The sequence below is a fragment of the Schistocerca nitens genome, chromosome 4 (assembly GCF_023898315.1).
Source record: "Schistocerca nitens isolate TAMUIC-IGC-003100 chromosome 4, iqSchNite1.1, whole genome shotgun sequence".
Lineage (NCBI taxonomy): Eukaryota > Metazoa > Arthropoda > Insecta > Orthoptera > Acrididae > Schistocerca > Schistocerca nitens.
This window is the reverse complement of record NC_064617.1, coordinates 553,153,094-553,441,451: the sequence shown is the minus strand read 5'-3', so window position 1 is coordinate 553,441,451 and position 288,358 is coordinate 553,153,094. Positions and strand designations below refer to the sequence as shown.

General features: G+C 42.0%; 1 protein-coding gene and 1 non-coding gene across 2 annotated transcripts; one reads left to right on the top strand and one right to left on the bottom strand.

The window, feature by feature from the left end:
* Positions 1-57,035: 57,035 nt before the first annotated feature.
* Positions 57,036-57,110, bottom strand: Trnas-cga (transfer RNA serine (anticodon CGA)). The gene has a single exon. It is a non-coding gene; the product is annotated as a tRNA-Ser (tRNA).
* Positions 57,111-135,572: 78,462 nt separating this feature from the next.
* Positions 135,573-268,562, top strand: LOC126251825 (acetylcholinesterase-like). Its single transcript, XM_049952487.1, has 10 exons — positions 135,573-135,709; positions 149,266-149,400; positions 162,572-162,848; positions 184,808-184,993; positions 204,677-204,876; positions 220,385-220,535; positions 220,957-221,138; positions 228,520-228,649; positions 245,778-245,916; positions 268,127-268,562. Exons 1-10 carry the CDS (start codon positions 135,647-135,649, stop codon positions 268,290-268,292), a joined length of 1,629 nt encoding a protein of 542 aa, XP_049808444.1. The 5' UTR covers positions 135,573-135,646; the 3' UTR covers positions 268,293-268,562.
* The last annotated feature ends 19,796 nt before the right edge of the window (positions 268,563-288,358 follow it).

Below are 288,358 nucleotides of genomic sequence, written 5' to 3'. Positions count from 1 at the left end.
ATAGTTTATATGATGAGAGGGATACATTTAATTTAAGAATTTGAATTCTGGTACTTATCTGGTTGGTACACCAATCTGCTTCAGCTTTCTCCAGCTGTTTTTGAAAGTTGGCTGGTGGGTCATTTAATTATTAAACTGGACACAAGATGTTTTCAATTTGTTTATTTCCAAAAGCCATGTCATATCCTCATCACTGCTACATATCAATCACAACTTATAAAAACACAGTTTGTTGTGCAACATTGATAACTATCAAAGCATAACAAGTTACTGGCTTCCACCAGTGAAGTCTCTCTTTGACCAACTGATTACATGAATCAATTATTTTACAAAATACTAAAAAAAAGAAATTATATTCTTCTAATTCATTTGTGCTGTATCAGAAGTTGATGCAAGGAGGCTGCAAACTGCCGCTGCTTTGCCAACATAATCTTGATGTCTTCATAGTTGTATGTGACTGCTGATGTAACTGCTCTTGAATTCAGCTGCAATATGCATGAAAATGCTATGAGACAAAGTACTCATTTGGATGAACTTTAATAACTTTCTAACGTCTTGACCACACTTTTTTTTTATTATTATTATTTCCAAAATCGCTGTATACATTTCAACATTCCATCACTTTCAGAGACTATAAAATACAACACAAAAATGATATCAAAAGATATGAAAATATATTAAATTTCACTGATGATTAGAGACACAGTATACCCATGTTTGATCATTTAAAACTGTTCATTATGTACATAGTATCTCATGCACATTTTCAGTCACAAGACAAGAGCAAACTGCTACAAAGGGACAAATTGGAACCAAGTGAACTAAATGGCTAGGCAGTGCTGGATACATGATATGTACAGCATTTGTTTGTTTACAACTACATTTTCATTATTACATCATATAAAACACTTCCATCTGCAACAATTCATGGAAATCACATTACAATGTTTTAAAAAAATTATTTATTTACAAAATGATGTGTAACAGAACATTTGAGTGGTTGAAAGCAATACATTGGAAGAGCCTGCCAAGTGATGCTAGGGTTCATGAAGCCATCTGTCTGTAAATTAACAGTTTTTCACAACTTACAGTACATAAATTACTAGCATCAGTAAAAGTTCAAAAATACCATTTTATAAGAATTTAAAAAGTCTAGAAATACAGCTGAGGCATGTAGCATGTGCTCATGAGGAATAGGTGACATCCATGCACTGCTGTTTCCACCAATTGGAGAAAATGCACATACACAGAAATTCAAACAATTTGACAAGGCACAATCTTAGAATTCCATACATCAGATCCATCAGTAGTGTACGGCAATCATCCCAGATTGCTTTATGTAATTAAAACTGCTTAACCTTCGAACATCTATTTAACTAAAGCACCATCCAAAATATTATTATGTAAATTATGTAAAAACAAATCCTGTATTACTGCTAAAGGTACATTGGTAATTGTGCTACCTTGCATAACTTGTTCCCTTTTACTTATGTTAAATGTCAAAGTTTTTCCAGGAATCAAAGATAACTCTTATAGAAATAAGTATAACTATATGTTATATGTGTTCTGAATACTCAAAATAGATTATTCCTTCTTATGTGGAAACTGATTTTCATACATCCAAATATCATTTTTCAACTGTAATTGGTTAATTACGTAGTAGAAAATGTGAGTCGGTGTGTTCATTCAGCTCTTGGATCTCTGCTGTTGATGTGTAATTGCCAAGGGCAACAAATACAATCTTCTTCATATTATGTCAAAATCTTTGAAATTTATCCAATAATTTGTGATCTCCTCAACATCACTGATTCATTTTCCTGTCACAGTTTCGACATATGGTGAAAAGAAAGAAAGGGGTGGGTGGTTGTATTACGTTATGAATCCAAATAGTGGCATACTTCAGCTGATATTTGCACTTGTTACATTTCACAGTGTTGGATCCATCACTCATATTTATATTACTTTTAAATACACATGAGCGACTTTATGAATTGTTATAGTGGTCCAGGTACTCTGTCTCACTGCCATGTATGAATTTTCTTGTCTTTGGGCCTTCAATCCTTTGCAGAATGGTGCTGAAATACACTATGTGATCAAAAGTATCTGGACACGTCCAAAAACATACTTTTTTCATATTAGGTGCATTGTGCTGCCACCTACTGCCAGGTACTTCATGTCAGCGACCTCACTAGTCATTAGACATCGTGAGAGAACAGAATGGGGTGCTCCGTGGAACTCACGGACTTCGAATGTGGTCACGTGATTGGGTGTCGCTTGTGTCATATGTCTGTATGCGAGATTTCCACACTGCTAAACATCCCTAGGTCCACTGTTTCTGATGTGATAGTGAAGTGGAAATGTGAAGGGATACGTACAGCACAAAAACGTACGGGCCGACCTCACCTCTTGAGTGACAGAGACCGCCGACCGTTGAAGAGGGTCATAGTGTGTAATAGGCAGAAATCTATCCAGACCACCACACAGGAATTTCAAATTGCCTGAGGATCCACTGCAAGTACTATGACAGTTAGAAAACTTGGATTTCATGGTCGAGCGGCTGCTCATAAGCCACGCATCATGCCAATAAATGCCAAATGATGCCTGGCTTGGTGCAAGGAGCATAAACATTGGACAACTGAATAGTGGAGTGACAAATCATGGTACACAATGTGGCGATCTGATGGCAGGGTGTGGGTATGGCGAATGCCTGGTGAACATCATCTGCCAGCGTGTGTAGTGCCAACAGCAAAATTTGGAGGTGATGGTGTTATGGTGTGGTCATGTTTTCCATGGAGGGGGCTTGCACCACTTGTTGTTTTGCATGGCACCATGACATCACAGGACTACAATGATGTTTTAAGCAGCTTCTTGCTTCCCACCATTGAAGAGCAATCTGCGGAAGGCGACTGCATCTTTCAACACAATCGAGCACCTGTTCATAATGCACGGCCTGTGGTGCAGTAGTTACATGACAAGAACATCCCTGTAATGGACTGGCCTGCACAAAGTCCTGAACTGAAACTTTTGGGATGTTTTTGAATGCCGACTTTGTGCTAGGTCTCACCGACCGACATCGATACCTTTCCTTAGTGCAGCACTCTGTGAAGAATGGCTGCCATTCCCCCAGAAACCTTCCAGCATCTGATTGAATGTATGCCTGTGAGAGTCGAAGCTGTCATCAACCATAAGGGTGGGCCTGCACCATATTGAATTCCAACATTAGCGATGGAGGACACCACGAACTTGTAAGTAATTTTCAGTCAGGTGTCCGGATACTTTTAATCACATAGTGTATGAGATCACAATGACTACTTTAAGCTATTAAATAACATATGAACTCTTAAGTTTCGCTTTTCTATATTTAAAGTTCTTCCTCTCTCACAAGCGATCCCCTTAATTACAACTCAGTTTATTCTAAACTTTCAACACAATATTATGTGTGACTGATAGGCTGTACATCAAAGTTCCATCTTTTTGCATCAAAAAGCTATTCATTTGTTGCAGGACCCCAATGACATTGTTAGTGGCCCTCTTACCCCCAACTGCCCATGACACTGTCAACTTGGAGTGTCAAAGCATATTTGTCTATGTCCTCGTGCAGCAAGTGAGAGGCACTCATTCCACATAACTCACCGCTGCTCTCGTTGTTACAAGTTGTTAAGATACAAAAGGAGAAATATTTTACACTATTCATAACTCACTCTTAGTGTATCACAAAAAGGAGTGAGGCATTCAGCCAGAACAGTCTCTGACCACCTACCCAGTAATGTGAAGAATTTAAGAGATCACAGAATTAATTTCATATACAAACTGAAATATTTACCTGACAACTCTTACCTCATAGAAGGGAGGGATATACTTATAAACCCTTGAAGTAAATGAAAAGGAAAATCTTGTATAGGGTCAGTATGTTATGTTTTTCACTGTGAAAGTGTTCTACAAGTGTAAAAACTACCTCATTCCACATCATAGTGATTTATTGGAATTATTATCCACAAACATATAACTAACTAACTAACTTACTTTCTTCTTGTTATAAACTGATACACCCAGAGTTCTGAACCAGTTTAAAAATTCCATTCATGAGTCACTGGTGATGTAGCTATATGATACTAGTTTTGTGCCTTTTCTGAAACATAATTTTACATTTCTAAATATTTAAAACAAACTGTCTATCTTTACACTGATTATCTTACATCTTATCAAAATAGACCTGAATATTTGTGGAGATTTTTTCAGAAAATACTCCATTATAGGTAACTGCATCACCTGTAAAATATCTGACATTATTAATAGTGCGTGCCAGGTCATTAAATACAACATGATCAATAAGGATACCAACACATCTTACTTTGATGCCGCTGATGGCCAGTTGTGTTTTTCATGACCGATATTTTCAGAAGCCACTCTATTTCGTATGGAGGAGGTCACTTTATTTAAGACAAATCATTATGTAGAACTCCAAAAATGTTCCAAGATTCTACAGCAGATGAATGTCAATGAGATGATAGTTTTATGGATCACTTCCTGCACACAGGGATGATCTGTGCTTTCTTCCAATCACTAGGTACACACTAGGTACAATATTCTATTCAACCAGTCTACATTATGGTTAAAATGGGATCTATCACAGTTGTAAATTTTGTCTAGAATTTGACAGACATCCATCAGGCCTCAATAGCAGTTTTAGCTGTTTCTCAACAACATGGCACTAATATCAGTATCACTTACCTTTGGAATGATATGAGAAGTAAACTGGGAGAGTACTTCTGTAACTCTCTTAGTAAAGGACCATTTGAAAATGGAGTTAGGCATTTCTGCTTTTGCTTTGCTGCCCTAAATTTCTATCTCTGTGCCATCTATGAGTGTCTGGACACTAATTTGGTTCCACTGACAGCTTTTATGTGTCAACAGAATTTCCTGTGCTTTGAGAGAAATATTTTTTATTGGATTCTGCTACAGTAGTTGTTGACAGCTTCACACATATCCCTCTTGATAGCCAGTTATTTAGAACTTATTTTACAGTGACTATATACCATGGAGGTTCCCTCCCACCATGAAGTGTTCAACTTGATGAGCCAACATATTATGACAACCTACTAAATAGTGAGTTGCTCCACCTTTGGATGCAATACAATAGTTCTGCATGGTAGGCATTCAACAAGTCCTTGATAGGTTTTCAGAGGTATGTGACATCAGATGTCTATGTACAGGTCACACAAATCCCATAAACCACAGACAGGTGATTTGTGGGGTGTGGTACTGACAGTGGCCTAGTTGTGTTCAGTAAGGTTCAGATCAGGTGAAACCATGAATGTGAGTTTTCTATCATGCTCCTCAGATCACTTCAGCTTGATTCTGCCCTTGTAAAAGAGCAGTTATCCTGCTGTAAGATGCCATCATTATCAAGTAAGATGTCAAGCACATAGGTATCCATGTGGCCCACAATAATATTTGTGTAGTTAACAGCTGCCATGGTACCTTGATTACTTCTACAGCTCCCAAGGGCCCGCATCTCGTGGTCGTGCGGTAGCGTTCTCGCTTCCCACGCCCGGGTTCCCGGGTTCGATTCCCGGCGGGGTCAGGGATTTTCTCTGCCTCGTGATGGCTGGGTGTTGTGTGCTGTCCTTAGGTTAGTTAGGTTTAAGTAGTTCTAAGTTCTAGGGGACTGATGACCATAGATGTTAAGTCCCATAGTGCTCAGAGCCATTTGAACCATTTTTGAAGCTCCCAAGGAAGCCCACCCAAATGATCTTCATAGCATAACACTGCCCCCATGGAGTGGTGCATGTTTCAACCAGCTGTTTGCCTGGATGAACATGGTGTAAGAAGGACAATGGTCCAGTCTTGATGATCCCATGTCTACTGCAGTCATAACTGACAACATCTTTGGGTGAACATAGCAACATGTAAAGATCATCTGCTGTGCAGTCCCTTGTTGAACAATGTTTGCTGGATGGTGTGCTCTGAAATACTTGTACCTGTGGCAGAATTTTACTCTGTCATCATATCTGCCACAGATTGCTGCCATCCTGCTTTACAGAATTGATAAGCTTACAGCAGCTGTGTTCTGTAATGATGTATGGTTGTCCAACATCCTGTCACCTAATCATGGTTTCATCACCCTTCAAATATTTCCCATAGATGCTCACAACAGTAGCATATGACCAGTTGACCAGATTTGCTTTTTGTGCTCATTCCCAGATGCTAGGCCATAACAATCTGCCCTTTGAGAAAGTAACTTATGTTAGTGGATTTCCCCATTTGCAGCCTGTAACATTGCTATAATGATCCTACAGTCATCTCTTCTCCATTTATATACTTTTCTCACTGTCTCACATGACTGCAGTGCCATAAGGGAACATTCAATCTCATGATGGGTAGTGGTTGGTTGGTTGGTTTGGGCTATAAAGGGACCAAACTATAGGGTCATCAATCCTTTCTTCCTGATGCAAGCAAGGCTCAAGCCACAAAAACACCCAAAGTATGTTTGAGAAAGTAAAAGGAGGAAAAGGAATGGGGAACCACACCTAAAAAGAAAACAAATGTAATGAACAAAAAAAGGGGAAAATATGCACCACAAGGAAAAGTAGAAGAAGGTATTAAAACCATAGAGCAGATGGTATGGGCTGGCTGATCACAATAATAAAAGAGGATGAGCCAGCCACTCCGCAACAAATTAAAATGTCCACCCAAAAAAGACAAGGTGAGATGAACACATGTAGGGAAAAGACAACCACCAAGACAAGAAAGTGCGACAGAGTTAAAATGGAGGGAGGGAGGCGACCTTGGAGAGTAGGCTAAATACTCACCCTTAGATGGTATGATAAAAACCAACCTCACAAATAAAACATAAAACTAAATCTGCTGTTGAGGCATTGTCACCCAACACCGAAGGTAGGGTGCTGGCAAGGTTAAAAGTCTGCTGCAGAGGGGCTAGCCCAACAAGATGTGGACGACAGTCATATGTGAACCACAGTGACACCGAGGTGTGTCCTTGCAACAGCGGAGGTAGCTATGTGTTAGCCACATATGGCCAATGTGGAGCCAGCAGAGAACCACAGAGTCCCTGCGAGAGGCCCCCATGGAGGTCTTCCACACATTCGTAGTCTTCTTAATGGCACGCAATTTGTTGTGTGTACTGAGTTTTTGCCATTCTGTCTCCCAAAGCTCAAAAACCTTGCAGCGTAATAATGATCACAGGTCAGTTACAGGGATGCCGATCTCCAGAACCAGTTTCCATATAGCCTGTTTGGCCAGCCGTCAGCAAGTTCATTTCCTAGGATTCTGATGCGGCCTGGGGTCCACACAAACACCACAAAATGACTGGACCATTCCAAGGCATAGATGGACACTTGGATGGTCACTACCAAAGGATGGTGAGGGAAGCACTGGTCGATAGCTTGTAGGCTGCTCAAGGAGTCAGTACAGAGAAGAAACGACTTGCCAGGGCATGAACGGATGTGCTCAAGAGCATGAGAAATGGCCGCCAGCTCTGCAGTGAAAACACTGCAGCCATCTGGAAAGGTGTACTGTTCAATATGTCCTCCATGAACATACATGCAGCCAATGTGACCATCAGCCATCAAGCTGTCGGTGTAAACCACTTGATGGTCACGGTACATGCCAATAATCGAGAGGAAGTGACAGTGGAGAGCCGCGGGGTTAACTGAGTCCTTAGGACTATGTGAAAGGTCCAGGTAAATCTTCAACCTAGGTGTACACCATGGAGGTGTATCTGAATGGACTGCAAGTATAGGTGGTAAGGGTAAGGACAATACTCCAGACTGAAGAGATCGAATGCAAACCGCAATTGTAAGTCCTGACCTGGGCCTCCAATGCGGGAGATGAACCACCATGGGTGGGAAAAGGAGATGGTCATTTGGATGCTCAGGAGAACTATGGATGTGTGCAACATAACTGGCGAGCAGTTGTGCATGCCCAACCTTCAATGGAGGGACTCCGACCTCCGCCAGGATGCTGGTCACCGGACGCATCATAAAAGCTCCCAGAGCCACTTAATACCACAGTGGTGCACTGGGTCAAGTAAACGCAATTCTGAGGGCATTACTGAACCATAAACCAGACTCCCACAGTCAATGTGGGATTTAACAAGGACTGTGTAGAGCTGCAGCTGCGTAGAGTGATCTGCACCCCAGTTGGTGTTGCTCAGGCAGTGGAGGGCATTGAGATGCTGCCAGCACTTCTGCTTCAGCTGACAAAGGTGAGGGAGCCATGTCAATTGGGCATCAAAAACCAGTCCTAAGAAGCGATGTGTCTCCACTACAGTGAGTGGATCATCATTAAGGTAACGTTCTGATTCCGGATGAATGGTATGACACCGACAAAAGTGCATGACACATGACTTTGTGGCTGAAAACTGGAAGCCGTGGGGTAGAGCCCATCACTGTGCCTTGTGGATGGCTCACTGTAGGTGCCGCTTAGTGACACCAGTACTGGAGGAGCAGTACGAAATGCAGAAGTTGTCTGCATACAGAGAAGGTGAGATGGATGGCCTGACAGCTGCTGCTAGACCGTTAATGGCCACTAAATATATAGATACACTCAATGCAGAGCCCCGTGAGACACCATTCTTCTGGGTATGGGGGGTACTATGGTAGGCACCAGCCTGGACACGGAAAGTATGGTGCCATATGAAATTTTGGATAAAAATTGGGAGTGGGTCCTGGAGACCCCACTCACATAATGTGGCAAGGATATATTGTAGCCAGGTTGTGTCGTAAGCTTTTTGTAAATCAAAAAAGACAGCAACCAGGTGTTGGCATCTGGAAAAAGCTGTTCGGATGGCAGACTTGAGGGAAACTAGATTGCACAGGCCAATGATGGAAAACCTTTTTGCTGAAAATATCTTATTATTATGTTTTTTACAGTGGGAAATCCAAATATGATACTTAAAAAACTGTATCACCCATCATTTTTTGACATTTTACAGTCAAATTTGTTAAATAAAACGTATTATAAAGAATTTAACAGCTTTTATACAGTTAAAATAATTTTAAAAGGAGGTGTAATGAATGTAGATGACATTGGAAGCACTGCTGAAGATGCTGAAGAACATTTGTTGGCAAAAAAAAGTCGATTCTATTTTTGTGTTAACAGGATGATGGTGTTTTGTTTACTGTCAACCTAACATCACTTTCCCGTTTCCTGTACATGTGTTCAGTTTTTTTCAACATGAAGGAGGTTTAGTATACTGCTCAGACATTCCCAATCTGATGAATGAGTTTGGTATTGAATACCTGGATGCTGTTTATTGATTCATCCAAAACTAGTGATGGAAAAATGCTACCAAGGCTGCTGGAACACCAACATGATGGGGGACTGCTGTTGATCACTTCACTGAGAAGTTCAGCAAGCGACTCATCATAGAAAAAGCTACACAGGAAGCTTCAAAGAAAAAAGAGAGAAAGAAAATACAAACCAATTCCAGCTGACAAGTGAAACCTCTACTAACAAATATCATTGTTTTAAGTAGCTTACTGTAAATACAAACCATGCTTATGTTGTAAAGAAGCATTTCATTAATTTCCCCCTTAACCATATAGCATAGGATTTTTATACTATATAATAAACAGCATATTGCTTGAAAACTATGGGTGATACAAAAAAACTAAGGCTAGATTTGGATTCAGCTCACTAAACTCTATAAAGATCACCTATCAAAGTAAAAAAAGTTTTTCAAAAAAAAGTTTTTCATTGTCCTGTGTTATCAGTGGAAGAGCAACCCTGGCGGAAATTGCCCTGGCATGGAGCCAGTAGGCCACGTGGCCCCAGGACCCAACACGACTGCTGACTTACCATACATTCTAACAGCATACAAAGAACTTTGGTGAGACTGATGTGCCGATAGCTATCCACATCAAGCAGTTATTTGCCGGGTTTGAGCACTGGAATGATGGTACTCACTCACCATTGCAATGGAAAGATGCCATCACACCAAACCCAGTTGGAGATGATGAGGACATGTCGCCTGTAGTTGGACGGGAGATATTTGATCATCTGACTGTGGATCTGATCTGGCCCAGTAGCTGTGTTTGGGCAATGTGCAAGGACGCTGAGGAGCTCCTAACCTGTAAATGGAGCATTATAGGGTTCATTGTGATGTTCAGTGAACGAGAGGGCTTTCCTTTCCATCCACCATTTGAGGGTGCGAAATGCTGGAGTATAATTCTGTGACACGGAGTCTCGAGTATAGTGCTCAGCAAAGTGCTCGGCAATTGTGTCTGCATTGGTAGATAACACGCCATTATTGATGCTGATGTCAGTGACACCTGTTGCTGCCTGGTACCCACAACCACGCCTGAACTTCGTCCAGACTTGGGAAGGTGAATTATGGCACCCAATGGTCGAGATGTACCCCTCCCAACATTCCTGTTTCCGTCTTTTTATCAGCTGGTGAATGCGGGCACAAAGCCGTTTAAAAGCTAGTAGGTGCTCTAGGGAAGGGTGCTGCCTATGTCATTGTAGAGCTCGCTGACACTCTTTAACGGCCTCAGTGATTTCCGGCGACCACCAAGGTAGGGCACCCTAAAGAACAAGGGATTGTGTTTTCCACCACAGAAATGATCGTTCTAGTGACCCGCCAAACTACCACATTGAAGGTACCATGTGGGGGACATTCAATGGTGACAGCAGAGGTGAAATCTTCCCAGTCTACCTTGAAGCCCATCTTGGTAGACGTCTGAGGGACTAGCACTGAGGGAGTAACAGGAAGATGAGAAAGTGGTCACTACCACATAACTCATCAGGGGCTCTCCAGTGGACAGATGGGAGAAGTCCTGGGCTGCAGAGGGATAAATCAATGGTCGAGTAAGTGCCATGAGCCACACTGAAATGTGTGGGGGCCCCAGTATATAAGAGGCAGTGGTCGAGTTGAGACAGGAAAGTTTCGACATCTCTACCTCGGCCAGTAAGCATGGTGCCACCTCACAATGGCTTATGGGCATTAAAATTTCCCAAAAGTAGGAAAGGTTTAGGGAGTTGATGAATCAGTGCAGCCAATGTGTTCAGGAGTACTGACCATCTGGAGTAAGATATACATTACAGACTGTTATTTCCTGCGTTGTCCTTATCCTGACAGACTCAGCTCAAGAGAGGTTCACTGCATACTGAGTTCAGGAAATAGACACAAACTTCACCTGACACTCTATTATAGTCGCTACAGTTCTTGTAATATCCCCTATAGCCACGGAGGGCAGGGTTTCACATTGCTGGGAACCAGGTTTCCTCAAAGGCAATGTACAAATCAGGTGTACAGCTTAACAGTTGCCATAGCTCAGCCAGGTGTTGCAAAAACCCACAACAATTCCACTAGAGGATGATGTTATTGTGAGGCTGGGAAGGCATGAAGCATGCAAGGAGGCAGGTTACATCTCAGGGTCACCTGCTGCCATCGGTTGAGTATTTGTATCCATTCCTATCGTGGATGAGGAATCAGTGAGATCCAGGTCCTCAGGGGGCGCTGAGATCTCCACCTCGTCCACAAGTGCAAAATTGGTAGGAAGTGGTGTTGTTGGGGCCACTGGAGGGTTCTTTTTCTTAGGAGACTTCTTTGTTTGCTTGCCCTCTCACTTCTCCTTATGGGCTTGCTGGGAGGACTTCTCCGAAGTAACTTCGGGCATGGAGGAAGACTGTATAGCTCTTCATCCAATAGATTTTGGCTCCTTTAGCCTCTGGCGAGTATCCACTGTGGCATTAGTGGAGACCTTGGGAGGGCCGGTCTTAAGGGACCCCTTCCGCACAAGAGGAGCCAGAGGAGACTGTTGCTTCTCTGGCTGGGGGGAGGGGACCAATGTCCACTGTGTTTGTGAGGGCCTTGCTCCCAAAGTAGGTACTTTGGTAGCAATGGGAGGAGATTTTCCCCCTACCACCAAGGGGCAGATGTATTCTGGAGGCCCAGAGGGCCCACTGTTCGTGACACAGAGTTTGGTATGAATGGTACTTGTGACGGTGATGGTAATGTCGCTGCAGCATATGTCGACGTCAACCAAATAGGGTGTAATCGTTCAAATTTACGTTTAGCCTCTTGGTAAGTCAACTGGTCCAGGATCTTGTACTCCATGATTTTCCGCTCCTTTTGGAGCACTGTGCAGTCTGGTGAGCAGGGGACTGATGCTCTCCACAGCTGATACAAGTGGGAGAAGGCGCACATGGAGTATCTGGATGCAGTGGACGTCCGCAGTCTCGACATGTGGCACTGGAAGTGCAGCGGGAAGACATGCCCAAATTTCCAGCACTTAAAGCACTGCATAGGGGGAGGGACGTATGATTTAACATCACAGCTGTAAACCATCACCTTTTCAGGCAATGAATCACCATCAAAGGCCAAGATGAAGGCACCGGTAGCAACCCTGTGGTCTTTGGGTCCCATGTAAATGCGCCGGATGAAATGAACACACCGCTGTTCCAGATTGGTGCGGAGCTTGTCATCATACTGCAAGAGGAGGTCACAATCGAAAATAATCTCCTGGACCATGTTGAGGCTTTTATGGGGAGTGACGGAAACAGGAACATCATCCAGCTCGTCACAATCAAGTAATGCACGGGATTGGACTGGGGATGCTGTCTGAATTAAGACTGCAGTGCTTCTCATCTTGGACAGCACTGTCACTTCCCCAAACTTATCCTCAAGATGTTCAGCAAAAAATTGAGTCTTTGTAGATAGAAAGGAGTTTCCGTCCACTCTGCTACCGACTAAATACTGAGGCAAATATGGCTCTCTTCTTTCTGTAGCACTACATTACTCCCATGGTGTAGCGAGGGAGGGAAACGATTTAGGGTCATATCTGTCAGCATTGTACTCGATCTTGCCCTTCTTAGAGACTGTTGGTGCCGTACGGTCACCTGCAAGAGATGACTTAGTCCGCTTCATTGTGAGTCATCCAACCTGTTGCCACCCACACCAATCAGTTGCTCTCCCCATGGGTGCTACCCAGCCACAGCAAAGGCCACTTGGTATGATGGCCAATGCCAGGAGTCCTGATGCTCCAGGAAGACAGGCATCTACTCCTTGGCATACATGGGGAGTTTGCAGCTCAGGCACCAGCAGTGCGATCCCTGTGTTGTCAGGGGGCTACCACCAAATGGATACATGATGGCCACCGCAACAGACTGGCTACCATGCAGGATATTGGGTGCAGAGAAATCCAATATTGTCATGGCGGCAAAAGAGAACAGGAGACGATGGAAGAAGATGACATACCCCGGAAAGTTTTCAAATCGTTCAAATTGCTCTAAGCACTATGGGACTTAACATCTGAGGTAAGCAATCCTCTAGACTTAGAACTACTTAAACCTAACTAACCTAAGGACATCACACACATCCAATCCTGACGCAGGATTCGAACCTGTGACCGTAGCAGCAGCGCAGTGCCGGACTGAAGTGCCTAGAACTGCTCAGCCACTGTAGCTGGCCCGGAAAGTGTCCTTGCCCAAATACTTGAATTGCAGGTGGAAATGCAAAGCCATAACAAGAGGTTCAGGAGATTGAATGTAAGGGCACTATGGATAACTCATGCACCACGTAAGGCATTCTTCCCCATATGGCTAACACTTCTGTAGAATTTGGAAAGTGGCAGGCCAAACCATAAAATGGGACCAGAACTTTGAGGGCCAAAAAGTGTGAGCCCCCTTTTAGTCACCTCATATGACAGGCAGGGATACCTCAGGCCTGTTCTAACCCCCAAACCAGTGGGGAGTGTGGGCAGTGGTCATAATGTTTTGGCTTATCAGTGAAACTACCCAGCACATGATCAGTCATTCAAGACCTCTTGACAATGAAATATGTTTGATATAGCATCTATCTATCTCTAGCTCCAAGTTTTCTGTTACACCTACTAAGCAGTGGTCACTGCTTCTTTAGAAGTTTCTTTGCAGAGACTGTATACCAAGGAATATCCCTCCCATTATGAATGTTATATTAGTAAAATCTATACATTTTAGGGTCAACTATTCTTTTAAACTTGAACCACAGTCCTTCTACATGCTCACAGATAAATGTTTTGAGTTCTTTGAGATATGACATGACTGCCTTTTTATCTGGTTCACTGAACACATAAATCTTTTAACTTGTTTTAGCTAATCTTAGTACTGTAGGCTACCATGGTGTCCTGATCACTGGTAGGATTTTCAATAAGAACATCATCAAAGAGATAATGTCTGTTTGTTGTCAATAGATCCAGAGTATTTGCATCACTCATGTAGGCCCCTCTTTCAAAAGTCTTCCGTACTCCCTCTCCCCTATCTTTTTATTCTAGAAAATTGTAAATGTGAGGAAAAATATCAAAGAGATAAATAAAAACTGTAATGTACATGAATATAACACCAGGCAAAAAGACAAACTCCGTGTTCAGTCAGCACGAACAACAGCTTTTAAAACCTTCAGTACAAATTGTGCAATACAAATGTACAATAGTCTGCCACATAAAATTAAAGTTATTTCTACATTTTCTCTGTTTCACAAATTTCTAAGGGCATTCTTATTAGAACACTGCTTCTATACAGTGCACAATTCTTAAATCATAACCTCTCTCTTTCTCTCTGTGTGTGGTTGTGCATGTGTGTGTGTATGTGTGTAAATAAATAAATCATAAGTGGGATCCCAAACTACCTGTTATAAGTAGTTTCCAGAGAAGGTATTCAGTAATGTTTCACAGGATGTTGTGTCACACCTACCACTTGCAAAACTGTAACTGGTGGAAGACTAAAGTCTCCTCCAGCAATGACAGTACGACTGAAGAACATGTGAGTACATAATAGTGAGCCCAGTTTCGCCATGAAGTTTTTGGTTAGATCCAGGGCTGGTGGTTGACAAAAAGATCAAACAAAATTATGCCTATTGTGGATTCTGAGTCTTGCAGTTCCTGTAAAGAGGCCCCCTCATCTTGATACACAACATAATCACTGTAGTAGTTTACCATTTCTCTGTGCAAAATGAAGTCCTCTGAAGGCTTTCAGTTCCTGCATTCAGTTTTACATGGCAGAGTTATTGCAGTGCTCTAAGAAGAACACATCCAGGCTATACTGCAGGCATATACAACTATACTGTGCAAAATGAAGTCCTCTGAAGGCTTTCAGTTCCTGCATTCAGTTTTACATGGCAGAGCTATTGCAGTGCTCTAAGAAGAACACATCCAGGCTATACTGCAGGCATATACAACTATACTTGTGGCGCCGATGAAATCGACACCAACATCAATATGTATTCATCTTTGGACTCTAAGCATTATCTTTGGCTGTTCCGCCATGTTAAGTTCAGTTCTTTGTGATCCTTGTATGTGTTAAGGTTAACAAATGAACTATTGCTAAATAGATGTGATTACTGGTGTAACCAATCCGGTAATCCTCCTCAATGGTGACCCCGAGTTGTAACGTCTTCCGTTTTCGCCGTTTTACTGTGTCCGCAACCTCCACGTCGGCTATATTCACGTGTATTACATCGACACAGCATTCGAACAATGACTTCGGCCCAGCGCCTAATGGCGGATTTTGTGATCGACATGCATCGTGTTGCGGGCGACGTACACCCGCCAGGACTGCAACACGATGCCTCTCACTCAATGATTCTGCCGATTTTGCTGGACATTTTCGAGCGTGCAACAATAAGTGAGGCTAGGAGTGTGCATGACTCCAGCTATCAAATGCCTTTGTTCCTCCCCTCATTGACTGTGCAGTTACCTCTTACGGATCTCCGTGCAGTGTGGGACCAATGCCGATTTCTGCAAGTTCTTCATCGGACAACCTACTACCGCCACGACAACGATTTGCCACGCCGCAATCCGTGCAGTACCATACAGATACCTGCCACATGGCCGGAACTGCTTTGTTTACAGGTCTACCTCCTCAGTGTTTTGTGCCACGACATTCACCTTATCCGCACACCGTTTTGAGTTGAGTGACTATGAAGAGTGAACATTCACATATTCTGTCCCACATTCGACATCATTTCCCACACTGTGCTTCTCGACAGCCTGCACCTCCACAGCATCCCTGCACCACAGGTGGCCCCAGCTTTGATCATACATCGAGCTTTCTGTGGACTAACATGTGTTCTCAAGCTTTGAACTTTTTCTCACCTGTCGCCCCCGTGCCGGCTCCAGTCGAGCTTCTGTTACCGTTCTCGGCACATCTCGGTGCCTCATCCACGTCTGTCTTCCACGATGAGTCAATCCAAACACACCTGCAACATGTTGGGCTTCCGCAACCGCAATCGACACATTACGGTGTCTCACCTGCGTCGGCCTTCCACGTTGCGATGGATCGGGCTCAACCACAATGTGTCACCTTCACGCTGCCACCTGAACAGCTGTCGTTGCCACATCCCCTGAAGGCACACTCTCCTGGAATACTACAGCAACAACAGCTAGATGCAGGCAGTGCCCCGATGAACTCAACTCAACCGGCTCTTCCAAACATTCTACAATGCTTACCGACACTGCCGCCATTTAATCCCGACAGAGCAACAACCTGGTTCAAAATTGTGGACGAAGTGTTCGAACATTACAAACTCGACGAGTCAACCAGGTTTCTGTGCCTCATCACCCACCTGCATGAGCAGGAGGATTGCTGACCTGGTCGACACCCCGGACTCATCTACCCGGTACACTCTAGCCAAAAAGACGGTTCTACATCGGCTTGCACGCTCAGCTGAGGCAGCAACACGGAAAGTGCTCCACGTCGAGCAAGTAGGCAATGACAAACCTTTCCAGCTCTCGAGACGGCTACATACCCTGGTCAGCGCCGATCTACTCTCTGACACAGCTCTCCTTGCCATATGGTCAGGTAAACTATCTCCTCACATCCACTTTGTTCTGGCTCAAAGGTCTCCTGAACCTGTCGAGCAAAGAATGACAATTGCTGACAAGCTACACGTTGCATCACTGCTCTATTTCGCCAGCCACTGCCTACCTGACAAGTCTCAGGTTCAGGCTCATCACCCTGCGTCCGGACGTGGCCGGGGCTGTACTGTGTCGACCGTTCTGCTTCCTCCGGGAAGCAGTAAACAAGCAACTGGGACGTCACCGGCTCTGCCCATGGTCACGCCCCCTCCTGCAACTGATCCTGCTGCGGCCCCCGAACCTCGGCCAACACCACTGGCAACGAACCTTCCACAGGAAATGCAACTGCAGTACCCATACTGTTACTTCCACACACGGTTTGGTGAGGCGGCAAGGAACTGCAGACCACTGTGCTACTTCCCAAACGCCAATCGCAGTTAGGTCCAGGTGCTGCCTCCTGCGCACAACATGACAGGCACCCCCCAGTATTCCATTCTGTCCGGGAACGACCGGATAACTGCGGACGACTTTACATTAAAGACATTTCGTCGGGATACCTTTTCCTAGTGGACACAGGCGCCGATGTTTCGCTGCTGCCTACGTCCTTAGCGTCGTCGAACATCTGCCTTCATCATACTTCACTGCAAGCCGTGAATTCAACTAAACTGCAATGCTTGGGTTCAACTCTCCACGTTGTCTCACTCTCTGCAAACTGCAAACTCGAGTGGACTTTTTTAGTTTGCGAAACTGACGAACCCATACTAGGCTCTGACTTCTTGTGACACCACAAAATTTCACTGGACCTGGTGTGAAACACCGTGTTTCAGTGTTTCATCATCCGTCCAAGACTCACTTCCCCTGAGCTCTGTCGAGCAACCGCCCCCCCCCCCCCCCCCCGTCCGAGACACATCAGTCCGGGCTCATCTCATCCATACATGCTTGTCTCTGTCGACAACGTTACAAGAAACCACGCACAGGTGTCTTGTCGACCTTGAACATGTCACTCGCCTACACAAGGAAAACTTCAAGTTCTCCCTCCAGCTCCACGAAACACAGCTCCAGCTCCCGATGCAGCAAATGAATTACACACACTATACCAAGGACAAAGCAAGGTCAGTAAGTGGGCCGAATCTGCTTGCAATCCCAGCAATCGAGCCTCCGTGTGTTTACCTACCACTACCCCTCGCAACTGTGCTATCAAGACTGCCATAACGTGTACTGACAGTTCCGCAGGGCCACACCCTCCTAACACGGCAGCATTTGACACGCGGCCGGACAGAAGTGCGCATGCTCGACGGGCAACACGTGTTCCCGAACTGACGGCTCCTATCCTGCCCCTCATGGACAGCACCTCAAACTATGCAACTTTGGCTCCTGCGTGCTGCCGTGCGACCGCCACTGACAACACAAACAGTGCATTTGCACCAAGTGTTTCACCCGCGACCGTGCTGCCACAGGCTGTGCCCTCAGACAATGGACTCACTAACGGCTCACGAGCTCTACCGAGCTCACCCGACCATGGTGCCACTGCTTCAGGCCGGCTGCCATCTTGTCACATTGACTGCTGGGACACTTTGCCACCTCGGCTCCTGTCGGAACCGCCGAGTGGCTCTGAACACCACGACCACGCCTCGCCTGCCCTGTCCACTGCACGTTGTAAACAAATCGCCTCCCTTGCCACCAGCAACATTTCCGTCGTCACCAATGGCACAGTTCACAAGCTTCGCCTCACGCCAGGTCCCCCGGTCTCCAGTAAACCACGTCGACTTTGTCCTGAGTGCCTCTCCGAACTTAAAAATCAGATTTTAGAACTACTAAGCTCCGGCGTCATTGAAGCCTCTGCCAGTAGCTGGCCTACGCCCATACATATGACACCCAAGAAAGATGGGTCCTGGCACATGTGCAGAGACTACCATCGACTAAACGCACGGACAATTATGTACACCTACCCTTCCCCAACATTATGGCAGAAACGGCATTGAGTGACCACATGCTCCCCACGTCGAGCTTACCTACGATCATGCCCTTGCCGCTGGTCCCTTCGACCTCTCCACCGTCGCCTGCCTCGCCCTGTCAAGGTTTCTCAGCCCCCCCCCCCTCTTGAATGTGCCCTCGCTCGAGGTGTTTGTGCCTGTCCGCCCGGACATGATACCCGACATCTCAATAGTACTGCGTGATTATACACTGTTCATCATGTGCTTCTCTTCAACCAGTGCTCATGACACAACCTCCGCCATTCCCTGCCACCTGGTGAAATGTGTTCCCCTCCCGCCCGACGTCGACCTGAACATGCTTCGTGTGTTTGTCATGCCCAACGGAGACATCGTCGTCGTCGCTCCGTTCCACCCGCAAACCGCCGGCCTACCTGTCGCCTCATGACAAGCACGCCCAGTACGACGCCCGGCTTGATTCAACGACTTCCACTTTCGGTGGCCGAATCTTGCTTCACAACATCTACCCACACAGTTCGCCAACGATGCTGTCGAGCTAATCATGGTCCGGCTCCTGTGGACCACCCCTGCCAACGCCATAGTCACCTCGCCCCCCCCCTCAGCCTCTCAAGAGTACTTCGTACAGCGAGGGAGGGGGGTGGGCTATGTCGCGCCAATGAAATCGACACCAACATTGATATGTATTCATCTTTGGACACTAAGCATTATCGTTGGCTGTTCCGCCATGTTCAGTTCAGTTCTTTGTGATCCTTGTACGTGTTAAGGTTAATAAATGAACTGTTGCTAAATAGGTGTGATTATTGGTGCAACCAACCCGGTAATCCTCCTCATACTTAATGTCAAGAATATAAGGAAAAATATATATAATTTTCTGCACTAGAAGAGAAAAAAAAGTGAAATTTCAAAGAGCATGAAAATGTGACCTCTGGCATTAGGACCTTCTCAAAGTTTATGGGTGAAACATAGTGTCTCATGCAATCACAGAGCTACAAGTTCTGCATTCCAGTTAGTATACTCCACAATAACCTGAAAAACTGGAGAGACAAGGATTATCTTAGTGCAGTCCTAAGCTGCTAAAAGTTGATTCTACTGGACAATGTGAGGATGGTTCTCTGAGGTTTCCCACATTCATCTACCCATACATCGGCCATGAGCTACAGTTTTACCTCCCAGCCTAAGTAATGTACCTTTAAAAATATGTTTTCTTTAATTTCATTTATGTCAGTTGACACTAAAAAACAGAAATCATGAAAGTAATGGAATAAATTCATTAACATGATCATATGTTAAATTTTATGAGCAAAGAAAGTGTTGTATATGGCTCCAAAGTTGAATGAGCATTTTTTTAAGCTTTAATACTTATTTCTCCACTTTGAAGGGTATTAATGTGGCATTTTCGTCGATGTCAAGGAAAATCTTCTCATTTGTTCTCACTTTTTTTCCTGTTTCAGATGTTTTAATTTTCAGTATTTGCCTAACATTATGGAAGTGGCAAGTTTTCTCGTGAATATCTTCCAGCTTTATTTCATAAGCCATTGGATACCCTGCAGGCTACTATAAGAGGATGTAATTGCTCTTCACTGAATCAGAAAGATGGTATCCATGTTCATATTAATAACACTGTAACATAACTGGTCTGCTACATGTTGCTATGCAGTCTCTATTCTGTCTGGAAATATCTTTATTCTCTTAATTGTGCTAGGAGCATTGATACATATAGTGACTGTTGGGGCCTAGTTACAGAATTTTTCTCTTGTGTAAGACAGATCAGGCAAGTCAGCATTTTACCTGGAAGGGCTGATCGTTTCAGAAAACAGGGCTCTTTCCCTAAACTTCTCAAGGATCGCAAAATACCAAGAACTCACAGAACGCCTTTGAGCGTTATTGTCTGTCAGCAGGACAGAGCACGTCTTTTTGAGTCAGAAAGTTTTGTCGAGTTCCGGAAGTGTTCGCAACGGTGACGAATCTGTTCTCGCTGCACGGTGCTGGAGTAAGCGACTTCACCATTTTGTGTTTCCGCCACGCATTCTGGGAGTTCTAGCAGTCATCCTCTACTGTTTTTGGTTTACGCAATCAGTCCGGGATCTACGATATTCCGAATTGGGGCAAAAACTTGATAGTAGGGCACCCCCCCTCCACACTCCCTCGAGCTTCTTAAATAGGACGTCAAGAATATATATATAAAAAAAAAGATTTTTCAAAAATATGTTCATCTTGTAGCGCATATCTTTCTGAAGAGTTTGATATATAAAACAGATATGTTCGAAGAAATGAAGACATGTGTGCCAAGATGCAGTGCCACGCCTCTTTGCACAGCATTCTTCTATCGCTCCGTGGAATTCAGATGAGTAGGCCTATATTTCGTAATGGAAAGCGTCAAACCTATATTCAGGACAGTAGAAATCAAAATGCCTTGTTTATTTATTTATTTAATTTTTTGCATAGAGTCAACAAAATGATGACTATTGCAAATGTCAGTGTTGTTTACATAATTATGAAGATGTTCTTAAAATACAAACAAAACAAATAGTTAATATAAATTAGCGAGACTATAAAATAAACATACCAAGGGAATGCAGTGTCACAGAAGTAGGTATACAACTAAAATATTTCTACGTAATTTCTAATACAAACTATAAGATTACGTGTTTTCAACAGAATTCAGACAGAGAGTACAAACATTTCCTTGCCAGGAATAATTTGAGTTTTGTTTAAAAGATATTTCCATCATAGGCACATAAGTCTTTTGGCAATCTGTTAAACCAAATTTGACCACTGATGTATGGGCTGTGATGTGTTATTTTTAACTTTGTTCTTTGCCTAAAGCAACTATTTTTATTTCTATTGTTGTAGTCATGTATGTCATTACATCTTCTTGAACCTTTTTGATGATTTACAAAAAAATAAAATTTCCTTATATAATTACAAGGAATACACTGTAAGGTACTTATGTTGCACAAAAAATCTCTCTAACAGAATCATTATGACCCAGATCATGCATTATTCTAATTGTCTTCTTCTGCAACAACATTAATCTATTGAGGTGTGTATCAGCAGCACAGCCCCAAAGTTCAATACCATAATTTAGTAAGGGATATATTGTTTCATAGTAAACAGTTTGAATAGCAGGGTTTGTAACTATTTTTGCAAGATGACTGAGTAGATATAATCCAATAGTAATCTTTCCAGACACGAAGTTAATATGCTTTGACTATCGCAAGTTTTCGTCTAAGTATAGGCCCAAGAATTTGCAGCTATTAGTGTCTGCTGCCTCAATTCCATATGTATTATTTATAGAGGTATGATGAGAATTAACAGTCTTGAATGATAATAATTGTGATTTATTAACATTGACCTTTAATTCTTGTTCTTGAAAATACTTAATTATAGTTATTACTCCATCTGTTGCAGAAGATGTAAGTTCACAGGTATTTTTGTCAAAAAACAACAGAGATGTGTCATCTGTATAGCTCACTATTATGGAGTTTTGTGGCTGGGTGACATAATTCACATAGACTAAAAAGAGAAAAGGGCCAAGAATAGATCTCTGGGGGACTCCTTGTTTGACAGTTTCATTAGGAGACTAGGCAATTGCAACTCTGTCATTAATTTGGTATGTTAGCTTTGTGCACTGCTTCCAGTTTGTCAAGTAGATGGTTAGCAGTAGTATTGTTGAATCTTTTAAACCATGTGCCTGAAGTTTCTTTATTAATAGGTCATGTTTAACTGAATCAAATGCCTTGGTAAGATTGAGGAATATGGCTGTAGCCAAATTTCCTTCATCTAGTGCACTATGTACATTATATAAAAATTCAGAGATTGCTGTGATGGTGCTGTGGTTTTTCCTGAAACCATGTTGCGTTTCAGTGATTAGTTTATCTGTTGCGAAGTAGTCACCAAGTTGTGAAAGCAAAACATATTCAAAAATTTTGCTACTTATGGGGATTAATGATATTGGCCTAAAGTTTTCAACCTGTTTTTAGATCCTTTCTTATATACTGGTTGTACTACACTCATTTTTAATGAGTGTGGATAGTTGTTTTCTCTAATACAGCATTTATTGAGATGGGTAATAGGTTTAACTGATTCTTTGTGGTACTTTTTAACAAGGGCACTAGATATCTCATGCCATCCAGCTGAGTGCTTGGTCTTTAATGTGCAGATTATTCAACTTATTTCATGTTCACTCACAGTTCTTAATTCAGTACATTGGGGTGAGCAAATGTTTATCTTGCTGTTTTGGTCAACAGGTTGAGTGGGAATGCTACATGGAGTGATGAAATATTTATTAAAAATGTCACAGATTGTTCTAGGATCTTCTATTAATTTTCCCTCATGCAGGTTTTTTTTTTTTTTTTTTTTTTTTTTTTTTTTTTTTTATTCACGTTTGATGGTGCTTTCCGGTATTGACTGATGAGCTTACAAGATGCTTTACTCACATTATCAGATTTAATGACTATATCACTGTGTACCTTTTTCCTGAAATTCGAAAACCCTACCTTAAACATTCTCTTGGCTTTAAAATACTTTTCCTTAAGGATGATATCCTCTTTTGATTTATAAAGAAAGGAGAGGTCATGAACATTCTGCTTGAGTTTAATCAAACTACTTGGTAGTTTCAGCATTTGGTTTCTTTCTGTGTATTAGGGTCCTTTTTAAATCTTTAACTGGCAACAATGATTAAAATGTCTGAAAGTTGTTTCATAGAATTTATCCCATTTCTTGTTTGAGCCTTCTACCTTATAAACACAGCTCCATTCCTCCTGAGCTAGTTTATGTTTAAGGCGATTTCTATTGTCATTGTTCAAGATTCGTTTCCGTTCAGTGCCATTTGTTGCTTCTGCTGTGTTTACACCCATGTACTCAACAGACTGACAATAGTGGTCAGAGTAGTGAAATTAAATATATTCTGTGACTAACACTGAGAGTAGCAAGTTTACTGATTATCACATAATCTATCCTGCTAGAGGTGTAGTTTGTCACTCTTGTATCAGTGTCTATTATGTTTACAAGGTTATATGAATTCAGTATATCTGTCAGCCTCAAGCTGGGCATGTCGTGAAAGTTTGCATTAATATTCAAATCTCCAAGTATAGTAAGATTACTAGGGCCACTTAAACTAATTACTGATATGAAACTATTAAAAACGTAAGACACATCTGCATTTGGTGGACTGTTGTGCCCTTCCTGCTGCCAGTCGGCCTACCCCTTTAACAAAAACCACACTTAATACTGGGTGGGATTATTTGTGATCCACAGAAGAAGAATTCTTCAGAAAATTTGCACTCTTTATTGCCTATTAGATAATAACTTGCTCTTTTGTGTGACATAAAATTGAAACATACAACCAGTGAAGGCAAGAGACAAAGAAAACAGTACACGTTTCTTCAATCCTTACATCCCAGCATTTTTCTCTCTCTAATCTTGCTACAGCTTTACATGGAATGCTTTCCTTTCTGTGAAAGAATCTGTTACGTCATCAAAGTTCGTCAAATGTTTTGCTACATAAAAAATCAAAACGTCGTTGTCTGATACCGGAAAAAGCCGTCAATACAAATAGTACCCAAGACTGGTGTGGTTTCTCGATCTGATTACGTCTGTTTTGTCTCTGTCTGCTAGACAAAACGAATTAGGCCTTCTAATATTGCAGCAATTGCAACACACGCCAAATAAGCGAGACTGTTTGGGCACAAATGGTCATTTTTGTGTAACATCTACATAAATAACACGACATAACATAATTCACGATGTACCAATATCAAATGCCTATTAGACCTAATGCCAGCAAAAAGTCTTATGTTGGGAAATAGTTTCACATTTCATTCACACGCTCTAGTTTCTCAGGCATGAGATCAAACAGTAGTACCACGAAATTTTTGCATAAATTTAGAATCATCATATTCTTCCACATGCCTTGTGTGATGTCCCCGTCTCTTCTCCTGCCTCGTTCCAACAAATAACGTTGTCATTACTAATTCTGCAACTATTCCTGCCATTGCTAAAACTTACTCTCGGTAAGCTTCACTAACCCTGCCAGAAAAACCGGTTCAGTTATCCCGAGTTTTTCTTTGGTTTGGCGTTATTACGAGTTCGTACAATGCGTTTTCCGCGCTATTCCGAGTACAGAACTTTAAGCGGCTGCTAACCTAGGACTGTACAACTGGCAATGTACCGCTCTGACAAAAATTTTGTGTCAAAATGTAATTTTCTTTGATACACTGAGGAGATAATATGTAACCTTTCTTACCTGTTACTCCTGTTAGACGTTTATTTCGCTGTGTGAAACAAGGTTTTTTTCTTCAAGAATATGAATTTGGCGCCCCCTTAAATTGTCGCCCGCGGCAGGTACCCCGGTTTGTCCCCCCCGTAGATCTGGGCCTGTACCCAATGAGTGGCGAAATAGCACTCAGTGTGCCAACTTTCAGACAACTAATAAATACGTTTCTGGCTCTATTGAAGAATTTTAGCAGTTCCTCCCCTGCGATTTGTGCTGGAAAGAGAGAACCGACTGGCACAGCGTCGACCGTTACGGAGAGGGGTTTGAAACAGTTACTTGAACCATTTCAGCTGCACAAGTCGATACTTAATAATCTTACGGATGTGCCAAGTGTTAACACATTCTCATACCACTGCAACAGCAGAAATCATCAGCTAACGATTTAGCAGACTGGGGGTGTGATACAAGTGTTTAGATAAATAAAAATTAATAAGGAAACGGGCATCTCCGAAAATGATTTCACAATTGTGAGATGTGTAAAGCAACTTCTACGCTCTGCACTACAACAGAAATCGCTGTATAATGACTTAAGAGATGTGAGACGTTTGGAAAAACTCTTCAGGTCTTCAGAAAAATGAAAATCCCCAAAGAATGACCTGTCTATTATAGCCGGAGTAAGCAGACTGCTTAATTCATCTCAGCAAAACATACTGTCGTTAACAAAAATCTAGTTGTTCTAAAACAGGAGTTGTCCGTATTACTGACGGAAACCCAAGGTCTGCGGTGCCAGTTGTTCAAGCAGACAAAAATACCATAACACAACAAGAAGCTACTCATCCACTAGGTGCACAAAGAGGCAAATATCAACAGAAAAAAAAAAAAACAAATAACATTAGCAGTTCTGAAGAAGTAGTGTAACCTCCCCCTTCCTAATCGGCTAATCTCCCCCTTCCTCATCTGCCTACTGGATTGGGACATAACTGATCGTGATCGCATATGCCACAAGAAATTTTACGGTGAGTAAGGCTATTTTTACCGAAGAAAATAACGCCGGTTAGTTGGAGGAAAGTCTACAACAGACTCTTCTGAAGGAGGAATCTGTTCTAAACTTAAGCTAAATACTGATGAAAATTTTGAAATGGATGAGTTTGGTACAATTGCTCATGAACTGCAGAGGGTGGAAAAGGGTAACACGTAATATTTATTACAAAAGTCACTGATAACACAAAGTAAATACATGATTAGCTAAAAAGGGGATAATTAAACGGTCGCCAGCTCCTAGGGCAATGAATCCCCAGAATCTTCAGAAAGGTAATGACAAATAAATCTAAGCAAATAATCACTGGCGTGGCAAGAGAAGGTTATCACGCTTTTCCACAGCACGACAGTTCACCAGAAAATAAATGAATTAGAAAGCACTGAGTTGGCAGTTACTTATTCTGAAATACTAAATTTTGAAAGTAAAATTAAGTGGAGTTACTGGTTAAATGAATGACTGGCTTAACATAAGTATTATTATGCAAAAAAATGACTTTCAGTATCCTCAGTGTAAAGTAATGCAAAATTTAGAAAAAGGCAAGCAATTTACTTTCGATTATTGAATGACTGAATTGAATCTACTTTAAGAAGAAGAAGAAGTGATTTTACTTTTAAAACAACAATGATAAGATACATATCAAGCCAGTAGAAGTCACTCGCTAAACTAAATACAGAATAAATGAAATTGCGCACTCTTAATCTGTGCTGCATCTTTAGTTATTAGTTTTGCCAGTGAAATTTTACATTAATTTAAGTGACTGAAGTTAACACACAAAATAGCAAATTAGTTAAGCTACTGTTGTGGAATACAAGAATGAAGGTACTGAAGCTGAAAATTTAGACTGAAATTGGTCGTTAGCAAAAACACAAAACTGGCAGTAAATAGTTAATCAGTCTTCGTATTCTTACGGCACTCGGTGATTGCATGGAAAGGAAAAGGGACCCTGCTTGGTAATTGTGTCTGAGGACAATGACAAGACAGGTGTCCTAGAAGTTTTAATTATTGCAAGATATTATTCAAGTTATTCACACTCTGTGAAAGAAAATCATCAGGGTAAAGCCTGTACATTACTATATCTCTCACTTGGCAGTCTCGCGATGTTGTAGCTATGCGGACAACGAAGAATGTAGCCGACGACAATGTTCAGCTGCCGCTGTTTGAGAACCCCGACGCGTCTCCAGAGCCACGCATAATTACGGGACAGGCAATAGTTAGAGTTGCAGGTTCCTCCGCGTATCACCCCTACCGTGCTCTCAATACTCGCGGGTTAGCGAACCAGGCGCGTCTACAATGGCGCGAACACAGGTGGACACACGTCTGCGGGAGCGCCCAACAAGCACTTCCGCACTCTTTCATCACTTCATCACTCAAGCTACTCTGCCTTCTCTCTGCTCGCAACGCGACAGTCTCCACACCCAAAGATAAACAACGGCACAGCTACTGCCATTTCGTCGTTGCTATCGATACATTAAATAAAGTTCCCTTGGCTATTACCCAGCAATTTACAATATTTTGATTATAATTATAATCAACTATATATAGTCAGAAATAAATACACTATTACATTTATTACTTATTAAATATAGTTTCTGTAATACGGCTTACAGCTTCAGTATCATAAGTACAGTACAAGTTATCAATGGATGTTAAACGGCGAAAATTTTTGGATGGTGCGTAAAGTATTTTATCTGCATTTTTGGTGTTAGAGTAGCGGTAGCAAATAGCTATTCCACAATAGGAAAGAGAGCTAAGAAGGAGCGTAGTAATCAGCTTGACGTTGCTGATCTACATAGCACTGAGAAATGAAAGGCTGTAAATGACGAAATGCCCCTCAAGGATGAGCTACCTTATGCTTCAGATAATGTGGAACATGTGTCCACAAAAATGTTACCAACCAAGGTGTTACTGAATATTAGCCCAAAGGACAGAGTGAGAGACGTGGTCCATTTTGCGTCGCAATTCGGCAGGTTATATACGGAGCCACAGCAAGTATCAAAAGAGCAGGAGAGCAAAGGCAGAGGAGAAGCAGGAGAAATGAGAAGCAATGGTTCTTCTTCACAGGGCAAAATATCTTAGTAAGAAATCACAAGCTATCCAGCAAAGAGAAGAACAAATCGTATAATTTTTCTCCCTATACGTTAGACCATACTACAATCGTTCGGGTTTTGTAAACGCTGCCGTTCTCGAAACATTACAGACAAAGAAAATCTAACCTCAAGCCCTTTGCACTTCCAAAATGGTTCAAATGGCTCTGAGCACTATGGGACTTAACATCTGAGGTCATCAGTCCCCTAGAACTTAGAACTACTTAAACCTAACTAACCTAACAACATCACAAACATCCATGCCCGATGCAGGATTCGAACCTGTGACCGTAGCGGTCACGCGGTGCCAGACTGAAGCGCCTAGAACCGCTCGGCCACACCGGCCGGCTTGTACTTTCCATATCAGTTTTTAACATTGAGTTTCTCATGACACATGGTGTTTTTAGAAATTTTAGTGAATGCTCCTTTCCTGTAATTCATAGTTTAAATTAGCTATATTGCATTCACTTTTTTTTTTGTTGTTTTTGTATGTGTCCAGTGTCTGCATTTTATGACGTGTGTCATAAAACCAACGTTTCTAGCATTTGTAGACTTAGAGAAAGCTTTTGACAACGTTAACTGGAATACTCTCTTTCAAATTCTGACGGTGGTAGGGGTAAAATACAGGGAGCGAAAGGCTATTTACAATTTGTACAGAAACCAGATGGCAGTTATAAGAGTCGAGGGGTATGAAAGGGAAGCAGTGGTTGGGAAAGGAGTGAGACAGGGTTGTAGCCTCTCCCCGATGTTATTCAATCTGTATATTGAGCAAGCAGTAAAGGAAACAAAAGAAAAATTCGGAGTAGGTATTAAAATTCATGGAGAAGAAGTAAAAACTTTGAGGTTCGCCGATGACATTGTAATTCTGTCAGAGACAGCAAAGGACTTGGAAGAGCAGTTGAACGGAATGGACAGTGTCTTGAAAGGAGGATATAAGATGAACATCAACAAAAGCAAAACGAGGATAATGGAATGTAGTCAAATTAAATCGGGTGATGCTGAGGGGATTAGATTAGGAAATGAGACACTTAAAGTAGTAAAGGAGTTTTGCTATTTAGGAAGTAAAATAACTGATGATGGTCGAAGTAGAGAAGATATAAAATGTAGACTGGCAATGGCAAGGAAATCGTTTCTGAAGAAGAGAAATTTGTTAACATCGAGTATAGATTTAAGTGTCAGGAAGTCGTTTCTGAAAGTATTTGTATGGAGTGCAGCCATGTATGGAAGTGAAACATGGACGATAACCAATTTCGACAAGAAGAGAATAGAAGCTTTCGAAATGTGGTGCTACAGAAGAATGCTGAAGATAAGGTGAATAGATCACGTAACTAATGAGGAGGTATTGAATAGGATTGGGGAGAAGAGAAGTTTGTGGCACAACTTGACTAGAAGAAGGGATCGTTTGGTAGGACATGTTTTGAGGCATCAAGGGATCACAAATTTAACATTGGAGGGCAGCGTGGAGGGTAAAAATCGTAGAGGGAGACCAAGAGATGAATACACTAAGCAGATTCAGAAGGATGTAGGTTGCAGTAGGTACTGGGAGATGAAGAAGCTTGCACAGGATAGAGTAGCATGGAGAGCTGCATCAAACCAGTCTCAGGACTGAAGACCACAACAACAACAGTCAAAACAGTTTCCAATGATGGAAATCGCTGGTATGTTTTGAGTCTATGTGTACCAACGAGTACCAATACGATTTCCATTTTTACTTGAGTGTAGGGACTTTCGGTAGCAACATATTTTTTGTGACTGAATGTCGTATTCCACTGGACATACGGTTTCCCTTTTCATACAGGTTTTTTTCACCCTGTGTTATAACAGTGTTACATGCGTTTTTAACATGTTATTATCGATTGTTTTAGATTACTACGGCGTGGTGAAGTGCAGTTTCAGCTGAGAAATGTTTATCTTGTTTTATTTCAGTAACGTCTATGCGAGACTGAGATACAATATCGTGTATTGCCTTCTTAAACTATTATCGTGTTTCGTACCTTTAATTTGGTGCTTCATTCATGGATCGTGTTGTCAAACCAGTTTGTAAATTTGCGTTTCATTTTGTTTGAGAAGTATGGTATGTTTCTGCGGAAGGCGACCGTTTGGACTCCAGCGGTCTTTTTGCTTTCAGAAAGGTATGAGATGCACACAGTTCTTGATGGGAGAATGTTTCAGCATTTAGATGATAGTTGCAAGGATACTAACCGGGACAGATTTTGAGCTCTACCGAGAAATTGCTGCTTGCATATTTTGCCTAGAGTCTTCGTACTTCCGTTTTGTAGGCAGAAGGAATTTAATAGTATCTCATTGTTCCTGAAATTATCATTCAGTTACTATTTTGTCATTGCGTAGTTCTGTACTTCTATTAATTCCTATGCCCTATCATGAGTAGTGTAAATAATTTTCAAATTTGAATTGAAATACACTCCTGGAAATTGAAATAAGAACACCGTGAATTCATTGTCCCAGGAAGGGGAAACTTTATTGACACATTCCTGGGGTCAGATACATCACATGATCACACTGACAGAACCACAGGCACATAGACACAGGCAACAGAGCATGCACAATGTCGGCACTAGTACAGTGTATATCCACCTTTCGCAGCAATGCAGGCTGCTATTCTCCCATGGAGACGATCGTACAGATGCTGGATGTAGTCCTGTGGAACGGCTTGCCATGCCATTTCCACCTGGCGCCTCAGTTGGACCAGCGTTCGTGCTGGACGTGCAGACCGCGTGAGACGACGCTTCATCCAGTCCCAAACATGCTCAATGGGGGACAGATCCGGAGATCTTGCTGGCCAGGGTAGTTGACTTACACCTTCTAGAGCACGTTGGGTGGCACGGGATACATGCGGACGTGCATTGTCCTGTTGGAACAGCAAGTTCCCTTGCCGGTCTAGGAATGGTAGAACGATGGGTTCGATGACGGTTTGGATGTACCGTGCACTATTCAGTGTCCCCTCGACGATCACCAGTGGTGTACGGCCAGTGTAGGAGATCGCTCCCCACACCATGATGCCGGGTGTTGGCCCTGTGTGCCTCGGTCGTATGCAGTCCTGATTGTGGCGCTCACCTGCACGGCGCCAAACACGCATACGACCATCATTGGCACCAAGGTAGAAGCGACTCTCATCGCTGAAGACGACACGTCTCCATTCATCCCTCCATTCACGCCTGTCGCGACACCACTGGAGGCGGGCTGCACGATGTTGGGGTGTGAGCGGAAGACGGCCTAACGGTGTGCGGGACCGTAGCCCAGCTTCATGGAGACGGTTGCGAATGGTCCTCGCCGATACCCCAGGAGCAACAGTGTCCCTAATTTGCAGGGAAGTGGCGGTGCGGTCCCCTACGGCACTGCGTAGGATCCTACGGTCTTGGCGTGCATCCGTGCGTCGCTGCGGTCCGGTCCCAGGTCGACGGGCACGTGCACCTTCCGCCGACCACTGGCGACAACATCGATGTACTGTGCAGACCTCACGCCCCACGTGTTGAGCAATTCGGCGGTACGTCCACCCGGCCTCCCGCATGCCCACTATACGCCCTCGCTCAAAGTCCGTCAACTGCACATACGGTTCACGTCCACGCTGTCGCGGCATGCTACCAGTGTTAAAGACTGCGATGGAGCTCCGTATGCCACGGCAAACTGGCTGACACTGACGGCGGCGATGCACAAATGTTGCGCAGCTAGCGCCATTCGACGGCCAACACCGCGGTTCCTGGTGTGTCCGCTGTGCCGTGCGTGTGATCATTGCTTGTACAGCCCTCTCGCAGTGTCCGGAGCAAGTATGGTGGGTCTGACACACCGGTGTCAATGTGTTCTTTTTTCCATTTCCAGGAGTGTAATTTTAAAAAGATATTGATATTTCCTTCCCCAATTCCACTATTTCAATAAAAAATTATCAGTAATAAATTCTAACAGTAAATTCATGTATAGGAACTTCATCACGTTTTTTGTGTATTTGTGAAGAAGAGAGATTTGGTGAATGGTGTTTTTAGAAGTGCCTTTGGTGTTCAATGTCGCCTACAGCAGCCTGTGGTTAGAATCAGGATCGGACGACAGCCAACAGCCAACTGAACAGCGTGAAGCAGGTAGCCAGTGTTAGAAGATAACCCCTCCAACACCCTCCGACAACGGTTACAGCCTGCAATCCGTGTTTTGTATATCGGTGGTTTCTTTCAGTGGCGCCGCCAGCCGTTTTGCTCAAAGGCCCCAGCTATCCAGGCCTGTGACGAACAGGGTTGATCGGCGACTCTGTTTTAGACCAGAGAGAAGGAGCCTTACTACCAAACTAATAAACGCTGGTGCACATGTACACAAACCCACGACACATACATCACTCTACACATGATTCACTGAATATATAAAATTTTGTGATTTTTCATTCTGTGGTTGGCCAGTGAGGCAGCAACCTATCTTTATGTTTCTTGCCTACTGGGGCTATCCGTCTCTGTCTAGTCGCCTGGCCTTGTTGACCACGTCGGCAGGCAGTCAGTCGCAGTCAGGGCGAGATAGAGATAAGAGGCACAGGTGGCGTGCGGTGGGCTGTTCACGGAGCTTCCCGGCGCACTATTGTCTAAGAGGCCGGCCGTCACTACAGTTATGTTGGGCGGCAATACTTGTGCCTAATGTCAACGCAGCCGATTTACCCTGCATTAAGGAGGCATAGTTGCTGATGTGGGTGTTGGAATGCTGTTCATTTCCTGGTGCCGTCTGTTCCGCCCTTTGGGGTAAGGTGCTCAAAAAGATTAATGCACGTGCTCCCTTGTTGAAGTTGCTCCTGTTACGTTGGATTGCCTGTGGTTCTCCATCACTCTGAAGAGTTGAATTTATCCTTTGGTGCCTCTGTTTGAAATTATTTGAATGCCGTATTTCATATGTTTTAGGCCGCCACATGTTTTAGTGACCACCGAAGTCGAAACTGAGTCTTATTTGTACTGGAATTTGTTGCTACCCTGACTGATGTGGCTGTGATAAGCAAATGCTAGCGGCCCAGTGAATCCTGGCTGATTTGGGTAACTGGGTTCTATAACTATGGTGAGATTTTGCCCCTTCCAGGAAAATTATATTTATTGTTTCAAATATAATTACTATTGTAGTTGTCTCAGTGTTAGACCTCAAGATTAACTGTTACCTTTTAAGCCACGTAAGTTAATGTGCCTGAGGGTCATGTGATTTTCTGGTTATTACATTAACTAGTTGTATTTTATTGTAAGATTAACTGGTAAACCCTTGTTAGTAAATCGTATTGTAAAATTCTTGTTGCTACACGTAAGGGTTGCTTGGGGGCTGGGGCCACGGTCACATTGAGCTTCTTGTCTTGGTCTGAGCATCTTCATATGTTCGATGATTATTATGCATGAATTATACGTTTGCTTGTTTTCCCTCAGCCTTCCAAACTGTTCGTAGCGTTTGGAGACGCTGCTGCGGGGTGTTATTTGTTATCCGCCTGTCCATAGGCCTGCCCCTTCCATGGTTTCACTGCCTGAAGTTTGGTTTTTAACGTGATGGTTTTAATATTGATGTAATGTTCAATTGTTAAGTGGTATTTTATTATTTTTCCACGTCAGTACCTTTAATATGCCCAATAGCCTTCCCTCATTGAGCAAATATGTTTTCAGAATTATGTGATTCAACTTTGGCCAGTATTACAACAAAGTTATTTTTTATTTATTTATTTTTAATGAACCTATTTCGTGCTGTTTACCTGTAAATCTTAATTACAGAGATTTAATTTTTAATGTATGTTTGAAAAAGGAGCTATATTTATGGAGTAAGGAAATTCAGATGGAATGTGTTTTTGCCAGGCAGGTGAATTCTAAGATTTATCTGTGCAGTAAAATATTGTTGGGCCCTTGTGAAGTGACAAATGACTTGTGATAAATGGCCTGCACTTTTCCATGCCTGTTTAGTTGTTCCTTTGTCTGGGGCCGTCCACTAACGTTGCAGATAGGTGATCACAGACATTTTCATGTCTATAAGTACTATATACTTGCATTAGTTTCATCAATGCTTTTTAAATATCAGTGTGATGTTAGTTTTCGCTCAGAGCCTCCAATATCATATCCAGGCTCATCAATCGGTAATTCTTGGTTATTAATTCGGGAATAAAGGTTCCCACCTATATTGTAGTTGCGTAAAAGAAGACTGTTGGGGATATTATTTTTTTTACTGGTATCAGAGTTTCAATTAATGAAGATTTTCGTTCTTTCAGTCAGCCTATGCTATGATGATTAAGAAATACTAACCTAGGAGCTATGTTTTAAAAAAGGAGAGGGCAGGGGGCATTATGCAACACAATTGGTTTGTTACAATTCGCTATACGATCTTTATTCTGTCTGAAAACATCTGTATTTTCCTAACTGTGCTGGGAAAATGGACACATTTAGTGACAGTTGAAGCCCAATTATAGAATTCTTCTCTTGTGTGGGAGCGCTCAGTCAATTCATTGTCATGCCTGGGAGGGCTCATCGCTGTTTCCATAAGCTTCTCGAATCAGCGAAATTTCATTAACTCACAGGGTGCTTGTGATCGTTCTTATTTGTCGGCACGACAGAGCGCGCGCGCGCTTTCATGTCGGGAAGTTCCGCTGAATGCCGGAAGTGTACGCAAGGGTGAGGAATGTGCGCACTCTGCTGAGTGCTGAAATATGCGACTCCGCCATTTTGTCCTGCCACCAAGTGAGAACTTTTCGAATTCTGGGAGCTCCAGCAGTTGCCCGCCACTCTGTTTGATTTACCCAAGTAGCGGCGAGAGAACAATCGGAGCGCCAACCTTCAGAAAACTAAGGAATACTCAGTGGGCGCGATTTAAGAAACTTAGCAGTTTCTCCCGTGTGATTTATGCCGGAAAGAGAAGTCCTGTTTGTCAGGCTGGTCATTGTAATAGACTCTTCCCTCGAGGATAGGGTGTTTTGAAGTGTGAAGTGTGGATGCAGAGAGGGTGGGGAGCAATGTGTGTCAGCGACGTCCGAATTTTGATCGGCGAAACACTGGTCTGCAGCTTTACACGGATCTACAGTTTGAGGATGTGTCACAATTCCGCAGCAACTCAGTCCTGAGCAACTTGCGTGTCCTTAAAATCGAGGGTTGCATTAATATTATTTCAGAGTTGGATTTAGTATTCAATAGTTCCCTTTAACTGCATTTGTGAGCCGCTCAGACTTGCTGGAAGACCACCTGAACTTATGCTGGCAGCCTTTCTTATTAGTTTTATTTGCTCACAAATGACTGGGGTATTACCCATGCTAATTTGTGTGTTATTTCAAATAATCACAATCAATTGCCTGTTTTGATAACACATGTTTGTGACTCGAGGATTTAATGGACAGTTAAGATTCCAAGATATTTTATTTCAAGCTAGCCTTTTTATACTATACCATTCTTATAATAAATCCCAGCCGGCCATAGTGGCCAAGCGGTTCTAGGCGCTTCAGTCCGGAACCGCGCGACCGCTACGGTCGCAGGTTCGAATCCTGCCTCGGGCATGGATGTGTGTGATGTCCTTAGGTTAGTTAGGTTTAAGTAGTTCTAAGTTCTAGGGGACTGATGATCTCAGATGTTAAGTCCCATAGTGCTCAGAGCCATTTGAACCATTTGAATAAATCCCATTTTTTATGAGTTTCATTGAACTCATATCATATTGTATATCCTGCATCAACGAAATCAACTAGATTAATTAAAGGAATCGATTTAACTTGTTTCGCTCAACTTCGTAACTTTAAACACGTGATCGTTCTTTATTGAAAATTTTGTAAATATGTTTGGTCTCATTTTTTTATTGTAATCTGTTCCCTAATTTTGCTGGCGAACCCATACAGGCAGGACTTTGCAGTGGCAAGATTTGGTTGTTATATTCTGTATGAATGATTATTCATCGAGCAGATACCTCATTAATTTTTTTTGGAGGTGTGGAATCGCCGGGGAGCTGTCCTTTTCTTCTGAGTTTGTGAGAGTGGTAGGCAGAGTGCACGCCTTCTTCAAAAACATAGAATGTGTCATTGCAAAATAAAGCCAATATAAAAAGAGTAGACCAAGGAAAGAAAATTCTATTTAAATATTCTTACGGCATAAATAGTAAGTAGATAACTATCAGTCTCCTGTGATACAGTAAGGTTAGTGTACTTCTTGATAAATTTAGTTCTTGGGTTGACACGTTTCCAAACTCTCCGAATCAGCCAAATCAAAAAGTAAATTTTGAATCATTCTTCGTCTTGGAACAGTTTCTGCGAGGGACCATGACCTTTTGCTGTCCACTCCACCCTAGTATACAGAGTAAGTGTGTAGATATTGATGTAAATATTCAATGATATAAAAAGTACATAGTATTTAGTATCAGGTTCATTGTTACAGTAAGAGCACACTGCTGGCACAAATATTTTATTGGAAGCTGATTATTTTGTCATAATTCGTGAATGTAGACACTTTGGAAATACTTTTTGAGTAGATTTTTACTTCATTTAGCCAAGAAATACACCTCTAATTATACGACTTTATTTAATATCTGTCAGTATTTAAGAATTATTATAACTTTTTATTGACGTTGTTCTCTGATTTTATTACCGTCTTAAGAGAAATTTGTGGCATTGTATACATTTTATTGTTGCGTCCATAATGACAAGTACGTACAGAAGTCAGCAGGACTGACGTGGTAGCGTTACACAAAAAATGTGCTTTTATTTATGCCAACTTAAACACGAGAAGTCAAAACGGAAATATTTCATATTTTGCACTTGAAAGCACGCGTTTCAGTCCACAGCACAACGTACCTCCTACGAAGCCAGATCTGAGGAGAATGTGATAAGCATTTCGGACCCAGGAGACATCACGCTAACACAGAGTAACACCGCGTCTTGCCTACACATTGGCATTAGTTCGCTGAGGGAGAGAGTCGAAGAATTTACTTAAGTATGCCCCAGCCAGGTCGTGCCACTAGTTGATAATTAGATTCCGAGATTGCTTCGTTACCCACCGTTCCAGGTAGTCACAGACGTTTTGCTGTAGGGTTACAATAGGATGATTATGTGACCCAGTCGAGGCGCAGTAGGGTGCCTGAGTGTTCGCCAACCCAAGGACGTATACATGACGTGCGAAACGTGGGCGAGTAGCACAGGATGCAACGGCCACACCGGACGCGCGTTGCTTGGCGCCGAGGTACCTCGTGGATGCTTGATGGCCACACCAGAGTATCGATGCCAGTGGCGATAGGCGTGTTGCTCGCTCGCAGCGTTGAAATGTCTCTTCGAATGGTGATTCAGAAAATGCTTCTGGCAGAAGATATCCTATGAAATATGAACTGTTGCGGGAACTACCATCATGCTCGACACAGTATAAATTGTGACAGGAATAAAAATGATGAATGCAAGTGCTGTCGGAGGGGGGGGGGGGTGCGGACGACTCAATAGATAGGTGTAATCGGGAGATCTCCTTGAAAAAGTTAAGAAAATTAGGACCGAAAACCACTTTTTGGAGCATTCTGGGTGCCTCAGACCGTATATTTCAATAGCACTTAAAAATTCAAAGGCTTCCCTATGTAAGGCTTGATTAAAATGTATTTTGCAACTGTGGAGTATAATCTTAACTTGTAAATTTATCCATAGTGTATGTATGAATAATGTGTATTACGTCCTAAACGAAACGCCTATAGACCTACGTTATTTCCATAGACATAAAAGCTACGTTCTTGCAAAATTTTGGTTCAGTCGATTGATTTAAACTATAACACACTAAGATCTCAACATTTTTAAAGACTGTATTATTTTGATTACTAAAACCAGTTTAAGAAACTGAAAATAATCCTCCAAAAACACAATGTATCTTGTAGTTTAAAGTACATGCATAACTCGGGAAACCTATTTTACACTCTAGAAAATCACACTGCGTAGTTCTCTCCTACGGAGTAACACGGGCGCAGTCGGGACAAGTAAATTGCTAGTTTATTATAACATTTTTTGTAGGTATGAATCAAGGAAAAATAATATTTGGGCTGTAGAAACTGATAGGTTATATGCTATATTTAAGTCGGTTTAAAAAACAGTGTTTTATTACTCTGTGGCGGTAAAATTACAATATGGATTACATTTTATAATAAATATTTATGTATCATCATTTCTTTGCTTTTAAAAAAAGACGATACGAAAGAATTGGTTTGAACTCTCCTCATAGTTCACAGCATTTCCTCTCGACACATGCACCCACTGTAACTTTATTATTCCATTAATGCCTAACTGTGACCCTCGCGTGACGGTAGCCACCTGCCTCCTGGCCACCCCTCCTACAAACTTACAGCAAAACCGAGCTGATTCCTGCTTACCTACCCCGTTGCATCATCGCCCGTAGTCGTACCAACACAACTCATAAATTTTTGAAATACTGTCTTTTTAGTAAATAATATAAGTGGATTAGTAAATTCTGCAGACAATTAACTCTTACTACACCAGAGCTTTTAGTGTGTGTAATTAGTTGCTCTCAGATATATTCATTCTGAGGTGTCATCTTTCGTCAACTAAGACTCAAAACATTGATACTGTTTTTGAAAATATATTTTGGGGCGGGGCGGGGGGGGGGGGGGGGTGTGTTTAGGGGATAACACATCGCGCACTGTCCACCAAGGCGGTAATGCCCATGAATTAAACATATTATACAAAAGCATTTCGGGGGTTTCAATACAGTTGTTTTGATTATTTATTTATGACTGTAAAATCGTTCAACATTCTTCTCACAGCTATTACAGGAAAAAGCTACAATAACAAAATACCAACTACCGAACTAGTATATCTCCTGAGGAGACTTTATTGGTAACATTAAGGTGAGTAAATATAAATTCAATACATTGGGTCTCAAAGAAGGTATACAGAAAGAAAACATATTACAAAATGAGTTAGTAAGAAGAAACTTTAGAAACATATCGAAGAGACCAAAGACAGCATGAGAAAAACTGACACGATGGCAGCATTTGTTTGGGGAGTGGTATGAGTGGCTGGAATAACGCTGTGTCAGTTGAAGTAGCGCTGTCAGAAGTGGCTAAATTAAGTGGTTGTTGTTCTTCAGATATTGGCTGAAATGGTGTATTGTTGTCTGATACGGGAGTGTCAGAAGGTGGCTGTTAAAAGCAGTCCTGAACAGATTCAGTTTTTCCAACAACTAGTTTTGAATTTTGGTTCGTTGTATACGTTTTTGTGAAGGTGAAATTTCAGCCATGTATGGTACAAAAGATTGGATGGGTAGATCACATAACTAATGACGAGGTATTGAATAGAATTGGGGAGAAGAGGAGTTTGTGGCACAACTTGACTAGAAGAAGGGATTGGTTGGTAGGACATGTTCTGAGGCATCAATGGATCACCAATTTAGTATTGGAGGGCAGCTTGGAGGGTAAAAATCGTAGAGGGAGACCTAGAGATGAATACACTAAGCAGATTCAGAAGGATGTAGGCTACAGTACGTACTGGGAGACCCGAAGCAGCTTGCATAGGATAGAGTAGCATGGAGAGCTGCATTAAACCTGTCTCAGGACTGAAGACCACAACAACAACAATGGTACAAAATTCCGAAAGAACAGGAGCTGATCATTTTTTGCTTCTCCGATGTCTTGCCCGACTACGAGATCTGTTCAAAAATTTCCGGAACATTCGGAATTTCACGCCTACGGTGTGTTGGAGCGAAATACGGTTGGCATCGCTGCAAACGCCTGTATTTAATGTGTAACTGAGTCATTGCTGTATGTCTTTTAGTTACTGTTCAATGCTGTATTGAGTAGAACGTTGTTCGCACAGTTTACGAATTTCGAGATGGCAGAGTTTGAGGAGCAACGTCTCCGCATTAAATTATGCATGAAACTCAAGAATACCTTTACAGGGACACACCAAATGATGCAGTACGCCTTCGGTTATGAGTGCTTACGCGTACTCGGTGTTACAAATGGTTCACACGGTTTACACATGGCCGGACGGAACCTAAAGATGACTATCGTTCAGAACGCCCTTTCACGTTTACCATCGACGCTCATGTCAGAAACGTCAACGAAATTGTGCCACAGGGACAAACTTAATCTATGGTACTAGCGGGACGTGTTGGGACGCCTGCGAGGATATGTGGGAAGGAAACGGCTTGAAATGTGGTGATACAATTCAAGGGCCGGCCGAAGTGGCCGTGCGGTTAAAGGCGCTGCAGTCGGGAACCGCAAGACCGCTACGGTCGCAGGTTCGAATCCTGCCTCGGGCAAGGATGTTTGTGATGTCCTTAGGTTAGTTAGGTTTAACTAGTTCTAAGTTCTAGGGGACTAATGACCTCAGCAGTTGAGTCCCATAGTGCTCAGAGCCATTTGAACCATTTGAACTATTCAAGGCTCTTGCATCACGATAACGCATCCGCACACTCATCCCTGTTGGTGCGTGACTGTCGCACGAAAAACGAAATAACTGTACGGCCTCATCCTCCGTACTTCGCCGGCCGAAGTGGCCGTGCGGTTCTAGGCGCTGCAGTCTGGAACCGCGAGACCACTACGGTCGCAGGTTCGAATCCTGCCTCGGGCATGGATGTGTGTGATGTCCTTAGGTTAGTTAGGTTTAACTAGTTCTAAGTTCTAGGGGACTAATGACCTCAGAAGTTGAGTCCCATAGTGCTCAGAGCCATTTGAGCCTCCGTACTTCCTAGACCGTGCACTTCCTTTTATTTCTAAAGTTGAAAACCCCATTGAAAAGATGATGGTTTGCAACGATAAACAAGAAAAAAGAAAATTCATAGACGGCGCTTCGCGAGATGCAGCAAGAGGCGCACCAAGACTACTTTCGGAAGCAGAAACGGCGCTGGGAGAGGGGTATCAAATGTGGAGGAGAGTCTTTCGAAGGAGACCATGCACAGTAAGTAAAAGGTAAGCGTATAGAAATTTTGAGGAATTTTTTGAACATACATAGTTTTTTTTTTTTTTTTTTTTTTTTTTTTTTTACTCATGGTCCAACCATGAGTGCAGAAATCGCAGAAATCAGTATGGGACGTACGATGAAGACATCCGTTAGGACAGTGCGGCGAAATTTGGCGTTAATGGGCTATTGCAGCACATGGCCTTCACTTGACAACAGAGAGCAGCGACGTTTGCATAGACGTAGAGAAATGCACTTTTTTCCTTCTTTCTTTTTTTTAAGTTCCGGCGTGATAACTATCTGAGAAACACCTGACAACTCCGGACTTTAACGACTTGAAACAGCGTTGTGCATTTACATATGTTGCTGAGTGACTTTCACTTTCTAAAGTCCTAGAATCTCTGTGTTTGAAAGTCTTTGTAGTACTTAAAAAAAGTTGCAACTGTTCAAAAACGCACAAAGAGCTTGTCTGAACGTCATTGGACCACAAGTTCTTCCACCTCCGTTTTACATGGTATTCTGCAAAATCAAAACACATGCTACTAGTTTGCTTTACACTGAGGTGACAGAAGTCAAGGATAGGGATATGCACACCTACTGATAGCGGTATAATCACGTACACAAGGTACAAAAGGGCAGTGCATTGGCCGAGCTCTCGTATCTACTTAGGTGACTCGTGTGAAAAGGTTTCCTATGTGATTATCGCCGCACGACGGGAGTTAAAAGATTTTGAACGTAGGATGGTCGTTGGAGCTAGACGCATAGGGCATTCCGTTTCCGAAATCGTTAGGGAATTCAATACTTCGAGATCCACAGTCCCCAGTGTCAACAGTATGCCCAGAATACGAAATTTCAGCCATTATCTCTCATCACGAACAACGTAGTGGACGACGGTCTTCACTTAACGACCGAGAGCAGCGGCGTTCGCGTAGATTGGTTGGTTGGTTGATTAAGGGAAGGGGAGCAAACAGCGAGGTCATCGATTCCACCGAGGGGGAAAGAAGCTGGCCGTGCCTTCTCAAAGAAACCATCCCGGAATTTGCCTGAAGCAATTTAGAGAAATCACGGAAAACCTAAATCAAGATGGTTGGACGCGAGTTTGGACCGTCGTCCTCCCGAAAGCGAGTCCAGTGTGCTATCCACTGCGCCACCTCGCTCGTTGTTTACGTAGAGCTGTCATTGCGAAGAGACAAGCAATACTGCGTGAAGTAACAGCAGAAATCGATGTGGGACTACGACGAACACATCCGGTAGGGCAGTGCGGCGGAATTTGGTGTTAATGGGCTATGGCAGCAGACGACCGACGCGAGTGCCTATGCTAACAGCAAGCCATCGCTTGCAGTGCTTCTCATGGGATCGTGGCCGTATCGATTGGAAACTAGACGAGTGCAAAACATAGTCTGATTAGATGAAGCCCTTTCAGCTGGTAAGGGCTGATGGCAGAGTTCAGGCGTGGCACAGTCCCCATAAAGCCAAGGACCCACATTGTCAACAAGGCACTGTGCAAGCTGTTGGTGGCTCCATAATATTGTGAGGTGTGTTTACATGGAATGGACTGGGTCCTCTGGTCCAACTGAACCGATCATTGATTAGATACGGTAAAGTTCTGCTACCTGGAGACCATTTGAACCCATTCATGGATTTCATATTCCCAAACTAGGATGGAATTTGTATGGATGACAATGAGCCGTGTCACCGCGCTACAGTTGTTGGCAACTGTTTTGGTGAACAATCTGGACTGTTTGAGGAATGATTTGGCTACCCAGATCGCCTGACATTAATCCCATCGAGTATTTAAGGGATGTAATCGAGAGTCACTTTGTGCACAACACCATGTGCTGGCAACACTTTCGCCAGTATAGAGACAGCATGGCTCAGCATTCCTGCAGGGAACTTCCAACGACTAGCTGAGTCCATGCAACGTCCAGTTTCTGCAGTACGCCGGGCAAAAGGAGATCCAGCAAGATACTAGAGGTATCACGACTTTTGTCATCTCACTGTGTAAGGAATAGAAACTGACTGTGTAATTCACACCAAAGTAACACAATAGTATTTTCATTATTTTTAATTTCAAATTTTTTGCAACCATGGCAAAGGGGAAACAAACGAAATTACGTAATGAGCAGCGTTATCAGGCATTTGAAGCCACTAGGCAACAGGCTAGGAAGAACCAACACGACCGTTCGTCTAGCGATCACCAAGGGACTAGCTTAGTCACCTAGCGCTGAAAGCGGCCGGTCTCGTAAGGTCACAGCTGTGTGTTTATCAATGTGAGTCGCGTGGCGAATCATAAGGATCTTAGGCGCCAAGCGAGGCACTTCCAGTGTGGCCGTAGACTGAGGGTGTTGCCGAATTGCGGGTCTCAGAGGCACTCTTTGCCGTTTTATTCGGTCATATGTCAATGTCGCACCCCTCCGTGGGAGCGAAACAGGAGGGTTGAAAAAACGAAAACACTCTTCGGATCGCTATCAAATTTCGAGAAATGGTTTTGAACGGTTGCTAGCGGTTCCTCACTGTACACTAGAGCTAAAATTACGGTCGCACTGCACTCCAAAGTGGTCGATCACTTTTACTGCGGTTGCTAGCCCACGATGTCCTTAGAGAAGGACTGAAGCTTTCGTAGGGTGTCAGCAGTGTGAAAGATTGCCAAGAACGTCATCGTTGCTCATCGTACTGCGAACTGCCGTTTTCGAGCGTGAAATGTATAGGTCAGTGCCTCACGGGAAGGGTTTGTTCCATTGACGCTCAGGGGTCGGTGCTGAGATCGTTTCTTATATATGTAAATGACATGCCTTTCAGTATTACACATCATTCTGAGGTATTTCTGTTCACTGATGACACTAACATGGTTGTGAAGGATGTTGAGTGCAATGTAGGCGATGTATCAAATAATACAGGTCAATACATTAGTTCATGGTTTGCAGGGGAAAAAATTGATGCTACGAGGGCTATCCACAAAGTACATTACGTTTTGGAATTAAAAATAAATAAAGTATTGGAAATTTTTTTTATTATATACAGATGAAAGCCACACGTAAATACTACTTTTCTACATAGTTGCCATTTAAATTAAGGCACTTATCGTAGCGATGGACGAGCTTGGAAATTCCTTCGTCGTAAAATTCGGCCGCCTGCGCCTTCAACCACGTGGTTACCTCTTCTTGAAGCTGTGCGTCGTCATTAAAACGCTGCAGAGCCAACCACTTCTTCATTGCTGGGAATAAGTGGAAGTCGCTCGGTGTCAGGTCGGGACTGTACGGCGGATGAGGAAACAACTCCCACTTAAAAGATTCGAGAACTTCACGAGTGGCATTTGCCATGTGGGCTCGGGCGTTGTCGTGAATCAGCAAGACCTTTAAGCCCAACTTTCCCCTGTGCTTGTTTTGTATTGCTCTTCTGAGGTTGTGCAGAGTTTGGCAATACCTTTGAGAGTTTATTATAGTGCCTCTTTCCAGGAAATCCACAAAAATCACACCTTTTCTGTCCCAAAAGACAGTCGCCATCACCTTCCTTGCAGACATTGTCTGCATGCATTTCTTGGGTTTTGGGGGGGAATTTGTGTGCCCCCACTGCATTGACTGCAATTTTGTCTCGCAGTTCACATGCTTAACCCATGTTTCGTCACCAGTAACGATGCGATCGAGTAATGAGTCGCCATCTTTCTCGTAAGCGTCCAAAAACGTTAACGCTGCAGCCATTCGCTGATTTTTGTGAATCTCTGTCAAGATTTTTGGTATCCATCTTGCACAAAACTTGTGGTAACCAAGCTTTTCGGTAATGATTTCGTGCAACAAATTTCGTGAAATTTGTGGAAAACTCATAGAGAGTTCCGTTATTGTGAAATTACGGTTTTCACAGACCGCGGCATCGAGTTTTTCGACAAGTTCGGCAGTCACTATGCTGGGTCTTCCACTTAGCTCTTCGTCGTGAACGTTAGTTCGGCCATTTTTAAATTTTATGACCCATTGACACAATCCACCTTCAGTGATTATGTTGTCCCCATACACTTCACAAAGCTGCCTATAGATTTCTATCGGTGTACAGTTTTTTGCAGTCAGAAACCTTATTACAGCACGCACTTCACACTTCGCGGCATTTTCAATTAACGCTGACATTTCAAACTGTCACAGTAACGAACGGAGTACAGCATGAACCTCTCACTAGCACGGCAGAATGCCGACTGAGCGGCGGAATGCCATGACACCAAGATGGCCGCGCTAGCCCCGCCCCTAACGGACACAAACGAAAACGTAATGTACTTTGTGGATAGCCCTCGTAAATCGCAATAAGATTCAGAATTTAGAGTTTCTACCACACAATTCAACTAAAACTGAAATTTTTATTACGCAGAATGGGCATATGACTAGCGAATCTGAACAGTCCAAATCTCTAGGTGTTCGGATAGTTGGTAAGCTGTCATAGAAAGCCCACGTCCAGGATTTTGCTTAAAAACTTAATGCTGCTATATTCATCATTAGAACAGTGTCTGCAGTAAGTGACAGTCAGACACAGAAATTAGTCTACTTTGTTTATTTTCATTCGCTTACGACATTCGGATTTTTACTCTGGAGTAACAATTCTCACTCTGAAGGATATTTTTGGCTCTGAAATTGCCAGTTCGAGCAAAATGTGATATACTTTCGCCGACCTCTTGTCGAGTCCTGTTAGAGGGTCTTGGAATTCTGAAATTGGCCTCTCGATTGGTATTTTCTTTAATGTCGTTCGCTGTTAAGAATACGAGCTTATTTCCGAGAAGTAGCAGCTCTCTCTCAGTTCATACTAGGTGGAAGACCTCCATGTCTCTTGGACCGAAAGGCGTGCATCATTCTGGTGCATCGATTGTAAACAAGCTGCCATGAAGAATTTTCTCATGGCTCACTCTTTTTATTCTGTCGGGGAGTTACTGGATAAAAGAATGAAAATACATGTGTTACGTTGTAGATCATTCTAGTTTTTACTCTCGGCAACTTGTCATTTGCGTACGATTCATGTAAATGTTATTAAAGTTTCTCATGCTAATTTAATGTACTGACTCTTTCCATGACTGGAGATTTTCTCCTCAGTTTGGTCCTAAAGAACTCACCGCATTGACACCCCCGCCGTCCGCGCCAGTCAGTCCGCACGCTATTCGTTCATTTCTTTCGTCAGTCGACTCGACTGAATCGAATAGCTGTACTTTCCTATGTAACAGGCGCGTCCACGTCATCGTATTTCATACGTCTCTGTCTGGCACATAGATAGCTAATACATACCTACGAAAAAGTCGGGGCCATTCTAGTGATCTCGATACGTTATTTTGTCTGGCATTTGATCGAGAAAAGTCGCGAATGTTCTACTGTTTTCTTGTACAGAGAACCATCTATACGTAGCGTTATAAATACGGACTATTCGCCGAATAGGAAGCTAGTTTACATTCAGAAGCAGAAATATTAAGACTGAAGAATGAATAAGTAAAATGTCCCAATCGTAACAAGTGTACGTGTAAAGATTAGTCAGATCGAGAGCAATCAGTTGATTGTGAAGTATTAATAATAGTAATTCATAGTACTGCCTCAGTAAAAATATTATTACGAGACTCGTAACAATGTTTTTACTAATAACGTGAAAATAGTTTCCCATACCTAACTCGTAATACTACTTTCATCCATTTTTCCCTCCTATGTTAATGTTTCATTATTTCTTTCCTTCGGCTGCCAGGGAAACTTCATTCTAGGCGGCGTTGCACCGGACGTCATAGCTCATTTACGCCCGTGTTATTATCGCTGGACATTTTATTCCTAGAGTAAACAACATAAATCGCCAAATGACGCAGTTTTCAACAATACAAGGCTCTCTTCATCGCCCCATGCCGTATCTTAGCAACAGTTTGAGACGAGTCGAATGGCAAGCAATGCGAATGTTCCTGTCCGCATTCAGCAAAACATTAAAAAATCTTGAAATGCAGTAGGAGCATGGGCAACACTAGCGGTCTCTGGTAAGTTATCAACCTGCATCTGATTTCTGCCAATTCTTGGCAACCAAAACACATGCTTCATATCGATTGCACCTTTCTGCAGAAGCGTTAACATTAATTTGCACATCACGTGTGTTTAATGAATATGGAGATCTTCGACACAGCAGTTATATTCAGGATAATTTAATTTTGCAAATCAGTCGTCCAGACAGTTAATCACGGGTCGTATTAGGCAGTTTGTGTTGGAGAAACATTGGTTTTATAAGTCTTGTAATTAGAGTAAGATTAGAACAATTACAAATGCTCTTACGAAGGTGCTCAGCCAAGTTCTTGCTGTATTCGATAGTTAAGATAACGTTCGACGAGTGTAGAACATCGCCATGTTGTCTCGAAACACACGTTTTCCATGGTCCTGTCGTAAAAATAATATATTTTTATAAGAATTTCTGACTGATTACAGATGAATACCATATATTAAGCTCTATTTTGAATCAGTTCTAGTTCCCGATTCCAACTGTCAGGTTTGACTAATGACAGTCTGTTTAAGTGTGTGACTCCATGAGCTTACGATGCAACGGATGTTAAGTGGCTTGTTATTAAATGTTACATGCATTTATCTTAGTAACTGACGTAAACCATGCTGTTTGTTGTAAATATGTCGGGACTTCCGAGGGTATGGTTAGGCAGGAACCTTAAATTACTGCGAGTGAATCAAGTACACTCCTGGAAATGGAAAAAAGAACACATTGACACCGGTGTGTCAGACCCACCATACTTGCTCCGGACACTGCGAGAGGGCTGTACAAGCAATGATCACACGCACGGCACAGCGGACACACCAGGAACCGCGGTGTTGGCCGTCGAATGGCGCTAGCTGCGCAGCATTTGTACACCGCCGCCGTCAGTGTCAGCCAGTTTGCCGTGGCATACGAAGCTCCATCGCAGTCTTTAACACTGGTAGCATGCCGCGACAGCGTGGACGTGAACCGTATGTGCAGTTGACGGACTTTGAGCGAGGGCGTATAGTGGGCATGCGGGAGGCCGGGTGGACGTACCGCCGAATTGCTCAACACGTGGGGCGTGAGGTCTCCACAGTACATCGATGTTGTCGCCAGTGGTCGGCGGAAGGTGCATGTGCCCGTCGACCTGGGACCGGACCGCAGCGACGCACGGATGCACGCCAAGACCGTAGGATCCTACGCAGTGCCGTAGGGGACCGCACCGCCACTTCCCAGCAAATTAGGGACACTGTTGCTCCTGGGGTATCGGCGAGGACCATTCGAAACCGTCTCCATGAAGCTGGGTCCCGCACACCGTTAGGCCGTCTTCCGCTCACGCCCCAATATCGTGCAGCCCGCCTCCAGTGGTGTCGCGACAGGCGTGAATGGAGGGACGAATGGAGACGTGTCGTCTTCAGCGATGAGAGTCGCTTCTGCCTTGGTGCCAATGATGGTCGTATGCGTGTTTGGCGCCGTGCAGGTGAGCGCCACAATCAGGACTGCATACGACCGAGGCACACAGGGCCAACACCCGGCATCATGGTGTGGGGAGCGATCTCCTACACTGGCCGTACACCACTGGTGATCGTCGAGGGGACACTGAATAGTGCACGGTACATCCAAACCGTCATCGAACCCATCGTTCTACCATTCCTAGACCGGCAAGGGAACTTGCTGTTCCAACAGGACAATGCACGTCCGCATGTATCCCGTGCCACCCAACGTGCTCTAGAAGGTGTAAGTCAACTACCCTGGCCAGCAAGATCTCCGGATCTGTCCCCCATTGAGCATGTTTGGGACTGGATGAAGCGTCGTCTCACGCGGTCTGCACGTCCAGCACGAACGCTGGTCCAACTGAGGCGCCAGGTGGAAATGGCATGGCAAGCCGTTCCACAGGACTACATCCAGCATCTGTACGATCGTCTCCATGGGAGAATAGCAGCCTGCATTGCTGCGAAAGGTGGATATACACTGTACTAGTGCCGACATTGTGCATGCTCTGTTGCCTGTGTCTATGTGCCTGTGGTTCTGTCAGTGTGATCATGTGATATATCTGACCCCAGGAATGTGTCAATAAAGTTTCCCCTTCCTGGGACAATGAATTCACGGTGTTCTTATTTCAATTTCCAGGAGTGTATTAACAATCGTATTTATAATCTTGGCTCTCGCAAATATTTTGGCTAAGTGTAGCCGAATATGGCATGATTTCCAAAGTTGGGGGTAGCGCAGGAATCCAGGACTTAGGAGCAAGGCTTACATTGCTGCGTGTAAAACGATCTGCAGTTATATTTATAATCTTGGTTCTCTGAAATATTGACTGTTTTTCCGAATGTGTCACGATTTCCAAAGGTGATATTAGGCGGGAACCCAAGAGAACAGTTGTGTAGTTCAATTCTAGCGTTCCGTTCTATGGTTCGTTATTTATCAGGATTTTTCATTCAGTATTTATTGTTATTTACTTCATGATTTTTTTTGTTCTTGTCTTAATGTAGGTAACTTCTAGCTGTCAATTAGAAAGTTTGGTAATTTTTCCGTTTTTCCAGTAGCACATTGACCGACACGAGAAAGTTAAATCCTTAACGAAGAAAGCACTAGCCAGTAAAAATAACTAAAAATAACGGAACGTGGAATCTACAATTAGAGTGATACAAAGCATGAAAATTATCAAAGAAAGCACTGACAAATCTACTGCAACGACAGTGGTATAGAAAGTAACACTAAAAATAGATGTCTTATAACGATCCACTACACACAGTTACTGCGCATTCTTTTAGAATTTTCGTTTGCGGTACCGCTCTAATTGTCGATTCCACGTTCCTTTATTATATCATTTTCATTAGGTGTGGGTTGCTAATTCCTTTAGGATTTAACTGTATGATATCGATTCTTGCACTAGTGCAAAAAAACAATAAATAGCAAGCGTTGGAATCGACAACCAGAATTGATCTACACTCCTGGAAATGGAAAAAAGAACACATTGACATCGGTGTGTCAGACCCACCATACTTGCTCCGGACACTGCGAGAGGGCTGTACAAGCAATGATCACACGCACGGCACAGCGGACACACCAGGAACCGCGGTGTTGGCCGTCGAATGGCGCTAGCTGCGCAGCATTTGTGCACCGCCGCCGTCAGTGTCAGCCAGTTTGCCGTGGCATACGGAGCTCCATCGCAGTCTTTAACACTGGTAGCATGCCGCGACAGCGTGGACGTGAACCGTATGTGCAGTTGACGGACTTTGAGCGAGGGCGTATAGTGGGCATGCGGGAGGCCGGGTGGACGTACCGCCGAATTGCTCAACACGTGGGGCGTGAGGTCTCCACAGTACATCGATGTTGTCGCCAGTGGTCGGCGGAAGGTGCACGTGCCCGTCGACTTGGGACCGGACCGCAACGACGCACGGATGCACGCCCAGACCGTAGGATCCTACGGAGTGCCGTAGGGGACCGCACCGCCACTTCCCAGCAAATTAGGGACACTGTTGCTCCTGGGGTATCGGCGAGGACCATTCGCAACCGTCTCCATGAAGCTGGGCTACGGTCCCGCACACCGTTAAGCCGTCTTCCGCTCACGCCCCAACATCGTGCAGCCCACCTCCAGTGGTGTCGCGACAGGCGTGAATGGAGGGACGAATGGAGACGTGTCGTCTTCAGCGATGAGAGTCGCTTCTGCCTTGGTGCCAATGATGGTCGTATGCGTGTTTGGCGCCGTGCAGGTGAGCGCCACAATCAGGACTGCATACGACCGAGGCACACAGGGCCAACACCCGGCATCATGGTGTGGGGAGCGATCTCCTACACTGGCCGTACACCACTGGTGATCGTCGAGGGGACACTGAATAGTGCACGGTACATCCAAACCGTCATCGAACCCATCGTTCTACCATTCCTAGACCGGCAAGGGAACTTGCTGTTCCAACAGGACAATGCACGTCCGCATGTATCCCGTGCCACCCAACGTGCTCTAGAAGGTGTAAGTCAACTACCCTGGCCAGCAAGATCTCCGGATCTGTCCCCCATTGAGCATGTTTGGGACTGGATGAAGCGTCGTCTCACGCGGTCTGCACGTCCAGCACGAACGCTGGTCCAACTGAGGCGCCAGGTGGAAATGGCATGGCAAGCCGTTCCACAGGACTACATCCAGCATCTGTACGATCGTCTCCATGGGAGAATAGCAGCCTGCATTGCTGCGAAAGGTGGATATACACTGTACTAGTGCCGACATTGTGCATGCTCTGTTGCCTGTGTCTATGTGCCTGTGGTTCTGTCAGTGTGATCATGTGATGTATCTGACCCCAGGAATGTGTCAATAAAGTTTCCCCTTCCTGGGACAATGAATTCACGGTGTTCTTATTTCAATTTCCAGGAGTGTATATCGCTTCCAATATTTTTTTTATCGCAGTAGCCCAGAAAGCTACAGCAAACACGCTAAAAATAATGAATCTTGGAATCGACAACTAGGATTGACGCATATAGCTCAATTTAATAACGAATCTTAAGATTTGTAATATTTTGGTGAATTTTCGTTACTTATGTAGTGTCTTTTCTTTTATGAATTCTGTGTTGCCTTTTCCTTATTTCCTGTTTATGTTTCCTATATATGTTACCCTTTATTTCATTTTGCGGTTGTAGTTGCAGTTTATCACCGCCCAAAACCCCCACTTTCCCGCGTCAGTCTCCTTTAATTCAACACCTAGTATTTAGAATTACCGGTGTTCCACTGTAATACGTGTTTACTATTACAGTGGACATAAGTGTCGTCTGTGGTGCTTTCACTTAATCGCGTAAACTATGATGAAAACTGGGGCACACAGAACCATAAGGGCCTAAACCACAAAGTTTTGAGAAAAATAGATATCTGTGAAAACCAAATATGTAGGCAAACCATCAGCCTCATAAGTTTGACTTGATTAAAAGGCAAGTCTCACCATCTTACATTTCCAATAAAAAATCTATATCCACTTTTTTACGAAATTTTAATATTTAGTATTAAAACTAATGTGGCGTAATGAATGTCATATTTCTCTTCTGGTTCTGTAATTATGTGCTGCATTTTTCCTGTTAAAGTGAATTGATTATTTGCAACAACCGCAAAATTTTCATGTAAAAGATAGTGGCAACAGCGCCTTTTTGGCTGTAATCTAGTTAACGTAAAACTTGACTCAGTACATAAAGAACATTTATTATCTATCCCAACACTTCACGCTCCTCGTTATCATCATTTTCATTAAGCACATTCTCTGGCTTGCGGTTCAGATGAAATTTTCTGTACGTTAAGCATAATGTCTGGTAAATTTGTTAAGTCTATGTGTTCCAAGTTTCACTTAGGAATTTTTTAAGTCTTTTTGTTTCGAGTTTGCTGTTTGATTTCTACCTATGTATTTGGAATCTAGGTTTTGCAAGGCTTCTACAGACTGCGTGGAAATAACAAATTGTGATTTCTCTCGATGTGACTTGAAGTAAATGGTGGCCTTCCACAATTCCAATGAAGACTATTTTGCTTTAAACAACAATTCATGGGAACGTTTTGAAAACTTCATCATTGTAAAATTTCTGGAATGTACATTATTACCAAGAACACTCAATTTTGCTTTGGTAGTGAGGTCGGTAACGCTCTTAATGGTTCTAAAATCCTCAACGTACATTTTACAAATTGGGATGCTGAAACCACGGAAAGTGTGTTTATGGGGGGGGGGGGGTATTTCTTCACCGAGCTTCCAGATTTTGTGAAGAAGTGGGCGTCAGTGTAGCCGCTGAGCGTTTGCTGCAGCGATGAAAATGGCCCTTATGGAAGTGAATGTCAGAGAAATCGGGGCGAAAGCTTTTCGCAAATGTTCATATGTACAGTTTAGCGGTAAAGCACTAATAAAGCTGGTTCACCCTGAGAATGCGTATTGTCTTCAGGTATTTATGGAGGTAAAAAAAGAACGGAGATGGCGCTATAGACGTATTCCTTACGTTGTTTTGAAGCCATAGTGTATGGGACCTACCGCCATCTTAAATAGCCCAAAAAATTAGATGACCACTGTTTACGCTTGCTTCTTGTTCATTATTTCTGATGGGTGCACGTAACAGCTGTTTGAAGTACTACAAATTACGTTGCTTATATGAGTAACAAAGTGTTAAGAAGGCAATTACGAACGTTTTTCTGTTCTTGAATGCGTATTTGCTCTAGTTATACGACACATTTGTCCTCGTAAACATAACTTGTTTTGGGTCGGTATATTTCGAATAACCAAGAAGATAATGATGTAATGTGAACCGGATGTTTCCGTAATCCATTTAATTCCACTTTTACTGTATTTTTTTCGACAGTAAATGAAGCTGGAGTTCCGAAACCAGTGCTTGTTTGCTTGTTGCAAAGACTAAAGGCAGGTGACAGAAATAAAACCGCTACAATAAAAGTAAACAGCGCAACCATAATTCACGCATACAAAAGAAAACACTGGTTGAACGGCTCCACTTGTGAATGAAATGTGGTGCCTTTAAATTTTAGATTACGATCGGATCGATTAGTAAACCCGTAAAGACGCAAGTTGGCATTTTTGGTGAAACAGCCTCGTCTTCACCCAGTCAAACTACCAAATGCTGTTTGGTATACGACCATAGAAGTCGACTAATGTACCCAACGATCAAAACTGTGCACAGCCAATCCGAGCGACATACGGAAAAGTGTCACTCGATGAACCGTGGAGGTATAAATACGGTGAAGCTAATGTTTTGGGGTATGTAGATGGAAGACGTCGTCTTCAAATTTGTAACGCGATGACAGCTTCCTTCTTTATTTACCTCCGTACAGATAACGCCTCCATATAGCGTTTTTGAATTAGATATGACGTCATTGGTCAAAGACAGCGGGTGGAAACAGAAACAAGAATTTATTTTCTATTTCTGATAGAACATTAATTTGCCTTTTAAGTTATAGGTGTGTTATTCACGGAATGAAATGGCTTTTGAAATTGACTTTTCTGCTTACGTATCTTTAATTAAGGTGGGTCTGCTTTATCGTCTTTGTACCAATGCAGTTCATACCTTTAATACCAGTTGAGTGCTGCCACATTTTCTTGGCTTCTCTTCTCCGTAGTACCAAATTGGCAGCGATCGCTCGAATTCGAGCTGCTAAATGTCAATTCATTCAACAGCCAACTTCGCCACTCAGATGATGCTGTGCCCCATAGGCTTGATGCTATAACCGACATTGGTTAATGATGTGTTTCATTTCGGTGACAGGTAATTTACAGCAGTGAGCATAATTTATACGCGACCTCCTACGCAGTTGTGTATCGCATGATGTGACACAACAAGTAGTTTCGCCGACGACGAGTTCATTAAGAGCCTCACACAAGAGCGATGTCGCGAGCAATTATCGCCTGCAATCGGTCACCGAACACAGTAGCCATTTGCCTAGCAACTGCAACCAATATTTCGTACGCCACTATGTCAGGAAGTCCTGTTATCGAAATTTATCTGTGATGACTAAAAAAACTACGTATGTCGAGTAATACTTGTAAAAAACAAGAGCTGAAATGTACTGAACTTTTTTTGAATATTTCAGGTCACAAATCATAATAACATATCAACTAAGATGGTGATCAAATTTAAATTATCTGCTACTCTTCTACCTTTTCCTGGCCAGTGTCTCGTATCTTCATGGGGTCAGTATATCATACTATTAGTGGTATATCATACTATTAATCATTCTGTTGATGATATATTGTTGCCAACCCTTTGCGCCCCCCTCCCCTCCACCCACACACCCTCATTTTTCGGGTGGCAAGAGAAGAGAGAGATGCAGCGTTGGCAATGCTAGCAAGGACGCTTCGTTGGCACAATTTTTTCAGGCTACAGATTTCCACTGGAAATGAAATACATGGGAAAAAGATTTTGTCGTGATTTAGTCTGGTTGTTTTCAATACGGTGACACATGCGCATACACTCCAATGTCAAAAACTTGATTCCGTATTTCTGGATTTCCGGAAGGCTTTTGACACGGTACCACACAAGCGGCCCGTAGTGAAATTTGGTGCTTATGGAATATCGTCTCAGTTATGTGACTAGATTTGTGATTTCCTGTCAGAAAGGTCACATTTCGTAGTAATTGACGGAAAGTCATCGAGTAAAACAGAAGTGATTTCTGGCGTTCCCCAAGGTAGTGTTATAGGCCCTTTGCTGTTCCTTATCTATATAAACGTTTTGGGAGGCAATCTGAGCAGCCGTCTTCGGTTGTTTGCAGATGACGCTGTCGTTCATCGAATAATAAAGTCATCAGAAGATCAAAACAAACTGCAAACCGATTTAGAAAAGATATCTGAATGGCGCGAAAAGTGGCAGTTGACCCTAAATAACGAAAAGTGTGAGGACATCCACATGAGTGCTGAAAGGAAGTCGTTAAACTTCGGTTACACGATAAATCAGTCTAATCTAAAAGCCGTAAATTCAACTAAATACCTAGGTATTACAATTACGAACAACTTAAATTGGAAGGAACACATAGAAAATGTTGTGGGGAAGGCTAACCAAAGACTGCGTTTCATTGGCAGGACACTTAGGAGACTGCCTACACTAGGCTTGTCCGTCCTCTTTTAGAAAACTGGTGCGCGGTGTGGGATCCTTGCCAGATAGGACTGACAGAATACATCGAAAAAGTTCAAAGAAAGGGAGCACGTTTTATATTAGCGCGAAATATGGTAGAGAGTGACACAGAAATGATACAGGATTTGGGCTGGACATCATTAAAAGAAAGGCGTTTTTCGTTGCGACGGAATCTTCTCACGAAATTCCAATCACCAACTTTCTTCTCCGAATCCGAAAATATTTTGCTAACACCGAACCACATAGGGAGGAACGATCACCACGATGAAATAAGGGAAATCAGAGCTCGTACGGAAAGATATAGGTCTTCATTCTTTCCGCGCGCTATACGAGATTGGAATAATAGAAAATTTTGAAGGTGGTTCGATGAACCTCCTGCCAGACACTTAAATGTGATTTGCAGAGTATCCATGTAGATGTAGATGTAGATGAACTTAGATTTTACAACAGAGGGGCAATTCATATAAAATACTAAAATACTGGAACTATCGGAATAATTGCGATCGCAATCACTAATTGCATTGGAGTACACATGGTGTCCCAGCAGGAATGGATTAGTCAGGAATATGACAGGAACGATCATTCGAAGCAAAAAAGTCTGGTAAACATTGGTTCTAAAAAGCATGCCTTAAGAGCTATGAGCACTTGCTCATCTTCGATATTGGGAAACACGTCTTTCTTAGTGAACAAGAGCCCATAGCTCTTAAGGTATGCGTTTCATAGCACATGTTTACTAACTTCTTTTGCTTGGAATGATCATTCTTGTCATATCGCTGAGTAGTGACCTTTCCTCGTGGAACAACTCTGTACAATTGTGTACGTCAGGTACGCTGTAGCGCAAAGATCTAACGCAAATAAGCTGACGGAGTTAATTCACGCTTTCGAATATATAGTTCACGGTACTATTGCACCAACTGTTTGTCACCAATACGGCACCAGGGCATTCATTTCGTTCACCATCACCATTATATTTTCGAATTCAGATCATTTGTGTGAACTTATAACTGAAGTCTGCATCAAAGTAGATGTCATCATATTCGTACCATATGATTCCTGATTCTCACACCGGAAAAACGGAAGCGACAAAAGGTATTCGAAATGAATAGAAATGCATGCTTTTACGGCCTTAACCACAACACATCTAACGTTTTACTAATTGCGAAGCACAGTCAATAAACAGAAACGCAATATCGGTTCTGCCGAAGGAGCATTGTTGTGGAAGAGAGAGAACCCTAAAGACCATGTGCATTTTGAGTACAAGCCTGGTTCATACATGTTAACTTATGTAACTGTTGGGAGAATTTCATCACATTTCGTAGGTCATATGGAAGGAAGTAACGCGCGTCACAAAGATTCACAACTTCTACTCAGCACAGTCACCACTGTGTGCGCCCTTACTTACTGCTGAAATATTGTAACTTTTATGCCAGGAAAACTTCCTGGTCCAAACTGAAATCTGGAAATCAAATCTCGTGTTCAGAATGAGATTTTCACTCTGCAGCGGAGTGTGCGCTGATATGAAACTTCCTGGCAGATGAAAACTGTGCGCCGGACCGAGACTCGAACTCGGGACCTTTGCCTTTCGCGGGCAAGTGCTCTACCAACTGAGCTACCCGAGCAAGACTCACGCCCCGTCCTCACGGCTTTACTTCTGCCAGTACCTCGTCTTCTACCTTCCAAACTTTACAGCTCTCCCGCGCAGATTCGCAGGGTACTGGCAGAAGTAAAGTTGTGAGGACGGGGCGTCAGTCGTGCTTGGGTAGCTCAGTTGGGTAGCGAAAGGCAAAAGTCCCGAGTACGAGTCTCGGTCCGGCACACAGTTTTAATCTGCCAGTAAGTTTCAAACCTCGTGTTATTGGTCTCTTTAAACGAAAACTAGTAACTTCGAATGTCAGCAGCTATAGATAACGAAGCAATCAAAACAACGCCGAAGAGGAGTAGTGTGAGTTACAGTGTGTTATATCACCGTCCAAGCATAGGCTGCTTTGACGGATACACTGACGACTCTGCTGCTCATTTTTCTTGTGCACTGTGACAGCAGTGCCCGAAGCGGACAGTAAGCTACACTTTTGAATATTATGTCGTATGAGGGCAAATAATATCGTTTGTACTGATTTGCAACATAGATTTTTTTTACAAGAGAGAGCATATGTAATGCAGTAAAAATTGGCATTAACTAAAAAATTACACCATATTTGTCTTTCTTTAGTTTCCTATGGATCCTGGTAGGTGTGCAATGGTACATTACAGCACAGTTTACTTACGACTTTGATGTAACTCAATCAGCAACTCGTGTTGTGGTCTACCTAAAGGACACCCATCTCGTCCTTGAAATCAGAAAAGATTCCATCACAAGAACTTCGATGTTCCATTACACACGTGACGAAAGTCATAAGATAGTGATATGTACACATATAGACGGCGGTACTATCGCATAAACAAGGTATAAAAGGGTGTTGCATTGTGCGGAGCTGTCATTTGCATTCAGGTGAGTCACGTGTAAAGGTTTCCGACGTGGTTACGGCCGCACCACGGCAATTAATAGACTCTCAACCCGAAATGTTAGTTGGAGCTAGACGCATGTCGTCTTTGTGCCAATGTAATTCGTATTCTTAAAACCAGTACAGTGCAGTCATTTTTCCTTGCCTTCCCATCTCCTTAGTACTGAACTGACAGAGATCGCTCGAATTCGAGCTTCTAATATATCAGTCCTCTGCCAACTTCGGCATTCAAGCCATGCTGTGCGCCATAGGTCTGACGCTATAGTCAGCAGTGCTTAATGCTGTGTTTCATTTCGGTAATACCTAACTTACAGTTGTGAGCATCTATTATACGTGACCCCTTTTTGCTGTTGTGTACCCGTGACCCGACACAACAAGTAGATTCGTCGACGACGAGTTGATTGAGCGCCCCACACACGAGCGACATATCGTTGGCAATGTCGCGAGCAATTACGGCCTGTAGTCAGTTACACAACACAGTAGCGATTTACCTAGCAATTTCAGTCAGTATTTCGAACGCCACTATGCCAGGAAGTCCTGTTACCGAAATTAATCTGCTATGATCAACAACACTTTGTATGTCAATTAATACTCGTGAAAAAACAAGAGTTAAAATATATTAAACTTATTTTTCCTGGCCTGTATTCTGGTGTGTGTGTGTGTGTGTGTGTGTGTGTGTGTGTGTGTGTACGGGGGGGAAGGGGGGGGGCAGCTTTGGCAGTTCTACTATGGACGCAGTATTACCTCGGTAAGACTTCTACGCCTTACACAAATTCTTTGTTGTACTATATTGTTGATAGTTGATTTTTGTCAAAATTGCCCTGGGAACGAAGTACTCAAATCAAACCTATACATGCAAATTACTTGTTTCTACCAACGTAGGCTATACATATTTTTAAGGCTTTATATCTAGGAATTATACCGGATAAAAGAAAAATTCTAAATACAATTTCGTCGTAAATTTTATCCTCTGTACAATTTATTCATGCTACTTACACCGAAACTTCATTGGAAAAGAGATATACGGGGAATAAAAGATTAAGCCGTGAGAACGGCTGTTTTGCTCAAGCATGGCCACATGACCACATGCGCTCCAACGACGAGAACTTGGGTTTTACAACATGGGGGCCATTACATATAACATAGTAAAATACTGGCACTACATTCGTAATTACGAGCGTACATCACTGGTATATCTGCGTATGTCAGTTATCGTCTAGCGCAAAGGCTTCAAATGGTTCAAATGGCTCTGAGCACTATGGGACTCAACTGCTGAGGTCATTAGTCCCCTAGAACTTAGAACTAGTTAAACCTAACTAACCTAAGGACATCACAAACATCCATGCCCGAGGCAGGATTCGAACCTGCGACCGTAAGCGGTCTTGCGGTTCCAGGCTGCAGCGCCTTTAACCGCACGGCCACTTCGGCCGGCCTAGCGCAAAGCTCTTAACCCAAATTACCTGACGGACTCAATTCACCTTACGGAATTTAGTGCACGGTACTATTGCACCAGCTGGGTGTCACCAACACGACTCTAAGGCAATCATTTTGTTCACCATGGCATTTTCGAATTCAGATCATTAGCGTGTCAGACAATCTATGATGAACATAAATAAAACTGGTCTACTGCCGGATGTTTGTGTCGCTCTGGCACAGTATTTCGGCCACGTAACTCTTTGCCTTCTTCAGGTGCTACGAGTTACGTGGCCGAAATATTGTGCCAGAGTGACACAAACATCCGGCAGTAGACCCGATTATTCCACATGTCAAGATCTCGCCGGGAAAGCCTGAAGAGTTATATAAATAAAACTATTAGCAGCATCAAAGTAGATGTCATCAATCGTACCATATAATACCTGACTCTCATACGGGAAAAACGGAAGCAACAAAAGTATTCGAAATTACTAGAAAAGCATGCTGTTACGGCATTGACGATAATACATCTAACTTTTTATCCATAGGAAGCACAATCAATAAACAGAAACTCAGTTACAATTATTCTATCGGTTCTGCGTATGGGTAGTTGTGATGGATAACGATTGTCGTGGAAGAGAGAAAACCATTTTTCGAGCATATATGTGATTCATACATGTTAACTGCTATAGTATAAGTCCCACAAACAATGTGCAAACATTTCATCACATTTTGTAGCTCATTTGGTAGGAAGTAACACACATAGCAAAGATTCGCAGCTGCTACTGGGCACAATCAAAAACGTCTATGCTCTCTTACTTACTGGTTATATATTCTAACCTTTATGCCAAAAAAACTTACACATCCCCATTGAAATACGAAATTTCAGATCTCGTGTTACTGATCTTGAAAAGAAAACTAATAACATCGAGTTCACATTTTCTGCTGCTGTCAATAACGGAGCAATCAAGGAATAGTTAAGAGATAGTATGCGTTAGACCACAGCCTAACTACAGTCTAGTCCAACAGATGCAGTCACGTCACTGTTGCTCGTTTTGTGACAGGAGCGCTCCAAGCGGACTGAAAGCTATGCTTTTGGATACGACATCGACTGAGTGAAAATAGTATCGTTTGTACTGACTGGTAACACAGTTTCTACAAAAGGGAGCATATGTAGTGTAGTAAAAATCGGCATTGACTAAAAAGCTACACTATATTTGTCTTTCCTTAGTTATCTATGGTCCCTGGGAAGCATGAAATGGTACAGTACAAGACAATTTATGTACGATTCTATTTTAACGCACAGTTAGCGCTCGAGGTCGTGCGGTGCTTCCAAAGAACACATTCACATCGTTGAAGTGAGGACAAATTCCATCACAAAAGCTTTGGTGCTGCACTGTGGAACTGGAGACATGCCTCCAATGCATGTGTGCAGCTCAGAGGCCCCATTTCCATATTTCAGACAATACTACAATGATTCCACTTATACCAATAAGGACAACTTACGCCAAGCCACGGCAATATTATATAGAAGAATCTTCCTGTCACCACCCACACATCCAAGACAAATCATTTGCCCTAGAACGAATTGGGTGCGTGTGCGGATCAATACACATCGCTCTTTTCACCTCACAAATATCTATGGCAGTGGTACGGCTTTGTCAATGACGAACTGGTGACGTGAGAGAACCTGTTTCGAATCAGAATGTCACCGGACCCGTATTGCACTAAGTCTACTCTACAAGACAATCTTGAGCACAATTCCGTGTGCTCGATAAAAAGAAAACGTGGTCGTAAATTCGGAACAGATTGGTCCACATTACCCACATTGCACCTTCAACATCAGGCCTACAACTAGAAAATATGTTACGGCCAGATTGCCTCTTATATCCGGCTGCAGAGTCAGAAACGAAGGCCAATCGAGACTATTTAACCCAGCAATACTGGCTATTAAAAAAGAAGTTACCGTACAACAGAAGTGTAAATAATTGTTCTGCAAGTTTTTGCATATCTCTCTCAGTAAAGTAGTCTGTAGTTTTTATGCGAAGGTTTTTTCTTACTATTCGAGGAAAGTCTTATTGTTTTTTCTCAAGAAAAAATTCCACCGTTCCTCATAAAGAGCCTTTGAGCTGTGTTTTTTCGCGTTATTTTGATTGTTTCCTTAAGAGGAGTGGCCATTGGTCTATGTACAAGAATTTTCTTTCCAGTTCTCTTTCAGAGTAATTAGTCATAACGCTTTTCTTCCGATAAAGAAGTTCCTTACTTTTTAAAGCTGAGATTTATTTCTTTCCATGAAGAGTTTATTTTATTCATTTACATGAAGAATTTATTTCTATTTTCTTCGTGAAGAATCTCGTCTTCTACCACAACGAGTTACTTAAAGTGTCTGGGAGACACCTCAGGACAATTTGTCCGCTCGGGACTGGGCGTGTGTATTGTTCTTATCATCATTTCATCATCACCAACGCGTAAGTCACCGAAGTGACTGACGTCAACTAAAATTACTTGCACAGGGCGATAGAAAAACCCGGCCAATACTTCAGTACTCACTTTCCATTTTTTTATAACATACTGACATTTACTGAAGAATGTCGCTTTCCTTTAAGAACAAAGAATGATAAGTAAACAGCAGAAGACGTGTCCTTGTGGAGAAAGATCTCGTATACTACCAAACAATGTGAAGTTTTGTTCGCTACACCCCTAGCCAAATCAGTGAATGCAGAACAAAGAAAACTTGTATGGAATGCAGTATCTACATTATTTAACATATCATATAAGCCATCACAACTTTAGCTGAAGTGAAGACCACACAGAGATGATGCTAAAACATCAAAAACAACCAAACTGTTTCCTGACATAGAAGAAACCAATGCTGTAATTTTTCCTACCTCTGAGCCACGAACAGTGAGAATCTTCAACACAGCCGAATTTTGAAGATAGTTACATTTCCATAACATTCTTGTATTTGAAAGCCGAATGAGGTGTGAGAAAGTGCTAATCATTAGACTCCATACCGTATAAAATTTATACGTGTCAACAAAAGTGGCTATAGTAACAAGAACGGATAGCAGCATAAATATATGCTTCTCAGGCATGAAAGGCTATGATGGTGTTATATTGCTTTCAGCGGAGTAAGCTACAATAATTCTCTTTTCGAAATTATTTCTTCATGAAAAAGTAGTTCACTGAAACATTAAGATCTGGCGTTTCTTACATTTACTACAAGTTCATTCATATTTCTTGATGATTTACTGATGTTTGGAACGCAAAAATATAATAACTATTTTCTAATTAACGTGAAATGTAATTGAAAACAAACATTAATCTGAAGGCTAGCTTTCTCGCCGTTAGGGGCTGTTTATGTTGGTTAAATTGTGGAGTAACTGTGAAGCAAGGAAAAAATCAGAGAATAATAACTCGTGGCGGGAAAAACAATCTCGTATCGAACGTCGTTAAATGTTTGCTGTCAATCGTCGGCATAGTTTCATCCTCTCAGAAACTCATATAATTTAGAGCCAAAATTGAGTGAACCGTAGATTTGAAAAAAACTAAGTGGATAATATTAGACCCCTGTTATCCAGTATATTTATAGAATTTGTCCTCCAGTTTTATCTAGTTACTGTCATTTCGCCCCGATGAAGAAAAACAAATCAATAATTAAACTGGGAAATAGCGTCATTCTAAGACAAAATCAGGTGTATATATGCTCCCATGTTTTGTTAGTTTGCTATGGATGACGTTAACTATCTTCATACTAAGCTTCTCACACTAATCGGTCTTTCACTCTGCACTCAACACAAAACATTTTCTCGGAGAAATATTTGATACGGCGTTGTACTTTTTGTTCCACGCCGTGTGGGTCTCTACATATCCGGAGTAGACACAACTGAGACGAAATACCTCGGGTTTCCGAATAACATACTCTTTATGCATGAACAGAGACGCTGAGTGGCATTGCGAATGGGACTCAATACCAAATGCGCTTAGGGAAATTCTGCATGTTGGCGATAAAGAGTTAGAGGAGAGAAAACACTACCGCAAAACACAATATCACCAGACTCTTTCCCCCTCACGAGTATTCCATCTTCAAAATGTCATTTACGAGTAGTGCTAGATCGTAGATATGTGTTTACACATACAAAAAGTAATATTTTTGCGTTTACTGAGCTACACCGAATCACATTTTGCGTTCTTTTTACTAAATTTGAATCTTACGATGGTTTGTAATGGTGATTAATGTTTGTTACTGCTACCTCGCATTGCAATATCACGTACAGTATACAAAATGACAAAAAATGAAATAGGAAACAATCGACTGTGACGGTCGTCAGATTGGAAGGGTCTAAACTTCAAGCACTGCACGAAGTGTTTTTTACAATAACGCTGCTTGCTTATAGGTAGACTTCGGTACTTGTATTATCCATAACTGTTTATGGATTACACTGTTACATATACGTAAGTTGGTTCCTCTTTAAAGTACTTTGAACAGCACATGAGCCCGTAGTAACCCTGAAAGTTAATTGTAAATTTGCATGGAAAACAGCTTTTTAAGAAAAAAAGAGATAAGTTGTTGATACTTCGCGCCAAGCTTAGCAGACCTTACTCAGTCTTGCTCTATATGCCGTGACGCAGATCTGATCCATACGCCAACTCTTAGTTTTTCAGTTACGAAGCGCATGTGGATGAGGTGACAGAAACTCTGTTACAGGGACCCGGATGGTAAGAGTGGTGGAGGAAGAACAGTCGATCTTGACAATCCAAAGTAGAAGGAAGTAAGATTTAAAAAGGAAGCAATCAGAAATAAATACTGTCGCACTATACAATACAATACGCATATACGTTTCTGGTGATTGACAGTCGAATTTTGCGTCCCAGTAATTGAAAAGACATTGAATGAGCCTTCACCGATGTAATCTTGCCGATAGTCCACAGAAATTGACAGCTATCAGGCTGGCATCACCGTCGGAGAAAACAAACACTTTCCTTCATGTAGGGCATACGTTCGTCACAGGTAGTGCTGCTCTATTTGAGGTACAATTATACATTTTGATTTTAAATTTTAAAGTAAATAACGTTATGTTACAATTTTGAGGGCGTTTGGGTGCGTCCTTAGAGGGTTTTTATACAAATGTCCAGGGTAAACCCAGACCTTTTTTTGTATCTGGAGAAATTTGATTTTTGGAAATAAATATATTTTAAGAAGTCTCATTTAAAATTCTGACACAATGGGAGTTTCGTTCGTTTTACATTAAACGAAAAACAAGCACACTTAGATGCTCTCCTATACAAATATTTTCGATACCTTTTCATTGAGAACAACGAGAAGTCGCTTGCAATCGACGTTTACAAGTACCGGCTCGCTTCGCCCCGCTGTCGGCCAACTTGTAGTCTGTCGACTCTATGAGTCTGGGAAAATAATGCAGATTGACCCAAATGTCCGAGGGTTTCCAAGTCTCTGGTCGGGGTCGACAGTTTAAGCGATGGCAGGCGTACCCACTGCCTGTAAGTGAATGCGCTGTTCCTTGTTGACGTCACAGTAATCGCCAGTAGCAGATTGCTTATTGTTCATTTACTATTTCTATAAGCTTCCCAGAAGACCGCGATATGCCAATGGCTCAAAAATAACTCTCGGATCTGCACGAACGAGTTAGAATATAAAGAGCTGTCCCCTTCGCTCTTCCTCTCCCCTCATTCCTGTGCACGCTGGGTACGTTCACTGTCACATGTCTTGAAATGTTTTCAAAAGCAGACAGTACGATGAAAGAACTAAGGCAACTTTCCACCACTACTCGACTGGAAGGATTAGTTAGTAATTCGTGGTAATAAATGACGATTGCCCTTATATTACTAATAAGTTACTATTAACCTCTTAGTAAGACGAGGGGCAATCAAAAAATTTCCTTACGAAGACCGTAAATTCCAGAATCGATATGTCAATCAGGCAGAGCCGCCGTAATCATTGAGTCAATCATCCCATCGACTCACCAAGTTGAAGATACGTGGTTAGCAGAACACCGTGTCCTGTGACGTGAAGAAGTTCTTAACTGCCTGCTGCACATCCACGTTCGACAGGAATCGTCGACCCTTCAAGGTCCTTTTTAAGGGGTCGAAGGCGTTATAATCGAATAGGGAGAGATCAGGGTTATAGGGCGTTTGCTCAAGTGTGTCCCACATGAGTTGGCGCAGCTTCATGGGGACATGCATTATCTTGAAGCAGCAGTACCCTTTCTGCATTTTTCCCAGGCGTTTCGCCGCAATTGCATGCCGTAATTTCTCCAGCGTTGCACAGTACCATTCCTCAGTGATGGAGACACCAGATTGCTTCAAATAAGGTTGGCCGCCCAGATCGAAAAAAATGGCTCTGAGCACTATGGGACTTCTGAGGTCATCAGTCCCCTATAACTTAGAACTACTTAAACCGAACTAACCTAAGGACATCACACACATTCATGCCCGAGGCAGGATTCGAACCTGCGACCGTAGCGGTCTCGCGGTTCCAGACTGTAGCGCCTAAAACCGCTCGGCCACTCCGGCCGGCCTTCCCAGATCGGCGGGCGTCTTGCAACGAACCGCGACCATCACAAAACTTCACGCACCTTTCCACTACGGTAGTTCGACAGACACACTGGCACATATACATTGTTAATTCTCCGACGGGCGTCAATCGGTGTTTGTACTTCGCCAAACTTGTTCAAATGTTCAAATGTGTGTGAAATCTTATGGGACTAAACTGCTAAGGTCATCAGTCCCTAAGCTTACACACTACTTAACCTAAATTGTCCTAAGGACAAACACACACACCCATGCCCGACGGAGGACTCGAATCTCCGCCGGGATCAGCCGCACAGTCCATGACTGCAGCGCCTAAGACCGCTCGTGCTAATCCTGCGCGGCTCGCCAAACATGAAGATAATAACAATATGTTGGAGCTGTTTGGACGCATTTGGTCATAGTTCTCGTTTCCGCATTTACTGCACAGACATCGGAAAGATAGGAATGCCACACTAATCCCTTGCTTACATGTCGGTGTTTGTATACCTGCATCGGTGTCGCGCTACGTTGCACATAAGCTGCATCAACGCCTTCAAACGGAAACTTTTTTATCGGCCCTTATATAATGATTTTCCGTGCAGGTTGGTGTCAGCTAACGGAGTGCATACTCTGAGCGTAATGACAAGAAATCATAGTGAGCCCATAGTAGACCGTTCATTATTTTACGATCTGAACTTATTGATGTGCCACTGGTAAACAAATGTTACTTATGAATAATGTGAAGTGCCGAGGTTTCTCTTTTGTCTTTGACGCATTTCTTAATTCCTCAAAACACCTTTAGTCGTGACACCACTTTTGAAAACCACATACCCAATAGGAATAATTAGTTAACGGTCTAGAATCACATGATTCATATGTCATGTGTAAATATTGATTTTTTTTTAATGTGAATAAACAAAGGATCTTGCAAAAGTTTATATCTTTATTACGCAGGTCTGTGACAAAGAAAGAAGTTGTAAGATACACGGTTCTTTTGCGTGCGTGTTTGACAATTTGTCAGTAGAAACTTCAAGCTGCAGCACTGAGCCCCTTTGCCCGTAAAATGTTCATAGCGTGTACATATGCATCAAGCAGTCACCAAATGAAATCAGTAAGGTGACCGTAACAGCAACGTAGAAATCAGTGTGCTGTGCTCTCATGTGTAATCGATTCAAACGGAGAGCAACTCCATATGTCGACCACGTGGATAATAGAATTGCTTTCCATGGAAATAATAGTTCCTCGCCACGACATCCAAGCCACCACTGCGTTAATGAATGTAAACAATGTCCTTCAGTAAAGACAGAGTGACTTTAGACAAAACAGCAGCTGTCGGTATCTGCTGCATGTATGTTAGGTGTATTCTTCGAAATGTTTTCCAGTTGTTGGTCAGCTGGAACATTCCTTATGCCAGGATATGCGACACAACACGGAAAATAAAATACACACTTTTGTCCCCGAGAGAATCACGTCGTATCCAAATCACATGTTCGAATGATCTTTGTAAATAGCGTCATATCAATGTCCGGAAAAATTTGAGAGATTATTTCTATAAACATGTAGACTGACGGAGGGCTATTGCAATCGACGTTGCTATTTGCAAAACAATACATTAGTTCAGTTCATATATTTTAATTTGAACTCAAGTCAAAATTCTGGACGACTGATACGTAAGTTTTATTCATATTCGGTACGAGATTGTTTTCCCACCACATATTGCTTACACTTTGTTTTGTCGCCGCGTATTATTTACGCTCTGAGTCTTTTCCGCGATAAATAATTGCTCTCTGAATGACGTATGTATACGAGCAGCTGTCATTTTGCCACACTTATATTGTTTGCTCTGTCTCCGACAATTGTGTCCAAGGCGATTTTCTAGCATCCCAGCGTCCAGTAGAAAGTCTTTTCGCCCTGAAGATAGGAGCAACTCAACTTTTGTAGTGCAGGATGAGACTGTTGCGTAATGAACAGAGATTGTTCTCAGACGAAGTAGAGAAACTTTGTGATGTTTGTGTTCTTCGGGGACGTTAATATACACTCCTGGAAATGGAAAAAAGAACACATTGACACCGGTGTGTCAGACCCACCATACTTACTCCGGACACTGCGAGAGGGCTGTACAAGCAATGATCACACGGACGGCACAGCGGACACACCAGGAACCGCGGTGTTGGCCGTCGAATGGCGCTAGCTGCGCAGCATTTGTGCACCGCCGCCGTCAGTGTCAGCCAGTTTGCCGTGGCATACGAAGCTCCATCGCAGTCTTTAACACTGGTAGCATGCCGCGACAGCGTGGACGTGAACCGTATGTGCAGTTGACGGACTTCAAGCGAGGGCATATAGTGGGCATGCGGGAGGCCGGGTGGACGTACCGCCGAATTGCTCAACACGTGGGGCGTGAGGTCTCCACAGTACATCGATGTTGTCGCCAGTGGTCGGCGGAAGGTGCACGTGCCCGTCGACCTGGGACCGGACCGCAGCGACGCACGGATGCACGCCAAGACCGTAGGATCCTACGGAGTGCCGTAGGGGACCGCACCGCCACTTCCCAGCAAATTAGGGACACTGTTGCTCCTGGGGTATCGGCGAGGACCATTCGCAACCGTCTCCATGAAGCTGGGCTACGGTCCCGCACACCGTTAGGCCGTCTTCCGCTCACGCCCCAACATCGTGCAGCCCGCCTCCAGTGGTGTCGCGACAGGCGTGAATGGAGGGACGAATGGAGACGTGTCGTCTTCAGCGATGAGAGTCGCTTCTGCCTTGGTGCCAATGATGGTCGTATGCGTGTTTGGCGCCGTGCAGGTGAGCGCCACAATCAGGGCTGCATACGACCGAGGCACACAGGGCCAACACCCGGCATCATGGTGTGGGGAGCGATCTCCTACACTGGCCGTACACCACTGGTGATCGTCGAGGGGACACTGAATAGTGCACGGTACATCCAAATCGTCATCGAACCCATAGTTCTACCATTCCTAGACCGGCAAGGGAACTTGCTGTTCCAACAGGACAATGCACGTCCGCATGTATCCCGTGCCACCCAACGTGCTCTAGAAGGTGTAAGTCAACTACCCTGGCCAGCAAGATCTCCGGATCTGTCCCCCATTGAGCATGTTTGGGACTGGATGAAGCGTCGTCTCACGCGGTCTGCACGTCCAGCACGAACGCTGGTCCAACTGAGGCGCCAGGTGGAAATGGCATGGCAAGCCGTTCCACAGGACTACATCCAGCATCTGTACGATCGTCTCCATGGGAGAATAGCAGCCTGCATTGCTGCGAAAGGTGGATATACACTGTACTAGTGCCGACATTGTGCATGCTCTGTTGCCTGTGTCTATGTGCCTGTGGTTCTGTCAGTGTGATCATGTGATGTATCTGACCCCAGGAATGTGTCAATAAAGTTTCCCCTTCCTGGGACAATGAATTCACGGTGTTCTTATTTCAATTTCCAGGAGTGTAGTTGTGTGTGTATCAGACATGTGAACATATATATGTGCTCGAATTGCACGCAGTCTCTTGTGGCTGTCGCTTCTACGACAGTCATTTCGTTCAGGAACACTCATAGGCTGAGTCACTACGGAAACTCAGATTGTATTTATTTTGGTTGTCAGTGGCTTGCAACAGACAATAAGCTATCTCTGTGTCTCTAAGACCGGAACGCCGTAGTAAGTTTTGGCCAGTTTTACGTTCAAAATTTATTTTGTGACAGACTAATGGTTGCAACCTGTAAACATTCTGTTGATGCGCCTGTCTGTCCAGTAGCTGTGTAGTAGCACTCAACTGGTGCAGTAGTTCCGTTAACAGTCTTCTATGGAATGCGTTTAGTCAATCCGATTGTTGTTCGCGTTAAGCCTGTTATATTTTTTTAGTATACTGTTGTATACGGTATCATTTTATAATTGTTTATGCTTCCGCGTCAGAGGCAGTTGACATAAAAGTTTTCTGAGTGTCGCACCGTGTCACAATGTAAAAAACTATATTGGAGAAACTAACGTTTCCGTCACGGTAACTGCGGTCTTCTTCTGGGTCTTCGGCCACAGTTACAGCAGCCTTTTCCTGACTCTACTCAGTATAGTTTCTCCAGTATAGTCTTTTACACTGTGACACGGTACGATACTTAGAAAACTTTTATATCAATCGTATTATTTACCGAAAACTATAAAGGAATTGCTCGATATTCACATCCTCCATTCCTGTGGCACCACCTGCAATAATTTTAAAATAGTTATTAGTGGCTTCTGGTAAAGTTTCGTGCATGCATTTTTGGCAATGTATACATGCGCCCGCGTTCATGCAGGAGCGCACTAAGCATGCGTGCACTTGCGCGCGCGTGCGCGCGCGCCTTTGTGTGTGTGTGTGTGTATTTCTCAAGATCGGATTGTGTTAATTTTGCGATTCCCCCTCCCACTTCACTGTGTAAGCTTAATTTCGACTCCAACGGCGTTTAAGTAAAATATTCGGTTTCCTCTGTTGCAAGATTCAAGTCACAAATATAACACAGGTTTCTACCAGTTACGTAATTTATTGTCGTAATGTAACAAATAATAGATAGGCCTATGTTATGTTTAGCGAACATTTCTGTGGCTGTATATGTTAATGTGTGGTTGCAAGTAAGTTTTTTATGTCGAGTTGCCGATTGTATCGTGAGAATTATTAGCCCAAAAATTCTGCTTTATGTCCATCCAGACTGTCTACTCCCCTTGCTCTGTTCAGTCATTCTTATTTAGTGATCGTGTTTTTTCTTAAGAGTTGTCCACTGACCCACACAACTGCTCTTCAGAGATATTCGAATACATCTGATCGGTATTGAATGGCAGGTGGAATGTATACAGACACAGCAGGGTTGACATTTAAGCTTCTGGTAATAACTCTTAAAATGTGTAGAGCGTGCCTATACGCTGCTTCTTACAACACAATGCAAAGCGTCCCTTCGCAGTACCTTCTGATCGCAATCATAGCAAAAGCTTCTTTTTTTGTGATCTGATTTACATAGAAAAACTTCTTCGTAAGAACTCTATTTTGCAGGTTATCAGAAACCTTAGAAGCTCACGTCTTTACAGCAGATACCGCAGGGGCCTGTGAAAACCAGGCAAGAAAATCAGTATCGCAGAAAGGAATTTTAGAGGGGGAGGGGGGGGGGGGGGGGAGGGACGGAAGATGCGGCGTACTTTCAGGGGAATGACTACATTGTTTTGGAAGTACAATCAAAGAACATTCGCCATTGCATAACCTTCTGCAGTTGTAAAATATAGCCTCTGTAGAAGGAGCAATGGTTTGAAACAGGGCTGGTCAACTGCCCCAGAGAGCGAGGACCCAATGCTTGGTGACCGTCCAACCACTTCTGAGGAGAAGGAAGTGTGACACCTTTGGTGAATGAACTTTGATTTTTAATCAAACATCTGTGCAGTGCAGATCATTATGATATATGCTGCAACAGTTGTCATGGGCCGAAAAATCTCTGCATAATATATGTGTGTGCATTTCAAGTCACAAAATTCCTCATATCATACATAAACATCATTGACCTAGCCACAGCCTGGGGGATGTTTCCCTCGGTCGGGCACACAGTTTTAATCTGCCAGGAAGTTTCATATCAGCGCAAACTCCGCTGCAGAGTGAAAATTTCATTCTGGCAACATCCCCCAGGCTGTGGCTAAGCCATGTCTCCGCAGTATCCTTTCTTTCAGGAGTGCTAGTTCTGCAAGGTTCGCAGGAGAGCTTCTGTAAAGTTTGGAAGGTAGGAGACGAGATACTGGCAGAAATAAAGCTGTGAGGACCGGGAGTGAGTCGTGCTTCGGTAGCTCAGATGGTAGAGCACTTGCCCGCGAAAGGCAAAGGTACCGAGTTCGAGTCTCGGTCGGGCACCCAGTTTTAATCTGCCAGGAAGTTTCATATCAGCGCACACTCCGCTGCAGAGTGAAAATTTCATTCTGGAAACATCCCCCAGGCTGTGGCTAAGCCAAGTCTCCGCAGTATCCTTTCTTTCAGGAGTGCTAGTTCTGCAAGGTTTGCAGGAGAGCTTCTGTAAAGTTTGGAAGGTAGGAGACGAGATACTGGCAGAAGTAAAGCTGTGAGGACGGGGCGTGAGTCATGCTTCGGTAGCTCAGATGGTAGAGCACTTGCCCGCCAAAGGCAAAGGTTCCGAGTTCGAGTCTCGGTCGGTCACACAGTTTTAATCCGCCAGGAAGTTTCTCTTCAGGTCTAGTTGTCTTGAAGATTCTGTATCTTTTGCTCTCGAATGCCATGCATTCGAAAATTAGGTGTGATGCAGTTTCTTTTCCCTCATCGCGTATCAAACATTTAGGGTCTTCTTCCATTATACTCTCTGTGTGTAGGTGTTTTTTGAAATTCCCATGGCTGGTCATAAGTACAGTCATGAGTTTGATCTCTTTCCTTTTCAATTCCAGAATTACAGAGCTTCCTTTATAGGATGGCTTGGGCATCATTACCTTACCATGGTTTTGTTTATGGACCTTTTTCCAATATTCTACGTGCTGTTTTCTAAGCCAGTTCCATAGTTCTACTTTGATCATAGTCTTGGTGATTGTCAGGACAGGTTCCGGCCCAATGGATGGAGTCATTGCCCCTATCCTGGCCAGTCCGTCGGCTTGTTCATTGCCACAGATCACTGAGTGGCCGTGGACCCACACTAGGTTTACCCTATGGCTTCCCCCTAGTTCCACCAGAGCCCTGTGGTATTCTGTAACGATCTTAGATCTTGTTGCAGGAGCTGCCAATCATTTCAGGGCTACCTGGCTGTCTGAATACATGTAGATGCTACAGCCCTTGTAGCACCTATGCATATTCTTCTCCACACATGCCCTGATTGCAGTAATTTCAGCTTGCAATGCAGAGGCTTTTTTTCCCAGAGAGATGATCCCCTCCAGTCTTGGGTGAACCCTGTACACACCTGCCCCAATGCCTTTGTGTGATTTCAACAAATCTGTGAACTAAACAATGTCCTCGATACAATGTCGAACTGTTTTTTCCCACTGCTCCCTGCTCCCAATTATTATAGTGTAAGGCTTGTTGAAGCAATTGGGAGTTATTATATAGTCAGCCTGCATTTCCCCAGCCGTTCCTATATTTACCTCACTCACTATGTGATTCTGGATATCCTGATGAGATCCAGTTTTTAGTCTGTGTGACCCAGCTGCTGCCTTTATCTCGACCCAAAGGTGTAGTAGAGGCATGTCCAGCATGGCTTACATCCTGGTGGTTAATGTGCTGCTAAGTCCTTCTGTTATGGCTAAGCAGGTCAGTCTCTGCACATTAGCAAGCACCTTAGCTGCAACCTGCCATTCTACCTTCTTCCACCACACTACGGCCCCATAGGAAATCCTAGGTCTAATCACCGTGGTGTATATCCAGTGCATACCTCTGGGGCATAGGCCCCAGTTTTTACTACAACCCTTGGGGCACTCACTAGAGTACTTTTTGCCTTGGAGTATATGGTCTTAATGTGAGGATTCCATGTTAGTTTCTCATCTAAGGTTACCCCCAGATATTCCACGATCCCCTTCACAGGTAAAGTTTCATCGACGAGCTTTAGATTTCAACTTCAGTATTTGACATGCCTCTTCATGAATGGCACCACAACCGTCTTCTTCACCGAGCGGGGTGGCGCAGTGGTTAGACACTGGACTCGCATTCGGGAGGACGACGGTTCAATCCCGCGTCCGGCCATCCTGATTTAGGTTTTCCGTGATTTCCCTAAATCACTCCAGGCAAATGCCGGGATGGTGCCTCTGAAAGGGCACGGCCACCTTCCTTCCCAATCCTTACCTACTCCGATGAGACCGATGACCACGCTGTATGGTCTCCTTCCCCAAACCAACCAACCAACCAACCGTCTTCTTAGGATTAACTCTCAGATCCTGATTAATGCACCAGTCTTGCACAATATCCAATCCTCCTTGTACCATATTTCTAACTGTGTCAGTAAGTTTGCCAAGTATTATTATGACAAGGTCATCTATGTATCCTTGGCAGAAGCATTGACTGGAATTTAGTTCCTCAATGAGTTCGTTCACCTCTAGATTCCACAATAAAGGGGATGGAACTCCTGCTTGTAGGCAACCTCTGGTGGTGTTAATTAACATATTTTTATTCATCATGGTAGCTTCTACCTTCCTTCCACTAAGCATGGCCCTGGTCCACCTACATATAGTGGTCCCTAGGTCATGCACATCTGCTGCCCTTACCATGGAATCGAAGGTCATTTTACTATAGGCCCCCTTGATATTCAGTAAGAAGCAAAGGGCTATTTCTTGGAAGTGAAGTGCTTTCCCCACCCTCCCAAATTGTTGGAGAGCTGTCTCATTGGTTTGAATGTAAATGTTCCCTAACTAGCCTTCTCTCCCCAATGTATACATTGACAGTTTTCCCAATATTTTGAGAATGAAGGTGGATAGACTGATTGGTCTCATATCCTTGTCCTTGGTATGATCAATTCTCTGTAGCTTTGGAATGAAGACAACCTTCACTGCCTTCCAAGCACAGGGAATGATTCCTACTGCTAGCCTAACCCTGAATAACCTGCATAGGACTCTTATGAGATTCTCTCCTGCCAGTTGCAGGAGAGCTGGAAAGATTCCATTTGGGCCAGGTGACCTGAACAGTTGGAATGTTCCCACTGCCCATTGGATGTTATTGAAACCCACACACTCCTTGGCTGATTCCCAGTTCTCTCTTCGAGTGCCTGAGAACCATTGTCTCTCCTGGATCACATTCTGGTATGTGTTGTCTGGCAGAGCATATTGAGGAAAGTGAGTTTTGAGGAGCAGTTCCAGCACCTCATGTGCAGTCTTTGTATATTCCCCATCCTCCTTCCTCAATGTACCTCCTGGATTGGCTGTTACTCTAGTGAGTGTTCTGTAAACTCTGGCTTGAGAAGCAATGCTCTCCACTTCCTCACAGAATGCCTTCCAGGATGCCTTCTTTGCTTGTCTGACTGCAAGGTTGTAGCTGACAAGATCCTCATAATATTTTGTCCATTGTCCTTTATGTCTCGCAAGGTTAAACAATCTTCGTATCTGTTTTCTTTGCGTTTCCAAGTTATTATTCCACCAAGTCATACACCTATTTGTGCATTTCTTGGCGATTGTGCAGTTGTCCTGATACGAGGTCATGATGGCAGAGGTAACAGCTTCTGCTACTTCCTCAAACTCTACTGGATTCCTCATCGAGGTTTTAATTTCCGATAAGCCTAAGTCAAGGTACCTCCTATTTGTCTCCCAGTCTGTTTTCGTGGGATTTCTATAGGTCATGGTCTGTCTGATTCCCATTTCAAACTTGAATTTAATATACATGCGGCTCTAACACTACATGCCACTGTTTGAAATACCTGCCCATCATCATGGAACCATAGGTTATGTCAGTTACTTCTTCCCTACTGCTATTGCTGAATGTAGGTTCATTGGCTCTATTCAGGACCCTCAAGTTGTCAGCTAAAAGAAATTCAAGAATGTACTCACCTGTACTGTTAGTGCCCTTGCTGCCCCACACTAGGTTGTGGGCATTGGCATCACATCCCAACAACAGTTGGTAACCTTGCCGATGGCAAGCTTCTACCAGGCTCCTCACCTCCAAAGGAGGAGGAGAGCTGTCTTTGTAAGGGAGGTATGCTGAGGCCAAAACGGTTTCCAGCATAAATCAGCTTACCTCCAGTGCCACCGACGCCTGATACACCCCCTTTATATAAATAGGGTGCTTGTATCAGGGCCATGTCTACTTCCTGCCTCCCCAGGCAGCAGCTCAGGGCAGCAGAGGCCCCTCTACTGTGCTGCAGATTAATCTGCAGCACTCCAGTCTCCAGCTTCCTGCCATCATTGCCTTTGAGGTCTTTGATAACCCTGATGGTGACCTGCGAGAAACCTAAAAACAAGTATTGCTCTCACATTGCCTTCAGGGACTTCTCTCCAACCTCCACCAACAGTGTTCGTCCCTCCAGTACAACCTTCTGGTTGATCACTCTCCAGTCTTCTGTCGACACTTTTGAGTTCTGAGCCCAAATTTTCTCTAACAGAGTCTTAGGAGAGACATCCTTATGGATATTTTGTACCCATATTGATACCTTTGTAGTCTTAAGAAGCTCCTCTGCCGTCTTGACCAGCAGCTTCACATCTTTTCATGGGTATATCATGGGCACCTTGTCTTTAAGCCATTCCACAGTGTGCACCCCCTCACAGACAAAAATAAGGTCACCACGATCTAGATAGAACCTCCTGAAGTTGGGTCCTGGACCAGCATCCACCTCCAATCTTTTCGAAGAGTGCCGTCTGTAGAAGTTCCTTCTACTGCAAGATGATGGCTATCAGTGGATAGCCTTCCTGGATAACTGCCATCTTAAAAACTGAGACTGCAGTACTATGGTCTCTGTCTCTATTTCTTGCCTTGGTTTCTTCTGTGCTCGCTTATCCAGGGAGGAGGGAGTCTTAGATTTCTCCCTTATCCTCTTGCTGTCTGCCCTGAAGCAGTTTTTTCCTGGGGTGAGGCTTAGGTTCAAGTCCCTTTAAATCCCTCCACTTCTCTTTAGGAAGCCATTCTGCCCCTTCCTTTTTTCTCTGTTCACTGAGTAGTTTCCTCCTCTGGACCTCATACATGACTTTAGTCTTGATCTGGTCCAACTTCTCGGTTACAGTTTCCACTTCTGGCTCAGGACTAGACCCTTATTCAGTAGTGGGAATGCCTTCCATTGGTCCTGACCCCAATGTTTGGGTGTCTGAGGTCTCAGTTTGCTCCTCAGTTTGTTTTAAATTATTTTCCTTAGTTGTGTCCACATTGGTCTCACGAGATTTGGGGATGTACATGTACCACACCACAAATACCCTGTGCGGTGTAAGGATTCTTACTCAGAGAGGTCACCTGGTATCCCTGAGGCTCTGTTTGTGACACATCTTCTCATGTGCCACGCACCCCTTGGCACAGATTGCATCACATCTTGGGTCGGGAAAGGGAATTGGGTAAGATCTAAGAGTGGATAGAGAAGATGGGACGGTATCGGACACTCTTAGTCTGATCCATCACCTGAGGCCTTCCCGGCAGTAGGTCCTCTACAATCGGCATAGACCATCAGCTTCATGGGGATACGCAAGCCTATCCACTCGCACGGACAGTGCTTTGTCAATCAGGTGTCCCATGGAGAGGATGAGATTTGATGACATGATTTTCTGAGTGTGTGTGTATGTTACCTATTTGGGTTACAAAATGTGCTAACAGAACTTTCCTTTTGTTGTTATCTCCAGGTTAATCAGATTGTATGGTCACTAACATTTACTCTCCCATCGACTGTGTTTGTTCCTGCAAATAAGATGTCACCTGCAGTAGAGATAATTATCAATGGTGAGATACTAACTATATCTTCTTTCTTTTGGTATGTGACTCATACTTCTTTAAGGTTTGATAATATGAGTTTCCGAGTTTGTTTGTATGTCACCTGCTTGGTGTATGAAATTTAGTAACAAGACTTAATAATTATGAGTGGTGCAGAATTAAGAATTTCTTCTATATTTTGGTATGTACCTCCCAATTTTTATAGCTAAATAATTTGGGTCTCCAAGTATTTGTGTATGTCACCAATTTGGGGTACAAAAAGTAGTAACAGGGCTTTCCTTCTGTTGTTCTCGGCTGGTACATAAAATTCCATGTTTGCAAACATTTGCTCTCCCATCAACTCTGTTTGTTGCTGCAAATGAGACATTACCTGCAGCAGAGGTATGTATGAGTGATGCAGAACTAGCTACATCTTCTTTCTTTTGGTATGTCGATACCACTTCTTTCTAATTTGATAATTTGAGTCTCTGTGTTTGTGTTTACATCCCTTATTTTGTGTACGAAATGTAGTAACATGACCTGCCTTCTATTGTTCTCAGCTTGTTCATGAGATTGCATGATTTGTAACATTTGCTCTCCCATCGTCTGTGTTTGATGCTGCAGATGAGACATTACTGGCATGAGGGATAATATTGATTGGTGCAGAACTAACTACGTATTCTTTTCTTCTGGTATGTACCTCTCACTATTGTATGGTTTAATAATTTGATTCTCCAAGTTAGTGTTTACGTCACCTATTTGGGTTACGAAATGTAGTAACAGAACTTTCCTTCTGTTATAAATGATGACTAACTGACAACCTAAGCTGCCGACAGGTGTTGTTGATATACCTCGATGTGGACGGCTGAAAATGTGTGCCCCGACCAGGACTCGAACCCGGGATCTCCTGCTTACATGGCAGACACTCTATCCATCTGAGCCACCGAGGACACAGATGAATAGTGCGACTGCAGGGACTTATCCCTTGCGCGCTTCCCGTGAGACTCACATTCCCAACTGTCCACAATTCTACATATGTATTGTACCTTAGGCCGGTATTACACTACCAAATTTCTTTGTCAAAGATTTGATCAAAGATGTGATCCAATATTCCGTCCAATATATTTGACAAAGATCTTTGACGTAGCGCTAGGAGGGGTATTACACTGTCATAAAATTTTTCATCAAAGTTCAAGATGGCTGACAACAACTTGTTATTAACCGCAGCAGTTGTACGTACACCAATTGCATTGTGTGCACATGCGGAAAAGAAGTGGGGGAAAAATGGAACCATACATACGAGGTTGACAGTCTTAAAAGTCCTGGGATTACAACTTGATAATAAATTCAGTTGGTGGGAGCACACCACAGAACTGCAGAAAGGCATTAACAGATCTGTATTTGCAATTCGAATGTTAGCAGACATAGGCAACATAAAAATGAAAAAGCTTGCATACTTTGCCTACTTTCATTCCATAATGTCATATGGGATAATATTTTGGGGTAAATCTTGAAGTCAAACAAAAATTTTCAGAGTCCAAAAGCGTGTAATACGTATTATTTGTGGAGTAAATTCACGGACGTCCTACAGAAACCTCTTCAAAGAACTGGATATACTAACTACTGCCTCTCAGTATATTTACTTCTTAATGAAATTTGTCGTAAATAATATATCTTTTTTTCCAACAAACAACTCAGTTAATACATACAATACCAGGAACAAAAATGATCTGCACAAGGACTTAAAAGCACTTACTATAGTTCAAAAAGGGGTCCACTACTCAGGAACACTCATCTTCAATAATTTGCCAGGAAACATAAAAAATTTAGTTAGAAATAAAGATCAGTTTAAAAGGAGCCTGAAAAACTTACTACTGGACAACTCCTTCTACTCCATTGGCGAAATTTTTAATAGAAACAAATGGTGTATTGTATTTATTCATACTATTAGTATTGTTATTTCAGCTTTAAAAAAATCGAAATGTTTCACATCCACGAGGATCTCCTCAGCACGGATCTATGGAACGAAAAACTAATCTAATCTGGGTGAAGCCGTGGGTTTTACGACGACACGATAAAAGCATTCAACAAAACTTTTTACGTGAGCTTACAGTGGAAGACATCAAGTTGTACATCAATTACTTAAGAATGGATGAGCATACATTTCTGTATGTGCTCAATGAAGTGTATCCTCACATCACAAAGCACAATATTCACTTAAGAACTGCAACATCTTCAGAAGACAGGCTCACTGTAACACTCCGATTCCTTGCTACAGGAGAGGGTTATGTTATGTTAGGTTAGGTTAGGTTAGGTCAGGTCAGGTCAGGTCAGGTCTCCAATCTTCTTAATCTATTTTTGTATTCAGGGTGTCTCATGTTGTAAAGTGTCTCATCAGCTTCAGACATCTTTATTAATTTTGTAGTTGTCGGCACACACCAATTGTATTTACCGGCAATGGTTATAAAAACAGTACAGATGACAGAACGCTGCAGCGATGCTAGCGCTCCATGTGGTAACATGTCACATTGCAGTGAACAGAAGACAAGCGGTTTCTTTGATCAAATATACAGCGAGGCCCTAGATTTGATCTAATATTGGACGACATTTGACAAAGTCCCTATTACACTATCAAATATCTTTGACAAAGATATTGGACAAAGATATTGGACAAAGAAATTTGATAGTGTAATACGGGCCTTATAGACATTTGCCCACCCACTCATTACTCGCTGCATCAAACCAGTCTCAGGACTGAAGACCAAAACAAACAACAAGTATGTTTGTACATTATCAATTTGGGGTACAAAAATTAGTAGCAGGGCCCTCCTTCTGATGTTCTCAGCTGGTACATCAGATTCCATGTTTGCAGACATTTGCTCTCCCATTGATTGTGTTTGTTACCGCAAATAAGACATCACCTGTTGTTCTCTCCAGGTTAATCAGATAGCATGGTCGCAAACATTTACACTCCCATCGTCTGTGTTTGTTGCTGCAAGTGTGACATTAACTGCAGTGAAGATAATTATGAACGGTACAGAACTAACAATATCTTCTGTATTTTGTTATGTTCTTCCCAATTTTTATAGTTTAGTAATTTGGTTCTGTAAGTATGTTTGTCCCCCCCCCCTCCCCCCTCCTGAACCATGGACCTTGCCATTGGTGGGGAGGCTTGCGTGCCTCAGCGATACAGATGGCCATACCGTAAGTGCAACCACAATGGAGGGGTATCTGTTGAGAGGCCAGACAAACGTGTGGTTCCTGAAGAGGGGCAGCAGCCTTTTCAGTAGTTGCAGGGGCAACAGTCTGGATGATTGACTGATCTGGCCTTGTAACACTGACCAAAATGGCCTTGCTGTGCTGGTACTGCAAACAGCTGAAAGCAAGGGGAAACTACAGCCGTAATTTTTCCCGAAGGCATGCAGCTTTACTGTATGCATGGAGAGCTCCATCAAACCAGTCTCAGGACTGAAGACCAAAACAAACAACAAGTATGTTTGTACATCATCAATTTGGGGTACAAAAATTAGTAGCAGGGCCCTCCTTCTGATGTTCTCAGCTGGTACATCAGATTCCACGTTTGCAGACATTTGCTCTCCCATTGACTGTGTTTGTTACTGCAAATAAGACATCACCTGCGGTAGAGATAATTATCTACGGTGAGGAACTAACTAGATCTTCTTTCTTTTGGTATGCAACTCACACTTTTTTATGGTTTGATAACATGACTCTCCAAGTTTGTGTGTATGTCACCTACTTGCTGTATGAAATTCAGTAACAAGACATTCCATCTCTTGTACTCAGCAGTTTCATCTGATTGCATGGTTGCAAACATTTACTCTCCCACCAACTGTGTTTGTTGCTGGAAATGAGACATTACCTGCTTCAGAGATAATTATGAGTAGTGCAGAATTAACTACATCTTCATTAGTTTGGTATGTACTTGTTATTTTTTTATAGTTTGATGTTTTGAATCTCCAAGTTTGTGTGTATGTTACCTATATGGGAAATGTAACATAGTAACAGGACCTTCTTTCTGTTGTTCTTAAGAGGTTCATCAGACTGCATGGCGTGTAGGAAGCTGTCATTAAATGAAGCAATTAATATTGAAGTAAGAGCTAATTTAGTTAACATTACATTTTATACTAGTGCATTTACTTCTTATCTAATCTATCCATTTAAGGTTTCACTTTTCTAAACATAATTATATCAAAAAGGAAGTATTTCCTAAAGGCTGGCAGTTGTGAGTTTGCTTACATACTTAGGCGTAAATTTTGTACAAGTGTAGATATTTGTTTTTGACTAGACTTAGCGCTTCAAAGTTAAATTAATTCATGTCTCCCATCCAGAATTTGTGTGGTTAGTTAAAAGTTTCTGAAGCAAGTTTATAAGTTTGGTTTACATTAGTGTTTAGTTACGTATTAGTACAGATTACAAAACTATTGTGTTGTTGAAGTTATTTTCTGATTTGTGTTACGTTTTACTATCAAACCATGTGCGACAAGTGTGGTGGTTGCCATAGAAATTTTAAAGAGGGGATGTTCTGTATAGACTGAAGGTTGTGGTTTCATTGGGGCGAGTGCAGCAGAGAGGAAACCAGGGTAGATAATGAGGCTCTTCCGTGGCAGTGTAGGTTATGTAGAAAGGACAGAAAAATTGCAGAGCAGGAGGCAATGATTTGTGCCCTTAAGGCTGCATTAGAAATCGTGAATTTGGAATTATGTAAGCTAAGGCAGGAAGAGGAGTCTGGGTGCTGGGAAAAGGTAGCAAGCAAAGGTCAAAAAAGGGAAACAATTGATAAAACCTGAAATTCACTTAGCAAATCAGTTTGGCTTGCTATCTGAAATAGTGGAGGAAGGGCCTCATTCAGATGTAGTTGAATGTAGGTTGAAGCAGAATACTAGCTTAAAGAAAAAAGACAGGTCGGGATTAAACCAGAATAGGAAAAGAAGAATTCTGCTTATAGGTAGCAGTCATGGGAGGGGTGTGGGCCAACAGCTTCGGAGAAATTAGGGACAGAATACCAGGTCACAAGTTTTGTGAAACCAAGTGCTAGCCTTAGCAAGGTGACAGAAAACTTAGGTCAGCTCTGCAAGGACTTTGAGAAGGAAGATCAGGTAATTATAGTTGGGGGAGCAGGAAAGAGCCTGGCTATGAATCCAAGATATAGTATTAGGAGTGACCTGGATAAAATAGGAGCAGAAACTGGGCACACGAATGTGGGGTTTGTGGAGATCTTTCAGTACCATGATCAGCCCTGGGTAAACACTGCTGTAAGGTGTGTTAACACTGAGCTGAATGGGATGCTCCAGACACCAGCGAAGTCTCACATGAGTGTTGTTCCAGGTGATGCTATTGGTAGGTGGGGTTACACTACACATGGCCTGCACCTTAATAGGAAGGGGAAAGATAAGTTAGCTTCTCTATTAGCAGATACTGTAAAGGAGGGGTGGGGGGGCACAGTCACACAAGGGGTGCTCCCTGTGGTTATTGGGACCAGGCAGACAGGTTTTTTAGGTTCAAGCCAAATTCCAGACAGACAACAACCAAGGAAAATAGAAGAAAAGAAACTTCATGTACAGCAAATAGGGATAAAGCTAAGGGTGGTATCAACTTACTTCACCAAAATATCATTGGAATAAAAAATAAAGTAGATGAGCGGATAATGTGTTTAGATAATCTCAAAAATGAGACTGAGATTGATATACTTTGTCTGTCTGAGCACCATGTAACTGTGGGGATCGAAAATATCAGTATAAATTGGTATAATTTAGCATCTTACACTTGTATATCTAGTATGGATAAAGCAGGAGTTGCCATTTTCATAAAACAAGGGTATAAATACAGAACTGTTGAAGTAAGCAAATTTTGTGTTGATCAGGACTTTGAGGTTTGTGCATGTGAACTTCAGTTAGAAAATGTTGTGCTGATATTAGCAACAGTGTACAGGTCTCCACTAGAGGATTGGGAGCTTTTCATAAAAAGTTTGACTCCCTATTATGCTGTCTGTCAGACAAAAAGAAGAAGTTATTAATCTGTGGCGATTTCAATGTTAACTTTCTAAGCAATTCTGATAGGAAAAGTGAACTAGAAGTGTTGTTAACAACATATTACTGAGAATCAGTGATCAATGTCCCTACATGTATAGCTTAGGACTGTAGTACTCTAATAGATAATATATTTGTACAGCAAGAGGATGTAGAACAAACATATGATTTCCCTGTGGTAAATGGATTATCTGACCATGATGCACAACTGATTAACTTAACCTAACAGGGTGTACACTTCAGAAACCATTAAGTAAAAGTATGAGAGTGCTCAACCCGGTATCTATAGATCACTTCAGAGAAAGTTTAGGAAATGTAAACTGGGAAGATGTATATAATGAGCAAAATGCTAATGATAAATGCAGCATATTTCATGATAGATTTATATTCCTTTTTGAACATTGTTTTCCAAAGAAAATTACTTAATGCAACACTTTTCAAAGAAACCTTGGATTACTACAGGTATTAAAGTGTCTTCAGAAGGAAAAAAAAAAACTGTATGACACAGCAAGAACTAGTAAAGATCCAGAAGTAGTTCCACACTATAAAAATTATTGTGACATACTGAGAAAAGTTGTAAGGAAATCAAGAAATATGTTTGTTAGAGAAGAAACTAACAACTCCAGCAACAAAATAAAATCAATATGGAATGTTGTTAGAAGGGAGACAGGAAAAGTAACCACTGGGGTAGGCGGTATTACTGTTAAAGAGAAAGAAACAATCTTAACCAACAGTACGCAGGTAGCAAATGTATTTACAATCACTTCTTAAGTGTAGGAGAAAAAATTGGTGAGAACAGTTCAAAAGAAAAAGCCAGGTAGTACATGGAAGAGACTGTTTTGGAAATAATTAGTGAGATTAAGTTTCACCTAACAACCTCTTGCAAAATAAGTAAAATTATTAAATCTTTGAAAAATAAATGTTCTGTTGGAGTGGATGACATCTCTAATAAGATATTAAAACAATGCAGAACAATTACAAATGATGTTCTGAGTCACATATGTAATGCATCACTAACTCAAGGTATTTTCCCAGACAGTTTAAAATATGCCATTGTCAGGCCTCTCTAGAAAAAGGGGGACACCACATATGTCAATAATTATTGACCTGTATCCTTGCTTACAACATTTGCAAAAATCTTCGAGAAAGTAATGTACGTTTCATACCCCAAATACGCCACATACACACAAACAAAGAAAATAAAATTATAAAACTATAAAGAAGTGGAAGATACATACAAAAAGAACAAAGACGGAGTTAGCTGTGCATGGTTCATAATTATCTCTGCTGCAGGCAGTCAGTAATTACTGGCCAGTATCCTTACTTAGAGCATTTTCAAAAATCTTTGAGAAAATAATTTACTCAAGAGTGGTTAGCCATCTCAACAGTAATGGGATATTTAGTAAATCACAGTTCGGATTTCAGAAATGCAGTTCCACTGAGACAGCAATATACAATTTCACTGTCCACATTATAGAGTCTTTAAATAGTAAAATATCACCAGTGGGAATATTCTGTGACTTATCCAAAGCATTTTATTGTGTGAACTATGATATTATGTTAGAGAAATTACAATTCTATGGTATAAATGGAATGGCATATGAGCGCTTCATATCTACAGAGCAGGAAGCAAAAAGTCTCTTTATATGCTTCAAGTGCTTCAAAGGGGTTTGACACTTCATCTAACTGGGATGAAATTACATTAGGTGTTCAACAAGGTTCGATCGTAGGTCCCCACCTGTTCTTGATATATGTGAATGACTTCCCTTCTTATGTAAAACAAGATGCTGAACTGACACTGTTTGCTGATGATACAAGCATAATTATTAATCCAGTAAAAGGAAGTCCAGTAGAAAATGATACAAATATGGTCTTTGGAAAAGTTATTAATTCGTTTTCTGCGAATGGGCTTGCTCTGAACTTTGAAAAAACACGGTACATCCAATTTTCTGCTGCAAAAAGTATAATTCCTTCAATAAACATAACACATCAAAAGATGTCAGTAGCCAGGGTAGAGCATACTAAGTTTTTGGATGTACATATAGATGAGAATCTTAATTGGAAAATTCATATTTTGGATCTCCTAAAGTGACTAGGTTCAGCAACTTTTGCAATCAGAATAATTGCCAATTTTGAGGATATAGAAATTAGTAAGCTGACATACTTTGCAGACTTACACTCTCTGATGTCATATGGAATAATATTCTGGGGCAACACTTAGGCAAAAGGTATTCACTGCTCAAAAGAAAGTAGTTAGAATAATGTGTGGGAATCATAGTCGCACATCTTGTAGGCATCTGTTTGAAAGGTTACAATACGAGAGAAGGAAAGTTGCCACTCACTGTATAGCAGAGATGCTGAGCTGCGATAGGCACAACAAAAAGATTCACACAATCATAGCTTTTGGCCATTATGGCCTTTGTCAGCAGTAGACACACACACGCACACACACACTCATGAAAGCGCAACTTGCACACATCTGCAGTCTCAGAGAGCTGAAACTACACTGTGAGCAGCAGCACCAATGCATGATGGGAGTGGTGACTGGGTGGGGGTAAGGAGGAGGCTGGGGCTGGGAGAGGGAGGGGTAGTATAGTGGGAGTAGCGGACAGTGAAGTGTTGCAGTTTAGACGTAGGGTAGGAGAGAAGGTGTGGAGGGGGGAGGGGGTAAGCAACGGAAAGGAGAGAAATAAAAATAAAAGAAATTAAAAGACTGGGTGTGGCGGTGAAATGACAGCTGTGTAATGCTGGAATGGGAGCAGGGAGGGGGTTGAATGGGTGAGGACAGTGCCTAACAAAGGTTGAGGCCAGGAGGGTTACGGGAACGTAGGATGTATTGCAGGGGAAGTTCCCACCTGCGCAATTCAGAAAAGCTGGTGTTGATGGGAAGGATCCATATGCCACAGGCTGTGAAGCAGTCATTGAGATCAGGGATATTGTATTTGCCAGAGTGTTCAGCTACAGGGTGGTCCACTTGTTTTTTGGCCACAGTTTGTTGGTGGCCATTCATACAGACAGATAGCTTGTTGGTTGTGATGCCTACATAGAATGCAGCACAGTGGTTGCAACTTAGCTTGTAGATCACATGACTGGTTTCACAGGTGGCCCTGCCTTTGATGTGATACGTAATGTTAGTGACTGGACTGGAGTAGGTGGTGGTAGGAGGATGTATGGGACAGGGCTTGCATCTAGGTCTATTATAGGGGTATGAGCCATGAGGTAAGGGATTGGGAGCAGGGGTCGTGTAAGGATGGACGAGTATATTGTTTAGGTTCGGTGGATGGTTCAAAAATGGTTCAAATGGCTCTGAGCACTATGGGACTCAACTGCTGTGGTCATTAGTCCCCTAGAACTTAGAACTACTTAAACCTAACTAACCTAAGGAGATCACACACACCCATGCCCGAGGCAGGATTCAAAACTGCGACCGTAGCAGCAGCGCGGCTCCGGACTGGAGCGCCTATAACCGCACGGCCACTGCGGCCGGCTCGGTGGATGGTGGAATACCACAGTTGGAGGGGCGTCAAGAACACGCTGATTGTTGGTGCAGCATCTTATGTCCCACATTACTCCCGCTGATATAATTAAGCCTATACCTTCAAATTGATCACGCTCCCTGTGTCAGTTCCCATACTTTTGCGTGTTATCTCCCGCACTTTTCCGATGCCACATGATCTTACATCTCTAACTACGAACCCCTCCCCATCCCCCACACTTTCTCCGTTCTATTCCTGTTCGCACCCACTAAATCCACCTCATCCAGTCACATCTGCCGTCCCCCTTCTCTACGCTTATCCACCCTCAAACCTGCTACCCACAGTAATATACTTATATTTATTAATGGTTAGTTATTCTCTACTTTTGGCCTTTGTGACTTCTCGCCAGTTTTAGTGCGTTTTCGCCTTCCACTATCGTCGTCTTCCTCTTTTTTTCCCCCTGTGCATCCACTTCGTACTTTTCACACGTATTTGGGTGTATTTTTGCGTAATTTTTCGGACGTAATTCTACTTTCTTACGTATTTTTTCCCATTTTTGCACCACCATGGATCCTTGCTCCTTCCATCTGCGGCAATACAGAAAAGTTTCCTTATCCCTAGCCAGATCCCAGTCCCACATACTGTTCCTGCTTTGTTGCTTGGCTCATGAATTCCCCCCTAATGGCCTTACCATCAAATTATCCATCTCTGGTTGCCACCCCTCCTTCCACAATGACCTCCACTTGTTCAGTTTCCGCCAATCCTTAGCCCTCACCAAAATATTCCTGCAAAACCATATCAATCAAGACCAATCCTCCTTGCAGTACCTTCTCTCCATCCGCAAAATTCTCCTGCTATGTAAACACAGATTCCTGGAACCCATAACACACATTGAAACTCTTGCCCTGCAGGAATTTGGGCAACATGCACAATGCCACCTCAAAAAGCTCTCCATCCTGCTCACTTCCTACTCCCACCTTGGAGTACCATTGTCCACCACTTCTATAACAACCTCCAAACCTTCCCCACGCCCACTCATAGCTGAAAAACCTTGCCTTGCAGACCTACTACACTTACCCCACCCTCCGAAACTCCCTCCCACCACCACACAGAACTCAAATCCTAAACAGATCCGCAACACAGTCATGAACCTTTCCTGCAGAAGCCTTAGTCCCACAGAAATATGAGTCCTTTCCTTCCTTTTGCCCCACTCCCAAATTCAACCATGAAGGGCTAGTTGAAGACCTTCTCTCCTTCTCCTGGTCCCTACAGTGGAAACACTTTTTCGCCACCAACCCTACCAATCAGACTCAATCAAAGACCAACATTGAACCTTGCCTAACTCAGTTCACTCCTCCATGCAACCGTGATCCACCCCCACTGCCTCCAAACCACCCCCTATTAACTTTCCAGAATTTCTTATCCTCGAACCTTGCCTCACCTTCATTCCCCAAATCCCTCAACATGCATACTAACCTTATATCCACAGAAAGAACCGCAGTCCACCATCTAAAAACTGATCCTGATCTTATAATCCTACCTGCAGACAAAGGCTCCACAACTGTAGTTTTGAAACGCAAGGATTACGTGGCGGAAGGACTCCGTCAGCTGTCAGATACTTCCACCTACAAACCATGCCACAGTGATCCCATTCCAGCAATCCAGCAGGATCTCCAGTCACTACTCAAATCCTTAGGCCCATCGCAGAACCTCTCCCCAGAGTCCATCTCTCTACTGACTCCTACCACTCCCCGCACTCCCACCTTCTACATGCTTCCTAAAGTCCATAAATCCAACCACCCAGGATGCCCCATCTTGGCCGGTTACTGTGCCCGCACTGAGAGAATCTCTGCTCTCGTAGACCAACATCTTCAACCTATTACCCGGAACCTATCCTCCTATATAAAAGACACCAACCATTTCCTTGATTGACTCTCCATAGCTCCTCTCACTTTACCACATGGTGCCCTGCTTGTCACTATTGATGCCACCTCCCTGTACATCAACATTCCTAATGCCCATGGCCTTACTGCTATCGAACACTACCTTTCCAGATGCCCTATGGATTCCAAACAACAACCTCCCTCCTAGTCTCTATGACCAACTATATCCTCACCCACAATTACTTTTCCTTTGAAGGTATTACCTACAAACAAATCTGCGGTATGGCTATGGGCACCCACATGGCACCATCCTATGCTAACCTATTCATGGGCCATCTAGAGGAATCCTTCCTAAAAACCCAGAATCCTAAGCACCTCACCTGGTTCAGATTCATTGATGACATCTTTGCTATCTGGATTGAAGGTGAGGACACCTTATTCACAGTCCTCCAGAACCTCAACAACTTCTCCTCCATTTGCTTCACCTAGTCCTACTCAACCCAACAAGCCACCACCTGACCTCCACCTCAGAGATGGCTACATCAGTACCTCTGTCCATATCAAACCTACTAACCACCAGCAATACCTCCACTTCGACATCTGCCACCCATTCCATACCAAGAAGTCTCTTCCGTACAGCCTGGCCACCCATGGTTGACGGATCTGCAGTGACAAACAGTCCCTCTCTAAATATACCGAGGGTCTCACTGAAGCCTTCACTGACCGTAATTATCCTCCCATCCTTGTACAAAAACAAATCTCCCATGCCTTATCTTTCCAGTCTCTCACCACCCCCCAAAGTCCAACAGTCCGGCCACAGATGAGCATTCCTCTTGAAACTCAGTACTATCCGGGACTGGAGCAACTGAATTACATTCTCTGCCAGGGTTTTGATTACCTCTTATCGTGCCCTGAAATGAGAAATGTTCCTACCCACTATCCTTCCCACTCCTACTACCGTGGTATTCCACCGACCACCGAACCTAAACAATATACTCCTCCATCCTTACACAACCCTTGCTCCCAATCTCTTACCTCATGGCTCGTACCCCTGTAATAGACCTAGATGCAAGACCTGTCCCATACATCCTCCTACCACCACCTACTCCAACCCAGTCACTAACATTACCTATCACATCAAAGGCAGGGCTACCTGTGAGACCAGTCATGTGATCTACAAGCCAAGCTGCAATCACTGTACTGCATTCTATGTAGGCATCACAACCAACAAGCTGTCTGTCTGCATGAATGGCCACCAACAAACTGTGGCCAAAAAACAAGTGGACCACCCTGTAGCTGAACACACTGCCAAACATGATACCCCCGATTTCAATGACTGCTTTACAGCCTGTGCCATATGGATCCTTCCCACTAACACCAGCTTTTCTGAATTATGCAGGTGGGAACTTTCCCTGCAATACATCCTACATTCCCGTAACCCTCCTGCCCTCAACCTTTGTTAGTCACTGCCCTCACAAATCCAGCCCCCTCCCTGTTCCCATTCCAGCACTACACAGCTGTCATTTCACCGCCACACCCAGTCTTTTAATTTCTTTTATTTTTATTTCTCTCCTTTCCGCTACTTACTCCCTCCCCCTCCGCACCTTCCCTCCTACTCTCCGTCCAAACTGCAACACTTCACTGTCCGCTACTCCCACCATACTACCCCTCCCCCTCATTGCCCCAGCCTCCTATTTACCACCACCCAGTCGCCACTCCCGTCATGCATTGGTGCTGCTGCTCGCAGTGTAGCTTCAGCTCTCTGAGACTGCAGATGCGTGTGTAAGTTGCGCTTTCATGAGTCTGTGTGTGCATGTGTGTATGTGTGTCTACAGCTGACAAAGGCCTTAATGGCCAAAAGCTATGATTGTGTGAATCTTTTTATTGTGCCTATTGCGGCTCAGCATCTCCGCTATATGGTGAGTAGCAACTTTCCTTCTCTCATATTGTTACATTCCATCCTGGATTTTCCATTGTTTAAAAGGTTAGGAATTCTTACAACTGCTTCACAGTACATTTACTGAGGAATGAAATTTTTTCTCAACAACATGGACCAGTTTAAAATAAAAAGCGACATTCATGATTACAATACCAGAAAACAGAAAGACGTATACTATCCTTTACTTAACCTATATTTGGCACAGAAAGGGGTAAAATATGCTGCTATAAAACTTTTTGATAAATTACCAGGTAAAATAAATGTCTGACAGACAGCAGTAATAGTTTCAAAAACAAATTGAAATCATACCTCCTTGACAACTCCTTCATACCATAAATGAATTCTTGAATATGAGTAAATAAATCTGGAGATATAATATATGCATTTTATGCCATTTAAGGGAATGGGATAGATAATTGAAATATTTAGGTATAACACTATAATGTAAACAAAAAAAAAAGAAAAAAAACTTGTTTCCTGTGCGCATTTATTGTGCGTTTGACATGTTCCACATCATAACGGTTTTTCTGTGCTATTGATCAACAGAACATGTAACTAACTAACTAACTAGCAAACATTTACTCTCCCATCAACTGTGTTTGTTGCTGCAAATGAGACATTACCGGCAGCAGAGGTAATTATGAGTTGTGCAGAACTAGCTTCTTCTTCTTTCTTTTGGTATGTTCATCCCATGTTTTTCTAGTTTGATAATTTGAGTTCCTTTGTTTGTGTTTACATTGCCTATTTTGTGTATGAAATGTAGTAACATGACCTGCCTTCTATTGTTCTCAGCACGTTCATGAAATTGCATGATTGGTAACATTTACTCTCCCAAGAACTGTGTTTGTTGCTTCAAATGAGACATTACCTGTAGGAGAGATAATTCAGAGTGGTCCAGAACTAACTACATATTCTTTTCTTTTGGTATGTCCCTCTCACTTCTGTATGGTTTAATAATTTGATTCTCTGAGGTTGTGTATATGTCACCTATTTGTGGTACAAAATGTAGTAACAGGATATTGCTTCTGTTGTTCTCCGCTTTTCATCAGATTGGATGTAGCTGCAATTGAGACATTACCTGCAGCAGAGATAATTATGAACCTTGTACAACTTACTACATCTTCTTTCTTTTGGTATGTACCTCCCACTTTTTTGTAGTTCGATAAATTGATGTTCTGAGTTTGTGTGTATGTTACCTATTTGGGTAACGAAATGTAGTAACAGATCCTTCCTTTGGTTGTTCTTTCCAGGGTAATCAGAATGCATGGTTGCAAGTATTTACACTCACATTGACTGTGTTTGTTGCTGCAAATGTGACATTAACTGCAGTGGAGATAATTTTGCTGATATAATTTTTTGGTATGTCCCTCCCAATTTTTTATAGGTTAATAATTTGGTTCTCCAAGTATGTGTGTACGTCACCAAGAAGAAGCAACAACACCAAAAGTGTTTATCTTTGCAGGTAGCCATGGACGAGATTTAGCCACTATTCTTCTGAATACGCAATCTAAATTTTCCGTTACTGCCACAGTAAAGCCCGGGGCCCCTTTCCAGTAAATAATTAAAGATTACCAAACAATGTTTGTGTAATTATTGCTGGAGCTAATGATGTTTATAAAAATGAGTCAAAAAATGCAATCACAGCATTGCGAAATGCACTGGAAAGATTCTTGCCAAGGAAAACAATCATCCTTAGCATCCCACACAGACATGACCAAATTCACAAACAGAAAGTTTCAAAAGATATCAAAGCATTCAAGGATGTGATTTTTTGGACAGTAGTTCTGAAGAGAGAAACCAGTTTACTCGACATGGAATGCACAGGAACTGGCTAGGAAAACGTGTACTCACTAAAGCACTATTGGCAGAAACATTCAAACTATTTGAAAACACCACTCCTCCAATCACACTAAAGGCGCCTGTGCCTATTGAAACTGTACCATTGGAAGAAATACAGACCTTGTCATCAAAGTACCTGTTCAAAATTAATGAAACAGCTGAAGGGAAGACTTCATATGCAGCAGCACCTGTATGTGAATCAACACAAACAGGTCTTCTATACAAAAGCAAGACAGCACCAGCAGTTACAACTCAAGAGGGAAAAGTTAGTCCACTACCAACTTGTGAAGCAGCAGCAGCAGCACTTAAGGAGGAAGAACAATCATCAATAGCAGAAATAGCAACACCAACCCCCACAGGATCAAGTATACCAGCTGACAGTGTAGAAACCTCACCAACAGGAGATCCACCCTCTATGGCAAAAAGGAGCACAGTAGTGACTGCAGCTGCTCCACATAGGATGTGCCTGAGGTCAAGAAAGTCCTCAGCTGCAAATGGTGATTTTTTATGGTACTTGGGCAGAAGGGAGAAGGTTCCAATCAGAATGTAAGTAATGCAGTTAATTACAACAAATGTGGGTGTTACCAGCACAACAGCTCCCCCTTCCCTGCAGAAAACTGTTTCTGTAATACTGGTATGTCAAAAGAAATAAAACTCAGTCCCTACAGTGGCAGCACCACAACCAATCATGTAATTAAAAATTAACTTAAAATTTTTCACCAAAATATTCAGAGCTTGCTCTGTAAGTTAGACCAATTTATTGTAAATATTGCTGAATCAACTGGCTTAAATTGTGCTCATATTCTCTGTCTGAAGAACACCATGTCACTGCTGGCATCAAAATGCTCAATATTCCAAACTATGTATTAGCTACCTCATTTTGTATAAAGCATATGTGCAAAGGTGGGGCAGCTATTTATGTGAAAAACCGCCTGTCCTTTAATAATGTGAAAAACAGCCTGTCCTTTAATACAATAGATGTAGAGAAATATTGTGTAGAGAAACACTTTGAGGCATGTGTCACAGAGATAGTAGAAGCCAACAAGAAACTGGCTATCGTAGCAGTATACAGGGCTCCATTTGGTAATTTTAAAGTATTCATGAAACAATTAGATTCTGTGCTATTGTATCTCACAAGGAAAAATAGGAACATTATAGTGACTGGAGATTTTAATATAGATTTCCTAGAAAGCTCATCTTCTAAGACAGAGTTTGCAAATTTAATGCATATCTATAATCCTGTCTCCACTGTCAGTTTTCCCACAAGAACTACTGCCACTTCCATCACTCTAATAGACAACATCTTTGTAGATATTAGTAGAACTCATCACATCAAAGTTGAAAAAGTCATAAACGGTCTCTCTGATCATGATGGGCAAATACTCACAATTGACAACATTAATGCAAGTTAGAGCATAGCTGGAGCACTGAGGAAAACCATTAGAAACATGAATGAGGAAAATATCCAAAACATTTGTACATTCGGGGGACTGAATGGAGGTATGTTTATCTTGCAAATGATGCTAATACAAAATAAAATTTATTTACTGATGAATTATCGGGTATATTTGAAAGTGACTTTCCAGAAAAGGTCTGCAGACTACAGAACAGACAATCAAGCAAAAAACCATGGCTCTCCAAGGGCATAAAAATATCATGCCAGAGAAAAAGAGAGCTGTATATAATATCCAGACAATCCAATAATCCCCTCCAGATGAACTATTATAGGACATACTGTAAAGTTTTAACTTAAGCCATTAAAAAATCTAAAAGTATGTGCATAGAATCTGAAATTAATTGTTCAAATAATAAAATCAGAATGATTTGGAATGTAAAAACTGCTGACCCAAAAATTAATGATTTTTCTAACTGTCACATCTCAAATAGGTTGCAGTGGTGACATAAGGGAAGCTGCAGATATTCTGAAACTTAACCTCCCACAAAGTTTTAATGATATAAATGAACCACTAAAACTGTTAATGAAATAAAAAAAAGAATTCAGTCATTGAAAAGTAAAAGATTTTCAGGTATTTGCAGCACGTCTCTTTATGAGGGAGTTGTTCCAGAGAGAATGAAATATGCCATTGTGAGACCTCTTTTCAAGTCTGGTGATGCTACAGATGTCAAAAATTATTGTCCTGTCTCTCTCTTAACAATTTTTTTCAAAGGTTCTTGAAAAGGCAGGATTGTGGCACATCTTGATAAACTTAATATTATTAATCATAGACAGTTTGGTTTCCAAAAAGGGGTTTCCACACAGCGTGCCATGTACTCACTCACAATTGATGTCATGGAGTCTGTGAATAGTAAGAAGTCACCACTCAGTGTCTTCTGAGATCTTTCCAAGACCTTTGATTGTGTAAACCACAAGATACTCTTGGAGAAGGCCTATCATTATGGAATCAAAGGGCCTATGGGTAACTGGCTAAAACCATATCTTGAAGACAGGAAACAAAAGGCGATTCTAAATGGCTGCAACGAAGGATCTTCTAGTTTAGTGGATTCTGAATGGGGCAAAATACAGCATGGAGTTCCCCAGGGATCTGTCCTTGGACCCTTGCTGTTTTTAATATGTGTTAATGATTTACCCCTGTCCATTAGTAAAACGTGAATTCACAAGGTTTGCTGATGATACAAGCATTGAAGTAGATGGTAAGTCTACTGCTGATCTGAAGGCTGATGTTAATGATGTACTCAGAGAAGTTACAGCTTTGTTTTCAATTAATTCTCTTTCAGTTAATATTAAAAAAACTAATTTTATACAGTTCCACACAAAAAATGAAACTCCAGAAAATATAGTAATTGCTCATGACAGCCAGTAAATAGAACAGGTGCACTCCACTAAATTCCTAGGGGTTGACAGTTGGCTCAACTGGGAACAGCATCTGTCCCTTACTCTAAAAAGGCTTTCATCAGCAACCTTTGCTTTAAGAATCATTACTCATTTTGGGGACATCAACCTTTTAAAATCAGCTTACTTTGGATACTTTCACTCATTAATGAGTTATAGAATAATCTTCTGGGGTAATTCACCAGCCTCTAAAAGAAATCTTAACTGCTCAGAAGAAAGCGGTCAGAATCATGTTGGGGTTCCTCCACACACCTCGTGTAGAAAACTTTTCATGCAGTTAGGTGTACTGACTACAACATGTCAGTATAGATACTCTCTGATGAATGTTGTTAATAAAGAATATGCTCAGTATGAAAAAAAATTGTTCATACCATAACTACAATACTAGTGGTAAAGATGATCTACATGTCGAACTAAAAAATTTTATCACTTGTACAGAAAGGAGTAAAGTATGCCACTATAAAGGCTTTTAATGCATTGCCTAATTATATTAAATGTACAAGAGAAAATGAAACGCTGTTCAAAGGTACGTTAAAAAAATACCTGCTTGACCATTCACTGTACTCCTTAGATGAATTCTTTTCCAGAAATAATGCACTCCCTTAATAATAGATGTATTTAATCTCTTAGTTATTAGATGTATCATACAATATTATATTAATGTTATAGTGTTAATGTTATAGTTATAATGTTATAGTGTGAATTGCTATACCAGTTAAATGACAGCTTGTAAATGAGAAAAAGTGATGCTTATTAATATTTACATCATTGTATTATAGAACTATACTATAGCATTAATTGTATTTGAACAATTGTACTGACACGTTCCACATCCAGGCGAATCACTTGCATGTACAGATACATGGAATATGCATACCAAATAAAATAGAAAATAAAAAACCAATTTGGGGTATGAAAAGTAGTAACAGGGCCTTACTTCTGTTGTTCTCATCTGGTTCATCAGATTCCATGTTTGCAAACATTTTCTCTCCCATCAACTGTGTTCGTTGCTTCAAATGAGACATTACCTGCAGCAGAGATAATTATGAATAGGGCTGAACTAACTACATCTTCTTTCTTTTGGTATGTACCTGTCACTTTTTTATAGTTTGACAATTTCAGTCTCCAAGTTTGTGTGTACGTCACCTAAGTAGGGAATGTAATTTAGTAACAGGACCTTCCTTCTGCTGTTATTAGCAATTTCGTCAGACTGCATGGTTGCAAACATTTACTCTCCCATCGACTGTGTTTGTTGCTACAACTGAGACATTGCCTGCAGCAGAGGTAATTATGAGCAATGCAGAACTAGCAACATCTTCTTTCTTTTGGTATGTCCATCCCACGTTTTGCCAATTTGATAATTTGAGGCTCTGTGTTTGTGTTTACATCACCTATTTCATATACGAAATGTAGTAAGGCAATGTGCCTTCTGTTGTTCTCAGCAGGTTCATGAGATTGCATGATTCATAACATTTGCTCTCCCATTGACGGTGTTTGTTGCTGCAAATGAGACATTACCGGCAGGAGAGATAATTGTGAGTGGTGCAGAGCTCACTACATCTTCTTTTCTTTTGGTATGTAACTCACACTTTTTTATGGTTTGATAACATAATTTTCTGAGTTTGTGTGTATGTCACCTACTTGGTGTATGAAATTTAGTGTCCGCAGCTCGTGGTCGTGTGGTAGCGTTCTCGCTTCCCGCGCCCGGGTTCCCGGGTTCGATTCCCGACGGGGTCAGGGATTTTCTCTGCCTCGTGAAGACTGGGTGTTGTGTGATGTCCTTAGGTTACTTAGGTTTAAGTAGTTCTAAGTTCTAGGGGACTGATGACCATAGATGTTAAGTCCCATTGTGCTCAGAGCCATTTGAACAATTTTTATGAAATTTAGTAACAAGAATTTCCCTCTCTTGTACTCAGCAGGCTCATCTGATTGCATATTTGCAAACATTTACTCTTCCAGCGACTGTGTTTGTTGCTGGAAATGAGGCATTACATGCATCACAGATAATTAAGAGTTGTGCAGAATTAACTACATCTTCATTCTTTTGGTATGTACCTGTCACTTTTTTGTAGTCTGATGATTTGAATCTCCAAGCTAGTGTGTATGTCACCTATTTGGTGAACATAATGTAGTAACAGACCTTCCTTCTGTTGTTCTTAGCAGGATCATCAGACTGCATGGTTGCAAACATTTACTCTCCCATCGACTGTGTTTGTTGCAGCAAATGACACATTAACTGCATCAGAAATAATTATGAATGGTGCAGAACTAACTTCTTCTTCTTCTTTCTTTTGGTATGTTCCCTTCAATTGTTTAAAGTTTGATAATTTGTTTCTCCAAGTTTGTGTGGACATCATCAATTTTTGGTACGAAATGTAGTAACAGGACACGCCATCTGATTTTCACAGTAAATTCTTCAGATTGCATGGCTCTCCCATGGACAATCTGTGTTACGGTACTTCAAATGAGACATTACCTGCAGTAGAGATAATTATCAATGCTAAGGAACTAACTACAGGTTTTTTCTTTTGGTATGTACCTCCCACTTTTTTATACTTTGGTAATTTGATTCTCCTAGTTTGTGTGTATGTCACATATGTGGGGTGCAAAATGTAGTAACAGTGACATCCTTCTGTAGCTCTCAGCAGGTAATCAGATTGCATGTTTGCAAAAATTTACTCTCTGACTGAGTGTGTTTGATGCTGCCATGACACATTACCTTCAGGAGAGATAATTAAGAGCGGAGCAAAAGTAACTATTTCCTGTTTCTTTTAGTATGTGCTTTTGACTTTTTTATAGTTTCATAATTGGATTCTTCTTGGTTAGTGTGTACATCACCTATTTGGTTTATGAAATATAGTAAAAGGACCTTCCCCCTCTTTTTCTCAGCAGGTTCATCAGGTTACATGGTTGCAAATATTTACTCTCCCATCAGCTTTGGTTGTTCCTGCAAATGAGGCATTACCTGTAGCAGAGATATTTATGAGCGGTGCAAAGTTAACTACATCTTCTTTCTTTTGGTATGTACCTTCCACATTTTTGTAATTTAATAATTTTATTTGCTTGAGATTGTCTATATGCCACCTCTCCAGGATCAAAATGTAGCAACAGGACCTTCCTTCTGTTGTTCTCCACATTTTCAACAGATTGCATGATTGGAAACATTTACTCTTCCTTCGACCATTTGTTGCTGCAAATATGATGTTATGTGCAGCAGAGGTAATTATGAGTGATGCACAACTGACTACATTTTCTTTCTTTTGGTATGTACCAGCCACTTTTTTATAATTTCATATTTTAATGTCTGAGATTGTGTGTACATCACCTATTTGCGGTATGAAATGTAGTAACAGCAGCTTACCTCTGTTGTTCTTAGCAGTTTCCTCAGATTGCATGTTTGCAAACATTTACTCTCTCACCGAGTGTGTTTGATGCTGCAAATGACACATTACCTTCGACAGAGATAATTATGAGTTGTGCACAACTAACTAAATCTTCTTTCTTTTGTTATGTACCTGCCACTTTTTTATAATTTGATATTTTGAATGTCTGAGGTTGAGTGTATGTCACTTATTTGTGGTATGAAATGTAGTAACAGGAGCTTCCCTCTGTTGTTCTCAGCAGTTTCATCACTTGCATGTATACAATCATTTACTCTCCCATCAACTGTCTTTGTTGCTGCAAATGAGACATTACCTTCAGCAGAGATAATTATGAGTGGTACAGAACTAACAACAATTTCGTTCTTTTGGATATGTACCTCTCACTTTTTTATACGTTTTGATAATATGATTCTCCAATTTTGTGTGTACTTCACCTTCATAGCTTGGGGTATGAAATGTAGTAACAGCGGCTTCCTTCTGTTGTTCTTAGCAGTTTCATCAGATTGCATGTTTGCAAACTTTTACTCTCTGACCGAGTGTGTTTGATGCTGCAAATGACACATTACCTTCAGCAGAGATAATTATGAGTGCTGCACAACTAACTACATGTTCTTTCTTTAGGTACGTACCTCCCACCTTTGTATCGTTTGATAATTCGATACTCTGAGTTTGTGTGTACATCACAAATTTGTGTATGACATTTATTGACATGACCTTTCTTCTGTTCTCAGCAGGTTCTTCAGATGGCATAGTTTCAAACCTTCACCCTCCCACTGACTGTGTTTGTTATTGTATATAAGACATTATCTGCATCAGAGATAATTATGAGCGGTGCAGAACTAACTACATCTTCTTTCTTTTGGTATGTATCTCCCACTTATTTATATTGTGATAGTTTGCTTCTTTGAATTTGTGTGCATGTCACCTATTTGTGGTACGAAATGTAGTAATGGGACATTAATTCCTCTATATCTTCCTCCTATTGGATGTACCTACCATGTTTTTATTGTTTGATGATTTGATTCTCCAAGTTTGTGTGTATGTCACATATTTGGGTATGAAATGTTGTAACAGTAGCATCCCACATTTGTTCTCAGCAGGTTCATAAGATTGATGGTTGCACACATTTACTCTCCCATCCACTGTGTTGGTTTCTGCAAATGACATATTTTGTGTGCCAGAGATAATTGTGAGTGCTGCAGAAGTAACTACTTCTTCTTTGTTTTGGTATGTACCTCCCACTTTTTTATAGTTTGAGAATTTGATACTCCGAGTTCATGTGTACATCACCTACTTCTGGTACAAAATCTAGTAACAACACCTTCCTTCTGTTGTTCTCAGCAGGTTCATCAGTTTGCATGTTCTCAGCAGGTTCATCAGTTTGTATGGTTGCAAATATGTTCTGTCCCGTCTACTGTGTTTGTTACAGCAAATGAGACATAACCTGTAGCAGAGATAATTATGAGTGGTGCTGAAGGAACTTCATCCACTTTCTTTTGGTATGTACCTCCCACTTTTTATAGTTTGATAAATTGATTCTCCGAGATTGTGTGTACTACACCTATTTGTGGTACGAAATGTGGTAGCAGGTCTCCCTTATGTTGTTCTTAGCAGGTTCAACAGATTGCATGTTTGCAAACATTTACTGTCTCAACGAATGTGTTTGGTCCTTCAGATGAGGCATTTCCTACAGCAGAGATAATTATGAGTGGTGCAGAACTGACTACATTTTCTTCCATTTGGTATAGACGTCCCTCTTATTTATATTTGAATATTTTGATTCTGTGGGTTTGTATATACATCACCTATTTGTGGTACAAAACGTGGCAACAGGACATTTCTTCTCTTGTTCTCAGCAGGTTTATCAGATTGCATGGTCGCAAAGATTTACTCTCCCATTGACCGTGTTTATTGGTGCAAATGAGACACTGCCTGCAGCAGAGATAATTATGAACCATGCACAGCTAACTCCGTCTTTGTTCTTTTTGTATGTATCTTCCACTTCTTTATAGTTTTATAATTTGATTCTCTGAGTTTGTGTGTATGTGGCGTATTTGGGGTATGAAACATACATTACTTTCACGAAGATTTTTGCAGATGCTGTAAGCAAGGATACAGGTCAGTAATTATTGAAATCTGTGGTGTCCCCCTTTTTGTAGAGTGGTCTGACAATGTCATATTTTAAACTGTCTGGGAAAATACCTTGAGTTAGTGATGCATTACATATGTGACTCAGAAAATCAGCTGTAATTGTTCTGCATTGTTTTAATATCTTATTAGAGATGTCATCCACTCCAACAGAACATTTATTTTTCAAAGATTTAATAATTTTACTTATTTCGCAAGAGGTTGCTAGGTGAAACTTAATCTCACTAATTATTTCCAAAATAGTCTCTTCCATGTACTGCCTGGCTTTTTCTTTTGAACTGTTCCCACCAATTTTTTCTCCTACACTTAAGATATGGTTGTTAAATACATTAGATACTTGTGTACTGTTAATTAGGATGGTCACATTCTCTTTTATAGTAATACCACCTACCCAGTGGTTACTTTTCCTGTCTCCCTTCTAACAACATTCCGTATTGATTTTATTTTGTTGCTGGAGTTGTTAGTTTCTTCTCTAACAAACATATTTCTTGATTTCCTTAAAACTTTTCTCAGTATGTTACAATAATTTTTATAGTGTAAAACTACAAGACTGTCAGTAGTTCTAATGGAATGTTGTCTACTCCGGGGGCCTTGTTTCGACTCCAGTCTTTCAGTGCTATGTCAAACTCTTCACGCAGAATCATTTCTCCCATTTCATCTTCATCTACATCCTCTTCCATTTCTATAATATTGTCCTCAAGTACATCACCCTTGTATAGACCATCTATATACTCCTTCCACCTTTCTGCTTTCCCTTCTTTGCTTAGAACTGGGTTTCCATCAAAGCTGTTGAAATTCATGCAAGTGGTTCTGCTTTCTCCAAAGGTCTCTTTAATTTTCCTGTAGGCAGTGTCTATCTTACCCCTAGTGAGATAAGCCTCTACATCTTTACATTTGTCCTCTAGCCATTCCTGCTTAGCCATTTTGCACTTCCTGTCGATCTCATTTTTGAGACGTTTGTATTCCTTTTTGCCTGCTTCATTTACTGTATTTTTATATTTTCTCCTTTCATCAATTAAATTCAATATTTCTTCTGTTACTCAAGAGTTTTTAATAGCCCTCGTCTTTTTACCTATTTGATCCTCTGCTGCCTTCACTATTTCATCCCTCAAAGCTACCCATTCTTCTTCTACTGTATTTCTTTCCCCCATTCCTGTCAACTGTTTCCTTATGCTCTCCCTGAAACTCTGTACAACCTCTGGTTCTTTCAGATTATCCAGGTCCCATCTCCTTAAATTCACACCTTTTTGCAGTTTCTTCAGTTTTTATCTACAGTTCATAACCAATAGATTGCAGTCAGAGTCCACATCTGCCCCTGGAAATGTCTTACAATTTAAAACCTGGTTCCTAAATCTCTGTCTTGCCATTATATAATCTATCTGAAACCTTCTAGTATCTCCAGGGCTTTTCCATGTATACAACCTTCTTCTATGATTCTTGAACCAAGTGTTAGCTATGATTAAGTTATGCTGTGCGCAAAATTCTACCAGGCGGCTTCCTCTTTCATTTCTTAGCCCCAATCCATATTCAGCGACTATGTTTCCTTCTCTCCCTTTTCCTACTCTCAAATTCCAGTCACCCATGGCTATTAAATTTTCATCTCCCTTCACTACCTGAATAATTTCTTTTATCTCCTCATACATTTCATCAATTTCTTCGTCATCTGCAGAGCTAGTTGGCATATAAACTTGTACTACTGTAGATGACATGGGTTTCGTGTTGATCTTGGCCACAATAATGTGTCCACTATGCTGTTTGTAGTAGCTTACCCATACTCCTATTTTTTATTCATTATTAAACCTACTCCTGCATTACCCCTATTTGATTTTGTATTTATAACCCTGTATTCACCTGACCAAAAGTCTTGTTCCTCCTACCACCGAACTTCACTAATTCCCACTATATCTAACTTTAACCTATCCATTTCCCTTTTTAAATTTTCTAACCTATCTGCCCAATTAAGGGATCTGACATTCCACACTCCGATCTGTAGAATGCCAGTTTTCTTTCTCGTGATAACGATGTCCTCTTGGGTAGTCCCCACCTGGAGATCGGAATGGGGGACTATTTTACCTCTGGAATATTTTACCCAAGAGGATGCCATCATCCTTTAATCATACAGTAAAGCTGCATGCCCTTGGGAAAAATTACAGCTGTAGTTTCCCCTTGCTTTCAGCCGTTTGCAGTACCAGCACAGCAAGGCCATTTTGGTTATTGTTACAAGGCCAGATCAGTCAATTATCCAGACTGTTGCCCCTGCAACTACTGAAAATGCTGCTGCCCCTCTTCAGGAACCACACGTTTGTCTGGCCTCTCAACAGATACCCCTCCGTTGTGGTTGCACCTATGGTATGGCTATCTGTATCGTTGAGGCATGCAAGCCTCCCCACCAATGGCAAGGTCCACGGTTCATGGGAGATATGATACTGCGTGAAGAGTTTGACAGAGCACTGAAAGACCTGAGTCAAAACAAGGTGCCCGGAGTAGACAACATTTCATTAGAACTACTGACAGTCTTGGGAGAGCCAGTCCTGACAAAACTCTACCATCTGGTGAGCCAGATGTAAGAGACAGGTGAAATACCCTCAGACTTCAGGAAGAATATAATAATTCCAATCCCAAAGAAGACAGGTGTTGACAGATGAGAAAATTACTGAACTATCAATTTAATAAGTCACAGCTGCAAAATACAAACGCAAATTCTTTACAGACGAATGGGAAAACTGATAGAAGCCAACCTCGAGGAAGATCAGTTTGGATTCCGTAGAAATGTTGGAACACGTGAGGCAATACTGACCCTACGACTTATCTTAGAAGAAAGATTAAGCAAAGGCAAACCTATGTTCCTAGCATTTGTAGACTTAGAGAAAGCTTTTGACAATGTTGACTGGAATACTCTCTTTCAAATTCTGAAGGTGGCAGGGGTAAAATACGGGGAGCGAAAGGCTATTTACAATTTGTACAGAAACCAGATGGCAGTTATAAGAGTCTAGGGGTATGAAAGGGAAGCAGTGGTTGGGAAAGGAGTGAGACTGGGTTGTAGCCTATTCCCGATGTTATTCAATCTGTATATTGAGCAACCAATAAAGGAAACAAAAGAAAAGTTCAGAGTAGGTATTAAAATCCATGGAGAAGAAGTAAAAACTTTGAGGTTCACCAATTACATTGTAATTCTGTCAGAGACGGCAAAGGACTTGGAAGAGCAGCTGAACGGAATGGACAGTGTCTTGAAAGGAGGGTATAAGATGAACATCAACAAAAGCAAATCGAGTATAATGGAATGAAGTCGAATTAAGTCGAGTAAGGCTGAGGGAATTAGATTAGGAAATGAGACGCTTAAAGTAGTAAAGGAGTTTTGCTATTTGGGGAGCAAAATAACTGATCATGGTCGAAGTAGAGAGGATATAAAATGTAGAATGGCAATGGCAAGGAAAGAGTTTCTGAAGAAGAAGAATTTGTTAACATCGAGTATTGATTTAAGTGTCAGGAAGTCGTTTCTGAAAGTATTTGTATGGAGTGTAGCCATGTATGGAAGTGAAACGTGTACGATAAATAGTTTAGACATGAAGAGAATAGAAGCTTTCAAAATGTGGTGCTACAGAAGAATGCTGAAGATTAGATGGGTAGATCACATAACTAATGAGGAGGTATTGAATAGGATTGGGAAGAAGAGGAACTTGTGGCACAACTTGACTAGAAGAAGGGATCGGTTGGTAGGACATGTTCTGAGACATCGAGGGATCACCAATTTAGTATTGGAGGGCAGCGTGGAGGGTAAAAATCGTAGAATGAGACCAAGAGTTGAATGCACTAAGCAGATTCAGAAGGATGTAGGCTGCAGTAGGTACTGGGAGATGAAGAAGCTTGCACAGGATAGAGTAGCATGGAGAGCTGCATCCAACCAGTCTCAGGACTGAAGACCACAACAACAACAACAAAACTACTTCTGGATCTTTACTAGTTCTTGCTGTGTCATACAGTTTTCTTTTTCTTTCTGATGACACTTTAATACCTGTAGTAATCCAAGGTTTCTTTGAAAAGTGTGTGGTGTTGCATTAAGTAATTTTTTTTGGAAAACGATGTTGAAAAAGGTATATAAATTTATCAAGAAATATGCTGCATTTATCATTAGCATTTGGCTCATTATGTACATCTCCCCAAGTAACATTTCTTAATCTTTCTCTGAAGTGTTCTATAGATACCTCACACTTTGACTTATTGGTTTCCGAACTGTACATCCTGTTAGTTTTTGTAAGTTAATCAGTTGTGCATCGTGGTCTGACAATCCATTTACCACATGGAGTGCAAGTGTTTGTTTTACATTCTCTTCCCATGCAAATACATCATGTATTAGTGTGCTACTGTCTTGAGCTATATGTGTAGGAAAAATGGTTACTGATTCTAAGTTACATGTTGTTAATAACACTTCTAGTTCAGTCTGGGCTGAACACCGTACACCCCTGCCCCAACGCTTTGATCTGATTTCAACCCGTCTGAGAACTAAACAATGTCACCCGTTCGATGTTGAACTGTTTCTTGCCACTCCTCCCTGCTCCCAATTGTTATATTGCAAGACTTGTTGAAGCAGTTGTGAGATATTATACAGTTGGCCGGCATTTCGCCAGCTGTTGCTATATTTACCTCACTCATTATGTTAGTGTGTGATTCTGGATATACCAATGAGATCCAGTTCTTGCCAGTTTTAAGTCTGTGTGCCCCAGTTGCTGCCTCCATCTTGACCCAAAGGTTTATTGAAATTCCCATTGCCGGTAATCAGTACAATCATGAGTTTGATCTCTTTCCTGTTCAATCCCAGGATTACAGAGGTTCCTTTATAGCATGGCTTGGGCATCATTACCTTACCATGTTTTTGTTTATGGACATCGGTCCAATATTCTACAAGCTGTTTCCTAAGCCAGTTCCATAGTTCTACTTTGACCATACCCTTGGTGACTGTCAGGACATGTTCTGGTCCAATAAATGGAGTCGTTGCCTCCATCCTGGCCATTGCCTCCATCCTGGCCAATCTGTTGATTTTTTAATTGCCGCAGATCCCCGAGTGGCAAGGGACCCACACTAGGTTGACCCTATTGCTGTCCCTAGTCCCACCAGAGCGCTGTGGCATTCTGCAACAACCTTAGATCTCATTGCAGGAGCTGCCAGTCATTTCAGGGCTGCCTGGCTGTCTGAATAGATGTAGATGCTATGGCCCTTGTAGCACGTACACATATTCTCCTCCACACATGCCCCGATTGTGGTAATTTCAGCTTGGAATACAGAGGCCAGTTTTCCTAGAGAGATGATCCCACCCAGTCTTGGGTGAACCCCGTACACCCCTGCCCCAATGCCTTGGTCTGATTTCAACCCATCTGTGAACTAAACAATGTCCCCCGTACAATGTTGAACTCTTTTTTCCCCACTGATCCCAGCTCCAAATTATTATATTGTAAAGCTTGTTGAAGCAGTTGGGAGTTATTATATAGACGTCCGGCATTTGCCCAGCCATTCCTATATTTACCTCATTCACTATGTTAGTGCGTATTCTGGATATCCTGATGAGATATAGTTTTTGCCAGTTTTAAGTCTGTGTGCCCCAGCTGCTGCCTCCATCTCGACCCAAAGGTGTAGTGGAGGCATGTCCAGCATGGCTTACATCCCAGCGATTAGTATGCTGCTAATTATGTCTTTTATGGCTTAGCAGGTCAGTCTCTGCACCACCTTAGCAAGCTTCTCGGCTGCAACCTGCTGTTCTACCTTCTTCCACCACACTACGGCCCCATAGGAAATCCTAGGACTAACCACCATGGTGTATATCCAGTGCATATCTCTGGGGCTTAGGCCGAAGTTTTTACTACAAGCCCTTGTGGTACTCACTAGAGTACTTTTCGCCATGGAGCAGATGCTCTTAATGTCCATGTTAGTTTCTCATCTAAGGTTACCCCTAGATATTCCACTATCCCCTTTACAGGTAGAGTTTCATCGAAGAGCTTTAGATTCCAACTTGAGTATTTGACATGCCTCTTCATGAATGGCACCACAAAAGTTTTCTTAGGATTAACTCTCAGATCCTGTTTAATGCACCAGTCTTGCACAATGTCCGGTCCTCCTTGTGCCATATTTCTAACTGTGTCAGTAAATTTGCCAAGTATGACTTTGACAAGGTCATCTGCAAATATCCTTGGCAGATGCGTTGTCTGGAATTTAGTTCCTCAATGAGTTAGTTCACCACTAGCTTCCACAATAAGGGGGATGGAACTCCTGCTTGTGGGCAACCTCTTGTTGTTTTAATTGCCGTATCTTTATTCATCATGGTAGCCTCTACCTTCCTTCCACTAAGCACAGCCCTAGTCCACCTACATATAGTGGTCCCTAGGTCATGCACCTCTGCTGCCCCTACCGTGAAATTGAAGGTTGTGTTACTGTAGGCCCCCTTGATATCCAGGAAGATGCAAAGGGCTATTTCTTGGAAGTGAAGTGCTTTTCCACCCTCCTGAGTTGATGGAGAGCTGTCTCATTGGTTTGATTGTAAAGGGGCCCTAGTTGGCCTCCTGTCTCAATGTATAGATTAACCAGTTTTTCTAATGTTTTGAGAATGAAGGTGGATAGACTGATTGGTCTCATGCCCTTGGCCTTGGTATGATCAATTCTCCATGGCTGTGGAATGAAGACAACCTTCACTGCCCTCCAAGCATTGGAAATGATTCCTACTGCTGGGCTAATCCTGAATAACCTGCATAGGACTCTTATGAGATTCTCTCCTGCCTGTTGCAGGAGAGCTGGAAAGATTCCATCTGGGCCAGGTGACTTGAACAGTTGGAATGTTTCCACTGCTCATTGGATTTTGTTGAAGTCCATACACTTGGTCAGTTCCCAGTCCTCTCTTCAAGTGCCTGAGAATCATTGTCTCTCTGGGATCACATTCTGGTCTGTGATGTCTGGCAGAGCATATAGAGGAAAGTGAGTTTTGAGGAGTAGTTCCGGCACCTCATGTGCAGTCTTTGTATATTCCCCATCCTCCTTCCTCAATGTACCTCCTAGATTGGCTGGTACTCTAGTGAGTGTTCTGTAAACTCTTGCTTGACAAGCAATGCTCTCCACTTCCTCACAGAATGCCTTCCAGGATGTCTTCTTTGCTTGTCTGACTGCAAGGTTGTAGCTGACAAGATCCTCACGATATTTTGTCAATTGTCCTTTACATCTCGCATGGCTAAACAGTCTTTGTATCTATTTTCTTTGCATTTCCAAGTTATTATTCCACCAAGGCAAACTCCTATTTGTGCACCTCTTGGTGATTGTGCAGTTGTCCTGATACAAGGTCATGATGGCAGAGGTAACAGCTTCTGCTACTTCCTCAAACTCTACTGGATTCCTCATCGAGGTTTTAATTTCTGATAAGCCTAAGTCAAGATTCCTCCTATATGTCTTACAGTCTGTTTTAATGGGATTTCTATAGGTCATGGTCCGTATGATTCCCATTTCAAACTTGACTTTAATGTACATGTGGTCCGATGAGGATGGCTCTAATACCACATGCCATTGTTTGACATACATGCCCATCATCATTGAACCAAATGTTATGTCAGTTACTTCTTCCCTACTGCTATTCCTGAATGTAGGTTCATTGGCCCTATTCAGGACCTCCACATTGTTAGGTAAAAGAAATTCAAGAAGGTGCTCACCTGTACAGTTAGTGCCCTTGCTGACTTTAATGTACATGTGGTCCGATGAGGATGGCTCTAATACCACATGCCATTGTTTGACATACATGCCCATCATCATTGAACCAAATGTTATGTCAGTTACTTCTTCCCTACTGCTATTCCTGAATGTAGGTTCATTGGCCCTATTCAGGACCTCCACATTGTTAGGTAAAAGAAATTCAAGAAGGTGCTCACCTGTACAGTTAGTGCCCTTGCTGCTCCACTCTAGGTTGTGGGCATTGGCATCACATCCCACCAACAGTTGGTTATCTTGCTGATGGCAAGCTTCTACAAGTCTCCTCACCTCCAGAGGAGGAGGAGAGCTGTCTTCGTAGGGGAGGTATGCTGAGGCCAACACAATTTCCCTTGTGATACTTTCCTCATATTGCTGCATTCTAATGGTCCCTGGAGAAGAAATCCATACATTTATTACATAGACTCATGTTCTGGAGTTTCTTAAATTTCTAGCATAAATCAGCTTACCTCAAGTGCCACCGAGCCCCGATACACCCCCTATTTATATAATAGGGTTCTTGTATTGGGGCAACGTCTACTTCCTGCCCCCCCAGGCAGCAGCTCAGGGCAGCAGAGGCCCATTTACTGTGCTGCATCCACCCCTCGGCACAGATTGCATCACATCTTGGGTTAGGAAAGGGAATTGGGTAAGATCTAAGAGTGGACAGAAAAGAAGTTACGTTGTGGGACACTCTTAGTGTGATCTATCAGCTGAGGCCTTTCTGGCAGTAGTCCTCTACAATCAGCATAGGCCATCAGCTTCATGGGGATACGCAAGCCTATTCACCTGAATGGACAGTACTTTGCCAGGCAGGTGTCCCACACAGAGGATGTGATTTGGTAACATGATTCCCCGAGTTTGTATGTATGTCACCTATTTGGTGTACAAAATTTAGTAAGAAGACTTTCCCTCTGTTGTACTCAGTAGGTTAATCATATTGCATGGTTGCGAACATTTACTCTCCCATCAACTGTGTTTGTTGCTGCAAATGAGACATTACCAGCAGGAGAGATAACTTTGAGTGGTGCAAAACTAATTACATCTTCTTTTATTTTGGTATGTACCTCTCGCTTTCATATTTGGTTCTGTGAGTTTGTATGTCACTATATGTGTTATGAAATGTAATAACAGGATATTCCTTCTGTCTTCTCAGCAGGTTCATTAGATTGCATGTTGCTGCAATTGAGACATTACCTGTGGCAGAGAAAATTATGAACTTTGTACAACTAAGTACATCTTCTTTCTTTTTGTATGTACCTCCCACTTTTTTATAGTCTGATAATTTGATTTTCTGAGTTTGTGTGTATGTTACCCATTTAGTTTTTGAGTTGTAGTAACAGAACATTACTTTGCAGATTAATCAGATTGTATGGTCGCAATCATTTCCTCTCTCATCGACTGTGTTCATTGCTGCAAATGAGACATTACCAGCAGGAGAGATAATTCTGAGTGGCGCAGAACTAACTACATCTTCTTTTCTTTTGGTATGCACTTCTCACTTTTGTATGGTTTAGTAATTTGATTCTCCTAGTTTGTGTGTACATCACATATTTGGTGTGCAAAATGTAGTAACAGTGACTTCCTTCTGTTGCTCTCAGCAGGTTAATGACATTGCATGTTGTGAACATTTACTCTCTCACTGAGTGTGTTTGATGCTACAAATGACACATTACCTTCAGCAGACATACTTAAGAGCTGTGCAGAAAAAACTATACCCTGTTGCTTTATGTGTGTACCCCTGACTTTTTTATAGTTTCATAATTGGATTCATCTTGCTTAGTATGTATGTCACCTATTTGGTGTTCAAAATGTAGTAAAAGGACCTCCCCTCTCTTATTCTCAGCAGGTTCATCAGATTGCATGGTTGGAAACATTTACTCTTCCTTCAACAGTTTCTTTGCTGCAAGTAAGACATTAAGTGCAGCACAGGTAATTATGAGTGGTGCACAACTGACTACATCTTATTTCTTTTGGTATTTACCTGCAACTTTTTCATAATTTGATGTTTTACTGTCTGAGTTTGTGTGTACGTCACCTATTTGGGGTATGAAATGTAGTACCGGGACTTCATTCTGTTGTTCTCAGCTGGTTCATCAGATTCCATGTTTGTAAACATTTGCTATCTGATCGACTGTGTTTGTTGTTACAAGTGAAGCATTACCTGCATCAGAGATAATTACGATTGGTGCTGAACTAACTACATCTTCTTTCTTTTGGTATGTACCTCCCAATTTTTTATAGTGTGATAGTTTGATTCTTTGAGTTTGTGTGCATGACATCTATTTGTGGCATGAAATGTAGTAATGGAGATTCCTTCTGTTGTTCTCAGCAGGTTCTTCAAATTGTATGGTTGCCACAATTTTCTCTCCCATAGTATGTGTTTGTTGCTGCAAATGAGACATAACCAGCAGAAGAGATAATTTTGGGTAGTACAGAACTAACTACATCTTCTCTTCTTTTGGTATGTACCTCTCACTTTTGTATTGTTTTATAATTTTGTTCTCTGTGTTTGTGGTTATGTCACCTACAATGGTGTGAAATGTAGTAACATTATTTGCCCTCTGTTGTCCTCAGCAGGTTCATCAGACTGCATGATTGGTAACATTTGCTCTCCCATTTACTGTGTTTGTTGCTGCAAATGAGACATTACCTGCTGGAGAGATATTTATGAGCAGTGCAGAGCCAACTACATCTTTTTTCTTTTGGTATGAAACTCTCCCTTTTTTATAGTTGAATAAATATAGTCACTTGAGATTGCCCATACATGCCTATTTGGGATCAAAATGTAGTAACAGCACCTTCCTTCTGTTGTTCTCACATTTTCAACAGATTGCATGGTTGCAAACATTTACCCTTCCTTGGACTGTGTCTGTTGCTGCAAATGAGACATTATGTGCAGAAGAGATTATTATGCTTGCTGCAGAGCTAACTACATCTTCTTTCTTTTGGTATGTACCTCTCACTTTTTTATAGTTTGAAAATATGATTCTCTAATTTTGTCTGTAAGTCTTATATTTCGGGTACGAAGTGTAGTAAAAGGAACTTACCTCTATTGTACGCAGCAGGTTTATCAGTTTGCATGGTTGCTGTGGTATCAATAGCAATGATGCTACGGTGTATTAAAGTTATTCGGTTGGCACTAGGACAGACACCGACAACAGCGCACTCTAGCCGGAGCGAGAGAGCTCTACGAGCTCCGCTCCAGCGTCTCCCCATTTGATCAAGAGCAGACGGCCGGGACATTTTGTACCTCATTGCCAAGTTATGTAATATGTTTTCATATGTTTATACACTAGTAAAGGTGTTTTAACTGTATTTGCAGTACCAACGTGTTTTACCTTTTCCTGCTCCTACCCACGCGTCGCCTTCCAGGAGGGATACAAAAGTTGCAAACATTTTTGTTCCATTGGCTGTGTTTGTTTCTGCAGATGAGGCATTACCTGCAGCAGATGATAATGAGCAGTGCGCAACTAATCGCATCATCTTTGTTTTGGTATGTACCTACTACTTTTTTAATCGTTTAATTAACTGATTCTCTGACTTTGTGTGTTGTGTCAACTATTTGGGGTATGAAGTGTAGTAACAGGACCTTCCTTCAGTTGTTCTCAGCAGGTTCAACAGATTTCATGGTTGCACACAATTACTCTGCCACCGAATGCGTTTACTTCTTACAAATAAGATATTACCTGCAGCTGAGATATTCATGAGCAGTGAAGAACTAACTACATCTTCTTTCTTTTGGTATGTACCACCTATTTTTTTTTTATTTCATAATTTGAGTCTGTGATTTTTTCGTACATCCCCTATTTTGGTTATGAAATGTGTTAAGAGGTCGTTCCCTCAGTTGTTCCCAGCGGCTTCATCAGATTGCACATTTGCAAACACTTACTCTCCCAACGCCTGTGTTTGTTTCTGTAAATGAGACATTACGTGCAGCAGAGATACTTACGAGTGGTGCAGAAGTAACTACAGCTTCCTTTTTTTGGTATGTACATCTCTCTTATTTATAGTTTGATGGTATGATTCTCTTATTTTGTGTGTACATCACCTCACTGGGTTAAGAAATGTAATAACAGGACTTTCCTCTTTTGTTTTGTGCAGGTTCATCAGACTGTGTGGTTGCAATCATTAACCCTGCCATCGACTGTGTTTGTTGCTGCAAATGAGTCATTACCTGCAGAAGAGATAATTATTAATTTTGAGAACTAAATACGTCTTCTTTCTATAGGTATGTAACTCCCACTTTTATTTATTTCAATAATATGATTCTCTGAGTTTGTGTGTACATCATCTGTTTTAGGCATGAAATGTAGTAACAGGATCTTCCCTCTGTTGTTCCCATTATGTTCATCAGATTGCATGGTTGCAAACATTTAGTCTCCCATTGACTGTGTTTGCAGCTGCAAATAATACATTACCTGCAGCAGACATAATTATGATTGATGCAGAACTAACTACTTCTCCTTTCTTTCAGTATGTACCTCCCATTTCTTTATAGTTTGATAATTTGAGTCTCCGAGTTTGTGTGTATGTCACCTATTTGTATTACAAAATGTAGCAACAGTACCTTCTTTCTGTTGCTCTAGCAGGTTCAACACATTGCATGGTTGCAGACATTTACCCTCCCATCAACTGTGTTTGTTGCTGCAAATGTGACATTACCTGCAACAGAGATAATTAGTAGCAGTGGTAATCTAACTACATCTTCTTTCTTTTGTTATGTACCTCCTGCTTTTTTATTGTTTGATAATTTGATTCTCCAAATTTGTGTGTAGGTCACCTATTGGGATATGAAATGTAGTAACAGGAATTTGCCACTGTTGTTATCAGCAGGTTCACCAGATTGCATGGTTCCAAACATCTACTCTCCCAAGACCCATGTTTTGTTGCTGAAAATGAGAGATTACCTGCTGGAGTTCTAATTATGAGCAGAGAAGAACTACCTACATATTCTTTCTTAGGTATGTATGGCCCTCTTTTTTATAGTTTGATTATTTTATTCCCAAAATTTGTGTATACATTGCCTATTTGGGGTATGAAATATAGTAACATGACTTTCTGTCTTTTGTTCTCAGCGCATTCATCAGATTAGTTGATTGCAAACATTGAATCTCCCATCAACTGCCTTCGTTACTGCAAACCAGACATTACCCTCAGCACAGATAATTTTTTTGCACTATGGAACTAACTACCTCATCTTTCTTTTTGTATGTACCTCTCACATTATTCTGGGGTGATAATTTGATTATCTGAGTTTGTGTGTACATCACCTATATGTGGTGCAAAATGTAGTAACAGGACCTACCCTCTGTCATCCTCAGCAAGTTCATTGGATTGCATGGTTGCAAACATTTACTCTCCCAACAACTGTGTTTGTTGCTACAAATGAGACATTACCTGCAGTAGATTTAATTATTGGTGGTGCAGAACTAACTATGACTTGTTTCTTCTGGTATGTACCTCCCACTTTTTACAGTTTGACAATTAGACTCTCCGAGTTGTGTGTGTATCTCTTATTTTGTGTTTAAAATATAGTAACAGGATCTCTCTGTCTTTTGTGGTAGGTTCATCAGATTGCATGGTTGCAAATATTTATTTTGCCATCGACTGTGTTTGTGGCTACAAATGTGACATCACCTGCAGTACAGGTAATTATGAACGGTGCAGAAGTAACTACATATTCTTTTTTATGGGATGTAAATCCCACTTTTTTATAGTTTGACAATTTGTTGTTCTGAGTTTCTGTGTACGTCACGTATTTCAGGTAGGAAATGTAATACGTCCTTCCCACTGATGTTCTCAGCAGGTTCATCAAATTGTGTGGTTGCAAATTTTTACCCCCCCACTTCCTGCTGCAAATGAGACATTACCTGCAGCAGAGACAGTAAGGTTTGGTGTAGAACAGACTATATCTTCTTTCTTTTGTTGTGTGCCTGCCAATTTTTAGTTTGATAATTTGTTTCTACGAGTTCCCTTGTAGAACATCTGCTTGATGTACGAAATGTACTAACAGGAAATTCCCTCTTTTGTTCTCAGCAGGTTCATGAGATTGCATGGTTGAATACATTTACTCTCCCATTGACTATGTTTGTTGCTGTAAAAGTGACATTATCTTCAGCAAAGAAAATTATGAGCAGTGCAGACATAAGTACATCTTCTCTCTTTTGGTATATATCTCTCACATATTTATAGTTTTATGATTTTATTCTCCAATTTGGGTGTATGTCACCTCTTTTGGTATGTACCTCTCACTTATGTATAATTTGATAGTATGATGCTCTTTATCAGCTATTGCTATAGGATAAGGTTTGGCCCTTATTACTTCATGTGGCATTACCCTCAAAACATAATTGAAATGTACAACTTTTCCATGTCTGTCAGAGAACATATGCTTATATTTACACAATAAATCTGTAAGCTGCGCCTTTTGTACCTCATTTGAATGTCCCATTTCATTTACTTTGTCATAATCTGCTGTTCAGTACATGTATCATTACCAACCTCATCTATCCTATGTAAATGAGTCATTGTCTCACCCCCTTTTAATTGCCCTTTAAATTTTATTCTTCATCTGTTTCCACCAGCATCAAATTCTACCATTCAGTCCTTTACAATAATACATATTTGAACAAGAAGTCCATACCCAAAATTACATTCAATGCCATACCCTTCACCACAAAGCAACTAATATCAAAACAATAATCACTTCTCTTAAATTCCAGTGATACTTCTCTGTTGACGGGCTTACTACTTGTCACAGTTGCTGTCTTAATTTTAACTCCTGTAACTGGTAGTTCTATTAATCCTAAACATTTAATTTGCTGCCAGAAAGATTCAGAAATTGCAGATAAACTTGAGCCAGATGTGTAATTCCTCCCACTTTGATATCAATTATTGGCTGTATCACCACTATTTCTACTCTGTAATAAATCACTTTCTGTTTCACTCCTGCTTTCCTCTTGTATAATGCAAACACCTTCGGGTCTTTCTCCAGAACATAAATCAGTATCCCCTTCAAACAGATCCTTAATAGCGAACTCAATGTTCTCTTCTTCGCTTAATTCTTCCAGTTTTCTGGCAATTTTAAATTTTATTTTACCCCTTTCTTCAGGCAACAAAGCTTTATGTAATTTTGCGTAGGATACCCAATCACTCACTGTCATTATTTTATCACTAACCCTCAATTCCATATCCCCTATTTTTGAATCCATTTCTCCAACTATTTCAGTTTTTATATTCCCAATTTTTGAATCTATTTCTCCTAATTTACTAGTAAGCCTTACAAAAAATTCACTCAGGTCACATCCTGGTATCCGGCCTATTTCTTTTGGCATGCTAGGGCTACTACAGATACTCCTAACATCCACTGATTCGCCTTCACTTTGAGATTCATGCATCTCATCGGCCATGGCTAATGAAAGGGTATAATTTTGCAATGTAGCTGCAGGCTATACTTATCTTCTAGTGTGACAAGATGTCTGCAGTCAGTGCTGGCTGCACAGCTATGCAATGAACCTTAGCCAGCGGCGTGGACACACAGTAAACTTGGTCAGGAGCAAGAAAACATTGTGTGGGCCCCTGGCAGCATGTAGACGGGTTGGTTGGTGGCATGGATGACGGCGTTGATCATTGGCAGCACGTTGATACAGCTTTGTCGACTGCTTTATCCGCAGCAACACATGGACACGGTATGGACGACAGTGTTACCTGCAGCAACACGGGGATGCGGCATGGATGACGGTTTAACTAGTGGCAACATGTGGACATGGCATGGAAGACTGCGCATGTTCAGCGCCCATGGTAGCGCATGGTCGACTCACCAGGAAGTGTAAATGACTGCCTCATAATCGTGGTGGTCTTATATTGGCGTAACCAAGGCGCAGCACGTATCTTATCCGGCACAAACGCGCCATTACTGGTAATGCAGTGATTTAGCTCAGAGCCCCTACACTGACTGTTCAAAAGCATAAACATCTGATGGACACCTGATCCAAAATATTATGGAATAGAGAACAAACTCTTATCCCGGACGAGCCCCCAATTGCAACTTACTCAAGCTTGTTCACTACCTATTTTTCACGTGGCTCATCTGCAAAGGGAGTTGGTAGTGAACAGTCGCATTTGCGCCCCTAATACTGAGTCTAGCCTTTGAACAGCAGTGAATTGAATACACAATTGCCTACCTTGCGCAAAATGAGGTACACTATACAAGTTCAGATTGAAACTTACTTATTTAAAAAAGAAACACTTCTAACTTTGTGGCCATGCATATTAAAGTTCACAAATAAATCCGATCTGGATAAATAATAATTGATGCCATTCATACACATGTTTTATTGTCTCGCGCCTACACACTTTCACGTTGTTCCTTCACAGTTTATTCGCATATGCTGGTGGCCATGTTTACACTCGCGGCACTTTGCTGCTCCGAACCTAGAACCACAACGGACAACGACCAAAGACCCCATTTTCCCGCTCATATCTCCAGTCCTGAGTCGGGTCACAAGACACTACATTAATCAAAATAATTCCCAAACATGGCCACAATTCGTTTACAATTTTTACAAGATTTAAATGCTTAAACTTAAATACATTATACAGGGTGATTCAAAAAGAATACCACAACTTTAAAAATGTGTATTTAATGAAAGAAACATAATATAACCTTCTGTTATACATCATTACAAAGAGTATTTAAAAAGGTTTTTTTCACTCAAAAACAAGTTCAGAGATGTTCAATATGGCCCCCTCCAGACACACGAGCAATATCAACCCGATACTCCAACTCGTTCCACACTCTCTGTAGCATATCAGGCGTAACAGTTTGGATAGCTGCTGTTATTTCTCGTTTCAAATCATCAATGGTGGCTGGGAGAGGTGGCCGAAACATCATATCCTTAACATACCCCCATAAGAAAAAATCGCAGGGGGTAAGATCAGGGCTTCTTGGAGGCCAGTGATGAAGTGCTCTGTCACGGGCTGCCTGGCGGCCGATCCATCGCCTCGGGTAGTTGACGTTCAGGTAGTTTTCGTAGGACTCTCCATACAGTTGATTGTGGAATTTGCAGCTCTCTGCTAGTTCTGCGAGTCGACTTTCCTGGGCTGCGAACAAATGCTTGCTGGATGCGTGCTACATTTTCATCACTCGTTCTCGGCCGTCCAGAACTTTTCCCTTTGCACAAACACCCATTCTCTGTAAACTGTTTATACCAACGTTTAATACACCACCTATCAGGAAGTTTAACACCATACTTCGTTCGAAATGCACGCTGAACAACTGTCGTCGATTCACTTCTGCCGTACTCAATAACACAAAAAGCTTTCTGTTGAGCGGTCGCCATCTTAGCATCAACGGACGCTGACGCCTAGTCAACAGCGCCTCAAGCGAACAAATGTACAACTAAATGAAACTTTATAGCTCCCTTAATTCGCCGACAGATAGTGCTTAGCTCTGCCTTTTGTCGTTGCAGAGTTTTAAATTCCTAAAGTTGTGGTATTCTTTTTGAATCACCCTGTATAATTTTACACACATTTATCACCACATAATTTCATAATTCGTGCAATTAAAAAAAATCACTATGCAATGGAACTACGACGCTCATCAAAACACCAAACTAGTATTTTCATGTTCATTTTGCATTACACTATTTTCACTCTGCATTTAATATATAATTTTATTCTTAAGCACGAAAATTTAAAATCAGAACTAATTTATGACATGCTATCAGATTTACATAATTAGGAATAACTCCCTAAGTTTTGGCACAGCTTCACCTCTCACCCTTCATTTAACGACGTCTTTGCGCACAGTATGAGACATACAATACTTGTCTGGCACTGCAAAGATCGAAACTGAATGGTGTCTTCGTAATAAAATAACGACTTACTTTGCAGTTGTTCTAAACATCTTTATAACTTAATTCTACTATGAAACGTTTTGATTGAAGTACACCAGCCCAACATATTTCTGCTGTTGTGCTTTAAATTTAAATTACAAACTACTTGGAAGAGCTCCATATTATCCCCCGTTACCTTACATACTAGCTAAATTACGTATTGTTTAGACCCAAGCGCAGTAATAAATTTTCTGAATGCCCTCATTTTGGTTGCAGGTTGGATTTGGTATTTTTATTCCTTATACACTGATGAACCAAAACATTATTATTATCTTCTTCATACCTCGTTTGCCTATCTTTGGAACGAAATGCATCACTTATTCTGTGTAACAGGGATCCGACAGTTTGCTGGTGGGTTTGTGGCGGCATGTGGCATTAGGTGTCTACCAATAATTCATGTAATTCTCGTAAATAATGGTTCGCTAGTTTGTGGACGCCGTGATGGCGCCCGATAGCGATCCAGATGGGTGCCATAGGATTTACATCAGGCAACTTGGTCGCCGAGACATCAACGTGAGTTTGCTATAATGCTCCTCAAACCAACGTAATACGGTTCTGCCTCCGAGACACGGACAGTTATACCGCTGAAAGATGACGTCACCGTCGGGGAAGACCTCAAGCATGAAGAGATGCAGGTGGTTCGCAGCAGTCAATGTGTTTTCGATTACAACCACAGGTCGTATGCAAGCGCAGGAAAATGGCTCCTGTAGTATAATATGTATAATACCGCACCCAGCAGCCTGCGTCCGTGGTGCGCTGCACGTTTCGAGCCACCGTTCACCCTTTTGAAGCCGGCTGCTGTGACCGAGCAGTTCTAGGTGCTTCAGTCTGGAACCACGTTGCTGCTACTGTCGCAGGTTCTAATCCTGCCTCGGGCATGGATATGTGTGATGTCTTTAGGTTAGTTAGGTTTAAGTGGTTCTAAGTCTTGGGGACTGATGACCTCAGACGTTAAGTCTCATAGTGCTTAGACCCATTTGAACCATTTTTTTCACCCTGATGTTTGTGGGGACGACCATCGTATTAGTGTATCAGAAATGTGATTCATCCGAAGAGCCGACACGTTTCCATTGATCGACTGTCGAATCCCGATGGTCCCGTGCCCACTGCATTTGTAACTATGATGTCGTTGGGTCAACACATGAAGGCAGACATAGGGCTGATCTGCCTCGGACTTCCAAGATGAACAGTGTGCTCCGAAATACTTGTGCGTGCACCAGCATTGTGTTCTTTCAGCAGAGATATATCCTACTTTATAGAGCAGACAAGCCTATGAACCCCACGTTTTGTGAAGAGTCGTGGACGTCCAAACATTTAGCGCCTAGTGATAGCTTCAATGCCCTTCTACCTCTTTCTGTAGATGATGACGACAGTGGCACGCGAAAATTAAATCAGCTTCGCCGTTTTCGAGCTACTCGTTCACAGGCTCTGCGTAATAATAATCTGCCCTTCGTCAAAGTCGCTTATTTCAATGGATTTCCCCATTTGCAGCCTTTCTCTTCGATGTTCTTGTCTGCTTTGCTTACGTACTTTCGTTACAGCGTCACGATCCCACAATGTCACCAGGTGGCACACAATGTCACAGTGGGCAGTGGTCATGCTTATCAGTGTATTTCCTTTAATTTCCTTTATACTTCCACTTTATCTCTTTCTATATGTTTCAAGCTCAGGTTATTGTTTATTTTATGTTGAAGCATATAAAATAAATAAATAAAATAAAATAAAGTATTAATTATGTATAATAGTGATAGTGATTGGTTGTAATAAACGTTGCCTTATCTGGAACGTGGACGTTTAATTATTCGGTATCAGACGCTTGACAATGGCTATTTGGAAAAGGCAATGTAACTCGTAGTTGACCGTGAAATAAAACTGAAATAATCGGACTTCGTAATTAAATCGTTTCCAAAGACTGCTGCGGTAGGTACGGACTCATGATCTAATCTCAATATTACAATGATTTGTCAGCCATGCCAATACGTCGTACAGAGGTGATTGTCTACTAAACATAAAAAAGTTACACAGTTAGTTAAATCAGATATATTCAATGAAATAGCCTACAGTTCATAATCCTACTTACTTTCATAAATATAAATTCATTACAGAATCGAGTGCCTAGTGTGGTTGCAACTCGCAGTATTCTTCTATAACATGAAAATATGGCGGTGTGCCAGACAATAAAATAAAATACGTGCTTCTCGCACCACTTCTACCTGAGCTCTCCCTTCTTAATCAAACATAAGAGTATCGTAATTCCTTTTTTGTTTTATCAGCGACATAGCGCTGCAGTTCTGTGCCATAGGCTTTATTTAATTAAGATTTCGCGTTTCCGAGGAAACTCACGCACGGCATGCAAATGTGCCTTTATATTGCCCCCTGAATTGCGAGGCGAAAGGACACACCTGCAGGCGAGCAATTCACCTAAAGGCACAAGAAAATCTAAGTTATCTACAACTATTTACATGACTTACATTATACTGTATATTGTATACAAAATTTGAATGACGCGCGTGCGCCGTGAAAGTTCTTATGTTGGCAAAATAGAGGGCGCGCATGCGCAGAAGCGTCAGTGTGACTCTGGCACTGCCGTTATATCGTAAATTTAGATCACGCGGCACAGTATTGCAGTTCATATTGTTCGTGTGCGTATAGCCCAATAATTTTGTTAGTTCTAGGATGTTGTAACAGATACGCACCAGGATGCGGTATGTTAACAATTATATAAGGTCCTTCATATAGCAGACGCCACTTAGCATTGCGTCGTTTGAGTGCTACAGATTTATGATGAGTACGAAGTAGTACAAGCATTCCTATCTTGAATTTTTGTTTTCTTTTTATTATGTTTGTGTGATGTTTGTTTCGTATCTGTGCGTGATGTGCCAGTGTAGTCAATACTTCTTTTATTTTCTGTTCAGGTGTGATTTCCTTGTCCGACAACTTAGGTAATGGTTCTATCCATTGATCGTTCTGTTTGCAACTGAACATGATCTCGTTAGGTGTGTAATTTGTATTGTAAATATTTAAGTTATTGTGTACGTCTTCGAAAAGACTTAGGTAGGACACCCAATTAGTATGTTTTGATGAAATATAGGTCCTCATGAATCGGTTTAGTTCTCGGAAAAGTCTCTCAGTCGCGTTACATTGTGGACTAAACTTTGAAATAAATATACTTTTAATGTTATTGTCCTTCAAGAAATTTCTCCATTTGTACCCAGAGTAGTATGCTGCATTATCTGACAGAATTGCTTTAGGTTTTCCCACGTGCGTCAGGTAATTACTTGAGAATCTTCATATTATAGCATTTGCAGTGGCGGATTTTAAAGCATAAAGTTTTACATGTTTAGAAAATATATCGTAAAAAGCTAAGATATATTTGACACCTCCAGAGCTTGCTGGATGCGGTCCACTGATGTCAGTACATAGAATTTCCAGGGGTTTACTCGGCAAAATAGAATGTAAATCTGTTTTTGTGGATAAATTCTGAGGTTTTGATTTTTGACATATGACACATGTTTTCAGTTCCCTGTAAATTTTTCTTCTCATATTGCTAAAATAACAGTATGTGCTGAGCTTTGCCAAACACTTTTTCGTCCCATAATGACCCCAAACTAAGTGTGTGTGCCAAATCAGATTACGTTCAGACTCTTTGGGAATGCATACACACCAGTTAGTAGCATTTGGATGTCGGCGATAAAATAACACATCATTGTGTAACTTGTAATACCTAGTCAAAGGATGATTGTGTTTTTCTACCAGTAATGTTATTATCTTATACCAGTGAGGATCAGATTTTTGCAATTTAGCCATGTTTCTGCACATATCAATATAATATTGGTGATACTGCTTGTCTTGCATTAAGAGAATCCTGTAGTCATTTATATTTTCTAAGTCACTGTTGGTTTCATTCATACCTTGTGGTAGTCTAGACAAAGCGTCGGCAATGGTGTTGTCCTTACCTTTTATGTACTTAATTTCAAAAGAGTAGTTCTGAAGAGTAACTGCCCATCGTGATAGTCTAGGATGTACAAGTTTACAAGTTAACAAAAATGTCAGGGCCTGGTGATCGGTATAAATTACTGTATGTTTTCCAAATAAATAATAATTGAATTTCTTGAATGCCCAGACTATGGAAAGTGTTTCTAACTCAGTAGTGGAGTATGTACGCTCACATTCAGTTAGAGTACGACTTGCAAACCCAATAATTCTTATCTGTTCCTTTTCCTTATTCTTTACAACTTGAAATAAGCAACAGCCCAAGCCAGTACGTGAAGCGTCACAAGTCATACAAAAATCTAAATTGAAATTTGGATGGCTCAATATGATTGCATTCACTAAAACATGTTTAATTGTATTAAAGTCATTCTGGCACTGTTCCGACCAGATCCAAACTTGATTCTTTCTGAGTAGATTTAGCAGATGTTTACTGTTCAAAAGTGGTTGTGGTAAAAAACGTCTGAAAAATGAACATAGCCCAAGGAATGATTTTAACTGCTTTTTAGTTCGAGGGCTAGGAAAGTTTCTGATAGCATCTAATTTACTGGGATCAGGACGTATGCCCTGTGAATTAATGATATGTCCTAAATATTTTATCTCACTGCAACCAAATTTTGATTTTCTAAGATTGGCTGTGACTCCAGCTTGTGCAAATTTTTCTAAAATTCTTTGAAGTGTGTCAACGTGTTCATTCCAAGACTGTGTAGCTATCAGTATATCATCTACATAATGTGTGACTGTCTCAACTAAATCATCGCCAAGCACGGTATCCAGGGCTGTAATGAATACCCCAGAACTGACATTCAGTCCGAAAGGTAGAACACAAAACTGATAGGTTCGCCCCCCGAACATAAATGCAGTATATTTCCGAGAATCAGGAGTGATACTCACCTGCCAAAATGAATTAACGAGATCTATTGTGGAAAAATACTTTGCATCTAGAAATTTCTGTAATTGCTCTTCTAAATTTTCGGGTTTTGTGTGAACTGGTAAAATTATTTCATTAATTGCTCGTGCGTCTAACACTAACCTAATGCTTCCATTTGATTTTTTGACAACAAGTAGAGGACTACAGTAAGGTGAGGTGGATGGTTCAATGACCTTCCAGTCTAACATTTGTTTTAATTCCTGCCACACAGCAGGTCGTTGAGATAACGGTACGTTATATGTCTTGTGGTAGAAGATCTTGTGAGGCTTAACTTCAATCTTGTACGCATACGTGTTGATAACACCTATTCGTTTGGCAAAAACTTGTAAATATTTGGATAACACTTCCTGTAGTTTTATACGTTCATGTGCACTGAGAGCTGTAGCTTCATTTATCTTATGATCAAGCAATGTTTTCAAGTCCATTAGCTCTGTGTGAGATGAGTGTGTTTGCGTGTCTTGAATGTCATTGTCAAGTACTAACTGAACCTTGTACCCTGTACAGTGTTTGTCATGCTTTAGAGTTCTCCTGTCCAAATCAATAATAATTACACTGCCTTTATCATTTAAAATGCATTTACCTTTGGAGAAGTCTATAATGCAGTCCTTCTCGCTCATAATATCTATTCCTAATATGCAATTTGTCACAAGGTTTTGTACAACCAGGAACGGTCATTGTACGGTTCCATTACCTATTTTAATGTTTACAAAAACTTGCTTCGTAACCCTACATGACTTATTACCTAGTGCAGTAGTTATTTTACAGTTTTGGGCAGGAAACTCAGGCACAGGTTCCAATTCACACATCTTTTTATAGAAATTAAATGACAAAACGCTCACAGCTGCACCTGTATCTAAGATAATAGTAGTTGGAATCCCACCTACTACACCAGTAGTAGATGCTAAAACAATTTCATTTGTGTTTGAACGACATTGTGTACTGTCTTGCAAAAGTTCATCTGATATATTGTCATTGTGGTTGTATCTTATAAATAAAACAGGTAGTTTTTGTTTAGAATTATTAGGCATATCATTATTTTGTTGTTCAATTGTGGTGTCAAATAACTGATTAACATTGAAGTCGCCCCCCAAGAAATCTTCAGCCACGACCCGGGGCATAGAAGTGACTGTTTCTAGTTTGTTGGATTAGCATTTGTATTAGGTACTGACACAGATTGAGGTTGTGTATCAGGTGTCATTTCTATTATATTCACATTCGGATATTGCCTGTTGTGATCTCCAAACTTTTGCGGTTGTTGTTGCTGTTGCGCATTATAACTTACCTGTCGGTCGTAAGGTATGCTCCAATTTTGTCCTGGTGGCTGCTGTGGTAAAGCAGTGTTTGAATGAAAGTATTGATCGCTACGAGTCCAGCCTTGATGCTGTCTTGGCTCGTAGTTATTATTATTTCTATTTCTGTTTGTGTTTTTGTTGTTACATTTGTATCCGCTGTTACCGTTGTTGTTATTACCGCGGTGCCTTTTGTATGGATTGCCGCATGGAGTGTTATTACTGTTGTAACTGTTGTTTGTATTGGAATACGCGTGTTGATTTTGATTTCCATATTGAGACGGCATGTGAGTTTGCTGTTTTTGCTGTACCGCGTATCCAACTGTGGGCGCGCCAGAATTGAGTTGGCAAGCCTGCATGTTTTGCATACCACTAGTATAAACATTGTGGCTGCTGTTTTGCCGCGCGAAGCGCTGATCTTCTAGTAACATGTCGACCGAATCTAAAGCTGTTAAAAAATAATCTGGATCGTCATCCGGAATATGTAAGAGTTTTTCTTTAATGTTGAAAGGCAATTTGGCCTTCAACGCACGGAGTATATCACGTGTTGCGACTGGTTCGTCTAAAAAGTGTCCCATGTTCAAGTATTTTTCAAAATATCTGCGTAAGTTGCCATTTTTACTGTTAAAAGTTTCAGGTTCTAGAATTTGTCTTCTGAGTCGCTCCTGGACGGATTGCGACCAGAATTTGTTCAGAAAAGCACGCTCAAACTCACTGTACGTGGTACATACGTCAGCTTGACTGTATGCCCAGACAGCTGCATCGCCTTGGATGTAACCGACAATATATGAAATCTTTTTCCGGTCACTCCAAGTGCGTGGAAATGCGTTACTAAAAGATTTAAGAAAAATCACCGGATGAATGGTTCGTTTTTCTGGGATAAAAGCCTGAAATTGCCTGTGTTTTATTAAGCTTTCTTCTTCCTTTGCATTATGATATGGATTTGTTCCACAGTAATTACTGCAATGCTCAGCTGGCGAGTAATTACGATAATGTTGCTGTGGTTTACCACGATAATAGCTTGTGTTTGTGTTTGCCTGTTGTGGTATGTGTTGTTGTCGTGGTGTGTTTTGTTCTTGTGTGTATGTTGTGTACGGTATGTGTGCGTCACACTCGTATGTATATTGGTTTCTGAACTGTACATTTTGACTGATATTTTCGTTACATTCAGACTGTGGTTGATCGGTGAATTGCGTCACTGGTGCAGTGACAGACTGTACTGCGTCACTAATCAGCTGTTTGTTATTAGTGATGTATTCCGCTACGGAGTCGTGCACAATTGTTGGTAAATTTTCACGTATGCATCTATCAAAATGTTTGTCTTTGTTCTCTACCCAATCATGAAATTCTTTATTAATATTTTGAAAATGAACTGTGGCATCAGATTGTAAGATGTCAGTCAGGTGTTGTTCAACATCGTCAAATTTATTCTGCACGTCAGTAATTCGTTTTTCAAGGTTGTCGTGTACTGATGGATATGTTTGAATTTGTTCAGTAAGAGCTTCACACGTGACATTAAGGTTTTTTACTTGTGTCTGTAAAAGTGCTACGTCTTACCTTATTTTGCTGGAAGCTTCATTGCGTCTTCCCGCAAAATTTTATAATTGGCAAATATCTTCAGATTTTTGTTATTTCTCATATAGTCAAGTCCAGGTCCAGAAAGTTGATTTTTCACATGAAACAAAGAGAACAATGTAACAAATGACAAAATAACAAGTCCTGTCACGGTCGCCAATATAAAATAAATAAATAAAATAAAATAAAGTATTAATTATGTATAATAGTGATAGTGATTGGTTGTAATAAACGTTGCCTTATCTGGAACGTGGACGTTTAATTATTCGGTATCAGACGCTTGACAATGGCTATTTGGAAAAGGCAATGTAACTCGTAGTTGACCGTGAAATAAAACTGAAATAATCGGACTTCGTAATTAAATCGTTTCCAAAGACTGCTGTGGTAGGTACGGACTCATGATCTAATCTCAATATTACAATGATTTGCCAGCCATGCCAATACGTCGTACAGAGGTGATTGTCTACTAAACATAAAAAAGTTACACAGTTAGTTAAATCAGATATATTCAATGAAATAGCCTACAGTTCATAATCCTACTTACTTTCATAAATATAAATTCATTACAGAATCGAGTGCCTAGTGTGGTTGCAACTCGCAGTATTCTTCTATAACATGAAAATATGGCGGTGTGCCAGACAATAAAATAAAATACGTGCTTCTCGCACCACTTCTACCTGAGCTCTCCCTTCTTAATCAAACATAAGAGTATCGTAATTCCTTTTTTGTTTTATCAGTGACATAGCGCTGCAGTTCTGTGCCATAGGCTTTATTTAATTAAGATTTCGCGTTTCCGAGGGAACTCACGCACGGCATGCAAATGTGCCTTTATAAGCAATAATACTTTGAGTGAACATGAAATAGACAATTAGTTGATTGAAAAGAATGACAATTACGTGCAATTAGTGTTATTTAATAAGTGTGTGGGCGCGGTCGCCAGTGTAAGTCGGCGCTTCCGCCTCCGCCAGCTCAAATATTCTAGAATTCCGTTTCCAGTATGAAGACTGTGGTTCCAGATTGATGTTGGGAGCTGCACAACAGAGGTTGTGGACTGGTTAAATTTTAGTAGATGTCACTTGCAAATCGCAATTCCACAGACCCTCTGTGTTGTATGATTGGTTTGAAAACCTCGGACTTCTTTTCTGAATGACTTCACATACTGCACATATAGTGAATAAGAATGGGAGTTGGAAATTAGTAATAAAATCACGCAAATGACGGATCGGTATCACATCGAAATTTTGCGTCTTCCCTGCTAGAAATGCTGAAAAGTGAAACTCTTGGCACAATGAATAATGAAATGAAACATGTGAGCTGGTTAACAGATAATAAAACAGCACAAAGGTGTCTCAAAATCAGTCAGTATATTATGTAATTATTACAATTACAGCCCAAGATGCTTATATTATGGAGGTAGATAGTAGGAAGATAAGTACGAACAGCCAGTCTCTCCTAGTTGCTTTTACAAAATTTGAAAACTGCGCTTTCTTTCATTACACAGATAACACAAATACAATCATCGACTCTGTGGTCGCAGTCTTTACACAAATGTTTTACACAAAACACAAAAAGTAGTATTACAACCCATACACCAGGATCTCTACTAAACTCAGCTGAAAGTATAGAGAATATTTTCTGTTCGTAGGTAGGTGTTCTAGGGAAAAAAAAGCAAATTAAATGTAATTAATTTCTATACACATAAAATTACGCATATGTAAATTAGATTGAATCTAAGAAAGTAGTGAAGTAACTAATATACAGTTTCAGATTGTAGCAGTAGTGCTTGCATGGATAACAAGTGACATACAAGCTAGAATGTTGTTTCAACCATGGGAAACTGAAAGACAGTGATGGCGAAGCTAACAGATGGAGAGCTAATGGGAAGGTACTGAAAATGGCGAGAACTGAAACTAGTCCAGTCAGACAAAATGGAGCAAGAAAATCACGTGGATAACGAGTGTCATCTACACGAGGGTTAATAAATAGTTCTGCTAGTTGACATGAATTTGACCTCTTTGATATAGGGCTATAGAAGAAGTTCCTCCGTCCGGTCTTCGTCTGCAGAATGATGTATGTAAATGTTTAAGAACTTTTAATTTCCTATTGATTGAATTTTTGCTGCAAGTGAGGCTTGTACGGCATCGTAATTGTCTATGAGTTGTGGGAAAATTAATACGTCTTTTTTTATAAGAATTTCCTACTGTTTTATATTTTTTAAAAATATCTTCTGCAAAGTCAAATGGAAATAACCTTTTTGATGTACGTAATGTAGTAACAAGTCATTTCTTCTGTTCTTCATTAGCAGCTTGTTGTATGTGTGTGTTTGCGAACATTTAATCTCCCATCGACTGCGTTTTTGCTGCAAATGAGACTTCCACTGCACTGTAGTTAACTATGAGGTGTTTGGCTCTTAGTACATCTTCATTCTTTTGGTAACTAGTTGCTACTATTTTATATTTCTTTAAAATTAGATTTTTCAAGTTTACATGAAAATGATGTATTTGATAAACAGAAAGTAGTTATAAGTTCTTCCTTCTGATGTTCATCAGCGGTTGACTTGCGAATATTTATTCTCCCATCGACTGAGTTTATGCTGCAATGAGTAGGCCCTGCTCAATAGTTAACTGCGAGAGGTGCAGAACTGCAGCTCGGCTCCTCTAGATTCTGCACAAATGTTTCGCGATGCTGTGGTATTACAATATCAACACTATATAGAATAATAAGTTCAAAAATGAACGCTCGAATTTGGATTGATATATTTATAATCTGGCAAAACGTAAATGTTGTTAGCGGGATTCAATTTGGATTCAGCAATGAGAAAGTTAATCAATAGTCAATACAAGTATATTTAAGGTGTTAATGAAAATGTTCCACTCCAGTATTTAAGAATGGATTCCTTAAAAAAGCATAACTGAGAATATCAGATTGTATCAAACTATTTCAAGGGCTTTTATTAAATTTGAAGGAAGAAATAACATCTAAGTGTTGCGGTGTGGAAAACAAATAACACTCATCTGTAAACAGACACAATTCAAGTCGAAAGACTAATTGAGTGTTGTATAATTAGGTCCTATGATTCTGAGAGAATCAGACACTAAAAGTGGTAAAACAGTCGACAGTCGAAGTAGAAATTATATAAAACTGCAGGCAGGCAGTAGCAGGACTATCTTTCCTGAAAAAGAGGAATATGGCGTGGACAAAAAGTTAAGTGTCACTACAGATCCCTATAATTTGTTTGACCTAGCGAAGTGGTAGTCAGTTGTGAACTTGACTAGTACATTTGAGGTTTATGTTGTTTGTTGTTATCTGAGAAACAATGAATCGGAAGTTAACTACAGAACAGCATGTGTTTGTTTTTCCAACATGACGGTCTGCTGCTGTTCTTGATTGATTGACAGCGGATCCCTTCTCTTCTTGATGGCAAATCAAATGTATATGTATACACTCCTGGAAATTGAAATAAGAACACCGTGAATTCATTGTCCCAGGAAGGGGAAACTTTATTGACACATTCCTGGGGTCAGATACATCACATGATCACACTGACAGAACCACAGGCACATAGACACAGGCAACAGAGCATGCACAATGTCGGCACTAGTACAGTGTATATCCACCTTTCGCAGCAATGCAGGCTGCTATTCTCCCATGGAGACGATCGTAGAGATGCTGGATGTAGTCCTGTGGAACGGCTTGCCATGCCATTTCCACATGGCGCCTCAGTTGGACCAGCGTTCGTGCTGGACGTGCAGACCGCGTGAGACGACGCTTCATCCAGTCCCAAACATGCTCAATGGGGGACAGATCCGGAGATCTTGCTGGCCAGGGTAGTTGACTTACACCTTCTAGAGCACGTTTGGTGGCACGGGATACATGCGGACGTGCATTGTCCTGTTGGAACAGCAAGTTCCCTTGCCGGTCTAGGAATGGTAGAACGATGGGTTCGATGACGGTTTGGATGTACCGTGCACTATTCAGTGTCCCCTCGACGATCACCAGTGGTGTACGGCCAGTGTAGGAGATCGCTCCCCACATCATGATGCCGGATGTTGGCCCTGTGTGCCTCGGTCGTATGCAGTCCCGATTCTGGCGCTCACCTGCACGGCGCCAAACACGCATACGACCATCATTGGCACCAAGGCAGAAGCGACTCTCATCGCTGAAGACGACACGTCTCCATTCGTCCCTCCATTCACGCCTGTCTCGACACCACTGGAGGCGGGCTGCACGATGTTGGGGCGTGAGCGGAAGACGGCCTAACGTTATGCGGGACCGTAGCCCAGCTGCATGGAGACGGTTGCGAATGGTCCTCGCCGATACCCCAGGAGCAACAGTGTCCCTAATTTGCTGGGAAGTGGCGGTGCGGTCCCCTACGGCACTGCGTAGGATCCTACGGTCTTGGCGTGCATCCGTGCGTCGCTGCGGTCCGGTCCCAGGTCGACGGGCACGTGCAACTTCCGCCGACCACTGGCGACAACATCGATGTGCTGTGGAGACCTCACGCCCCACGTGTTGAGCAATTCGGCGGTACGTCCACCCGGCCTCCCGCATGCCCACTATACGCCCTCGCTCAAAGTCCGTCAACTGCACATACGGTTCACGTCCACGCTGTCGCGGCATGCTACCAGTGTTAAAGACTGCGATGGAGCTCCGTATGCCACGGCAAACTGGCTGACACTGACGGCGGCGGTGCACAAATGCTGCGCAGCTAGCGCCATTCGACGGCCAACACCGCGGTTCCTGGTGTGTCCGCTGTGCCGTGCGTGTGATCATTGCTTGTACAGCCCTCTCGCAGTGTCCGGAGCAAGTATGGTGGGTCTGACACACCGGTGTCAATGTGTTCTTTTTTCCATTTCCAGGAGTGTATAAAACGCTTTAATAAACCAGCATGCAGACTTTTCACGTTGTCTATCAGCACGACAGAACTCTTCATCATAAAATTGTATTATTGTCTCGTCATTACAGTGGGGTTTGTGACTTGTTTGTGGAAAGTTTTCAAAGAAGACGAGATATTCGCAAACTAAATTTAAGATTTCAACAGACTAAGTCGGTAGTTTCATCGTTGAGGCAGGCCAAAGTCTATTATCGCAGAAGAAAACTTAATCTTGTCACGCAGTGTTTTGTGCAGTCGTCGGCGATCCCCTAAGGAAAAGCATCGAAGGAGTATGAGATAGCAAGAAGCAGCTTATGGAAGATCCAGAAAAAGCTGAAATTTAAGACCTATAGGCCTTCTTTACTTCAAAGCCTAAATGAAGATGATCCGGACAGGCTTAATATTATGGAATTCTGTGAGCTGTACATAATCCTCCCAAAAGTCGATAATAAGTTTTACGAAAGCATTCTTTGGAGCGATGTGGTGCCTTTGAGGTGAATGCCAGAGTGAACAGACGCAACTGCGCTTACTACTAATCCCCATTGATTGGGGACAGAGTTAGTCTCCTGCCCGGAACGTATAGGCAGGGATTTTCAGCAGTGGACTAATCGGACTTCATTTTTTTAATGGCGCTGACAGGCCTGTACCTAGACATCCTTGAAAAAGCATTGTTACAACTACAAAATAGTCCACTTTCTGAATATCTGCAGCCGTTATGAAAACTGTCATGGTGACAGGATAGTTTTCTGAGGGTCTTATTTGAAAACTTTGAAGAACAGATTGGCAGACGGGATGATACTGAATTGTTTCCACTATCTCAAACCCATGGATTTTTCAGTCTGGAGTATACTAGGATATGAGGTTTATTCCGTCAAGGTTGACGATATTTTATTTGAAGGAACGAATCCAATCAGAACTTCAAAAACCTACCATCCTAGAAGATTTACGGCGGAATATGTAAATCGGTGCTGAAAAATGCAGTGTTTACTTAGAACAGCATGAAAACCACATTGATCATATTTTGTAGGTTCCATGAACTAGCCCGCATCTCGTGGTCGTGTGGTAGCGTTCTCGCTTCCCACGCCCGGGTTCCCGGGTTCGATTCCCGGCGGGGTCAGGGATTTTCTCTGCCTCGTGATGGCTGGGTGTTGTGTGCTGTCCTTAGGTTAGTTAGGTTTAAGTAGTTCTAAGTTCTAGGGGACTTATGACCACAGCAGTTGAGTCCCATAGTGCTCAGAGCCATTTTTCCATGAACTCTGAAAACTGTCATGGTGACAGGATAGTTTTCTGAGGGTCTTATTTGAAAACTTTGAAGAACAGATTGGCAGACGGGATAATACTGAATTGTTTCCACTATCTCAAACCCATGGATTTTTCAGTCTGGAGTATACTAGGATATGAGGTTTATTCCGTCAAGGTTGACGATATTTTATTTGAAGGAACGAATCCAATCAGAGCTTCAAAAACCTACCATCCTAGAAGATTTACGGCGGAATATGTAAATCGGTGCTGAAAAATGCAGTGTTTACTTAGAACAGCATGAAAACCACATTGATCATATTTTGTAGGTTCCATGAACTCTGCTAGTAATTCTATGTTTCTAATAAGTAATGAAAGAATGGGAAACAAAAATAAGAAAACAAAATTCATGAAAGCCAATCGAACTAGGAAGAGGTCAAGGAAAATTGAACGTTCCATACTTAGCGTTTGCAGATGACGGTTCTAACTGACAGTGAAGAAACAGCAGTAAAACAAATTGAGACCCTCAAAGAATGTGCAAATCTCCTTTCAGAAGACTGAATTCATCTGTTCCAAGTTAGATATTCCGAAACTTAAAACAAATTATGGTGAAAACAACAGAGTCATACTTTTTAAGTACCTCAGTGAAATTATTGAACCAAAATGAATCGAAAAACTAGCACAAAAAAACAGATTGCAGAAAACAAGAAAGCGTCCAGACTTGTTTCACATTTGTATAGCAAAAAATGCTTGTGAAAAGGCACTAAAATCAGACACTACAACACAGCAGTCAAACTGACAGTCACATGTGCAAGTGAAACACCATCATTGAATCGAAAACTAGAGCTACAAGCCAATTAAGAAAGGAGAGAGAAAGGTTCCAGAACGAGATTTTCACTCTGCAGTGGAGTGTGCGCTGTTATGAAACTTTCCTGGCAGATTAAAACTGTGTGCCGGACCGAGACTCGAACACGAGCCGTGCTTGGGTAGCTCAGAAGGTAGAGCACTTGCCTGCAAAAGGCAAAGGTCCCGAGTTCGAGTCTCGGTCCTGCACACAGTTTTAATCTGCCACGAAAGTTTCATAACAGCGCACACTCTGCTGCAAAGTGAAAATTCATTCTGGAAACATCTGCCAGATTGCGGCTAAGCCATGTCTCCACAGTATCCTTTGTTCCAGGAGTGCTAGTTCTGCAAGGTTCGCAGGACAGCTTCTGTGAAGTTTGGAAGGTAGGAGACGACGTACTGGCGGAAGTAAAGCTGTGAGGACGGGGCGTGAGTCGTGCCCGCTAAAGGCAAGGTCCCGAGTTCGAGTCTCGGTCCGGCACACAGTTTTTATCTACCAGAAAAGTTTCAGAGGGAAAGATTGTTAGAAAAATCTGGAACCACGATACGCACAAGATGGATACAGACTAAAAACAATCGAGACAACAGAAAAAGTATCAAACATCGAAACTGACATCAGAAAGAGGCGAATGAAGTTCTATGGACACCTAGACAGATTACCTGGAAACATAAAACTAAACGTCTGTTGGTCTATGTGACATCTATTAAAGCATCAATACCTTGGGTAACTGAAGTTAAGAAGGATTTGACAAAAGCAAAAACTGACGTAACAAACGCATCAGACAGGGATACATTCAGAAGAAAAACTGATAATTGGAAGTTTATTCCAGAGATGAAACCAAAACCATACCGACCAAAGTGGACCGAAGAAAGAAAGAAAGAAGGCCTTCAGGGAGAAAATGAAATATTAGGAAATTAAGAAGAACCCTAAGAACGATTCGCTTCATATTACTACGCCAAACGGATTTTCGACAGCTGACTTGTGGCCCACCCTAAGATCAAATGCAAATTTAAGTGTTATACTTTTCACAAATTACTTGTCAAGTTTGTGTTATTTTATGTGGAAGTGAAGCATGGAAAATAAGCGGTAGGATAAAAAGAGAAAAGACGTTTTTGAAGTGTGGTACTACAGGAGAAAGCTGAAGATTAAGCGGTTTGATCGAATAAGTACTGAGGTAAGTAAAAAAAATTAGGAGAAAATAGCCATTATCACGATGTGAACAAAAGTAAGGACTGATGGATAGGACATAACGTAAGGCATGAAGGAATGGTCGATTCAGAGTTGGAGACAAATGTTGGGAAGCAGTTTCTCGTGGATCTACGTCGTTATGCAGAAATGGAATTGCGTGAAGAGGATAGACTAACATGATGTCTGCATCAAACCAGTCTTCCAACTGAAGACCAAATCAGCAAAAATCGCTTCCTTACTAGGTTTATGTTCATGTTTGTAAGAACTGATACAGTAATAAAAACCTCAAAATGACCCTGTTATATCGCAGGAATAACAGTCAAGTCATAATTTAACATTTATAAAATTGCAGTGTCAAATAGTCCTACTGCGAAACTGTGAAAGACGCAGGACCAAGAGGCGTGCGTGGTCATTCCTAAAGCCACAGGCAGCAGCTTCGTTACCGCAATGAAATGTAGATAAAATACTGAGGATACTTAATGTAAACTGTTACATTTCACATGTAATAAATATTGACATCACACTCATCTAAGTATTGCCAACGATGGGTTTACATGTATGTAAACTATGTAAAGAATATTTATTAACTGTTTAAACAACGAATACAGTCATTGCGGTATCAGAAGTACAAAAATGTGCTAAAGTGTCTGTGCATATCTACGAAGAGTTGTTCAAATTTGTCGTTACTCGTTACATAGAAAGTTCGGAACCTTTTGCACAGGTTTAGTGTAAAAGACCACAACAAAAGCTAAACAAAGTCGTCTCTGTGAAAAACCAGCAAAATTCAGCTTTGACGTACAGACATATGGTAGTCTCACGTAGAGAGATTGTAAGATGCTTGCTTGTGCAATGGATACTTTTTATGAACCGAAGCAAACACATCAAGTGTGCAGCTGTGTGTTACGACATTCTGATTCCTGCAGTTCTTTACTGCAACGGTTTAGCCTGGCATATTTTGTCTTTTCAGTAAGGATTTCACTGTTATAACCTCGTTGTATGGCGTAAAGGCGAGCTAAAATTCCTACCGCTGAACATCTTATTATCAGTGGACTGTAAATAGCTTATCGATATCTCCTGTCACCTGTTCTCGTCATGAAACTTTTCACAAAGTAATCACGTAATTAAAGTCTGACAATCTATTACTGCAGTAAAGCGAAATGAATGTTATGTTCCGATCTCTGTTCTCCCCCTCTCCCTGCCCAATACATTCCTCACCCAACCATCGTAAAGATGTGCCTATCTGCTGTAGAATTACTGACCGATGTTACGGTGTAGATCAGCCGCAGAAGAATGTGCAGCATACAGACAATCCGGCTTTTACTTATTCTGTTGTGGATCGCAACCTCGGTAAAGGTAAGTACTGCGATACCTACAACCATTGTTTCATATACAGTGTGTTTTTGTAGCTGTCCAGACATGCCACAGAACTTACTCTATTTGACGTCAAGATCCGCAAATACCGCAGTCATGTTTCTTTTGCCAGAATCAGTTAATGGACATAATTGTGTGATTGACATGATTGTTTGGTCCGCACACGGCTGAGCATCTCAGCATTTCATCTGACAGGTTTCAATTGCGACTATCCCCATTTTTAGCTATAATTTGAGAAGACTACATCATTAAACCAAATAACTTACCTGGCAGACTGAAAAAGTTTGCGGTAGGAACCACAAACTACCTGCCTTCCAGCTCAGGTTTAACGGTTGCACTGCTTGTAGACCATGAGGCGTTATGCTCAATGCAGCTTGGAGTGGGCAAAAGCATCGCTCTTATTTACCTACGAAGAAATGTAAAGGAAGATGGAGCATTAGGCTTGAGCGTCCTGCTATAACAAAGTAATTAGGGACGGATCACAGGGTCGAAATGCATAAATATGCGGAAGAAATTTAGTGTGTTTCTTACCAAAGATCCATCCCGAATTTAGCTGAATGGATACTACGAAAGCCACAGAAAAATCTTTATTTTTCATGTCTACGCATTTACAGTCATCTGCCGCTAGAGAGCTCAGAACTGCAGCGTGTAACATGGCGTAGTATAATGTAACAATGTCGATGCGTGAGAAACAGAGTGCTGTAATCGAATTTCGAGTTCGGACACTTCGTCCTCACATGAACACCCTCTCCTTCAGCATGACAATACCGGATCGCACACGAGGATTGCGACATCTGCAACAGTCCGGTTCCTTGGGTTTAGTGTAGTCGATTATCCATAGGGTTCCGACTTGGCCCCATCCGATTTTCATCTGTTTCCAAAACTTAAAGAACACCTTCGAGGGCTTCACTTCAGCAGTGATGAAGAGGTACAAGCACAGGTAAGGTTGTAGCTTCATCAACAAAATCGAATATTCTGCAATGATGATACCAGTAAAATGGTCTCACGTTGGCAGAATTGTGTTCGTTGGCATGGTGACTGTTGAGAAACAAATAAATATGTAGCTAAAGATATAGATGTTAAAAACGTTAGTTTTATTTGGAAAGCTTCAGCAGGTTTTACATAATACCGATTGGAGTCCAATGTTGGAGCAGCTGAAGGTGGATCTACTTAGTGATGAGTTACAATACATACCTAACGTGATAGATGGGTGAGTGAACCCGGCAGATGCATACCTGAGTCCGTGAGCGCGATAACGAATTACACCAGAGATGCTATGATGGACTGCGGCTGTTTTTCTTGATCTGGGCATGGCTCCCGTCTTTTGTTGACTGCAAAATAAATGTAGATGTCTCTAAAGTGGTTTAATAAACCGTCATACAGACCTTTCGTATAAGAGCATTGCATATCTCGCAGCCACAAAGATGAATTATTGTCTTGTCTTTTGAAGAAAATCATTAAGATTTGCTAACCAGTACTGCTTGAAGCGCCAACTTGAACGAGAGTGTGAACAGCGTGGCAAATCATCTGAATAAAAACGATGGCAACATGTGTTAACAATATTTCAGGAATTCTGGAAACAAATTTTTGTTTTAGTGTGCCAGGGATTACTGGAAGCATTCCCCAAAGTGTAACGGTGTGTTGGTAATAAAACTGAGCCCTACATGTTATTGGCAGATGCGGAGCTCTTCAGAAAGAACAGTAGTCGGCATCAATATACTTTTGTCCAGATGAAGTGCTATTGTGAATATTTCCAATGTACCGGAGCGTAACCATTTTGAGAAGACTTTACCTTGCCACCAACAACCAGGTAACTAAAATATTTCAATTGTGAAGTATGCAAGATTATGTAGCATAATTCTATTCAAATACAAACTTAAGAGTGCTGTTGTATTCGGATTGAACGAAATGTTATTGAGCACTTTTGTAGACCATGCTAACTAATGGTGTTCCACCAAGGGCTATGAAATACCAGCGTTAAATCGCGTAGACGAAGGATTGTCTAATACTTATCATAACCCACATGTGTAGCAAAATACAGAAAAGAGTACGTACGTCTCCACCTCAGGCAGAGATGCATCTTCGAATATATAGACGAACAAACTCTAGTACGCTTGTCCTCATTGCACATAATTAAGATTCATTCCTTGATAAATTACCTTTACCTAGAAAATTTAATTAGTAAGGCGGTAAATATTCTCCGGTGTTTCAATTTTCGCAAGGATTTTGACTCTATGAATGAAGTCACACGCTTTTGTAAATCAGAACATCACTGGATCTTAGGGAAGGAAACAAATATTTTACTATATACACAGGTAACGTAAAAAATTAAAATGTTTTTGAGACTACGAAAAGGTAACGAACTAAGTGTATAAGGGAACCCATTATTCCGTTCATCGTCCACTTATTTAAGTGACAGATACCAATTTATTTATTTATTTATTTAGCGTATGGCTCATAACATCACAGTAAAAATTACAGAAACAACACGATTTAAGAAAAATCACATATGTATAAACAGAGCAATAAATAACAGTTTGTATATAAGAACACCGCCAATTGTAAATTTACACTCACAGAAGAGCAATCACAAGCAGACGTCCAGCTTAGATGATAAATAGTCGATTGCCTCTTGGGTGCCGGCCGAAGTGGCCGTGCGGTTAAAGGCGCTGCAGTCTGGAACCGCAAGACCGCTACGGTCGCAGGTTCGAATCCTGCCTCGGGCATGGATGTTTGTGTTGTCCTTAGGTTAGTTAGGTTTAACTAGTTCTAAGTTCTAGGGGACTAATGACCACGGCAGTTGAGTCCCATAGTGCTCAGAGCCATTTGAAGCATTTTTTAGCCTCTTGGGTCGCCATTAGGAAATCCCGTGGGTCACCCTCGTACGCCCTTAGTGGGCATTCCTGAACGATGTATTTGACCGTCTGTCTCTCAGCGCCACAGTCGCAAGCGGCCGAAGGAAGTTTACCCCATCTGTGTAAGGAGTCGGCGCATCTCCCACAGTTGGTTCTGATGCGATTAAGAGTTGACCAAACTTTGCGAGGGCAATCAAATCGTTTTGGTTTACTAAAGATGCATGGTATACTGTGGCAGTTTACTGCTGTTCTGCTCTCCCATTCCTCTTTCCATCGGTCATTTATTTTAAAGTTGGTTTGATGCAGAGCCTGTGCGGTCTTTAGTGGAGGATGCCTAGACCGGAGTCGGTTTCCTTGGATGTCGTGAGTATCTTCATGGATTTTTAATTGAGGGTTGGTCATGATTTTTTGAAATTCTCTAACCAGAGCGTGTTCACGGCGCAGGTTAGGAGGGGCTATGTTACTGAGAACGGGCAGCCACACTGCAGGAGTTGGCCTGTTTGTGCCTGATATAATACGCATTGTTGCATTAAGTTGGCTATCAACCATGTGTGTGTGTTTGCTGTTGAGCCACACTGGGGCACAGTATTCTGCCACCGGACACACCAAGCCAAGTGCAGATGTTCTTAAGGTAGATGCTGTGGAGCCCCAAGTGGTGCCACAGAGCTTCTGCAATATGTTGTTGCGTGTTTTAAGTTTCGCTGCAGTTTTCGTCAGGTGTTCTTTGAATGTTAGTGTCCTATCTAGGGTAACCCCAAGGTACTTTGGGTGTTTGTTGTGATTTAGTAATTTCCCGTCTAGATAAACTTGTAGTTCTCTGTTGGCCATTTTGTTGTTCAAATGGAAGGCAGATACTTCCGTCTTTGTAGCACTAGGTTGTAGCCTCCATTTTCTAAAGTACTCGCTGAGAATCGCTAGGTCACTCGTAAGGATATCTTCGGCAGTTTCTATATTTCTGTGGGCTGTTGCTAGAGCCCAGTCGTCAGCATAACCAAATTTGCGCGATCTGGTTGCAGGCATGTCAGCGATGTAAAGGCTGAAAAGAAGGGGCGCAAGGACAGATACCAATAACATATCATTATGTACGACAATGAATATTCATTCTACAGCGGATGGTACTCTGATTTGAAAGTTTCTGGCAGATTAAAACTGCGTACTCGACCGGGACTTGAAATCTGGGACTTTTTCTTTAACAGCGTGTCATGAATCGTGCTTGGATACTCGGAAGAACACACGTCATCGAAAAGCGAAGGTCTCAGACTACAGTGCTAGTCCAGAACGAAGTTTTAGTCTTCCAGGAAGTAAAAATACTACACAGCTGTTTATAGAACGAAAGAGTGTATTTGAAGTGTAAAGATAGTGATACAGAAGATTTATAAAATGTAGCACCGCATTGTATCACCACATGATCCACAGCAAACTCAGAAGATTTATAAAATGTAGCACCACATTGTATCACCACACGATCCACAGCAAACTGATTAACATATAGCTACAATTGGCGATTTCAGCTACAGAAATTGCCTCATAGTTGTAATTAGGAGATTCAGAACAAACAAATATTCTGACGAGTTAAAACCTGTAAACCCGTACAGAATGAACGGCAGTGGAATTTTGGCAATGTCGCAGAAAAGCGTGCAAATGCGAGCAATCCTGAGGGGATTTTCCACTCTGTTGGACCACGAAGGTGTTAATCTGTACGTGCCTGGAAGCAACATACTGGAACAACAAACGTGCCATTGACCACTAAAACTCCCATTGAGTCTAGCACAGTTATGAGCAGTCTTAGAGCACGCTTCGCGACGCTTGGGCCATTTTAAGTCTCGACCACGTCATAGTAGGGATGGATGTTATCGCTGAAACAACCGTTTTTCAGTTATATCTGTTTATTTCATCTCCTGTTTAACTGAACTATTAAAACTGCTCAAAATAACTTTATGAAATAAGCGATTTTTAGTTTTTTTATAATAAATGAACATAGAAATCGAACAAAGATTGCAAACTTTTGACTACATCCGTTTCAAGATACATAGAATCAAAATATTAAACTAAATAGGCAAATAAAAGATAATTTAGAGCGTCCACCCCTCGCTGTTTTTCTCTGATAATGATAAGTGGTTGTCTGCTACAAAAAAATGTTGCTAGTGTTCTCATACTGATTCTATTATTTTCAAACTGTGCTTAAATCATGTTGTAATCGAGGACCATACTGCTATTTCGAAATTACGAAGACACTACTGAAGGGCAAAATCTGAGATTGAGTAGCTATTTTTCGTGTTTATTTGTCTGATTCCTTAGGCTACAATCTGAAAAACGCATACTGTGTAAACATAGGCAGCAGATCAGCTGCTATTTTTGTTGCAAACTGTGAATGAATTTCTATTACGTTTTACAATTTCTCCTTATATAGTGTCACAAGTTGGTTGTGGCTCCTCCAGTTTTTAACCTTTAAAAAGCAAATAGAGCAATGTACTTCATTAGTACCACACTTCGTAAAATTACTTCCAGACTAGGGATTGTGCCATTCTGTAAAACACCTGATGTCCGAAGATAGCAGCGAGAAACTACCCATACAGACAAGATGGGGACAAGTCTTGCACACTACATGCACAAGCGTGCCGTCTTACAGGCCAAGCCACGTGGTAACAGGTATATTATTGTCTCACCAAAGCTGTACTAGCTCTGCTGCTCGCTTCTGTTGACACTGTTATTCAAATAGCGCTATCTACTTTTCCCATTTTCTATAATTACGCAATATTTCGAAGCAATGCAAATTTTACGAATGAAATTTATATGTTCTGTAAAAAATGTGTATTTAAAAACGATAAAACTTTGCACTGCTGCTACAGTTAATTGATATTTCGTTTTTTTACTCAGTTAATAGTAAAAAATAAAAACATATATTGTAACTGAGACTAAAGTACCCACCCATGAAACTGGAGCAGTACAACAGATGACCCGTCTCCATGTTTTACAGTAGCAGCCTCACTTCTACTTTAGAGGGCAGTAGCTGACGACCAGGGCGGTAACACCGTCATCCGTCCATACCGGGGCGAGCTTCTCTGTCAGTCGCAGTGTCTACAAGAACCCTGGCAGATGTTCGCGTCGCTAGCACTTCTTGCTCACGGACACATAGTGATACCCGGAGCATGGCTGCTGTGTGAAGCAACCAGAGCTAGGCCGGCGGGAGTGGCCGAGCGGTTCTAGGCGCTTCAGTTTGGAACCGCGCGACTGCTACGGTCACAGGTTCGGATTCTGCCTCGGGCATGGATGTGTGCCGGCCGCGGTGGTCTCGCGGTTCTAGGCGCGCAGTCCGGAACCGTGCGACTGCTACGGTCGCAGGTTCGAATCCTGCCTCGGGCATGGATGTGTGTGATGTCCTTAGGTTAGTTGGGTTTAAGTAGTTCTAAGTTCTGTGGGACTGATGACCTCAGCTGTTCAGTCCCATAGTGCTCAGAACCATTTGAACCAACCAGAGCTAGCAAAGCACGTCGCATACGTCCGGCACACTGCCGCGGTCTTCCGCTGCTGACGGCATAGCCAGCAGACCCAGCGCCTGCAGCAGTTCCATCATCGAGTGCTGCGCCGGCCTAGATTTCGGCTCGTGAGCGGCGTCCTTCAAAGAGTGCCATAGCATTCAGCCTCTCTGCACACTCCCCCACCGCCACACAACGCTGTCTGTGCGGTAGAAGGGGGGAGAGGTGGAAACTGCGAACACACTACATTTAAATGGCAGCACCGTCACACTGCATATTACTTGGTTTTATATGTGACATTTCTCAACAACACAGATCGCAAACAGATTTTCAGCATTGTTTAATTAGAAGAGATAATATCAAATGGTTCAAATGGCTCTGAGCACTATGGGACTTAACTTCTGAGGTCATCAGTCCCCTGGAACTTAGAACTACTTAAACCTAACTAACCTAAGGACATCACACACAGGCATTCCCGACGCAGGATTCGAACCTGCGAGCTAGCGGTCGCGCGTCTCCAGACTATAGAGATAATATTATTTTTCACTGGTATAAACTGACGGTGTATGGACAGACACTGACATTTTCACAGATTTTAGAACTCACGTTGCCATATAATCGTGGCTTTATTTACTTTCACAACAGAGGAAAAGTCTTTCACGTAGATATATTCCTGTATTGTAGAACTGTTGCAATCTCATTATAGAGGCGAGGAAATTCTACTTGAGGATAGCAATGCAGACATCCTACAAAGTTTTAACGTAAACGGATTTGTCATTAAAGCGGGAATTACCTTGCACATCTGTCAGTTACATCTGCACATGTACAGGGGCTCTTTCAGCTGAAAGGGCAAACTGTCTCGAAAGCCGTTCAAAAACAGGTCTAAGATTGGCAGTGTTCTCAAAAAGGTTAGGAAACGATCTCTGTAATTCTTTCAAGACCACGATCAATTCTTCAAACCTCGCGTTTTCTTTATTGGCAGTGATCTTTGGGGAACTGACCTTGGTTTCTCAGTAAGTTTCCCTTCTATAAAGTGATTTTTTAAAAACATTTCCCCATCAGATCGGAAAGAAGTTGTTTCTCAACTTGCAGTGTCTTACTGTGGACAGAGCGCAGTCTAGTGCACTTAAAATACTACGCATAAAATGCTTTCTGGGTGCTATAATTGTCGTACCTGAACACCTTTTTTCGTCGTAAATTCAACAATAGTGAGTTTTAAATTGAAACATCGTTCCAGGCTTGCTCCTTGTCTTAACCAACCAACTTTGAAGCAATATGTAAAGTCCCCATAGTTTTTGGTTTTATTCCAACGAAATAATATTGCGTGCGGCTTTAGAAATTATGCTATTTGTAGCACCAATTACTTCTCGTGCTGAATGCCTGCAAAGTCTGCCTCTTGTATAGAGCAGTGAATCCTATCTATCGTTGTAATTTGTTGCTGTTTCATTAGCAGCTAAATCTTTCAATTATTTGTGCATGGTATTGTAATATCGTTTCACAGCAAATTTCCAGTACGTGTCGCTTATGTGACTGCTCAATGTATACTGAGAATACTCGCCTCTCTCATCTGTCATTCCCATTCATTTTTAAAGGTTTGTGATGATAGATCGCTAGGCTACCCCTTTTTGTGCAAACAGCCACGGGACTCGTCAAAGTCCTCCACACCACAAATAAGTAGCTAAGGGAAAACAGCGCGAGACCACGATTCTGTCGAACTGATGATAGTTGTACCGACCGAAAAATGTAGCACCGCAGTAGTTAATGAAATGTCGCCCCTACACTTCGCCCGCTGGCCGGGGTGGCCGAGCGGTTCTAGGCGCTACAGTCTGGAACTACGCGACCGCTACGGTCGCAGGTTCGAATCTTGCCTCGGGCATGGCTGTGTGTGATGTCCTTAGGTTAATTAGGTTTAAGTAGTTCTAAGTTCTAGGGGACTGATGACCTCAGATGTTAAGTCCCATAGTGCTCAGAGACATTTGAACCATTTTGCATGTCGCCCGCGTGAAGTGTGGCACGCCGTGGCCGGCACTCCCGTAGTGCGAAACTCAGTAAAGATGATTTACTTTACAGCTGAGTTTTCCTAGCCATCACTGGCTAGCACTACCCACCTCAACACCCCGCCATTCCACCACTCAACACCGTAGTGGTCCTCTTCATCCCGGGTCGCTGCAATGTGTTTACTTGCTAATTTACTATCTCACTAAATTCTGTAAGGACCAAAAATTACCTATCAAGTCTTTCGCTCAAAAGTAAGGAATGTGACCATAAACAAATCTCATATGTCACACACTGAACAGATAAAGTCTCCTAACGTCGGCTTTGCAATATATTCACCATTTAATTGTAATTAATGTCTATAGTATAAATTTATGGAGACGACCAATCGCTTTGCATTTGTAACATAGAGAGATATTCTGCAGTTCCATTTCAATTTATCAGCAACTGTACTAAAAGGAGTGTCTTAATTCAATTCATTTATCCTCAGTAACTTCCCAGAAGAATCAAAATGGACTTCTTAAGTATGAAACGGCAGAGATTCACTGATAAGTGGAAACCTATATACGGGATAGTGCTTATACTAATTGCAAGCAATCATACATAACATTTCCTGCCGTTAATGTTTTGTATTCTTTACGGCAATTCTAACGTCCTAATGAACGCCTGTAAAGAGTAATCAGTTGACAAAAGTTGCAGAGCGAAAGACGTAATGACCATGCAGAGGGGAAGACGTGTCATGGAGGTTGGAACATTGAGTGTTTTACTCTCTTAGAGACTGTACCGTGCTCCCTACGACTGATGCAATCTCGTTATAGTATTTACTATAGCAAAAGATATTCTACAGGTAAACTGACACCGAAATACCAGTAAATAAATAAATAAATAAATAATGGTCAAGACATAAATCTGCAAAATAAAAATCACCGGAGAAGTACTAATTTACGCTGTTAATGTTTGTTGTTTTCGGTTTATAATGGCAAGCGCAATACTCAATATTTACAAGCAGTACATGAAAATATAACCCTAAGAGCACCTGTTGATTATAGGAGTATGGCCATTATGGATGTATTTCTCCGTTTTACGAAATGGCAGCTCGTATGAGGATCAATAATTCTACCGTGATGCCTGTAAACGAGGGCTTAAGAGACCCGGAACACATCCACAGTGAGTTGACTGATGATAACGGAACAGTACTGCAACAATATACGTATGTCAGTCTGTCCATGCATTTCGTTGGCGGCTGTTGCACTATGAGCTGTAAGCGTGTACGCTGTTGCACAGGTAAACTTGATAATATGCTCAATTATAACAGGCTCGTTAGCAAAGACAGCTGACTTTCTCTTCAGTTTAGGTTGCGTTGATAGCTGACAACGAAACAGACGCCAAGAATTGGACATTGCCTCTCATAATGCATGACCCAGCATCAGAATGGTTGTGCGGAGCGACATTAAATTCCGTGTGAGATCCCGTTGACTCTTAACTGCGAATTCTGTCGATAGCGACTGCTGCGTCGTGGAAGTTCAATATTACGAATGGAATCATTCAATGCATTTACGGTGCTGTAATCCATCAGCGGGTATGAAACTATGTAGCAGATTATATCTGTTGCTGGGCTGGGACTCGAACGTGAGCTCTTTGTCTTTCCCGGCGAAGTTCCCTACTGCTAGCTATCCCTCTCCTGTTCCATTAGCAAACCACTAGCGAGGAAAAAACGACTGTATGCTTCTGTACGAGCGCTTATGTTCCTTATACTCTCTTTGAGGTCGTACTACGCGAAATGTACGATGATGGCAGTGGAATCGTTCTCCAATCTGCCGATCCTCTAAACATTAGCTATATTTCACGAAAAGAACGTCATCCTCTCTCCAGGAGTTTCCATTTGTGTTAGAAAAACGTTTTCGTGATACCCGCATTTTGATCTAACATACTGGTAGCAAATCGCTTTGCATCATCGTAGATTACAAAGCACAAAGACTTAACTGCAGTGGTTTGTAGCAATACATCACACTAGTTTAGCAATACGTCATTCTAGTCTCCTGCAAATTTCACTGACAGTAGTGTGTTTCGGAATCATAGTAAGGTTAAACTGTTATATTGTGATGCAATCTCGTTACAATATTTACTATAGCAGAAGACATTCTACAAGTAAACTGGCACGGAAGTACCAATAAATAAATGAACAATATATCAATTTGCTGAACACAAATCACCAAATAAGTACTACATTACGCTTTTATTGTTCGCGATTTTCGGTTTAGAATAGCAGGCAAAGTAGGCAATATATAAAAAAGTACATAACAAAATATAACACTCATGGTTTAACAATGATACTTAAATAACGGAGAAAAGAAATTTGGAAAGTGCTGCTAAATAATGATACACAGTTAAACAACCAAACTAATTCCCTGACCAAAGAAAAAAAAATCGCAACACCAAGAAGGTATTGCGTTACATATGAATGATGATGTCAGTTCGTGTCATTGTCAGGATGCAAAACAGGTTTGCTTTAAATACATGCTGTTTCGGTCGTGAGTATTAGTTAAGTTTGAGAGTGGACGAGATGAGTCGGTTGGTCAAGAAAATCTATAAGGGACAAAAACTCCTTTACTGAGTTGGAACAAGGTCATGTAATAGGGCTGCGAGAAGCTGAGTGTTCCTTCTGCGATAATACAGGGAGTCTTGGCAGGAATGTAGCCATTGTAAATAATTACTGACAGTGATGGTCATGAAAATGCACGGTCGCAAGAAGACCGGGTCCCAGATGGCCATGTGGCACTACCAAGAGCGAAGGGCACCACGGTGACACAACGAACTGTTATAAATCGGTTATTTCAAGCACACATCCGAGCCAGACGCCTTTTAGTGTGCATTTCACTGCCCCTAAACCACCACCATTTGCGATTTCAGTGGTGCCAAGCGAGAGTTCATTGGAGATGATGGTGGAGGTCTGTTGTGTTTTCTAATGAAAGTTGGTTCAGCCTCGGTGCCAGCGATAGCCATGTGTCGGTTAGGAAGAGGCCATCTGAGGACCTACAACCAATCTGTCTGCGTGCTAGAGACGCTCGACGTACACCTGGAGTTATGGTCTGGCGAGCGATTTCGTATGACAGCAGGAACACTCTCGTAGTCATACCACGAACCCTGACTGCAAAACCGTACGTCAGTCTGGCAATTCGGCCTGTTGTGCTGCCATTCATGAACATCGTCCCGTTGGAGATTTTCCAGCTGGATAACTCTCGCCCACATACCGCTGTTGTAACCCAAGCTGCTCTACACAGTGTCGGCATGTTGCCTTGGCCTGCTCGATCACCGGATCTGTCTCAAGTCGCGCACGTATGTGACATCATTAGCCGACAACTTCAGTGTCATCCAAGACCAGCATTAACCGTCCCAGTATTTATCGACCAAGTGCAACGGACATGGAACTCCAACCTACAAACTTAAATCCGGCACCTGTACAACTCAAGGCACGCACGGGTGCATGCTTGCATTCAACGTTCTGTCTGTTGCACCGATTACTAATGTACCAGCGTTTCTATTTTCGAATGGCTTATCTTGCGCTTATATTAACCTGTTTTCTGGCAATGTTGTATCACTTAAATATGTTACCTAGAAAAATGTATATCCCGAAATTTTATTAATCTACATTGATTAAGAAAAGGCAAACCTACGTTTCTAGCATTTGTAGACTTAGAGAAAGCTTTTGACAACGTTAACTGGAATACTCTCTTTCAAATTCTGAAGGTGGCAGGGGTAAAATACAGTGAGCGAAAGGCTATTTACAATTTGTACAGAAACCAGATGGCAGTTATAAGAGTCGAGGGGCATGAAGGGGAAGCAGTGGTTGGGAAAGGAGTGAGACAGGGTTGTAGCCTCTCCCCGATGTTATTCAATCTGTATATTGAGCAAGCAGTAAAGGAAACAAAAGAAAAATTCGGAGTAGGTATTAAAATTCATGGAGAAGAAGTAAAAACTTTGAGGTTCGCCGATGACATTGTAATTCTGTCAGAGACTGCAAAGGACTCGGAAGAGCAGTTGAACGGAATGGACATTGTCTTGAAAGGAGGATATAAGATGAACATAAACAAAAGCAAAACGAGGATAATGGAATGTAGTCAAATTAAATCGGGTGATGCTGAGGGTATTAGATTAGGATATGAGACACTTAAAGTAGTAAAGGAGTTTTGCTATTTAGGGAGCAAAATAACTGATGATGGTCGAAGTAGAGAGGATATAAAATGTAGACTGGCAATGGCAAGGAAATCGTTTCTGAAGAAGAGAAATTTGTTAACATCGAGTATAGATTTAAGTGTCAGGAAGTCGTTTCTGAAAGTATTTGTATGGAGTGTAGCCATGTATGGAAGCGAAATATGGACGATAACCAGTTTGGACAAGAAGAGAATAGAAGCTTTCGAAATGTGGTGCTACAGAAGAATGCTGAAGATAAGGTTGGTAGATCACGTAACTAATGAGGAGGTATTGAATAGGATTGGGGAGAAGAGAAGTTTGTGGCACAACTTGACTACAAGAAGGGATCGGTTGGTTGGACATGTTTTGAGGCATCAAGGGATCACAAATTTAGCATTGGAGGGCAGCGTGGAGGGTAAAAATCGTAGAGGGAGACCAAGAGATGAATACACTAAGCAGATTCAGAAGGATGTAGGTTGCAGTAGGTACTGGGAGATGAAGAAGCTTGCACAGGATAGAGTAGCATGGAGAGCTGCATCAAACCAGTCTCAGGACTGAAGACCACAACAACAACAACATTGATTACTTTTTGAGGTTGCTGTATTTTTCCGTCAGTGCAATAAGCCATTTCTCGTACTGAAATGTTAGAAATAAGGCGTTTTCTTTACAAGTAAATATTTATCTAGATACTACGGAGAATTGGTCATCAACCAAACAAAAAAATGATTCAAATGGCTCTGAGCACTATAGGACTTAACTTCTGAGGTCATCAGAACTTATAACTTAGAACTGCTTAAACCTAACTGACCTAAAGACATCACGCACATCCATGTCCGAGGCAGGATTCGAACCTGCGACCGTAGCGGTTGCGCGGTTCCAGACTGTAGCGCCTAGAACCGCTTGGCCACCCCGGCTGGCTCAACCAAACAGTTTTCATATTTAAAACATAAACATATTTAAGAGTTTGTATTTTGAATTTTTTGTGACGTTCGCTTACTCAAATGTAACAACGCTACGGCAGGGTGACGATGTGCTGGTGGCCGTGCGGGAGGGCGTACTGAGAGGCAGCACAGCCACGAGCGCCTACAACACGACGTACTCCGCCTTCCTGGGCATTCCGTACGCCGAGCCGCCGGTCGGAGACCTACGCTTTGAGGTGAGTGGCCATAGGCACGGCTCTTGTTTCATTATTATTATTATTATTATTTAAATCTCGCTTGCAGTGAGATACGTTTATCTCAGGTATGTTCACGGAGAGCTGCGAATGATACATGAACGAGTTACAGAAAAATGGTTGATAGTCAAATAAATCAAACATTTTATGAATGTTTGTTGGCTGAGCGAACGTATGCCCAGACGAGTGAAATGAATCCTATTTACAAGAAAGGCGATAAAATGCAATGCCAAAATTTCCGAGGAATATGTATACAAAATTCCTACTGCAAACTGTATGCTAAATTATGAACAAGAGGTTGATACCAATAGCAGAAGCGCAACTTTAAGAGGTAGAACATGGTTTTAGAAAAGGTAGATAATGTTCTGACTGTTCTTTTCATTCTGGCGCAAGTAATCGAGAAAATACGGGGAATTTATATTTTCAACTTACTACGAATTTATCGACTATGAAAAGGCGTTTGACAAAGTAAAGCGGAAAATGCTATGGGAATCACTTAAGCCGTTGGGAGTTCCAGCATAACCATAATATAATAATAATAAAAGGATCCGTCCTCTGAGGAACGGGACAGAATCTGCCGATATGAATCAAGGGGTCAGACAAGGCTGCAAACGATCCTCCCGCCCTTTAATGTTTACATTGACGATATAGTTTGTAAATGATTGATTTTGTTAAATGACGCATTAAGAAGTGGTAATTTTAATCTTATGACGATACTGTTTGCTGATGATCAGATTATAATAGAAGAAACTGGAGAAAAAATTCAAATTTCAGTACACAAACTGAGTCAAACTGCCGCTAAATGCGGAATGACAATGTTGACAGATAAAACAAAAGTGATGGCCTTTCAACGATTGGAGCTCGTAAGAGCTAAACTCATTGTAGATGGACAAATAATTGAACAAGTTAGAGAATTTAAATATTCAGGATGTAATTTTAAATGTCCCAATCCAGATATTGTAGAGCTCTTTTTTTTTTTTTTTTTAATATTATGGGACTTAAATGCTAAGGTCATCAGTCCCTACGCTTACACACTACTTAACCTAAATTAACCTAAGGACAAACACACACACACACACACACACCCATGCCCGAGGGAGGACTCCAACCTCCGCCGGGACCAGCCGCACAGTCCATGACTGCAGCGCCTGGGACCGCTCGGCTAATCCCGCGCGGCTATTGTAGAGCTCAAACCAGCCAGATTTAAATATTTCTGTGGAACCACACAGCATACATTAAATCACAACTTACGGAAAGAAACATTAATTAAACTCTACAAAGTAATTGTGTTACCTTTGCTGCTGTATGGTAGCGAATATTGGACCCTAACATTTGATTAGTTACGGCAAATCGAATCATCAGTGATAAAATTCCTCCGCTTTTCAGCGGGATATTCATTGCTTGACCATAAAAGAAGTCACAATATTAGAGAGGAACTAAAAGTTGAAGCTGTTACAAATATAATTGAAAAATACCGAATGAACTGAAAAGACCATGTTCAGCGTATGTCTAATTTTAACTAAAGCGGCAATCCAGTATAACACAACCGGTAAGAGGAACGTTGGACGTACCTTAAAGAAATAGTGTGAACAGTTTTGAGGCAGAACAGGCCAAAAGACCATATCGTATTGCTGCAAATTTACTTTTTGGTGGCGAGCAGCATGAATTTGTCATAAGTATTAATATCTGTGAACTATTTAACTTCCTAGGAAACCATATTAAGGTAGGTGGGATGACAAGTTTCGTGATTAAGAACTGGCTGACTGATCATATCACAGGAAAGTTGAAGTCTCCAATAACCATCCGAATGTATGATTTCCTCCTTTTATTTCCACTGCATTATCAGCACGATGAAAAAATTTATAAGAGCACATAGTTCGGTTAGCAACACTGTAGATGGTGTGTAACGGTACCAGCAGCTGATCATGTGAATCTGCACAGGTCTCGCAAGTCGTGAAAGTCAAGTTAGTGAGTATGTGCCAATTGGTTATGGGAGATCAGCCCGATGAGATGGGTCAGCGTGGAGAAAGAGACAGAATGACGTAAAGTAGCTGTCGGGTATGCACTTCCCTCTGAAAATTCCAGTTATAAAGTTAATAGATTTCGGTGTTTCAACGGGTCTGCAAGGAATAATGTATCAGCTGCAGCCATGTAAGAGGTCGTCTAAAGATCCTGACTGAAAGGTGCCTGAGACGAATGTTACCTCTTGACAACGACAGTGTATTTCGAACCGACAGGAAATCTTGCTGTCAGCGATTGCAGTTTCGCTGGCTCTACTATTTGCTTTGTTTTACTATTACTCGCGTAACAACTAATATATGAGATAAAATATGTTGCTACGAAAAGAGCCCCGATATACCTTTTAGTGATGCTGTGCTGTGACTTTCTTTGGATCATTAATTTTCAACAAAACAAAATATATTATGTTCTTATTATTCTGGATCTGGCTTTCTATTAAAGGAAGATTTTTTTCGTTACTGTAACTCGCCATAAAGTTCAATATATCTTCCTTACTTTACAGTTATTGAAAAGGTTTCGTTATCAATACTGATGTTACAGTACGCAATGATTGTTCAACATCAAAATTTTGCAGTGGATTTTTGTTAACAGTAAGACACCAGTAAGTACCACGACTAACACGAGAACATGAGACTATTGTCATAGAAAAATATGTTTTTACTATAAGGTTTGCCAGACCAGAACTACGCCTAGCAAGATTTCTTTTATGTTATGAAGGTAAATTATCATTTTGCACTGTTAATAATATATTATCAGCAGCGCGCGTCAACCTGTAAAACACATCATAAAATCTGCTGCTCTGCTCTGCAATTCTAGAAGCTGAAAGAAATAATTTTAGTTCACTATTACCTGTCCGCTTCTTTGCGGTATGACTGGTTTCATGTAATGCAGTTTGAATGCACCGCGGCAGCGACTCGTTCGTTCGTATCGCAACTCTGCACCACGAATGATATTTAAATACCTGAAAATGTCGTAAAGGGATGGGATAAAATGCCAGACAAGCTTATTACAAATCATAATGCAAGTTTTCACTAAGTAACTCTATTCAAAACATTTAAACAGATTAAGTTATTACACACCTTTCCAAATCAATGTCTAATGGCATCCCTCTCTCATCTTGACAAAAGAATGCTACGCAAGCGTACAATATAACGTCACAGGCTCTTCCTACTCACGTAACTACAAGAAGACGACAGAGAAATTAATGTTCGGTATTACTATTTATAGTAGTCACATATTCTGATCTTTGTTTGATATTTAATCAGTATCGTCTGTGGCGGTTTCTGTACTCGCCGACACAGATATTATCTAAATAAAAAAAATCAGTACATAATTCTATATAAGAACAAAACATGACACATAATGCTTTCTCTTTATTACATAAAGTTCACACAATCGTTGTCCACGCAATTACAATCATCCAGTTCAATTATTCTTTTCTCCTTTTTTTAACCACATGTAATACGTGTTTTGCTAAGAGACGTTACAGCAGGTATATGTCAATCAATTCCAGGGAGAACTTTGCAAAGGGGCCTGAGAGTAATGGACATTTGGAGTCCGGTATAAGGCATAAGGCCACTGTTCACGGAGACCCATAACTTATGTTGATTGAAATTTTATGCAGATATTGAATTTCCCTTGAGTTCAGTATTTGCGTACTAAATAAAAGGAATCACGACACCTCATACTGTATTTCAGTGCCGCATTTGCAATTTAAATAACAGGAATCAAATGTCTTAAAATGATCTTGAGTGCGGCATTTGAAAATTACGCTGTTAGGAGCCACAAGCATGTAAATGGAATTTGTAAACAAAAGTGCTTTTGGATCATGGCTCTCCAAATATAATTTACAAGTTGCTGTCATAAGTGAAATGGAAATAATAATTGGCCCTTTACCAGTACGAATTTCTCAGGATTGTACCAGGGCTTCCAACGGTGTTGCTATAAGATAAAAGAAAATGACAACCTCACCTGGCTGAGAAGGCATTTTACCAGGCAATAGTTGAGCTAATCGTGGCGAAACTGAAGGCGTCCTCATGTATGCTAGCAGCGTCTGGTGGCAGCACGAAGGCAGCAGACGAATGTGGGTGGGCGACGGCCCCCATGTTCCAAAGACCGGCGGCGCGGATGTAGTGGGAGTTGGGTACGCTGCTGTTCCCGCGATTCCCTCAGCAAGAATTACAGACATAAAGGTATATTCCTAATAAGCTTTTCTTCCCTTGGCAATATGCATGTCACACAATTGACATCGGCGGCCCAGATCCTGTGGAAGTGTCCAGTTGATACATCTGTTCCTGGATTTGATGTCTCCTTCCCGGCAGTTTGATGATGTGATTCTGTACCCTTTCAACAATACTCAACAGCAAAGACCGGTCACTGTGTACCAAGGAGTTTTGTTCTATGCATGTCTTACACTGGAGAGAGAGAGAGAGTTGGGGAGGGGGGAAGGGGGGGCAGTCAGGGTGGGTAGGGTCTAGATCCCTTCACTAAGTTCATTGTATATTTGTGATATGACATACAGCGGCGAAAACATTCATCTCAACTTAAATGACGCAGTTTCAACACTACGTAAATTTCTTCCATAAAACTTGCAGTAGTCCGCATATAAACTCTTACACTGCCTTTTTATGACCCATTCACATTCAAATAGTTGCACTCCATTTTTGTCTCATAGATATCAATACATTTAATGTCCCTAACTCATGGCATCTCTTAATACTTGTACATTCATATAAATTGCATCTTAGTAGGTACACAAGGGGTGGTCTGGTTCATAGTGCATTGTTACCAGATTTCTCTCCCCTCCTCCCTTCCACCTCTGCCTTCCCCCATTGATACCATGCGCTGCGGCCGGATTTCTGACAAAGGTCAATTACCCTTTGTATAAAATGGCGGGAAATTCAAATTTTGGGGGAAATTAAAAAAGAGCCCAATTCTAACACGCATATGATGTCACTGAGGATAAATCCATGTCATAAATCCATGGGAAATTAAAAAATTCGAGATGGTGTAGTGTCACACAGGAATTGAAAATAGGTATACTGTCTCAGCCTGCATTCTTGCCAAATTTTCCCCTGAGATAAACGATGTTTGTTTCCCCTACAGTTCCAAGCCTGTGATTCTGGAACAAAGTGCAAGTTCACCCCCATCCCGTTTGTACCAGTTCTAGAACAAAGGATGTTTGATTCCCTTGCAAGTACAGGCTTGCCTGTCAGACCAGAGGTGCCAGTCTGAGGCTGAAGATGTTTTTCATCATACAGGTAGTAACTAGTCTACTGAACTGCTTAAAAGCCGCTTAACATGTTTTCCCCAAGCTGTCATTCATTCAGATATGTAGAGACCTGCGATCATAGTTGTCACATCACTTGTTCTAAGTATAGAATTGAAGATGCCCATCGCGTTCTCCCCTGACATTACTCACTGCTCGCCCCATGTTTAAAATACAGCTGTCCCAAGTTTAAAGCCGTTCCTTCACCCCTGTGATGTCATAGTTTAAACAATTAAGACTCTTCTGATGTCACCCTAAGTTGGATCCTAAGTTAAAGTCTACCTGTGCTACGCTTGAACTACTGCTGGGAATAAGATAATAACAATATTGCGTCTTTATTTAAATGAACAACACACCAAGAGAGGCTCCTTTTCCATGATGGCAAATTTCATGATTGCAAGGCTAGTCGAGAAGTCCGCCACCGCCCTTCACATTCATCTGGAGACCTCCACAGTAGCTTGCTAAGAGCTGTATCATTTCCGCCATCAGAGGATATGTTAGGGCTGAGCCGTTAGCTGCATAAGACATACAGGTCCTGCAGCTGGAAGTCAGCCCACTGTCTGTCAATGACAGCCCTGTACACAGAGATGCATACTACCGATTCGATGATCTAAGACGAAATGAAGTATAGAAGTTCCTATTCCAACGCTGGTATGCTGGCGCTGCACCACTTCTAACACCTAAAACCATGTGACCCGAGTTAAAATGATAGCATGAAATCTATAACACACAAGCATTCTGCTTCAAAAATAAAGAGATGGAAGTTCCTCCTCCTGGTGGTGGACACTTGTGCAGTGGCTCAGAGGCCAACAAGGAATAGTTTCAAGTACTGTGCTAGTAAAATTCAGCATAAAAAAATTACGAGTGGAATGGACAGTGACTGTTGCAGCAGTAACATAGCCAGCCACTACAAGGCTGTCAATCACGCCAACTTATCCGTATTTGACATGTAGCAACAGTTTTGGAGCTGATCATATATGAGGTGACAGGGCGCATTAACAAAATCGCGTTATTTATGTATGGCTTAGGGCTTCCATCGGCGGGTGGATGGGGCCTGCCAGTTCGTCCTCTGAATGGATCGTCCCCTCCCAGTCGTCTGTGTCCTCTGTAACAGTGCGTTCTCTCTGCTATTCAGTCGCCCTTGTCCACTGTAATACTCCGTTTAAACCAGCTTAAACACCCCCTCCCAGTCGTCTGTGTCCTCTGTAACAGTGCGTTCTCTCTGCTATTCAGTCGCCCTTGTCCACTGTAATACTCCGTTTAAACCAGATTAAACACTGGTAGCGCAGATAATTATGCGTAACAGCGCAAATTTATATGGCTCAAAGTCTCATTACAGCTGCGAGAGGCAGATTATCTCTGATTCGCGACACAAAATCTCCTTGTATATAATGTGGAACATTACGTGTACAGTGAAACGACACACTTCTGATTTAGAATTGGGGAGAGAGGATCGCAGCGGAACTGTAATTAGCGGCAGTATTGTAAGCAGCCGTTTTGAATACGGAATGAAATTTGATTAATTATGATAACATTTCATCTCATACAAGAGGATGATGTATCCTGAAATGTAACTATGAAGATCATTTATGGAAAAATATAATTTCATGAATGTTAAAGGTACGTTTAATTCTTTGGTTATTTTAACTTGCCACTCGTCTGTGGCTCTCAACAATATTTGGCGTGCCGTAAGTCGTAGGGAACTTTGTATCCTGTGTAGTCAGTAGAGCATGCACCACGGTCGATTATACTTATTTTAAGAGATTAAATTTTGGACTTTATCGAAACTGGTGTACAACTGGGACACTGATTCCCATGCTGCAGAATGAGTACGTCATAGCACGAAGACGGCTTCCCCACGGCGTATGATTGTCTCTCTCACAATGTTAAGCTCCCGCTGGAGGTTCGAGTCCTCCCTCAGGCATGGGTGTGTGTGTTGTTCGTTTAAGTAGTGTGTAAGTCTAGGGACCGATGACCTCAGTAGTTTGGGCCCTTAGTAATTCACACGCCTTTGAACATTTCAACACTATGTTAAGAATTTTCAGAGTCTACGATCGCCGGAATCCTGCAGAGCCACAGAAATTTTATTCCAGGTGCTGACTTCGACATCAAGAGGCAGATATAATACTATATGATTATGAACTGTAACTTTTAATCATTTTCTTTTATAGACTTAAGAATTAAATTAAGAATTAATTTTATACCAGCAAGTGTGGGAGAATAATTGTGTTAACATATTGACGAAACGACGTCTTTCGCCCAAAAGTTTCCGTTCAAGAAACTAGATATTATTTAAGCATAATAATTTAATTTCATTTTCATGGGGAGAGAAGTTAAACCAAGATGCAGTCGCCGGTTTCCACACACATTGTAGGATGGTCGAGGTCCTCCTCTGCGAGCGAGTCAGCGGAACAGTCGGGTTGTCAATTTTTTAGGTTGCCAGCCACCCAGCCTGCTACCGCTGCACCCTGCCCGTCAGTTTCCGAAAGTTTTCGTAGCCGTAAACGATGGGCGCGGAGTGATATTTCAATTTATTATCAATGTAGGGCAGGAACACACACACACACACACACAGCATATTGCATATACAGGGTGGCTTTTTACAAGGAGCAGAAAGGGATCACCCCTGTGGAGATCATCCCTTTCTAAATTTTTGTAACAGATCGAACAGATACGCCAGCATACTAGGGGTCGAGAAGATAACCTTGTTTCACTTTCCTACCTTCATTCTTAATCACATGATTTTATAATATTCCTTGCTTCCTTATTCACTACCTTCTGTCCCTTCTTGCGATCTGAAAACATCGCGGAGGCATATGATACAATTCCAGCGGCAAATGGCTCACCAGTTACTGAAGTATGCATTTTTCTTGACAGAATAAAACTATACATATATAAATAACAGAAAAGTATAATGTACTAACGAAGAAAGCTGGAGCGTTTAAATGGTGAAAAACGAAACACTACCCAAAGGCAATAAAATTTAGTACACAGTAAGGCAAAATCATTCGTTTGCGCAATACTACCACGGCTCATATGCGCCGTTCCGATGTGAGCATATGGCTGGGCTACTTTTCCGCTTCCCGCCTCAAATTTCCCACGGTGCTAGCGAGGCACGCGCGACGCGCGAAACTGTGCCTAACGCCGCGCGACCTGGCGCAGGCGCGTGTCGCGTCCCAGTCGCGTCGCGTCGCAATTTGCGCGGTCCCATTTGAACCAGTGAAATTACAAAAACGCGCGCTGCACTGCGTCGCGCCACATGCGCTATACGCGTCTGAATTTGTGCCTAGCCTAGCGGTTTACGATATGTCCGTCGTAGACTGACTCTCTCCAAAGCGACCCATATTCGAGATTCAAGCTACGCAGGTTCACGAGCACTTGAATGCTTTATAGTTTTTTGACCGAGAACACCTAATGTACAGATGAAAATAATGGTTTCAAATTAATCTTTTTATGAAGGCTAGTCCGATAAGACGATCATTCATAAGGAAGGGCATTACTAGTGAGACTGTCAGTGTAGTACACGATTACACAATTTCTAAGATGTGGGATCTTAATAAGTAATAGATTAAGAAGTTTCGCTTTACCGACAGGCTGGTACATGAAAAGTAAACGTGAAATGAGTTTAGAGCAAAAAAAAAAAAAATGGCTCTGAGCACTATGGGACTTAATATCTGAGGTCATCAGTCCCCTAGAACGTAGAACTACTTAAACCTAACTAACCTAAGGACGTCACACACATCCATGCCCGAGGCAGGATTCGAACCTGCGACCGTAGCGATCGCGCGGATCCAAACTGAAGCGCCTAGAACCGTTCGGCCACACCGGCCGGCCAGTTTAGAGCAACACAGCTACAATACAGCAGGCGGAAAGTTTTACTCACTGTGTTCTTTATTCACGTAAATAGTTGAACTTTCTCATTATAACCTGTTCTTGGGTTCTGGGAAGAATAGGAACTCCTGTCAACTTGGAGGTTATGAGAGACAGAGCACTTGATGAGAAGGAGAACTCAAGGGACCGCTTGTCTTTCGGTTAAAGCGATTGACGAAAGTCAAGATTAAACGTATTGCTGGGAGGTCGAATAGGGAACTGAAACAACCTGTAGATGTTTCTCTCCTTCTTACAAGAAATTTAGCTGCTTTGGTACAGTATTTCATTGGTTTCAGTCATCTCTTTGAATCACTTCATCTTCATTTATTTCAGTAGGAAGCAGCTTTCATAACACGGCCACACCTACATTTTTGGCTACAGTATGAGAATACATTTCCTTCCCTCATGACGTACACTGTTTCAATCGTACTGTTTGTTTTCTCGACGTAAGGCGTCAGCAAACTTCAGGGAGCAGTCCGACAAAATTCTAATGTCCGTATGTAATGTTTGGAGATGTATACCTGCAGATAGAAATGAGAACTTCCGTTTGATACAAAGCTGCAGGAAGAATGATCTACGCCAGAGCTTGAGAACTTGCAGAATTGTGTTTCTATCAGCACAATGTACAAGGTTAAGTAGCAAAATGCATTTCTACTACGAATGCTAAGAAAATGATAAGCATTCCTTAGAGCGACATTGCTGAAAAGCAAATCTGCATTTTTTAGACATGGTGGCCACATGTAGAGGAAGAACATTTCCCGTCATGTGAAAAGACATCCAGTTTATTTGTTCGCTTCAATACCACTTGTTTATGATATTTGTGTTGGCTGAGAAAGTTGGTTGCTTAAATAAAGAAGGATCAATACATAATAAACTTTTCTATGTGGGTGTTGGAACGATGGAAGTGTAGAATCTTGGTTTATGATTGAGTCGCTGAATAAAAGACAGTCATAGCGTTAAGGTCGACGAGAAGTATAGAAGCAGCGGTGTCTTGCATGACTCGAAAGTTTAAGAGTAGAGCTCTGATAAATTGAATAGGAAGTGAACTGAGGTCTGAGAGGCGAGTTACAGTCATCAGTTTCGCGAAAATTTGTTTCCTGAACGAATTATTTATAGCAGTCGAAAAGCTAGAACCGAGAGAGTTGCTTATAGAGAAATATTTCCATAAGGAAAGCGTTTTTTTTCCTCTGAGTGATGAAAACTGATGTCGCTGCTGTATGCAGATGACTGCAAATGAGAAATATTTTGAAAACATTTAAATGATAGCTCCAGTTTCAAGTGCAGGCACATGTTTTTACGCTGTGAAAGTTTGACGACGAGCCGTCAGTTAACATAATGGATTCAGTGAAATCAAAATAATAAGTGGATTGTTTCACTGCATCATAAGTGATTCTTCGATAAAATAGTGTTGCGGGACGTGTTTGTTTTCCTGATTCTTTGGAGTAATTTAATGGTATCTTATGAATGAAGGAGAGAATAACTGAAATATTTGTTACTTTTCTGGTCTTGAATGTAATAAATTCACACTCACTCCACTCTGTTTAATTTTTGGCAACTCTCTGACCATATAACCAAGTACTAACGATAATTATAACCTCTGTCCAGGGTTACTGCAGTGCAGGTTGGTGAGCATCTCAGCCATATTTGTTCCTCGTATCAGTTAAAAATGTTAAGCGAGGGTAGCTGCACATCATGAAACTCTGAACTGGACATTGGGATCTATCTTAGTTGGTTCTGTTCACGCACTATTAGTGGCCCTGCCCCACGATGTTATTAGAGTCACCTCTCGCAACAAGTTAAAAAACTGTACTCGCAGGCCATGTGGGACAGGTACTGTCATATGTTACGTTGCTAAACAGAAGAATAAACTTGTATATGTCAATGGTCGGACTGGTATTAGAATTCAGCTGGATAGTGAGATATTCAGAATTGAAAGATAAATTAGCTAAGAAAATTCGGTGTCTCAAAAACTATTCAAAGCATTCATAATGTATATTTCCACATCCTTAACCTGGAAAGTAAAAACGGCTACGAGTTAACGGTGGATATATGAGGAATCTTCGTTTTGCTGATGAGGCTGTACTGTTTGTCTTTAGTGTAGATGAAGTTCAGTAGCGAAGAGAAGCTATCAAAACTATTATCAATGTAGTCTTCAAAATCACTACCCATAAAACATGAATAATGTATAAAAGGCGATCAAGAAGTTTCAGCCTGAGGACGTTGACGAAACATTCGTGCAACGTAACGTGATCCACCGTGGGTAAATAAGCACAGACATGTAGACAAAGGGATTAATGTGGCTTCGTGTCTTTCCGATGTGCATGCGGTAAATGTGGAAATGTGAACTATGGCGACGTTATTAAGAAATGTGCCCAAACAGGAGCAACATGCTGTTATTCTTTTCATGGCTGACGAACGACAAACACCGGTAGACATTAACCGGAGAATGAGTAATGTACATGGAGGCAACAAGGCTGTCGAAAGCCACCATTGTGGAACGGGACGCCAAGTTCCGAGCCCGTCGCGATGCGACTCAAGACGCCGGTCCATCTGGGAGGGCAGCCACATTACGGGCAGCGACAAGCGAGTCGTTGATAATGGAGTGATGTTATCCATCGTTCTCTCGTCCCGAGAAGTTCAAGAGCCAGCCATCTACTGGAAAGTGGATGCTCACCCTGTTCTTTGATTACCGGGGCCCATTGTTTATTGATTTGAAGGAACCTGCTGTGTCCGTCACTGGGGAACGGTACTGCGCTACTCTGGAGAAATTACGGCGTGCAGTTAAGGCGGAACGTCTGGGATAACTGCGACAACGAGTGTTGCTGCTTCGTGATAACGCACGTACCCATATCGCAAATGTCGTAATGCAGAAGTTGCGCGAACTCGAGTGGAGGACACTCGAGCATCCGACCTATAGTACTGATCCCTGCCCATGAGGTTATCACTACTGTTCCTTCCGAAGAGGGTGTTCACCGGGCAGTTACGGACTACTTCAAGCAACGGGACACGGTGTTTTACCGGATGGGTTCCTCACCCTGGTGCGTCGGTGGGATGATTGGCTCAATGTTCATGGCGATTTTGCCTGCTTGACGTACTGATTCTGGTTTGTACGGCCTTCGAACGGAAACTTCTTGATTGCCCCTTATATAACCAACATATCGAAATGAAATCATAGAATCAGAGGACGAAATTTTATATTTCAGACAGTGAAAGACAGCTACTAGACCGACAGGAATAGAAATAAAAAGAATTTATCTGACTGCAGTGATTCTGGTTAACTACAGGGCTGTGTATTGTGATCTTTAGCATGTAGATGAACTAAGGCTTAAATCAGTGTTGCTGCAGGTTTTGGTGTAAGGTGCAGAACAGAAATAAATGACCCTGGGAACAAACTAGAGTGGGAAACGTTGATACGACTGTAAAGAAAATGAAATAGAAGTGGAAAATATAGCCAGAAGACTGGGTGGTAGGTTGAACAAGGAAATACTAGGCTTTATTCCAAGAGATAAGAAGAGAAGACGACAATCAAATAAAGTGAATGGACTTTATTGGAACACCTGGAGGAGCGACATCGATAAATAGTGTTGAAGAACTTAATTTATGTATAAATCTAGAGGTTGTCTTTACACAACAGAGGATGTAAAATTGCGTATGACGATATTATACAGGGTGTTCGAGAACCTCCTTGACAAACTTTGAGGAACGATATGTCATACAATGAGGTTCATTTTTCATTAAGGAACATGTTTTTCTCATCCGATCATTTAAGACCTGTGGACGTCATATGGCTGATACTGAAGATGACGATGAATCATAGAGACTCAAGTCTTCGTCTCTGTAAGCATAATCGTACTAAATATCAGCAAAGAGTATGTAAATATTTGTAAAAATAGTCCAGTGGTAGAAGGAAGTCACCACTGTGAACAATATCAATATAATACTAGCAGTCTTCGACATTTTCTTGCGATTTTGAAACCAAAAATTAATTTCTGTCAGGCGCCACGACCAGTAGCGGGCTGGGACGGCGTGTTCAACGCCACAGAATATGGCAGCAACTGCGTGCAAGAGGACGGCAGTGGGTCGGAGGACTGCCTCTACCTGAACGTGTACGTGCCTGGCGTTCCAGCGGAAGGCGCAGCGCTGCCCGTCATGTTCTGGGTTCACGGCGGGGGTTTCTCACAGGGCAGTGGCGATGGTCGTGAGTTCGGGCCTGATTTTCTCGTCTCGTATGGAGTCATACTAGTCACTGTCAACTACCGCTTGGGCCCGCTCGGTAAGTACTTCTAACAAAAGTAATGATGATAAATACGAATGATAACAGGTAGCCATACGAATGGAGGAACACAAATACACCGACGGAAAACATCGCAACACCAAGAAGGAGTGTGTAACATAAATGGATGTTGGTTGTCGTGTCTATACATCTGAAAGATTATGGTCGAATCAATTTTCGCGCCAGTCGCATAAGACTGTTGCTAGTAGCGTCACCATGAGGATACAAATTATTTTTGCTTTAAATACACGCCGTAACTGTCGTGAGCGTTAATTATCTTTGAGATTGGACGTTGCGAGCTGATGTTAGTCAAGAATGCCTTCAAGGCGACAAAGACATGTCACTGAGTTTGAATGAAGTAGTGTAATAGAACTACGGGAAGCTGGATGTTCCTTGAGCGATATTGCAGAAAGATGTGGCAGGAATTTAACCATTGTGCATGACTGCTGACAGCACTGGTCACGAGGATGTACGGTCACAAGAAAACCAGGCTCCAGACAGCCACATGGCACTACTGAGAGGAAAGACCATCGTGTTCAGTGTATTGCTCTGTCGCATCGTATTGCATCTGCAGCAGCAATTTGAGCAGCAGCTGGCATCACAGTGACACAAAGAACTGTTACAAATCAGTTACTTCAAGGAAAGCTGCAAGCCAGACACCTTTTAGCGTGCATTCCACAGACCCTGAACAACTGCCATTTGCGACTTCAGTAGTATCAAGCGAGAATTCATTGGAGGGCAGGATGGAGGTCTATTGTGTTTTCTGATGAAAGCTAGTTCTGCCTCAGTGCCAGTGACAGCCATGTGTTGGTTAGGAGAAGGCCACTTGAGGGCCCACAACCAATCTGTCTGCGTGCTAGAGACACTGGACTTAATGTAACTTGCCAGTGAATGGTTGGAAAAACAGTAAGAAAATTCATAAACTTTATGAAGGTCTAACTACATAATGTGAACTCTGAATACAAAGAAATTTTAGATCAATGAAAGTGTTTCAAGGATGAAGATTTTGGTATAAGAATAATCAGAATAGCTTTGATATAAACTTTATTATATAAATATTTATGTTGGTCAGTAATTTAAAATTTTTCCTGCCAGTCTATGTTTTTAGTCTATAGTCTTATTAACTACTTCCCTTAGGTGCTTAAAACTTTGTGCACACATTTATGACATTATTATCTAAAAAGTAGACAACCAAACGATTTCAGTCAATAGTTTTTATACGATAAATACATAAATTAGACAATCAAAATTAAGGTAATTTTTTATAATTAGTACGGGTATATTTCTCCTCCTGGTGATACTAAGCTGGTGTCTGTAGTTCACTTTTCTCCAAATGGTAGCCTGAAATATCACAAAAAATTCCAGACCTCTAGCTCAAATAGCTTTTTTGCATAAAATAAACATATCAGAAAATCTGATTCTTGGGAAATTCAGTTTAAAGGTACATTTCATCTGTTACTCACCTCTGTTGTTCTTAAAACCCTCCAGTGCATAATATTCTTGGTTTGTGTGTTCCTCATCTTCTATCTTCCTTTTCTCGCTCCTCTTTGCTATTCTGGCCTCTCTAGTTGCCCCAAGAACGCATTTCTTGCCTTCGACCACTCTCAAGGAATCAATTGCCGTCTTTGCTTGTCTCATATTGAAACCAGGAGTTAGACCTAACAACTCTAAAACATCACATCAGCTAACTGCACCATCATTAAAGCAAATAACGGCATCTAATACACCTAATCCCATAGTATTGAAACCAACAAACACAGTTTTAGGCAGGCATTCCAATATCACATAGTTGAAACATTCATTAACGTCTTGTGTTTTTCCATGTAAGCACCATGACAATAGTTTAGTGTCATTTAGTCCCTGTATATGGGCTTCATTGTTTCCAATACCTCAGATGGCAGGGAGTGATGGTGTGCATAAGTCTCACCATTTCCTATTGCTTTTTTGTATCCACACCATGTGTCTACACCACTGTCACAGAGAACATGCTGTGGATGGTCGTCCATAGACGCTTTATGGAGAAAGGTAGCCCCTACTGCTTTCTTCATGACCAGAGTATTTTCTAGATTCCTTCTTATGGCTGAACCATAATAGAGCTGCAGTTTGTCCACCTGTTCCTTAGGCGACCACCAATTTGTCTGCCATCACTGAGTTTGTCCCCTTCATATCTTTCATTAGCTTATGTAAACATGTACCCATCGTCTTTTGGGTATGACCATCACATTCTAACTTTTCAACTTTTACAGTTCTTCCATAAGGCATATTTTCCAACACATTTGCAAATTCTTTGGAGTCTCCATCTCCAAGGCACTTCATATACCGTACACCATAATTCTCTTCTGAACTTTGAAATATTCCGAGAACTCCCTCTGATTCCATTCTACCACTGTTCCCAGAAAAATTCTGAACACAAACATGATACTGGTTATTTCCTTTGCAATCATGGCAGTACTTTGTCATACATTCTGTGTCAATTACCTTTCCATTTTCTAGGAATGTTGCGGTGACAACATCATTCAATGATAGGTGATCACGCTTCTGCCATGTTCCATCAAAGGCTGCAGCTATATCAGTGTCACCTTCATTGCATAACATAGTTTCTTTTACTGGTTTCTTCATTGACACAGTATTCACTTGACCAAGACTTTCAGGAAGTAATTGTGTGTATTTCTCAGGTCTTGTCGTTGGAAGCATATTCATGAAAGCACTAAATGTTTGAGCTGCCTTTCTACCCTCCCAATACACCTCATTCCATATGCAAGTCTGATATTTGTGTAATAACCTCTTCCTTTGCACAATCCAGAAGAATACCCTGTTTTAATTACCCCACAGAAATCACAAAACACATTTAACTTACTAGCCACACCTTTACTGCCTTCAAAATCTTCGACAATTTTAATACCATCTTTTCCACAAAGCGCACACACAGCAACATTCTTTAGAAGCGAACATAAAGCACTCAATTCAGCAATTATGGAAACACATTCCGTTACAGTGTTTTGATCATATTTTATAGAAATGTCACTCTGGGTACTCAAATATTTTAGCTACTGTCTTGGGGCACTTGGCGGAGTCGACATAGCATCCAGTTGGTTTGTGGATGTAATTACACAGTCTATACTTTCCAACGAACTAAACCGATTACCATCAAACTTACGTTTTCCTGTTCCAAAACACATTTTTGGAGGCATAACTTCTTCCGAGAATGACACAGCACCAAAAACTCAACAATGTACAGACGTTTGAACACAAACAACTCTCGAAAACCGTAGATATATAAAGTAAAACAGAGGAGCATCGGAAGGCGTGTGTGTTAACAGGGCTGCCAACACAAAAAACGATTACGAGATGTATCTTTTCGAAGAGGAAAAATAATAATGACGCCATTTGAAATCTGACCGCAGCCAAAACACGGTCGTTGCCGCATACCGACATATACTTAAATTTGGTTTTAAAGATGTTCCCGATGCCCAAATCGATTAATTTAACTACTATTTTGTTCAGAAAACTCTAAATATTGATGTAAAACGGAAAAAAATCGAATTTTTGAATCAGATTCACTAGCAAGTCACCTGCACCTGGAGTGTCGGTCTGGGGAGCGATTTCGTATGACAGCAGGAACACTCTCGTGGTTATCCCATGCACCCTGACTTCAAATTTGTACGTCAATGTAGTGATTCGACCTACAGTGCTGCCCTTCATGAAATCAATTCCAACGCCTGTTGTTCCAACTGAATAACGCTCGCCCACATGCCACTTTTGTAACCCAACATACTCTACAGAGTATTGACAAGCTGCTGTGTCCTGCTCGGTCTGTTAAAATGGCTCTGAGCACTATGGGACTTAACTTCTGGGGTCATCAGTCCCCTAGAACTTAGAACTACTTAAACCTAACTAACCTAAGGACATCACACACATCCATGCCCGAGGCAGGATTCGAACCTGCGACCGTAGCGGTCGCGCGGTTCCGGACTGTAGCGCCTAGAACCGCTCGACCACCCCGGCCGGCTGCTCGGTCTGTCTCCAATCGAGCGCATGGTACATCGTCGGACGACAGCTCCAGCGTTATCCACAACCATCATTAAACGTCCCTGTGTTGACCGACGAAGTGCAAGAGGAATGGATCTCCATCCCACAAATTGACATCCGGCATCTGTACAACACAACGATGGCGCGTTTCCAGCTTCTGGCAGTTACACCGGTTATTAATGTATCAGCATTTCACATTTCCAGTGGCATATCTATAGCTTACATTAATTAACCTGAGATCTTGCAATAATAGTTACTTACATATGTTACCTAGACAACTGTATGCCCGAAATGTCAATACTCTGCATTAATTATTCTTTGTCGTTGCGGTTCCCCCCCTTCGACAGTGGTCAGTGTATGATATGTGAAATACTTCAGCAAGCGACTAGCTAGTAGCGTTAGGATTCCAGGTCACAAAAACAAAATGAAAGGCCGTCCAGAAGAGACATTAAATGTAAGAAAGAAAAAAAAGGAGAGCGTGACAGAGCAACTTTAATAATTGAAAACTGAGAAACAACTTTCAAGTGATTGCAAATTGAGAAACTTTCCGTTGATGTTTGGAAGGAACTACATGGCGCGGACCTTCTATTACAGTAATTGCAAATGGCGCAGTATGATATGCAGGCCTTACTTGACACAAAGAAGGTTTCAATTAACGCATGTCCAAAACAAAAAGAAATTCATCAATAGTTAACATGTGAATTGAGACCTGCACGCTCAGCAAATGAAAGTAAGGAACGGACAATTGTAAAATATAAGTTTAGCTATATCAAGAAAATATGATAAAATGGAAATGACCCCGCCCTGTTGCATAAAACAAGGTGTAAATAATGTTTCCACTAATACAAAAACATTTAAATTAATCTGAGTACAAAATAAAATTAAAATAAAATTAACAAAATTAAACTAAAAGTAACAAGGGATAAGTAAAAATACTGATAAATTAAAAACCGGGCTCAGACTCACTAAACAAAACCCGCGTCCGGCCATCCTGATTTAGGTTTTCCGTGATTTCCCTAAATCGCTCCAGGCAAATGCCGGGATGGTTCCTTTCAAAGGGCACGGCCGACTTCCTTCCCCATCCTTCCCTAATCCGATGAGACCGATGACCTCGCTGTCTGGTCTCCTTCCCCAAACCAACCAACCAACCACTAAACAAAAACGACTGTGTCATGTAAACACAGACATTTTTAGCAATGTAGGTTGGCCATCAGTAAAACTTTTAAACAAAATCGAATCAACTAAACATAATAGAATGATGCCTAAGATCAGCGGATAGCTTCGAATTTTCATACAGTCCACATACTACTGTGCTCTCCAGACAAGTCCCACGTTCGCCAACGCCTGTTATTCTGTAATTTCAATCCGCACGTGGATTCCTTACCCGTAAATACGAGATTAAATTCCAGAGCCGTCATCCACCAAATCCGAGTAATGTCCTTCTTGGGCGTATAAGTTGATGAAATTACGCCACCCACATGCTCGAAACGATATTTAATTTTAGCAATTGCTCTAAGTGTCCATGTCGCACATAACTAAATGCGCTTTCCCTTTGACGGCCATCCTCCAGCAATCGATGTTTAAACGAGTGAGGATTACATACAAATTTAAGACATTTCTTTAAGTATTAAGTGAAGAATTTAGGTTGTTTTCATTACACATATATTTAGTAGTGTCGTATCTACTCTGGGAATTAACGGTTTTAAGTTCAATCTTTGATTTCCTTTCAAAACGCGCAAAGGTCGTCTCGCGTATACACGATCTTAGGCCTAATTTTTCGAGTATACGAGTTTTGATTTTTAACGTTAGCTTAACTGCATTATGTTACTACATTAATAATATACACGTCCATTAGTATTCCATATACCTTTAGTGACTCTTGTGATCTGTAGTTAATAGAATATTACCGTTATTGCCTAGATAAATTTTGTAAAAATATTGTAAACAACAATGAGCAAGAAGTGTTTTAGCTGCCATAGGAAAGTCAGTTCTATGGTTCTGTGCAACTGTTGTGGAAGATGATTACATTGGGGTGAATGTAGTGGCATGGGAATTGGGAAGCAAATGGGTCTGTTCCACGGTAATGCAGATTATGTTCAAGGGATAGGAAAATAACGGAGCAGGAAGGGAAGATTAGAGCCCATCAGGCTGAACTGCATAGTGCTATGGAGGAACTGACGAGGTTAAGGGAGGGGGAGAAGGGTGAAGACAGGTGGGAAGTGGTAGCAACGAACAGGGGCCACATTAAGAGAAGAGTATCTGACGGTTTCATCATTGGCACAAACAACAGATTTGCCTTGCTGCCTCAGTCATCTAAGGAAGAGGCTCAAGTAGATGTAAGTGTAGTCAGCAGTCAGCAGACTTTCACTAGGAAACTAACTGTCGCAAAAGAAGTGGAAAGTAAGAAGGAAACTCTGTTGTTAGGTAGTAGCCATGGAAGAGGTGTGGGCCAGATCTTTCAGGAAAAAATTAGGTGACAGGTAGTAGGTCACAAGTATTTTCAAGCCCAGTGCATGTCTTAGCCAATTGACAGAGGATGTAGGATCATTGTGCAAGGATTTTACAAAGCAGGATCATGTTGTAGTAGTGGGTGGAGCGGGAAACAGCATTGATAGGGATCAGGGCTACAATATTAAGTGCAACCTGCTAAAAATAGCATCTGCAACGAACCATACAAATGTTGGCTTGGTTGCAGTGTGATCGGCCCCAATTGAACAGCTCTGTCAGGAGGGTCAATATGGAGCTAGATCAGCTGCTTCGGGTGGCTACTTTGTCAGGTACAGGTTTGGTACCTGTTTATGGTATTGGTCAGTGGGACTTCACAAGACATCGCCTGAATCTCAAAAGGAAAGGGAAGGGTAAACTGGCTGGAATGATAGAAAAATCTTTAGGGGGCACTGAAACTCGTAGGAGTCCTTTTTTTAGGCAAAGATCAGTGTCGTATCATCCTACATTGAATTAAATTAAGCTCAATGAGAAGTTCAAACAGGCAGGTACTAGAGATTTGAAAATATCACAAGATTCTCATAACAGTAGAGTGAAAATAAATGTTAGTATGTCAAAAGATTTACATAAAAGCACAGTGTAAATAATGTTAATATATTTCATCAGAGTAGCAGGGGATTAAAAAACAAAGTAGATGAGTTTCTTGTTTGTTTAGAAGATTTGGAAACTGAGGATGGAATAAATGTACTATGCCTGCCTGAACGTCATATAGTGATAGGTATGGAAATGGTAAACGTAGATGGATATCAGCTTTCAGCACATGTATGTAGAGACACTATGGAGAGAGGAGGAGTTGCCATACATGTTAAAATCTGTCATAGAGTGAAAAATTTGGAAACAAAAAATTTTGTATAGAGCAACAAATAGAAGCATGTGTATGTGAGCTTAAACTAAATAACGGAACTTTTATAATTGTAGCTATATATAGGTCCCCATTGGGAAATTTTCAACTATTTTTGAAAAACTTGGATACTTTGTTGTGCTGTCTGTTAGAGGAAAGCAAATTATTGTTTATGGGAATTTCAATGTAGATGCTATGAAAGAGTCTGATAGAAAGCTTGTCCTTGAAATATTACTTGGTTCTTTCAATTTGACATCAATTATTGATTTTACTACTTGGGTGGTACAGAAAAGCTGCACACTGACAGATAATGTTTTCATATACCAAGATAAAATTAATAAAATAAAAACCTTTCCTGTTAAGAATGGTCTGTCTGATCATGATGCACAGCTAGTTACATTATATGACATAGCTCCGTACAGTAATGCAAAACAGTCCTCCAGAATAGAACGTTCAATTAACAATTTAACAGTTCAAAATATCAGGGAAAGCTTGCAACAGTTAGACTGGGATGAGGTGTACAGAGAACATGATGCTAATTTAAAATTTAACCTATTTCTTGATACCTTGTGAGTATATTTGAAAACAGTTTCCCTAAGAAAATAGTGAAATATAATTGCAAGAAACCATGTAAAGGCGGCCATGGCTTACTACAAGGATAAAAATATCTTGCAAACAGAAAAGGGAAATGTATCTTATAGCTAGGAGGAGTAATGATCCTGAAACAGTGGAACATTATAAAAACTACTGCACTGTGTTAAGAAAAATTATTGAAAAGTCCAGAAGTATGTGCATTATGTCTGAGATTAGCACATCTGATAATAAAATTAAATCCATTGGGAATATTGTTGAAAGGGAATCTGGGCAACTGAGAGCACAGGAAGAATGTATTTCTGCCAAACACAATGAGTAGTTGGTTAACAAGAAGTCAGAAGTAGAAAACATTTTTAATAGTCATTTTTTAAGTGTTGTAGACAAAATAGGATCCAGCTATTCATTAGAAAATGCAAGGCAGGTTATGGAAGAGGAAATATCCATGCAATTTGACTAAATTAAAATTCAACTCGCCTCTCCTACTGAAATTAGGAAAACAATAAATTCACTCTAAAGTAAAAGCTCACATGGAATTGATGGAATTTCCAGCAGAGTACTAAAAGGCTGCTCCCAACAAACAAGTAAGATTCTCAGCCACATATGTAGTAGCTCACTGAAACAGGGCATTTTTCCAGACAGACTGAAATATGTTATTGTTAAACCATTGCATAAACAAGGGGATGGATAAAATGTTAACAACTATCACCCAATCTCACTTCTGACAGCTTTATCCAAAATTCCTGAAAAAGTAATGTATTCATGAGCAGCATCACATATTTGTAAAAATGAAGTACTAAGAAAATGTCAGTTTGGTTTTCAGAAAGGTTATTCAAAAGAAAATGCTAAAGTGCTTTCACTGATCGAATATTAGATGCACTGAATAACCAAACATTACCCATTGGGATATTTTGTGATCTGTCAAAGGCTTTTGATTGTGTGAATCATGAAATTCTTCTAGATAAGCTTAAGTATTGTGGTATGAGTGGGACAGTGCACAAATGGTTTCATTCATACTTAACTGGAAGAATGAAGAAGGTTCAAATTAACAGTACAGATAGTCTTCAAAAACCGGTAGCGTCCTCTAACTGGGGAGGTATCAAGAATGGTGTCCCACAGGTTTCAGTCTTGGGTCCCTTATTGTTCTTAATATATATTAACGACTTGCCACTCTATATTCATGAAGATGCAAAGCTAAATCTTTTTGCTGATGATATACGTATAGTAACCACACCCAACAAGCAAGAATCAGCTGAGGAAATTGCCAATAATGTCTTTCAGAAAATGATTAAGTTGTTCTCTGCAAATGGAATCTCACAAAATTTTGAGAAAACACAGTTTATACAATTCTGTACAGTAAATGGCATAACACCAATGATAAATGTAGACTATGAACAGAAGTCTTTTGCTAAGGCAGAGTACTCAAAATTTTTGGGTGTGTTGATGAAAAATTGAACTGGAAGAAACACATCGATGATATCGATGATCTGCTGAAATGATTAGGTTCAGTTACTTACGTTATTAGGGTTACTGCCAATTTCGGTGATAAACATATCAGTAAATTAGCCTCTTTTCATTCACTGCTTTTATATGGCATCATATTTTGAGGCAACTCGTCATTAAGAGAGAAAGTATTCATTGCACAAAAGTGTGTAATCAGAATAATAGCTGGAGCCCACCCAAGATCACCTTGCAGACATTTATTTAAGGAACTCAAGATATTTACAGTACCTTCGCAATACACACACACAAACACACACACACACACACACACACACACACACACCACAGAAAATTTGTCATTAATAACCCATCCCAATCCAGAAATAACAGCAAAGTGCACAGCTAAGACACTAAAAGAAATGATCATCTTCCCTATTCTGGATTAAATCTCACTTTTCCACAGAAAGGGGTGAATTATGCTGCCACAAAAATCTTTGGTCATTTGTAAAATAGTATTAAAAGTCTGACAGATAGCTAACCAACATTTGAAAGCAATTTAAAAGAATTTCTGAATGACAGCTCCTTCTACTCAATAGGTGAATTCTTGGATATGAAGTAAGTAGTAACTATAAAAAAAAAGAATAGTTATTTTGTGTAAAGAAAAATTATGTTAAATTGATACATGCCACATCATTAAGAAATGTCGTATTCTTTATCTACGGAACAAGGATTAATGTATGTATGACCTGGTGGGACCATCATTACGTCAGCGTGGAAGAACGCGCAGGTGCACCCTGGCGAGAGGCAAAGCAAGCCATCGCTTAGCTACAAGCTACATTCAATGATGTTATATTGCTCTTTCGATTACATATTGATACGGGGTGGATAAGAGAGAGACGTCACTGCAGTTATCGATATAGGTTCGATTACTTTCCTGTGAAACAAAGAGAATGGGAGAGACACCACGATCTGCAAGTTTGTTCTCCAGTGTGTTGTAACAGAAAGTATTGGATAGACCGCCAGTGACAGAGCACCTCATGTTTCTGCTGCTAAAAAGGCGAGTACACCGTTAGTTTTTTGTATATTTTTATGAGCTTACTAGATTATTTTTATAATTTCTTGCGTGTTCGAGTGCTTACTAGGCACAAGCTTTTATTTTAATGACAGTGTAGCATACTGTACCGCCATTGCTATCGACAGGATTTTGTTTGTTTTGATTAGTGTAGCTTAGTGTCGGATAGACCGTCAGTAACGGAACACCTTGTGTTCCTGCTGCTTAGAAGGCGAGTAAACGGTTCATTTGTTGTATATTTTTACGAGCTTGAAACAGGAGAGACTGCAGTAATGGACAGGTACTGTAATTGCTGTGTACAGATGCGAGCTGAGTTGGCGACCATTCGCTCACCGCTCCAGGCTCCATTGGATTCTGTCATACAGCTTGAGGCTGCTGCCAGGGGGCATCACTGTGGTGGGTTGGACACAGGGATGCGAGAGATGTCGAGCATGTCCCATGTGTCCCCCATTCGGTCTGCTGCTGTGGCTTCCCTCGGTACTGCCTGCACTGAGGTTGACCTCTCACCCGTGGTTGAGGGAGAGATCATTCCAAAGTCTGGCAGGCAGCAAAAAACTTTCTAAGGGGCCGATTGTAGTGCCTCCTCGGTTTGTTGGACGAACAGGTTTTGGGCATTATCTGTGGCTGACAATGTCTCTGAGCCGGATGCAGTCGTCCACCCTGTTCCAGAGGAAGCTTTTTGGCCCGCAAGGTCTGGGCGTTCACAGAGGGTGGATTTGCTTGTAGTTGGGAGCTCCAATGTCAGGTGCATAGTGGGGCCCCTTAGGAATATGGCTGTCAAGGATGGGAAGAAAGCCAGTGTGCATACCAGCTGGAGTCATTCTGGATGTGGAAAGGCTCCTTCTGGATGCCGTGAAGAGTACAGGGTGCAGCCAACTGCAGGTGGTGGCTCATGTTGGTACCAATGACGTATGTCGCTTTGGATCGGAGGAGATTCCTCTAGTTTTGGGCAGCTAGCGGAAATGGTAAAGACTGCCCGTCTTGCTTGCGAGTTTAAGGCGGAGCTCACCATCTGCAGCAGTGTCGATAGAACCGACTGTGGTCCTCTGGTGCACAGCCAAGTGGAGGGTCGGAATCAGAGTCTCAGGCGGTTCTGTTGCATGGGGGCTTAATTAAAATAGAATGCAAATAATTTTAATTTTTTGTTTCAGTAACTGTCTGTTCGGTTACGAAGTCTCGTAACGGTTGGCCCTGACTAGTATTATTACGCAATCTGACTGCTAGAACAACAACAAAGAATGAAATGGAAATTTTCATTAACACAATTAATTAATTAAGTCCCCAGCAACTATAAAACCTACGAAATCAAAGCACAAGTATAACTGTTCTGTGTGTGGAAGTATGACTCAACGTACGCATCTGGCACGGTTCTTCTTCAACAACACAAGAAATTTTAAATATCATTTATACTGAATTAATTAAAGAGAATAAAAATACCATAATTACTCAAGAGAACCAGAATTACACTCTAATCCAAGAACACAAGCCAGATGCTTTGTTGACTGAACCTGTAATGACGCATTATTTAAAACATGGAAATAATGAAAAATAAATCAAGTTTCGTTACCTTCATATATTGACCAAAATCACTCTAATCATTACAATATATCTCCACACCGACTCGCTATTACCACATCTCAACAAGAACTTTTCCGTATCACATCTCAGCAAGCACTCCCTACTAGCACATCTGAACACGAACTGACTACTACGAGTCCTGGACAAGCACTGCCACTACGACATCTCAATAATCACTGCCAGTGGAGGCGGCGGAACAATGCTCTCTAGCGATCTCTGGCGCTGTGGCTCAGTGTAGCCACCTTTCATATGCCCTTCCTCCACGGCTAGAATTTGATGGTATTTTTGCCAGCATTGGTGGTGAAAATACCACCAAATTCGTCAAAAAAATACAGACAAAAATAAAAGATAATATTAATACGTAAATATCATATAACTAGATAAAATTTTGGCTTTGCACTGACCTTTCAATAACCTATTATATAGAATACAGTAAGCAATACAAATTCTTTCATACATGTGACTTTACATAATAGTTTACACAAGTATTATGTGGTTAAACAATTCAATCAATAGCGTCAGCAATGACGAATATGTGCAGGTAAGAGTCTCATAACTTTTCACAACCAGTAATACACAAAAAATCAGTTTATACAAATATTCACATAAACGCTTTCCATAGCTCAAGAATAAGCAGTTGACAGTTCCAGCAGTAGCACCCAGCAATGGTCAACAGGTGCAAAAACCAACAAGTAACATTTTTTCAATAGAAACGGTCCATCAGTGGCACCCAGTAATGTTGAATAGGTGCAGACACCAACAAGTAACACCATTTCAGTATAAGCAGTTCCATTAGTGGCACCAGCAATGTTGAGCAGGTGCACACAGCAACAGGTGACATCTTTTCAGTAGAAGCAGTCCATCAGTGGCACCCAGCAATGTTGAGCAGGTGCAGACACCAACAAGTAACACCATTTTAGTAGAAGCAGTCCATCAGTGGCACCCAGTAATGTTGACCAGGTGCAGACAGCAAGAAGCAACATCATTTCAGTAGAAGCAGTCCATCAGTGGCACCCAGCAATGTTGAGCAGTTGCAGACACCAACAAGTAACACCATTTCAGTAGAAGCAGTCCATCAGTGGCACCCAGTAATGTTGACCAGGTGCAGACAGCAACAAGTCACATTTCTCAGCAGAAGCAGTTCCATAAAATTCAGTATCACTGATCACACTGTTCATCAGAGTTTATAAGCAGAAATTAAACATGACTAAATGTCACACATCATGTTGAAAAGTGCAGCACCATCACTAATCAGACAGTTCAGGCATGAACAATAGTTTGAATACACATACAATGCTTTTACACTAAACATACAAATCATAACAAACACACAAATGATATCAGATAATTGTCCTATTAACTATTACAATACACACATACCAGTAAACCTATAACATTTATGGGTGTCAGTGCAAGCCACTACCAACAAATAAAATAATATTTAGGAGATAGGTGGGTAGGATTAGGAAAGGAAAACACACTCACTCATCTTTCATCCACATTTGTGCTACTGTGTAATTGAATAGTGTTAACTGTGTAAATGCAATTCTGTCAAAATTTTATGTTCATCATGTGTATCAAGTAGTAGTGGCAGCAATGTATAACAGTCAATAATAGTTAAGTCAACGTCATAGTCATCATGTCAAGACCAATGTTTGCCAAGCCAGATCAAAATGTACGGTTGCTGAACAACTGTCAGTGTACCAAGATATGCAAATGCTTCCTCTCTCAAAAAAAAGTATATACTGCTTTGTGATTTGACAAAGTGTGTGTGTAGACAATCTTCCTTCTACTTGAGTGTTCTAGTCTGCCATCTTCATCCTCCTTGTTCCATATGGACCAACAAAAAAAAATATGCTCCTCACTTACTTTACCTCTTATCCACCAAAACTCCAATAATCATCAGCATAATCTCAATACTTCACTAATACCTCTTCAATACGTCGATACATATAAACCTTATCATCAATATCATTTACCTTACCTCTTGTCCACGAAAACTCCAATAATCATCACTTAATCTTAATACTTCAATAATACCTCTTCACTACGTCGATATATATAAACCTCAGCACCAATATCATTTCACTTCCATAACAACTCTTTCCTCTAGTCAGTCTCCTCGAACAAGTACAGACAAAATCCTAGTGCAACTTCAATTCATCATCCCATACAATCCGAAGACACAGTGTCTACACACAACCTCTGTGTAATCCATCTGACCCAAATTTTCTACTCATTATAAATTATAAGATACATTTTGGTTCCTTGTCCATCATTAAATAAAAGAAATGCATACATGACCTCTAACAGACTTAGTTCGAATAACTCTCAGTAATTAAGTACGATTACGGAGTGTGAATGATCATAATATTTCACAGTGTGTACACCACTTCAAGAATCATAGCAGAAGCAAACATGTGGAGTATTTTTTGTGTCAAGTGTCACTTCCTATTTCAATTGCTCACGAAAAATGCAGTGTAATAACTGTCAATGGTCTAAACCTAGTTTTGGTATGTCATGTCGTTAGCTTCCTTCCTATTAGCATAAATTTATACAGCTTCCATAAAACCTCAGCTCATGTGACTTCTATGAAGTTTCTTGTACTCATGTCGTTCGTCGAATTATAGCAGTTCATTTTCTTATCTTAAAAATATAAGGCACTGAGCATAAGCAAAACATGCAATAGCGAGTAAATACACCAGTAGAGAACTGAATGTCAACAAGTGGATGCAGCACAATTCCTACACGAGGCTCTGCCAAGCGAACAATCTATAATTAATACCACAGTGTAACCTAAACTCTATATTTGTACACAGTATATCAGCATTTCTATATAATAAATTGAAGAGTAGTTATGACAACAAAACAGAAATGTGTAAATATGCAATCCATACGCACAGCAGCAAACATATATCTTACGTAATAAACAAGTCATTAGCATCATATCAGCATAAGCAAATAAATGTTCGTATGTAATCTTAATAAGTAAACATGAAGGCGCAAGCAGATAAATCACAAAGTGTAACCTACATACATAACAGCACAACTAATAGGGTGACAATTATAATTTAAATAAATAAGCACAGCAGGTACATAATAAAAAATATGACATCAGTGAAAAAGCAGTGCAGCCAAGCAATGCATAATATATACAAATAACAACCCTGTTCATTAGTCAATCATTGTCAAAATCAGTTAATGTGCGCAAGCACGTCGCTTCACTAGTAAATTCATAGAACATGAAATTTAGCACAAAGTATGAGTCACGTAATCGCAAGCAGCAAATTTCGTCTAAAGTACGTACCTAAGGGGAAATATGTTACCTGAAAAATAAACTCAATTAATAGTTACCCTTTTATAGTTTATTACTTTTTTCTTTGAAATTATATTCTTCCTGAAATTTTCTCCATAGCAAGTCGTCTTAACGTCGAACACGCACAGAATTTACCTGAAGGTCTTAAATATTTTACACAACCGTATCCTGAAAAATACTGAACGTCAATAACATAATTTATAAAGTCACCATAGCTTTATACAGAATTTAGTCGGAAAAATTAGACTGTGTATTTGCTTACGGCTGTCAGTGCATTCACACTGTGCGCTCGATCAGCTGTACGGTTACGAAGTCTCGTAACGGTTGGCCCTGACTAGTATTATTACGCAATCTGACTGCTAGAACAACAACAAAGAATGAAATGGAAATTTTCATTAACACAATTAATTAATTAAGTCCCCAGCAACTATAAAACCTACGAAATCAAAGCACAAGTATAACTGTTCTGTGTGTGGAAGTATGACTCAACGTACGCATCTGGCACGGTTCTTCTTCAACAACACAAGAAATTTTAAATATCATTTATACTGAATTAATTAAAGAGAATAAAAATACCATAATTACTCAAGAGAACCAGAATTACACTCTAATCCAAGAACACAAGCCAGATGCTTTGTTGACTGAACCTGTAATGACGCATTATTTAAAACATGGAAATAATGAAAAATAAATCAAGTTTCGTTACCTTCATATATTGACCAAAATCACTCTAATCATTACAATATATCTCCACACCGACTCGCTATTACCACATCTCAACAAGAACTTTTCCGTATCACATAAATACTCCTAACGCCTTTTTGAGAGAGAGTCTGCACTCCTCCCGATATGATCATGCAAGCGTAGAAAAGTTGTGGAATGATTTCAGAGAGATAGTATCGACAGAAACTGAGAGATATACATCACATAAATTAATAAGTGATGGTAATGATCCCCCATGGGACACAAAACAGATCAGATCACTGTTGCGGAAACAGCGAAAAAAGTACGTCAATTTTAAAAGAACGCAAAATCCCCAAGTCTGGCAAAGTCTTGCAGAAGTTCGAAATATAGATTGTACTTCAATGCAAGATGCTTTCAATAATTTCCACAACTCAACTCTGCCTCGAAATCTGGCAGAAAACCAAAAGAGATTCTGGTCATACATAAAGCACACCAGTGACAAGACGCAATCAATACCTTCACTGCGCCATAACAACGGTGAAGTCACTGATGACAGTGCCAAGAAAGCAAAGTTATTAAACACGATTTTCCGAAAATCCTTCACCAAAGAAGACGAAGTAAACATTCCTGAATTCCAATCGAGAAGAATTGCCAAGATGAGAAACATAGAAGTAGATGTCCTCGGCGTCGCAAAGCAGCTTAAATCACATAATAAAAGCAAGGCTTCCGGTCGGATTGTATACCAGTCAGGTTCCTCTCAGAGTATGCTGATACAATATATCCATATTTAGCAATTATATCCAACCGCTCGCTCACAGAAAGATCCGTACCTAAAGACTAGAAAATTGCTCAAGTCACACCAATACCCAAAAAGGGAAGTAGGAGTAATCCATTGAATTACGGGCCCATATCACTAGCGTCGATTTGCAGTAGGGTTCTGAACATATACTGCATTCGAACATTATGAAGTACCTCGAAGAAAACGATTTATTGACATGTAGTCAGCACGGATTCAGAAAATATCGTTATTTCGAAGCACAACTAGCACCTTATTCTCATGAAGTAATGAGTGCTATCGACAGGGGATGTGGAATTGATCCCATATTTTTAGATTTCCAGAAGGCTTTCGACAACGTTTGTAACACCAATATCGACTGTAAGTAGTGTATACTGTATAATTATGTGTATGTAGCTATGAAGTGGTTGTTCTTTACTAATGAAGGTCATTGATTTGTCAGAGAGAAAGTGGAAGTTTGTAATACATGTATTATGGAAACTAAAATAATGTTTAAAAGTAATGAAACTTTATAAAATATTTAAGTTCAGAAAGATAAATTGTTCTTAAAAAACTGGTTCATGCTTTGTATAGTATAAAAGTTGTAGGGAACCCCCTCCGCTAAGGAATTGGCCTGGCGCCCGTTAACAGATGGATTTGGCGGTCGATCTGGGCGGCTACTGGGAGAGCACGCTACGCAGTCAGTGGCTAGCCGTTGTACGGTTAACATCGAGGGTGCCGAGTGAGGCGTTTGAAAGCCAATTTATATTGAAATTGCCTCGGATGTGGTTTCGGCTGTTGTATGGTGCTCTTGTTATTATGGAATGGCTCTAAGATGAGGATAATACGACGTCAAGATGAATTTATAAAGAGCATTCAACATCAAGACCAGATAGCCACCATGTGCTCCCAACCACTATTGCGCCACTGCTCCGCCAACTTCAGGAACTCAGATATGTATCATAGTATGAACCAGTATGTTTGTGTGAGTGGTTTTCAATAACAATTCCGGTGATATAAACATGTGTTTGAACCTTAAAATTGTTCCGATCATGAAATCAATGCAGGATCCCATCCTAAATGTGGAGAAACCGAGTATCCTGTTTCTAAGCAATTAATGGGTTGCTTCTGTACTAAATGTGCTAAAGTTTAGTGCCAAAGTGTGTAGTGTTACCATAAAACTACCTGTTTCACAGGTAATGGATAAGGCACACAAATGGAACCTATGTGAAAAGTAATTTTGCTTTGATTGTTACCATGAACTATTTCCTGAAATTAATTGGACTTAATTTTTAAATTACTTGCTTTGAAGTGTTAGCATATAAATTACTTCAAGTGCGATTAGAAATCTATATTGGCAAATTGCAATTTGTTTCGTAAATAATCACAGAATTTGCCTGGTCGACAGTTTCAGTTTATGGGTTCCCACTATACTCTTTTCTATTACAAGAAAGGTAATCTAAATATTGGTTTTGCTAAAGTAATCTGAAGCATTTCCATAAAAGTGTGAGTCTAAAAAGTGTCTGTGTAATGTTATTTAACCTCATTTGTGGTGTCTGTATGCTGCTTAAACCAGGTCTCTTGTCATGTCGAAATTTGGTCTCGTATGGTTTTTAGTAACATCCTAGTGCTAAGTTAGCTATTGATTGCAACAGTAACTATTATTAATACGAGTGAAATAACTTTTAAATTTCCTATTATTGCTGATTTGTGTAAATACTAACTACTGCTACACACTACTCAGTTCGTTCGGTAGTTGTATGTATTCACTGCACAATTTAAAAGGAGTATTAATGAAAGTCAATTTAGTAACTCATATTCATTTTTCTTAAACCAAAATGTTTGAAATTATGATGCCTAATTAGGCTGGCAACCGTTTGTTATTTGATTCACGTGAACTTCACTACCTTCATTACCTTCAAAATAAAGCCTTTCAGTTTTCTATTAACTGTTCGATACCCTCTACCAATTAGATCAACTTACAGGCAAACATCAAATTTCTCCCAGAGGATAACGCTAGCTTGCAGGCGAGTGTTACATTTGGCGCGAACTTGCAACTGTCGTGTTATACATTCCTCACAAGCGTCTTCTAACCAAACTGCGTGTCTATGGAATATCGCCTCAGTTGCGGGACTGGATTTGTGATTTCCTGTCAGAAAGGTCACAGTTCGTAGTAATACACAGAAAGTCATTGAATAAAACAGAAATAATATAAGGCGTTCTTCAAGGAAGAGTTATAGGCCTTCTATTGTTCCTGATCTATATTAACGACGTAGGAGACAGTCTCAGTAGCCGTCTTAGATTGTTTGCAGATGATGCTGTCATTTACCGTCTTGTAAAGTCATCAGATGACCAAAAGGAATTGCGAAGTGCTTTAGATAAGATATGTGTGTGGTGCAAAAATTGGCAATTGACCCTGAATAAAGAAAGTGTGAAGTTATTCACATGAGTACTAAAAGAAACTCGCTAAATTTCGATTTCGCGATAAGTCACACAAACCTGAAGGCTGTAAATTCAACTAAATGCTTAAGGATTACTATTACAAATACCCTAAATTGGAACGATCACATAGACAATGTTGTGGGTAGAGCCAATCAAAGACTGTGATTCATTGGCAGAACATTAGAACGTGCAACAGGTCTACTAAAGAGACTACTTACACCACGCTTGTCCACCCTATTCTGGAGTATTGCTGTGCGGTGTGGGATTCGCATCAGATGGGACTTACGGAAGACATCGAAAACGTACAAAGAAGGGCAGCTCGTTTTGTATTATCGCGAAGTAGGGGAGGTAGTGCCACAGGCATGATACGTGAACTGGAGTGGCAATCACTAAAACAAAGGCGTCTTTTGTTGCGACGGGATCTTCTCATGAAATTTCAATCACCAGTTTTCCCCTCCGATTGCGAGAACATTATGTTGGCACCCATAGGGAGAAATGATCATCACGGTAAAATATGAGAAATCATGGATCGCACAAAATTTAAGTGCTCCTTTCTCCCGCGCGACGTTCGAGAATGGGATGGTATAAAGACAGTTTGAAGGTGGTTCGTTGAACCCTCTGCCAGGCACTTTATTGTGAATAGCAGAGTAATCACGTAGATGTAGAAACAACGAACATAGTCTCTCAGCGAAAGACCAGTTTGGTGATACCGTCACTGTTAGTTATACATGAGGATTCTGTGTAGTTTTATTTCGAACTTATCGTTGTAAATAGGAACAGTTTCGTTGAATGCTAGTTTTCCGTGAGAGGGTAGAAGTGCAATTCATCATGTTGCGATTTTTCGTCGAAATTTACATCGTATTTATCAAAACACAGAATGTGAACCACATACATACCGGAAAACAAAAGAAAAAGAAACTGTCGCTGTGTATTAAGAGAATGAAACAGGCATATCAACTCTCTTGTACAGAAGTTAGTTACCAGCTGCGTTACGAGGAACACTAAAAAAGTAAAGGTCATTTGCTTATATTTGAATGTTGGCAGCTCAGATGAAATACAAACCAATGCAGCGCAGTCTATTAATTTTTTGCCGAGACGAAAAAATAATTCTTTGAATTCAGTACTCGACTGGTTGTCGATTAAAGTAAATAATGTCTTCGGTGACTTGCCAGTTGCGATGTGAGTGCTGTAATTTTTATTTTAGTGATCAGAAGGATCTACAGCAACCCAGTTTTATTGAGAACTATGCTTAGTTTGTAGGCCTACACTACAGAATGAATGATTGTTAGACAATTGTATGGGGAATTTCGAAATGGATGTACGAAAGTGTACGACGAAGAGCGAAGACATATAAAATCGTGATTTCGGTTTATTCGTGGAAGGTAGTTAAACAATTACAGTTGCCGTGTACTGTGAAATTCTCACCAGATAGTGTAGCACCATTCAAATTCAACGGCGCCGGAAGAAGGCCAGGGATAGTATTCCTCGTCAGCAGACGTCTACATACCATAACCCGAACCACGGATCAGAAAGGATAAAACTCAGCATTTCGATTAGAAAATTTTGAATCACCCTCCCTACAGTCCCTGACTTTGCAGGCAGCGCCAGAAGCGCTTTCTTATATTTGTAACAATTTCTAGACGGACAATAGTTTGAAGATGACGAGAAACTGAAGGCTACGTTTATCAACTGGTTCAGTTTCCTGGCTAATTTTATCTATGTAGTGGGTCTCATGGAGCTGTTGCAATGTGCTTAAAAGTGAACGACGATTACGTTGAGTAGGGGAAGCCCTACATTTGTGCGAAACTAAACTCACCAAAAAGGCTTTCTCTAGCGAATATATTTTTTATGGCTGAAGAATCCGACTGATTATGAAGTCCCACTTACCACAAAACTCATGAAGGATAATCGATTGTTAGCCACTTCTAATAAAGACAATAAAACTGAAGTAAATTTGGTGAGGATGTGTATAAAATGTAGAAGAATAAGAGGTAAACGTTTTAACTTGTCAAAATCCTACCCGAACGATCCTAGAAGGAAACCACACTTTACCTATAGGATGAAAGAAAATTACGTGAAATTTAGACTCCCACAAATGGTGCTATAACAACTTAATTTTATTTTCTGTGTAACTGATTTAGAAATAATTAACAAATCAATAAAACTTATAGATCTGTCAAATATGGCACCATCACAATCAAGATGGCAAACGATTAGAGAAAGACGTTTGTTACTAGACATTATTGTCACATTCATCAAACGACGTTTTCTGATGGACATGTACAATATGTATATAACTGAGGAGTAAGATAAACGACAGAAAACTGTCCATTTACACAAGCATACAGGAAAATCGAAACAGAATGGATGAACACATCAACTCCCGTGCTAGATCATGAGGATACTGACTTAATACGCCGAAAAAAGAAACTGCTAATTGCCTAACAGAACTAACACGTTTTATTCAATGTGTCGACGCTCAGAAAACTTATCATAGATGAATGCATGTCTAAAGTTACAATGTGAGCTTCAAACCACTAAAAGATTTCAGTGGAAAGAAATTCATTTGTCGCTAACTAAGAAGGACGTGTTGAAACATTGTACAGGAATGTTAAGGGATTGATATTGTACCACGTACAAGATATTGTAATTGAATTACAGTTCGTTTTCAATCCTGTTGCAGGCTTCCTGAGCACAGGTGACGAGGTTGTTCCTGGCAACGCTGGCCTCAAGGACCAGCAGCTGGGGCTCTCCTGGGTGCAGCGGAACATCGCCAGCTTCGGCGGGGATCCACAGCTTGTGACGCTCTTCGGTCAGAGCGCTGGAGGGGTTTCTGTTTCGCTGCATCTCATGTCACCTGGATCTGCAGGCTAGTAGTTACTTCCAGAGATCAGTTGTAGCCACTGACAGTTTGTATACATATAGGGGACACTCAAATGAAAATGAGACACATGGTAAAAAAGTAAATAAACTTATTATTGTTTCAAGCAATTCTCCATAACTATTAATAGTTTCATCCCACTGGGAATGTTCATGGCTGCCTCCTGTAACGAATCCAGTCCTGTTGGACCTCTTGCTGGTTTACCGAAAAGCAGCGACACCCTCTACTTATTTTACCACGTTTGAACACATTGTTATTTGTATATTATGTAACCATGTTTGTGAATATGTACTATTATTGCGGGTTGTCCGGCACAGTTTTTCCGTAAATACGATTTTCCGTTTATATATCGATATATTCTCAAACTTAGATCTTACACTATGCGGGAGGACGACGGTTCAATCCCGCGTCCGGCCATCCTTATTTGGGTTTTCCGTGATATCCCTAAATCACTCCAGGCAAATGCCGGGATGGTTCCTCTGAAAGGGCACGGCCGACTTCCTTCCCCATCCTTCCCTAATCCGATGAGACCGATGACCTCGCTGTCTGGTCTCCTTCCCCAAACAACCCAGCCCCCAACCCTTATACTATGAAAATTAGTTGGTAAATAATTAATAGCAATTGCTCTAAAAACTGTGGCTGATAATATCCTCTAAAACAAACCGGGATAACTTTTCGAAATCAATAAGGCAAAAAGACACAAAACACCATACCTAAAGTTTACACCGGAACCAATGAAATGTACTGCCTTCAGTTACATTTCACCATGCCTGCCTCGTCCAATGTGCACCACCTGCAAGCTAGGTAATAGCGGCCTCCTCCTATGAAGTACGTGAATGCTCACTAAACTACAGTACTCGCCTAGAAAGCCGTCAGATTAAGTGGAGTTGCACACGGGCGAACAAGAATACATTTGTCAATTCTTGAACAGCTTCCTGTACTGATAGAATAACTGCGTTTATCACAGACGATTACTCACTCGCGACTTGATCTACACAAAGCTCTTGCACACCCTGATCCACAGGGCTCACGATTCGCCTCCTATACTTGCGAAACCTACTGTCCGACTCTTCCATCGCGCGAAATCTAGCAGCTACGAATACAGAGATGCGCCGGTGGTTCGAAAAGGTTCCTAAGATTAATTTCAAACAAAAAGTTGATTTACAACCGTCCAACAGCGGTAAATGGTACAGTTCGATGGCCTGAGGTAAATATAATATTTGTTTGATATCTCGTGCAGCTTATCTTTATCTGTTGTGCTACTGTGCAACGTGCGCCTGTGGTCTAGGGGAGCCGGCACGATAGCTCAGCGTGTTCGGTCAGAGGGCTGCTCGCCCTCTGTAATAAAAAACTAAGTAAAGGAATCAACGATCAGCTTGAACGTATATATTGTGACGTTCGCCCAGACCAAATGCAACGACCAATACGGAACAAAATGCAGAAAAAAAGGTGTAGCGTCTTTGATTAGCAATCAAAACGTCCTCGGTCGTGAATTCGAAACCTGCCAACGTTTAAATTTTGATTAAGTATCAGCAGTGGCAGCCGAAGACTTCCGGCATAAGAAGTCACCCTCATTTTGCCAATGACCTTGTCAAGGAGGGCGAGGATTGGACATAGGTTCAGGGCACTCTTTTGTCCTTGGGGTGGGAAACTGCCCCCCTTCAGTGGGAAGAATCAATAAAGATCGACAGCATGAGGTCCTCCAGGATGTAGAACATGTCAGAAAAACAATACATGACAAATATTTACAACTAAAGCAAATAAGCTCTTGTACCTTCCACAGGTCCCAATATACTCGTACAAGGTGCATTCAAGTTCTAAGGCCTCCGATTTTTTTTCTCCAGACTGGAAAGAGATAGAAACATGCGCATTGTTTGAAAATGAAGCCGCGTTCATTGTCAATACGTCCCAGAGATGGCAGCACCATACGGCAGATGGAATTTTACCGCCAGCGACGAGAATGAGAACTGTTTTAAATACTTAAAATGTCGACGTTTTCATTACTTGAACAGCGTGCAATCATTCGTTTTCTGAATTTGCGTGGTGTGAAACCAATTGAAATTCATCGACAGTTGAAGGAGACATGTGGTGATGGAGTTATGGATGTGTCGAAAGTGCGTTTGTGGGTGCGACAGTTTAATGAAGGCAGAACATTGTGTGACAACAAGCCGAAACAACCTCGGGCTCGCACAAGCCGGTCTGACGACATGATCGAGAAAGTGGAGAGAATTGTTTTGGGGGATTGCCGAATGACTGTTGAACAGATCGCCTCCAGAGTTGGCATTTCTGTGGGTTCTGTGCACACAATCCTGCATGACGACCTGAAAATGTGAAAAGTGTCATCCAGGTGGGTACCACGAATGCTGACGGACGACCACATGGTTGCCCGTGTGGCATGTTGCCAAGCAATGTTGACGCGCAATGACAGCATGAATGGGACTTTCTTTTCGTCGGTTGTGGCAATGGATGAGACGTGGATGCCATTTTTCAATCCAGAAACAAAGCGCCAGTCAGCTCAATGGAAGCACACAGATTCACTGCCACCAAAAAAATTTCGGGTAACCGCCAGTGCTGAAAAAATGATGGTGTCCATGTTCTGGGACAGCGAGGGCGTAATCCTTACCTTGTTGCGTTCCAAAGGGCACTACGGTAACAGGTGCATCCTGCAAAAATGTTTAGAAGACGAAATTCCTTCTTGCACTGCAACAAAAACGTCTGGGAAGGGCTGCGCATGTGCTGTTTCACCACGACAACGAACCCGCACATCGAGCTAACGTTACGCAACAGTTTCTTCGTGATAACAACTTTGAATTGATTCCTCATGCTCCCTACACACCTGACTTGGCTCCTAGTGACTTTTGGCTTTTTCCAACAATGAAAGACACTCTCCGTGGCCGCACATTCACCAGCCGTGCTGCTATTGCCTCAGCGATTTTCCAGACTCCTAAAGAAGCCTTCGCCGCTGCCATGGAATCATGGCGTCAGCGTTGTGAAAAATGTGTACGTCTGCAGGGCGATTACGTCGAGAAGTAACGCCAGTTTCATCGATTTCGGGTGAGTAGTTAATTAGAAAAAAAATCGGAGGCCTTAGAACTTGAATGCACCTATATATATATATATATATATATATATATATATATATATATATGTGTGTGTGTGTGTGTGTGCTGGCAAGTTATTGAAAATGTGTGTTCCTGAATAATGCACAACTTTTGTACAAGAGTGACTTTAAATTCTTGTGAAGATTATTCTTGTTTCTAGTATTGATTCCATGAACTGAGCTGTTGGTTTGAAAAAGAGGTATATTTTTAACGACAAATTTCATTAAGAAATAAATATATTGGGAAGATCCCTAGTTCCTTAAACAGGCCTCTGCAGGATGTTCTTGACTTCACACAACATATAACTGTTACTGCCCAAAAAACATGCTTGCATGGCTGGATGAATTACCCCAGAAAATAATCCCATATGACATTATGGAGTGAAAGTAAGCATAGTATGCCAGCTTTTTCATTTTTATATCTCCCATGTCTGACAGAATTCGCATTACAAACAGAGATTTGTTTAGACGCTTCAGGAGTTCTGTGGTGTGCTCCTCCGAGTTGAATTTATTATCAATCTGTAATCCCAAGAACTTAACACTGTCCGCTTCTTCTATCTGATGTCATCATATGTTAGGCATATTCTCCTGGGACACCTCTTGCAAGTTCTGGACTGGATGTAGTGTGTGTTTTCAAAGTTTAGTGACAAAGAATTGGCTAGGAACCAGCGATTAATGTCCACAAATATTTTATTAGCCGTTCTTTCTAAGACTACACTTAATTTGCTATTTATTGCAATGTTTGTATCATCGGCAACCTAAACATACTTGGCATCTGGTAATGTTACTTATGAAAGGTCATTGAAATACACAAACAAAAGTAAAGACCCTAAGATGGAACGTTGTGGGACCCCACGTGTAATTAGTTCCCAGTTGGATGATGTCTGATAGCTTAATACATGTCTGTTTTCTAATAACACCCTTTGTTTCCTCCCAGAGAAGCGTTTCCTGTTACACCAAAATATTATAATTTACTTAAAAGGATATTGTGATTTACACAGTCAAATGCCTTTGACAGAAAACAAAGTATACCAGTTGTCTGCAGTTTTTTGTCTAGTGAATTAAGTACACTTTCACTGTAAGTGTTTTTAAAACAGCAGATAAAAATTCGCTTGATGCCTTCATAAGAGAGAGTCTCCATTCCTTCCAAGCTCGTGTAAGTGTAGACCAGATATGACTCAAATTCAAAGACACAGTATCGACAGCAATAGATAGATTCATACCGCATAAGTTAATAAGAGCGGGACTGATTCACGATGGTACACAAAACACGTCAGAACACTGTTGCAGAAGCAACGAAAAAAAGCATGCCAAATTCAGAAGTACGCAAAATCCCCAAGACTGGCTAAGTTTCACGGAAGCTGGAAATTTAGTGCGGACGTCAATGCGAGATGCTTTTAATAGTTTCCACAATGAAATATTGCCTCAAAATATGGTAGAAAATCCAAAGAGATTCTGGTCGTATGTAAAGTACACAAATGGAAAAAAAACAGTCAATACCGTCACTACACGGCAGCGATGGAAATGTTACCGATGATGGTGCCACTAAAGCGGAGTTACTAAATGCAGTTTTCCGTAATTCCTTCACGAAAGAAGACGGAGTAAATATTCCAGAATTCGAAACTAGAACAGCTGTCAGCATGAGTAACATAAAAGTCGATATGTTAGGTGTTGTGAAACAACTCAAATCACTTAAGAAAGGCATGTCTTCCGGTCCAGATGGTATACCAAACAGGTTCCTCTCGGAGTATGCAGACACAACAGGGCCTTCAGAATGACATTTCCACTCTGCAGCGGAGTGTGCGCTGACATGAAACTTCCTGGCAGATTAAAACTGTGTGCCGGACCGAGAATCGAATTCGGGAACTTTGCCTTTCGCGGACAAGTGCTCAACCATCTGAGCTACCCAAGCACGACTCACGCCCCCTCCTCACAGCTTCACTTCCGCCACTACCTCATCTCCTGCCTTCCAAACTTTACAGAAGCTCTACTGCGAACCTTGCAGAACTAGCACTCCTGAAAGAAAGGATATTGCGGAGACATGGCTTAGCAACACCCTGGAGGATGTTTCCAGAATGAGATTTTCACTGTGCAGCGGAGTGTGCGCTGATATGAAAATTCCTGGCAGATTAAAACAGTGTGTCGGACCGAGACTCGAACTCGGGACATTTGCATTTCGCGGGCAAGTGCTCTAGTTTGGAAGGTAGAAGACGAGTTACTGGCAGAAGTGAAGCTGTGAGGACGGGGCATGAGTCGTTCTTGGATAGCTCAGATGGTAGAGCACTTGCCCACGAAAGGCAAAGTTCCCGAGTTCGAGTCTCGGTCTGGCACACAGTTTTAATCTACCAGGAAGTTGCACAATAGCGCCTTTCTTAGTAATCATATACAACCTCTCACTTGACGAAAGGTCTGTTCTTAAAGACTGGAAAGTAGCACAGGTCACACCAATATTCAAGAAAGGAAACAGGAGTAACCCATTGAATTACAGACCCATATCACTGACTTCAATTTGCAGTAGGATTTTGGAGCATATACTGTACTCGAACATTATGAATCACCTTGAAAAAAATAAATTATTGATACATAACCAACACGAATTCAAAAAATATCGTTTTAGTCCAACACAGCTAGCTCTTTATTCCTATGAAGTAATGAGTGCTGTCGACAAGGGATCTCAGATCGATTCCATATTCCTAGATTTCCAGAAGGCTTTTGATACCGTTTCTCACAAGCGACTATTAATCAATGGAGTATCGTCTCAGTTGTGTGATTGGATTCGTGATTTCCTCTCAGAGAGGTCACAGATCGTAGTGATAGACGGTAAATCATTGAGTAGAACAGAATTGATGCCTGGCGTTCCGTAAGGTAGTGTCATAGGCCCCCTGCTGTTCCTGATTTATGTAAATGATCTAAGTGATAATCTGAGCAGCCCCCTTAGCTTGTTTGCAGATGATGCTGTAATTGACCGTCTAGTAAAATCATCAGACGATCAATTCCAATTACAAAATGATCTAGGGAGAATTTCTGTATGGTGCCAAAAGTGGAAATTAGCACTAAACAAAGAAAAGTGCGAGGGCATCCACATGGGTACCAAAAGAAATCCGATAAATTTTGGGTATACGATAAATCACACAAATCTGAGGGCTGTCAATTCGACTAAATACCTAGGAATTACAATTACGAGCAACTTAAATTGGAAATACCACATAGATAATATTGTGGGGAAGGCGAAACAAAGACTGCGCTTTGTTGTCAGAACAGTTAGAAGATGCGACAAACCCACTAAAGAGAGCCCACTTTACACTGGTCCGTCCTCTGCTGGAATATTGCTGCGCTATATGGGTTCCTTACCAGGTAGGATTGACGGAGGATATCGAAAAAGTGCAAAGAAGGGCAGCTCGTTTCGTGTTATCGCGCAATAGGGGTGAGAGTGTCACTGATATGATACGCGAGTTGGGGTGGCAGTCACTGCAACAAAGGCGGTTTTCTTTGCGGCGAGATGTATTTACAAATTTTTAATCACCAACTTTCTCTTCAGAATGCGTAAATATTTTGTTGACACCCACCTACGTAGGGAGAAATGATCATCATAATAAAATAAGAGAAATCAGAGCTCGAACGGAAAGATTTAAGTGTTCCTTTCTCCCACGCACCATTTGATAGTGGAATGGTAGAGAAGTAGTATGAAAATGGTTTGATGAACCCTCTGCTAGGCACTTAGGTGTGAATTGCAGAGTAACCATTTAGATGTAGATGTAAGTGTAGATAGCCCTCTCAATATCAGAACCCTTTAGAAATCACAACTGTGACTTTGTCAGTATGTTATTTATGACATGATGGTTATAAAGCCTATTATACATTACCTTTTCTAAAATTTTTGAGGATGCTGGCAAAAATGAAATTGGACAGAAATTTCGCGCTATTTCTTTTTCTCCCTTCGTAAACTTTAGCATATTTCAACCATTCAGGAAATATTCCACTGATAAACAAGTGGTTACACAGATAGCTTAATATGTTACTTAGCTCAGAATCACATTATTTAATTAACTTTGTTGACCGTTCATCATACCCACCAGATGTTTTTGATTTTAAAGGTTTGATGATGGACATTACTTCTGCTGGGGTAGTGAGGGCCAGATTAATGTTATGGAAGTTACTTGAAATGTCTGGTCTGAGGTATCCGATGGCAGAATCTACAGAACCTGACAACCCAATCCTTTCAGTAACAGTTACAAAATGTTTGTTTCAAAGTTCTCCAACACTATACACATCTGTCACCAATGTATTATTTACTCTTAATGCTATTTGCCGTTCTTCATGTCTGGTTCTACTGGTCTCCTCCTTCACTATATCCCATATTGTCTTTATTTTGTTATCTGATATGAATATCTTTTCCTTGTAATGTATTTGCTTTGATGTCCATATTACAGTCTTTAATATTTTGCAGCATTTCTTGTAATGCGCTGTAGCTTCAACATCAGAACTCTTCCTTTGTTTTACAAGATACCTCTATTCGTTGAGTAATCCATGGCTTCTTTTTAGACATTGCTCTAACTTTGGTTAGTTGTGGGGGAAAACAGTGTTCAAATAAGGTAAGCACTTTATATTTTTTATTCATGGCATGATCTCTGTAAACATCACTCCAGTGAATGTCTCTGAGGAGTGTCCAAAAATAATCAATTTTTGGCTTATTGATTACCCTCTTGAGTTCAGATTTATCAGATTTTATATCCTGTTCAGTATTAACAGAAGTAACTGCGTGTCATGGCCTGAGACGCTATTAACTATTGGTTTTGTAATATAATTTTGTTCATTTGACTTTTCTATAAAGATATTATAAATGGCTGTTTGTGAGCAATCGGCTACCGTAGTTGGGAACTTTGCGGTGGGAATTGAGTGATAGTGTTACCAATTCGAATAAGTTCTTATTGAGAGAGTCTTTAAGGAAATCTACTTTGAAGTCAGCAGCAACCACTAATTCTTTGTTTTTGGTTGTTAAATGGGCCAGTACAGCTTCGAGGTGGTTTATGAACAGATTAAAATTACCTGCATGTGCTCGACATACACTTAATATTATGAAGGATTTTTATGAAATCCTGCTTCTGTTGGACATGCTTCCACATGCTGTTCTAGGAAAAATGTACGAATGTCTATGTTCTTAAATTTATGTGAGTTCCTGATGATATGGCAACTCCTCCTTTCTCCTTTTCTGCTCTACAAAAGTGAGATGCTAACCTAAATCCTGTAACACTTAAAAGGTTCAGAAAGGCAGATTATGTCAGCTGGGTTTGATAACTCTAATTCATCTATGCAGATAATTAATTCATTAATTTTATTTCTCAATCCTCGAATATTTTGATGCAATAAAGATAGCTGACATTTCACATTGACTGAGTTGAATTTGGGTAGAGTGGAAATTTCTGGTGGTTGTTGAAAATTATTTACCAACAGCTGTTTATGCTGACGTAATAAGCTAGAATTATGATTATTGGTTTCTTTCTCAAACTGAAGGTTTGTCTCAATCCTAACCTTTCTTAAAACTTGGTTTCGTTCTGTCCTCCCTACCTTAAAAAAAGGGTCTTTCCTGAACCGTATAACCACTGGTATTTTGTCACTCACGACAGTGCCTCCCCCCTTTAACTTTCCTGCTATTTTCCCAGCCAGTTTACCCTTCCCTTTGCTGTTGATGTGAAGACCATGCCTTGTATAATCCCACCTACTGAGAGAATCAACAGGAACCACACCAATGTGTGACCCTGCACTCGACATAAGGAGCTGTTCCAACTCCAAATTAGCCCTGGCGCCCAAGAACAGATACAAACTCAACACTAGTATGCTTCGATGCTAATTCAATCTTTGCCAGGTCACACTCTATTCTGTACCTAGGATCTCTTTCAATACTATTACCTGGCCCATCCAGTAAACCACGGTGTCTTCCTTAGTGATATCCTTGCAAAGTGATCATAAATCCTCTGTCACCTGCTCCAGACCAACACTAGGTTTAAAAAAAGTGATGACCTTGTACTCAGATCCTAATACATCCTGCAAAAGTTGGCCAACACCTCTTCCATGGGAACTACCTAAAAGCAACACTTTCTTTCTCTTTAATGATTTCCCTTCATTCTTACTTTTCAATTTGCTGCTGAAAGTTTGTTGTGCTCTGTCAACACCTGCAAATGCTTGAGATTCACCAGATTCTAACTGAAGCAACAGGTCAAATCTATTTTCCACATTCAGCACGAAGCTGTCAGACAAAGTTCTAGGCCTGTTCCTCCTGTTGGCTGTTGCCACTTCCCACGTCTCTTTACCCTTCTCCCTCCTTAACCTGTAAAGGTCTCCCCTGGCTTTGTCTAACTCAGCCTGAAGCGCGGCAATTTCCCCTCCTGTTCTAGTATCTTTCTATCTCTACTACACATCCTACAAAACACTGACGAGTCTTATTTACTTCTCCTACTCCCTCGCCAGTCACTCACATGGAAAAAACTGCTGAACCCGTCACACCAAAGCCCCGACTTAACAATTCTACGGCAAGTCAAGCGCTTTTCACTCAAGATAAACGTAATAGTTTATTAAGAATAAGTCAGTTAAATTACACACAAACACGAAAATATTATTCCACAAATTTGGGCTATACGCAACTATATGTAAACAAAAACTACAGTGCGACGTTTCTGAAACAACAACTTAAACTTTACGCTACTTTCCGAAAATCTGAGTTAAATAATGAAGAGATACGCTACGGTTAAATTGCTGGAGAGAGCAAAGAACAATGAAACGAAATTGTGTAGATTTGCTGCGGCCAAACGTAAACAGAAAATACGACTGTAACCTGACTGTACGATCTTTTCCCCTTTTTCCGCTGTATTACGTAAAGAAAAAAGAAAATCTTTAATGGTACCATCAAAAATCACACTAATACACCTATTTACCACGTAATCAGTTCTAAACTAAATGGTATTATAATCTAAAATGATTTATCTTTACGAGAACACCAATACTCGCGCTAGTCGCCTGGCTGCAGGGCTGCAGAAGGCAATGGAAACCATAACATTAAAGACACATAAAGTGTATCCACAGGACATGTGGCCTGTAACTGAAAATTGTCATGATGATCACTCCAATAGCAAAAGATTTCGCAATAGTTCCCCATTCGGATCTCCGGGAGGGAACTGCCAATGGGGCGGTGACCATGAGGAAAACATTGAACAACCAACGGAAGGATAACGTCCTACTAGTCGGGGGGTGGCATTTCCGAAGCATGAACGTGCTAGGGTAGCTAGAAAATCTTGAAAGGGAAATGCAAAGCTTCCATGTAGATATAGTGTGGGGTCAGTGAAGTGAAATAGAAAGAAGACAAGGGTTTCTGGTCAGATGAGTATGGGGTAATATCAACAACAGCAGAAAGTGGTATAAGGGGAGTAGAATTCCATATGAATAGGAAGGAAGGGCAGAGGGTGCGTTAGTGTGAACAGTTCAGTGATAGGGTCGTTATTATCAGAATCGACAGCAAACCAACACCGACAACGATAATTCAGGTAGATATGCCGATGTCGCAAGCTGAAGAAGAAGAATAGAGAAAATATGTGAGGTAACACAGAACGTAAAGGGAGATGAAAAACTAATAGTCATGGGGACTGAAATGAAGTTGTAGGGGAGGGAGTAGAAGAAAAGGTTATAGGAGAATAGGGGCTTGGGACGAGGAATAAGAGAGAAGAAAGACTAATTGAGCTCTGTTATAAATTTCAGATAGTAATAGCAAATACTCTGTTCAAGAATCACAAGAGAAGGAGGTATACTTGGTAAAGTCGGCGGGAAGATTTCAGTTACTTTACATCGTGGCCAGATAGAGATTCAGAAATCAGATACTGGATTATGGCGTACGCAGGAGCAGATATAGACTCAGATCACAATGTAGTAGCGATGAGGAGCAGGCTGAAGTTCAAGAGCTTAGTTAGGAACGATCAGAGAAGTAGGATACGGAAGTACTAAGGAATGACGAGATACGCTTGAAGTTCCCTAAGGCTGTAGATACACCAATGAGGAATTGTCCAGTGGGCAGTACAGTTGAAGAGGAGTGGACATCTCTACAAAAGGCAGTCACAGAAGTTGGAAAGAAAAACATATGTGCAAAGAAGGTAACTGCGAAGAAGCCATGGGTAACGGAAGAAATACTTCAGTTCATCGATGAAAGGAGAAAGCACAAAAATATTCCGAGAAATTTAGGAATACAGAAATATAAGTCGCTAAAGAGTGATATAAATAGGAAGTGCAAAGAAGCTAAGACGAAATGGCCGCATGAAAATCGAAAAAGAAATAGGAGAATCAAAACAACCTTTGCTGGAATTAAAAGCAAGGGTCGTGACATTAAGGGTACAGCGAGAATTCCACTGTTAAATACAGAGGAAAGAGCGGATAGGTGGAAAGAGTGCATTGAAGGCCTCTATGAGGGGAAGACGTGTCTGATGTGACAGAAGAAAAAGCAAGAGTCTATTTAGAAGACATAGGGGATCCACTATTAGGATCAGAATTCAAGAGAACTTTGGTGGACTTAAGATCAAGTAAGGCAGAAGGGATAGATAACATTCAACCAGAATTTCTTAAATCATTGGGGAAGTGTCAGCAAAACGACTGTTCACGTTGGTGTAGAATGTATGAGTCTGGCGGCATACCATCAAGACTTTCGAAAAAATATCTCGTCGCATTTCCGAAGAGTGCAAGAGCTGAAACGTGCAAGAATTATTGTTGTACAATCAGCTTAGCAGCTCATGCATTCAAGTTTCTGACAAGAAGAATGTACAGAAGAATGGAAAAGAAAATTGAAGATGTGTTGGGTGACGATCAATCTGGCTTTAAGAAAGATAAAGGCACGAGAGAGGCAATTGTGACGTTGCGGTTGATAATGGATGGAAGACTAAAGGAAAATCAAGACACGTTCATAGGATTTGTCGATCTGGAAAAAGCGTTCGACAATGTAAAATGCAAGATGTACGAAATTCTGGGAGAACTAGGGGAAAGCTAAAGGTGGAGATGAGTAATATATAATATGTAGAAGAACCAAGAGGGAATAATAACAGTGGACGACGGAGAACGAAGTGCTCAAATTAATAAGGGTGTAAGACAGGCCTGTAGTCTTTCCCCCTTATTGTTCAATCTTTTCAGCAAAGAACCAATGATTGATATAAAAGAAAGGTCCAGGAGTGAAATTAAAATTCAAGGTGAAAGGATATATATGCTACGATTCGCTGACGACATTGTTATCCTGAGTGAACGTGAAGAAGAATTACATGATCTGCTGAATGGAACGAACAGTCTAATGAGTACAGAATATGGACTGAGAGTAAATCGAACAAAGACGAAGGTAATGAGAAGAAGCAGAAATGATAACAGCGAGAAACTTAACATTAGGATTGATGTTCACGAAGAAGACGAAGTTAAGGAATTCTGCTACATAGGCAGTAAAATAAACAATGACGGACGGAAGATTTAGTACTAAAGACGAATGTTGAAAATTAGAGAGACTGGTAAGGGAAGGAATGAGGAGGTTCCACGCAGAATCGGACAGGAAAGGAATATGTGGAAAACACTGATAAGGAGAAGGGACGGGATGATAGGACATCTGTTAAGAGATCAGGGAATGACTTACATGTTACTAGAGGGAACTGTAGAGGGAAAAAACTGTTGAAGAAGGCAGAGATTGGAATATATCCACAAATAATTCATGACCCAGGTTGCAAGTGTTTCCTTGAGATGAAGAGACTGGCACAGGAGAGGGGCTGCTTCAAACCATCAGAAGACTCATGACTTAGGAAGAAAAGAAGGAGGACTGTTAACTTCGGTCCCAACCGCTTACAAGTATCGTGATAAATGCCACAGATGGGCGAGGATGGGCTGGCAGCAAAAGTGTTCTCCGCTCTGTAGCCAATAGAGTTTAAAAGATCCAAGATTTATAAAAGTTTTCAAAAGGATGGACTGTAAAAAAATGTTGTAAAATGCATAAAGGGTGCTGTTCGTAGATGATATTAAAAATAAGACTTAGGGAAATGCTATCGGACATTTAAAACCAATTAGTTGCGAGCAGGTTAAAAGCAAACCATGCACTGTATTACACTATGCTACCACTTGATGGGAGAGACCTGTATTCAGGAGGAATAACGGCGAGAGGGAAGGGGAACTGATCGTTTGAGATAGGTAAGGAGTCTATAGTGCTGCGTGACTGTGGCAGGGTGGGTTGTAGGGATATGAAGAAAGGGGATCTATGTTTGTAGGAAAATAAGATATTGAGCGAGCAGATAGTTCAGATCGGGGCCTGGCCAAGATCAAGCGGAGGGAAGACAAAGGAGGTAAGGGGATCGAGAGGAGCCCCTAAATTTGATGGGATAGGGAGGAGCGGGTTAAATCTTATAGGAAGGACAGATGTCATAGCTGGTTCCCCTGATGAGGAGTTAAAGTCTACCTGCGCTGGGAGGGGATATAGAGAGTGTACAAGTGTAGAATAGGAGGGATGTATTGATATACATACGGCAGCATTCCTGGATTTGTTATTAGGAGGGAGAAGATAGATTTGTTGGAGGTGAATTTTATAAGTGTGAGATATATGTTTGTATTCAGCGTGGGCAAGGAGGTGGGGAAAAGGGATGAACTGGTAAAGAGTTGTTTTAGGGGAGGGAAATCGATTCTGGAAGTAAGGTGAAGTGTGTGACATTCAAGGATCTTGTGGTGCATATATCCAGGAAAAATTTTCATAGGAGAGTATAGGTCGCCTCAAGTCTTTTTAGGCGTCGAGGATGGTGCCGGGATGGAACACCCTTGTTCAGTCTGTTAGTGGTTTTAGCCTGCTGTTGTTGTGGTCTTCGGTCCTGAGACTGGTTTGATGCAGCTCTCCATGCTACTCTATCCTGTGCAGGCTTCTTCATCTCCCAGTACCTATTGCAACCTACATCCTTCTGAATCTGTTTAGTGTATTCATCTCTTGGTCTCCCTCTACGATTTTTACCCTCCACGCTGCCCTCCAATACCAAATTGGTGATCCTTTGATGCCTCAGAACATGTTCTACTAACCGATCCCTTCTTCTAGTCAAGTTCTGCCACAAACTTCTCTTCTCCCCAATCCTATTCAATACCTCCTCATTAGTTATGTGATCTACCCATCTAATCTTCAGCATTCTTCTGTAGCACCACATTTCAAAAGCTTCTATTCTCTTCTTGTCCAAACTATTTATCGTCCATGTTTCAATTCCATACATGGCTACACTCCATAGAAATACTTTCAGAAACAACTTCCTGACACTTAAATCTATACTAGATGTTACCAAATTTCTCTTCTTCAGAAACGCTTTCCTTGCCATTGCCAGTCTACGTTTTATATCCTCTCTACTTCGATCATGATCAGTTATTTTACTCCCCAAATAGCAAAACTCCTTTACTACTTTAAGTGTCTCATTTCCTAATCTAATCCCCTCAGCATCACCCGACTTAATTCGACTACATTCCATTATCCTCATTTTGCTTTTGTTGATGTTCATCTTATACCCTCCTTTCAAGACACTATCCATTCCGTTCAACTGCTCTTCCAAGTCCTTTGCTGTCTCTGACAGTATTACAATGTCATCGGCAAACCTCAAAGTTTTTATTTCTTCTCCATGGATTTTAATACCTAGTCCGAATTTTTCTTTTGTTTCCTTTACTGCTTGCTCAATATACAGATTGCATAACATCGGGGAGAGGCTACAACCCTGTCTCACTCCCTTCCCAACCACTGCTTCCCTTTCATCTCCCCTCAACTCTTATAACTGCCATCTGGTTTCTGTACAAATTGTAAATAGCCTTTCGCTCCCTATATTTTACCCCTGCCACCTTCAGAATCTGAAAGAGAGTATTCCAGTCAACATTGTTAAAAGCTTTCTCTAAGTCTACAAATGCTAGAAACGTAGGTTACCTTTCCTTAATCTAGCTTCTAAGATTAGTCGTAGGGTCAGTATTGCTTCACGTGTTCCAGTATTTCTACGGAATCCAAACTGATCTTCCCCGAGGTCGGCTTCTACTAGCTTTTCCATTCGTCTGTAAAGAATTCGTGTTAGTATTTTGCAGCTGTGGCTTATTAAACTGATTGTTCGGTAATTCTCACATCTGTCAACACCCGCTTTCTTTGGGATTGGAATTATTATATTCTTCTTGAAGTCAGAGGGTATTTCGCCTGTTTCATACATCTTGCTCACCAGATGGTAGAGTTTTGTCAGGACTGGCTCTCCCAAAGCCGTCAGTAGTTGCAATGGAATGTTGTCTACTCGTAGGGCCTTGTTTCGACTCAGGTCTTTCAGTGCTCTGTCAAACTCTTCACGCAGTATCGTATCTCCCATTTCATCTTCATCTACATCCTCTTCCATTTCCATAATATTGTCCTCAAACCTACTGTGAGCTTTCTGTTGGATGGTTAGTAGCTGTGGTTTTCAAGTTAGTTTACGATGAAGGTGTTGTCCCAGATACTTCCGGCTGTTTGTTAATTGGAGAAGACAGCTATAAATGGTAAGATAAAAGTCACGGAGGTGATACTGTAGGTCTTCATCCCATAATTCTCACATAGGTTCAAGCCACTGGTTGCACCAGGACGTGTACTGGTTGAGATGGATCTAGAGTGAACATTGGGAGTTCTGGAAGTTATGGTATAAAGTTAGGAAGGTGGTGTGATCGGCGTACTGGAGAAGATGGTTTAGGCATGTCAGCAGTGTAATGAATGTTTGATTGGAGAGAGAGGACAGAACATTTTAGCAGACTTACGGTAGGATTGGCAGGAATTGGCACTGATAATAGTGACAAAAGGTGGACTGTTAGATAGGAAAGAACCAATATGGCAAACATAATCAATAGGAAACACATATTTCTGGGTCTGAAGAAGAGACAGGCATGCTTACTCAGTCATATGCCTTTTGTAGGTCGAGGATACAAAAATGGTGGATTTACTGTTATTAAGATGAAGTGATACTAGATGACTTTGATATAAGACGAAGACCACAGTGGTTTAAAGGCAGTTGTACGTGCTGGTCTAGGTGTTTATGGACGTGCTGAGAGAGGATGGATTCAAAGGCTTCGTTAAACACTGAGGCGGGGCTGATGGGTTGGTAGGAAGAGTTTTCAATATGTGGCTTATTATTTGGTTTTGAGGAAAATAGGTTTTCCATCGTTCAGGATAATAGCCGTGTTAGAGGATATTGTTGTAAGTTATTTCAAGGGTTGCTGGAATGGAAGGAGGACATTGTCTTAGACGTCTGTATATCACGCATTCGTGGCCAGGAGCAGTTTTACATTTCTTGTGGAGTACTTCTTTAATGTTGTACGCAGTGATTGGTGTGCTGAGATCTGTATGTGTATGTTATCCCCGTACTGGAAAAATGGGACATGTGGTGGGACAGTGGTACACACAATGATTAATGTGGGCATGGTATTGCGGATAATGCTGCTGCAAAGAGCTTGTACTTCAGTAGACGGCAGACATATGGAGATGATTTACTCTACATACAGGTATGATACACACATACGTATCGAATGGAAGGATACTGAGTTTGAAGAGAGATGTTAATCTAAAGAAACAATGGAAACCTGAGGGAAACTAGTTACAGTCTGCTTCATTTCCATGACGGTTTTGGTTCTTGGTGATTATGCTTTGACTGACACAGCAGAGCGTGTACAATGCAGTTTACTGTTCTAGGAACGTATACTATCGAAATTTTAACAGTGAGCCATAGTGCGGTATACAACGCCTCTGTTGTAACGACTACCACTGGAGTTGGACGAACATCACTGTGACACGCTCTCACTGAGCAAATCCGTGACGAAATTCACCGCTCTTCTTTATATCTCTACTTTTTCTATCAGTTATACCTGATAACGGTCTCAGAATAAGGAACAATACTCAATTATCGGTCGAGCAAGTGTTTCGTGAACCATCTCATTCTTGCTGTGCGCATATACATTTGCAGGCTGTACAAACTCAAAGAGTTTCTGTTGACTCTCTCTACCGATTTTGCTTGATAAAACATATTCTGCAGAATACATATGTTGTCTCCGTAAGACGTGGTTTCTGCAGTTTTAAGTATGTTGTTAGACACTTTTATCACCGACGTTAAGCACCGTCTGGTACGGTCAGTACCTGAATGGGTGGCTGGGTGAGCTCCCACTGTTGACAATTTTGCTTTTGCCTTTACGGCAGAGAGGGGAGGAGGAGTGGTGACGTAAAGTCCCTCATCACCAGTCTTTGCGACAGTGTCTTTGATTACGTTCCAATCTTCTCCGCAGTGTCTCGTGATGCGACACTGTTGCTGGTGATCCTCCCGTTGGAAGGAGACGTTAAGTTTGGCGGTCGCAGAGTTGCTATTCGAAGGGAAAGGCTATGTTCTGGAACCGGGTTTCACTTTTCCCCTTCTCTCATCACCTCTGACACGAACGTTACACTACATTAGACAAACACTCAGTATAGTTATCTACTCTTAACATATATACCCATGCACACAGGTCTCACACTACGCGAATAGGGAAAACCTTTCCAATTAGGCGGCTGAACCTCCTCTCTGGGTCTCCCAGGCATTCATGCCATACGACTTATCTTCGGCGCGTTTTATATGTTACTTTTACCGGTTGCTCGTGTAAAGATTTTGTAGTTGTGCATGTCTTCCGTTTCCATGAGGCATACATGTCAACAGTATAATGTATGCTGCTCATCTGTTTCTGTGTACACGTGTTTCGTAATTGAGTCACATGCTGCCTATAATGTGTGTTAAGTTTCTGTGCTGTATTCTAAGTGAGCCGAATTAGCTCACACGTCTTTTTTTATCAGGAGAACAGTATGACGGGTCTCAACAACAACTAACAAACTGATATGCATCGCGGTAGTAATACATACATATCGTAAAAGCATGTAATATGTTCCTAGAACAAATGCTTCTGGCGACATTATAGCGGAATGTTAAGCTATTATCGTTATTAAGATGCGTTCACAACCTTCCTTTTCTGTTAAATTTGATGCGTACTCTTGTTCCCTTCAACAGTGTGACAAAGACATGGGTTTCGAGGAAGTCTTACTCGTAGATCATGGATGACGAGCGTCGAAGAGTATAGCATACGTCTTCATTGGGAATCTCGTGCGCTATATGGACGAAACCAACCAAGCGTTATGGATTTGTTTACTAAATGCATATTTCATTAGTAGTATTTTGTTGAATGCTTCTTCTGGCCACGACACAAAGCGATAGTAAAAATTGGTCGCTGGACTCTGAGAAGCACAAACAGCTTATTCCGAAAGTCCAGTTCGGTAGATTATTGTAGACGAATACAACTTATAAAGAAAATAGCCACGGACAGATAAATTTAAAGTTTAAAAAACCAAGAAAGTTGAATTTGTAAACAAATCCTTCATATGGAAACGCATGAATGTGACAACTAATTTAATATTCCATTTTTCGGAGCCATTCATCTTTAAAATAGGATACCTTTTACAAATTTTGATTTTTTACCAATGGCTTATGAGCTAACAAGTTCTGGTATTCCATTTTTCCACGTCTGAAAAAATGTTATGAAACTATTTCATTATACGAAAAATGCAATAAAATGCGACTAAACTTCACAGGCGCTAAGTAAATCCCACATACATTTTCAGTTTTTGAAAGAGAGGAAAGTTAAGCTTTCAAACATGAAATATGTTTAATTAATTTCCATGTAAAGATCTATCAAATTTCACATTCATCTCTACAGAAAGTACATTAGACAAAACTTTATCTTGCCTAGGTATACGAATTATCAGTGTTCCAAACAAAATGCCGAAGTCTGCAAGTGAAATTTGTCTGCAAGAACTTCGAAGCAATGTGTAGGCTGTTACAGCGTATATGCGTTAAGCCACTTCTTCCGATTTTGTTCTTGTGGGGGCGCGCTGCCGGCCTCTGCGGCCGAGCGGTTCTGGGCGCTTCAGTCTAGAAACGCGCGACCGCTACGATCGAGTGTTCGAATCCTGCCTCGGGCATCGATGTGTGTGATGTCCTTAGGTTAGTTAGGTTTAAGTAGTTCTAAGTTCTAGGGGCCTGATGACCTCAGATGTTGTTAAGTCCCGTAGTGCTCCGAACCATTTTTGGGATCGCGCTCCAGCACACTTGAGAACCACACAGTAAGGATGTGTTGTATCACAGAACATACCTGCAAAAAGGTGTGGTTCTTGGATCATAACGAAACCCCAGACATACCATGTGTTAAAGGTGTTCTCCTCAATTTCCTTGGTGTGTTTTCTGTTACAACCTTACAATAAGGTGGAAGAACGCATACAGACAAATAGATCTGCGTGGCAAGGATAACAGTTGCAACAAAAGGGCACACAACCCCAGGAAGCCCATTGGCATCGGTTGGTGCCTAAGAAATGGTGCACTACTAGAAGGAAAACTGTTTAATTAGACTCTTGATCGTTTGCATAAATACGAGAACAGACATTGAGAAACTAGTTTAATAACGTAATTTTTTATAGAATATGTTCGCTAATTCCAGGCTCTTGTATCTGTGTATTCAATGCATGTTTTTGAAGGTTGCTTCTGCTGCAGATCTGTTCTCGCGGCTGGTGGACCAGAGTGGCACATTCGTAGCCTGCATGTCCGTGGTACGGGATCCCCGATACCACGCCTTCAGACTGGGCTCCGTTCTCGGCTACGAAGCTGAAAACTCACAGCAGCTGTTGCAGTTCTTACGCTCTGTCAACGCCACTGACCTACTAGTGGATAACTCACTCTTAAAGACAGATGAGGTAAGTCCTAAGCTGCTCTTGTACCAGATTATTTTCGAATTGAAAAATTTATCGTCTTACTCGCACAGTCTATTTAGGACCAGTTTTCTTATCACGAAACTAAGCAGAGAATTGTAAGAGCTAATATACAGAGTGACCTATGCTTTGGCATCTCCTTTGAAAAGGATGCTGCCGATTTCCTTCCCCAGTCTGAGTTTATGCTGCGTCTCGAATGACATCGCTGACTGGACGTTATAGTCTAATCTTCCTTGTTCCTTTTTTAATGCATATTCTGAAAGAAGAATGAACTACAAATAAGAAGTAAATGTTATATTCAGATAAACTCTTCTTATTCCACTAAAGCAGTGGTACAAAGATGTTTCAAAACGTTTTCAACGATAACAGCAAATGTTTAACTACGGACATTTAAGCCATCTTTGCTTGTGATACACTAGTTACCAAGAGGAACGAGCATACTGCATCAACTAGGAATATTGAACTAAAGGAACAGTGTTGAGCAGCGGACAAGAATTCTCCAAAAGCGCTGATTTGTTATTTACAAGTTACTGCCAGATTTAGAAGTTATTGAATAGTTTGCTCACACAAGACAAAAGTCCCTAAATAATGCTGAGATCCATGTATGAAGATAAAAGTGAAAAACTGCATTTAGATTGATAAAAATGTAGTAAGTGTCAGTAATTATAGTAAAACTTTCATGATGGTTCAGAGTATTTCCTGTATGTGTACTTTAAATAGCTTACTCAACTATGACAAAGATTAGATAAGGCTTCACACAAAAATATCAAGATATTTAAATATTAAGAATAAGTATTAGGGCTTCAAAGCATTTTTATTTTCATGATTCGAAGCATAAATATGTGGAGCTACAAATAATTATCGAAATGTTTGAATTATCAGTAGGAATGATCACACCTATGAACCGGAAAGCTATTACTTTAAATTTTGATAATAAAATAAAGCTGTTTTGAAATCATTGATTCAAAACGTAACTTGCAGATTTCTTAGTTGATACGATTACTAGCCAACGGTATTATAACGCAACGTAATTATAATTTGCCGCTGCGGCGGAACTAGCGAACGTGACGATGGATGACAAATGTGATGCGGTGAGCGGGGGCGTGGGATGAGGTACTGTGTGTAAACGTGCGTGTGTGAGTGCGTGTACACTGCAGCTAAAATAAGTTGAGCTACGTTCCGAAAGTGTGAGTGGTACATATCGCCATTTGTTTACGACTGTCAGCAACCTCAGCGGTTTAGCTGCATGCTGACGTTTCGTATTACGTGTGTCAATGAGAAATAAATAATGTAAGTGGTGTTTGAACAAGAGCTTCTGTGTAAGTAATGCATGTTACATTAAATCTTGTTGTTTTATTGTTTCAATTATAAGAATTAAAAACTTGAATTTCCTGACAGTATTGTGTAAAAATGTTGTATCATTGTAAGTTTTAGTACGAGTTTTCTAAAATCGACACTTTTTATTTTTTGGTTGAAGAGGTGCGTTGTAGCACCTACCCCGGGAGAGCTGTGTTCATATTCTGTCGACGAGGACATCGTTTATATCTTCTTCAACTGTAAATATCAACGTGATCCTACGAATGCTCTTCTCATGTTGCAGTTACAACTGATAATGAACTGTTCTCCGCTGATTTGATACTTTTCTTATTATCGGAGAAATCCTACAAGATCGACATTTGTAGTTAACTTTATCTTCTGCTGTTAACGTGTAGCATCCAATAGATAATCTGAATGATTTACTTGTTTAAATCGAAAGTGGTGTCAAATGGCAGGTTAACGCTTTGTGGCGGACCGAGACTCTTAACTCGGTAGCTTCGCCTTTCAGGAAAGTGCTCTACCGGAAAGGGCGATAGGAATAAGCGGTAAGAGATCCCAATAACTTTTTTTCTTTTATTTATTTTTTCGTATTATGTCTATTCGTTGGCCTGTATGTTTCATTGCGCTGTATGATGGAAGATGAGAACAGAAGCATCAAAAAATAGGAAAATGGGACACACCAAAACTGTGGTGGGGGCTGTCAAGAAAGACGCTGTGGAGATATATTGCGAAGGTTCGTCAGTAATGGGGCAACTGGATGAACCTATGTGTGCAATCACAACCTGATACCAAAAGTAAGGACCATACGTGGACCATTGTAATGAGTTACTCTAATACCCGTCTCTGAAACCAGATGAGTGCATGGTTTTCGCAGAGTATAGTGGAAAGGGGTAACAGTCATTAGTGGGATGCAGAGGTAACAGAAAAGGAGCCGAACGTCCCATTTCAGGGGGCACATAAGATGATGCTTGTTGGTATCATTGACTTCGTAGCAGAGTCAAGTGGTGAAGCAACCAGTCCTATATAGTAAAGTCGACAACTGGTCGAGAATTTACAGTTGACAACACCATACCAACGTGCAAACATGTACGATGATAAAAAGGGTGCATGAAATCAGCTGTCTACCAGTTAATGTCTGGGTGCTGTACTTCCATGATGTTGCGAGGGGTGGAGAATGTAAACATAGAGTATAAGTTCTATGCACGGGGAGGATGAGTGACTGGGAAACCGCTCTGAACGTAGTTGAGTTCGAAAAAATAAGTTGTGATGTGGTACAATAACAGGGAGATGTGTGCTGTATCGATTGGTGGTTAGAGAGAAGCAGGTCGGAGGGTATCCAAGAGACGACGTGTTAAAGATGGGGAGAACTTCCGCCAGTTCAGCAGCATGGTATGTAGATAGGGCGTGGAGGATCGCTCTTGCACATCGATGATTCTGAGGTTGACTTTCAGAGGGGGCAGTGCAGGAGTTGTAACGGACCTTGAAAAGGTTCCCTACTGACATGAAGTATCCAAAGGCTGACTGAAGTTTGCAATCAAGGAGTAACACCATCAGGAGGATACGGGCAACATGTGCTTGTTTGGGGACCACATGTTGACATAGGACTCACACTGTGGCTGGTTGAAGCTATGGTGAACCTGATGGAGAATGTGGTATCATATTGACTGTAAAGGCCGGTGGTAAGCCAATGACGTGGTGTGGTGTGTGGAGCCTGTAAATTAGATCCTTAAGTAACAGAGGGTGGTACCTGCAGGTAGTGGGTATGGCGCTGCAACATGGAGTCCATGCCCAATATGCATCATCATACACTTGAATACATTAAAGTAGCCACTCGAAGTATGTCTGTACTGCTGTATCCAGTGGATGGTGTTATTGTGTTCTTGCGTGGAGTGGGCGAGAAGTAGGACATCAGCTGATAAGTATGATCATGCAACGTGAGGCCCTACAGCCGAGTCGTAAGATGGGAGTGTAATGTCTCTTGCAGCGGTCTCTCCGCGATATTTACAGAAATTTTATAAATCATATAACTCAGTACATATCTCGAAATATCTCTTCTTATCTTACCGATTATCAAGGCAAAGCAGTTTCAAGCCCAATTATTCCTTGGAGCGTCCATTTACTCCATGGAATAGCTTCTTTGCTATCTATGTTTTTCTCTTAGGAAAAAGAATAGAGGACTTCTTGCCGATTAGTCGTGAAAGAAGGATGTATATGTATGTATTGTTGAGCTAGTCGCCATCTTGATGAGATTCTGTATGAGAAGGAATTTAATACATGAACTAAACTAAAGTAAGTTTGTTCGCGTATTATTTAACGGATTATTATTATTGACAGTGTCTGCTTACTACGCTGTGTTGCACGGGATCAGTGGGGAACGTCTGATTTACACTGGACGAACCTGCCGTTTTGTATGCTCAAGATATCCAGTTACTTCAAATAAATAGGCTAACACGGTCTTACCAGCAGATCTCCGGTTTTCCCCGTGTGATCACCGAAAGTTAATAATTATTACAAATGTTTCCAGGAGATCGACTGACAATTTTCGTCGCACCGAGACTTCGAAATTGCTTCGCTGCCTTATGGAATTTAAGTTAAGCTTAATTTAATCAGGATAGAACAGTATTGAACTGTGTGAATGTGATAAGCCTGCTTTGTCAATGAAAATTCCCTTAATATACGCATGTTTTTACTATCCTGATCAGTGAAGCTAAATCAGGCCGGTGTGAGAGAGGTTTTTAAATTTTAGATCCCATACAAAATACACTCCTGGAAATTGAAATAAGAACACCGTGAATTCATTGTCCCAGGAAGGGGAAACTTTATTGACACATTCCTGGGGTCAGATACATCACATGATCACACTGACAGAACCACAGGCACATAGACACAGGCAACAGAGCATGCACAATGTCGGCACTAGTACAGTGTATATCCACCTTTCGCAGCAATGCAGGCTGCTATTCTCCCATGGAGACGATCGTAGAGATGCTGGATGTAGTCCTGTGGAACGGCTTGCCATGCCATTTCCACCTGGCGCCTCAGTTGGACCAGCGTTCGTGCTGGACGTGCAGACCGCGTGAGACGATGCTTCATCCAGTCCCAAACATGCTCAATGGGGGACAGATCCGGAGATCTTGCTGGCCAGGGTAGTTGACTTACACCTTCTAGAGCACGTTGGGTGGCACGGGATACATGCGGACGTGCATTGTCCTGTTGGAACAGCAAGTTCCCTTGCCGGTCTAGGAATGGTAGAACGATGGGTTCGATGACGGTTTGGATGTACCGTGCACTATTCAGTGTCCCCTCGACGATCACCAGTGATGTACGGCCAGTGTAGGAGATCGCTCCCCACACCATGATGCCGGGTGTTGGCCCTGTGTGCCTCGGTCGTATGCAGTCCTGATTGTGGCGCTCACCTGCACGGCGCCAAACACGCATACGACCATCATTGGCACCAAGGCAGAAGCGACTCTCATCGCTGAAGACGACACGTCTCCATTCGTCCCTCCATTCACGCCTGTCGCGACACCACTGGAGGCAGGCTGCACGATGTTGGGGCGTGAGCGGAAGACGGCCTAACGGTGTGCGGGACCGTAGCCCAGCTTCATGGAGACGGTTGCGAATGGTCCTCGCCGATACCCCAGGAGCAACAGTGTCCCTAATTTGCTGGGAAGTGGCGGTGCGGTCCCCTACGGCACTGCGTAGGATCCTACGGTCTTGGCGTGCATCCGTGCGTCGCTGCGGTCCGGTCCCAGGTCGACGGGCACGTGCACCTTCCGCCGACCACTGGCGACAACATCGATGTACTGTGGAGACCTCACGCCCCACGTGTTGAGCAATTCGGCGGTACGTCCACCCGGCCTCCCGCATGCCCACTATACGCCCTCGCTCAAAGTCCGTCAACTGCACATACGGTTCACGTCCACGCTGTCGCGGCATGCTACCAGTGTTAAAGACTGCGATGGAGCTCCGTATGCCACGGCAAACTGGCTGACACTGACGGCGGCGGTGCACAAATGCTGCGCAGCTAGCGCCATTCGACGGCCAACACCGCGGTTCCTGGTGTGTCCGCTGTGCCGTGCGTGTGATCATTGCTTGTACAGCCCTCTCGAAGTGTCCGGAGCAAGTATGGTGGGTCTGACACACCGGTGTCAATGTGTTCTTATTTCCATTTCCAGGAGTGTATATTAAAGGAGATCAGGGGTTCCACTGCGTTACACACATTCGCCTGGACGTAGAGCATTCCTGACACACTTAGTGGCTTATAGGTACTGATCCAGTAAGTCACACATTGACCTGGACTATAGAGACATTGGGAAATAGTAACAGGTGAATGGCATCTACAAAGAGTGGCGGCAACCCCACACGCATTGTGACTGTATGGATGTTGAATGTGATCAAAGACACGTTTAAAATCAACGGAGACTGGAGTTACACGAAGGTAAAAGACTACGGATATCATAATGAGTTCATGGCATTCCATCACAGCCATTTTATGGGTAGCCCTAAAACCAAGTGCAGTCTATTCCAGTCATAGGTAAGATCGTGCATATACGCGCAACTAAAGGCTCACATATATTTTAGAATCCGTGTCCGTTAATGTAAGGGGGAGATATGTGAAGACAATTGAACCTCCTTCGTACCAGGAATGAGAGAGAAAAAAGACTAATGGAGTCCTGCAATTAATTTCAGCTAGAAATAGCGAATACTTTGTTCAAGAATCAGAAGAGGAAGAGGTATACTTGGAAAAGGCCGAGAAGTACGGGGAGATCTCAGTTTTATCTCAGCATGGTCTGGTAGAGATTCCGAAATAAGATTTTGGATTGTAATGCGTATCCAGGAACAGATATAGACTCAGATCGCAATTTAGTAGTGATTACGAGTAAGGTGAGATTTAAGAGATAGTCAGGAAGAATCAATGCGCAAAGAAGTGGGATGTGGAAGTACTACGGCATGAAGAGACATGAATGAAGTTTTCTCAGGCTATAGATAAGAAATGGCTCAGCAGGCAATTCACTTGAAGAATAATGAACATCTATAAAAGGGCAATCACATAAATTGGGAAGAAAAACACGGATACATAGAGGGTGACTTCGAAGAAACCGTAATTAACAAAAGAAATATTTCAGTTGATCGATGAAAGAAGGAAGTTCAAAAATGTTCGGGGAAATCCAGGAATACAGAAATAAAAGTCACTTAGGAATGAAATAAATAGGAAGTTCAGGGAAGTTAAGGTGAAATGGCTGCATGAAAAATGTGATGAAATCGAAAAAGAAATGATTGTAGGAAGGATTAACTCAGCATATAGAAAAGTCAAAACAATCTTAGGTGAAATTAAAAGCGAGGACGGCAACATTAAGAGCACAATGGGAATTACACTGTTAAATGCGGAGATGAGAGAGGATACGTGGAAAGAATGCACTTAGTGTGGAAGACTTGTCTGATGACATGATAGAAGAAGATAGAGGAGTCGATATAGAAGAGATGGGGGATCCAGTGTTCGAGTCAAAATTTGAAAAAACTTTGGAAGACTTACGATCGAGTGAGGCAGAAAGGACACATAACATTCCGTCAGAATTTCTGGGAAGTGACAAAAAAAAAAAAAAAGCGACTATTCATGTTGGTATGTAGAATATATTAGTAAGGCGATATACCGTCTGACTTTCCGAAAAATATCGTCCACACAATTCCGTAGACTACAAGAGCCAACAAGTGTGAGAATTATCGTACAATCAGCGTAACACCTCATGCATCCAATTTGCTGGCAAGAATAATGTATAGTCGAAGGCAAAAGAAAAGTAAGGATGTGTTAGATGGCGATCAGTTTTGCTTTAGAAAACGTAAAGGCAACAGAGAGGCAGTTCTGACCCTGTGAGTCATAATGGAAGCAAGACTACAGAAAAATCAAGACACGTTCATAGGATTTGTCGACCTGGAAAAGGCGTTCGACAATGTAAAATGGTGCAAGATGTTCGCAATTATGAGAAAAATAGGGGAAGCTATAGGGAAAGACGGGTGTACACAATAATCATGAGAGCCGAGAGGGAACAATAAGAGTGGAACACGAAGAACGAAGTACTCAGATTAGAAAGGGCGTAAGACAAGGATTAGTCTTTCGCCCCTACTGTTCAAGCTAAACATAGAAGACGCAATGACGGAAATAAAAGAAAGGTTAAAGAGTGAAATTAAAATTCAAGGTGACAGGATATCATTGACAAGATATCCTAATGACACTGATATCATTACTGAATGTCAAGAAGAACTGCAGGATTTGGTTGGTTGGTTTGATTGGTTTGTGGGATTAAAGGGACCAGACTGCTACGGTCATCGGTCCCTTGTTCCAAAACTTAAAAACACCCACACAGAGTAAAAAACGAATATTGGAGACAACAGACGACACAGGACAAGACAGACTCAGACAGAGAACAGACAAAACGAATTAAAATCACACAGAGTGTGACAGTGGTTGGTCGACCATAGAGACAAAAAAGGAAAAGCCAACCACCGAAAGAAAAAAACACACTAAAAACTCAGACTAAAATCGTTGGCCAAAGGCCAGAATCTATACAAAAGGACAAAGACTTAGATTGAGTGATAAAAGCCCCCTGCCCGAATAAAACGCAAAACTAAGCCTGCCATAGCATTGTCATCAGTTAAAAGGGCAGGGAGCGTATCAGGCAGCGCAAACGTCTGCCTGAGCACAGTTAAAAGTGGACAATCCAACAAAATGTGGACCACTGTCAATGCCGATCCGCAGCGAAATAGAGGGGGGTCCTCATGGTGCAATAAGTGGCCGTGCGTCATCCGTGTGTGCCCATTGCGCAGTCGGCAGAGGAGCACCACACAGTCGTCGTCTCCTTGATAGCACAGAGTTTATTGCGCGTTGTCAGATCGCTCCATTCAGCGTCCCAAAGCGCGAAAACTTTGCGGCGTAAGACAGCTCGCAAGTCAGTCTCCGGGAGGCCAATGTCCAGAGATGGTTTACTGGTGACCTCTTTCGCCAGGCGGTCAACAGTTTCATTGCCAGGTATCCCAACATGGCCTGGGGTCCACACAAAGACCACAGAGCGGCCGCAACCGGCAACAGCATGGAGGGACTCCTGGACAGCCATCACCAGACGAGAGCAACCGAAACACTGGTCGATAGCTCGTAAACTGCTCAGGGAGTCGCTACAGATAACGAAGGACTCACCTGAGCAGGAGCGGATATATTCTAGGGCACGAAAGATGGCGACCAGCTCAGCAGTGAAAACGCTGTAGCCAGCTGGCAAGGAATGTTGTTCGTAATGGTCCCCTAGAGTCAAAGCATAACCGACACGACCAGCAACCATCGAACCGTCAGTATAAACAACGCCAGAGCCCTGATACATGGCAAGGATGGATAGAAAGTGGCGGCGGAAGGCCTCCGGAGGGACTAAGTCCTTCGTACAACCCGACCGGGGCCGACGTTCTGGGAGATGGACGACCGACCGTGGGAACAGAAGATAATTTGGATGCCTGGGCAAGCTAAAAACATGGGCAGCATAAGCGGCCAGTAAACGTTGGCGCCGTAACTGCAGTGGAGGGACACCTGCCTCCACAAGTAAGCTGTTCACAGGGCTGGTCCGGAAAGCACCAGTGGCAAGGCGCATCCCACTGTGAAGGATTGGGTCCAGCAGCCGCAACGCAGAAGGGGGTGCTGAACCATAAGCCAGGTTCAAATGGTTCAAATGGCTCTGAGCACTATGGGACTTAACATCTGTGGTCATCAGTCCCCTAGAACTTAGAACTACTTAAACCTAACTAACCTAAGGACATCACACACAACCATGCCCAAGGCAGGATTCGAACCTGCGACCGTAGCAGTCGCGCGGTTCCGGACTGAGCGCCTAGAACCGCTAGACCACCGCGGCCGGCCCATAAGCCAGGCTCCCATAATCCAGACGGGACTGGATTAACGCCTGGTAGAGTCGTAAGAGGGTAGATCGGTCGGCGCCCCAGCTGGTGTGGCTCAAGCATCGCAGAGCATTTAGATACCGCCAACACATCTGTTTAAGCTGCCGAATATGAGGCAGCCAAGTCAACTGGGCATCAAAAACCACTCCCAAAAACCTATGTGACTCCACCACAGCAAAAAGTTCGCCGGCAAGATAAAGCCGCGGCTCTGGGTGAACAGTGCGTCGCCGGCAGAAATGCATAACGCAGCTCTTGGCTGCCGAAAACTGGAAGCCATGCGCTACAGCCCAAGACTGCGCCTTGCCGATAGCGCCCTGCAGCTGACGTTCAGCAGCTGCAACTCCAATAGAGCTATAGTAAAGGCAGAAGTCGTCAGCATACAAGGACGCTGAGACAGACGTTCCCACCGCCGCAGCGAGCCCGTTAATTGCTATTAAAAACTGGCAGACACTTAAAACAGATCCCTGTGGCACCCCGTTCTCCTGAACTCGGGAGGAACTATGGGAGGACGCGACGTGCACACGGAAGGTTCGATGCGACAGAAAATTTCGGATGAAAATCGGCAGTGGACCCCGAAGACACCAACCATGAAGCGTAGAGAGAGTTTGGCCATGTCGTATCGTACGTCTTCCGCACGTCGAAAAAGACAGCGACCAGGTGCTGACGGCGGGCAAAGGCTGTACGGATGGCTGACTCCAGGATCACCAGATTGTCGGCGGCAGAGCGGCCTTTACGGAATCCACCCTCAGACGGAGCCAGAAGGCCCAGAGACTCGAATACCCAACTCAACCGCTGTCTCACCATCCGTTCAAGCAACTTGCAAAGAACGTTGGTGAGGCTAATGGGGCGGTAGCTGTCCACCTCCAAAGGGTTCTTGCCAGGTTTCAAAACGGGGATAACAATACTTTCCCGCCATTGCGACGGAAACTCACCCTCGACCCAAATACGGTTGTAAAGGTCGAGGAAGCGTCGCTGGCAGTCCACTGACAGGTGTTTGAGCATCTGACAGTGGATGCGGTCTGGCCCAGGAGCTGTATCAGGGCAAGCGGCTAGGGCACAGTGAAATTCCCACTCACTGAATGGGACATTGTAGGATTCAGGTTGGTGGGTGCGAAATGAAAGGCTCCGACGTTCCATTTGCTCTTTAATGGAGCGGAAGGCCAATGGGTAATTCGCAGAAGCGGAACTCAGAGCAAAATGCTCAGCCAAGCGGTTTGCAATTACGTCGGAGTCAGTACAAACTGCTCCATTCAGTGAGAGCGCAAGGACGCTGACAGGGGTCCGATAGCCATAGAGGCATCTAATCTTGGCCCAGACCTGCGATGGAGAGACATGGAGGCCAATGGTGGAGAAATATCGCTCCCAGCACTCCTGCTTGCGTTGGCGGATAAGGCGGCGGGCCCGCGCACGCAGCTCTTTGAATGCGATGAGGTGTTCTATGGAGGGATGTTGCTTGTGACGCTGCAGCGCCCGCCGGCGATCTTTAATCGCTTCAGCGATCCCAGGCGACCACCAAGGCATAGTCCTCCGCAGAGGGGACCCAGAAGAACGGGGAATGGCAGATTCTGCGGCAGCAACGATGCCGGTGGTGACCGAGTGAACCACCGCATCATTGGCTTCATTAGAAAGAGACGCTATAGCGGACATGGAGGAGAACAAGTTCCAGTCAACCTTATTCATAGCCGATCTGCAAGGGCGCCCAGGAGAGTGACGCTGTGGCAGTGACAGAAAGACCGGAAAGTGGTCACTACCACACAGGTCGTCATGCACACTCCATTGGACAGAAGGTAAGAGGCTAGGGCTGCAGATCGAAAGGTCGATGGCGGAGTACGTGCCATGCGCCACAATGAAATGTGTGAAGGCACCATCATTTAAAATCGAAAGGTCTAGCTGTGTCAAGACATTCTCAACGGTGGCGCCTCGACCCGTTGCTGCTGACCCACCCCACAAAGGGTTATGGGCATTGAAGTCGCCCAGTAACAGGAAAGGTGGCGGCAATTGCGCTATCAGCGCAGCCAGGACATGCTGCGGGACATCACCATCTGGTGGAAGATAAAGACTGCAGATGGTTACAGCCTGTGGCGTCCACACACGAACAGCGACAGCCTCTAAAGGTGTATGCAGATGGACAGACTCGCTGTGAAGGGGCTGAAGGACATAGATGCAGACACCACCAGAATAAGTGGCCTGGTTCCAATAATAACCCCGATAGCGACAGAGGGCGGGGGTTTGCATTGCCGGAAACCAAGTTTCTTGTAGAGCAATACAGAGGAAAGGGTGAAGGCTGATAAGTTGTCGGAGCTCAGCTAGATGGTGGAGAAAACCGCTGCAGTTCCTCTGGAGGATTGTATTGTCCATGACTGAGAAAGGCTTGAAGGGACTGGGGAGGCAGTTTACGCCACTGGGTCACTTTTTCCACCGATTCAGTACCCGTGCGAGTGACATCCATTGCGTCCGAGGGTCTGGTGAGATCCAGGTCTTCAGCAGACGCCAGAATCTCGACCTCATCCTCAGATGCTGAGCTTGTAGGAAGCGGTGGGACGGGTGCCACCGCACTGTCGTGATTCTTATGAACCTTTTTCATCTTCTGTTTCTCTCGCTCTGCCTTCGGTGGTTCAGGCTTGGAGGGCTTCACTGGGTCACTCTCAGGGACGGACGACGACCGAGAGGCCCTATGACCAGTGACCGGTGGGTGTTTCAGCCACTTGCGGGTATCCGCGTTTCCACTGGTCGGAACTTGCGAAGGGAGGTCCCCAAAGGACGCCTTGCTGGCGAGAGGAGCCGAAGAAGTCTGACGCTTCTCTGGCTGGGAAGGGGGAACGGATGTCCCTGATGGGTGGGGTGGTGTTTCTTCTGAAGTAGATGGAGCAGGAGCAATAGGGAGTGAAGTGCCCCCCACCATAAAGGGGGCAGGTGTGGTCCATCGACTCTGAGAGCTGACTGGATATGTTGCTGCTGATGTAACTGTAGCAGGAGTGACTGTGGCGGCATAAGAAGACGTCATGCGCACGGGATGAAGCCGGTCAAATTTCTGTTTAGCCTCTGTGTAGGTCAGTCGGTCCAGGGTCTTGATTTCCATTATTTTCCTTTCCTTCTGCAGAATCTGACAGTCCGGCGAGCAAGGGGGATGGTGCTCTCCGCAGTTGATACAGATGGGAGGCGGGGCACAGGTAGTATCAGGATGGGATGGTCGACCACAATCGCGACATACGAGGCTGGAAGCACAGCGTGAAGACACACGGCCGAACTTCCAACACTTGAAGCACTGCATCAGGGGATGGATATTACATCACAACGGTAGACCATCACCTTGACTTTCTCAGGTAATGTGTCACCCTCGAAGGCCAAGATGAAGGCACCAGTGGCAAGTTGATGATCCCTCGAACCTCGGTGGTTGCACTGGACGAAATGGACACCTCGTCGCTCTAAGTTGGCGCCCAGCTCGTCATTGGACTGTAAAAGGAGATCCCTGTGGAAGATAATGCCCTGGACCATATTTAAGCTTTTATGGGGTGTGATATTAACTGAAACATCCCCCAGCTGCTTACAAGCGAGCAAGGCCCATGACTGCGCAGGGGATGCTGTTTTTATCAAGACTGAACCGGACCGTATTTTGGACAAGTCCTCCACCTCCACAAACTTGTCCTCTAAATGTTCTACAAAGAACTGAGGCTTCACAGATACAAAGGATTCACCATCCACTCTGGTACAGACGAGATACTGGGGTGAATAAGTTTCATTGTCATTCATAGCCTTTCGTTCCTCCCATGGTGTGGCCAGGGAGGGGAACGATTTGGGGTCATACACATTAGCTTTAAAATGAGCCCACGAACGCTTAGAGACTGCTGGTGGCTGGCCACCAGGATGAAATGATGTGCCACGCTTCATTGCGTGTCATCCACCCTGATGCCACCTACTCCGAACAAGGGTCCTCCCCATGGGCGCCACACAGCCAAAGCAAGGGCCACCTGGCAGGATGGCCATTGCCGAGAGTCCCGATGCCCCAGGGAGATGGGTATCTACTCCTTGGCATACATGGGGAGTTAACGGCGCAGGCATCAGTAGAGTGATCCCTGTGTTGTCAGGGGGCTACAACCAACAGGGTACATAGCGGCCCCACCACAACAGACTGGCTACCGTGCTGGATTTTAGGTGACATGTAGCCCATGGTCGCCGTCAGTGCAGAAAGTGGCACTGCATATTGCATAGCGGAAAGTGCACGCAGGAACGCATCCATGCCCAAGAGATGGAGAGCAGGCAGGACTGCAATGCAACGACGAAGAAGCTGGCGAAATTTCTCAACGCAAGATGGACACAATGCACCAAGTAAGGCGCCCTTCCCCAATCGACTCGCTCTTCGGAAAAATTTTGAGATTTGGAGGTCAAACCCGACAGGGGACCATAACATAAGGCCAAAACGTTTGAGACACTCCTTTTAGTCGCCTCTTACGACAGGCAGGAATACCGCGGGCCTATTCTTACCCCCGAACCCGCGGGGGCGGGGGGGGGGGGGGCAGGATTTGGTTAATGGGATGCACAGTCTAATGAGTGCAGAATATCGACTGAGAGTAAGTCGAAGAAAGTTGAAAGTAATGAGAACAGCGAGAAACTTATCATCACGATTGATGATCATGAAGTAGGTGAAGTTAAGAGGTTCTGTTACCTAGGCAGCAAAACAACCCATTACGACGTAGCAAGGACGACATAGAAAGCAGACTAGCTCTGGCCAGAAGTGCTTTCCCGTCAAATAGAAGCCTACAAGTATTTAACACGAGCCTTAATTTGAGTAAGAAATTTGTGAGAGTGTACGTATGGAGCAGAGAACTGTGTGGTAGTGAAACACAGACTACAGGAAAATCGAAACAGAGGAGAATCGATTCATTTGCGATCAGGTGCTTCTCCGAAGAATCGGTAAGGAAAGGAATATATGGCAAATACTGACAAGAAGAAGGGACAGGATGGCAGGACATCTGTTAAGACATTACGGAATAGATTTCATGGTACAAGAGGAACTGTAGATGAAAAAACAGTAGATGAAGATATTGAATAAATATATCGAGCAAATAATTGAGAACGTAGGTTGCAAGTGCTCCTCTGAGATGAAGAAGTTGGCACAGAAGAAGAATTCTTGGCGAGCTGGATGATACCATTCAGAAAGACTGATATTAAAAAAAAAGAAGCCAATAGACCAGAATGGAGGAATGGTTGCCGGCCGTGGTGGCCGAGCTGTTCTAGGCGCTACAGCCTGGAACCGCTCGACCGCTACGGTCGCAGGTTCGAATCCTGCCTCGGGCATGGATGTGTGTGATGTCCTTCGGTTAGTTAGGTTTAAGTAGTTCTAAGTTCTAGGGGACTGATGACCTCAGAAGTTAAGTCCCATATTGCTCAAATCCATTTGAACAATTTTTGAGGAATGGTAGGACCACACTCACAAAGAAATGTACACATTTGAACATGATACACAATGTTTCCGCCGTTATTTGACGGCAGGGACTTGAAGCGGGCACACAGGCGAGCAGTGGAATGAGGCTTGCATACAGGTTCTGCAGAGGACGGACACAGGTGGCGCTCAATGCAGTTATGTTGCGGTCAGCATATTTAATGCTTACAGAACTAAAAATGGTTGATTCACTGTGATGAAATTATATAATTAATCAGAGCACCATCGCCCATAAAGGAACCTTTAAATTACTCTAAATAGATAATATACTAAAATCAGCTGTAACTATTAGCACACTGGACTCGCATTCGGGAGGACGACGGTTCAATCCCGCGTCCGGCCATCCTGTTTTAGGTTTTCCGTGATTTCCCTAAATCGCTCCAGGCAAATGCCGGGATGGTTCCTTTGAAAGGGCACGGCCGACTTCCTTCCCTAATCCGATGAGACCGATGACCTCGCTGTTTGGTCTCTTCCCCCAACCAATCCAATCCAATCAGCTGTAACTATAAAAACTGTAAGGTAACCACCAAAGATGGGCGTCATTCAGAGAACTTGCGGATAAGACACATTCTTAAAACAGCAAGTCCCAACTTGACTTTAAAAGTATGAGTTCTAGGAATGAATCATTTGGATGGCGGGGATTAATGAAACCGAAATGGAATCCATTGCAAGAGCATAGGCATACTTACGTAAAAAATTTTCAGTCATAATAGCGTTGGTTCCTATTAGTGATCTGATCATTCAGCAGTGTGGAAGAAATTTGCAATTTTTAAGTTAGTATCCTGTTTTGCTTTTTTCCAGCAAAATCTCTACTTCTCATACAGCGTATGGGCACCTAACATCGAACCGGATATCGAAGGTGCATTCATATCACAGTCCCCTATACGGGCTGTGAATGAAGGTCGCTTTAACCAGGTGCCTATCATGACTGGCGTGACCTCCTCTGAGACAGGTGAGTGGTCGCAAATAAATTTCATGTATTACTGCCTTATACCGTGAAGACATCAGGGTGAGTCTAGTGACGGTTTGAAAATCACCAAACTGCAAATATCTCGTAAGGCTTCGACGAAATGGCTTAGTTACTGAAATAAGAAGGTTTCTAACACTTAGTTCGTAATTCTTGTTATTAAAACAATTACAGTACAATTAAGGCAACTATAATAAAAAATGAAATCCGTAAGTAATTTGCAGAGAGGAAACGTCTGTAAAATGTAATTTACGAACATGTTAGAACTGAGCGTTGTACTGTTTGCAGTGTACCATTAGGTATGTGCCTGTGTGTGTTGAAAAACTCGCTGTGTTGAAAAATAACAAGGGTACATAAGGTACGATAGCTACTTTGTTGTTTGTTGTAACAATATTTTTCGTTTTAGGTGCTGGTATTGTAAATAAGTCAGACCTTGTAACTAACCTTAACAAGACATTCGAAAAAGTGGTGGGACCTTGCCTACATTTGTCGACGATAGAAGAGCAGACTCAAGCAGCAGACAAGCTTAGGAACTTCTATTTTGGAAACGAAACTATCACTACCGATCAGCCGCAACCTTTAGTTCACGTAAGTAAAGAATACTGTTCAGCCAATTTTTCTGTGTAGATGCTACGCAGTAGGAATTGTATGTTGATTATAATGTTATCAACTGAAACAATGTATTTTCTTAACCAGTAGGAACAATAGCAGTATTAGAAAAGTGTCGTCTGATTTAGGCAGTCACTGTGATTTGGTATGTCTTCTGCTTCTTACCTCTAAATCTCTCCAGGCATTGCCGAGATGGTTCCTTAGACAGTGCACGGCCAGTTTCCTTTCCCATCCTCGACGCAATCCGAGGTTGTGCTCCGTCTCTAAAGACCTCGATGTCGACGAGACGTTAAACCCAATATTCCTTCCTTCCCTCCCTACCAAACGTATTAGACGTATTCATGTAGGCTACGTTGGTATTTAGAACAAGGTGTAAGTAAAACGACAATTTCAGCTGCAGGACCAACGAGAAGAAATTTGTATGTCTTCAATGAGAGGATACGAGGTTACCAACGAAACTTCAGCTTAGTAGAGTAGAGCTATCTTGAGCGTCAAAGATATCGCGCTATTTAAAAAGACTAACAGGTTTACATTTTGAAAGTCTAAAATGGATGGTCTGTTCAGAAATAGGTGTAACGTTCACAACACTCCAAAATTTAGGCAGAATACGAAACAGCTGTACCTGTTATGTCTGACATCTCTTTTGTCTCTACAGGAATTTTAATGAAAATATTAACCCACATTGTTTCATGACAATTAGCACGTTTTTCAGTTTTCTTTGAGACATGCAAATCTCCGCTTTCATGTTTATACTGCATGTACTTTTCTTATATTCTCGTGCAGTAGTGCAGAAACGGACCACCTCATAATAAATGATTTTAGGTTACTGCGGATAAAATGAAGAAGTCATGAAACTTGAGTGTGCTATTTCGTGACCTAGGATGTTCATGTTTGTGTTTTGCGTGATGCGGCGGGGGAAGGAGGGCTGGTGTTGGGGGGTGAGGATACGTCGGACATGGACTGACTACTGTAAACAAGTTAAGATGGATGTAAGCTGCAGTAACTACGCAGATTTATGGAGAACGGAAATGAATCGATTAGAAAATGCTAAAATTTAGAAGAACAGAACTACTTTAAACCACAAAACTAAACGGATTACGTTACGTAGCAGCCAGTATAGATGTGTAATGTCACAGTAGGAGCCCAAAAATTGTGAAGCGATGCGGGCTAGACCATGTACCCTTTATTTACATGGGTCTTTCTATACATTCGTCAATTTTTTTCGTAATGTTCTATCATTCATCTCATCTTTATCTACTTCCTCCTCCGTTCCCGTTGTTTTGACTTGAGTTTTCTTTACATAAAATCCTTTCCTTTTTTAGCCTTTCCTTCTTTGCTTAGTACTAGCTCCTGATCTGACCTCTCGATGTTCTTTTCTTTATTTTTTCTATAATCTTGTCCACAGTCATGCGCGTTTTGTTTTCCTCTTGTTGCAAGTTCTGTTTTGCCATTTTGTGCTTTCTGTCAATAACATATATTTTACATCTCATTACCATGCTACATTTGTTGCATTTTGTATTTGCTTTTTCACCAATAAAATTTAGCGTTTCTTGTGTTGCTGAGGAATTACCTTTAGGCCTAGTGTATTTATATAGTAATTCCTCTGCAGCTTTCCCTATTTGGTCTCAAACCTCACAGTTCATCATGTTCGTATTCTTCTCCCTATTTCAGTCAGTCAGTTGCTATTGCTCTCTTTGATGCCCCGCACAACCTCGGATTATTTCAACTTATCCAGGTCCTATCTCCTTAATTTTCTATCTTGTAGTAATTTCAGCTTCAGTATATAACAAATAATTTATGATCAGAGTCCACTTCCTCTAGTAGAAATGCTTTCCGGTATAAATTTCGAAACATCTTATCATTTTATAATATGTGTGAACCTTTCGCTCTCCACAGGCTTCATCCAATGCAAACAATATGTTTTCGTGGTTTTTAAACAAATTGTTTTGTGAATGATGGGACTGCATCTTGCAGGCAGCTTCCCCTTTCTTTCATTTTACCCAGTATATATTTTCCTTTAATTTTCCCTTATACTGTTTTACCCACTATCGATTTCTATTCTTCGACGCCAACAATATTTTCGTCTTCCTTAACATAATCTTTTTTCCATTTTCTATTGAGCCAGACATGTATACTTGTTTTATAATGGTGGGTTGTGTATTTGTCTCTATCTTGACTAAAGTAATCCGTTCACTATCCTGTTCATAATAATTTTGTATTGATAAGTCTACAGTTACCCGACCAGGAATCTTATGCTTCCAGCCACCATACCTCACGAATTTACTCTATAGCTACAATCAGTCTCTGTTTCTCTTTCAAGTCCTCCAATCCTCCAAGACCATCAAGGGGTTCGAATATTACACGCTTCGAGTGGTAAAAAGTAAGAGTTATTTCCTTCTGACCACATTCCCTTGAATAGACGGCGGATGGAGATTCGAATGATGGTTTACTCCCCATCTAAAATTTTTTGCCCAAGATCGCCATGCGGTAGGGGAATAGATTAGATGTACGTTTCGTTCCAATTGATCAAATGTGAGGATATCCTCCAGGACGTAGAACATGTGAGAAGAACAAGAATTTATAATAAATATTTACAATGAAAAACAAATATGAGTATGCTAATGTACAGATCCAAAGTGAAATGATTGTCATTGATGTGGAATGAGCCAAACACATTTTAAACATGTTTGCATATACGAGTTAATAAACACTGAATGGAAGAATCATTGTACAGCACTTATCTACAATGATCGCATTACTGCACTGAATTTATACAGAAGTCAGATTGTACTAATATTGGCAATATTTTATATTATTAGTAAAACACACATACACACACACACACACACACACACACACACACACACACTGATATGCACACATCGGTACCTGTACTAAGAAATTCGTCAATGTAGAGGAATGAGTTGCACACCGATAAAAACTTTAGGCTCGTCTTATAATGAACTTTATTCGTAGTTAAACGTTTTATACATGCTGGCAAGTTATTGAAAATGTGTGTTCCTGAATGACCGACACCTTTTTGGACCAAAGTAAGTGACTTAAAATCTTCATGAAGATTATTCTTTTATGTGGTATTTATTCTATGAACTGAGCTGGTGGTTTTAAAAAACATATACTTTTAATGACAAATTGCATCATGGATTAAATATATTGGGAAGCAGCAGCCTCCCTAAATAGGCCTCTGCAGAGTGTTATTGAGTTCACAGCACAAATATTTCTTATTATACTTTTCTGTACCTGGAAAACGTTAGCTTGGCTTGATGATTTACCACAAAAAATAATGTCATACGACATCATGGAATGACGAAGGGTGTGTTGGGTTTTCACTTTTATATCCTCTATGTCTGACTATATCTGCAGTGCAAATAGAGGTCTGTGTAGGTGATTGAGCAGTTCGGTGGTGTGCTCCTCCCAGTTCAGTTTACTGTCAAGCTGTAATTCCAAGAATTTAACAATATTAATTTCTTCTATCAGTTTGTTCACATATTTTAGACATATGCTGATAGGAAACATCTTAAAAGCTCTGAATTGCATGTAGTGTGCTTTTTCAAAGTTTAGTAACAAAGAATTGGTGGCTAGGAGCCATTTATTAATGTCCATGAAAATTTCATTAACCGATCTTTCAGAGATTACACTTGATTTGCTGTCTGTTGCTATGTTTGTATCATTCACAAACAAAACAAACTTGGCTTTGGGTAAAATTACTGATGAAGAGTCATTGGTATACACAAGAAAAAATAAGGACCCTAAGGTGGAGCCTTGTGGGATGTCACAGGTAACTTGTTCCTAGTTGGATGACGCCTGATAGCCTATTAATGTCTCTTTCCTAATGACACCCTTTGTTTCCTGTCAAAGATATGGTATCACATTTTGTAGCATGTCCTTTTACACAATAATATTCTAATTTACTTAACAGATATTGGGATTTATACATAAAGGGCCTTTAACAGATCACATAATATATCAGTAGTCCATAATTTATTGCATAATGAATAAAGTTCATATTCACTGTATGCGTAGATAGCCTTCTCAGTATTATAACCCTCTAGCAATCTGAACTCAGACTTGGACAATATGTTATTTGTTGTCAGATAGTTAAGAAGCTGACTATATAATTTTGTTGTTCTTGTTGTTGGTGATGGTAGTGTTGTGATCTCCAATACAAAGGCTGATTTGATGTAGTTCTTCATCTCCGAGTAACTGCTGCAACCTACAACCTTTTGAATCTGCTTAGTGTATTCATCTCTTGGTCTCCCTCTACTATTTTTACCCTCAACGATTCCCTCCAACATTAAATTGGTGATGATGCCTCAGAACGTGTCCTCCTAACCGATCCCTTCTTTTAGTCAAATTCTGTCACAAATTCCTCTTCTCCCAATACTCTTCAGAACCTCCTCCTTAGTTATGTGATCCACCCATCTAATCTTTAGCCTTCTTCTGTAACACCACATTTCTAAATTTTCTATTCTCTTCCTGTCCAAACGGTTTGTCGTCTATGTTTCACTTCCACATAGAGCTACACTCCATACAAATACTTTCAGGAAAGACTTCCTGATGCTTAAATCTCGATGTTAACCAATTTCTCTTCTTGAGAAACGCTTTCCTTGCCATTGCCAACCCACATTTTATATCCTCTCTACTTTGACCATCATCCGCTAGTTTGCTGCCCATATAGCAAAACCCATATACTACTTTAAGTGTCTCATTTTCTAATCTAATTCCCTCAGCATCACTTGATTTAATTCGATACATTCCATTATCCTCGTTTTGCTTTTGTTGATGTTCATCTTATATCTTCCTTTCTAGAGACTGTCCATTACGTTTAACTGCTCTTCCCAGTCCTTTGCTGTCTCTGACAGAATTACAATGTCGTCGACAAGTCTCAAGGTTTTTATTTATTCCCCCTTGGATTTTAATTGCTACTCCAAATTTTTCTTTTGTTTCATTTACTGCTTGCTGAATGTAGAGATTGAATAACATCGGGGATAGGCTACTACCCTGTCTCACCCCCTTCTCAACCACTACTTCCTTTTCGTGCCCCTCGACTCTTATAACTTCATCTGGTTTCTACACAAATTGTAAATAGCCTTTCGCTCCCTGTGTTTTACCCCTGCCTCATCCAGAATTTGAAAGAAAGTATTCCAGTCAACATTGTCAAAAGCTTTCTCTAAGTCTACAAATGCTATAAACGTAGGTCGTAGGATCAGTATTGCCTCACGTGTTCCTACATTTCTACGAAATCCAAACTGATCTCAGAGAGATCGGCTTCTTCCAGTTTTTCCATTCGACTGTAAAGGGTTCATGTTGGTATTTCGCAAGCGTGACTTATTACACCGATAGTTCGGTAATTTTCACACCTGTCAGCACCTGTTTTGTCGGAATTGGAATTATGATATTCTTCGTTATGTCTGAGGATACTTCGTCTGTCTTATACAGCTTGCTCACCAGCTGAAATAGTTTCGACATGGCTGGCTCTCCCAAGGATTTCAGTTGTATATTAGTTTTTCCGAAATTTTTGAGAATGCTGGCAAAAGTAAAATTGGATGGAATCTTGACGTTATTTCTTTACCTCCTTTTTTAAACAAAGGCTTAACTTCGGTATATTTCAAAATCCACGAAATATCCCACTGATATACGACTTGTTGCACTGATAACTTAATATGTAACTAAACTCAGAAGCACATTCTTTAATTAGCTTTGTTGATATTTCATGGTAACGACTACAGTTTTTTAATTTTAAAGATTTTCTGATAGACGTTACTTCTGCTTGGGTAGTGAGGGTCATATTCATGTTAGTGAAGTAATATGCACTGTCTGGGGTGAGGTGCTCCATGGCAGCATCTACTGAACATGACAGCCCCATCATTTGAGTAAGGGTTATGAAATGTTTTTTAAAAGTTTGTTAATGTTATTTGGCCCTGTTCATGTCTGGTTCCACCAGCCTCCTCTTTCACCATATCCCAGATTGTGCTGATCTTTTTCTTGTATTGTATTTGCTCTGCCATCTGTATTATTAACTTTAATATTTTGCCGTACGTCTGGTAACGTCCTGTAGCATCAACATCAGAGCTGTTTCTTACTGGTAGACAGAGTTTCCTATTTATTTTATACGACAGCATTAATCTTCGAGTAATCCATGCTTCATTTGTAAACTTTGGTCTAATTTGGGTCAGTTTTTTGGGAAAATAGCGTTCAGATAAGTTAAGTATTTTATTAAGAAGAGTGTTGTATATTTCATTAACGCTATTAGCGCTGTATACATCACTCCAGTTCATGTCTTTGAAGATTGTCCGAAAATAATGAATTTTTGGTTTACCAACCAGTCTCTTGCATTCCGATGTAATAGATGTTATGTCCTGTTCATTGTTAAGATTTAACAACAGGACATGTATGTCATGGTTCAAATGGCTCTGAGCACTATGGGACTTAACATCTGAGGTCATCAGTCGCCTAGAACTTAGAACTACTTAAACCTAACTAACCTAAGGACATCACACACATCCATGCCCGAGGCAGGATTCGAACCTGCGACAGTAGCGGTCGCGCGGTTCCAGACTGTAGCGCCTTTAACCCCGTGGCCACAATGTATGTCATGGTCTGGGTGACGATTGAGTATTAGTTTTGTAATATAATTTTGTTCATAAGACATTTCTATAAGGATACTATCAGTGGCTCTTGGTGGACAATTAAGTGCCTTAGTTGGAAAGTTTATAGCGGGAATTAAGTCGAATGATAGTGCTGTGACTCAAATAGATTCTTCCTCGGTGAGTTTTTAAGAAAGTCTACGTTAAAGTTACCAACAACAATTCCTTAGTTTTTGTTGTTACATAGGCCACTAGAGTTTTAAGGTGATACGCGAACCGATTAAAATTACCTGGAGATGATATACTGTTATGAAAGGTATATTATGAAATGCCACTTCCGTTGCACTTGCTTTCATGTATGCTGCTGTAGGTAAAATTTATGAATGTCAGTGTTCACAGTTCCTACTGAGTGTTGCAATCCCTCCTTCTGCAAGTGCATGAGCACCGTATCCACTTGGGCGCTGGTATTTACTACCTTCTGGGTTTCATGGACATCCTCGCTACATGAAAATCAGCACAGAAATGTTGATTTTAATCAACGATTTTGGGGTATATTATGGAAATCATAAATTGTGTGTGTTATCCATTTTGCAGCAAAATTATGAAGATTAACATTTTTAGCGCCCAACAACATTCGAACGACTTACCACCACATAAAGTTCCGCTGCACTGTCGTACTTAGGGAGTACAGTACGTACCTTAGACTGTGGTTTATAATTCAGTATACTTATGTAACAAATATCTCATTGTTGCAGCTTGATGTAGATTTAAATTTCTTCAACCCCACTGATGCAATGGTGAGAAGAATAACGGAAGTAACTAACTTGTCAGTCTACTACTACGAGTTCGACTATCATTCGGATGATACCTTCGTGAACGAATTTGGTAAGTCAAAAGAGCTATATTCTAAGATTAATACTGAAGATGTTGAGAACTATATGTTCTACGGCATTCATAGAATTATGAAAAATTAATTGGATTATTGTTAATTAAGAAGAAGCTTTTGGAATGCTATTTTGTGTGAAGCAAAAAGCAGATAGTATGGTTGAATATTATACCAAAGAATAACCTAGAGATGAAGAAAGAAGTGCTGAAGCTTGAAAACTGTTAAAGAATGCAACACAAATATAACGAAGCGAATTACAGAACTAAAATAACTTCCTTGTAAAAATCAAACGATGGAAAATCCAGGGTGGAATGTAACAATACCTGAGAAGGAAAGTTGCTACTCACCATATAGCGGAGATGCTGAGTCGCGATAGGCACAACAAAAAGATTCACACAATTAAAGCTTTCGGCCATTAAGGCCTTTGTCAGCAGTAGACACGCATACACACACGCACACAAACACACTCACGTAAACGCGTTTACGTGTGTGTGTGTGTGTGTGTGTGTGTGTGTGTGTGTGTGCGTGTGTGTATGTTGTGTCTACTGCTGACAAAGGCCTTAATGGCCGAAACCTTTAATAGTGTGAATAAGTTCCTTGTGAATAGTTTTGACACAGAAGACAGTTGCAATTCAAATACAGAAGGATATACACAAAAAACGGCATACCATAAAACTTTTCGCGTATGCCTTTTAAAGTGCAAAACTGAAAAGTGTAGTTTCCTGTGACTGTGGGTAAAACACTTTGTAGATATCTGAAATGTAATGAGCACGTAGGCTCAGTCGTGGGTAATGCAATGGTATACTACGGTTTATTGGTAGAATACTGAGGAAATGCAATCAATCTACAAAGGAGATTGCTTAAAAATCACTCGTGCTGCCCATCCTAGACTACTGCTCTCAAGTGTGTGGCACCAAATAGGACTAACAGTGGACATTGAAGGAAAGGCCACATGTTTGTCTGACCCGTGGGAGAGTGTCACAAAGATGGTACAGAAACTGAATTGCCAGACTCTTGAGGACAGAACTAAACTGTCTCGAGAAACCCTGTTCCTAAGGTTTCAGGAACCGGTTTTAACACTTGAATACTCACAATGGTGACATAGGTCACCCAGCGATTTTCTTTTTGTCATATTGTTGCTCGTCGGGTTGTCCACAGACATGAATTTGTATAGCTTCGAATGACACTTTAAAGGTCAGTATTTCACCATTGTTGATCGAATGTGGCAGTTGTTAGGCAGTATAAAAATAAGTTTATCCACATTTTGTGCTCTGGTTGACAAATGTTTAGTACTTCATGTCTATAGTATTGGTTTTATATTAAATATTGTGTAATATGCTTGTGGTCACGATTATTGGTAATATTCGAATGGCTGCACCAAATAAAAGGCGGAATGTTGAGAAAGTTTCAGATGTAACAGCATTGTTGGCCTGGAATGATAAACTTAGTGATGCAGCGGAGGAACATAAGACCACAAAATGGCTGAAACAGAAGCCCCCACACAACATACGTACTCACGCACACAACATACTCATACATCCGCGTGGACTGTAAAGCAGAGCCTGAGAAATACGTTCTGAAGCTGGACAACCAGAATTGCAGTGTTTCGCATCACAATTTAAAAATGAATTGCTGTCCCACTATACCCAGCACGATGGAGTTATGCAGTTTTCACAAATATTTACATAGAAACCGTTGGCAAGGATCGTGATGCCCGTAGTAAGGATGAAACAGAAATCACAGCATTGTTGGGTTTACTGTAACTTATGGGAACAGTGAGGAAATCTAGAACAGACACTCATCATATGTGGGACAATTCCACAATTGCAAAGGCTATAACCTAGAATCACGTTACTTATCAGTGACTGAATAAAGATTTCGCTTTGTTCTACGATGCTTATATTTCGAAGAAACTTGAGAAAGGAAACGGATAAGTTAGCTTCCACAAGAGAAGTGTTTGAAATAATACTATATAATTTCCAGGAATACTTTTCGCCAAGTGAATACCTTACTGTAGATGAAGAGCTGTTAGCGTTTAGCATTAACTGTCCATTGTGGCAGTTCGTACATAGCAAACCTATTTAAGTATGGGTTAACAATATTTGTTGTAGCTGATGCTAAGACAGCATTGTAGGCTATTTCGAAACCAATGTTGGTTTGCTGCCCGATGGAGCTTATATACAAAGCAATAACCCATGTGATGTTTTAATAAGAATGGAGCAGCGAAGTCCGGACACTAACAGAGATGTAACTGCCGATAACCGGTTTCCGACGCATTCTCTTACTGGAAATCCTAAAGACAAAGTCTTGCTTACGTGGGAACACTTAGTCGAAATAAACACAAATAACTCTGGAGTTTCTACCAAATAAATAAAGAACAGAGAAATCTTGAATCTTAAACTTTCAAAAGGGAAAGACACTTGTTTCATACAGTCCTAAGAAGAATTAAGCTGTCCTTGTAGTTAATACAATGCACCGTGACGATGTTACCGACAAAAATACAGGGGATGCGAAAAAACATGAGATCATAACATTGTACATGACAAAAGTTGATGGGGACTTGGTTGACTAGCTGTCTCAAAACAATGATGTCGTTCGATATACAAGTGGTTGTCCTACGATAGTCCTCTACAATCTACTAACCTTAGCTGTAGTGCATGCATCTTGCATTTATATATTCAGTGAAAATGAAACTAAAGCACCTAAGAGAAATACTTTTATAACCAATATTGTTTGGGAACGTATAAAGAGCAAAATAGAAAGGTGATGTCAGCTGCGACGGGTTCCGAAGCAGATCGGCAGGCGTTGACTTTTATTGTCTGGAATGGAAGAGACTGTAAACAGGTCGCAAGAGGAAAAAAAGGGGAATATGTTATGAGTGTGGTAGATCACGGGACAAATCAACCAGGAAGTGATGTGTTAGGTGCGGTAAGTGGACCTATACTGATCATCTGAAGAAATTTTGTGTCTATTGCTTAGACAGTGCAGTCTGAAACAGTACATGTTCACTGACTCTTCCGTCGGTTCTTGGTAGAACAATATTATGATAAATTAAAAGCACCAGTTTGCTTTTGTTCTACAGTATTACTTTTATTGATTTAACCGGTTTTCGGCGTACAAGGCCATCTTCAGACTTTTACTGACTATTATCACCAAAGAAGTTACAATGTTTGTAAACAACATTGGAAGAGAAGTTACACGTTTAGATTGAAGCAGTGCCATGCAGTAAGTAACGTCTGTGGCAGTATGGTGGTAAAGGATTGAAAAAGTAAAAAATTGAACAGACGTGTAACTTCTCTTCCAATGTTGTTTACAAACATTGTATGTTCTTTGGTGACAATACTCAGTAAATGTCTGAAGATGGCCTTGTAAGCCGAAAACCGATTAACACAGTAAAAGTAATACTGTAGAATAAAAGCAAACTGGTGCTTTTCATTTATTATAGAAATAGTACACGTGTCAGGAAGTAATTTCGGAGATATTGGTTCAGTGGTTGTATTAGTGAGGCTTATATACAGGTACGGCCGTGTATGGCTTGCAAACTACCCTCACAATTCAATTTTGCTGCATTATAACTTCACTTTTGTTTGTTTTCATTAAAATAATGGGTGTGTGAATATTACAATAAGTACAGTGCACTCAAGTGTGGTGTAGTGTGGTGTTGGAATACTGTTTTTGGAATTCTGAAGGTATCGGGGGTAAATATAGGGAGCGAAAGACGACTTAGAACTTGTACAGAAACCAGACGGCACTTACACCAACTGAGGGGCATGAAAGAGAAACACTGGTTGAGAAAGGAGTGAGATAGGCTTTTAGCCTATCCCTGATGTTATTCAATCTGTCACGGTGCAAGCAGTAAAGGAAACTAAAGAAAAATGTGGAGTAGAAATTGAAATTCAGAGAGCAGAAATAAAAACTACCAGAAGTCAAGGTGTGATTTATCGCCATCATTATACAGGTAAGTGATCGTCCACCCTTTGATCCACACAATAACTTGATTTATGGTGGCTGGGAAATAAGTATCCTGAATGGATAAAAGTCCATGGGTCAGTTGAGTCCGGCGGGACGCGGAAGTAGCAGACAACGAACTGTCGACCAAGTTTGCAGACGTCTGTGGTGGCAGCACAAGTCAGGTGGGGAGCATCGTCATCCACGAGGTGGGAAACTGAACACAGCGGAGTGTCCGATAGTCCGATTGCGTGAAGACGTTGATTTGTGGCGTATTTTCCACATGCGACATTTACCATGCTACCTGGACGTTGTATGGAAGGAAACGCTGGTGGACATGGCGCCAAACTGAGGGCCACCGCATCGGTGGATGTTTGAGTTTGACGTTGTTGTGGGATATGTAACGAAGCAGTAGGGTGTAGAGTTCTTCGGTTCGAGGAAGGCACGCGCACAAGGACGCCGCTCGGAGTTACATATTGACAGGGTCGAGGCCCCCTGCCCGTAGGGGAAGGGTGAATGTTTCATAGCAGACCTTAAAGAGCACACCGGCCGTAAGAAAGTGTCCGAACGCGGCCTGGAGGATGTGTCCAATAGTAAATGGCAGTGGGAGTACCTGTTCCATGTGGACCGTTATGGCCGACACATGTTGATTGAGGTATTTGACGCGTTGTAAGGAATCGAGTCAGTGGAGGAGATTTTGTCGCACTGCACTGCAGATAATTTGGAGAGTAAGCCGAATATTGACGGCAGCAGAGCGGCGTACGGTGGGGGTGAAGATGATACCAAGTATCATAGTGTCTGTACACATGGGAGAGGTGCTAAGTCGTTGTGTGAGAGGTCACGTTCAATGGGTATCGACGAGGATTTTCCCACATTCATGTTACTGCCCACTGCAGCTCCGTACATTGATATCAAATCAAGAACCATATGTGTTTCATTCCGTTAGTGGACTAAGAAGAGGAGTTCGTTACATACAGATCACACTGAAAAGTGTGCTGTCGCAAAGTGAGACCGGAAAGGTGGGTTGTCAGGCTCCCAGTGAGGGGCTCCAGTGCTATGGTACAGAGTAGTGCCGAAAGTGGGCAACCTTGCCTTATGGAACGCCAGATGTTACTGGTCCCCCCACACGGCCATTGATCTGAATCAGCGATTCTGTACTGTCGTACGGGCACCGAATGATATTGATAAAAGGGGTTCGAAAACCCATTTGGCTCTTTACTAAGAACAGAAAACGCACGTTGTCGAATGCGCTGTCAAAATCAATGGCAACCACCGTGACTCAGAATCTGTACTCCGCTGCCAGTCCAAGTAAATCACGACATTATCCTGCGGCTGTTTGTATATTAACTGAGCTACCCGGAGTTGTCTGTTCTGAGGATAGAATGCTAGGTAGTATCTTGCAAATGGCTGAAATGGCTCTGAGTACTATGGGACTCAACTTCTGAGGTCATCAGTGCCCAAGAGCTTACAACTACTTAAACCTAACTAACCTAATGACAACACAAACATCCATGCCCGAGGCAGGATTCGATCCTGCGACCGTAGCGGTCTCGCGGTTCCAGAGTGTAGCGCCTAGAACCGCACGGCCACTCCGGCCGGCGCAGTATCTTGCAGCAGAGAGTCACCAGGGGTACTGCAAAAATTTTATAGTCTATGTTAAGCAGAGTTAGGGGACCGTAATGTGCTGTCCTCACCCCCAGGGTCGGTTTGTGGATGGATATAATAATTTACATGACGCCGTTCCCCATCGTCAACAGCTCATGAAACATTGTCGTCCACCTCGACGCCGTTAGTGCAAGGAAGGCGCGATAAAATTCTAGTGGCAAGCCGTCGACGTCAGGTGACTTATTCAAAGCTCCTTTGTTGACTGCATCGTGGACTTGGTCGCACATAACTGGCTCCATCAGCCCGTCCGCCTCGTCGCCGGCGAGGGTGCGAGTGATGTGTGATGACGCAAACTCCTCAGCGTGGTTGTTGGTAGTCTCCTCCTGGTACATTGTGAGGTAGTGGTCTACAAAGACAGTGAAGATTTAGGCCTGGCAAGTGAAGTTTTGGGCGCAACAGGTGTAGATCTCGTTGTCGTCGGTGTTTCCTATCGGGAGCAATATGATGCGTGCTGTGGTGTTCCTGTTCCTCCAGATCCCTACGTCGGGTCTGCGCCATTGCCTCTTGCAGTCTATGGCGCGTCAGCGTTACAATTTGTGCCTTAGTCCTGCTGCGTTCCTTATGAGCTTCAAGTGTGGGTGGCTAGGCGTCAGAGTCGCGAAGAATGGTGTAGAAATAGTCGGTAGTATGCCGGCCTTATACAGTTTCTTCCTTGCCATATTGAATCAACGTACGTTGAATAGCAGGTTTGGCACGTTCCAGCCACAAAGCCAAGGTTATGCAGTGCTTAGGTAAGCGACGTTCCCTGGTGACCCATGTCTAGGTAATACGTTGAATATATTCGGGATCCTGGAGGTGGGAGGTGTTTAGCTTCCATGATGCACGACTGCGCCAGACCACTTGTTGCTGGAGGAAAATATTGCAGATGTAGGCTCAGTGGTCCGAAAAGGCCAAGGGTCAAAATTCTGCACCTTGGAGTGCAGGTGTGAGACGTAAATCCCGTCAAGGCGACCAGCGGAGTGACTCGTTTGGTAGGTATGTCCAGGTGCGTCGCTATGCCGAACTTCCGAAGTCTCGCGGAGGAACAGAACACAGACGACAAGATGCAGCTTTTGACAGGTGTTGTAGTGGGGCATATGATCTTTAGGGTGCAGTACACAATTAAAGTCACCTCCCAGCAAGTAATGACCACAATGCCCAAGAAATAAAGGGGCGATTTCTTCTGAACAGAAGAGCGCTCTGTCGCGCCTGCAGGGGGAGTCTGATGGAGCGTAAATATTGACAATACAGTCCCCATGACCGTGTCTGGCATGCCTCTGTCGGACGGAAGCTAGGTGTTATTAGCGACGGGAACGACCTCTCGGGCGTAGATGGCTACGCCACCTTCAAATAGATGGTCACCAGGATAAGGAAAAGTGTTATATCCGGCGACTCCCAGAAGTGCGGCCAAGTGGACTTCCTGTAGTAGTGCAATGTCGACGTCCAATCTCTCGAACAAATTGAATTTTCACACGGGATATAATGTTGTTGGTGTTGATAGGTACTATTCGGTAAGTCTGGAGTCGTGCCCCACTGTGGAGAGGAACTCCATCAGCGGAGGGTGAAAAATGGTGAGGCAGTGGCGAGCTGTATCGTACGCCCCTGACGGCGTTATCATCGACGTAACTAGGTCTCTGTCTATGGTAACTCTGTTTCCAGTGCGTGCTTCGGGCCACTGTCGACGACCTTACTCCACGCCATCGAGGACACTTTCATTGTTTCACCTCGTCCGTAGGAGCGGAGGACGTCTCAGCGGAAGTCGTAACGGTGGATTCCATTGTTTCAGGTGCACCTGCGCGAGTCGGTTTCACGTTGTCGTCCTTCTTGTTGTCGTCGTGCACGTTCTCTGACGCCACCTCGGGTTAGACAGCCTCTGAAGCGACAGGGGGTGAGCTGCCTCGTTCCGAGGCCGTGCGGCGCCTCCTCTTGCGCCTTTTAGGCGAACGTTGTTTGCGTGTCCGTATCTTTGTGTCGGAAGACCGGAGGGAGGAAGGCCGTCGCGCGGACTATAAGTGAAGGGACGTCCCTATCGTCGGCTGGGAGGGGATCGGAAGTCGTCGCTGTTGGTAGTGGCGCCGGAGTAGCGTCAGGATGTGAGCGTGATGCGGCGACCCCGGCGGTATCCGTAGCAGCTCTAAGGATCACCGGTACGTGGTCCGACGTATGATGGTCGGCGGGAGGAGATGAGGGCGGCGATGCGTAGGTGATCGGTAGAACCGTCGTCGGAGGGAGGCGACACGGTAGCGGCCGGCAGTTGTGTTGTGAGTTGCTGAAGACACTCAGACCTGAGGTAGCCTTCTTTGCCGCACTCGGAACAGGTCTTGGTTTGGCTGTCGTACTTCAGCCAATCGAAAATGAAACATTAGTGGTAGTAATCTGCTACTCTACCTTACATATTTCTTAATCCAAAGTTGTTGTAAATGATCACATACCTTTTTTACCGTCCAGCTGACTGACTAGGAACATACGATGACTTCCCGCCTTTTTAATACAGCACTACCTCATTTCCCTCTACGTTGCTTTCTCCTTTCTTTTCTCCAATGGAAACCCTAAACATATCGTACATGTTCAATAACCATGGTGACATACAGTGGTTTATGTTTTGTACGTAGTAATAAATTATCTTAACAGCAACCATATTAACAAACAGAAAATTGAAAATAAGAATGAATTAAAAAACATAAAATAAAAAGAATTTACTCAAGTTGCAAGTGAATAGTTTCCACCTATGTTACTAGATATGTTGCTGGCAGCCGGCCGAAGTGGCCGTGCGGTTAAAGGCGCTGCAGTCTGGAACCGCAAGACCGCTACGGTCGCAGGTTCGAATCCTGCCTCGGGCATGGATGTTTGTAATGTCCTTAGGTTAGTTAGGTTTAACTAGTTCTAAGTTCTAGGGGACTAATGACCTCAGAAGTTGAGTCCCATAGTGCTCAGAGCCATTTGAACCATTTTTTTTTTTTGTTGCTGGCACACTTGGAATAACTCGCGGTTTGGCGACTAAGTACTACACTTCATAATTTTTTCCCTGACGTGTTATCCTACTAAATTCAGGACCTTAGTTGTAAAGGACGTTCTTCAGATGCTGATAAAAAACATGGGAATACATGCTTGAAATAATGCAGATGCTTGCTAAGCCTGCATGTTGCGCTGCTGTATTTGATCACGAATGGCAAACTGTGGAATGTCCTCAACACGTCGTGTCAGTCATAGTAAGAACGGTGTTGTGTGTAGTTTTGAGTGCATTACTTCAGAGATTAGTGAATCTCAATTTCAGTATATTGCCACGAACTTTTGACCTGTTATCTGGAAACCCTAAACAGATCGTACATGTTCAATAACCATGGTGACATACAGTGGTTTATGTTTTGTACGTAGTAATAAATTATCTTAACAGCAACCATTTTAACAAACAGAAAATTGAAAATAAGAATGAATTAAAAAACATAAAATAAAAAGAATTTACTCAAGTTGCAAGTGAATAGTTTCCACCTATGTTACTAGATATGTTGCTGGCACACTTGGAATAACTCGCGGTTTGGCGACTAAGTACTACTGCTGAACCTACTTCTAAACCTATTGCTGTTACATTATTGTACATTGCCACACTGGTGTGTGCGTGTCTCGACAATTCTCCTGCCTACGCCTACCTGTGTGGGTGCCGCAGCATATATAAACTTCTTGTGATCTGTTGGCGTCATTTTGATGGCTCAAATGGCTCTGAGCACTATAGGACTGAACAGCTGAGGTCATCAGTCCCCTAGAACTTAGAACTACTTAAACCTAACTAACCTAAGGACACCACACACATCCATGCCCGAGGCAGGATTCGAACCTGCGACCGTAGCAGTCGCACGGTTCCGGACTGAAGCGCCTAGAACCGCTGGCCACTCGGCCGGCCGTTATTTTGATATCTAGAGCGTTCACTTCATCTTTTAGACTGAATGTTAAACAGCTGCTCTTCAGATATTCTACGTGCAATCATTAATTGTGGTCCACAAGCTTTGCTCACTTACAATTGTTCGCAAATCCAGTCAAACTCTCTGCAGTCTGTCTCGTCCTAAAAAAAGGGACAACTGAAAACGACATGATCGGCGGAGTCTTCCTCTCCACATTTCCATATTGGTGTTTTACTACATCCCGCTCGATGCAAACATTCGGGATATGGGCCTTGACCTGTTAATAGGTGCACCATGTCTGGAGTAGGGGCGATGTCACGTAGTTTAAACCTGTTCCTCATGCTTGGAAATATTGTAAACCCGCCTTGCATTGCTTCTAGTGTCCCAGTCAGACGCCATACATCTAACTACCAATCTCGTAAATGTCTTTTATCAGTAATATGAGTTCCTGTGATCTTGTACATACGATCATATTGCCCACGCCCCAACCAATACAGAGCTGCCGTGTAACGTACCACAATATCCATCGGACGTATCCCGAGAATCACTAGTAATCCTTCGACAGGTGTAGGGCGAAGGACACCGGTAAGCCTCTGAAGTACGCTCCGCTGAATTCGTTGCAATACTGTTTTGTAGCTGCCAACACGCTAGCAGTGAAGCCAACAATGGCTTTGAAGATAGCTGCGTAAAATGAGCGCACCACATGAGCAGTAATTTATAGTCAGAAGTACCAACACACAAAATTATTTTAGACAGAGCTCTTTAGGTGCCTTGTTTTAGCCACTTTCTGACAAGGGAACCTCCCCATTGCACCCCCCCCAGATTTAGTTATAAGTTGGCACAGTGGATAGACCTTGAAAAACTGAACATAGATCAATCGAGAAAACAGGAGGAAGTTGTGTGGAACTATGAAAAAATTAGTAAAATATACAAACTGAGTAGTCCATGCGAAGATAGGCAACATCAAGGACACTGGGAGTCCCGGTGTGCCGTGGTCCCGTGGTTAGCGAGAGCAGCTACGGAATGAGAGGTCCTTGGTTCAAGTCCTCCTTCGAGTCAAAAGTTTAATTTTTTATTTTCAGTTTATGTGACAAACTCTTATGTTTTCGTCACTATTTTGGGAGTGATTATCACATCTACAAGAAAACCTAAATCGGGCAAGGTAGAAGAATCTTTTTACCCATTCGCTAAGTGTACAAGTTAGGTGGGTCGACAACATATTCCTGTCATGTGACGCACATGCCGTCACCAGTGTCGTATAGAATATATCAGACGTGTTTTCCCGTGGAGGAATCGGTTGACCTATGACCTTGCGATCAAATGTTTTCGGTTCCCATTGGAGAGGCACGTCCTTTCGTCTACTAATCGCACGGTTTTGCGGTGCGGTCGCAAAACACAGACACTAAACTTATTGCAGTGAACAGAAACGTCAATGAACGAACGGACAGATCATAACTTTGCGAAAATAAAGAAAGTAAAATTTTCAGTCGAGGGAAAACTTGAACGAAGGACCTCTCGTTCTGCAGCTACTCACACTAACCACGGGACCACGGCGCTGCTGAGCTCGCATTCTCCTTGATATTGCCTATCTTGCATATGGACTACTCACTTTGTATATTTTACTAATTTTTTTCACGGTTCCACACAACTTCTTCCTGTTTTCTCGATTGATCTGTGTTCAGTTTTTCAAGGCCTATCCACTGTGCCAACTTATAACTAAATCTGAGGGGGGTGCGATGGGGAGGTTCCCTTGTGAGTGACAGATTTCATATGTTCTAGAAAGTTCCTTTTCACGTCTAGAAGAATGCCTAAATCTCCACAAACAGTGCTGCACTTTACAGGGATTCCGTCAAGCGTCAGGGAGGGGTCTCTGGCAAGAGAAAGTCTTCTCTTTAGAAGTACGTATATTTTTTAATGATAATATACAGTCAGTTAGTTGCCCTTGAAACAATGCTGCGTCTGAGCAAGTACATAATTTGTCTTTTCCTCAAGTCTCGTCCTGGATTCTGCAGACACAGCTTCTAGGATGTCATCTGCGTGTGCAACAACACTTTCAATAGCATCTGCCCCTTCTAACGCACGTAATGGGAGTTCAGTACTACGATCCCAGAACAATGGGCCACTTACAGAGTCTTGAGGACAGTCTTTGGTAACTTTTTCTGATTACCTTGCTCTGTCTTGCAATCCACTGGACGCTACGTCCGCTACAGTAATCTACAAAGCTCTAGTACAGACGTTTGGTGCACCTATATATCGGAGGCATGCAAATATCGTAGGCCACCAAACATTATCGAATGCGCATTTTATGTCATTCATAAGTAAGACTGCATACATCACTGTTGAATTTTCTGCAATATGAAGAGCTCTGTTAACCGCATCATCTATACGCTTCCCTTTTCTGAATCCCTATGGACACTCATTTAAGCCGCAGAGCTCCCTATGCGCGTGCAACTGGTCACACAGAAGATGCTCCTGAACTTTGGCCAAGACGTTTAATAGGTAACTGGGTCTTAGGTTTTTCGACGATACCAGATCTTTATCCTTTCCCTTCTTAATCACTACTGCTCTAGCTATTTTCCATATCGCCAGAATCCTACCATTTCGCAATGCCTCGTTTAGTAATGCTGTCAAATATGGCACTAGCAGTGGACCCACCTTTCGCACGACCTGACGTTAAACGCCATCCAGGTCATTGAGCCATTCCCTTTATGAACTATAGACATAATAATAGGTTCCTTACATTTTTCAGTCTACAGTTTATATGGCCTTCCCCATATGTCAATTTGCAGTTGTCTTCATAGAAACTACCCCCAGTGTATATTTTAGTTTTCTGAAACAATGTTTTGCAGCGCATGTTAATTGTCCTGTGTTCATGGAGCCTCGCAATGCGCTCTGACGTCCCTACAGCCCATTACTCTTCATTACTAAAGCACATTACTCTTCTTCTTGATAAAGTTCTGGCCTCCAAAGCATTGTACCCTGACTTTTTACGATTTTCTTAGGGGCATAAATGTCGTGTGCTCTTTGCAACAGCCCAATTAGTAACTGCTCACACAAGTCAACATGTACAGGAAGCGATCCCATTGGAAATTCTGCAGCGTAGGCAACTAAGCCATCCCAATACGTTTACCTGATGTCTAACCCAATCTTGCTTTCTCCGCTTGTGTCCCTCTATTATTGCCACTTTCCCCTTCGATGACAACTGCGTTATGGTCACCGGATGTTAGGTATTGGATCACTTGCCAACTGTCAATCTTAGCTGCTGCCATGCTGTTTGCTAAGTGGCATCTATGTTAATGGCTACACCTGTTCGTTCCTCTAATGTACTCAGCTGACCTTGGGCGAAATATTGGTGCTCCTATGGTGGGTCATTCCTTATCAAGCAAGTAAAATTGCTTGTTATTTCAAGAGGCGTTTAACGAAGATGTACACCGCACAGAGGAAAAGGGACAACAGATAATCCGCTAAATCACCACACGGGTGAATCTTCGTGTTGAGTGATCGTGGCGGATGGTCATTGAAGAGGATTTTGTCCGCCTCGGTAGCTGCGCAGTCAGCGTTGAGTCCGGCTTCCGGATCCCTGCAGTGCGGACGTGTTGTTGTTTCCGCTCGCACTTGCTGTTGTTTACTTCCAGCGGCTGTCACTTATGTGTCGCTTACGTCTTCTAAAACCACAGCCAACCGTTTTCGGAAATCATCCCAGATTTTCGGGAGTGAGATGCAACTGCACAGCAGACAGATAGACTACCAGTTTCAGAGTTTTTGCGGAAGACAGTTCCATTGAAACCAAAAAGAAAGAAGAATGGAGTGGACAAAATAGTTTTCACAGAAAATAGGTTCAGGATAAAAGAAGTAGAAGACGAACATGATGAGCATTACAAAGGAACACTGCGGATTGCGTTGTACAGAAATTGACAGTAACGCTGTAGTAATAAAATGTGATAAGGTTCATGTATCTGAGAAACAAATAAAAGAGGATTATCGAAGCAGGGAAGGCATCGTAAACATTCTGGCGCAGGCAAAGAACACATTTTTTCCATAAAAGATACCCAGTGGTGTCAAATATTGATTTGGAATTGATTAATAAATTCCCGAAAACGAATGTCTTAGTACGGCATTCCTTAGAATTTCCCCTTCTTCTTTGCAGCATGAAAATTTACTGCGACAGCCCACGCCATGTCCAGCTTGCAATTGTGTAGACAAATAGCCAAGGGCAGCCGGCGGTGCGAAGCGTGGGCGTCGCCAGCCGCCCGCTGAGCTAGACGAAACCGGCCTCATCTTGGGTGTGTCACCATCTTGTGTATTTGTGTGATGCTTTCCGCGTTACTCCATTGTTTCGTTGAACTCTGGGCTCTGCTGTGGATCACTGCAAACCGTAGGTGCTACTAAAGAATGTTAAAAATCAAGTGTACACAGAGGAAAATAGTGAAAAGGCACGAAAACATCTTAGTGACGGGAAAAAGTCTGTAGAAAACTCTTACTATAAGAATAAATACGATAGAGTAACGTACGGTTTTTAAAATTCGAAAGAAAAACAGAGGGGGAAAATTATAGTTTCAGACAAAACCTAGAATATGGAAAACAAGTGGTGTGATATTTACCTAGACCAGCACAAGGCAGAAAGATACGGAGAATGGCATCCTGTCATTCGAAACACTGATTATACAAAACATTAAGACGTTGCACAGCGTTTTGCATCCTTCCAGCAGACGTCACTGTTGTGCGATATAAATACACTAATGGCCATTAAAATTGCTACACCAGGAAGAAATGCAGATGATAAACGGGTATTCACTGGACAAATATATTATACTAGCACTGATATGTGATTACATTTTCGCGCAATTTGGGTGCATCGATCCTGAAAAATCAGTACCTAGAACAACCTCCTCTGGCCGTAATAACGGCATCGATACGCCTGCGAATTTAGTCAAACAGAGCTTGGACGGCGTGTACAGATACAGCTGCCCATGCAGCTTCAACACGATACCACAGTTCATCAAGAGTAGTGGCTGGCGTATTATGACGAGCCAGTTGCTCGGTCACCATTGACCAGACGTTTTCAATTGGTGAGAGATCTGGAGAATGTGCTGGCAAGGGCAGCAGTCGAACGTTTCCTGTTTCCAGTAAGGCCCGTACAGGACCTGCAACATGCGGTCGTGCATTATCCTGCTGAAATGTAGGGTTTCGCAGGGATCGAATGAAGGGTAGAGCCACGGGTCGTAACACATCTGAAATGTAACGTCCACTGTTCAAAGTGCCGTCAATGCGAACAAGAGGTGCCGGCCGGTGTGGCCGTGCGGTTAAAGGCGCTTCAGTCTGGAACCGCGTGACCGCTACGGTCGCAGGTTCGAATCCTGCCTCGGGCATGGATGTGTGTGATGTCCTTAGGTTAGTTAGGTTTAATTAGTTCTAAGTTCTAGGCGACTGATGACCTCAGAAGTTAAGTCGCATAGTGCTCAGAGCCATTTTTGAACAAGAGGTGACCGAGACGTGTAACCAATGGCACCCCATACCATCACGCCAGATGATACGCCAGTATGGCGATGACGAATACACGCTTCCAATGTGCGTTCACCGCGGTGTCGCCAAACACGGATGCAACCATCACGATGCTGTAAACAGAACCTGGATTCATCCGAAAAAATGACGTTTTGCCATTCGTGCACCCAGGTTCGTCGTTGAGTACACTATCGCAGGCGCTCCTGCCTGTGATGCAGCGTCAAGGGTAACCGCAGCCATGGTCTCCGAGCTGATAGTCCATGCTGCTGCAAACGTCGTCGAACTGTTCGTGCAGATGGTTGTTGTCTTGCAAACGTCCCCATCTGTTGACTCAGCGATCGAGACGTGGCTGCACGATCCGTTACAGCCTTGCGGATAAGATGCCTGTCATCTCGACTGCTAGTGATACGAGGCCGTTGGGATCCAGCACGGCGATCCCTATTACCCTCCTGAACCCACCGAGTCCATATTCTGCTAACAGTCATTGGATCTCGACCAACGCGAGCAGCAATGTCGCGATACGATAAACCGCAATCGCGATAGGCTACAATCCGACCTTTATCAAAGTCGGAAACGTGATGGTACGCATTTCTCCTCCTTACACGGGGCATCGCAACAACGTTTCACCAGGCAACGCCGGTCAACTGCTGTTTGTGTATGAGAAATCGGTTGGAAACTTTCCTCATGTCAGCACGTTGTAGTTGTCGCCACCGGCGTCAACCTTGTGTGAATGCTCTGAAAAGCCAATCATTTGCATATACAGCATCTTCTCCCTGTCGGTTAAATTTCGCGTCTGTAGCACGTAATCTTCGTGGTGTAGTAATTTTAATGGCTACTAGTGTATAACGGGCGATTGAAAGGTTTCCTTTCGAAGGCCGCACAGTCCAGAAGAGGTACGCTAACCAGGCAAAATTGCGGTGAGCGTGGAGGCAATCATCTCACCGGCGCACCAGATAGGAGATATTTGTTTGGCAAAAGACCTTGTCCAGTTGCGTGACGGAACCTTAACTGCCTGCTGCACATCCTCGACCGACAGAAATCGTCGATCTTCAAGGCTCTTTTTTAGGGGATTGAAGGCGTGGTAATCACATGGGAAGACATCAGGACGTGTGCTCTTTTGTCTCCCACTTGAGTTTGTATTACTTCTGCATTATGACAGTTGCAATACGGGGAAGTGCGTTGTCATGAAGCAGCAGCAATCCTTGTTGAACCATTCCACAGTCGTGGTTTTCAGCAGATGCACATTCTTTCTCCCGTGGGTGTCTACCGGTGCTTGTCTTTCCGCAGCCAAGAAAAGAATAACAGCATGTTGGTCTTGTTCATATACGTTGAAAATAACGTTTCCATAGGGCACTTTTCCGCATTTACCGCACACACATCGGAAAGCCATGAGTGCCACACTGATCTCTTGCCTAGATGTCGGTGTTTATATACCCGCACCAGAAGTGAGCTATGTTGCTGTACGCTGCAGCAACTTCCTTAAAAGGAAGCCGTGCGGGGGGTTAGCCGCCCGCGCGGTCTGAGGGGTCAACTTTTTATGTCACGGTCCTCGCGGCTCCCCCCCGTCGGGGGTTTGAGTCCTCGAAAATGGTTCAAATGGCCCTAAGCACTATGGGACTTAACATCTGAGGTCGTCAGAACTACTTAAACCTGACTAACCTTAGGACATCACACACATCCATGCCCGAGGCAGGATTCGAATCTGCGACTGCAGCAGCAGCACGGTTCCGGACTGAAACGCCTAGAACCGCTCGGGCACAACGGCAGGCTTCGAGACCTCCCTCGGCATGGCTGTGTGAGTTGTCCTTAGCGTAAGTTAGTTTAAGTTAGATTAAGTAGTGTGTAAGCTTAGAGGCCGATGATCTCAGCAGTTTGGTCCTATAAGACCTTACAACAAATTTCCTTAAAAGGAAGCTTTTTGATCGCCTCTTATACGTAACACCATTCACCCAAACTAAACATAGTTGAAGGGAGTATGCTTAGGGCAACAAGTTGAATTAATGTATTTTCAGAAGTGACTACTACCCATTCCATGGTCTTATATCTGCGTGCTTGTTTTATACTTCAAGTCGATGGGCGCTCTCAAACGCAAAATTTTCATATGTGACAAGAAAGTGTATGCTTGTTCATGTTGCAGGAGTTGGACATGGCGGTGAACTACAATGTCTCTTCCTGCGGACGGATCTGGACATTAGTTATAACCTGGATCCGAAATCAGAAGAGGATCAAGTACGAAGAAACATTCTGCGTCTCTGGACCAACTTCGCGAGATATGGGTATGTTTGTATTCCACATTCAAAACAGATTCAGGACCTAAATAAAATAACATATTACAACAAGCTAGGACTCACGGACTCGAAAATATACGTGATTACTAATGAAGGGTGATGTGTTGGGAAGGTAATTGACTTTATTCCAGTTGTGAAAGTTAATTTATTTGCTAAACAAAGTCATCCATAGGCATTTACTCTACTTGTTGCCTTGTTACTCGCAACAATACCTTTAAAATGAGTGGTAACCTCACTCACTCAAGTCTTAAAATGAATTAGTTCAACCCTAGGAAGCATAGCTGCATCTCTTTGCATGTAGTAAGCCGCATGTCTTTCTCAAGACACCATTGTGATTTTCCCGCTTGCTATATAAGGAACACGTAATATGTGCTGTTTGACACTTTCGCGACTTAGTAACTGCTTCAATGGTCCGCGGGTGTCACGTCGGATAATGTGGAAGCTGCGCAATATTTCGACGAGACAGCTGCTCGTCATCTTCAGGTGCTTATTGACATGTTGCTGCAATGGCTCGCCAAAATATACGCTGATACTTTAGATAAGCGTAGGCGTCTAGGTGTGGGGCTATAACGTCATCGTAGACGAAACATAGAGTACAACGACATGCAGTGCCTCCTGCCAGAGAAACGGGCCACGATCCTCGCATTCGCGACGCGGGAAAAGTGCGGCCCATAGGTAGCGGCCCAGCGCGCACACCGGCTGTGTGCTGGCGCCCAGTGTAAGTGTGCGGACTTTCATTTTCCGTCTGTGGTGTCTCGGATTCGTTCGCCAGTGCTAGTTCCCATGCCTTGCTGAGTTGAAATTCCGTGCCTCTATTGATCAGGTATTTATACGTATTTCGACTGCTTCTTTAATGATGCATCTCTAACCAGCTGACGTGTTAGAGAGTTTCGATGTGGTCTCTTTGTTCACACGAGTGCCTTTGGTGGATTCATTACAATTTACAGGAAATATGTTGGAGGAGGACATCTTACAATTATTCAAACATGTGCTTACCTCGACATATTTTTTATTTAATGAACAATATTTTCAGCAGACTGACGGTGTTGCTATGGGTAGCCCTTTGTCTCCCATAGTGGCTAACCTTTTTATGGAAGACTTCGGGGAAAAAGCACTTCAGTCAGCGGCGTTGAAACCTAAATGTTTCCGGAGATACGCGGACAAAACTTTTGTAGTTTGGCTACGCGGAGAAGCAACGCTTCCTACATTTCTGGAACACCTTAACTCCCTCCATCCCAACATTTGCTTCACCTTGGAAGTGGACAAAAATGGAGATCTTCCGTTCCTAGATGCCTTGGTGTGCAGAAAAGAAGATGGTTCCTTGGGTCAGAGTGTGTTTCGTAGACCGATTCACACTGACCTATATCTATGAGGTACGAGCAGCCATCACCGATCTCAACGCAGTGGCGTGTTACGGACTCTTGTTCGTAGGACCGGAATTATCTCAGATGGAGGGAACTTATCAGTAGAACTTAGCCACCTTCGCTCTGTGTTTTAAAAAACAGACACTCGGATAAACAGATCCGTAATGCATTTAAACTTGTGCATACTATAGCTCAAGAACAGTCAGAAGAAAAGGAGAACTCCACGGGGATGGTTTTTGTACCGTATATTCGTGGCATGTCCTTTACGATTGGCAGGCTTTCAAAAAACATGAATTAAAATGTGTCTTCCGCCCTCCAGCAAGAGTGCAGGCTTTGATAGGTTCTGTTAAAGACAGCCTAGGTCTAAGGAGACCAAAGATATGTAAAATTCCGTGTCAGTGTGGGAAATCCTACATTGGCCAGACGTGTCGCACTCTTAAGGATAGATGCGCTGAACACAGACGTCACACCAGACTGGGCAAGCCAGAAAATAAAGACACGGGATTTCAACTCACCAAGGCATGGGAACCAGTTCTGGCGGTACTATCTTCGGCCGGAGACAAATGAATCCGACTCACCGGAGACGGAGAATCAAAGTCCGCACACTTAAACTGGGCGCCAACACTCTGACCGCACGCGCGCTGGGCCGTGAATGTGAACATGTTTTTCCCTCGTCTTTCCATTAATTTGGGCGAGGGTACTTAACTACATCTGCTACTCTCTCGTCTAAATGTATCATGAGTGACACAATGGCTAGCCGAATACTAAACGACAATATTGAATGGAAACAATAGAACTTTGGTACCATGTGGTCAACATGCAAATGGTTGTAGTGATGCCATGCTCTGAGATTAAGAAGCGGAAACATATTTGTATTACCTTATATTGAGGTACAGTAACTTACAGTGCTTTAGGTTGTGCAAATAGGTTGGTAGAGTTAGCACCACAGCGAAATATAATCAAAGTAGAATATAGAAGGGTTATCATAAGTGCAATAAGAAATTGAAATTAAAAGGTATAAGCTACAAGAAGTGGATAAGAGTAAGGAGGAAATTTGGGAAAAGATTTTGCTGTGAACAAGGAAATTAAAAATAGTGTTACAGGTATTGAAAGAGAGTCAGAACATCATGGCATGTTTTAAAAAGAATAAAAAATTGTTTCATAGAAATTAAATAACATTTTCAGCATCTTAGGAAAAAAAGACGATAGGATTTTCTAAACCAAGCTTCTACAGTACCTGAAAGGTTGACAGTCAATATGGATTGCCAGTTTATAATTGTTGTGTCTTAGTCATCAGTCTTCTGACTGGTTGGATGCAGCCCACCAAGAATTCCTCTCCTGTGCCAACTTTTTCATCTCAGGGTAGTACTTGCAACTTACGAGTATTGGGACAAAGCTACTTCTGAGCAATTTTATTTGTGCAGTCTGCACACATTCAGGGTCCAGAAAACATTCAGGAGCAAATTGTACGTCTGTTGTCATGCTAATTGAAGCCACCCAATGCCCTATTTACGGATAACAGTACTAAATACCACAGATTGTAGAAGGCAAGTTGGCGTCCCTTGAATTTCCGCTCTCTTTCAAGTGACTACTTCCTGTTGTGGCACCTGCACCTCAAATCTGTACACCAAGCTGACGCGCCTACCCACCTGACCGAACTCCATTTTTTTCTCGCAGCCTGTGAACAATGAGTTGTCGGTGGCAGTCCTTTGATTGGGAAATTCCTGATTCGCTTCCTGTCTCTGTCCCTTTCAAGTAGTTACTACCAGTTTGTGTGAAAACATGCAAGGAGCCGCACGGGGAAGCCGTGCGGTCTGGGGCCTTGCCACGGTTCGCGCGCCTCCCCCCCCCCCCCCCCCCCGTCTGATGTTCGAATCGTCCATTGGGCATGGGTGTGTGTGTGTTGTCCTTACCGTAACTTAGTTTAGTTTAGATTAAGTACTGTGTAAGCCTAGGGACCGATGACCTCAGCACTTTGATCCAATGGAACTTACCACAAATTTCCAAATTACATGTATGGACCAATGTGTCCAAATACGCAGACAAATGTTTTCATTGCTCTTCAGAATACAGTGTTCCTATTGGCTAATAATTGGCACAATGGGAGAGCTAACGAGTTGCGATATCAACAATGGCAGGAAATAGTCCATTTGCACTACCCAATCAAATTAATTGTTTAACAGTTTACAGGAGTCAAACAGTTTACTTACATCACTCACCACCGCCTTACGAAGATTCTTCTTCAACTTAAAAAAAAAAAAAAAAATATTTTAAATGCTTGGGAATCACATGCAAACATTTTGCAAATCAAGTAATTAAATTTCCTCCAAAAATAGACCGTAGCGCTAAATACAGGGTGAGTCACGAGGAAAGGTACATGCTTCGAGGAGTGATACTAGTGGTGATTCTGACCAAAAAAACTCCTAATAAACATATGCCCTTTTCTTAACCGTTTCCGAGTAAACCAATATATATATATATATATATATATATATATATATATATATATATATATATATATACATATATATATATATATATACGCGCATAAGCACAATTAAAAACTGGTGGAAAAACAATAAATAGGAAATTGACAAATCTATACTCAAAGGAGCCGCACTCCATCTTAACACCCTAAAAATGGCAACCTAATGCCTACCTAGAGTAACAAATTAAGAATAGTATGCTTATAGATTGACTAGAATAATGGAATAAATAACACATACACGGCTTGTGACGGCCGACAAACTGTGTTGGGCTGTTGAGCAGTGATTAAACTAGCCACAACAAACGCTAACCAGGTTAGCGGCGTACTTAAAGACAACCGTCGAGCAAGGACCCTGGTCAGAAGGTAATCAAAACTAGCAGGATTCCCTTGCACGGCAGACGTGCCAACACATCCGTTCATACCCCAGAATCAACTAGCGCAACATGATCATTGACACATTTCAAAAATGGTACAAATGGCTCTGAGCACTATGGGACTTAACTGCTGAGGTCATCAGTGCCCTACAACTTAGAATACTTAAATCTAACTGACCTAAGGGCATCACACACATCCATGCCTGAGGCAGGATTCGAACCTGCGACCGTAGCGCTCGCACGGCTTTAGACTGAAGCGCCTAGAACCGCTCGGCAACCCGGGCCTGCTGACACATTTCAGATAATATTTTGAAACAACATACTTAAATACCTTTGTTTACCAAAAGCCTTAATTAGTTAACAGGTTAGGCTCTGTTATTGAAGCCACGCAAATGAGGTAGCAAGTTAAGGTCTACAATTCTACTTTGCCATTTAACACGCGTCGTGACGAGGAAAGGGAAGAAATCAGCTAATTAACTGGAAGTCACTACTTGGATCTAGTATTTGACGATACCCTCAAAATCAGCAGACAAAGGTGAGAGTCACGTTTACACTCGCAAACAGCACACGCAGAACACGAGCATAAGATGAACATTAAATAAACTGCTCCTTGTTCAGTAATTTACACACCGACGAAACAAATAATCTTCGCCGAATTACTGTACACGCCAAAATGCCCAGTTGCTTGCAAATAACGCAAAATTATGGTCAAAACGTCTTATTTTAAGTCCGACGACGTCCGTAGGATAGGATGGACAACCAGCCTTCATCCCCTTTGATCCTTCTGCGACGAAGACAGTAACATTGGATGCTATCACGGCCTTAACCATCCATCACACCTGACACACGAGTCACTCAAAACATCAACAAAACGGCGTGGCCTCCTGTACGCTCCCAGACGTCCGCAATTAGAGTTCTTCCTCCATATCGACGCTCTCCCGCAAACACAGCAGGCAGCCGGCCGCAGCAACGTCACAGCGTCCTCTGGCTAGGATAAGAAAACAACAGAGCGCGATGCGCGAATTTTAAAAGGAACGCCCTATAGACAAGGAGGAAACGCAGAGAACCAGCCGTGACATTTCGTCACGGCTCACGCTACTGTGGAAACGAATTTTCAGCGACGTTCCTCAGTCAGTGTGTGGTGCGGTGTCTTACTGGGACACGGTATCTAGAGTTGCTTCAAAATGTGTTACCACAATACGTGGAGGACATCCCTTTGGCAACACGAGCTCGTATGTACTTTCAGCATGACGGAGCTCCTACACATTCCGTACCCCCAGTGACACAGTATCTCAACGCAACGTATCCTGGTCGTTGGATCGGTCCCCGTCGAGTCATTGCTTGGCCACCGAGGTCACCTGATCTTACCCCATTGGATTACTGTTTGTGGGGGTGTGGAAGAGCGACGTCTACAAGCGCAGAGTGGACACAATATTGGAACTTCTCGCTCGTATTTTACATGCTTGTGCCCAGGTAAGAATGCAAAACTGAGCTCCGATCGGCGACGCACCTTTATACAAGAGCAGCAACATGCATTGAAGTTGATGGTGGACTGTTTGAAAATTTTCTGTGAGGAAAAGTACACAATTAAACAAACCATAACATAACAGTATCTTAATTTACTGTCACCGCACCTTTCCCGTTCCTAGCTGTTTTAATTGGTTTACCTGGAGACGGTTAAGAAAAGGGCACATGTTTATTAGAAGTTTTTTGTTCAGATTTACCAGTAGTATCACCCGTCAAAGCATGTACCTTTCCTCCTGACTCACCCTGTATATCGGAGTCTTTATGCACCAACGTTTGAGAACAAAAGCAACCTCCTCCACAACAACATTTCCACATTGCACTAAACATATCCAGCGAAAAAGACTTCCGATGGCGCACACTGCCAGGGAGTCGCGGCCGTACCTGTGTCGGCCACCTCCGCAGTAAAAAATCCAGTTCACCCAATCCAAAAGGGAGATGTTGTTAACACACCTTGAATTTCTCACACAATATGCAGGTTCTTACGTTTTATTTGAGCTACTTTAGAGGACAGGATAAATCAGAATATACACTCATTTTCACATAATTAAGTATCGTTACTTGTGAAAATCCTGTACAACAGTAGGGCATAGGCAATTTTCACTCAAAAAAAAAAAAAAAAAAAAAAAAAAAAAAAAAAAAAAAAACGAAAAAAGTGTTTTTATCAGCTTAGTATTGGTTACGTCCTTCATGACAGGACTAGAGAATTAACCTCATTTTTGGCTCATGGCGGAGAGCTAAGAGTGTGTTTTACCTCTGTCGTAGAATGCCTCCTCAATTTTGAACTCTCTTAAAGTTTTCAAGGTAGGAATGTCGAAAAAACCTTCTGAAATTAAAAGCAGGCGTGCTAATAGGAATAGGAATAGGAATTCCACTGTTAAATGCAAGGGAGAGAGCGGATAGGTGGAAAGAGTACAATGAAAAGGCCTCTATGAGAGGGAAGATTTATCAGATGTGTTAGAAGAAGAAGCACGAGTCGATTTAGAAGAGATACGGGATCCAGTATTACAATCAGAATTTAAGATCAAATAAGCCAGAATGGATAGAAACATCATTAACATTTCTAAAGTCATTATGGGAAGTGGGAACAAAACAACTATTCATGTTGGTGTGTAGAATGTATGAGTCTGGCGAAATTCCATATGACTTCTGGAAACATATCATCCACACAATTCCGAAAACTGCTGGAGCTGACAAGTGCATATAAGTCGCTTGCAAGAATAATATGTAGAAGAATGGAAACGAAAATCGGGATGACGATCAGTTCGGCTTCAGGGAAGGTAAAGGCATCAGAAAGGCAATTCTGACGTTGCGGTTGATAAAGAAATCAAGGCTAAAGAAAAATCAAGACACGTTTATAGGATCTCTGGCCCTGAAAAAAGTGTTGGACAATGTAAAATGGTGCAAGATGTTAGAAATTCTGAGAAAAATTGGGCAGATGTATAATGTACAACATGTACTAAAGCAAAGAGGGAATAATAAGAGCCGGCCGCTGGTGGCCGAGCGGTTCTGGCGCTACAGTCTGGAACCGCGCGACCGCTACGGTCGCAGGTTCGAATCCTGCCTCGGGCATGGATGTGTGTGTTGTCCTTAGGTTAGTTAGGTTTAAGTAGTTCTAAGTTCTAGGGGACTTATGACCTCAGCAGTTGAGTCCCATAGTGCTCAGAGCCATTTGAACCATTTTTTGGAATAATAAGAGTGGGCGACCAAGAACAAAGTGCTCGGATTAAAAAAGGTGTAAGACAGGGACGTAGTCTTTCGCCCTTACTATTCAATCTGTACATCAAAGAACCAGTGATGGAAATAAAAGAAAGGTTCAGCAGTGGAATTAAAATTCAAGTTGATTGGATATCAATGATACGATTTGCCGATAACATTGGTATCCTGAGTGAAAGTGAAGAAGAATTACATGACCTGCTGAACGGAATGAACAGTTTAATGAGTACAGAATATGGATTGAGAGTAAATCGAAGAAACACAAAAGTAATGAGAAGTAGCAGAAGTGAGAACAGTGAGAAACTTAACATCAGGATTAACGGTCACGAAGTAGATAAAGTTAAGGAATTAAACTACCTAGGCAGCAAAATGGATCGAGGAGGACATCAAAAGCATACTAGCACTGGCAAAAAGGGCATTCTTGGCCAAGAGAATTCTACTAGTATGAAACATAGGCCTTAATTTCAGGAAGAAATTTCTTACAATGTTTGTTTGGAGCACAGCATTGTATGGTACTTAATCATGAACTGTGGGAAAATCGGAACAGTAGAGAATCGAAGCATTTTAGATGTGCTGTCACTGACGAATGTTGAAAATTAGGTGGACTGTAGGGTAAGGAATGAGGAGGTTTTTTTACTGAATTGGAGATGATGATGTTTGCTTTGTGGGGCGCTCATCTGCGCGGTCATCACCGCCCGTACAAACTCCCAATTTTTTCACAGTCCAATTTTTTTGACAGTTCAATTTAGCCACTGTCACTAATGATGAGAATCACACAAACACCCAGTCCCCGGGCGCAGAAAATCCCTAACCCGGCCGGGAATCGAACCCAGGACCCCGTGATCGAGATTAGCAACGCTAGCCACTAGACCACGAGCTGCGGACAGAATTGGAGAGGAAAAGTATACGTGAAAAACATTAGCAGGTAGAAGGGACAGGGTGACAGGACATCTGTTACGACATCAGGGAATGACTTCCAGGGTAGTAGAGGGAGCTGTGGAAGTCGAAAACTGTACAGCAATTAATTGAGGATTTATTTTGCAAGTGCTACTCTGCGATGAAGAGGTTGGCACACGAGAGGAATTCGTGGTGGGCCACATCAAACATATCAGAAGACAGGTGACTCAAAAAGAGCCAAATACTAAATTGAGTAATATAGCTGATTTTATAATGACGGTCATCTCTTCCTGTGTAGATGGGAGATTGAAATTTCGTTAAAACACCTCGCCCGAAAGAAAAAAAGCATGATAAAAGAATGATTACCGCTCCAACTCGCAAATGCTATCCATGGTACTATCGTCCTCGCTTCCACCCTCCCAGTGGCGCTTCATTGATATGAAATTGATTGACTAAATAACTGAATTGATCAGGAGAGTCTATTTGCATGGTGAGTAATTTTTTTCCTACAGTCGGATTAAACTCGCTAGATAACCTTTACAGATGCTTCTGTGGTATCTCTGGGGGATTCCCTGAGGCTAGATAGTTACTTCCTCCAGTACCAAAGTCGGAGGTAACTATTGTCAAATAGCTCAAGGTATCTCATGCAAATCACATCCCTCCTGTCGGATGCCTTGTCAGGTTGGTGGAAGCAAGTCACTTCGAATTTCGGTATACTGTTCCTGAAATAATCTTCCTGAGATCTGTCAGTCTATGGGGGTAGTAGGATGTTTCACCCTCTTCTCCATCACCGCGACGCCTCCATCCCCGTCCCCGTCATCGCCGCTGGCCTGCATGCGAACCACAACTACCGCCACAGCCGCCAAAAGTGTGTGAGCCTGCAGACCTAGGTTTCCCTCAAAATACAGCCCTGTAGAAGCTTTCCTATTGACTCCTCCCAAATTAATATCTGGATTCTTCGGCAACTCAAATGGGAATCAGCGGAGGAAAAACAGATGTTCCTCTTGAGGAACACAATTGAAAAAATTTAGAGAACCGACATTTTAAGTTGAGTGCAGAAGGATTCTGCTGCCACCAACACACATTTCGCGTAAGGACCACGACGATAAGATCCGAGAAATTAGCACTCTTGCGGAGGCATATAGATAGCCTTTTTCCCTCGCTCTATTTGAAATCGGAGTAGGAAAGGTTCAAAATGGTTCAAATGGCTCTGAGCACTATGGGACTCAACTTCTGAGGTCATTAGTCCCTTAGAACTTAGAACTAGTTAAACTTAACTAACCTAAGGACATCACAAACATCCATGCCCGAGGCAGGATTCGAACCTGCGACCGTAGCGGTTTTGCGGTTCCAGACTGCAGCGCCTTTAACCGCACGGCCACTCCGGCCGGCTGTAGGAAAGGAAATGACTAGTAGGGGTACAGGATAGCCTCCGTCACACACCCTAGGATGGCTAGCAAAGTAAGCATACAGAAGTCATTGTAAATATAGCGTACTTAAACACGTTACTCCATCCATTTATGGGCTTACAAAACCCACGAAAGAATGTTGTCTCCTATTTGTCGAGAAAACAAAAGACGGAACTCCTGCAGATCGATAAAAATCTTCTTGTTATCCCCTAATTTATCACATTAGTCATTTCGTGAGATGTGAGTGAGAGGTTGTAATGTTTGCCCACAGCACTTAGAAGAAGCAGTATAGAGTCACCTTTCAACTACCCTGTGGTCATAGTACCGCTTACCTGCCATATTCTCACGAATCTTCCAGTCTTCGATATACAGCACCTAAATCCAACTGATTTCGACAAGTAAAAGGCATCCGCCTCCAAGTCACAGAACCGTGCTAATTCTCGCAAAATTCCATCACATTCTGATAACACTGTTTCATTAGTTAGAAGGCTGTCAAGTCCTCTTGCCATCACTGACTAGGTAGAAAGCTATCACAATGAGGGAGATGGCACACTTACATACAGGTAGAAAGTCGCTACACTGTACAGCGCGGGGTAGCCGTGCGGTCTAGGCGTCTTGCCACGGTTCGCGCGGCTCCCCCGTCGGAGGTTCGAGTCCTCTCTCGGGCATGGGTGTGTGTGTTGTCCTTGGCGTAAGTTAGTTTAAGTTAGATTAAGTACTGCGTAAGCCTAGGGACCGATGACCTCAGCAATTTGGTCCCATAGGAACTTACTACAAATTTCCAAATTTTCACTACAATGCAGAGTATACAAGGACTGCGCGAATAAATTCAGAATCATAGCATCTACAGTTCATCGATATCGAATGATTGTTTGTAAATATCACCCCTCTACAGTTCCTAGTCTCCTTTATCTCATTCTTATGATCACTACGCTAGGAGTACTACTGTGTAGTAGCGTCAAAGTCTTCGTTGACAGCGCATGTTTCATGAAAAATACATGACTGTTTGAGAATGGGGCATACCTCCGTAATACAAATATAACTCTATTATAGAGCTTCCAATACACTATCCATTCAATCACTTACATTGGTGCAACAGCCTCACACCTTTATGGATACTTCAGGGCTACTGCAAGAATAGGTGGAGATTTGGGGCTTAATCACAGTACTGTTCTATTTTGTACCCCCTTGTGACTATCACTCTCCCCCTCCCTGCCCATAGACAGACCTACCTTTGTTCTCGTGTAGTGCTAGTTATTTCTGTAGAAGGAAACGCAGTATTTACACGCTAATCCAACTGTCTTAAATCGAGAGCCAGTCAACCAACAAGTACAAGCCAAACTAAATCAGTGTCTATGTTTCCTCCAGAAACAGCAGTCATCTTATTACCTCTTACAACTCGATCCGAATTGTAGAGCTACAGTCTCTAGTGACATACCAAGAGGACTTGTAGTCATTCGCCTCCTGTACCATCACATCTTAGAGGGGGGACACCCGTAAGAATTCCATGCAGGTGAATTTGAGCCTGACATATTCTTCTGCTTCAGCTCACTGACTTGTCAGCTCTTAGTGCTTGAATCGCTTTCGTTCAGATTCCAGCAAATGAATCCGAACCCGAATATGCATTCTACTTCTACTCGCTGTAGGTGCTTCCTGCTAATCATTTTACGGCAGTTAATGCTTCCAATAGCAGTGTGTGAGATTTCTAATCCTATTAAGTGTAATAGATTTACTTACATTCAGATCAACTGCCAACTCCACCACATATCTTCGCACCTGTTTGCAGTCAACTCCATGACATATGAACATCCAACATGTAAAACAAATACACTACAGAGGGTCTACAATGCATGGTGCAGGGTACACAGCACCAGTGTTGTCGATTATCCATCCATCCCAATCTCACACGCTGCAAGTGAAAAACCGCCTATATATTCCTATTCATAGGCTAATCCACCCCTTTGTTTCCGGGAGAAATATTTTGTCTTTCCCAGAGATTTACTTTTTTCTGTCACATGTTTATTTGCACTGTGACAGCCTATACGATCCTAGCAACATCCACATGATGCCTTTTCTTCACAGGTTAGTCACACACACACACACACAAAATGTGGGCTCACAGGACTGTTAGACAGAAACTATGTAGTGTCAACCTTTCAGATCGATGGCATTGTCCGCTAGAATGTATCATCTAATCATGAATGGTCTATGCATATTAATGTTAGGATGGCAGCTGACAATGACCTCCAAGTAAAGGTGGAGATCGGAAATATATAGTGAGTTATGAAGATGAGGCTCATTCAAATAGAGTGGAGGATGCTGTGCAGCAAACTGTCATCTATGTCGAGGGACAGTTGAAGGCTAAGTACGGCATATTCTGGCTCGTCATTCCCGTCTTTGATGTGAGCTGTGTTACTTAATCAATATTTATCGTGATGGTGTTGATACATTAAAATCAACAGCTCTACATTCATCATAGGACATATTTCTATACCAACAAAGTTATGTGAACACACATGATCTGCAGGAAGTGGCACGTGCTGCAGTGGAGCATGAGTAGATCTGTGGTAGTGTTTTGCTTAAAGTAGTGAGAGCAGTGAGAGAGAAATGTGGTGTTCTTGATTTTGGTCAGACAGTCATTCTACGATCAACGAAAGATCACTGCAAGGTGGTGTAGCTACTCCAACAGGTTTGCATGCAATGAATGTGGACTTCAAAGCATACAAAAACAAATACTGTCAGGTAGTTACAAAAATCATTCAGTGCTATTTAAGTACAGTGATGCTATGCTTGGAACTCTCTCCCACCATTAACAGATGTTCCATTACACTTAGAGTCTTCCATAACATATACCAGTATAGGAAGAAAATAAGCATAACTGTAGGAAAAAGAACTGTAAGAACTGGCAGTCACTGTGAGATTCCGGACATCTGCTCCATCAGAACAGCAATTTTTATCGTCAGCCATTTCCAGCTTAGATGGTTTGATCATGGGCCTTTTGATGCTTTATTGCTGTTTTCACGTAGTGTTCTTACAGCTATCACATTGTCATCAGCATGTAGGAGACATGGTTTCTCATCTCTGACAGAGGTGAACTTGAGAATTTACCACACAGATAGCTGCTAAAACCACCGCACACATTCTGTTGCATTCCTCCTATATGTACCGAAGCAGTAAGGCCTCCCCCCCCCCCTCACACACACATACACGTGGTGTCTATGGGAGGGAGGGAGGGATTGCCCTTTGTAAGCCTCATACTGTCCTGTACTGCATAATCACACACCCCTCATCTGGTTACAGTGCTACACTATACAATAGGTCTAATGTGCCATACCACCTGGCCCAAATGCACGTCTGGGTACAGCACTATAGATTCCCGGCCGGCTAGTGTGCTCTACCACCCCATGCAAAGCTGTGTTCAGATACAGCGCTATAGTCTACCGTCCATTTAATGCACCATAACCCACACGAAAGGGTGAGTTTCATGAGGAGAACTTCCTCCATCCCATGATGCCATAGAAACCAAATGTGTGTGTGTGTGTGTGTGCGTGTGTGAATGGTTCACTTGTTTGGTACATATACATGTCTGTGATTCACCAAGTGCGCTTTTTCTGTTCTGAAGTGTCTAGCAACGTCCAGATTCTTGTAGGAAGTAGGAGTCGAACTGATGAACACTTTAGAATGTTTGCGTCTGTGATTCGCCAAGTGTGCTTGTTCTGCTCTAAAGTGTCTAGCAACGTTCAAATTTTTGCAGGAAGAAGGAGTCGAGATGGTGAATACTTTAGAATGTTTGTGGTGGTTTTAGCAGCTATATACGTAATAAATTTCTCAAGTTCATCTCTGTGAGGGCTGAGAAATCATGCCTCCTGCGTGGGGATGAGAATGTGATGGCTGTAGAAATACTACGTAGAAAACAGCAAAAAAGCATCAAAAGACCCGTGATCAAAACATTTAAATTGGAAATGGATGACATTAAAAACTGTTGTTCTGATGGAGTGGATATCTGGAATATCACAGTAGTTACTTTGTTCTGATGGAGCAGATATCTGGAATATCACAGTAGTTACCAGTTCTTACAGTTCGTTTTTCTATTTTTGTGCTTATTTTCTTAGAATTCCAAACATCTATTCACCATCTTATCAGGAATCCACCTTCCTGGCACCTACTGTGTCACAGACTCTTCCCATTCTGTAGGAATGCGGCAGGAAGATCCTTCATAACGGTTATATGTTGGAAGAAAGCGTGAAAAGCCGTATCAGAAAATGTAGCTCTTAGACCTTTCAGAGGTAGCGGTAAAGGAATGGATGTCGGTCAGAAATAGCACGCTTCATCTAAATGGTTGGAGTGTTGCAAGTGAATAGCATGCTAGAAAGGAGATAACTCTGTCTGCTGCTGTAACAGCTGAACTGTTAAATTGCACCTGGTGTAAAATGCGATAGCACGAAAGCGTCTACAGACCCACAATGAAACAATATGGGTTGGAAATGGCTGACGTTAAAAGTGATAATCTGATGCAGCAGCTGTCTGGAATATCGCAGTAGCTACCACCTGTAGCGTATGCGTATTATCTTAGAATTTCAAACATCCAGTCACCACTTCATCGGAAATCTACCTGTCTGGCAGTGACTGTGTCGCGGACTCTTCCCACTTACGTATGAATGTGACAGGAAGATCCCCCCACTAAAAAGAACGTGGTTTTTAAGCTCTGAATTATAACTACGGAAATGGACTCTTCGAGTGTGAGCTTCCCTAAATGCTAGATATACGGAAGTACATTTCAAAGAATGTAGTTTTAATCAAAACATTTGTTAATTTTGGAATGGAGTACCCTACACAGCATCACAGTACTTAGAGAACCCTCACAGTCATTTGGAACCTATGTTACGTGCAACTTATTCCAGTGCGCCGCATTATTTCTGTTTTCCTTCATTAGCAAATTACATTTAGAAATTAGAATGGAGTCCACTTGCATGTATATAACATGGGAGACTCTTTTTTTAATGGAATGTTTATTAATGGCGTAGGGGGTATCACTTATAGCATCACTATACTTAAAAATCCCTCACAGATGCTTGGTAGCTATTTTGCAGAAACCTGCTTCCATTGCTTCTGTGGATTGGCTGTATTTGGATCGTAAGACGATTAAATTTCAAATCAGGATGTAGTCCATTTGCAGGTAAGTGGTATGGAAGACTCTAGTTGTAATGGAACTTTTGTTAATGGTGGGATGGAATACCGAGCACATCATCATTGTACTTAAATAACACTGACTAACGTTTGGAAATTATGCGACAGTATTCTGCAAAAAATCGTTTGTTTAAGCTTTGAATTCCACATTTATTCCATGCGAAATCTCTTGGAGTAGCTATACCATATTGCAATGAATTTTGTTTGGTCTTAGAATGACTGCATGACCAAAATCACAAAGAGCACGTTTCCATTTCAATGCTCCAACTATCTTCTGCAAAACAACGCCACAGATATACTTGCGTTCCACTGCAGATCATGTGTGTTCGCAGAACTTTGTTGCTTTTGAAATGCATCCTGTGGTGTCTCTCGAACTTGTAATTTTATTGTAGCAACACCAGTATTCAAGCACTAACATTGCTGCTTTCGAGGATGGGAATGCTGAGTCAGAATGTGTCGTATTTAGCCGTCAACTTCCCCTTGATATATATGTCAGTTTTGCTGTACAGTTTCCCTAACTCTATTTGAACGATGCCCACCTTCACACCTCAGTATATATTCTCTTTTTCCACTGTAACTGTAAGAACATTTCTTTGTGCAGTCCATGTATACTCTGCATGGTTGTGACTTTCCCCCTGCATGTTGGTGTGGCATCTTTCTCACTCTCTACTTAGTCAGTGGTGGTCAGAGGACTAGACAGCCTTCTAACTAATGGAACAGCATTATCGGGACGTGATGGGATTTTGAGAGAATCAGCACAGTTATGTGACTTGATGGGAGACGCTCTTTATCATCGAAATGAGGTGGATTCAGATGCTATCACGACGATACCATCGATTCTGCAGCTCGACACTCCATAGTCGCTGTCTACCACTCCTGTGAATCCACATCTGATAGTGTTGCATCACTGATCTGTGAAGCAAAGGCGTCATGAGGATGTTGCTAGAATTGTATAGGTTGGCATACTCCATTCCAACACATGACAGAAAAAGATAAATCTCCAGGAAAGTAGTGTATTTCTCCTGGAAACACAGGGGTGGATTAGGATACTTGTGGAAGTATATAGGCAATTTTTTACTCAAAGCATGTGCGATTGTCATGGATGGGTAATCGATAATACTGGCGCAATGTACCCTCCAACATGCACTGTATACCCTCTTGCTGTGTATTTGTTTTAGATGTGGGATGTTCGTATGTGATGGAGTTGGATGCAAGCAGGTGATAAGACCTGTGGTGGAGTTGGTAGTTGACTCGAACATATCTAAATCTATTGCACATTCATACGACTAGAGAGCCCGTAAGCTGTCATCGGAAACGTTAACTGCCGTAAAATGCATGGCAGTAAGCATCTAGAGCGAGATGAAGAAGAATGCGTTGGTCGGGTTGGAATTCATTTGCTTGAATCTTAAGAGAAGCAATCCATGCACTAAGAACAAACAATTCGTTGAGCTAAAGCAGAAGAATTTGTCAGGTTCAAGTTCATCTGCGTGGAATTTTTATGTAGAATGTGCTCCCCCCACCAAGATGTGACGATGCAGGAGGCAAGTGTCTGGAAATTCTCTCGGTATGTCACCTAGAGGCTGTTGCACTACAACTCGGATCAAGGTGCAAGAGGTACCAAGGTGGTTGCTGTTACTGGAGGGCACGTTGAAACTGATTTAGTCTGGCTTGTATATGGTTAACTGACTTTCGATGTTCGATAGTTGGATAAGTGTAGAAGAACTGGGTTTGCTTCTAAATAAATAACTAGGACTACGCGAGAGCCAAGGGTGGTCCCTCGGGGGGGGGGGGGGGGGGAGGGTGGTAGGGGGGTGGGGGGTAGGCATGCAATACTGTAATTAAGTGCCATATCTCCCCCTAGTCTTTCATAGCTCTGAATTATACGTCGAGGTGTGAGGCTGTTGCACCAATGTGAATGATTCAGTGGATAGTGTATTGGAAACTCTTTGACAGTGTTAGATTCGTAGTATGGAGATATGCTACATCTGAAAAAGGTGGTGATTTCTCACGAAACACTGTGCTCTCAGTGAAGACTCTGACAACATTATACCTTCGTATTTCTAGCGCAGTAATCATAGGATTGCGATAAAGGAGATGGGACACGTACAGGGGGATATTTATAGACAATCATTCGATATCAATGAATTATAGGAGCTATTCTTTTGAATTTCTTTGTACAGTCCACGTATACTCTGCATTGTTGCGACTGCCCTCCTGTACGTATGTGTGCTATTTTTCTCATTGTGATAGCTGTCTCTCTCTACCTAGTCAGTGACGGGTAGAAGACTAGACAGCCTTCGAACTAATGGAACAGTGCTGTTTGAACATGATGCTATTTCGAGAGAATATGCATGAGTCTGTGACTGGACTGGAACACTTGTTACTTGTCGAAATCAACTGGATTAAAACGCTGTATATCGATTACTGGAAGATCCATGAGAATTAGGCAGGTAAGCAATAATCTGACGAAAGGGGAGTTGAGAGATGACCTCTGTACCGCTTCTTCTAAGTTTTGCGGGAAAACATATTACAATCTCTCAATTACACCTCACGAAGTGACTGTAATGAGAAAATTAGGGCCTAATATGAAGATTTTTACTGAGAGACAATCAACAGCAGTAATACTGTCTTTCGTTCTCTCGATAAGTAAGAGACAACATTCTTCCATGAGTTTTGTCTCTATAAATGGATGGAGTGGCAGCTTAATAGGTAGACTAAATTTACCTCCACATCTACATGCTTTGATGGCAAGCCACCCTACGGTGTGTAACGGAGTCTATCCTGTACCACTACTAGTCACTTCCTTTCCTATTCCAATCGCAAATAGAGGGAAAAAATGCTATCTATATGCCTCCCTAGGAGCGCTAGTTTCTCGTATTTTATCTCAGTGGTCCTTACGCGATATGTATGTTGGTGGCAGGAGACTCCTGCAGTCAACTTCAACCTTTGGTTCTCTAAATTTTCTCAATAGTGTTCATCGAGAAGAGCGCCTTCAGTCTAGTGATTTACATTTTAGTTTTCGAAGTATCCAGCCATTAATTTGGCGGGAGTCAATAGGAATAAATTTTCTCAATAGTGTTCATCGAGAAGAGCGCCTTCAGTCCAGTGATTTACATTTTAGTTTTCGAAGTATCCAGCCATTAATTTGGCGGGAGTCAATAGGAATGCTTCCACTAGCTTGACTAGGCAACAGACAGAGAGAACATGATAATCATTGAATATCTTCAGCTATTTGATGACGGTTACCACCGATTTTGGTATTGGATAATGTGACTGCGTAGCCTCAGGGAATAAATTTTCTCAATAGTGTTCATCGAGAAGAGCGCCTTCAGTCTAGTGATTTACATTTTAGTTTTCGAAGTATCCAGCCATTAATTTGGCGGGAGTCAATAGGAATGCTTCCACTAGCTTGACTAGGCAACAGACAGAGAGAACATGATAATCATTGAATATCTTCAGCTATTTGATGACGGTTACCACCGATTTTGGTATTGGATAATGTGACTGCCTAGCCTCAGGGAATCCCCTAGAGACGTCACAGAAACAGCTGTAAAGGTAATCTGAGAAATATAATCCGACTGCAGGAGAAAAATTACGAGTCATGCAAAGGGACTCTTATGATCAATTTAACTAATTAGCCAATCAGTTTGATACCAGCAACTTGCCGCTGGGGTGGTTGGAAGTGAGGGCAAGAGCACCACAGATATGATTTACGAGTTGGAGCAGTAATCATGCGTTATTTCGTTACGGCGAGATCATTTAATGAAACGTTTCCCACCTACACAGGGAGAGATGACCATCATAATAAAATCAGCTATATTACCCAGTTATAGAGTGATATATGAAAGTGCATTTTGTGCGAGAAGTTCTAGGCGTATCGGCAACAACACTCCCGTTTCGGATTGGTTAAAATGGATTATTTTACTCTAAAGCCTATGTTGAAGGTGGAATTGGAACTATATGTCCAAACTACACTGGTTTGTCCCACATTGTGTTGTGGCTAGCAGCAGGAGTGGGCACAAAGCTTCAGCTGACCGAAACCTGTGGCTTAGCCTCTCGCGACTGGTGAGTACAAAGTATGCTCCTACTTGTCGGCTCTTGCCTGCAACTGCGTGGACAGGTCCCAGTAGTGGCGCTCTGAGTGCCCTCTGGGTGGCTGAATAGCAAAGTAAACAGTACGCTGGTTGAGCAGCGACAGAAGTGGACGTGTGTATTGCGTGAGAAGATTCAATATGGCGTGAGTTTGCGCTGGACGATTATCACCCCCATGTAATTTAATTGGTTGATTGCTTGGCGGTCACAGTAGCCTTCTCTCCAGCCTCTGAGCATCTGGTAAGACCATTATGTGGATATCTGGCTACCTGGAGATGTGCCGGCATCGCTGACATGTGTGTGGGTGTCTGTTCCTCTCCTCGCCGGTTCGGCCGCGGCCCCTGCAGTCGGTGCATGGCATGGGTGTCATTATCGCACGTGTGTGCGATTGGAAGGTTTTTTCTTTTCACCAGAAATGCTTAGTGTAAAATGGAAAAGTTGTTGTAGACGAGGGCGCCTGTGTTCTCAAATATTGTTGCATACAAGACCCCAGATATATTTAGTGCTACGATCTATTTGTGGCGGAAATTTAATTACTTGATTCGCAAAATGTTTGTGTGTGACTCTCAGACATTTAAAATATTTTATTAAGAATAAGAATCTTTGTAAGTTGGTGGTGAACGTTTTAAGTGAACTATTTGACTCATGTAAATTGTTGAACAATTAATCTGATTGGGTAGTGAAATTGGACTATTTCCCGCCATTTTGGATATTGTAATTGCGCCAGTTTTCCCTTTGTCCCCAGCATTATCCAATAGGAACACAGAATTCTGAGGAGGGAAGGAAACCTCCATCTGCGTGTGGGGGCACGGTGGTTCGTGCACGTGTTCACACAATCAGAAAGTAACCACTTGAGAGAGACAGAGAGAGGAAGCGAGTATGGAATTTCCCGAGCAGAGGAATCCCACCACCTGATGTTTTGTTCAGAGGCTGCGAGAACAAATGGAGGTCACTTGGGCTGGTAGGCACATCTTCTAGGTCTACGAGTTTGAGGTAGAGGTGTTCCAACAGGAAGCAGCCACTTGAGAGAGAATGAAGGTGGTTTCCTGGGTATCAAATATCAAAGGATGCAGACTTCTAATCCGCAGTTGGTGGTATTTAATATAACGATCTGTAATTAGCGCACTGTACGGTTTCGACCCTAATGGCAGCTAATACACTCCTGGAAATTGAAATAAGAACACCGTGAATTCATTGTCCCAGGAAGGGGAAACTTTATTGACACATTCCTGGGGTCAGATACATCACATGATCACACTGACAGAACCACAGGCACATAGACACAGGCAACAGAGCATGCACAATGTCGGCACTAGTACAGTGTATATCCACCTTTCGCAGCAATGCAGGCTGCTATTCTCCCATGGAGACGATCGTAGAGATGCTGGATGTAGTCCTGTGGAACGGCTTGCCATGCCATTTCCACCTGGCGCCTCAGTTGGACCAGCGTTCGTGCTGGACGTGCAGACCGCGTGAGACGACGCTTCATCCAGTCCCAAACATGCTCAATGGGGGACAGATCCGGAGATCTTGCTGGCCAGGGTAGTTGACTTACACTTTCTAGAGCACGTTGGGTGGCACGGGATACATGCGGACGTGCATTGTCCTGTTGGAACAGCAAGTTCCCTTGCCGGTCTAGGAATGGTAGAACGATGGGTTCGATGACGGTTTGGATGTACCGTGCACTATTCAGAGTCCCCTCGACGATCACCAGTGGTGTACGGCCAGTGTAGGAGATCGCTCCCCACACCATGATGCCGGGTGTTGGCCCTGTGTGCCTCGGTCGTATGCAGTCCTGATTGTGGCGCTCACCTGCACGGCGCCAAACACGCATACGACCATCATTGGCACCAAGGCAGAAGCGACTCTCATCGCTGAAGACGACACGTCTCCATTCGTCCCTCCATTCACGCTTGTCGCGACACCACTGGAGGCGGGCTGCACGATGTTGGGGCGTGAGCGGAAGACGGCCTAACGGTGTGCGGGACCGCAGCCCAGCTGCATGGAGACGGTTGCGAATGGTCCTCGCCGATACCCCAGGAGCAACAGTGTCCCTAATTTGCTGGGAAGTGGCGGTGCGGTCCCCTACGGCACTGCGTAGGATCCTACGGTCTTGGCGTGCATCCGTGCGTCGCTGCGGTCCGGTCCCAGGTCGACGGGCACGTGCACCTTACGCCGACCACTGGCGACAACATCGATGTACTGTGGAGACCTCACGCCCCACGTGTTGAGCAATTCGGCGGTACGTCCACCTGGCCTCCCGCATGCCCACTATACGCCCTCGCTCAAAGTCCGTCAACTGCGCATACGGTTCACGTCCACGCTGTCGCGGAATGCTACCAGTGTTAAAGACTGCGATGGAGCTCCGTATGCCACGGTAAACTGGCTGACACTGACGGCGGCGGTGCACAAATGCTGCGCAGCTAGCGCCATTCGACGGCCAACACCGCGGTTCCTGGTGTGTCCGCTGTGCCGTGCGTGTGATCATTGCTTGTACAGCCCTCTCGCAGTGTCCGGAGCAAGTATGGTGGGTCTGACACATCGGTGTCAATGTGTTCTTTTTTCCATTTCCAGGAGTGTATATTGCACTTCATTCCATTTTTTCGTGCTCACTGTTATTACGTCATGGGAAGTTACAAATCCGTTACATTGAATTTCATGCATAAGGACTAGCCACGTGTCGGCGAATGGGTTCATATGGTGGCAAATATCCTTTAATATTTTATGGCCATTCTCAAAATACCTCACCAATACTAAAGAAAATATGATGTAATCCGTTGCTACAGGTTATTCGGAGATTATATATGCGTAGTTCTTAAAAGTAATCGAGACGTCCACATTATCTGTTATTTATAGGCAACTCAAACCAAGTATGTCATTAATTTTAGATATAATTTTATTGACCATTGTCTGAAGTTGTAATCAGTTGCTGGACAACGAGAGATTTGATAACAGGCATGGCCAAAACGATATTCTCATCACGTACTTTACTTCTCCAGTTTGCTACCGCCAGTATAAAAGAAGTATAGAGTACCTAATTTGTAATCAGAATGTCAAGTTGAGTGCAGCAGTCAACATACTGGTCGGACAAATGTCATCAAAAATGGACAAAATTAAGTTTTAGTAATAAGCACACTTTTTCCGCAGAAACCCGACGCCAGTTGCAGATCCTGTGGTCTGGGAGCCCTACGACATGACGAGGAGGAGCTACCTTCTGATACAAGCCAACATCACGCTCGGCCACGACAAGGACAAGGACCGCATGGACTTCTGGGACGAGAATATACCGCTGCAACCGTTCCCTGGAACATAGGGCCTACTGATGAGACCACACTCTGGAGACACGGCACTGTCAGGGTTGCTTCATAATATTATTTGAACTGACAATAAGAACGAATTAAACACATTCATTTTAATAACGATAATATGCATGACAGTATTAATCGTTATAGGTGCAAAGCTATACCCTTGAATCACTTGCCGTTTACAAATCATTTGTTATTAACTTCATTCGTTCCTGGTACATGTAATACACAGATTTCTGAACGGACGTTACCATTTATCAGTGAGCCTACAGGTGTTTGTTGAGAAAGAGCTCATATATACACCACGTTTCATAGCAGTACTAACACTGGGTGAATTATCAGAACATGTCGAATCCTACAAGACCGAGAGAGATGGTGCAATGGGTAAACCACCAGATTCACATTCGGGAGGACGGTGTTTAAATCACTTATAAATTTTCGTGATCTGTGTTGTATAGATGTTTTTTCCAACTCTGTCAATGGTTAAATATGGCACTTATGTTACGTGGCGAAAATAGGTGTGTAAATGGCGGCTTCTAATTATACGAAAATTACTTTACGGTATCTGTTCAATCATTTGCCATAACAGTCGTATTAATACACAGATTCCTCTTGACAAGAACACGTTAAGCGGGAAGGATTTTCCGAAACTTACTAAACGTGTCTCATAGTTAAGAAAGTTTTGCGTTATGCTACGAGGCATTGACGTCAGCTGTTTACAACACATGAAAATTTATGCCAGACCAGGACTCGAAATCGAACGTCCCGCTTATCGTGAGCAGTCGACTTAACCACATTTTGTATTATTTTTTTACCCGGTTTTACCGCTTTCGTGAGCGATGGCCTTAATTGCTTTTTTATTTTTTCAAATAGTAGAACGGTCAGCGTCAGGCATATGGAGACAGGGTGCATAGGCTTTTGGACATGTGACTCGGTATCCGACAATAACTGGAGGTGGCTGCCATCGGGGACAACAGCGTCGGTTCTTACCAGCAAGTCTGCAGTGGAAAACCTCTTCTAAAAGGGCTGTTACCCCTTTACACCTTTGTGTCTTTGTGTGCAAGACTGGGGGGAAGGGGGTGCACAGGGAGCAAGGCCTGCCCATCCGTAGTGCCCTGACGCCATGTTGGGGGCTGCTTGCTCAGGAACAATGGGAGACTACGCTTGTGTCGACAGTCGACGAATAGATGGTACAGACTGAAGGAGCTCCACGTACGCCATTAGAAACACAATCAGATTGGTCGACGTATTCCGTTCCCCTGTCGACATAACACTCAGGCTTGGTCTGAGATGCCCCTCTTGCCCACATGCTGAACACGTTTTTGGCTTACTGTCGTAAATTATGATGACACGGCATCTGCTTATGTTAAGTTAGGACGGGACATGTTTAGTAAAGTCTGTGTGCACCTGCTGCACCCTGTTCAGATCCGGGTGCATGCTAAGGTGTACCAGTTTTTCCGCCGTATAGCTTATCATAGTGCCGTAGGTTCTAAACGCTATGATCACCATCTCATGTCAAACAGTAGCTCTAAAACATGGGCCATCCTCCGGCCGAGACCCACATGTTCAACTTTCATTGGGTCATTGTGTATGTCCAGATATCTGAATTGAAGATCACTCACCTTGTTCAAGATCCTTTCACAAGCCGCCATATTCACGTGGACCACGCTACTCAAAATGGGGATGTGAATCCTAATAGTTTATGGTAATAAATACATACGTCATCTTGTAAAAATTGTTCGAATTCCAATGCTTTTGATCGTGCATACCCGGTCGTAAAACTGAACTTCACGCCCATTTTCACTGTGAAAGTATCATGGTGCGTCGAAGGGCGTAAGTTGTACTCAGACTACTGTAGACTACAACAACAATGTGCGTGTGCTATCGTCGCAGAGACATAAACGAGACGTTCATGCAGTTCCACTGTCAAAGGCCACTTCGCTACTGAGCATACCGCCAGGACGGATCTATCTTCCATATGTTACGCAGTCACAACTCTCTGCTCGCGTTATTCGTGTTTAACGCACAGGGAGACAAATATTATTTCGTCACTTTAGCCCGTCGGGGCTTGGATATGTAACTGTTGGTTACAATGTCTGCTTTTTTTTTTCAGTGTCTGTACCTTCACCGTACAATGCCCTAATGTTCTTCAGACTTGCATGAGTGCATGCATGCTACGACGAGCTAAAATGACGATATAAAGTTGTTTCACTGTGCAGGATTCAGAAATTGTACAAGCATAGGGGTTATGACTATATGACTTACGAAAGTTCCGACCAGACCTGGATGCATGCTGGGGCAGACGAAGTGGTTAACGCAATAAGCAGGGAATCCAGATTTGAGTCCTTGACTGACACAAATTTTCATGTGACACAAAGGGCTGACGTCAACGCATAATCAGAGAATACGAAACTCTTTCGTTAAGATTGTCACATCTGTAAACGTCAGAAACAGTGTCTGTTCCATCAGATGTGCACGCAGCTCTGAAAGACATTGTATTCTGAAGATACAACACTGCGTAAGTACAGACATTGTATGAATTAACAATGTATCTGAAAGCGACTAATCGGAACATCAAAACTACCACAACGATCTGAGTTTGTCTCCAGCTGTGTGAAGAAAGCAAAATATGTAACCAAACTTATTAAGGCTTCCCAGTAGGTTACTTAATGTTGAACAACTACAATTCATAACGAACTGGTATGGTTTATTACAGCCGTAATGATTGTGCACCTGCAGACGATAACTGCAATATTCATTTACTATTCTCTTTTCATTAGTTTTGTGAAATACGTAATTTACATCCAAATTTATACTACGCAAGAGACGGTGGAATGCATGAAAGATCACTCTGTAGACTGTACCCTTATTTGACAGTTCTCGACAATGTATGCTTAGACAAAAAGATGCCTGTTTCTTGGTACTACTGTAACAGCCGTAAAACAAATAAATAGTTTTAAAAAATCGTATTGAAAATAATATAGTTTCAATACTGACACACAAATCTTGATTTAAGCACTTGATGTAAGCACTTGACTAGACAGTCTTTAACAGGTTTGGAATAGGGGAATGAATTACCTGTACTATGCTCGTTATGTCAGTTTTTGAATGATTTGATGCGGGTACAAAGAGTACACAACAGTGTCTTATCCACCTGCATAAATAATCACGTGTTATCCGATGCTTGGGTGCGAACTTAGTCGGAAATAAAATATTTCTTCAGCAGCACCCCCTATCCTATAAAAATTACACGACCTCTCATTCAATGGTGTACGTAGGAACGGTACATATGAAACAGACAGAAAACTGAATTTATATAAATTTCATTTCCAAGAAAAATAACTTTTTTTTTGCACTAGGCCTCTACAGAGGTAAGCAAAGTACAAGAAAACTGAAACCAAGAATACCTATTCTTTACTCTTTGTACAGGTATAACCTCACAGCATTCTGCAAATATTGTGTTCGTTCATGAGTAATGTAGAATTTACGCTACGAAATTTATACGCGAAGAAAATTTTCGTAATCCTTTGGGTACGTTACACTGGATGTGGAACAGTCAAGCAGCAACTGAGAGTAATTGTTCATTGCTCGTGCATGGATGTCACTTTTGCTGTAGCTAATGAATAGTGCTCTCACAACTGTAGACCCTTCGACGGGGACAGATGGGATTGTTGGTAGATACTAGTTTTTTATGCCGCTGGAGAAGATATGGGAATAAATTTAGGAATTAGCTGAGAGTGATGAAGACAACATTTCACTACAGTCTTGTCTGTTTCAAGTAGATTCTTGAATCAAATATAAATTTTAGAGGGATTGTATCGTTGAAAAAGAAACTCACATTTACTACTGAAAGACTACCTGTTAATAAAATCTTATAACACATTACGTCAGCAGCAATATACGAAAAACAGCATTCTCACAATACTTCAAAATTTTGTACATAGTTTGGATGAAATTATGTTAATATGCATCATACTTAAATAAAATTATGAAAGTAATCTGAACTTTGAGGCTTTGGAATGGCATGTGATTTAGTATTGGAGATATAGATTCTGACACCTGGATCTACTACTGAGCAAAAATGCTTCCGCATCAAGTTGCTCTTGGTCTCGACATTTAGTAATGATCTGAGTGCAAATATTTTGATCAAGGAATGGTCGGTTCTTGTTTTCCAACGAGCCATAAGCAAAACTTCTTATTACACTCCATCCAAGTGAAGGATCCAGCTCACCTTACCCATCTGTTAACGTGGACATACCTCTTTGGAGCGCAGCGCGACCGCAGTTTTTGCTCTCGTGTACAGGTTGGAACCATTAGGGATCGTTAAACCGACAAAATTTCAACGTGGTCTGAAGCAGCAAAAGGTGCTTATCCTTTTTCATACCTCCTATTGCGATTCTTCCCGTGGGGTGATCATGGGGGACATGCGACACTGACACATGCGTGAATAAAATGTCAAAGGTTCCTTCTAAGATCACCCAGTTTGCAAAATCGTCGGTGCCACCCACCCGCGTTAGTTGAGCACCTTATAAATGTGGATGTACAGACAGATGCAAGCAGGCTGCATTGCTGGTCTTTCGCCGCCGCTGCGCTGCCCTTGCGCCTGATTACAGGCCATCGAGAAGCTGAGAGTGTCGTAAGTGTTGCATGTTTCCAAGCCCCTAGGACTTCGTCATGGTTCTGTCTCTGGAGGTAAACTAAACTCCGTCCGAACAGGCCTTGGAAGGCCCAACGGTACCGCCCGGCCGCCGTGTCATCCTCAGTCCACAGGCGTCGCTGGATGCGGAGATGGACGGGCATGTGGTCAGCACACCGCTCTCCCGGCCGAATGTCAGTTTACGAGACCAGAGCCGCTACTTCTCAATGAAGTAGCTCCTCAGTTTGCCTCACAAGGGCTGAGTGCACCCCACTAGCCAACAGCGCTCGGCCGACCGGATGGTCACCCATCGAAGTGCTAGCCCAGCCCGACAGCGCTTAACTTCTGTGATCTGACGGTGTTACCACTGCGACAAAGCCGTTGGCCTGTCTATACAGGTACATTTATAAAATTCTCAGTAGAAGTGGGCAGGTGCTATGGCGGGTTTCTTCACATATATGTCAATGTCGCATCCCCCGTGATCACGCCACATAAACAGAGCGCTAAAAGAGCATAAGCACCTTTAGCTGATTCGGATCACGTTCATCTTTGTCGAATAGCTTGGAACGGTCCCTCGTGGTTCGAAGTTGTACAAGAGAGGCAAAAAGTGCGGTCGCGTTGCGCGCCAAACGCGTGTGATCACGTTCCATGGGCAAGCAGCCCCACAACGTCCTCAGAGAAGGGCTGAAAAGCCCGAGAGTGTTAACAGCGTCGAAGTTTGGGGAGAACGGCTATCCGTTGCTCACCACGAACTGTCGTTTTCGACCACGAAGTGTTTGGGAATAAACAATAAAGGGAAAACGGTGGTTTCATTGACGCCATTTTTGCCACCCCCTGCGGTCTTTTCGTGACAATTCTGAGTGGCGGTGTGTCTGTAATGTTTTCCTCGGCCACTCACCAGAAAAGCGCGTGATTTCAACGCTAGGGGTCACGGTTATGACCTCCATCAGGCGTCAAAGGAAGAAGTGAAATGTGAGTAAGAGTGAGTGTGACGACCTTCTGGTCGTTCGACACGTCCACGGTGGCATTAGGAAGAATTGTAGTGAATTCTGTGGCAATGTGACGTCTTTAACTTATCTTACATCTCACATGAACTTCTGAGCTGTGACATTTTTTTCGCTTGTGTTGACATCTTACTGTCTGAAGCATCGTCATGCTCGAGGATAATGTCGCAGGGGACGACGCTTTTACAGAGGAAGGTTGTACGCATATTTCAGCTAAATTTAAAGTGACAGATCTGATGCCGCAGGAGATAAAAAGTTTGAAAACAGGAGTAGAGTCTGCTTGTCTGCGCAGATTGCGATGAGGGCTGGCTGAGAGTAGACCATGTAGCTGGAGGAAGTCCACTCTCGTAGGCGCAATAAACTTTAATGCTACATTGTCTAATATTACAAAGAAATACGATGTACAGTTGAGTGGGAAGCGACTCGTTGGTGCACCAAAGTTTTCTCAATGATGCCAATAACTACAGATTTAGACGTGGTTAGATCAAATAAACGGGGCGATACTACTGCATCATGTCTCACAACTGCGCTGGTAAGTAAAGTTATGCTCACAGTCTTACCGTGTATATTCTATGTTGTCGTAGATAATCACGGAGAGCTTTATGGTCGCGACTGAGTAAGTAAAGGTGATAGTTGTGGAGGGTCTTATATGGCAATGTTGCTTCGCATTATCTTAAATATCCTAGCGTTTCGTGTATGAAGTCCTGTGTGGCAGCTAGTTTTGAACAGGAATCGTAGGAGAGGTGTGCAGTGATCGCTTACTGAATTATCTCCCACTGGATTCTCCAGTTCATAAACTATCCATTGGGTTAAATGAAATCGCCTTGAGCACTATGGGACTTAACATCTGAGGTCATCAGTCCCCTAGAACTTAGAGCTACTTAAACCTAACTAACCAAAGGACAGGATTCGAACCTGCGACCGTAGCGGTCGTCACGGTACCGGACTGAAGCGCCTAGAACCGGTCGGCCACACTGGCAGGCTATCCATTGGGGAGACAATGATTCATAATTAGTGGCTTTTGTGAAGGCACTTTGAATTCTGGTTCTTCATATATCCATTTTTTATCAGAATATGGCAATGATATAAACCAACTTAAGACACGACATAAAGACTCAAAAATATAGTCTGTTTTAATCAGAAGCGTGGGTTACTTATTTTCTGGCCTGTCACACTCTTCCGTGGCGCTTGACTTCACACAGCGTTCGTGCATGTGCCAACAGCAAGAGCGCAATGTCACAACTCGTCCTTTAAGGCAAGGCAACTGAATTCGCAGGTTGCAGGGATGCTGATGTATGCCGGCTGGCAGTGGCAGGTAGGTGTGTCTGCTTCACAGCTGGAATCGCGCGCAGCTGCAACACAGCCAGACGGCACTGGAGCGACTTCTCGTTGGTAGACACGTTATGAATGTTGTGTTTTTCACCTAACTTACCGACATCGATGCAACATTCAGAGCTGGGTTATAAAGTTCATAGCTTTCCACATTCCACCATCTATCCAGAATTACCAGAAGCCGCCATTGTATTAGGCTCACAAAAATGAAACTGAACATCACGTTCCCATCACCCTGTCTGTCACAGACTATAATAAAAATCCCATGTGGCCGAAAGGCGTGGTGCAAGTGTTTCAAATGGACTCCATTTCGGCGATTTGCGTGCCCCTACCTTACCACAGCAATCCTACGGGGGAAAGGAGAGCTCGTGTTTTACAAGAACCACGTGTCATTCCTGGCAGATCTTCATATCACTGAGAGGTGAAGGCTGTGTTAAAGGTAGAGTGAAGTTTTTCAGGAAGCGAAACCGCGACCTTTTGATTTCCAGGAATGTGTTTTACTTCAATACCACCATGTTCGGCATCCAGAGATCAGAATCATTCTTATTTTCTCTAACAATTTTTTGTTTTAAAATTGTATAATTTACAAGACAATGACTGAAGAGTGCCAATTTTATCTCCGCTTATGGTGTACGACCCCCCCCCCCCACCCCCGTCAATGGCCTTGACACAGTGTTGACTCTGGTTACCGTCAGGTCACCGAAATTAAAGGCTGTCGGGCTTGGCTAGGACTTGGATGGGTGACAATCTGAGGGTGCCGAGAGCTGTTGGCAAGCGGTGTAGGTTCAGCCCTAGTGAGGCCATTTGAGGAGCTACAGGGCTGAGATCTAGTGGCTCCGGTAACGAAAAGTGACATCGGATGCGAGACCATGCTATCGGCTGAGGATGACACGGTAGTCTTTTTGGGTGGAGGTTTATCCGCCCCCGCCCCCTCTCCCAATCAAGGGGGGAAATGTAAATGAAGGTCAAATAAAGAAACAAAAGCGATCCAATCACACAGTGTTTGTATTTGCAGCCGGTAGTAACTCTCCACTTTGATGTCGGTGTTACACATTTGGATTTGTCTGGATATACAGTGGAAATAGTACTGTCTCAGAGGTGACAAGTTTGGCTTCACATTCGACTATTTGTGATTGCTCATGGTCTAACCGCCCTTCTGCTGAATGAGTGCTCCGTGTCTTCGCAGCCTAAATGCATCTATTCTAAGTAAAATCCAGTGTATCTAGGTATCTGTGACGAAACAAAAGAAGTATGCGATGAGTGTGTCATTCAAGGGTCGAACTTTTTTTTTGTAGATGTGTAAACAACTGCTACAGCCGTAGCAGGATCAGTAGCAAGAGCATTTCCTACAACATAATTAGCAACAACAACAGCAGCAACGGTAACCATCCAACAAATTTTGGAAAAAGGAGTGAAACTGGAGTGATTCGAGACATGACAGCTGGACTTCTTAAAATTAAAGTGATGCCTTCAATCTATTCCATGCCCAATTGATTTCACACCTGATACTAGCAACCAAGATATCTCAATAGGAAATCTGTGCCTTACTAGTACTCAAGCAACCGAATGGGTGGAAAATATGTGCCAGATATTGTGTCAGAGAGGAAAATAAGCACAAAATAGAAAAATAATAGATGTGACAATAGACCGAATGGTAACTTGGCTGAAATACACAGAACGGTCACAACAGAAACTGGAAATATGGAAAGAGAAAATTAGCAGATCACACGTAATCAGGTTCATGGCCACAATCATAATAAATGCAGAACAGGAGGAAGGAGGAACTAAACAATTCCAAAGCTCAATAAATATTTACACAAGCAGAACTTAGTAAGGAAACTGATAATCATGTGCCCAACCTGCAACATATAGCGCGGCAAATAAATATTTAAGAAATAGAACCATGAGTGGACATGTAGACATCAGCTAGGAATGAAGAGAATTGAAAGTAATATTAAATGCGAAACGCTTCCTAATGTTCCTCAAAATTATATTTATCCTATATGAGCCAGCAATGGTCTTATTAGGCATCTTCACTTGTCATCTGAAAAAGACCTAAGAAGCGGAAAACCGGTTTGTGACGGAATAAATGTAATTTTTTGGAATATTTGAGATTTTTCCTATTTAAAGTAACCATGTTCTGAGAAGCACCGACGGAGCATTCAGTTAAAGATAAAACGTAAAGAGTTTAAAAAAGACGTAGTATTGCGTAACAATAGAATATTAAAATAAACGAAACTAACAACAGAGGATGTTCTGGTTAGTACCGAATTATTAATGTTTTAAGAGAGAAAATTCTGACATTCAGTAAGAATTCCAAGAATATTGCGTTGCTAGCATTGCAAAATATTTGAAGGCTAATCAGATAGTTCGAGTGAAAACTATGCAATACGTGAACAGTTGAACCATTCAATTAGAATCATCTACATTGTTGGTGAAAGAGGAATTGAATTTACAGAAAAAGAATGTGCTACTGACAGTAATATTGTAATTGAAAAGGAGAACATGATGAATTCTGTTAGGTATACATCAGTGAGCGATACTGTTTATGTCGACAATATTCAAAATGTCTCAACGCAAGATAACATCTCACTAATTTATTATTAACTGATATGAATAACGATGCCGGTAATGAAGATTTTGTGGAATCAATCGATTCTAGACAAACAATAGAATCTAAATGTTTTTAATGAGGTTTGTTTGAATGAAGAGATACTGGTGTACGTTTTAGTGGCAGATTGTAGACATATATTATTTGATAATGATGTTAGCAGATAATGAATATCATAATAGGAAATGCATTACACGAAGGCCTTGGTGCTAAGATTTGAAAAAAGAAAAAAAAAGAAATGCTTGAAAGTAGATAAATACGCGGTTTCAAGTAAAAGTTAGAGGTTAACGATAAACACGATATGAAGCTCCTCTTCACTGAAAACTTTGTGTGGATACTGAGCCAGCGTATTCTAGCTGATGAATTCAGAATAGAAGACATGTAACAGAAAGAAGAAACAGAATGTGGAAAATTACAAGCTGGCAATATTGAACATGTCGACACTATAGATGTGGGAAAGGTTAAAAGCGAAGCATTACTAGCAGTTGCAATGAGGATGCCCGTATGTCTCAATATATTCTTGGACAGATAAGAAGTTATAATTCTGTGGATGTTAATCTGAAAGTCGGTAGTAGAAATGTAGCTTGTAACTACAGAAAACCAATGGATAAAGAAATAGTTATTGAATACGGGACGGAAGAACGTAATTTCAGTTCTAATTGTAATGATGAATATTTATAATCATTTTCCTGGGTGTAGACTTCCTGTGAACTCCAATATGAGGATGTAGGGTAGTAGAAATTATGGATAATCAATTACAGAAAAGGAGGAAGCCTTGGGCTTATGTACAGTAGAGTCGGTTAAAAATAAGGCTGATTATATCAACATATATCCAGTGACTTTTCCTGTCCGGATAGCTGAGTGTGTCATCACGTCGCTTCTGGGTTTCGGCAGACATGCCAGCCCCAGCTCGAATCCGCCCGGTGACTGGTGTGCTGGCCAACCTCAATGGTTTCAGTCGGTTTTCCACGTCCAAGTAGGTGAAAGCTGGACTGGTCCCAACACCTCCGATTAGTTACATGACTCCCGAACATTTCGAAACACATTCTCACACATTCACATGGGATATCACTAGATGCAGACAGGTGGGATGTAATAATTTCCTACAGAGATGAGAAGGTGGGGAGGGGGGGGGGGATTTGAAGAGTGGAGACAGAAAGAGCATCCGGCCGTCCTAAGGCTAACATTGTCAAATCATGACATGTTGACCCTATGAACATACCAGTTACGGCCAGGAAACAGAAGAAGTATCAAGTGATTGCAACTAAGAAATATTCGATGTTTCGTTTGGACATAGTGATGTACCTTGTACAAAACAAGGACAGGTTGTGTAGAGTCTGAATCGTCTTCGAAGATGGCCCATAAAATCTTAGCATTTAAGCCATTTTCAGTTGTGTTAGCGAATACAGATGGTTTCACAACTAAACTACAGTAAACGCTTAATCGAAACTTGTAAAGACGAGAAAAGTAACTGTTATAAAAAGTTCGTTGTGGATAATAAATGAAACATAACAATCTGAAATGTGTTGGTTGACAGAAGGCTTAATAAAATAATTAAAAATGAGAATAATATATCGTCTATCCAGAAAACCTTTGGATCAATTTCATTCCGATTACAGTGTTGTTAGCAACCATGGATTTACTCTAAATTTAAAATAAATACTAATTTCATAGCAAGGAGATTTAATCTGATGATATTAAATGCACTGAAAATATTTACTGAAATTTCAATTAGCGGGTTTCTTGCAGCAGATCTGGAGCTAGAGCTAATTATGCGAGTAACGTTCTACTAACAAAACATACAGAACAAAATTTATGCACTGTTCTGATAACTTACGGAAATGCAGCTGAGTAATGTCGTCTACAACTGCCGATATTTTGACAGGAGACCTCCCTGTCAGCTTCAAGACAAAGCTGCACCCGGCCGCATTCCTGTAAGTTATCTTAACATTGTATAATCCAGGAAAATCTGAGATTTCAAATCTGTGTACTGGATGTATAAATTTTTATTTTTGTCGGAGGTGTGATACTGGTGCTTCTGTCTTGATCATATGATGAGTGGCTCTTAAGTTTATCTTATCACGCAGCTAATATTTGGTAAACAACTTATCCTCACTTCCATTCGGACGCGGGTAGATAAGCCGATTCAATTACGATTTGACGATACTTGTGCCAGAAGAGGTGTTGACATTATGAAATCATGTATTTAGTTCACATTACAAGTAAATATAAGTAAAGAAATACCAGAAGAGGTTTTTGTCACTTGCCTTTAGGGTTTATATTTTGCCAAGGATATGTAGCGATGATGCTTTGATTAAGTATTTATCCTTTAATTTCGTGTAGTCATTTTATCAAAAGTAACTCTAGATTACTTAACTATGTTCTGAATTTCCCGCTTGGTATAGGAGCGACCGTGATATAAATATTAGCCTTTTTTGCGCATTATAGAAAACTGGTTTTCATGAAGTTTGCAAGTGCAACACTTTAAGTGCTTCCATTCACACACGTCATAAAAAGATGGAGATGCAGTTCGTTTAAATATAGAGAATTTCATTACTATATACAACACGATCAGCACTATAGTGAGCCCAATTTTTTTCCTTGTGACGACAGAAAATTTTGCACAGGCCAGTTTGGAATTTAAATGTTTCGGTATTTTAAGAATATGTTTTTTTATGAGAGATTTGGGACGTTTTTCCTGATCTCGGGTGATGGGTATTTAAGCTTAGGAATTTTAGATATGGGCAGAATAGGTTGAGGATTTGAATATGAAGGGAAGGTGACTGAGAGGAGGTAACTGTACGATCAGTTATAATTTGTAGTATTTTAAGAGTTTTAATGGGGGACAGCTTTTTTGTCCTGGCGTTGATGGCGGTCCTTAGAACCGATGGGATGGACAGGTTGTGGTTTGATAAGTGGTACGGTATGTAGTTATGTATTTGCTGTGGGTCATCATATAGGTGTCTAGTAGGGAATTTTTCTAGGGATCCGTTAGTTATCGTTGTGCCAGTGTGGGTTAACGATGTCACCCTCCACACACTTCACGGCGATCACCCAAATATCTGTCTTGGACCTGCCAATTCCTACTTTAGTCCGGTTACGGTAGACGGCGTCATCATGATCATCTTCCCTTCGAGTGTTAGGCTTTCTTTTTGCTGTTATGGGACCCATCATTTCCTCAGCCTTGATTTCTTCTCCCAAATGCCTTAAACCTTCTTATGTGGGAAGTTGATCTTTCCACTGATTCTTCCTGATTTTCGTTCCAGTTTTCCCTGTTTTCTTTTATTTTATTGAGGCTATTAAATACATTCAGTCATTCATTAACTTCCGAATTTCGAAATATGTTGACTCTTGTGCAGCTCTTTACTGCTCTTTAAAGCCTCATCTCTGTTGCTTGTATGCGACTTTCTTGACCTTTATTTATGACTCACGACTGACTTCCGTAAATATGCATTTGACCTCCCATTGACTTATAAATTTTCAATCTAGTTTCCCTCTTAATTCTGTTTTTAAGACCTCGGTTTATTTTTCCACATGCACTCGCAAGCATTGCTAATTTGTTCTCTAAATCTTCGTCATACTTATACGTGACTGCAGAACCTACATTGTTAAAATGTTTTCCGACGTCCATTGTCCTGTTACTAATCGCAATTTTTGTCTGTAATGAATATTTTCCTTCAAAAGCCCTTGAATTTACCTCCTTTTCTGCAATTGACAAATTTTACTCTTCACAGATCCTAGCTAATAAATGTGTTCCCCGTTGTAAGTCATCTCCATTCTCCGCAAGCAACGAGGCGTCGCCTGCATATAAAAGGCAATTCAAGCGAGGATATCTGTTATTCTTAACTCTAGAATTAAAAATCTCCTTCCATTTCCGAACTGAATCATCTAAATAAATGTTAAAAATTGCGGATGAAATGTTGCGCCATTGTCTAACGCCTTTGATTGTCATAAGCTGTGTTACTTAGAGTACCACTTACATTTAAAATTACAACAGTGTGTTTGTACAGACTCCTTAAAACGTTTTTTAGGTTTTTCATCGTAATTATTCAAGCTCCTTCCTATGAACATTATCTAATTCCTCAATAAAATCAAAGGATGTTAATTAATTTTCATATTATACTCTCTCTGTTTTTCGATTATTATAAATAGTGCATCTACTGTCGACCAGTCCCTCCGAAAACACGCTTGTTCTTCGCTTAATGAACTCTCAGCTACAATCTGTAACCTCTGCTTCACTATTCTTGCGTAAACTTTATATGCGGTGCCCAGCAGGCTGATTCCTCTATAGTTCTCGCAGTTGCTGCGGTCTTTTTTTTGTTAAAAAGTGCTATCACTTCTGTTTGTGACCATGCTTTAGGGATAACTCCATTTCTCCAGCGCATATTAAATACATGTTTCAGCCCTGTTGTAGTAGTATGCCTCCATATTTTAACTTTTCAGCGTTTTTAACTTCCTGATTAGTACCTTTTTTCTTCTTTGTGGAACTGAGGGCTTCTCATAATTCATCCAAACATAAATCGTCTACATATCCTATTTCAATTTTATTCTCTTTATTCTCTATGGAGCTGGTTTCTTCATATCACAGGTTCATGTAATGTGCTGTCCATCTTGCTTTGTGGATGTTATTTATTTCAGGATTTCTTTCTCTGCTTGACTGAATATTTTCGTTGTTTTACAAGCTATCTTTTGCTCTCCGTGAACATCGCCCTCTGCTATGCTTATAAAACTATGAGAAAAATTTTGACTAACTCGTTTTCTGGATTTGTTGTTTGCTGCAGTTCTGTCTTGTTTATAAATTTGATGATTCTGCTTTGTTGGTTCCTTAACATTCTTAAAGTCTTGTTTTTACTTCATAATAGTATCTACCCCCCATGAACCATGGACCTTGCCGTTGGTGGGGAGGCTTGCGTGCCTCAGCGATACAGATGGCCGTGCCGTAGGTGCAACCACAACGGAGGGGTATCTGTTGAGAGGCCAGACAAACATGTGGTTCCTGAAGAGGGGCAGCAGCCTTTTCAGTAGTTACAGGGGCAACAGTCTGGATGATTGACTGATCTGGCCTTGTAACATTAACCAAAACGGCCTTGCTGTGCTGCTACTGCGAACGGCTGAAAGCAAGGGGAAACTACAGCCGTAATTTTTCCCGAGGACATGCAGCTTTACTGTATGATTAAATGATGATGGCGTCCTCTTGGGTAAAATATTCCGGAGGTAAAATAGTCCCCCATTCGGATCTCCGGGCGGGGACTACTCAAGAGAACGTCATTATCAGGAGAAAGAAAACTGGCGTTCTACGGATCGGAGCGTGGAATGTCAGATCCCTTAATCGGGCAGGTAGGTTAGAAAATTTAAAAAGGGAAATAGATAGGTTAAAGTTAGATATAGTGGGAATTAGTGTAGTTCGGTGGCAGGAGGAAAAAGACTTTTGGTCAGGTGATTACAGGGTTATAAATACAAAATCAAATAGGGGTAATGCAGGAGTAGGTTTAATAATGAATAAAAAAATAGGAGTGCGGGTTAGCTACTACAAACAGCATAGTGAACGCATTATTGTGGCCAAGATAGACACAAGGCCCATGCCTACTACAGTAGTACAAGTTTATATGCCAACTAGCTCTGCAGATATTGAAGAAATTGATGAAATGTATGAGGAGATAAAAGAAATTATTCAGGTAGTGAAGGGAGACGAAAATTTAATAGTCATGGGTGACTGGAATTCGTCAGTAGGAAAAGGGAGAGAAGGAAACATAGTAGGTGAATATGGATTGGGGGGAAGAAATGAAAGAGGAAGCCGCCTGGTAGAATTTTGCACAGAGCATAACCTAATCATAGCTAACACTTGGTTCAAGAATCATAAAAGAAGGTTGTATACCTGGAAGAATCCTGGAGATACTAAAAGGTATCAGATAGATTATATAATGGTAAGACAGAGATTTAGGAACCAGGTTTTAAATTGTAAGACATTTCCAGGGGCAGATATGGATTCTGACCACAATCTATTGGTTATGATCTGCAGATTGAAACTGAAGAAACTGCAAAAAGGTGGTAATTTAAGGATGTGGGACCTGGATAAACTGAAAGAACGAGAGGTTGTAGAGATTTTCAGGGAGAGCATAAGGGAACAATTGACAGGAATGGGGGAAAGAAATACAGTAGAAGAAGAATAGGTAGCTCTGAGGGATGAAGTAGTGAAGGCAGCAGAGGATCAAGTAGGTAAAAAGACGAGGGCTAATAGAAATCCTTGGGTAACAGAAGAAATATTGAATTTAATTGATGAAAGGAGAAAATATAAAAATGCAGTAAATGAAGCAGGCAAAAAGGAATACAAACGTCTCAAAAATGAAATCGACAGGAAGTGCAAAATGGCTAAGCAGGAATGGCTAGAGGACAAATATAAGGATGTAGAGGCTTGTCTCACTAGGGGTAAGATAGATACTGCCTACAGGAAAATTAAAGAGACCTTTGGAGAAAAGAGAACCACTTGTATGAATATCAAGAGCTCAGATGGCAACCCAGTTCTAAGCAAAGAAGGGAAGGCAGAAAGGTGGAAGGAGTATATTGAGGGTTTATACAAGGGCGAAGTACGTGAGGACAATATTATGGAAATGGAAGAGGATGTAGATGAAGACGAAATGGGAGATAAGATACTGCGTGAAGAGTTTGACAGAGCACTGAAAGACCTGAGTCGAAACAAGGCCCCGGGAGTAGACAACATTCCATTAGAACTACTGATGGCCTTGGGAGAGCCAGTCATGACAAAACTCTACCATCTGGTGAGCAAGATATATGAGACAGGCGAAATACCCTCAGACTTCAAGAAGAATATAATAATTCCAATCCCAAAGAAAGCAAGTGTTGACAGATGTGAAAATTACCGAACTATCGGTTTAATAAGTCACAGCTGCAAAATACTAACGCGAATTCTTTACAGACGAATGGAAAAACTGGTAGAAGCGGACCTCGGGGAAGATCAGTTTGGATTCCGTAGAAATGTTGGAACACGTGAGGCAATACTAACCTTACGACTTATCTTAGAAGAAAGATTAAGAAAAGGCAAACCTACGTTTCTAGCATTTGTAGACTTAGAGAAAGCTTTTGACAATGTTAACTGGAATACTCTCTTTCAAATTCTGAAGGTGGTAGGGGTAAAATACAGGGAGCGAAAGGCTATTTACAATTTGTACAGAAACCAGATGGCAGTTGTAAGAGTCGAGGGGCATGAAATGGAAGCAGTGGTTGGCAAAGGAGTGAGACAGGGTTGTACCCTCTCCCCGATGTTATTCAATCTGTATATTGAGCAAGCAGTAAAGGAAACAAAAGAAAAATTCGGATTAGGCATTAAAATTCATGGAGAAGAAGTAAAAACTTTGAGGTTCGCCGATGACATTGTAATTCTGTCAGAGACAGCAAAAGACTTGGAAGAGCAGTTGAACGGAATGGACAGTGTCTTGAAAGGAGGATATAAGATGAACATCAACAAAAGCAAAACGAGGGTAATGGAATGTAGTCAAATTAAATCGGGTGATGCTGTGGGAATTGGATTAGGAAATGAGACACTTAAAGTAGTAAAGGAGTTTTGATATTTAGGGAGTAAAATAACTGATGATGGTCGAAGTAGAGAGGATATAAAATGTAGACTGGCAATGGCAAGGAAATCGTTTCTGAGGAAGAGAAATTTGTTAACATCGAGTATAGATTTAAGTGTCACGAAGTCATTTCTGAAAGTATTTGTATGGAGTGTAGCCATGTATGGAAGTGAAACATGGACGATAACTAGTGTGGACAAGAAGAGAATAGAAGCTTTCGAAATGTGGTGCTACAGAAGAATGCTGAAGATAAGGTAGGTAGATCACGTAACTAATGAGGAGGTATTGAATAGGATTGGGGAGAAGAGAAGTTTGTGGCACAACTTGACTAGAAGAAGGGATCGGTTGGTAGGACATGTTTTGAGGCATCAAGGGATCACAAATTTAGCATTGGAGGGCAGCTTGGAGGGTAAAAATCGTAGAGGGAAACCAAGAGATGAATACACTAAGCAGATTCAGAAGGATGTAGGTTGCAGTAGGTACTGGGAGGTGAAGAAGCTTGCACAGGATAGAGTAGCATGGAGAGCTGCATCAAACCAGTCTCAGGACTGAAGACCACAACAACAACAACAACAGTATCTAACCCTGGCGTCCAGATTTTTAGCCCTTTCTTCCTTCCAATGTTCTTCCTCTTTCCTAAAGCGTTACCAGATGCTTTCTTAACCTCAGTTTCTAAATTTTTCCATTCCATTTCTATTTATTCCGCTTCTTCTTCGCGTTCCAGTTCTTAATTAAGTGTCCTGTGGTACAGATCTCGTATGCTCGTATTTAGTAGATGTCCTATGTGGATTTCTTCCTTCATTTCTCCATGTGTGAACTTTTCGTTCTTTCTCCGTAGGAGGTATATATCTATTTCAGATATCACCAAGAAATGGTCAGAACCTACTGTACGTTACATCGCCTCTATGAACTTGTATCTTTTTCTTCATTATTGGTAATTAAATCAATAGTAGATTTAAATCAAGCTTACCATGTATAGTAATGGCTAGCTTTTTGCAGAAGGAAATAATGGTTATCTTTACTTTGTTAAAAGAAACAAATCTCTCAATGCTCCATTGTTATTTACGAAGTTTTCTTCCAGTGTTCATATAATATTTGGGATAGTTTTATTCCCTACCCTTGTGTTTAAATGTCCGGTCAATATTGTTTTATGCTTGTTGTATATATGTCCCAAACTAACTGCATTTTGTGTAGAACTCTGTAGACTCCTCTTTATTTCCTTCCTCAGGTACCGGTACATTAACTGCAGTGAGAGTCAAGTTTTGTCTCTCCTCTTTGACAGTTAAATCTCTAATACCTTAATTTATGTAACTATATACTATAATTCACTATATTTCTCTTTTCCTATGTCTTATGCATGTAAACGGTAAACGGTATGGAGCAACTGTTTGCAGCAGAGACTCGCGTAAGCGAATTCGGCGAGAACTCGTCTTACGTATCGAAAGTATTCTTTCTAACGCTAGTAGTAGGCTCATCGACAGTGGCCCCTCGAATGTGGATAGAGGAATTTTGCCTATACGAGTACCTGTTCAGGAATGGGTTACCTGAAGTAAATGATAAGTAAGTAATCCGAAGTGTCGGGCCACGAGTGACATAGTCACTAGTATCCTACCTTCCTTTTCGATACAATGTAGCCCTTTGGCATTTCGCTCAGTGGTAACCAATGAAACTATTGGAAACCTCCCTTTCCCTGGCGTAATGTTTCAGGGTAGCGGACATTGTCACACAGTAGATGTGCGGTGGAGGTATCGTGTAAGAGCGCACCACCATTACTCACCTAACGAGTTGAGAGAAATCACAAGTTGTAATGTGTTCATCAGAGCGAAGACTAAGGATTGGGGGAAAATCCTAGTGACCACAAGGAAACCTGGGATCGACGACCGACACATTTGGACAGCCACGTTCTGCAGGTTTTAGGGGCTTTAATTCGATGGAGGGCTCATTGTACCGGTATCGACGCAGAGTTACACTGATGCGGTGGAGGACTGTGACTTGAAGAAGGTAGCTCCTTGCTGGTTACTCCTGGGCGCTGGGAATAGCTAAAAGCTTCTCGCGGTCGGTGGCTAATAAGTGCGCTCCTCCACTTCGACGGTTCGATCCAGCGGAAGGTATATTTTTTCCTCGCGCAAGCTCCAACTAGCAGTGTGCAGCGCTGGTGGTAGATAGAGGCAAGGATCGCTCGGGTGGCCAGCGAACAGCGACGCCATCGTAGGTACATCAGAGTTTAGAAAAAAAAGTCGCGTCTATTTTGTAAACCGTGGAGACCCACAACAATATCTCTGTCCGTGTGAACTCCTGTGTTGCCGCAAACAAGCTCAAGCTGTACGACACTGCACAACCGGAGAAACAATGCGTAGCCTTGTGGCGCTAGTCGTGTGCGGCCGTTGAGACCCTGCGTGGCGCTTAGTGTGGCTCTCCTGAAACAATAGATTCCGTACTCGAATGACAGTTGTGAATCCCTACCAGTTCTAACAACAAATATCGTGGTACAATAAACGGCGATGTTGATATGCCACGATCCTGCCGCTGTGGAAGTCTGGCATGTGGCTTTAGACGTTTCTCCTTCTGACACTGGGTGTGACACAATTTTCTCAAAAACAGCGTGCATCCAAACGCAATACTCGAATGAGAAACTTACTGTGCGACCTTCCATTATTTGCACATTGCGTACGGAATTACTCTTACCAAAGTACGTACTGACCTCCGTCGCAATTTGACGTGTGTCTCGTGTTGCATTTATCGAAGTATGTGAAAAGAAGAAGAGCAATAATGTTGAAGAAAAAAAACTGTCTACCTTAAAGTTTCTGTAAGATTAAATGTGAACTAATGCGTTTTTGCGATATCTGTGTGTTTTTGGTTTGTTTTTCATAAGCAAACTTCTTTCCCACAAATGGCCACTTTG

What these genes read in the sequence shown, in the direction of transcription:
- LOC126251825 (XM_049952487.1), top strand. Translation starts at nt 135,647, where the DNA reads ATGTGCAGCATACAGACAATCCGGCTTTTACTTATTCTGTTGTGGATC. An exon ending in CTACCGCTTGGGCCCGCTCG is followed by an intron (nt 162,849 to 184,807) that starts GTAAGTACTTCT and finishes ATCCTGTTGCAG; the next exon opens with GCTTCCTGAGCACAGGTGAC. An exon ending in CGTGACCTCCTCTGAGACAG is followed by an intron (nt 220,536 to 220,956) that starts GTGAGTGGTCGC and finishes TTTTCGTTTTAG; the next exon opens with GTGCTGGTATTGTAAATAAG.